The 262,160-nt window shown below is 50.2% G+C and overlaps 12 protein-coding genes and 2 non-coding genes across 15 annotated transcripts; 9 read left to right on the plus strand and 5 right to left on the minus strand.

The window, feature by feature from the left end:
- Positions 1-22,856: 22,856 nt before the first annotated feature.
- FBXL12 (F-box and leucine rich repeat protein 12) lies at positions 22,857-35,295 on the minus strand. Its single transcript, XM_063112106.1, has 5 exons — positions 35,095-35,295; positions 34,921-34,993; positions 28,769-29,633; positions 25,778-25,860; positions 22,857-23,688 (listed from the first exon to the last, which is right to left on the minus strand). The coding sequence occupies exons 1-3, from the start codon at positions 35,178-35,180 to the stop codon at positions 28,812-28,814; spliced, it is 981 nt and encodes a 326-aa protein (XP_062968176.1). The 5' UTR covers positions 35,181-35,295; the 3' UTR covers positions 22,857-23,688; positions 25,778-25,860; positions 28,769-28,811.
- Positions 35,296-40,604: 5,309 nt separating this feature from the next.
- On the plus strand, positions 40,605-42,255 carry UBL5 (ubiquitin like 5). Its single transcript, XM_063112823.1, has 5 exons — positions 40,605-40,684; positions 40,971-41,037; positions 41,238-41,321; positions 41,481-41,518; positions 42,104-42,255. The coding sequence occupies exons 2-5, from the start codon at positions 40,982-40,984 to the stop codon at positions 42,145-42,147; spliced, it is 222 nt and encodes a 73-aa protein (XP_062968893.1). The 5' UTR covers positions 40,605-40,684; positions 40,971-40,981; the 3' UTR covers positions 42,148-42,255.
- A 6,701-nt stretch (positions 42,256-48,956) lies between these two features.
- On the plus strand, positions 48,957-62,285 carry PIN1 (peptidylprolyl cis/trans isomerase, NIMA-interacting 1). Its single transcript, XM_063112269.1, has 4 exons — positions 48,957-49,052; positions 51,048-51,263; positions 60,708-60,818; positions 61,699-62,285. Exons 1-4 carry the CDS (start codon positions 48,995-48,997, stop codon positions 61,806-61,808), a joined length of 495 nt encoding a protein of 164 aa, XP_062968339.1. The 5' UTR covers positions 48,957-48,994; the 3' UTR covers positions 61,809-62,285.
- Positions 62,286-66,692: 4,407 nt separating this feature from the next.
- On the minus strand, positions 66,693-110,336 carry OLFM2 (olfactomedin 2). The gene is made up of 6 exons (XM_063112586.1): positions 110,202-110,336; positions 71,775-71,924; positions 69,440-69,586; positions 68,971-69,190; positions 68,526-68,632; positions 66,693-67,370 (listed from the first exon to the last, which is right to left on the minus strand). The coding sequence occupies exons 1-6, from the start codon at positions 110,334-110,336 to the stop codon at positions 66,693-66,695; spliced, it is 1,437 nt and encodes a 478-aa protein (XP_062968656.1).
- Positions 110,337-139,260: 28,924 nt separating this feature from the next.
- On the minus strand, positions 139,261-176,026 carry COL5A3 (collagen type V alpha 3 chain). Its single transcript, XM_063110012.1, has 69 exons — positions 176,008-176,026; positions 175,136-175,426; positions 174,109-174,243; positions 171,398-171,559; positions 171,112-171,301; positions 170,876-171,032; positions 170,025-170,129; positions 169,569-169,715; positions 167,764-167,877; positions 167,512-167,658; positions 166,340-166,387; positions 166,225-166,266; positions 165,861-165,923; positions 165,181-165,255; positions 165,001-165,084; positions 164,769-164,825; positions 164,621-164,674; positions 164,392-164,445; positions 163,440-163,493; positions 163,300-163,353; positions 163,092-163,145; positions 162,680-162,724; positions 162,487-162,540; positions 162,258-162,302; positions 162,047-162,100; positions 161,867-161,911; positions 160,736-160,789; positions 160,466-160,510; positions 160,272-160,325; positions 158,890-158,934; positions 158,728-158,781; positions 158,496-158,603; positions 158,017-158,070; positions 155,587-155,640; positions 154,647-154,691; positions 154,356-154,409; positions 154,187-154,231; positions 153,746-153,799; positions 153,591-153,644; positions 153,446-153,499; positions 153,214-153,321; positions 152,958-153,047; positions 152,659-152,712; positions 151,970-152,077; positions 151,740-151,847; positions 151,599-151,652; positions 151,031-151,084; positions 150,249-150,356; positions 150,119-150,172; positions 149,893-149,946; positions 149,731-149,784; positions 149,548-149,601; positions 148,903-149,010; positions 148,185-148,238; positions 147,963-148,016; positions 147,610-147,663; positions 147,356-147,409; positions 147,054-147,161; positions 146,845-146,898; positions 146,329-146,382; positions 146,042-146,149; positions 145,691-145,744; positions 145,573-145,608; positions 145,055-145,108; positions 144,319-144,523; positions 144,103-144,215; positions 142,571-142,639; positions 140,306-140,545; positions 139,261-140,213 (listed from the first exon to the last, which is right to left on the minus strand). The coding sequence occupies exons 1-69, from the start codon at positions 176,024-176,026 to the stop codon at positions 140,067-140,069; spliced, it is 5,589 nt and encodes a 1,862-aa protein (XP_062966082.1). The 3' UTR covers positions 139,261-140,066.
- Positions 176,027-177,047: 1,021 nt separating this feature from the next.
- RDH8 (retinol dehydrogenase 8) lies at positions 177,048-182,642 on the plus strand. The gene is made up of 6 exons (XM_063110013.1): positions 177,048-177,150; positions 179,873-180,034; positions 180,652-180,831; positions 181,765-181,858; positions 182,142-182,325; positions 182,415-182,642. The coding sequence occupies exons 1-6, from the start codon at positions 177,048-177,050 to the stop codon at positions 182,640-182,642; spliced, it is 951 nt and encodes a 316-aa protein (XP_062966083.1).
- A 29,905-nt stretch (positions 182,643-212,547) lies between these two features.
- On the plus strand, positions 212,548-215,499 carry LOC134387586 (complement C3-like). The gene is made up of 8 exons (XM_063110014.1): positions 212,548-212,610; positions 212,916-213,002; positions 213,226-213,331; positions 213,832-213,921; positions 214,242-214,328; positions 214,417-214,575; positions 214,796-214,931; positions 215,367-215,499. The coding sequence occupies exons 1-8, from the start codon at positions 212,548-212,550 to the stop codon at positions 215,497-215,499; spliced, it is 861 nt and encodes a 286-aa protein (XP_062966084.1).
- An 11,724-nt stretch (positions 215,500-227,223) lies between these two features.
- Positions 227,224-231,614, plus strand: SHFL (shiftless antiviral inhibitor of ribosomal frameshifting). Its single transcript, XM_063112881.1, has 8 exons — positions 227,224-227,413; positions 227,891-228,014; positions 228,167-228,216; positions 229,641-229,679; positions 229,864-230,013; positions 230,541-230,644; positions 230,763-230,917; positions 231,382-231,614. The coding sequence occupies exons 1-8, from the start codon at positions 227,393-227,395 to the stop codon at positions 231,612-231,614; spliced, it is 876 nt and encodes a 291-aa protein (XP_062968951.1). The 5' UTR covers positions 227,224-227,392.
- Positions 231,615-231,900: 286 nt separating this feature from the next.
- Positions 231,901-235,303, minus strand: ANGPTL6 (angiopoietin like 6). The gene is made up of 5 exons (XM_063113151.1): positions 234,728-235,303; positions 233,749-233,926; positions 232,998-233,185; positions 232,648-232,918; positions 231,901-232,091 (listed from the first exon to the last, which is right to left on the minus strand). Exons 1-5 carry the CDS (start codon positions 235,301-235,303, stop codon positions 231,901-231,903), a joined length of 1,404 nt encoding a protein of 467 aa, XP_062969221.1.
- Positions 235,304-240,009: 4,706 nt separating this feature from the next.
- PPAN (peter pan homolog) lies at positions 240,010-244,112 on the plus strand. Of its 2 annotated transcripts, none has more exons than XM_063110883.1 (12): positions 240,010-240,092; positions 240,179-240,349; positions 241,159-241,260; positions 241,455-241,505; positions 241,613-241,783; positions 242,412-242,488; positions 242,684-242,791; positions 242,893-243,016; positions 243,097-243,175; positions 243,267-243,396; positions 243,476-243,633; positions 243,715-244,112. In XM_063110883.1, exons 1-12 carry the CDS (start codon positions 240,075-240,077, stop codon positions 243,951-243,953), a joined length of 1,428 nt encoding a protein of 475 aa, XP_062966953.1. In that variant the 5' UTR covers positions 240,010-240,074; the 3' UTR covers positions 243,954-244,112. The 2 variants fall into 2 exon arrangements, with proteins under 2 accessions (XP_062966953.1, XP_062966954.1); XM_063110884.1 differs by having other exon boundaries at positions 242,687-242,791.
- Positions 241,307-241,393, plus strand: LOC134389864 (small nucleolar RNA SNORD105). Its single transcript, XR_010024820.1, has one exon. It is a non-coding gene; the product is annotated as a small nucleolar RNA SNORD105 (small nucleolar RNA).
- LOC134389874 (small nucleolar RNA U105B) lies at positions 242,527-242,606 on the plus strand. Its single transcript, XR_010024828.1, has one exon. It is a non-coding gene; the product is annotated as a small nucleolar RNA U105B (small nucleolar RNA).
- A 332-nt stretch (positions 244,113-244,444) lies between the features above and the next one.
- P2RY11 (purinergic receptor P2Y11) lies at positions 244,445-247,033 on the plus strand. Its single transcript, XM_063110885.1, is given in 3 exon segments — positions 244,445-244,491; positions 245,716-246,752; positions 246,754-247,033. Coding segments are annotated over 3 exon segments (1,098 nt in total). The 5' UTR covers positions 244,445-244,472; the 3' UTR covers positions 246,796-247,033.
- Positions 247,034-247,093: 60 nt separating this feature from the next.
- EIF3G (eukaryotic translation initiation factor 3 subunit G) lies at positions 247,094-251,460 on the minus strand. Its single transcript, XM_063111971.1, has 11 exons — positions 251,390-251,460; positions 251,216-251,262; positions 250,651-250,734; positions 250,455-250,543; positions 250,250-250,309; positions 249,218-249,322; positions 248,935-249,124; positions 248,042-248,149; positions 247,772-247,908; positions 247,583-247,689; positions 247,094-247,186 (listed from the first exon to the last, which is right to left on the minus strand). Exons 1-11 carry the CDS (start codon positions 251,407-251,409, stop codon positions 247,171-247,173), a joined length of 963 nt encoding a protein of 320 aa, XP_062968041.1. The 5' UTR covers positions 251,410-251,460; the 3' UTR covers positions 247,094-247,170.
- Between the last annotated feature and the right edge of the window lie 10,700 nt (positions 251,461-262,160).

Here is a 262,160-nt window from a genome sequence, read left to right on the forward strand (position 1 = left end):
TCTACCAGGATACCAAGGGGAGGGGACTGGATTTACATTACTAAGAATATTTATTCCTTGGTTCGGGAAACTATGGTTAGAAATATATCAGTGACTCTGGGAATTATTGCCAATGAACCACTCAAGCTATAGTTTCACAACAAACAGATAAGTTCTTTAACACAGTAGTTCTTGACAACAGAATTGCCCTAGGCTATATATTGGCTGAACCGGGTGGAATCTGCATGATGGCAAACAACACCTGTTATATCAATAAATCATGACCACCAGCTGACCATTGGAATGTAGCACCCATACTGAATGGAAGATTCTAAGAATAACTTGTTGATTACACAACTTAGCACTGTCCACAAGCCAATCATGCAACAAGGCCCTTACTCATGATTTCACCCTATATAAATCCCTGTCATCAAGGAATCAAGGAGCTCGGGTTTTTACCTTGGGCAACCCGTCCTCCTTGCTAGGCACTTTGCAGTGAAACGCCTGCCTTTCTATCACTGCAATCCCAGTGTCAGTGTACTAGCTTTTTTGCACGCAGGTGAGCAGATCCTGATTCCACTTGGTAAGGGCAAAGTAAGTAAGGTTTTGAGGGGAACAAAATATATATATTTGGTATGTGAAAACTAGTATGTGCGTATATTTTATATATCATATACAATATACTTTACATATATATAGCAAATTTGACATATTTTACATATAGCATAGTTTTTCCACTGAACTAAAGGGATATACAGCCACCAAAAAGCTCAGGCACTCAGAGGGTGGGGGTGTCTATCCCTCTAACCCATCTCTCCCCACACCTTGGCTAAAGAAGAGGGGGCTGTCAGCTGGAAGTTTCAGGAAGGGAAGAGAATTTCATCCTGCAGCAGGGCCACCCCCACAAAGCAAGTTCCCCCAGAGAGAGGATTGATAGAGCAGGGGGTTTTTCCAAGAGGTACATCAAGGTCTACTTTCTTTTTTTTTCTTTTTAAAGAAAATGTAATTTTAGGGCCGAGCCCGTGGCGCACTCGGGAGAGTGCTGCACTGGGAGCGCGGCGACACTCTCGCCACGGGTTCGGATCCTATATAGGAATGGCCGGTGCACTCACTGGCTGAGTACCGGTCACGAAAAAGACAAAAAAAAGAAAATGTAATTTTATTAATATTATTTTTTACATTCTAGGATGTTGTTGCAGAACAGCTGGGAGGGAGTGGGAGAGGGGAAAGGGGAAGGAAATGGAGGAGGAAGGAGGAAGGATGAGGGGTGGGATTGAGGCCTGTGGCATCCCCCTCAGTCCCATAGGGGAGACCAGGGGGCTTCCAGTGGTAGCTTGGTCATTGCCTGGCTGGGTGCAAATGTCAAAGGGGTGTGGCAAAAGTCCTCACCCCCTACCATCCCAGCTTGGGAACCTGGGGCTCTTCTTGCTACGGCTTGGTGGTCATCACTGGGCTGGCTGCACATGTTGGGGTGGTATGGCCAAGGCCCGAGGCCCCACACCACCCTGGCTTGGGAGAGCCCAGGGTGATTCCTATGGCTGCTCGGTGGTTGCACCAAGGCCTATTTTCAAGCTCTTGGGAATGATGTGGGGTAGGGAGTAATTGCAAATTGTGGTAAACCAGCAGGCCTCAGGGTTTCTAGGGATGCCCTATCTAGGCTCCAGATTCAGGCAGCCACCTGTCTGTCAGCACCAAGTAGATAAACTATCTTAGCTACAGGTGACAAAGGGTAAACAGAGACCCATGGCAGCTGGGACTGTGCTGGGGCAAAAAATGTTGGATTTATGGCTATAAAAATTTTAAATATCCATACACCTTCAACCAGCAACTAACTCTACTTGCAGGATTTTAGTGAAGAGAAACTCTTGCACCTATGCAGATATGTATATGTGTGTGTGCGTGCAGTTTTTTTCAAGGATGTTTACTACAAACTGTTCATAATGGGTAAACACTGGAGCCAAGTGAACACCCATTATAGTATAGCAAGAAGCTAAATAATTATCATATATCCATACTATGGGATACAATTATGGTGTTTAACACAAAAAACAAACATAGATCTAATGGTAAAGTATAAATACACATATAATTTATAAAATATATATGCACAGAGAGGTATGTACATGCATTAAAAATGACTTTGAGGCAAGGACTTGAATAGATATATCTCCAAAGATACGCTGATGGTCAACAGGTACTTCAGAAGATGCTCAACATCACTACATGAGGTACCTAGAACAGTGAATTCATAAAGAAAGTAGAATAGAGGTTGCCAGGGACTGGGAATTGGGGTAACAGGGAGTTAGTGTTTAATGGGCACAAAATTTCAGTTTGGGATGATGAAAAAGTTCTAGAGATGGATGGTGTTGATGGCTGCAAAAGACTGTGAATGTACTTAATGCCATGGAACTGTACACTTAAAAGTGGCTAAAAGGTAAATTTTATGTTGTGTATATTTTACCAAAATAAAAAATTTTAAAAAATGACCATGAGGCCACACCACCATTGGCCTCAGACAACAGTATGACACTATTTCATGTGTACTTGGCAAGGGGAAAGTGAAGGGAAACACTCACATTTTTATTCTTTAATTTCTGAACTATTTGAATGTTAAACAACAAAAACAACATATTCATGCATTACTTGTGTAACACAGAAGTTGGCCAGGTAGCACAGCTGGTCAGAGCACAGCCTTATAACCCCAAGGTTAGGGGATCAGATTCCCATAACAGCCAGCCACAAAAAAATATAAATAAATAAATAATGTAGCTTAAGCACTTGTCACATGGCTAATTTCACTGATGAAAGTGACTTTTGCCATGTCATCCTCCCAACAGCAAACTCTAGACCTTCCCATTACTAACTGCAGGTTCATATTTCATCTATTTCCCAACTTTCTTTCCAACCAAAGGAAGAGGGTTTTTGTTTTTTTTTAAAGATGACCGGTAAGGGGATCTTAACCCTTGACTTGGTGTTGTCAGCACCACGCTCTCCCAAGTGAGCTAACTGGCCATCCCTATATAGGGATCCAAACGCATGGCCTTGTTGCTATCGGCACCACACTCTCCCAAGTGAACCACGGGCTAGCCCCAGGAAGAGGTTCTTAATGAAACATATATAGCCTTATGAAATGTCTTCTTTTTATCTTTAGAAACAGCATCAAGCAAATACTGGTGCGAATTATGAAGACAAGGTTAATTTTAGTGGCACGTAATATGCCCAAGTTGTAGCTTTTATCACTTCCCACCTGGAAGATTCTAGTGTTTTCCAGACTGGTTCCTTTGCCCACTAGTGTCTCTACGTCTAACAGTTAATAATACTCCATGAAGTCAATGGAATTCTCTTGGAGAGAAATAAAACCCTACAGATCTGATTATACCCCTTTCCTGCTTAAGAACTGCTGGACTGCTTCCTATTGGATACAGCACAAAGGCCAAATTCCAGTCTCAACATGTCCCACATGTGCTCCAGGAAGGCTTTCACACACCTGTGCCACCCTTCCCTGGCATGAATGCTTGCTAAATGAGGACAGGGAGACAGACCTAGGTCCTCTTGGTCTTGGTGCTGGATTGTGGGGGCAAAGCTTTTTGGAGAATTTGCAGACACGAGTCTACCCTGCTGTGGGTATCAGCGCAAATTCACAACATCTCTGTGGTTGGAAAAACCTCAGCACAGAACCAGCTTGAACAACTGCACATTAGCTCTGGGGAAATTCAGCCCATCCGGGCCGCAAAGGATTCCTACCCACGGATTTCTGGGAAGGCACGCCACTGCCAGTAAAGAGCAGCACAACGCAAGGAGACACCAGATAATAATGGTTACAATAAGGAAAATGATAAGCCAACATCATTCATGAACATAAATGCAAACAGCTGAAAGAAAGTATGAGACACTGAATGCACCAATCAATAAAAAGGATAACCCATCACAATCATGCAGGGACGAAAGGACACTTTTAATATTCTTTAAAAAACTCATTAAGGGAATTCATTACATGAATAGACTGAAAGAGAAAAACCATATGATCATTTCAATAGATCCAGTAAAAGTATGATAAAATCATTATGAGGAAAGAAGAACATTTTCCTTATGGGAAAATGTTTTTAACAAAAACCTACACCTTCCAGAAGGCAGTAATTGGGCTGAGGTTATATAAGAGAAAGTCTTTGTTCTTTGGAAATATACCCTGATGTCTTTAGAGGCAAAGTGTTATGATTTGTTCAACTTACTCTCTGTTGCTTTGCCCCCCAAGAATTTGTCACCCTATTTCCCCTGGGTGATGGAGCCGCAAAGGATTACTCAAAGCCCATCTCTTCTGAGCAGTGAGAAGCCCCGAAGTGGTTAACTTTCCTGGAACGCTCAAGTGAGAGGCATCCCTTCCTTGGGAAATTAACCCCAAATTGGGGTTCTCTCCCTACATTTATTTTTCAGACCAGGAAGTTACAGGAAGAGAACATAGGTGGGGTTATAGTTTAACAATATATGCTGGTACCTTTCAGTGAAACAACTCAGATGACATTCCATTAGACAATTAAGTGATCCACCAACAAAAGCTTGATCTAGCAAACATTCCCTTCTTACAGCAATTTCTCAGTATCTTTACCTAACAATCAGTAACTAGTCTGTCCTTGAGCCAGCAACCTTGCTGTGCCACAAATCTTTATCTTACACCAGAGACTTTATAGCCTGAGGAAAATTTCCAGTCCTCCACAAGGTCAATATTTGAAATTGCAAGGCTTTGGAAAACCAGGCCCTGTGAAGTACATTTGCTTTAAGAATTCTCTACAACTCTCACATGGTTCAGCAAAAGTAGTAATTATTTTACATATTATGTACATATAGAGAGAAAAGAAATGTGGCAAACATTAACAAAAGCTGAACCTAGACAAAGAACATATGAGATTTATATTAGTCCATTTCTTTTGCTTATAACAGACTACCTGAAACTGGGCAATTTATAAAGAAATGAAATTTATTTCTTATAGTGTGGAGGCTGGGAAGTCCAAGGTCCAGTGAACACATCTGGTAGGGGCCCTCTTCTTGGTGGTGACTCTCTACAGCAATGCAGGGAGTCACATGGCAAGAATGGGCTGAGCAAGAGAGCTAAATTCCTCACTTGCTCTCCTTATAAAACCATCAGAACCACAGCCATTAAACCATCAACCCACTACTCCATGAGTGGATCAATCCATTCACAAGGCTCTCAAGATCCAATCACCTCTTAAAGGCCCCACCTCTCAAATACCATAATCAGATTTCCCACCCTCTGAACACTGTTACAACGGGGGTCAAGTTTCTAACATATGAACTTTTGGGGAACACATTTAATGCATAGCAGGATTTCAATGTACTATTGCAACTTTCTTCTGTAAGCTTAAAATGTTTCCCAAATAAGAAGCTGTTGTTGTTTAAAAAAAGGAAATATAACTTATTGGTGAAAAGGTGAAAAATTCCTCTTTGAAATCTGAAAAGAGACAAGAATGGCAGCCCTCACCACTTCTATGTGGTGATGGTACTAGCAGTCTCAGCCAGGACAGTAAGACTAAAAAAAGAAAGAAAAGTAAAAGCTTGAGGATTGGAAATTGAAAATAATTGTCATTATTCACAGATGACAGCTGTACATATAAAAAATCCAAAAGCATATATAGGTAAATTATCTCACCTAAACAGCCAATTACTCTAATTTGATTATTATACATTGTACACATATTGAAACACCACACTGTACTCTGTAAATATGTACAATGATGTGTCAATTAAAAATAAATGAGGGCCTGCCCGTGGCTCACTTGGGAGAGTGTTGTGCTGTTAACACCAAGGCCACGGGTTTGGATCCCTATATAGTGATGGCCAGTTGGCTCACTTGGGACAGCATGGTGCTGACAACACCAAGTCAAGGGTTAAGATCCCCTTACTAGTCACCTTTTAAAAATAAATAAATACATACATACATACATACATACATACATAAATTCTTAAAATAGCTTTCTTTATTCAAAACATTTTTACAGGATAAAAAACATACAAAAATCAATTATAATACTATATATTACATATTGATGTAAATATTTTGATGCCACTTACATGGTGTCAAGTCTGTCTTGTCCCCTTAAGTGGGCTCTGTGCCAAGTTCAGAGTAAGGGAGCAACACAGGTTTGTTCCTGTGGGAGAAAGGAATTCCAGGTCCCCTCAATAGAAATAGAGACATGGCTGGGAGTCACCAGGTCTGTGAGAAGTGTCCTCCCACCCACAACAGCAAGCAGCTGCCTCTGAAGTCTTCCCCACCCCACCCAGCCATCTCCACTCAGAGGGAGGGGTGGCCCTGGGCCCCTAATCCATTAGGCACAGCCATGAAGGCAGTGGAGGGGAACATTTGTGGTCAGCCACAGATAATGCCCTTAAATTCAGGGTCAGGACAAATGAGGAGGATGGCATAAAGACTACAAAGGGGACCCTCATCCCCAAGGGTACTTCTGGAAGACTTATCCCTAGAGAGAGAGGACACACAGCAAGGTTTTCCACAGGGGGCAAGAGTACAGTGGTAATTAATACTGTCTTTGTCCCTAGTTTCCAAATACTGTAAATGAACATTCAAACCTTTCACAGCCACACACAAAACACAACTCTATCTATAGAGATCTACTATATACATAAACTATATTTCTATATATTATAAGTCATCAGAAATGGCAGGAGAGGAATTTGGTGGGTGGTGGAGGGAGGATTTCAGAGTAGGTCAATTCAATGCTTGGCCAGTAGAACAAAGCACTGGGTCTAGGGTCTACTTTCTCCACAGAGGGAAGACGCAGGGCCCAACCCCCACCAGGGAGAAGGTGGGTCAGGTGGAGCTTTGACTGTGCCTGCCTGCATCTTGGATACTGGGACCAGACTGATTCTGTTGGAGTGAGCAGGACTGAAGCCATGTTGAGACCTAAAACTGCATGAGCTGTAGGAAAATTTTTTAAAAACTGTTTTTTCTTAGCATGTATTTCTCTGCGTTCCCTCTTTTCCCATGGTTACTTGACATTCTGAACCTTAGTTATGGGGCAGAATGACACTATTTATATAAATGTAAAGCAGTCTTCCAGGTAGCCTGGAGCTGTAAACTTGCCATGAGGCAGGTACTATCCAATAAAGCCATGCTGATTCCACTCCAAAGCAAATCAAAATCCTCCAGGACCCTAACTTTTAAGGTCAAGGACAAGGACAGAAGCCAGACAGAGCCTTGGCAAGAATGGGCACCCACCTGGCCCTTACACATCTCCTTTCCTCCTTCTTTTCACTTCCTACAGTCCATTCCCTCAACCCCCTCTTTAAAAACTCCTCAGTAAATCCGAGTCTTTGAGATGATTTTAGTCTGGCTATTCTCCTTCAGGTTTACCAGGGAGATGGCTTAGCTTTCTGTCTCCTCAGGCCTGAATAAAGTTGCCTTCCTATTTCACCAACAACTTGACTTTTGGCTCATTTGTTTCTGTTTTGGCAGCAGGCAGCTGGACTTGTGTTGGATAACAATTTCTGTTCCCTGGGACTCGTACTGGCCTCCACAGGTGAGAGATAGGGCTCAGGCTTCAGGGGGCCCTGTAAATTGCTGCAAGACTAGGAGAAGGCTCCCTGACACTCCTTCCAGAAACTGTTAGGTAGGGGACTGTGGGCCTGGCTGCTAGCCCAGGATCCTCACTACAATTGGTTCACAAGGGGCCAAAGTCTGACCTCATCATCCAAAGGCATGAACACAGAGCCCCAGGATCAGCTGTGGGGGGCCTTCCTGAGGGTCCCCTCAGAGAAGTCACATAAGGAGGGTGCATATCTCTTTAAATTCATGCTCCTGTAGGGAAAAAGCAAAGCTGAGCCCTTTTCCCTGTTCCTCCTCAGTGGACAAAAATGGTGCCCAACTAGGCAACTGATCCCAAGCAGCCTAACTGCCACTGCATTTCCCCATCAATCTCTGTTTATCCTGGATCCCCCACCCAGGGCCAGCTTTCGGTAGGGGTAGATATCCTCCCCGCAGCCAGAGGTGGGTTAAAGTAAAAGCAGGCATGGGGTTAGCAAGAATATAGTTGCCAAAGATCTTAACAGGGGATTAGCAATGATGTAGCCTGTCATGCCCCTTCCAGACCATCAGCCTCAAGAATCATCCCTAATCCCTGACTCTTCAATCCTAGAGAGAAGAAAGGAATTGCCTGGCTCCCAGCCCCTCTCCTACTTCCTTCTCCCCGACCCTACACTATCTGCAGTCTTGGCAGAACTTCCCCCAGATCTTCCCAGCAGGAAATGACAGCCCCAGCAGGAAGCACCTCCCAGCTCAAACTCCACTCCCCTTCACCACCCTTCCCAAGTGTCCCTGACCCTAGTCTCCCAGGATTTCTGCCAGTATCCTCTCATGGAACCAAAGCATTTTGCCTCATCTCCATAATCGTCTGATCCAAATAGAAACCTGGGAGTATCCTGGACATACCCTGTGCCATGGGTTAAATGTGTTCCCCAGAAGTTCATGTGTTGGAAACTTGATCGCCATTGTAACAGTGTTAAGAGGGAAATCTGATTATGGTATTTGAAAGGTAGGGCCTTTGAGAATCGAATGGGTCATGAGGCATCTGTTCTCATGAACAGAATAATCCATTCATGGATTAACGAGTTAATGGTTTACTGGGTTATCATGGATACAAAATGGTGGCTTTATAGGGACAGCACATGAAAAAGCCCTTGTCATTCACACCATGTGACACTGTGCATTGCTGTAGAGAGTCACCACCATAACGAAGGCCCTCACACGATGTGTTCCCTGGACCTTGGATTTCCCACCCTCTAAAACTGTAAGAAATAAATTTCATTTCTTTATAAATTACTCAGTTTCAGGTATTGTGTTATAAGCAACAGAAAACAGAGTAATACACCTACCCCTTCACCTTACAGATCTAATCAAAGAATTGTTCCAAGGATCCATGAAAGTGCTTCCCAACCCCTTCCCCCCCCCGCCCTCCCCTACACTCATTCCCTCCCTCAATGACAAGGCTGCTCTTACTCTTGTCTTTCAGGTCTCAGATTCAATGTTACTCCCTCAGTACTCTCCCCACTCCTCTAATAACTCCATCTATTTTTCTCAATACCCTTTATGAACTTATAAGGATGGTACATTTTAATTTGTGTTTGCTTGTATCTTGTCTAGAATATAATCTAAGTACAGGCCTGTGACCTTTTTCTTTCTCTACTCTGTATACCACGCTAGCACCACGCTTGGCACACAGTAAGTGCTCTTTATGTTTTAGTGGAAAAAAAATGGGCTGCTGGTTAGCTCCATTTGTTCGAGCACTGTGTTGTAGGTCAAGGTCAAGGGTGTGGACCCCATATTGGCCAGCTGCCTGAAAAAAAAAGTGACTGAATAAATGAAGCGCAATTAAATCCTTTCAACTCTACTTCTTATGCATCTTCTAAATCCTTTTACTTCTTTCCTATTCTACAGCCATCATCTAAATCTATGCTACCATTATGCTATTCCTAGACTTATTCTCCTGACTGCGTGCCTTCTCTAGTCCTTCCTGAAGTCTATTCCCAATCCAGGAGCTAGAATGTTCTAGTTAAATTATAAACTGAATCATACTGCCTTTCTGCTTAAAATTCTTCAATGAATTTCAATTTCCTTAAACTACCATCTAGTTCTGCTTCCCTCTCTCTCATTCCCCATCTAGCCAGTAATGCCTCTTTCTCTTTTCTCAGTTTATGCTATATACCAGGCTCTCTCCTGCTTCCGGGATTCTGTACCTCTCAAACCCCCTCCTGCGCCAAGCCTCTGCCTAGTTCAATCCTACTTATCCTTCGGTTCTCAAATTATCAGTTCCTCCTAATAGGGGCTTCCTTGTTTGTTTAATGTCCCTACAGCACCCAGGTCATTATCAGTTTCATATCTGTCTCCAGTCTATATGGGTTACCTTGTGGGAGAAGTAATATGATTCTTTCAATTGTCCCTGTGCCTTTGCACTGGCCCAGGCATACTAGGCACCCATGTCCTAGAAAAACATTATCATAGAACCACTTTAACTTAGAAGCAGACCAGAAGTCATAAAATAACCTAGAATACTTCTTGTAACCCTTACCCCAGATCCCTGCATGTAAGATGTAACATGATAACAATCCTAAATCTATACCTCACGTACAACCAACAGAAAAACTGACAGAGCGATTAGATTGGGACTGTCCTCTTCTCTCTCTCCTTTGATCTGTCCCCTTTCTTGTGATTATAAAATGCTAAACTCTGCTGGTCCCCTTCAGAGCACATTTCTCAGGGCAACCTTACCTATGCGTTTCCTCGGTTGCAATCATACTGACTTAATGACTCCTATGCTTTATACGTTCAGTTTCTTTTAGGTCAACGCTAGATTGAGAAGGTGCACAAACCCAGTAGAAATACAATACAAACATTAATATAGGAAAGAATAAAGCCTGTCCACAATATAAACCACCAGTGTCATTTCTGAAACTTCTAAGAAATAGTTCATTCTCAAGAAAAAAGGTGTGAGAAACATTACTTTTAGAAACAAGTATCTGTGTTGCTGAATTTCCTCCAGAATTATTTCTCTTCCCCCACGCCAGACACACACTGAGAATTGAGTTTTTAACTGCATTGACAAAAATACACTTGTTCATAATGCATCTCTTTTAAGGTTAGTAAATTCTAACTTCTACGAATATTAGGAAGCCCGCTTCCTCCTTTTTCCTAGATCTCTACAGAAATTCACAGGCCCCTGGGAGACAGACAGGTGGAGCTCACTTGGGAAGAGCTGAGTAATCTTGCTTGACTTATTACATTCTCGCTTATTCTATTTCGTTTTGTTTTGTTACATTTATTTACTTACATTCACTCTAGAATCCCGGTAAAGGATTTTCCCAAATGAATTTCTCAAGCACAAATAACCGAAAAAGTTTTAACATACCCTCACTTCAACGGTGGTCACAAAGCAAAAGTCACAGGTAAAAGCTCTCCTCCATAAGGAAGGGACACAGGTACTTCCTTAATGTAAATTTCACCGGCGCCCCATCCCCAAAACCGACTAACTGCCCAGATTAGAAGGATGCAGGGGCCTGGTCTCCACCAGCCGGTCTCCAGCTACATGAGACCCCGCCCTCCCCGAGTCCCGTCTCCCCGTCCCTCCCGCGCCGAGACCCCGCCTTCCAAGATCCCGGTCTCTTCGCTCCCGTCGAGACTCCGCCCCCAGAAGCTTCATCTCCCCGCCCCGTCCCCGCCGAGACCCCGCCTCCCCAGAGCCCCGTCTCCCCGCCCCACCGAGTAGCGGGGCCTCACCTGAAACCGTCCGTCGGTCCCACGGGCAGACAGTGAGGAAAACGGTCCGACGAAGCGGCGGTTGCGGTCAAGATGGCGGTGGGTGGGCAAGATGGCGGCTGCCCTGGTAACGCGCACTTCCGCTTCCGGTCCTGGGCTTGGAAGGGGTTGAGGACACTTGGGCCCGGCCTAGGAACGCCTGAAGCGATGGGGAGGGTGGCGACAACGTCCTCTTAACCTTGGGGGGAGAAGTCTTAGTCTTCTCCCAGCCGGGTGCGGTTAGGCCTCAGGAGAGCCGAATGCGCGAGGGACCTTGAGGGCGGAACCAGGCGGGAGGATGGGCGGGACCTCGCGCCGGCCCCGGTCCAGCCAGGCCGCGAGTCGCTTCCAAAATGCTTGTCAGCGTTTCTCTGCGCTCCTGCAGCGGTGTGCGAGGGTGTACTGTGTTTCCAGGTGTTTGTTATACAGCAGTAGATAACTGGTATATCCGTCTTTCCTGTACTTTATTTCTAGACTTTCTCGTCCATTCTCAGAAATTTTTCAATCTTATCTTTGAAATTGCCTTACATTTGTATATTAATCAGGAAACTGCTGGCTATTTAAATGTTTCCATTTTGATAGATACGTAGGAAAGGATTTTTAGGCTTTTTTTTTTAGGTACATAGACGTTTAGATCTTTTATATATTTATGATTTGTTGGTGTTACTTTTATGTGGTGGCCATCATTTCCCCTAATAAGCTTTCTCTTTTATTCATTCGTTCAACAAATATTTGAGTAGTATCTTCACAGAACTTTTATCTCGGTTGGGCAGGAGTACAGAGTATAGAACAAATATACAAGAAAAGATATAATATGTTAATGCCACATTGGAATATTACTAGTACATTTCCAAATTGCATTCCGTGGAGATCGATTCAGTCATTTCTTTTTGAAGGCTTTTGTAGTTAAAAAATAATATAACACAACTAAGTACAGAAAACAAACGAAGTGTGATGAATACTTTTAAAATGAAAACCCCACAACCTTAGGAATCTTTTGTGTCCCTTCTCAATCACAAAACCCTAGCTCGCAAAACTGTAAAAGGAGCAATATCCTGACACTTATAGTAATCCTTGCCTTTCTTTATATTTTCACCACCTAAGTATTCCTCTTAATATTAGTTTGATTTGACCATTTTTTGAGTTTTGTAGAAATGGAATTATACAGGATTAGGATTTTTTTTAAATCTAGTTTCTTTTATTCAACATGGTGAGATTTATGTATATTGTTGTGTGTACTTGAATTCATTCATGATTTAATGTAAATACACCGCAATTTATTTACCTATTTTAGTGATGATGGACTTTTAAATTGTTTCTAGTTTGAGGCTATTTTACATAAAGCTTTTATGAATATTTGTGTACTTGTGCATAACTCTTGGTGCCCATATGCACATTCCTGTATACATTCCAAAGAGTGGGATTCAAGGTCATTGGGTATGCATATTTTCCACCATAATAGGTCTGTTTTCCAAATGGATTGTATTAGTTTTCTATGATATGTAACAAATTACTATAAACAATGGCTTAAAACAACGCACATTAACCAAAGCTTAATATTTGCGTACAATATTTTCTTTTGGGGAAAAATTTACAGAGAATGAATGGTATCTTTTTGATAGAGACATTTCTTCACTTTAATGTAGTCCAACATCAATTTCTTATGTTATGATTAATATACTTCCTCATATATAAATTGCCTATTTCTATGCCAATTGTCTATTGAGTTGCTTGCTTTTTTTGTCATTGACACATAGGACTAAGTTATACATTTACATACTCTGGATTTATTCCTTTTCTTTTTGTGTGTACGTATGCTTTCTCCTGATTTGTTTTCTGTCTTTCAGTTTTTGACCATTTGATTTTGATGAGGGCAAAGTCTTTCCTTCTGCAGTTTCTTTCTTAAAGAGGTTTTCCAAAGGCAACAACAGCATATACCCGAAGCATTCCTGTATTGATTGAACTCGCCCCCCCCCACATTTTAATATGGAAAAATTTGAATATATATAGCAAAGTTGAAAAAAATTTATAGAATTTTATAGTACACCTCATATGCACCACCTAGATTCTACCATTAGCATTTTACTGAATTGCATTACCACATATTTATCCATCCTTCTATCTGTCCCTCAATTCATCTTCTTTTCATGCTTTTTAATGTAAATTGCAACATCAATATATATAGTCCCATATTCTTCAGTATGCATACCATTACCCCTCACTTTTCTGCAGCTGTGGTTCTGTCAAACTCTGCCCTCTTGATTCTTCAGGCCATAAAGACTGTGGGTTTTCATTAAAGTGTTAACCACTCTGTGCAGTGCAGACTGTGTCCTGCTCTTAGGTTTAAAATGATAAGGGCCGAGCCCGTGGCGCACTTGGTAGAGTGCTGCGCTGGGAGCGCGGCAATGCTCCCGCCGCGGGTTCGGATCCTATATAGGACTGACCAGTGCACTCACTGGCTGAGTGCCGGTCATGAAAAAACGACAAAAAATAAAAAATAAAAAAAAATAAAATGATAAAAACTGGGGCCGGCTTGTGGCTCACTCGGGAGAGTGCGGTGCTGATAACACCAAGGCCACGGGTTCGGATCCCATATAGGGGTGGCCGGTTTGCTCACTGGGTGAGCGTGGTGCTGACAACACCAAGTCAAGGGTTAAGATCCCCTTACCGGTCATCTTTAAAAAAAAAAAAAAAAATGATAAAAACTGGTCTGGCCAATTAGGTCACTTGGGAGAGCATGATGCTGGTAACATCAGGTCAAGGGTTTGGGTCCCCATACCAGCCAGCAACCAAAAAACCAAATAAAATGGTAAAAACTGAGAAACATCTTTATTTTTTTCTCCCAGGTATTGACTACTTTCCAAAATCCCCCTGCTTGGGCCGGACCATGGCTCACTTGGGACAGTGCGGTGCTGATAACACCAAGGCCATCGGTCCGGATCCTATATAGGGATGGCTGGTTTGCTCACTAGCTGAGCGTGGTGCTGACAACACCAAGTCAAGGGTTAAGATCCCCTTACCAGTCATCTTTTTAAAAAACAAAACAAAACAAAGCAAATTTGCTCTTCTTATAGTCTTATTAGATTAGGGCCCAGCCTAATGACCTCATTTTAATTTAATTACATTTTTAAGGACCCTACATCCAAATCCAGTAGTATTCTAAGGTAGTAAGGGGTTAAGACATTAACATATAAATGGGGGCGGGGAGGGGCACAGGTGTCACAATTCAGCCCTTAACAAACAACAATCAGCTTCATGACAGATTTCTAGCAAGTTCTGGAGGTGGTCTTCCAGCTGGTTCCGCCAGCTTGCACCACAGTTAACTTCTGTTATTCAATAAGCTATGGCTCTGAGCTCTCCAATGAGGTCTAGATCTCATGCCTGGAGGGTTGAAGGTTCTCTTTAGGTGCTCCATTTCAGCCCTATGGGTAACGGCTCTTCCTTATATATGCTATTATTACATTATTTAAAGTTCTCTTTACTTCTTTCTAGCCAAACCCTTATTACTCCAATCTCCTATTACAGGTAACAATTCCTCACATCAAACTTTCCTGTTCAAATTACTGTATTGGGCTGGCCAGTTAGCTCAGCCGAGGTCAAGGGTTCAGATCCCCATACCAGCCAGCTGTCTAAAAAGAACACAAACTACTGTGTAGTTTCTCTCTCCTGATTGGATCCAGAATGACATTCTACAGAAAAATTGGCACACATTTGACACGTGTTCTCAAGGGTGCTCATTGAAAGAAAGCAGAGATGCCGGATACCATTCAAGATTTATTAAAGAAAGAAATCTGCCAGGCTGTACTCAAAATGGAGGACAGCCCAGGGCTGCCCTGAAAATGGGGGACAGCAGCTAACATAGGGCAGTGGGAGCTTATATTGGTATGTTGGTGCCAAGAGCTGGCTGATGTAATTCCGGGTTGGGGATTGAGTTAGGTCATGGGAATGGAAAGTTCTGTGCATGTGGAAACACTGAAAGTTTCATTTTCTCCTAAACCATGAGGCTTCTTGTAAAAGAGAGTGGGGGGGCGGGGAGGAGGTGGACGGTGCCATTTTGTATTTGGGCTTGTCTAAAATGGTGCTGATTATGTTGCAGATCTATTATTCCTGCCTTTTAAGTATAGGGAAAAGGGGAAAAGGGCGGAGGTCTCATTCTTCTGAAGCTACTTCCTGCTGGAGATGGGCAAAGATATGGAAAAAATAAAAGATTTATGTTGGCGGGTAAAACAATTAGGTGATGGGGTATTGGCTTTATGTGGGGAGGCTGTATTCCTCCAGGGAAGGGTCGCTGATTCTAAGGGGCTGATATCCTCCTTACAGGAACAATTTGGCGATCTTTTGGTTGGTGAAAGCCTGTATATGTTCCTGCAAGAAATTAGAGAAACACCAAAAGAGACAGGCAGCAAAAAGCAAGAAAAGTCCCAGCACAGTTAGGGGTCCTAGTAGGGGCATAAGCCAGGATATCCAAGGGTTCAGTGAAATGATTTAAGTTGTTCTGGATCACCCCAGACTCATTTACATAATAACAGCATTCCTCCCCCAAAAAGAGGCAGGTGCCTGGCTGTAAGGAAGTAAAGGGCCCGACGGTTCTGTAAAGCAACTGTCGACTGTCGCGAAAGAGGTGACCTGTCACTGGAGGGAGGAGATTCTATCTATGCTTAGTTCTTCTGAGAGATTTTGATAGAATTTAGAGGCAGTAGCAGGGCCTGCTATGCCAGATCCAATTACAGGAGGGATCCCTGCCCCAATTAAAAGGTGCAATTAGGGGGCCGGCCCGTGGCTCACTCGGTAGAGTGCGGTGCTGATAGCGCCAAGGCCCCGGGTTCGGATCCCATATACGGATGGCCAGTTCGCTCACTGGCTGAGCGTGGTGCTGACAACACCAAGTCAAGGGTTAAGATCCCCTTACCGGTCATCTTTTAAAAAAAAAAAAAAAAAAAAAAGGTGCAATTAGGGCCGAGCCCGTGGCGCACTTGGTAGAGTGCCGCGCTGGGAGCGCGGCGACGCTCCCGCCGCGGGTTCGGATCCTATATAGGACTGACCGGTGCACTCACTGGCTGAGTGCCGGTCATGAAAAAACGACAAAAAAAAAAAAAAAAAAAAAGGTGCAATTAGTGCCCTACGGGAGTGGGGGGCACTTCCTGAGGGGGGGGCCAAAGTTAGTCCCAGTCCTGTCTCCATCTCTCCATCTGTCTGGAGGGTGATGTCAGGGACGAGCCAAAAGAATATGCAAGAAATCGTGTTGACGGGGGCAGGCAACAGGATAACGTAGTTTTACAAAGGAAATATATTCCAGTTTTGGGGCATAGATGAGGAGGGGGTAAGTGAGTGGTAGCATTTGGTGTTAGTGAGGAAGAGTGTGGGCAGGCCCTGCATAATGCTGACAGTCCCCATTGAGGTGAGGTTAGAGGAAAGTGAAGAGACGTTTTTGGAAATGTTACAGGCTGCATTGACAGGGAGGGGGGTGACCACAAAAAGTTTCGTGTGAAGTGGGAAACAGATGAGTCGCTCTGGGACCAGTCTGATTCATTGAGGACTGCATCATCCCTGTGGACCTGGAAACTCCATGTTCCAGGTAATGAGGAGCATTGAGATAGGAGGAAAAACATGGGAAGGATGTGAAGGGTTAGGGAGCCAAAATAGTTTAAAGGGCACATTGCCATAATGAAATTGCTAAGAAGCATCCTACTGATAGAAGGTAAAGAAGTGCCAGGAGAAATCTTCCTATAATGTTACACTGCGCTGGGGCAGCTGCTGCCAATCCTGTAGCAAGTACTAGAGCAGATAGTGTAATAGTAGCTCTTGTGCGAGGGACGTGAAGTGGGCCTGTAAGAGTGAGAGGATAATCACTGGGGGAAAGATCATCCTTCTTCTGGGATTAGGGGAAGAACGAAGGTCCTGGAGATTTTCAGTTTTGTGGGTCCTAAAATGGATGAAGTGTGAGGAGATGTCGGGTTGGGGGTTGAGCAGAGGGACCCCTCTGGCTTGGTGTTAACAGATTCTTTGGGTAAAGTCTCAGGTGCTAGTTTTCTCATGGAAAAGTGATACCAAGAGGCCTTTCCTAGTACCTTTACCGCTGTGGGGGTGGTGAGAAGTACTGTATAAGGCCCTTCCCAATATGGCAAAAGAGGCTTTGGGATTTGGGTTTTAATATACACTTGCTGTCCCGGGCTCAGTTTAAAGTCTGAGAGGGTGGTGGGGAAAGGATGAGGTAATAGAAGGTTGGCCTGTTCCCTAAGATCCCTAATGAGCAAAAGAGTAAGGAGATACTGGCCTAAAGGCGATGAGCTGAAAGGGAGAGGTGTGAGAGTGAAGGGCCTACTGTACATAAGTTCAAGGGAGCTGAGGCCTGTTGGCTTGTGGGGGGCAGCTCGTAGGCGAGTGAGTGACTGGTGGGGAGGCCAAAATAAGGGATGATTTCTGAGGTGAGAGCATGTGTTATTGCTGTAGCGTCCTCTGAAGTGCAGGGGAAAGCCTCAAGCCAACCTGAAAAGGTATCTACTAAGATGAGAAGATAGTGTGTTCTTTTGTGGGGAGGCATGTGAATAAAGTCAATTTGCCAATCCTGGCCAGGAATGTACCCTCTGGCCTGAAGGGTGGGAAAGGACCGAACTTGGAGGCCATCTTGATTGGAGCAAGTACACATAGGACAGTTTTAAGTGATTTGTTTTAGTAACTTGGCGATGTGGGGAGAGTAATATAAGGGCTGAGGAAAATGTAGTAGGGCTTCATAGCCTATATTAACTGAATTATGGAAATCTAAAAGGATTTGCTCAGCTTGTGTGGTAGGGAGGACATAGCAACCAGAGAGTATACCAGTTGTCCTTTCTCTGTGCTCCCAACCGTTGGAGGTGTTGTATTTCTTGGGGTGTGTATTGGGATAAGGGGACAGGGGCCATGAGAAGGACCTGAGCAGGAGAGGAAGAGTGGGGGCCTGGTGATTGAGCAGCTTGTTTTGCAGTTAGACCTGCCAGTTTGTTTCCCTGGGCTATGGGGTCATTGGTGGTTTGGTGTCCTCTGCAGTGTATAACCCCAACCTCCTTTGGGAGTTGTGCAGCCTCAATAGCTTGTGTTAGATTTACTATGGCATAACCTACCTGGAGGGCAGGCATGGAGGTGGCGCTCCCATCTATGAACCACATAATGGGATGTGGGGAGATGTGTGGAAAGGGATTGAGAAAGAGGTCTAAAGCCTCCTGGCAATTGTGTTCTAAGGGCCATGAGTGTTTGGGGATGAGAGTGGCTGGATTTAAGGGAGGGCAAGGTTTAAAGAAGAACTGGGAATTTTCAGTGAAAGGAAGGTGAATAAGTTGTAGGCAGGAAAAGGAGAGAATTGACTTGGCCTTATGGCTGAGAAGGTCTTGACTGTTGGTTGTTTGAAAGTTAGTTTAGAGCTTTCTTATTGTAAAAGGGCGGCTGCCACCAGGGCCCTTAAACAAGGGCCCATTCTCAACATGTGGTGTCTAGTTATTTAGAGAGGTTTGTAACTGGGGAGAAAATATCTCCTGCCTTTTGTCCCAAAACCCTGACTGCCAATCTTTGGGTTTTGGTGATGTATAGGATAAAAGGATGATAAGTTTGAGAGAGATAGAGCTGGGGCTGTGAGGAGAGCAGCTTTTAAACGCAGGAAAAGAGAATGAATGGGCTTTGTGGGATCTAAAGGAATGGCAGGATCCCCTTTGGCTGCCCCATAAAGTGGTTTTGCTAGCACGCCAAAGTTGGAGATCCATAGGTGAAGATACCCTGCAAGCCCCAAGAAAGAAAGGATTTCACCCTTTGTGGTAGGAGCAGGGAGTTCAGAAATTAGACTCTTGAACTGAAGGAGAAGAAATTTGGGCGTTGCTGGGGGACACTCGATATCCCCTGGAGGCCAGGAAATTAAGGAGAGCAACAGTGTGGGCCTGTGAATCCTCATAGGAGGGGCTACAAAGGAGGAGGTCATCCACATATTAAAGTGCTAGAGGATGGGGGGGGAGTTCAGATAAGTCTTGAGCTAAGGCCTGGAAACAAAAGTGGGGGCTATCCCTCTTGTGAGGCTGCTGCACAGAAAAAGAACCAGAACACCCAATTGAGAATTTAAAAGGGAGGTTTTATTGGCAGGCTGGCGACTGTCCCTCCAAGAAAGTCTTGGAAGGATGCAGCCCTGAATTGAAGTTCAGAGTGATTTTTAAAAGGTAGATTTTTACATTAGTCACACAGTTAAAATTATCAAATAGTTACACACTTATAGTTATCATATAGTTACACACACACATACATACCTTCATGGCGTGTGGAGGTGGTTTGGGGAGGCCTAGTGCAAGCTGATAACAGAAGCTGAAAGAAGCCAGTTAATCACTTAGGGACAGCAAAAACTTTCACAGGGCGGTTTCCTCTTTAGGTTGTCTAGATACATCCGGATACAGTTCTTGGTTTTATCAGTTAGGGACAGCATAGGCAGGAGACAGCAAAAGCAGGCTAATATTTGGCTTTTAACTTCTATCAAGGGGGGGCTAAAGAGTCGAGGGGGATTTTTAAACAATAACATTTTTTAAGCAATTCAAACACAATTTAAACTTAATTAATCTATCTTGTTACTCAGCAAGCCATTTCACAGAAGCGAATTGTGTATGTTATGAAAGTGGGGGTCACCCTATCTCATTTCCAACTCCTTTTTAGGAAGGAATCAAATCATTGATTCGTCCGTACTTAATTTCTTACACCTGGTATGTAGGACAAGGAGTTTAATTGTACCCATTCTCAGGTGGAACTAATGAGGCAGGAGACCAGGCAAGGTCCAATAGTGACTAGGAGGAGGACGAGGACTAGGGGGCCTGAGACTGCTGTTATTAAAGTCGTTAACCAAGGTGACCAAGAAAAGAAGCTTTTATACCAATTTTTGTTGTTATTATATGACTTTTTTTCTTTAATGTGTTTTTTTACTAAGGCAAGGCTGTTTTTTAATTTTAATTTGGGAGAGACTGTCCCTTATTACCCCAGAGTGGTTAGTATAAAAACAGCAAGTTTTTTATAATCCCCCTTGTTTAAGGAACAAAAGATTTAGGCCTCTCCTATTTTGCAATATTACTTTGGCTAGGGAATCCAAGGAGCTTCCTAATCTGCCCACAGAGGCTTCGAATTCCCCTAAGTCTAGGTCAATTTGTTGGCTTAAAGCTTTGAAGTTTTCATTATTTGTTATGAGAGCTGTGGTACTAATGGCAGCAGATCCTGTTATACCAAGGCTTACAAGCAGTGAAACTAGAACCGGAATGGCTCTTTTAGCTCTGTTAGCAGGAAAGTGTTGTCTTCCTGCTTCTCCCTCATAGAAATAAATCTGGGGAATGATGTGGACTAGGACACAGAACTCAGTTTCATTAGGAGTGAGGAAATACTGGATAGCAATGCATGGGGTCAATTCTGCTAAACAAGTAAACCAGGTATTTAAAGGGGCAACCAGGTAGTTAGAGGCTTGGGATCCATGGCTAGTTTCATTAATAGTTATGACATATGTGCATTCCTTTTTACAGGAGGAGCTCTGAATGTCATAATTGGCAGTTTTTCTATAAAGACCTTGGTTGCATAAACCACCAAGTGTGGGTTTGGGCTTCCTTCCCCATGGGCAAAGCTTATTATTGGTGATTTCAGTCGGATTTAAAGTTCTAACAGTGCTGTTATTTGTACTGAAAGAACCATTTACATCTAGACCAACATAATAAGGGGGCTCTATGGGTATGGACGGACTGAAGGACTATCCCAGTGACAGTATCCCTTAATTCCCAGGTGAAGCTTTTAGGCTGATGGGGGCTGTCCCCAAACACAGGTGTTACAAGACACAATTAAAGCGAATGAGAAAGTCTTATCTTTAGGGGATCTTCTCTAGAGCGCTGGACAGTCCGTTTTTCCTGGTGTTGGTCTGGTTCCCATGAGTCCAGTTTGGAGGCCCATTTGAGTTGGGTGTGATGTATCCAGTGGCTCTTTCCTGCAACCCAGACGAGGTCCCCTGGCTGGTGCAAATGTGGCATCAGGTTTTTTGTGTGAAATCGGTGTGATGTAGGGTGCAGGAAAAGGTTTGAGTGATCGATGGCTAGTATTCTGATCCTTTGACCCCTACTATTGTGATAGAGGACGGGGTTGTTGGTCCTGCATATTCAGGAATGGTAGAGTAAATGGCCCCTGTATTAATGACAAAAGAGATTGGCTTATCTGCTACAAGGCGAGTTACCCTGAGCTCATGCCTGGTGATCTCCTTGGGGGCCTCGGGCCCTGGGCTTCATCAGTCCTCCTCCTGGGCAAAGCCTAGAAGCTCTAGTAGGGATGACCATGAAGCCAAATGCTATAGATTGGGGACTAGCGAGTGGCACAGTCAATCCCCCAGTGACCTGGCCCTTTGTAATGAGGATGGGTTACGACAGGCTCATGCTGAGTGGCCCAACTGACTGCACTTGAAGCAGTTTCAGGTGGCTTGCCCTTAGAGGCAGCCAGCTTTGGAGTATGTGAGCCACAGATGGCATTAGCCAGGAGCTGGTTTTTGGACTGATCTTTTATAGTTTTTTTGAATATCAGGGGCTGATTGGGTAATAAAATGAGAGTGTAAGAAGGCCATGCCTGCAGGGGAGTTTGGGTCTATACGTGTATATTCATGTAGAGCCTCAGAGAGGCAGGTTAGGAACTCGGTGGGATTTTTAGTATATTTCTGTGTGATTTCTCTAAGCTTGTCATAATTGACTGACTTGTGAGTAGCCTTTTGGAGGCTATAAATCAAGTGTGTGATCATTTTATCCTGGAGATTCCAATCCCCGTGGCCAGCCTGGTAGTTCCAATGTATGGGTAGCAGAGTAGTCTGACAGATCATAGGATTGACCCAAGTCTGGAAGGGGAGGGTGAAAATGAGCTAGGAGAATTTGAGACATAGGACAGTCTTGACAGAGAGAAGAACGGGCATTCAGAGATAGGAGAAGGCCTGAACAAGGAATCTCTACAGCTTTTGCCGTTTTGGGAGTGTCTAAATCAAGTGCCATCTTGTGGCCACTGGGATTCATTGTAATGAGGCGTTTGAGTTTTAATGTCTCCCTGGAGGCCAAGAAATTGTCCAGGAGACAGCCCAAGGGCGCAGAGCATGGAGGTTTGGATCATGAGGATCCCGTGTAGAGGGTGAGAAAGGGCAGTCAGTCCTGGTAGAAGAATAGTGCCAGCAAAGGGTGTCCCCTTTGATGCCCACCTTCTTTTTGAGAGAAAAGCCACTGTCCGGCTAGAGGAGCGTCCTCCAATAGCTGGGGGGCATGAGAAGAGTTCCCTCAGCCAGGTGCCTGGGCTTTGTAGAGACCGGAGTCATAGAGAGTAGTTGGGGAACCTGTAGAGGTAGGCAGGACAGACCCACTGACTCACCCTGAATTGAGGCCTGTGTTGGATGCATTGATCTGAAACGGCAAAAGGAGAGAGTCCCAGAGGCATCCGGTTTCAGCAGATCTGGGAAGGGTGGCCGGGATCCAATCAACCCAAGAGAGGGGATCGGCTGACGGTCCAGCTAAGACCCTTACCAGGTTTCGACACCAAAATGAAAGAAAGTGAGCCAAGATGCCGGGTACTGTTCAAGCTTTATTAAAGAAAGAAAACTGCTGGGCTGTACTCAAAATGGAGGACAGCCCGGGGCTGCCCTGAAAATGGGGGACAGCAGCTAACCTAGGGTGGTGGGAGCTTATATTGGTATGTTAGCACCAAGAGCTGGGTGATGTAATTCCAGGGTGGGGATTGAGTTAGGTCATGAGAATGGAGAGTTCTGCGCATGTGGAAATGCTGAAAGTTTCATTTTCTCCAAAACCATGAGGCTTCTTGTAAAAGAGAACAGGGGAGGGGAGGGGAGGAGGTGGATGGCGCCATTTTGTACTTGGGCTTGTCTAAAATGGCGCTGGTTATGTTGCACATCTATTACTCATTCCCAGTGCTGTTTAGAATAGCCCAGAATTGCAAACAACACAAATGTCCATCAACAGGTAATTGGATAACAGATTATGGTACAGTCACACAACAGAATGTTTGTGAGGAGGAGATAAATCTGCAAGGACTGACATGGGGTGGGGGTGGGGGGATCTATAATATAGTGTTTAGTGAAAAAAACCAAGTCATAGAACTCTGTAAGTTATGATCCTATTTTGTGGGAGAAATTGACCAGGATGGTATGCATCTCTTAGTCTGAGTTAGGGAGGAAACTCCATTCCTCTGGCTTCCTATTTCCAAGTTGGGGGAATTTCAGCCGAAATGTCGATACTGATCCATCTCTGAGCACTCACACCCGTACGAATTAACCTGACGAGTGAGTCTCGAAGAAGGAACTGAACTTCAGGTTATGCCTTTTCTCTCTCCCTTTGGGGGTCTGCTGGACCACAGAGAAGGACAGTTTTTTGTTTTTGTTTTTTTCCCTGCAAAAGACAGGACAGCACTTTTGTATGTGGCAAAATACTCCTAGGGGAGTACAGATGAATAGACAGATGGGGGAACAGGACACCAGACAGGGAGGGGGAAACGGTGGGCAGTGGTATCTTCTAACCAATAAGTGGAAGCTACGCCCCTCCCCTAGGTGGCAGGTAGGACAATAGCACAGGAGGTGGCGAGACAGGCATGAAATGCCCATCCCTGAGATGGGCAGCCGGGCAGGGCCCAGTCCTCATTGGCACAATTGGTTCTCTTTGGCTCAGTTGGGATACTGGGGAGGGGCAGGGCTGCTGGGCTATGGGGAGACTGAGGCAGAGGGATACCCCAAGGGAGAGGGGCTACCAAGGCCTCTCTTGGGGGAAGTGGGAGAGGGGCTGTTTTGATCAGGCCAGGACATGCAGTAAGCACCCAGGGCAGGTTTTCCCCTGCATAGGAGACTTGTGGTCAACCAGCTGTGCCATGCCCAAGTGCATTTGGCAAATCAGGGCTGATATAATCAGAAACCTCCCTGGGGCGGCTCAGCTTGGCCACATGTGCCAACCTGCTTTTCCTCAGTCATGAAGCTCATATTTTTATTTCTGATTCCTGTGACTAGTTCCAAACTCAGAAGAGAAATGAAGAGATGTCATGTGTTGATTTTCCTCCAAAACCCCAAAAGTAGACAAAATTCTAGAAGCTCATATGCCTAACTTTTCACAATGAATCCTTCTGGGGCCTGGGATTAGAAAGACGCTCACTTTCTGGGGCTGGCTGCTTAGCTCCTTGGGAGAGCATGGTGCCGATAAGGTCAAGGGTTCAGATCCCCATACAGGCCAGTGGTCAAAAAAAAAAAAAAAAAGTTTCACTTTCTGCAATGTTAAAATTTATTTACAAACATGTATAATTTTTGACATCAAGAAAACTTACTTTTTTTTTTTTTTTTTTTTTAAAGATGACTGGTAAGGGGATCTTAACCCTTGACTTGGGAGAGCGTGGTGCTGAAAACTCCAAGTGAGCTAACCGGCCATCCCTATGTAGGGATCTGAACCTGTGGCATTGGTGTTATCAGCACCACACTCTCCCGAGTGAGCCATGGGCCAGCCCGAAAACTTACTTTTAACAAAACGTTTTAAGGCTTTTTTTCTTTTTCCCCCTCCCCAAAAGTTTTATGTTTATTTATTTTTATTTTTATTTTTATTTTTTTTGTCTTTTTCGTGACTGAACCCACGGCGGGAGTGTCGCCGCGCTCCTAGCGCCGCACTCTCCCGAGTACGCCACAGGCTCGGCCCAAAAGTTTTATGTGTAAATACAAATATCCACCCATGAATGGGTAAACAAACGCATACAATGGAATGTTACTCAGCGATAAAAAGCAACAAATTATTGATCCCTACAACAACATGAATGAATCTTAAAATCATTATGCTGAGTGAAAGAAAAAGTACATACTCTCCAAGGACAATTTTATTTATTTACATAAAATACGAGTAAAAGCAAAATAATCTACAGAGACAGAAAGCAGACCAATGGCTGCCTAGGGATGGGGCGGAGGGAGAGAGGATAACAAGGGGGCACAAGGAAACTTTTGGGAATGATGGAAATGTTTATCTTGATTGTGGTGATGGTTTTACAAGTGTACACGTGTCAAAACTTGTTAAATGATGCACTTTACTGGGTTTTTTTTTTTTGGCAGCTGGTCAATACAGGAGTCCGAACCCTTGACCTTGGTGTTATAACACTGTGCTCTAACCAATTGAGCTAACCAGCCAGCCCCAAATGATGCACTTTAAATACGTGCAATTTATTACACATTAATTATACCTCAACAAAGGTGTAGGTGCTGGCCGGTCAGCTCATTTGGTGGAGTGTGGTGCTGATAACATCAAGGTCAAATGTTCAAGTCCCCGTGTAAAAAAAACCAAAGCTATAAAAAATGTGTATGTCTAGTCATTGCTCCCTTATGGGCCACAGTTACTGGACCATCCCTTCAGATACTGCTGTGCGTATGCAAGGCAGCTTCACATAATGGTTAAGAGTAGAGGATAAGGTTACTCAGGTTCTTGCACTTTACCAGCTATGTCGCTTTGGGCAACTTACCTTCTCTGTGCCTCAGTTTCTTCATCTGTACGTTCCTCACTGGGCTGCTAATAGGAGTCTGTGCATGAAGGACTGAGCAGCACCTGGCACATAATAAACAAGAAATAAATGTCAGCTATGGTGATTATCCTTTATCTTCATTGGAGGGCAGTGCTGAAGCCCCCAGTCCCTTATCTGGGAGAAGGCAGTGGTCAGGAGTGGGGGGGTCCCAAGAGGGGAGGAGCTCCGTCTGATGTCCCATTGCCCCACCACCCTCAGAGCAAGGTCCAGGGAAGAGGTCACTAAGGCGGAGCGAGTCCTCTGCAGGGTGAGCCTGGGGGAAGACCAGTGGTATGCTGCAGCACAGGAGAGCCAATTGCTGAATTTTCAGGAATTTTGTGAGCTGGTTGTTAAACTGTTGGTAGCTTGAAACCAGCTGTACTAGTCTATTTCTGTTGCTTATAACAGAATACCCGAAATGGTAATTTATTTATTTATTTTTCAAAGATGACCGGTAAGGGGATCTTAATCCTTAACTTGGTGTTGTGAGCACCACGCTCAGCCAGTGAGCGAACTGGCCATCCCTATATGGGATCCGAACCCGGGGCCTTGGTGTTCTCAGCACCACACTCTCCCGAGTGAGCCACGGGCCGGCCCTGAAATGGTAATTTATAAAGAAGAGAAATGTATTTCTTACAGTTTGGAGACTGGGAAGTCCACAGTCCAGGAACGCATCTGGTGAGGGCCTTCTTGGTGGTGACTCTCTACAGTGACACAGGGCACATGGTGAGAATGGCCTGAGCAAGAGAGGCTAAAACTTCTCACTGGCTCTGCTTATAAAGCCTTCAGAACCACGCCTGTTATTCCATGAATTGATCAATCCATTCACGAGGGCAAAGTCCTCACAATGGAATCACTTCAAAGGCCCCACCTTCCAAATGTCATAATTGGATTTCCCACCCTTTTAGCACTGTTACAATGAGGGTCAAGCTTCAAAGAATTCTGGGGGGACATTCAATCCACAGCAACAGCCATGGCAGAGAGTGTTTACACCACAGAAATTGGCAGGCTCTACAAATCAGGGCTTCCCTGGCCCCCACCCTAGTGCTGGCTGTTAAACATTTACCTGCCTCTAAATTAACTTCTGCTGCTCCATCCCTCCTGGAAAGACAGAGAGAAAAAAGAAAGGCTTTTTTTTTCTTGGGATTGCTACAGAAAGGGCATAGGGAGTCCACCTCCAAGACCACTGCAGAGCCCAGCACAGGGCTGGGTTGAGCCTTCCTTCCTATTCCTCCAGACCCCAGCTCTCCAGACACCCTCCACCAGCAGATCAGTCTTCATTTCCCTCCCTGCCCCCAGTGACTCAGAGACTTCTCCAATCTTGATGCCCCAGCCTGGCTCAACCCAGTCCCCAGAGGTCCTGGGCTGGAGCTGCTAGGTTTGGTCACAGCATGGGATAATTAGACTTTAACCATTGCCATTAGGGGCACACTCCCATCCGAGTCCTCCATGGCCAGATGGAGAAGGACTTTCTCCTCCACCCCCAAGTGGGAACAGCATGGGAGAAACATTTCCAGCTACTCTGATGGGCGAGCCTGAAATAAGGAACCAAGTGTACCCAGCCCAGCCCTCTTCTCTCCTGGCTCTGCCTTCCCCAGAGGAGGCACCCTACCCTGCCCCCCTGTGCAGGTGGTAAGCCCACAGAGCCGGAGCTTAGCCACACACACCCTCCAACCCAGCTCAGATCACAAGTAATGCTCATCTCGCAGGTGGGCGCTCAGGATCACTGACACCTGCATCTTTCAAGTGGTTCAGACCCAAAAGGCAGGAGGAAAAGGAGTTGCTACTTACTGAACCCCTAAAGCCTGAGCCATGTGCGAGCCTGCCTGCTCTTGCTCCCATCATCACCTCAACCTCACTTTTGATCGTCCCCCCACCTGCTCCCTCTGCCACAAGGACCTTTCTTCCTGTTCCTGGAAAATGCCAAGTTCATTCCCATTCTCAGGGTCCTTGCCTTTCCTGCTCTTCCCCAGATCTTCCCACAGCTGGCTTCTCTTTACCTCTCAGGTCTCAGCTCAGAGCAGTCAGCCCTGCACTCTCTCCCAAGCGTCCACGCCTCCATCGTGTGACCCTGGTTTATTGTGTCTTCAAATTTATCCTGTGGGTGTGTCTGTCTTTTTATGGCCCTGCCTTCTCCTCTATGAGCTCTATGAGGGCAGGGTCTTGTCTGTTTTGTTCACTGCTGTGGTCCCAGTGCCTGGAATGGGTGCCTGCAAAATAGTAAGTGCTTAAGAAACATTTGCTGAATGAATAAACTGAATGCTGTTTTGAAAAACTGATTATTTTTCTTTAATAGCAAAATAACATATATTGTGGAAAACTTGGAAAATGTGGAATACAAAATATAGAAAATAACTGAGAATGTTTATTAACATTTTGATCCTCAAACTGCAAATCTCACTTGCCCTCTCTGTCTATTGCATGTCTCTTGCATGTGTGTAGGCATTCAAGTGGTGTGTGGGTGCACATACATAGATAGTCCTTCCAGGCCTCTTAAGGGGGCTTGGCCCCTCAGATTCCTGTAAGTTTTATCCCCACCTTTCTACGTTAGTCCTGTTCCTAAGACTGACCCTTCATAGAGGGCCTTCTTGGGGACAGGGGCTGTTAAACAGTAAGGCTTGGGCTGGCCGGTTAGCTCAGCTGGTAGCAATGCTGATAACTCCAAAGTCAAGGGTTCGGATCCCTGTACTGGCCAGCCACCAAAAAAAAAAAAAAAAGAGAGAGAGAGAAAGAGAGAAAAGAGTAAGGCTTTGCAACATAACCATGAGGTAGCTGTGGTCTTTCCTATTTCCAGATGGGGAACTGGGCCTCAGAGAGACTGGCTGATGTGACTGAGGTTACACAGCTGGCAAACGATTCCAACTGTCTGGAGGCCCCTGAGGCCCGGGTTCTGTCTGCCTGTGGCCTTCAGTTCCCTCAGGCCTGATTACCTGAACTCTTCGAGGTACTTACTGTTCATTCAGAGGCTAGGGCTCAACAGGAACAGGTGGAGCAGTCACATCCACCAGTCCAGGGACTCTTTGGGGCAGGCCCTGACAATGACCATACAGTGGGGCAGCCCCTTGCACAGGATCCTCTCAGCCTCCTGGCCCTCCCACCCCAGCCCCTGCAGCTCGAGGAGTTTGAGCTTGGGCATGGCAAGGCAGGAGGAGAGGATTTCAGTGGCAGAGGGCATTTCTGGGGTGATGAGGGGACCCTGCAGGCACAGACTCTCCAGAGCTGGCATTCCCTCCAGGACTGCCAGGCCAGGAGCAGAGAGGCCCCTCACAGTCAGCCGGATCTTGCGCACGTCTCGGAGGTGGCGACTGATGGCCAGCAGGGTGCTATCGGCTGAGAGGGTGCAGCCCAGCACCTCAAGCCTCTGCAGGTAGCTCAGCTCCTGCAGGCTGGCATCCAGTCCTGTCTCGGTCACCCGGTAGGTGCCGCCCAGCACCAGTGAGCGCAGGGCCCGGAAGCGTGTCAAGCCCTGAAGGTGCTCGTCGCGGAAGGCGGGGACGCGGTCCAGCACAATGCACTCAAGCAGGGGCAGTACAGTGGGATCCTGCTCCTTGAGGAGCCAGGCCATGGAGATCTCACAGCTGTGCAGCTCCAGGGTCCTCAGGGTGTGGGGCAGGCTGGTAATGGGCACCATGCTCAGGTCAGCCACGTGCAGGCAGAGGCGTTTTAGGTTGGGACACTTCTGGCCCAGGGCCCTCATCAGGGCGGGGGACAACTGGGGGGCCTGGGAGCCAGAGAAGAGGTAGCCACCCATCCGCAGGGAGTGGAGGTGGGATGCCATGTACCGGCGAAGGAGGTGCCACATGACTTTAGGCCGCATCTGTAAGAGCCAGAGATTGGGATGACTGGTTGAGAAATATGGGGCGTCTAAAGCTTCTGCCTGGCTGGAGACAGACATACCCAGGGTCGGGGGTTCTGGTGCCTCCTTGAACTTCTGCCCTTCCCAGGTCAGCCTCCACCCCAGGACCAACTAGATGGTTTGACTGCACCATTTTGACTGGTAGGACTTTGAACAAAACCAATCGGGGAAAGAAAGATCCTAACAGGTCTGTCTTCAGCAACAGCATAGATTCCTCTGGGGCAAGTAAGAAAGCAAAGCAATCCACCAGTATTTTCCCCCTTTCTTAATGACCATGTCTGGTAGAAATAAGAAACACAGAATAAAACTGAAAAAGCCTAAAATTGCCCAGGGTCAATTAGGTCTAGGTTAAAAACACATGTACCTACGAGGGTACTTCTAAAAGTTCATGGAAAAAATAAAAAATTTAAAAGAAAAAAAAACTAAAATAAAAAAAGTTCACAGACAGATGGCGATTATCTTATTTATTTTTTTTGGGGGGGGGGGATGGTATCTGGCCAGAAAGGTGGTCCAAACCCTTGACCTTATTGTTACCAGTACCACGCTCCCAAATGAGGTAACTAGCCAGCTGCGGATTATGTTTTAATTCCATGTTTCCATGAACTTTTTTTTTTTTCTTTATATTTCCACAAACTTTTTGAACCTTCACACACAGCCTGATAACAGTGAAAGTTGCAAAAATTAACCCTGGGAAGTAAAAAAACAAACTAAAAAAATGTAACTGATACCACTGTGCATTTCATTGTATGTACATTTCACCTTAAAAAGAAAACATTAGAGGGGGCTGGGGGGTTAGTTAAGTTTTAGAGTGCAACCTTATAATTCAAGGTCACAGGGTTCAGATTGCTGGACTAACCACCGAAAAATTATTTAAAAAAAAAAAAAAAAGTTTAAGAAAAGCCCAAAAGAAAATAGTAGAAACAGAAAAGAGTATTTCTGACAGAGGAATTCAATCTTCCTGGCCAAATGTTGACCTGAAAGTCTGGGCCCAGGGAAACTGACTCACTAGAGAGACTGCCCACTAAAAAGTAACTCCTAAGGGTGGAAGCCGTGCTTGGCAAAATTTAAAATGGGCATAAAGCCAGTGGAATATCAACTTTCATTTGCAAAAAGGATGGATTAGAAAACTCTTAAAGTTTCCAAATATCAAAATATTGGCCACGATGTAGAGAAGCAGATTTCTCAAGCTCTGCTGGTAGGAATTGTTCTGGCTTCTCTGTTTTTTGGGGGTTTTTTTAATTGGTAAAATTTTATTAAAACTCTTCAACGTCAAACTCCCCCTTTGGGAAAAGTTCTACAGAAATAAGCACCAGTACAGCTGAGGATATGCATTCAACCAAGGAAAGAGGTTGATTAAAGTCTGGGATCCCATCCCCTACAGTGAGACACCGATAAAAGAATGAAATAGACAGGAATGTACCCACACTGGAAGATCAGAGTCATATTGTGATGGGAGAAGATTAAATTAACATTGGTCACTGTGGGTGAGGGTGGGTGCTGAGAATGGAGGAAAATGTAAAAAGGCTTTTCTTTATAGGCTTCTCAGTTTATCTTATGACCACCTTGGCAGGGCCCTCTGAATGGAGCAATGGGAGCAGGAGATAGCTGGTATCCATGGAGCAGACTCGGCAACTGAGGGAATGTCAGGGTGGTAGGCTGGCATAATTGCAGGGTGGGCCCTGGTCTGAAACAAGTGCCTTTATTGCTCCTACCATACAAACACGAGGAAAAGGGAAAGGCCAGTGGGGATAGGGGAGAATCGGTCAGATAAACAACGTACATACACAAAAAGGATAAAAACCCCACCCCGTGATGCCTTTCTGTGAACTGCCTAGTACAGGAGATGGGGTGGAGAGATCAAAACCACAAAAACTAAATTCCAAACACCCAGAGATGTTGGGGGAGGGGAGGAGAGATGTGGGCAGGGCAGCAAGGGGCTCCTACGTGGGGTCCTCTCACTGGGTCAGCACCCCTCCCTGCACGCGGTGAAATGCTCAGGCCAGGGATGGGAGTCTGTGCCCACACACACAGTGCATACCAGAGGGCTGGGACATACCGCCCTTCCACAAATACATGACACATGCACACACACCCATGTGTGTCACATTTCAGACACACAAGAAGGCCCGCTGACACACACGTGTACCCACAGCACTGACGGACTCACATGCACCTTAAGGCTGCAGAATGTGGGACCCTGGAGAGGGGAGTGGTGAGGTGTCCTGGGATCCTCCTTTCTCAGAGGCCCCTCACCCCAATACATACCAGAGATGCCCACCCCCTCCCTAACCCAAGTCCACGGGGCCCAATACTATCTGGGTGTGAGATGTGTAACAGCCGAGGCTGGTACCCCTCCCACCCTAGCCAGGGAGAAGTAGGCAGTCCCAGACCCCATTCTCCAACAGGGCCAGGGCCAGGCCCTGAGTCCAGCTGGAGGTAAGGACAGCTGGAAGGAAGCCCTGGTAAGGCACGGGGCTGGGGGCTGGGCAGGCTAGCCCCCAAACATTCCTCCTTTCTCATCTACATCCGAGCCCAGGCTGTCATAGCAGTCCAGGAGTGTGCTTGTGATGGTTGGGCAGTGAAGTCATCGTCCATGTACCTAGTGTCAACCTCGGATGTGTCCTGAGGCTTGAAGGGTGACAAGAGCTTCTTCTATACCACATCCTGCCAGCTGATGCTGAGGAAGAGCCTGTGCTCCATGACCTCCTTGGCATCACTGGGACCCCCACCGAACCTGGGCAGAGAGGGCTATCGGCACCTGCCTCCCAGAGCAGCCGGGTCCTGGGAGACGGGCTTTCAGTGCAGGTGGGCCTGACCCTGTGACATGCAGGCTCTGCACAGCCTTCCATGATTCTGTCCTGGCTTCTTTGGAAAGCAATCTGGTAGTGTCTACTGAAATTTAAAATGTGGACACCCATATCACCTGTTCTGTCTTTAAAGAATATATAAATTTTTTAAAAAGAATATAGAAATTTTTTGTTTGTTCGTTTTGGCGGCTGGCTGGTACTGGGATCCAAACTTGTGACCTTGGTGTTATAACACCCCCTTCTAACCCACTGAGCTAACTGGACAGTCTTTAGCAGCATTGGTTTAACAGCAAAAGGTAGGGGAAAACCCCCTAAATATCCACTGCTAAGACAACAGCCACGTAGGCAGCAACTAAAAACAAAGTAGACCTAAAGATACTAATATGGGTAACTGCTCAAAACCTGGAGGAATGATACCTTTTAGGTAAAAGGAGAAAATACTATCTATTTTATAGGGGTGCAATTATTCCTAAACAGGCTGGCTGGTTAGCTTAGTTGGTTCGAGTGCAGACTTATAACACCAAGATCACAGGTTCAGATCCCTGTACCCACCAGCCACCAAAAAAAAAAAAAATAATAATAATAATAATAATAATAATAATAATAATGCCTAATATTTATTGCACCTACTGTTTGACAGGCGTGGTGCTGAGCATTGGACTAGAAAGCTCACACAGTACCTGCTCATGCAGCAGGTGCTCCCGGGGAAATGGCTTGGCCAGAATCTAGTTGCAAAGAATACACAGAGCTGAAATCCCAACACAAGCCGGACTCTGAAGCCCAGCCTCGCTCTCATAACCCTGGCACTTTCCCGCTCTATACACAAGGGTGTAAATGTATAGAAGATACAATGGAAGGAAATATTCCATATCAGCAATGGTGGTTATTTTGGGGATGGTGGGAGAGGACACCAGGGGACAACTGTCAAAGGCTCTTAGCTTCATCTGTGGCTATATTTCAATGGTTTTACAAGGAGAATTATTCATGACTTGTGTATCTTTTTAAAAAATTAACTTTCGCTAATATGGAAGTTATACCTCAAAAAAAAAAGACAACTATAAACAAATACTGATCTCTAGCTAAAAGTATGTGTGGTCAAAGCGTTTAGGGATGAAGTGGGCTTATGTCTGTAACTTATTTTGAAATGCATTTAAAAAATCAGATGGAGGGCTGGCCAGTTAGTTGATTAGCACAGAGCCTTATACCCCCAAGGTCACAGGTTGGGATCCTCATATCCGCCAGGTGCAAAAAAAAAAAAAAAAAAAAGGAATATGCCAATAAGAATCTCAAGAGCAATGTTGCACAAAAGCTAGATGTAGATGTGGATACGTACTGTAAAATAAAACTATGTAAATAATCCAATAGCATCATCTAAGCTTTAGAAACATGTTAACAGTACTGTGTATTAAATAAAATTAAAAAACAAGAACCTTAAAGGAAGGATAAAAATCCACTTTATAATACTGGTTATGTATGAAAATGATTTTAAAAAATGGCAACAAATATATCTACAAATGTTTTATGTGTACTGGCCAGCCTCCAAAAAAACAAAAGTTTTGTTGTGTATGTATACACACATACACATATACATATATTGGTCATGTATATACATAGGTATGTGTTTCACACATATTCTGCAGCAAATAAGGGCAAAGGTAAGATAGGTTAAATCTAGGTGGTAAGTAAGTGGTCGTTTGTGATATTATCCTATATACATTTCTAGATATTTTAAATATTTCATAATCAAAACAAGAAAAATAAGTAAAATGCAAATTGGGAGAAAGTGAAAATTGTTCGATTGCATTACTCAGCAAATTAATTCTCGAAATTAAATTCACTCGGGAAAATGATTTCTTCACGAAAAAACGTATTAAGGGCCCACCCCGTGGCGCACTCAGGAGAGTGCAGCGCTGGGAGCGCAGCGACACTCCCGCCGCGGGTTCGGATCCTATATAGGAATGGCCGGTGCACTCACTGGCTGAGTGCCGGTCACGAAAAAGGCAAAAAAAAAAAAAAAAAAAAAATCGTATTAATCATCAGTATACGAGGGTATTTCAAAAAATGGCAAAAAGTTAAAAGGATACGAATCTTTCCATAAACTTTTTGAAGACCCCTCGTACCTGATAACGTAATCATAAAACAGCACTTATTGTGTGCTGAGTATATTCCAGACACTGCTTTAAGCCCTTTCCCTGCACGATCTCGCTGAAGCCTCACTATAGTCCCCCGAGGCGGTATTGTTCTTTATCCCCATTTCAGGGATGGGGAAATTGAGGCCCGGAGGTCGCACAAGAGCAGGTAAACGATGGCGCTGGGATAGGCCCCGGACTGCCTGGCTCGAAATCCCGAGCCCAGACTCACTGTCCCAGGGTGGGAGGGGTGGTCCTTGGGGACCTGCCAACCCGAATGCGGCCCATGCCCGCCCGCCCGGCCCAGCGTACCGTGTACAGCGTCAGGTCCACGTGTCGCCACAGCCACCGGTCGTCCACCAGTCTCTTCCAGCGGTGACAGACCCTGGAGGAGGGGACCCGACGTTAGGAAGACCCCGACCCCTCCAGAACTTGACCCGCAACGCCGGGTGCGAGCCCAGTCCGGCCCTTCCTCCCCGGGGGCACCTGGAGATGCGGATCCGGTCCCGGACCGGGAGGTAAGAGAAGATTTCCAGCAAGACCGAGTCCGGTAGGTCGCCGAGTGTCGCCATGATCTCGCCTAAACGCACTCCCGCTTCTGGCTAAAGCGACGCCGGGTCGGCGCGGGTAGGGCGGTGGCCCGGAGCTCAGGTAGTAGGCTGAGAAGTTCGACTTTTCTCTCGCGAGGACGTGGTTGTGGCTCGGGCTGGGGACAAGGACCAAGACCGTAAGGCGAGGCTAGGGGCGGGGCTAGGGGGTGGCAGAGCGAAGCTCGGAGAGCGAGGCTGGAGCGAGGACCAAACCCAGATAGCATGGCTCGGGCGGGGCGAGGCCCAGGGGGCGGGGCGGGGGCGGGACGAAGCCCAGGCCCAGGGCGAAGAACAATCCCAGAAGGTGTGGCTGGGGCGGGACGAGGCTCGAGGGGCGGGGCTTGAACGAGGACCAATCCCAGAAGGCTGGGCTGGCGGGATGAGGCTGGGCTGGCGGGATGAGGCTGGGCTGGCGGGATGAGGCTAGACTCGGAAGGCGTGGCCAGGATCGGGAGGGGGCCTGGGGGCAGAGTCGTGGCAGGACCAGTTGCCAATGATGGGGGTAGGGAACAAAGATCAAGCCGGGGAAGCGGGGCTGCGGCGGGACGAGCGACCACGAGCGGAGGACGTGGTAGAGAGATCTCTACTTCTTTACTTAATAGTGCTTTTTGATGACTATGTACGAGGACAAATTTGTATAAGTGGAACAGCTTGTCCAAAGGGCCCGCGGAATTTTCGTTTTGATTGATACAGTCAAATTGTTCTCCACAGCGGTTGTCTGGATTGACATTCCCACCAAAAAAATACTCATATATCACTCATTTTTAATATGGCAATTCATTTTGTTTTGTTTTGTTTTGCGGCTGGCCAGTATGCGGATGTGAACGCTTGACCTTGACGTTATAACACCGCACTGTGACCGACCAAGCTAGCCGGCCAGCCTAGAAAATGTAGCAAAAATGTATTCAAACATTCCCATACTGATGGGCATTCAAGTTGCTTCCAGATTTGCTGTTACCACAAACAATATTGGAGCTAAGCATTCTCTTATAGATATGTATGCTAATCTTTTCATGAACTTTTTTTTTTTTTTTAAGATGACCGGCAAGGGGATCTTAATCCTCGACTTGGTGTTGTCAGCACCACGCTCTACCAAGTGAGCCACGGGCCGGCCCCTTCCATGAACTTTTTGAAGTACCCTTGTATATTATATATGTGTGTGTGTATCCTGTGTTTTTATTTCTATAGGATAAATAACCAGAAGTCAACTTGATGAGTCAAAAGACATAAAACGTTTCTTTTCTTTTCTTTTCTTTTCTTTTTTTGACAGCTGGCCAGCATGGGGAACCAAACCCTTGACCTTGGTGGTACAAGGCCATGCTCTAACCAACCAAGCTAACCGGCCAGCACTGAAATTGAATTTTGAATAAGTTTTGCAAAATCATTCCCTTAGGCCGGCCCCGTGGCTCACTCGGGAGAGTGCGGTGCTGATAGTGCAGAGGCCACAGGTTCAGATCCCTATACAGGGATGGCCGGTTAGCTCACTTGGGAGAGCGTGGTGCTGACAACACTAAGTCAAGGGTTAAGATCGCCTTACCAGTCATCTTGGAAAAAAAAAGAACACTGTATGCTCACCCTTATCCATAAATAAACAAAAAGTAAAACACTATGGTTTTGCATCTATAAAATCAAGAAAGATTAAGAAGTTTGAAAATACCCACACTAGCCTTGGTGTGAGGAAATAGACCCTTTCAAATGCTGCAGAAGAGGTTTAGGGCAGAATTGATGCAAACTCTTTGAAGACAGTTTGTCAGTATCAGAATACACCCTCTATTAGGTGTATCCCACTTCTAGGATTTCCAGATTTCAAAAAAAATAAGATATTTTTGTGCTGTTTGGGACAATCTCCCAGATATGGTTTACTTTAGAAAAAAAATGTACAGAAAAGTGTGTATAGTTTGATTCCATATCCCAATAAAATTCAAACAATTTATTGTTTCACTTTATACATAAAGGCCTGTATAAAAACCAAGTTGTTTCTTTCCTCTGACATAAATTAAAATATTGTCTTACTTCAAAATACAAAGTCCCTAGCTCTATTAAAACATGCTATGAACATCTGAAAGGTTTATCATTTTTATGGGAGGCTCCAGATCACACGTTTGAGGATACAGACACTATCTCTAGACAATGAAACTTTTAATGGTAGTTGCCCCTGGGGAGGGGCTGGGGGTCTGCAGGGTATGGAGACCACATGCTTCTGTACTACCTTTTATATTGCCTGAATTTTTACCATGTGCAAGTATTACCCTAAAAAAAAAAAAAGTTCTGGACTGCCCAACTAGCCCAGTTGGTTAGAGTGTGGTGCTCATAACACCAACGTCAAGGGTGCAATCCCTGTACTGGCCAGCAACCAAAAAAAAAAAGAAAGAAAGAAAGAAAAAGTTTCAAACATGTATTAATAAATAAATCAAAACCCTTTGAAATTATTCCTCAAATAAGAGCACAGATAAAATGCCTCATGCTTTTTTTTTTTTTTTTTTTTTGGCTCCTGGCCAGAACAGGGATCGGAACCGTTGACCTGGGTGAAATGCCTAATGCTTTGGTGGTCATCTTGTGACCATGGAGGGAAAGACCTAAAGAATCACATAAGATGTAGCCCCAGATGTCCCTGAGCTGCTGGGCCAGTGCTGCCTGCTTCTGTAATGGGAAAAATTGCCTCTTATTTGTTTAAGCAGCTGTCAGCTTTCTGTTATTTGAAGCTGAGAATGTTCCTAACTGAATGTACACAGGCTCTTCCCTCTGCCTAGAACACTCGGATAATTACAACTCCTTTGCCTGGCTTGTTGGCTGACAAAAAGTAATAAAAATATAAAAAAGCTGCTATTGTTAAGAACCTACTCTGTGCTGGGCTAAGTGTTTTACCAGCAATTAGCTCACTTAATTTCCCCAATTGTAAGTTGTCGATACTACAAGGGGAAGCTGAAGCTCAGAGGTCAAGTCACTTGCCAGAGCCACAAGCCCAGATCCTTCTGCTGCCAAAGCCTTGGCCATTACCAGCCATTACTGCAGTGCTCTATTGTCGTGATTCCCTCTGGGGCAGTGCTTCCTCTGGGTTCCCAGCACCCTGGGCTCTCCCTTCACAGTGCTTGTCCCTGTATTGCGAGGACCTCTTCACTTGTCGCCCTCTTCTATCAGGCTGAATTCTGGGGTGGCAGTGGAGTCCTGTTCACTGCTCAGTCTCCAAGGTTTGCTGAGATGATGCTCAGATATTGGGGTGAGGGACCTTTTGAGCACCCCTCACCCCTAAGCTTATTTGCCCTCCAGATGGCAGGTTGCCTTTAAGGTTAGCAAAACCCAGATGTCCCTGGCCCCAGCTCAGTTACAGGGGGTTCCTAAGAACCTTCTCCTACACCACCAGCACACAGGGATAGCAGGTAACGGAGGTAGTCAGGTGAGAGAAAAGGAACCACACATTTAAGTTCCTTCCTGTGGCTCAGAAATCCAGGAAACAAGGGGGTGGAGGGGCTGGCCCAGCTTGCTCCTTGGGTTGTGACCCAAAACTCTACCTACTGGGAAGTACCCATTTCCCGCAAAAGGAGCAGCATTGACAGCAGATCCTCCAAGAATGCAGCTGCCCTGGCTCCTCAAAGGAGAGTTTTGGTCCCTTCATGGGCAGCCTGGAATTATAATTATCAGGGTGTGGGAAGGGGTTGCAAAAGGTGAGGTGTGTGGTCTCCTGAGACCCCTACCCCTCCCATCTGGGTCCAGGTGGGGGTCTGTGCAGCAGTAACAGTCTAGTTTAGTTGCTTCCCATTGCCCCCCACCCCCGCCCCAGGATGGTTTAGCCCCTGGGATAGACCCCCACCACTCCCCATGGAGCCCAACCCCCCAACAATCTCAGGCTGCATTTTCCACTTCTCTCAACAGCACTCCCCACTCCTTTCCAATCTCCAGCCCACAGCTCAGCATCAGGATCCTGTTCTTGGGTGATCTTTGAATGAAACGCCGAGACACTAGAACTTCTTTTTTGAAAAACTAACATTTACACATCTACCCCCCCCCCATTACAACGGCCCATATGTTCAATGTCGAAAATCTGGAAAAACGCCAGAGTACTAGAGGGGAAAATGGGACTCAGCAATTCCACCATCTAGTGGTAACCATCTTTAACGCCTTGTGTGACCCAGCATTTCTATGTGAATGAAAGATGTGCAGCTTCCAGACTTCCTCAGACACATCAGTCCCCTCAGCTCACCCCTGACCTTCCAACTTCCCTCCCCTCCCCCATCTGTTCTGCAAACTCTTAGAGCGGTATAAGGTTGGTTCAAGTCCAATCCTTACAGGGCCGGCCCGTGGCTCACTTGGAAGAGTGTGGTGCTGATAACACCAAGTCAAGGGTTAAGATCCCCTTACAGGTCATTTAAAAAAAAATTTTTTTTTTTTAAAGTCTAATCCTTACAACAATACTGTAATGGGAATTGTTATCCCCGCCCATAGATCAGGAAAATGAGATTCAGAGAGGGTAAGTGTCTTGTTTGAGATCACAGAGCTTATATTAAGCCCCCTAAGGCAGGCCAGCCCCGACAGGGACACAGAGCACTTCCCTTTCTACAGGACGACCTCTCAGGTCTTCCCCCAAATCTCAAAACCTAATCTGAGAAGACGGATTGGGCAGGTAAGAAGTGGTGGCTCCTTTTCGGAGTGAATCAATTTAGGCTCAAGAATCCTATCTGCTGAGAAGGAAACACTCAACAGTTCCACTGGTAGAAACTGGTGGAATTTGGGGGGAGCTGTCCCATCAGACCTCACGAATCTGGAATCTGGTACAGAAGGGGGAGATTTTGCAGTGGTGTCGTTTCCAACTTCCTTGCGGGCGTTGCAGGTGAGCGAATATTAGTAGATGCGCAACATGGATTCTAGTCCAGGATCAGGCTTCGCTTATTCACTGGAGTCTGCATCCCGGGTGTCTCCAAAGTCAGACACGATGGCCAGAGGGGAGGGCCGAGCAAAATGCTTACGAGGCCCAGCCCAGGATGAAGGCAGGGGGCCGGCCGGGATGACTGCAGGACTCGACTCCTAGATCATTCCTGTTCCCCGTAGCCCAGAAGCTGCAGTAAGAGGCTTCGTCAGGCTCGGGAGAGGGACGTCACCCCCCCCAACCCCCGGGTCCTCTGGCGTCCCCACCAACTATCGTGTCTCCCCACAGCGAAGGGTCCTCAAACGGCTTCCACCAGCGCCAGCCACTAACCTCGAAGTCTAGCTCCAAGCCCCTTCCCCAGCCCCGCATCCTCCGGGACCCCCGCTCGATCCCATTCACCGACCGCAGGTGTCTCTCTGCCCAGGCTCAGGACACCCAAGCAGCCCCCGGGCATCGCAAGCCCACGCCGGACCAGTAGCAGCTCAGAACCCGACCCAGGGCCACAGGCGCACCGCGGGCGCTTCCGGTCGCGCACTTCCGCTTCCGTTTCCCAGTGTCGACTCCGGCCGGGGTTCAGCGCTCGAGGTTGGAGGTTGTGGCGTCGGAAGACTTGAGGCTATTCGAGGTGAGGGGGTCAGGTGGAGAGGCCCGGAATCGGGAAAAGCGTTCGGGAACGGCCGCAAGGGGTCTGCGGGCCGGCGGGAGGTGAGGCTCTGGAGCCTTGGGGCCGGACCTTCAGGTGACGTGAAGGGGCGGAGGCGCGGCTGCCGGAGTCCGCTGTTCCCGGAGGACTCGGGTCTGGGGGTTGGGAGAGGGGTGAACGGAAGACTCCACTGGGGGTCTTAGGGCCTGGGACCTGGGAGCCCCCGGAAGACCTGACTCCGCTGCCTCCCACCCCTCGCCCTGTGTAGCTCCAACCAGGATGATCGAGGTTGTTTGCAACGACCGCCTGGGGAAGAAAGTCCGCGTTAAATGCAAGTATCCACTGATGGCCGAAAGGCAGTGGTCCCTGGGGGTGCTTGGCATGAGGCAGGCAATTCAGTCCGTGTGGTAGGGTGGTTTTAGTTAAACCCTGGAGAGGGGGAGGATGGAGTCCTGGCATAGTGTGTTCAGCCCCAGAATGTCCTCTTCCTCGTTCTATCTCTGCCTTCCATTTGCCTTAACTCCTCTGCGCCCAGCACCGATGACACCATCGGGGACCTTAAGAAGCTCATCGCAGCCCAAACTGGCACCCGTTGGAACAAGATTGTCCTTAAGAAGTGGTGAGTGCAGCGGTAGAGCTGCGGGCTGGACAGGACTCGGCCAGAAGGTTTGGTTGGGGGAGTGCTGCGGGCAGCCCTTTGCTTAGACTGGGCTTACTCAGCCTGCCTCCAGGGTGAAGAACCTCCTAGGCTTCTCTCTGAAACGTATCTATCCCATAGGTACACGATTTTTAAGGACCACGTGTCTCTGGGGGACTGTATCCTTTGTGGGACTTCTTGAGGAAGAGTCTACATATCAGTCCTGGTTCTCTTTATTCAGTTCTGAAGTCTATATGAGATTATGCACATAAGGTGTTTAACTTGGTATGTAGCACATGGTAAACACTTATAAAATGGGAGCCATGTCATTGTTTTGTTGGGTAGGAGGGTGGTTGACTGGTGAAATAGTTTGACTTGGCTTAGAAGATTTTGACATTTTGGGTCGGCCTGTGGCTCACTTGGGAGAGCGTGGTGCTGACAACACCAAGTCAAGGATTAAGATCCCCTTACCAGTCATCTTTTTAATTTTTTTTAAAGAAGATTTTGACACTTCAAGTTCAAAATATTTATTACTGAGCTCTGTCTGAGTGTTGGACAGGAGGCCAGGGTGGATTAAGACTCAGGCACGTCTTTGTGCTGAAGGAGCACGACCTTTTTTCATAGTTTGGATTCTCTCCAAATCAAAATGGCCCAGTCCAAAGTGGCTTCCTTACCCTGGGCTGAGTCCTTAGTCTGCCCTGTGAAAAGATGAGAGGGGTGGGGATGGAGCCCATAGTGAGGATTCCTTAACACCTTCACTTCAGATGAAATCCACGATGGGATGAACTTGGAACTTTATTACCAATAGAGCAGAATTCCTTCCCCCTGCCTTACCCTCCTCTCCCAGCCTCACCCTCCCACACTGGTAATGGATGCTTGTTTTTAAAAATTCATGTTAATAAAAACTTAGATGCTACTCTGTTGTTGCCATCTTTTGGTGAGAACTAGCTAATGACAGGACGGTTGGTGTCTATCTGGTTGTCACTATACCATCAGTATGCAACTGCTCAGTAAGCTTCAGAATGACTGGATCAATGAGGGAGGAGAAGACCAGCAGAGTGGGAGCCCAGAGCTCTGGGGTTTGCTGTGGGTATGTAAAGGTCAAGAGACTGTGGGAATATTGTCATCCTAACAGAACAAGAAGTCTTGGTAGGGACAGTAGATGTAGTGTTAGGAATACAGGCTCTGAATTCAGACCGTGGGTGGAATGTCAATTCTGCCACCAAAAGCTGAGTGACCCTGGGCAAGTTACTTAGCCTCCCCCTAAGCCTTCATTTCCTTATCCAAACTGGAAGTGATCGTGTTTACTTAATGTCTGCTTTGTAAGTGTAAGTGCATGTTGTGAAGTGTAGATGAGGTAAAGCATGTTTCCATATCACAGTTCCTGGCCTTTTTTGGGGGGGCGGGGGGTGGCTAGCCAGTAGGGGGATCTGAACCCTTGACCTTGGTGTTATCAGCACCACGCTCTACTGATTGAGCTATCGGGCCAGCCCCTGGCACTTCTTTTCAAGACAAAAATTAGATCGTAGTAGACAGGTAGGCAGTGTGGCACTGGCTATAGGAGCCCAGCTTCGAGAGTCAGAGCAACTGGGTTTGAATCCAGACTGATCATTATCAATGGGATTCAGGGAAGTGAGCCTCTCTGATCCTGTTTCCTCCTCTAAAAAGGGGCACCATGCTGGTACCCATATCTCAATGTGATAGTGCAATTAAAATTGCATGATGCCTGGCACATAGGATTATGAGCTGTCCTCAGTCTTCTTCCTCCAGGTGTGAGTAGACAGAAGACCAAATGCCCTAACTCTGTTCCCCTGGCCACAGATCCTGGTGTCTGTCTTGGCCATATCCTCTCACAGAGCAGGAGAAGGACCTGGGCACAGCCTCATTCTGGAGCCCTTCTCGAGGGCCTCATGCAAAACCATGCTCCATCCATTCTCCCTCTCCTGTGTTGACCCAGCTGCTCCTCCCCTCCCACAAGTTCCACACAGCCTTCTACCTGCCTTTCACCACCAAGCTTCTTGGGAGGTGGACCTGCCCGCTGCCTGGGGTGCTGCTGGCCTGTAGCTCATTGAGGATGGTCTCTCCTTGGTCTCCATTAGCTACCTCCCTATCCACTCCCATGGCTTCCCTGCTGTCTCTAGGACTCTGCTTGCTCCTGACATGCCAGAAATGTCTCCCCTGGTACCTTTGCTCTTCCTACACTTATAGCTGTTTCCCCCTTACCTGTCTATTTAAAAATAAACAAAAGAAAAATTTTAATTACATGACAGATTTAACAAGGTGTTTCCTTAATTTCAAATCAGCATTGGGGGCCAGCCCGTGGCTCACTCGGGAGAGTGTGGTGCTGATAACACCAAGGCCACGGGTTCGGATCCCATATAGGGATGACCGGTTGCTCACTGGCTGAGCGTGGTGCTGACAACACCAAGTCAAGGGTTAAGATCCCCTTACCGGTCATCTTTTAAAAAAAACAAAAAACAAAAAAAAACAAATCAGCATAGAAGGCTAAATGTAAAACTTCTCGCCTTACCTGTTCTCTCTCCTAGGGCAGGCCTTTTTCAATGCATTTAGATAAACTTCAGTTTTATTTTTAAAAGATGACCATGCTAATATGCTGGTTTAAAAAAAAAAAAAAAAAAAAAGCCCAGGGATGGACGGTTAGCTCTGTTAGTGGTGTTGTAACAAGGGTTTGGATCCCCATACCAGCCAGTTACAAAAAAAAAAATCCAAATCTTTTGTCAAAAATTTAGTTTCTTACTTTTAACACCACTCCTCCCACCATTGGTAGAATGATATATGTTTGAGTAAATCTTGAAATTTCCTGAAATAATCTAGAGTTTTTATACAATGGGGATGATACAGTCTGTCATATTCCTATACCATTCAACATCTTGCTTTTTATGCTTTATTTTTTGGTATCTTTCAATGTAAATTATCTGTCTTTTTAATTAATTTTTTATTGATTTTTTTGTTTAATTGTTTTGCTTTTTTATAAAAAAGAGCAGTACAGGAGGATTTTTATGGTGATGGAAATGGCTTGTATGGACCAGTGATCCTTCAGTAGTGCTGAGCATACCTGATACCCAGATCTTGGTTTCTAAATAACACTCTCCAATAAAAGGAACCTGGATTTCTTGGAGAAGTGATTGGTTTCAGGGCTCGGGCAAGGAAAATATAAGTTGAGACTGGAGCATTTTGTGGTGCCAGAAAGTACAAGTGCTGAAATAAAAAGAATGGGATGGGGCTGAGCCTGTGGCGCACTTGGTAGAGTGCTGCGCTGGGAGCGCGGCGACGCTCCCGCTGCGGGTTCGGATCCTATATAGGACTGACCGGTGCACTCACTGGCTGTGTGCCGGTCACGAAAAAACGACAAAAAAAAAAAAATAAATAAAAAAAAATAAAATAAAAAGAATGGGAGCATACTGAAAGAGCATAAGAGCCAGGCTGTGAAAGAATTCCCGACGGACATAAACAACTTGAGCAACAAAATGATAGTACTGGACTATAACCCAAAGAATAAAATAAATATTCTGGAGCTCATACTAATATCAATAACTGAATATGTAAATGAATGGGGGAGAGGAGGCAACTCTTCATTACAGAAAAATTCTAATTCATAAATGTAGAAGGAAAGAAGGAAATAAGAAATCGTCCTTGGAGCACCATAGTAATCATTGCTGTAGGCAAGATGCACTGGTAGATGCTAAAATTAGTGGATGAAAGTTTAGGCTGGCTGGTTAGCTTAGCTGGTTAGAGCATGGTGTTGTAACACCAAGGTAAGGGACAGCCACCAAAAAAGTTTAAAGTTTAAGCAGAAGTAGGATATTTGCATAGTCTCAAAGTATCTCCCTTACAGTACTTATTCATAACAAAGAGAAAAATAGGAAGTTGAGATACTGCCTTTAATCAATTGATCAAAGTTATCACAAGTATGGTGTGTGGCCTCCAAGATGACCCTTAATGATCCCCACATCCTGTATTCACATCCTTGGGTCAAATGTGTGCCCCAAAAGTTCATGTGTTGGAAACTTAATCTCCATTGTAACCCTGTTAAGAGGGTGGGAAACCCAATTAATGGTATTTGAAAGGTGGGGCCTTTTAAGAGGCGATTAGATTATGACACTGCCCTAGCGAATGGATTGATCCATTCATAGAATGGTGGGTTGATGGTTAATGGATGGTCGTGGGTGTGGTTCTGATGGCTTTATAAGGAGAGTGGGTGAGAAGGTTAGCACTCTTGCTTGGCCCAGTCTTACTATGTGATACTCTGCATTACTCTATAGAGGAAGGCCTCTACCAGATGTGGTCTCTGGACTTTTGACTTCCCAGCCTCTAAAACTAGGGTTTGGAAGCAGATCCTACCCCAGTCAGGCCTTCAGATGAGGCAACAACCACTCCTGCTGACACCATCTAAACTGTGCCTAGATTTCTGACCCACAGAAACTTTGTGCTAATAAATGTTAATCTGCTGAATTGTGGAATAATTTGTTATGCATCAGTAGATACTTCAATACAAATAGTAATGTATTTCAATACGATCGACCACCTGCTAGGCTGCACTGAGAAGGGTACATGGTGTCTGTCATATCCTTCCCCAGTAACATATAACCTCAATCTAAGCATAAGAAAATATCAGGCAAAACCATCCTGGAACATAAAGAGAACAGCAGTGGAAAAGCCTGGGGGGTGGGGGTGGGGGGAGTCTACTTTGTAGTTTAGTTAATAGTATTCTCAGTGTCGATTTCTCAGTTTTGATAATTATTCTGTGGCAAGGTTTCTGAGCTTTGGTACTGTTGACATTTTGGGTTGAATAATTCTTTGTTGGGACTGTGCATTCCAGGATGTTTACCAACATCCTTGGTCTCTAATACTAAATGCTGGAAGCATCTCCTACCCCCCATTTGTGACAAGCAAAAATGTCTTAAGACAATGTCCCCTGGAGAACAAAATCACTCGTGGATGAGAACCTTTGTTCTATTATCATGTAAGAGGCTAGTATAGGGAAGGCTGGATGAAGGGAACATGAAAACTCCTACTGCTTTTGTAACTCTGCCCTAAGTCTAAAATTATCTTTTAAAAAAGGAAGTTATTCTTATACTAATACATGCTTATTTTTAAAAAATCAAAATATTATATTAAAACTTAAGTTTCTCATATCTTTCTTCACCTGCATCACCAGTGGTATTCACAAACACATTTGAATGAATCCAGAAATTTTCTGTGACATAAAACCTGTAGTTTTTATGTCACCGATAATGAATCATACTCTAATACTCATACTGTTCAGCAGCTTTCCTTTCTTTTTTCTTTTTCTTCTTTTTTGGCGGCTGGCCGGTACTGGGATCTGAACTTTTGACAGTGGTTTTACCAACACCACACTCTAAATGAGCTAACCGACCAGTCCTGGCTTGTTTTTTTTATGCTTTATATATTTGCTCTCTTCCCATTAATGATTTATTCATTCTTTTTCATTAGTTTCCTGTTGATTTTTTAGTTTTGTTAAGCTTTCATACACATACTATTTGGGGTTTTTTATCCATACTGTAATTGCTATGCTGTACTATGACTTGCTTTTTTCACCCAGAAAACAGCACCAGCCAACACATATCCTCGCTATGGGCCAGTCACTGTTCTGAGTGCTTTAGAAAGATTAATTAATTTAGTCTTCACATCAGACAGAAGAAGTATGTATTATTGCTATACCCACTTGGCAGTTGGGGAAGCTGAGCGCAGAGGTTAAATGATTTGTTCAAGGTCATGGCAGGTGGCAGAGCCAGGCTTTGGACTCAAGCAGTCTGGCTCCAGAGTGCTCTTAACCTGCTGTATCCTGCCTCTAATCATGTATCCCTATGAGTTCTGTCACTGAGCCTTATTTTTTGTACATAAGGGTCCATGCTATAGCTGAACTCTAATTGAACTCTTCCCATATCTTTGACTCCTATATCTATCTCCAGCCCACAGTTCCCAGCCTGGGTCCCCATCCACCTCCCCAGTGTCCCATGGACTCCACAGACTCTATTTTAAATAGGCTCAAACTGAGCTCATCTTCCTCCCACCCACACCTCCTCCTGTGTTCTCATCTGAGTGGCAATGCCAGCACCCACCAGTCACCCAGGATGGAGGAAAGAGCCACACTGAGATGGAATAAGTGAAGTAAGGAGGTTCCAAAGGATGTGAAAGGTGTGTGGGTCAGTCGCACAGGGAAATGGTTAGACTGGGGACCCAAGGCATAGAGCTGGGGACTGGACACCCCCTCCTACAACCAGGCATACCACCAGTGCCTTGGGGCCCAATGAGTCCTGAGGCATAGAGCCGGAGACTGGACCCCCCCCCCCACACACAACCAGGCACAACGCCAGCACCTTGGAGCCTGACCGGGGTCCTGAGGCATAGAGCTGGGGACCGGACACCCCCACAACCAGACACACCACCAGCGCCAAGGAGCATGCCAAAAACATCACCTCCATGTGGGTGGCCCACCGCAGCCACCACAGTAACCACGGCTGCTGCAAAAGTGGCTAGATGTCATAGCCACCACGCAGATGGTCCACCAGCCACTGGAGTGCACTGACACAAGGACAGTCACCAGCAGAGACCAAAGAAAAGAAGAGGATGTCTCTCCACAAAGCCCATTCCAGAGTGACAGAAGCAGCATCTGCTCTACCATAATATTGGGGAACCTGAACACAACTCTCAGCATTGGACAGATCATCTAGGCAACAAATCAACAGAGTAACCATTACTCTTTCAGAGGGAGAGAAGAAATCTAGGGTAATTAGATGGGGGAGGGGGAGGGAGAGAGGGAGAGATTGGACAAGGGGCATAAAGAATAAGTACAATTTGTAACAATATATGTACTAGTAATACTGATTTGATCAACATATGTCAATATTGAACCCCCAAAATATGTATAATCAATTATGATTCAATAAAAAAAACTTTTTCCCTTATGTAAAATTTTGAATGCAGAAATAAACATAGCATAACATTTTATCTTAAGAATAAATAAGTAAAAGGGGCCTTTTTAGACATCTGGAGGAAACAGGTGGGAAGAGGGAGGATAGAGGAGCCAAATTTAGGTTTCGGGCTCTTAGCTGCTCATCTCCAAGGCAACGGCGTTGCTATGGCAACAGCGAAGGCAGCACCATCTCTCCCAGGTACCTCGCGGGCAGCCGTTACCTCCACATCAGCTAGACGCTTGCGCACGGGGTGGTTTTGCGGACCACCCGGGAACGCCTCGAGAAGGCGGGAATTGCAGCTGCAGCAGCCAATCAATAGGTTGTATCTTGTCCGGACCGGTTCTGCGGCGAAGGGAGCCAAGAAGGGATCGGGACTTTTTTGGCGCTTGCTAAAGGACGTTAAGAAGGGCGGGCTCGCGTCCCTTCCCCACCACTTAGGAGCCGAGGACAGAGAGGGGCGGGGTCGGGGTGAGGCCGACCAGGGGCGGGGCCTGGGAAAAACCATGCGTGGGCCCGCCCGCCCTCGCTTTTACCCAATAGGGAGCCAGAGAGCCAATCCGGACGGTTGGGGCGTCCAATGAGCGCCTCCTCCAGGCCCGATGCAGGACGCGCTGAGCCAATCGGCCGGAGTGGCGGGCGGGTGCGGGCGACAGGCGGCGCGGCGGAGGCGGATCGGGCGCTGCGGCAGGAGGGAAGATGGCGGACGAGGAGAAGCTACCTCCCGGCTGGGAGAAGCGCATGAGCCGCAGCTCAGGTTCCGCGGGGATCGGGGCTGGGGCGGGTCCACGGGAGCAGGGCTCGAGCTCGCCCCTCGGGCGCGGCGGCACCGCCGTCTCCCTTCCGTGGGGTCTTAACTTCTCCGCGTCGTCCCCGGGGTAACGGCCCCGGCCCGCCCCGTGGGGGCTGCAAGCCTCCGAAGCCGGGAAGCCGGAGAAAACTGAGGCAGGGGGCGCGGCGGGTGAGGGGGCCGGGGAGCCCCGCGGCACTGCCCTGCCCGGCTGACCCCTCTCAGCCTAACGCGCCTGACGCCCTGGGGGAGCGTCTCTGCATCCGCTGGGCCCCGGGGGCACCCCTGGGAGGGAGCCACCCTAATATTGTGCAAAGATAGGAGCCCCAGGGTGTTACCCGGCCTCGGTTCCACGACCTGTGTCTACTAACACCCCTACCATCCGTACCTAATGCTGAGTCTGCGATATCCGCTGGTGATATTCTGCCTGAGGACGGCCCCTGTGCTCTGGGCTCGATGTAAGGCTTAGACGCAGTAATAATGCCAGTAATTGGGCACGTTTAAGTCTGCGTCAAGCATCGTGCCGAGCTCTTTAAGTGTTTAAGTTCTCTCTGAATTTCTACAACTCTGGGAGGTAGGTGGTTATTCCCATTTTACAATTGAGGAAACTGAGGCCAGGAAACTTAAGGAACTCGTCCAAGATCATTCATTTCAGTGGCCGAGTTAGAACTCACTCAGTCTGCTTCCAGAGCCCCCTGTCCCTACAAACTCTTGAGGAGTGGGCCCAGTATCCTGGGTAGGTCCCGGTCACTCTACTGTCTCCAGAGCCCATAGTAATAGCAGTCGCAGTAATAATTTTCGTTTATTGAGTGCCGGTAGCCCTCCTTGGAGCATCGACTTTCCATATTAACCCCATGAGGTGTAATGGCCTCATTCTTTCACCCCCATTCTTCAGATGAGAAAACAAGGTCATGGAGTTCAAGGCCATTGCCAGGGTTTTAGAGTCAGTGGCTCAGCTGGATTTGCCTCAGAACCTGTGCTCTCGCCCACAGACTGTGGCTCCCTAGACTGTGGCTGGGACCTCAAGCATAAATCTGATGCTTTGCCCAGTTCTGGGCCCATACCTGCCACTTCTGCTCAGCTTGACCCTGACAGCCTTCTTCATGGCTGACAATCCATGTAACCCAGGCAAACTCTCAGCCCTGGAGTGACACCCTGAATTTACTGGATCCTTACTTCAAGCATCTTGTTCTCACTCTTTACTCCTGCATGTTCCTCAGTGGCTGGGTAACAGAGCTCTGGCCCCCAGTAATGCTGGTTCCTAGTTCTGTAACACAGTGCACTGGGTAGGGGTTAAGAGCAGAGCTTTTGGATGTGATGCACCTGAGTACACTTTTTGCCTCCCCCTGTCATGCCTGGAGCAGAGTAAACAGTCAGGAAACATTACCAGAGATGCAGCAGGTGAGGCCTCCTTTTGTCATCTATGCAATGGAGAAAATAAGTCATCACACTTTTAGTGTGTGCCAGGCTCTGTCCTAAGCATTTCACTGATGTGTGAACTCATTCAGTCCTTATAACAGCCTTACAGGCAGGTACAGTTGTTATCTCCATTTTGCAGGTAAGAAAACTGCGGCCCAGGGAAGGTAGATCATACAATGAGTAAGTGGCAGATTAGAACACAGGCGGTGGGGCTGCCAAGAGCATGCTTTGAGCCACTCCCTGTTCCCTAGTTTCCTCTCTTCCATCACCTGGGGTTATTTTCCTCCTTGAAGTTATTAGTGATTGAAGTTATCTTGTATTATTTGCTTGTCTGCCCCCACCTAGAATGGTAGCTCCCTAAGGGCAGGGACTGTATCCCGTCAGGTTGGCCTGTGTCTCTAGAGCACACGGTGGACATGCAGTGGATTTGCTGAATGAAGGCATCTCACAAGCCAGTCCCTTATCCTGGCTTCTGGTCAGGGGCCCAGGGCAGTGTCCGGTGAGCACAGCCCCTGCTGAATTCACACCTGCCCTCCCCTCTAGGCCGAGTGTACTACTTCAATCACATCACTAATGCCAGCCAGTGGGAGCGGCCCAGCAGCAACAGCAGTGGTGTCGGTGGCAAAAACGGGCAGGGGGAGCCCACCAGGGTCCGCTGCTCACACCTGCTGGTCAAGCACAGCCAGTCAAGGCGGCCCTCATCCTGGCGGCAGGAGAAGATCACTCGGACCAAGGAGGAGGCCCTGGAGCTGATCAATGGTGAGCAGGGCAAGGGGCAACATCTTGGGAGTGGTTCCTCTCCCAGATGGACCAGAGTGGGCCTTGTAGAAGTCACAGCAGACCCTCCACCCCAGCTCGTTCGCTGTCAGGTGTGGTGTTGGCATGATCATAGCTCACTCTGCCTGTTTTTTCTTCGCATCAGGCATTTGAGGGTGAGCCAGCATAAGGATGGAGGATGCAGCCTTGGGGTCTGGCACACCTGGGTTTGTTTATTTATTTTTTTAAAGATGACCAGTGAGGGGATCTTAACCCTTGGCTTGGTGTTGTCAGCACCATGCTCACTGAAGTGAGCCAACCAGCCATACATATATAGGATCCGAACCCGTGGCCTTGGTGTTCTCAGCACCACACTCTCCCAAGTGAGCCACGGACCGGCCCTCACACCTGGGTTAGATGGTAGCTGTGCCCTTGTGAGCTCTGTGACTTTGGGGACTCACATCACTTCCCCAAGACTCAGTTTTCTCTGTAAGATGGGCATCACAATATAACTTGTTTCTGAGGGCCATTGTGAAAATTCAGTGAGATGAGGCAGCATGTGGCTCACAGTGGGCCCTCAGTCGATGGGAGCTGTTGTTAATGATAATATCAAGTGTTGCTTTGTGTTGCTTCTCCCCCCACGGATTTGTCACCCCACTTCCCCTGGGTGATGGACCCACAAAGGATTATCTCTTCTGAGCAGTCCCAAAGTGGTTAACTTCCCTGGGACCGTCCAGTGAGAGGCAACCCTTCCTCGGGAAATTAACCCCGAATTGGGGTTCTCTTTCTGCATTTATTTTCCAGACCAGGAAGTTACAGGAAGAGAGCATAGGTGGGATTATAGTTTAACAATATAGGCTGGTAACTTTCAGTGAAACAAGCCAGATGACATTCCAGTAGACAATTAAGTGATCTTACAGCAATTTCTCAGTATCTTTACATAACAATCAGTAACTAGTCTGTCCTTGAGCCAGCAACCTTGCTGTGCTACAATTCTTATCTTGCAACAGAGACTTTATAGCCTGAGGAAAATTTCCAGTCCTCCACAAGGTCAATATTTGAAATTGCAAGGCTTCGGAAAACCAGGCCCTGTGAGGTACATTTGCTTTATAGTATATTCCACAAACAAGGGCCTGGGTCACATGTGGTGGATCCAGAGGGAGGTCAGAAAGGTAGGGAGTGCAGAACTAGCTAACAGAGTTGGTAGTTTAACTCTGACTTGATGGAGGAGGCCACTCCCTACTCTGTTCTGTCCCCCCCCCCCCCCCAGTCTAGAGCAGGGGTGACAGACTTTCTTTAAAGGCCAGATGGTAAATATTTTAGGTTTTGTGGGTCGTACAGTCTCTGTCAACTATGCTTTGTAACTCGATAGCAGCCATATGCAAACATATGGTTGTGGGTGTGTGCCAATAAAACTTTGTTTACAAAACCAGGTAGGATTTGGCCCGTGGGCCATAGTTTGCAGACCCCTGGTCTAGAGCTGCTCAGTATGGCTGCCACTACCCACATGTGGCTATTTCCATTTAAATTAATTAAAAGTAAGTGCTATTAAAAATTGGTTCCTCAGTTGCACTAGTCACAATTCAGGTGTCCAGTGGCTACCATCTTGCACGGTGGGGACATAAAACATTTCCATTCTTGCAGGAAGTTCTGTCAGACAGTGCTGGTCTGGATCTCAGGTGTGGTTTCTTCATCCACTCAACCTCTCCTGCCAGAGTCCCCACAACCCTCCTGGGCTGCTCCTACCCCCCACACCAGTCTCACCCATGCCCAGATAGCCTGGGTCCCATACAGCTCTGCCAAGTCTTGGCTGTGTGACCTTGAGCAAGTGACTTAACATCTCTGAGCCTCCATCCTTTTCACTTGTAAAATTGTAGTGTAATAATAGGACCCAAACAGCACCTGGCATCTAGTGAATGTTCTGTAATTGCTAGCGGTCTTTGGGATTGCTGTTCTTGTTATTATTAGGCCCTGAGTGCATTCTTAGCCAGTATTGGCTGTCATTTTACTGTTACTTCACTTGGTCCAGTACTTGGCCTGGAGGATGTTACTCCCACACACACACACACCCATACACTCACACCCCGCATAGTGTCTGGCACAATAAATGGCACCGGTTAGTTTGCTATGTTGTAAGCATCGTAGAGAGGAGCCGAGTTTTTGCACAGAATCTTGAAGGCAGATTAAAGAGCTAGCCTCCTGAGCTCTGTGAGGGCAGAGACTGGATCTCTTTCTCCCTGCCCCCCAACACAAAGCCTGGCCCAGAGTGAGCTCTCACACCTTGGTCCTTGTTTCATGAGCTATTAGAAAGCAAGAAGGATTCCTGGCAGAGGACAGAGCAGAAATAAATGCCTGGGACTGGGATGTAGCCAGGGATCTGAGAAAGGCTGTGCAGGGGGCAGTGGGGGTGTGAAGCCCTCCAAGGGCAAGTCCTGGTCAGCTTGAGGAGGGCCCTGAGGGAGGCAAGGAGTTTGGTTCCACCCTGGAGGCAGCAGGAAACGTGGCCGTGTGTGGTGGGGAGAGGGGCCCAGTGGTGCTGTGCATTCAGGAAAGATCCAAATGGCTGGAATGTGAAGGCCCAGAGCTCAGGCTGGCTGGGTCCAGTGGTCAAGCGGTGAGGGGCGTCTTGCTGCACCAAGGGAAGATGAGGAAGTGGGTGGGGGAAAGCCTGAGGCTTCCAGACCCTGTAAGAGTGAGCAAGAAATAATGGGCATTTGGAAATGGAGCAGCAGGAGGTGACATCACTGGTAAAGGGAAGAAGCGCAGTCCAGGGAAGCAGCTGGGAGAGGGCCTGGGGGTGAGCAGAGCAGCTGGCTCAAGACAGAGATGCTCATGGTGATCCTGGTGAGAGACGGCAGGTGGGGACAATGAGGAGGGCACAGATCTGGGCGTGGCAGGTGAGGGTGCCACCCGTCTCTAGGATGGACAAGTCTGTGGCTGGTGGGGGCCTAGGGAGTGCTGAGGTCAGCTTGGGCCTTGGGGAGGGATGTCTGGGGGGTGGGCCTAGTAAGCAGCTGGGCCCTACAGCCTAAGTTTAAGTAGATGCTTACTTGGGAGGGCCCAGTGGGAGCTGTGGGAGTAATTGCAGCTAGAAGCAATGTGACTTGAACTTGGGGGTGAGGATAGAAGTGAAGGGGAGCAGATTCTAGAGAGATTTAGGAGGCCAAATCAGGAGGACTTGGTGATGGATTACATGAGTAGGGTAGGGTGTTCCAGAGAAGGCAAAGTGAGGTCACAACCAGCATGGCCCACTCTGGGGTTGCACAGGGTTAGATTTTGGTGTCAGCTGTGTTGTCTTGACCAAGTGTCTTTATTCTTAGAACCTTGGTTACTATATCTGTAGAATGGGGATAAGGTGGCTGTGGAGATCCAGGAGCAGTGTCTTCTGTGTCAGGCACTTGCTATCTACATGATGGAGCCATGACCTTGGTCATTCAGGCAGGTGCGGTGGGGGAGCTGGGTTCAGGACAGTCCCTCTGCTCCCAGACTGCCCTGGCTGCTACCCCACAGCCCATGGAAAGAGTTCTGGGCAGGGAGACAGGAGGTCTGGTGGGCTCAGCATGCAGACCCTGCAATGACCTTGGATCATCACCTTTCTCTCCTCGGTGTCCTTCTGCCTGAGACAGGACTGGGATATGCCCCCTTGTGGGTCATTAGGAGGACACAGTGAGATGCCCCATCTGTGTTGTACTCAGTAACCAGATTCTCATGGGCAACGTCAGCAAGCATTGGACACCTGGGCCTCGCGTTCTCTTCCATGAAAGTGGATGTTCTCCCCCATCTTGGGCTTGTTCCAGGTGATCAGGAGATCGTGATTTGGGCAGCACACTCCCCAGCTGGCAGCCTGGGCCTGAGTCTCATCAGTGCCCATTTAGGTCTGGTGATCTCCCTTTGCCCTGAGGGGACAGACTGCCCACAGTGAGAGCCACCACTTCCCCATTTTCTGCTGAGGCTTCATTGTTTTTTCCAGCATCGGTTCCTCTGCAGCTGCTGGGCTGCAGCCAGATGCTGTCAGAGATCTGAGGGTTGGCTGGATGTCATTACTGGTGTCCTTGCCTAAGGAAGCCAGGCCATGGAGAAACCTTCCCTGCCTGCTCCCTGACCCCCCCCGGGGGTCCACGTGCCCAGGGCCTGAGGGTCCCAAGAAGACCCAGGATATGAGCAGCAGTACCCCGCAGACACCCATGCCCAAAGTCCGAGGGGTAGTGAACTCCTTTGGCCTGGTGTTGTCATGGATGGTGGGACCATTCCAGCCTGCTGGCCTCAGGTGGGTCTCTGGGCCCCTCTTGCTGGATATTGGGACTTCTTAGATGGCAAACCTAATCCTTTTACCTCTTTCCCTGGCCAGGCCCTTCCTCTGTGGTGCCTGGGCAGCTTAACAATGGATGCAGCGTACTGATTGCTGAGGCAGAGCAGGGAGTTCGTCTTCTAAACCTTTTTGTTTACTCTCTAACCCTTAAGTAATCAGGGCTTCCGTAACAAAATACCATAGACTGAGTGGCTTAAACAACAGAAACTGATTTTCTCACAGGTCCGGAGGCTGAGAGTCCAAGATTAAGGTTCTGGCTGATTCAGTTCCTGCTGAGGGCTCTCTTTCTGGCTTGTAGACAGCCGCCTCCTTGCTGTGTGCTCACGCAGCCTTTCCTCGGAGCATGCAAGTGGAGAGCTCTTGCTCTCTGGTGTCTCTTCTTACAAGGACACTGATCCTTTTGGATCAGGGCCCTAGCCTTATGACCTCATTTTTCTTTAATTACTTCCCGAAAGGCCCATCTCCAAATACAGTCACACTGGGGGTTTCAGCTTCACCATATGAATTTGTGGGGGACGCCAACATTCAGTTCATACCAGATGGATGGACAGCTCATATCTGTCAAGAGCTTGTTATGTGCCAACTATTTCTAAGTGGTTCCTTGTTCACAGCCCTCCAAGGAGGGAGCTATTGTTACCCCATTTTACAGGCCAGTCAAGGGAAGCTCCAAGAGGCAGTCACCTACGAGCCTCGCAGAGCTTAGGAGCGGCCGAGCTGGGAGCTGAACCCAGCAGTTGGAGTCCAGTCAGCCCCCACAAGTCTGCCGACCTTCTGTGAGCAGGCCTGCCTGGATCTGCCAGCAGAGACAGAGGCTATTCTGTTTTGCATATAATTTCAGGGGCTCCTGAATGCCCAGAAGCGATCCAATAGGTCGACCAGCTCCTGGAATGGTATTGGTGTGGTCAGGCAAGGCTGGGGCGTGGTCCTGGAGGAGGGCCGGGACGTCTGGCCTCAGTGTTGAGACCCAAGGTTCAGGCAGAAAAGGCATTAGATTCCGGCATTTCTGCCCAAAGACCAGTGGTAGGTTTCTGTCTCCCTCCTCCATGGCCTATTTCTGTCTCATTCATTCCTGAGTTCCATAAACATCAGTGATCACCTCTTCTTTGCAGAGCCCTGTGAGCTGGAGGTGCAGCAGTGAGCAAGGCTGACCCAGCCCCTGTCTTCTCACTGTGAGGCAGGTGACAGAGGCACAGACAGGACAGTGGGAACTGCAGCACCCATGGAGAGGCCCCCAGTGCATGAGGGAAGGCTCCCTGGGGTGACTAGAGGACAGCAGGCAAGTTTCAGGCAGAAAGAGGCACTTAGGCAAAGGCCTGGAGGGAAAGGAAGTGGGGAGGGAGGGCAGTGCGGGACTGGTAGGGACGTCTTCGTGGTGTGGGTGGGTACAGACTGAGCTGAGGGGATGCACAGGACCTGACCCCTGAAGGTCAGCCTCTAGGAAGGGGAACTCAGGAAGAAAGCATTTTTCTGGGGGGAAAAAATCATTTCAGGCTCTCATCAAAGCAGAATGTTTTTCTGAGAGATCTGGCTGGTCAGAGGCAGATCTGGGTGATGTGAATGGTGGGGGGGGCCCAGCATGGCTTTTGTTCGATTTTAGGCTGACGTGGCTTGCACACTGCGTGTGTGTGAACCTTGGGAAGGCTGTTTGATCTCGGGGATCCCTGTGGCTATGGCCACGGCTGCTGGTGGATGCAGCGTGATACTTGCACAGGGCTCAGGGCTGGGCTTGGCCCGCAGGTGAAGGTACCGGGGGCACTGTGCAGTCAGGATTCCCTGGCTAGCTTACCGTGGTCCAGGCAAAAGAGAGAGGCAAGGGAATCCAATGTTGGGCAGGTGATACTCAGGAGGCCGAGGAGATACTCAGAAGATCAGGGAGAGGAGGAGCAGGAGGAGCAGGATGACCAGTCCAGGTTGGAGTCACCAATGGATGCGTCTAACAAGGAGACCCCTAGCAGCCCCCAGGGGGTTCCAACCAGACAGGCATTATGAGCAGAAGCAATGTGCCGTCCAAGTGGAGGGTGGGCCTTGTATGGCACCATTTGTGTGTACAGGCACCAGGCAGTGCCTCGCAGTGACAGCCAGATTTAACTAGACATATAGGCCAGGGCAACATGGATGGGCAGAGCATAGAGGAGCAGGGGCAGCTTCCTCCCTGGGACGCTCAGTCCACACAGAAGGGAGAGCGGTGACAGCAAGTGATGTCTGTCAAGGTCTCACGGTCATGCCATTTTGACTGTGGCTCCGGGCAGGTGGATTATGGTGGCTGGTAGCCAGTAAGTCAGGCAGGATTCTGAAGCCAACAGCCCCCAGGAAGTTTGGATCGGCCCCATGTCAGGCAGACACCGCTGGGTACCAGGGCCTTGTAACTTTGGTGATATCACCCAGCAGTGTCCCTGTGGCACTCATACAGACACCGGGTGGGTGTGTCAACAATGTTTACACAGGGTACGTCAACCAGTGGGTGTGTCATGCTCAGATGGGAGCAGAGGGTGGAAGCGTCAGGGTGACAGAAACCCAGCAGCAGTTGTGTCTAGCCTACCTTCATATTGGAGAGAACTGCCACCGTGGGATGGTGCCTCCTTGAGAGTGGCGGCGAGGCAAGTTGGGAAGGCAGTGCAGACCCAGCTCGCCCAGGGGGCTGCTCCAGGGCTCTGGGACCATTGCTCTCGGAGCCTACTTCCGGTTGCGCCTGTGGGCCCAGGGAGGAGATTGGCAGGGACATGTGTTTGTGTGCCAGGACAGCTGGGGAGAGCAAGACAGGAATGGCAGGTTCTGGCCCACCAGCAACTGCCCACCTCAGGGGCTGCCTGGATTCAGGAAGGCACTGGAAGCTGCTCCATACCTGGTACAAGCATGAGTGTGCATGCATGTGCACATACACACTGGTTCACATGCCACTCACACACCAGACACACCACATGCATACACCAGACACGCCACATGCATACACCAGACACGCCACATGCATACACCACATATGTGCATATGCATGCACCACACACCCACATGTGCACACACCACATGCACACACACCAAACACACCACATGCACACGCCGCACAGGTGCATATACGTACACCACATACCCACAAACCTGCACACACACAACTCACAGCAGACACACCACATGCACGCACCAAACACACCACATGCGTACGCCACACACACGTACATATGCGTACACCACACACCGACATGCACACACACCACTTGCACACACACCAAACATACCACATGCATATACACACCACACACACGTACACACACATGCACCACACACACACACACCACTCACACACCAAACACACCACGTGCATATGCATACACCACACACCCACATGCACATACACCACTTACAAGCACACACACCAAACAAACCACATGCATACACACACCACACATGTGTGCACACATGTACCACACCCCACACACCACACACACACCAAACACACCACATGCATACACATACCACACATACGTGCACACACATGCACACACAAACACTGATACACACCAAACACACTACATGCATACACCAATACACTTGCATCAAACACGCCACATGCACATACCACACAACGCATGCATACACACCACACGTGTGTGCACACCCACCCACACACATGCATGCACACTACATGCACACTCACACCACACACACATCACATGCACACACCACACATTCACACCAAACACACCCTGTGCATACACATATGCATGTGCCAGTGGGCCTCATACGCACACGCACCATACACATACCACACACGCATGTGCACACACACACCAAACACCACACACGTGCATACCCATCCACACACATGCACACACTGATCCACTCACACCAAACACACCACATGCATACACGCACCACATATACACACACATTCACAACCCAGCGCATCTGCATACATTCACACCAGACACACCACATGCATGTGCACACCCTCCACACACCAGACCCACATGCATACAGACGCATACAGACATATACTCACACCGAACACATCTCATGTACACACACCACACGCAGTCCTCCCACAGTGTGCTCCTGCTCAGTGCTGCCGTCCCGTGCCCTCTGTAGGAGCCCCTTTTCCTCAGAGTCATCCTTCCCCTTCCTGGCTTCAGCCCTGGCCTCCCTCCCTGCAGGAGAGTTGTGATCCTCTGGGCGAGTCATGACCTGCTGGAGCCGGTTTGGGCCTCACAGAGGGCTAGTACGTCCAGCTCTGTCCAGGAGAATAGCAGAGCCATGTCACCTGCCTCTGGGGCCATGGTACATGGGACTGAAGACTCTCCTCTGCAGAGCCCTGCCCTGGCCACCTCAGGGTCTCTTCTGAGTGCCCCAGTGTGTGCCTAGCTGGGCCTCCCACTTTATACAGGTGGGACAGCTGAGGCCCATTGGCTGTTGTCAGCTGCTGTGGCAGAGCTGGGCTTGTGCCCTGGTCCTCCGCCTTTCTCCTTAACCCTCTGGACAACTGTCCCTCCCACCCTCAGGCCTCAGGGGGGTCCAGCATGTCCTGCTCTCTTCCGCCCTATTGGGGCTTAGGCGTAGGTTTTCTATCAATTGTGTGTGTGTTGGCGGGGTGGGAGATCACTGTGTGTGTGTGTCTGTCAAATGTGTGTGTGTTGGCAGGGTGGGAGATCACTGTGTGTGTGTGTGTGTGTGTGTGTGTGTGTGTGTGTGTGTGTGTGTGTGTGTTGGCGGGGTGGGAGATCACTGTGTGTGTGTGTGTGTGTGTGTGTGTGTGTGTGTGTGTGTGTGTGTGTTGGCGGGGTGGGAGATCACTGTGTGTGTGTGTGTGTGTGTGTGTGTTGGCGGGGTGGGAGATCACTGTGTGTGTGTGCGTGTGCTGGGGCAGAGAGTGACCAACTGTGTGAGGCCCAACATGGCTGTCTATGCCCAACATGGCTGTCTAGTCTGTAAGGATGGCAGGGGCACACTCAATGGGTCCATGTGTGTAGAGGGCATCTCTTCGTGGCCTCGAGTGAGGACAGGTGCGACTGCATGTGCAGGGAGAAGGGGTTTGTGGGGAGTGTGTTTGCGTGTTCGTGTGTTTCTGGGAGTCAGAGTGAAGGTCCGCTCTCCCCTCCACTCTGAACCCCGCCACCCTGATGTGCTCTCCCCCTCCTCTGTGTCCCCAGGTTACATCCAGAAGATCAAGTCGGGAGAGGAGGACTTTGAGTCTCTGGCTTCACAGTTCAGCGACTGCAGCTCAGCCAAGGCCAGGGGAGACCTGGGTGCCTTCAGCAGAGGTGCACAGGGAACCGGGTGTGGGCTGGGAGGAGCTGGGGCTGCACAGGCCTCCAGGCTCCACTAGGTGGCAGCACTGTCCCTCCCTAGGGCTGCAGAGGCTGCCCTGCTGGGGACGGGAGAGCAGGGCAGGGGTGGCACAAGGGAGGTGTAGAGCCTTTCTCCTGGTGTCGTTCCCCCTCGGGGGTCGGTCTGTGGGCTCCTCAAGGTGGGCACATCTGTCATTTGCCTCTCCTCTGGTTGTGGATATAAGGCTGGGGTTCCTGGAGTGCTCCAGGGCATGTCCTCCAGAATCCCCTGCCCGATTCTCACAGGTGAAATCAGAGGTGAAGCGAGGCATGTCAGATCGGCAGCCCCGAGATTAGGCCTGTCTGACCAGGGCAGTGGGAACTGGGGAGCAGAAGGGACCAGGCCTTTTTCTTTTCCCCCGTCAATCCATGGGGTCTACAGAACAGCAGGGAGGGGCTCAGGGTGGGGTAGGGATGCGATGTGCAGGAGCCAGCACCTGTGGGGGTGGGGAGCCAGCAAGGGACTGTTGGCTGCCTGCCCACCAGAGGAGGCTGCTGGGACAGATAATAGAGCAGGGGCTGGGAAGTGGGCCTGGGGAGAAGGGTTCATCACCAAAATATGCCTCTAAACACACGGTGGTGGCTCTCAAGCTGCCATCCTTCAAGCTGTTCTCCGGCCTCCCAGGACCTCCTTAATGGCCCTGCCACCCCCCAGCTGAGCCACAGCTCCGCACCACACCGTGACAGGGTCATAAACTTGGTGACGGATGAGTGTGAGGCTTGGCGCAGGTGGGAGCCCCATCTGCCGCCCCCACTGCCCTGCGTCCTCCTGCCGGCCTTGACACCTCCCTTTCTCCCTATTCACGGTTCCCAGGTCAGATGCAGAAGCCATTTGAAGACGCCTCGTTCGCGCTGCGGACGGGGGAGATGAGCGGGCCCGTGTTCACGGATTCCGGCATCCACATTATCCTGCGCACGGAGTGAGGGGCGTGGGAGCCCAGGCCTGCAGGCAGGCGGCAGGACCCTGGCTCCCCCACTGCCAGCCGGCTGATGGGTGCCCCTCCTGCTGCTGTCACAGTATTTATTGTTCCCCAAATGTCTGGGAGGAAGGCTCTTCCAGGTTGGGGAATCTGGGGTCCCTGCTCCCTGTCCACCTCCAGTTGGGGCTGTCCCTGCCAGACCCCCGCTTAGGGAATTGACTTCAGAAGGGAGTGGGGGTGGGGAGGCTTCCGGACCAGGGGGGACAGGGGTGACCTGTCCCAAAGAGAAGGCCTAGTCAGCTGAGCCACCCGTGTCCCCCCAGGTCCCTGAGGCGGGTAGGGGGGCCTTGAGTTGTTTTTTTTTAGTTATGCCACGTTCCTCTATTCAGTTACAAAAAGCAAACGCTCGGGTTCCTGGCTGCGGGTCCCCTCTGAGCGGCAGTGCAGCGCCCGTGCACCCTCCATTAAACCCGGAACTGCTGCTCTGCTGTCCTGAGTCTCCTTTCCTCCCTGCTGGGACTGTCGCCTGCTGTCCTGAGTGTCTGGGTGTGCAAGCTGTGCTTCCTCCCCCAGGAAGCCTCCCCTCTTCCTGGGCCTGGGGAGCCCTAGCAGCCTGTCTCCCAGGGAAGAGGGGCACTGTCCAGCCCCAGCGGCTGTCAACCCTGGTGTGCCAGGCCAGCTCTGGGTCCTCTTCAAGGATGCAGGGGCCTCACCGCACCCCACAGTTTTCCATTCAGCAGGTTGAGGGTGGGGCTGGGGAATCCTGGTAGGGCCAGGCTGAAGCTTCTCAGCCCTGAGTGTCCTCTGCACATCCCCACACCCCATGCACACGGGCCACTCTCCAATTAGAATGAATTATGCCTGGCATTCCGATGCCTGCTTCCCTTCCACTGCGAGCAATTCTGGCATGTTGGTCTTGGGTCCAGCCACCAGACCCAGCACCCTCTGCAGATGCTGTTACCATGGCAGCAGGCCTCCCCCCCCCACCATACTAGAGGGGAGGGGCCTGCTGCCAGGCGCATCTGAGACCAGGGATCATGGAGGTGGGGTGCACTGGGGAGAGGAATGCAGATTCCAGTGGCTGTCCTGGTGCAGAGGGAATTCCTGTGGCGGGTGTCAGGGAGGTCCTCCCTTTACCTTGGGGTGAGAACCCCTGCCAGCATGGGGGGCTGTGCGTGTGGCCTGCCTGTCCACCAAGCCAGGGCTTGGGCTGGGGGTTCAGTTCAGTGAGGGGGTTTGTGAGTCTGTTAGGTGGAGACATGGTCACACCCGCCCACTCACCTTCCCCCCCACTTGATGGGGACCAGCCAGGATTGTGGGGGTGGCAGGTTAGCAGGGCGTGGGGGCCCAAGCAAAATGAAGCCTGACTCCGAGAGAGCCTCTCCCCACCAGGGCTGAATCTCATGAACAGTCACCTGAGCCTACTCCCATCTGGCCGGTTTCTGAAGCAATTGCTCTCCGCCTGCCTCCTGCCTGCCAGAGCGTTTGTCATTAGGAAGGTTTAATGAGTTTCCTCTCAGCACTGGCGGGCTGGTGGCTGGCTAGCTACACCTCCAGGCACAATGTTGCACCAACACTTGGGTGGGATTGGGAAGCAATCACACCCCTCTGGTACAACGGAGTCCCCGGGAAGGACCAGACATGAGTAGCTGGGAAGGCAGGAGGGTTTGCTGAGTTCTGCTCCAAGGTGGGGAAGGGGCCTTGTGTCCCAACTCAACACCAAGGGCCGGGGGAAGGATCTCCCCAGGGGCTCCTGCTCCTCTGCGATGCTGCCAGGGAGGGGTGTGCATTATCCTGTCTGTGCAGGGCCAGCAAAGAAACGGGCTTTGTGGCACAATCACTTTGGGCATTTACCCGTGTGTGCGTGCACGTGTGTGAGTGATAATGATAACTCTGGTTATTTCTATGTATCCTGTGTGACATGAGGATTCCCCCCGTGTGGGTGTGAACACCTGCCCCTCTGGGCCTCCTTCCCTCAACTCTGTGCAGTGGCCAAAACCCAGATAAGAACAACACTGTTAGATAAACATGCCCCTGGAGCCCACTCAGTGTCAAGGTGATTCATCATGAAGTAGCTGTGGTTTTCCTTCCCCGCTGTACATGCCCACCCCCCACCTCCTGCCTGGAGTCAGAGATGTAAATCCCAGGCCTTTAGGACGGCAACAGTGGACTCTTCTGTCCAGTCCTCTCTTGTACCTCCCAGACCAGGCCCTGCCCCAGTCAGTTGATTTCCACTCATCGCCCTGTACACCAGGCAGGACTAGAGCAGGTCACCTCGGAATCGGTGCAACTGCCACGGGATGGGGGTTGGCTTCCCTGTGTGGCCAGGTACACATCCATGATGAGAGGGGAGTTAGCAGTGGACAGCTGAGACACACACATGCATAGACGATCCTGGCCTGGGGGACAGGGGTATTAGTCTTGCCTATGCTTGATTGGAGCCAAAGCCACAAACTCAAAAGAAGTGCCACACCTGTGTGCATGTGAGAGAGAGAGAGAGAATGGGGGTGTGTGTGAAAGAGAGTGCCAGGACTGTGATGCTCCTGGTGTGAGAATATGGATCTCCAGGACTAAGTGCATTTTGGACAAGGGCTGTTGAACTCAGCAGCCCTCGGTTTTCCACCTTACTCAAGAGGATTCCGGGGGCTGGCCCGTGGCTCACTCGGGAGAGGGTGGTGCTGATAACACCAAGGCCGTGGGTTCAGATCCTACATAGGGATGGCGGGTGAGCTCACTGGGAGAGTGTGGTGCTGACAACACCAAGTCAAGGGTTAAGATCCCCTTACCAGTCATCTTTTTTAAAAAAAAAGAGGATTCTGTATCCAAGACTGATGAACCACCTGCCCCTTACCTTGGAGGTTGGCCTCCTAATACATGTAAGTTGGGGAGGGAGGTACAGATATTCTAAGTTTCCCAGCCCTGTGCCTTTTTTTTTTTTTTTTTGGTTGGTTTCATTTTTTTTAGCAGGTATGGAGAAAAGTGCTTCTCCATGTGCTAATCCAGGAATCAATTCTTTTTCAATGTCAACCTTGTTCGTTTAAATAGAAATTAATTGCTTTTCTTGAGGATTTCTTTAAAAATTGGTTTTAAATGAGTGCATTAGATGGTCCCATTTATTATTCATTAGTTTCATTCCCAATATGGCCCCAATATCCGAATTCCTGGAAATGCCAGCACAGAGCGGAGATGATTTAATCAGGAGGCCATTAATTAGAGATGGGGAGAATGTCCTCCCGGGTGGCCTCAGCAGGGTGGGATCTGGGCCTGTGGGGCTCTTTGCGTGAAGTTCCTGCTCTGGATTCAATAGGGACCACCCACTGGGGCCAATGTGGGGGGCGGGGGTCAGCCCTGAGCTGCCCCCTCACTATCTTTGTTCTTGCCATCAGTGTCCAGATGAGAAAACCCGGGGGGACTCTCCACCCTTCTTGTACTCCTTCCAGCTTGTCCCTCATCCTTGTGACACCTCACGGTTCCCCACCCCCACCCCTCCAGACCGTCTCTCGAAGGCCACCAGGCAGATCTGGCTAAAGCTAAGCCCTCATCTTATTCTTCCCCTTCTGTGACCCTCAGCCCTGCCTTTAGCCTGATCTCTAAGGCTGCTGACAACTTAGCTTCTGGTTACTTCTTCAGTCTCTGCCTGACTCCCTGATGATGCCTCCCTCCTGCCTCCAGTACTTCCAGTCTTGCCTGTCCTTCCCCTCCAAGAGCTCTGGTCCCCAGGTCAGAGTCCATCCCTGCTCAAGTCTCCTCCAGGTAGATGGGTTCTAGCTTTTCCTTATTCCTTAACTCAGAAGAGGCATGACTCACTTAAAACTATGTTTGAAATTACAAAGCCAAAGAAAAAAGAAAAGGGAAACAATTTGACTGGGGCCCCCACCCTCTCCTACCCAGATTTTTAAAAGCAGCGAAGTTGTTAAAATCCCATTAAAAAAATGGCCAGACAACTCATGGATCCACCAGAATGATCAATGAGCGAAGAGCCAGTGTTGGGGAATATTCATTTGTGTCCAATTTTCATCGTTGTGATAGAGTCCTCAGTTGCTTTGATCAAATTGCTTTTAAATGAATTGCTTTTTTTTTTTTTAAAGATGACCGATAAGGGGGATCTCAACCCTTGGCTTGGTGTTGTCAGCACCACACTTAGCCAGTGAGCTAACCGGCCATCCCTATATGGGATCCGAACCCGTGGCCTTGGTGTTAGCACCACACTCTCCCGAGTGAGTCACGGGCCGGCCTTAAACGAATTGCTTTTGATCAAAGCAACTTTGGGTTGGGTCTCCTCCCCCGCCTCCCCCAGGAGTTCGCCCTGGGGAGGGTTGAGCTCCATGCCCCCCACGCCACACTTAAGCTCGAGTCCTGGAAAGAGGGCCCAGCAGAGATGGGTGTCCAGGCTTGGATTCAGCCTCCAGCTCCAGCTCCACCCCCTCCACTGGACACACAGAGCCACCGAAGCGTCAAACGTCAAAGGTCCTGTTTATTCCGGCAACCCAGAAAGGAAAAGTGTAAATAAAAAAGAAACAGATCCATGCACTCAACTCCTGGGGGTGAGGGTGGAAAGTGAGGGGTGAGCCATGGGGGAAGCAAAGAGGAGAAAAGGGAGAAGAGAGAAACTGAGAGATGAAGAGGCAGAGACGGAAAGAGAACTGGAGAGCCAGATCAATAAACAGAAAGAGACAGAGGGACATCAATAAAAAGGCAGAAAGACAAAAGTGGAGTATCAAAAGCAGAGATAAATAAGGAGAAGCAACAAAATGCATGAATAGAAACAGGCAGAGAATAAACTCGGCCAAAAGGTGGGGAGAGAGAGAGCGTGACAGAGACAATGATAAACTCTAAGGGACACAGGCAGAGTGGGAAGGACCCTCAGCAGCCCGAGCCACAGCAGTGCCTAGGGGTCCCCCGAGGTGCTGATGACGTGGAAAAGGGTGACGTTGTAGAGCACCTGGTGGCCATTGTTCCAGGTGTAGAGGGCCCGCTCGCGGGGGTTGTAATCCAGCATGGATATGTGGGAGTACTGATTGTGGAAGGGCACGTCCGTGTACTCGTAGCTGGACGTGTTGGTGAAATAGGCAAAGTAGACCTTGGCGCCGGCCAGGTGGGAGTTGGTCACATAGAGCACGCCGCAGATCATGAAGGCCTCGCCGGCACTGCGCTTGGGGTAGCCGGTGTCCCAGGACCGCAGGACCTCCAGGGTGTGCGGGTCCAGCCGGCTGACCACGATGTTCCCCGCGTTCTGGTTGGTGGTATACACGGCCCAGAGCCCGCTCTCATCCACCATGAAGTCCATGTCGGAGAAGCCGCCCCAGGAGTAGGGGAAGGTGTTGTTGTAGCCCGCCCCCGGGAGGCTCCTCTGCACCAGCACGGAGCGTGAGCGGAAGTGGTACTTGACCACCACGTTGCTCTGGTACTTGTTATAGAACAGGGAGCCGTTGTACACCACGTGGCCCGTACCCGCCCAGGGCTGGGGCAGCAGGTGCTGGATAAAGTTCTGGCCTTTGATGAAGTCTCCCAAAGTGCGGAACTCCAGAACCCGTCGGCCCTTGTAATAGCCGTCCATGTACCAGACCTACAAGAGCAGCCACTGGTCAAGGGGGGGTCACTGACAATGGCCCCAGGGTCCCAGCAACCACTCAGGAATCAGCCATCGTCACTGGAGATCAACAGTCACTAAGCGGTAATTAGTCATGGGGATTCCACTGACCACTCCCGACCAATCACCATCCCACTGACTGGGATCATTTGGCCGGTGTGTGCTTTTGGTCTTAAAACAGACACTAAGTGGACGATACTTGATCCCAAAAGATCAGGGAGAATTGCACTCCCTGGGGACTCCCTGGGGCCCAGGAATTCACTGGTTATTGGATATTGGATGGTGGGTAGTCACTGGATAGCCACTGGGTGATAAGAGGTCACTTAAATTCATTGCTCATGAGTAACCCTTGTAACCACAACATGACCAGCATGTCATCATCTTCTCTGTTATCAGCATCATCATGTTAATTAGCACTCAGGAGTGCCCTTACTATGGAGCTAAGCATCTTAAAAACTTCAGTGCTGACATTATCATGCCCATTTTGAAGATAAAGAAATTAGAGTCAGAACATTAAGGAACCTGCCCACAGTGGTGGGACTGGAATGCAAATCCAAGTCTGATTCCTAAACCAACCAATCGGTTGAACCACCATAATCCCTGGGGGTCCAGGGATCATGGCGGTATGGGGACTATTTACTACCCATAATCTATGACACTCAGTGGCCACCCACTGATCAATATCTGTCACCAGGAAGGTCATGTTGCAGGATAGTCACTGGGCAGTTCATCAATGGTTCTTGTGGGTCTAGGCGATGGGCAATCATGACCATGGGGGCAACTGGAAGTCCAAAGGTCACTGAGCAGTGCTGGCAGGTCTTTTGTCCTTGGGAAGGCACTGGTTACTGGGCAGTTACATAGAGGTCATTGGTTACTGGGAACTGGTTAGTAGCGCTCAGTAACCATTAGTCTCTACAGTCACTGGAGGTCAACAGACTTTGAAATTCACAGGGCTGGAAGGTTGTTGGTCACTTGGTGGTCACTAGAAAGTCGAGGGGAGGTCCAAGGGCCCTGGGGATCCAGGACACTTTGGGCTACAAGTCATTGGTGTGGAATCCCTGGGCACCTATGGGCAGTCACAGGCTATGTTCCTCCCAGGCTCTGACCCCTGGGGTGGGCACAGTTACTCACCCGGCTATCCGCACTGGGGGCCATCGTGTCGGTCATCCAAGAGCCAAAGCGGGACCCCATGGCCCGAACGGTGATGGGGTTACTGACCCCAGTCAGCTTCCCACAGCCTGGGAGGCAGGAACAGGGGGGAATGAGGGTGGGGGATGGGAAGAGCCCAAGAGAGGAAAGGCAAGGACCAAGTGTTGTGACCAAATTGGGAAGAGCTGGGACCAGGGGTGAGGGGGGATCCAGAAATCTGGTCCGAATATGGAATTAGGTTGGGGTGAGGGGTTGGAAGCCAAAGGTCAGGGCCATTTCCAGCTTCTGGGCCCAGTTTGACCTTGGGTAGGTAGGTCAAAGGTTGAAGTTTAGAAGTTAGAGGTCAAAACTGCCCAGCTTCTGGCACATGGGTGGTACTGGAGTTGGGTGTGGAGGTCAGGGGTCAGGGTCAAGGGTCAAGGCATACCCAGCTTCTGGGCGCAGGCATGGAGCCGGGCCTCCAGTGCCATCACCCGCTGTTGCAGGTCCTCGTACCCGTAGGCGCCCATCTCCTCCTGGATGGCTGCGAGGCTGCCAGAGAGATTCCTCACCTCCTCCCGCAGGCGCACAATGGTCCGCGTGTCCGCCTTGTACTGCTCCAGGACCGAGCTCAGGGGCAACAGCTCCGTCATCCTGTCCTTCAGCTCCTGTGCACGAAGATGGAACCCTGCTGAGCTCGACCCATGACCTTTGACCCAGACCCAACCAGACCTCTGACCCATAACTTCACCCCTTGTCTTTGTTGCACAATTGGCCCTTGATATTTGGCCCCTACTGGGCCCTAGATCCCAGTCAACCCTCAGTTCTTCCCAGACGTGACTCCATTCTCGGAATCATGGGCATCCACCTCGAGCATTCATTCCCTTGACCTTTGACCTGAGCCCAGAAGGACCCACCTGGAAGCTCTTGGCCGAGAGGGACCCATCGGCCGCCCGGAGCCGTGCGTCCAGGCTCCGCATGAGTGTCTCCATGCTGCGCACATATTGGAGGTCACGATACGTCCGCAGCTCAAGGACCTCCATGGACTGGGAGATGTTCTGGACCTAGGAATGGGGACAATTCGGGAAAGCAAGACTTCTTCTCCTGCCCCTGACCCAGAGATGCCACAGACAAGGCTTGGCAGGGTAAGAGGTCACACAAACACCCAACCAGGCCACCTTCTCCTTCCCTGTTCTTACCAGCAACCTGTGAATGCCGTGCCCAATCCATCCATTCCCCTTCCCTCTGGTTCCCACCGGGTCTGCCCACCACACTACCTGTTCCCTCCTCCCTGGTCTCCCTGCTTCCACCCTCACCCTCTGCAGTCAGTTCTCCACATAGCAGCTAGAGGGAACTTTACAAAACAAAGATTAGACCACCTTCCTCCCCTGCAGATCCTCCATGGGCTAGTCCTGCCCCCTGACCTGCTTCCTCTCCAAGTTCACACCACTCCAAATACCAGCGCTCTCTGTTCTCACAGACTCTAAGCTCCCTCCCTCCTCAGGGCCTCCGCACATGCTGATCCCTCTACCTGGAGTGCTGTTCCCTTCATTTTCCCATGGCTGTCTCCTTCTCATCCTTCAGGTCTCAACTCTAGCATCACCTCCTCAGTGTGGCCTTCCCCAACTACCCTGTCTCAGTAGCTGCTCACTCACTCTCCCCTTACATGGCTATTTTCTTCCTAGCTATGACTACTATCTGGAACTTTCTGATTCACCTGCCTCCTTCAGGGGGGATCCTCAGAGGCAGAGTCAGTGTCTAGCTTGTCCACAGTCAAATCCCCAGGGCCCAGCACTGGCCCCAAGTAGTTGCTCAGTAAATACTTTCTGGCTGAATGCATGCCCCGAAGAAGCTCCCAGACCCTAGTCTCACCTGAACCAGCCTGAGGTGAACTTCACCTGGCTAAAGTAGGCTCCATTGGGCTAAGGTGAACTTTACCTGGCTGAGGTGGACCCCACTGGGCTAAGGTGGATCCCACCTGGCTAAGGTAAACTCAGTCAGAGACATCACTGGATACTTGTTGAAATACCCAGACTTTCCTGAACAATTGATCACGTGACTCTTGGTAATTCTCAGAAGCCCAACAGCTTGATACCCGCCCTGGATGCCACGAAATATTTTTACAGTAGTCCCCCTTTATCCATGCTTTTGCTTTCCAGATTTCAGTTACCCGTGGCCAATTGCAGTCTGAAAACATTAAATGGAAAATTCCAGAAATAAACAACTCATGTGTTATAAATAATGGGCTGGCCGGTAGGCTCAGTTGGTTAGAGTGCAACCTTGTAACACCAAGGTCGCAGATTTAGATTCCCCATACTGGCCAGCCACTAAAAAAAAATAATAATAATAACTTTTATGATAGTATATTGTTATAATTCTATTTTATTGTTATTGTTGTCAGTCTCTTACTGTGCCTAATTTATAAATTTAACTTTATCATAGGTATGTTCGTAAGGAAAAAAGTACATGTAGGATTGGGTACTACTGCAGTTTTAGGCATCCGTCGAACATCTTGGAACTAATCCCCCACAGCTAAGGCTGGATGACTGTACAGCTACTGTTGACAGAGGATACCACTTTGGACATCCCAAATTATTGGGGAAAATGGTTTGGGCGTTGTGGGCAGGGCAGAATCCTGTGGAGTTAATAGGTGGGAGACTCTGGTGCTGACAAACTCTTCTCCTCTCTGCCAAACGTCAGCTTCCTCCTCTGTAGAATGGTGACGGGAGGCTGCTGGTCCCCTTCATCACCGGCATCAGAGCTAATGAGCAGTTCAGCTGGGCAGTGGCAAGGGACAGCGATATGGCTATAAAGGGCAATGAAACATGCTCGGGGATGTATTGAATGGGGACCATTTTGCATCGACCATGATCAGAGAGGGTAGGAATCCATACATGAGCCTCTTGAGGTGGAGGGTGAGATCCCCCCACCCAAGGGACATGGAACTTTTCTCAGCAGGTGAGTCTGGAGAACTGAAGGGCTGAATGGGACATGCACAGTGGGGCCAGAGCTCATGCACCGGAGACGGGTGTCACCACTGGGTCTTCCTTCCTCCCCGACCCCACAAGCCTCAGCTTCTCTTCCAAAGAAGCCTTGAACAGATATGAATAAATTATCCACCTACAGGGGAACCAGGGTATCAGCCAGCTCTGGATAATCCGCATGGTTGGATGTGGCCTGGGATGATCCAGAGGGGGTCAGAGGGCAAGGAGATTTTCACAGCCTACCCCAGGGAACCTGGAAGGTTCCCACCTTCTCCATCAGCTGCCGCAGCTCCCGACTCCGGCCATCGCGGGAGCAGGTGCTCTGTGCGGGGATCACGGCCGTGCAGATGCATTTCCCATCGGGGGCCTGGGCCGAGGTGTACAGCTGCCAGCCCTCTTCTGGGCTCTGGAAGAGAGTCTGCAGGGATGTTGGGGTTAGAGAGGGGGACCCACCTTGCCCCTCCAGGAGAGAAAGAGGGCCCAGGGAAATGACAGATGCCCTTTGCCAGATGGACACTTGGAATGTGCTGGACCATGGGCCTGCTGCATGTGACCTCAATCCCTTTTGAAGGAGCCCCATTTTACAGATGACAAGACTGAAGTGTGGAGGGGTTAAGGAACACAGCAAGGAATTATGGGACTTGAACTCTTCCTCAAGCTGGGAATTCATTGTCCCACACATTTGCACACACATACAACACTGCCTCCATAACAGCCACTAGAACATACATCCACTCATAATAACCCACAAACCCAGACCTCTCTCTCTCCTTCCCCGGCCCATGGTGACAGATGGGCTCTGACTATATCTCAGGGGCCACGAAGTGCTAAGTGCCACTCTGCTGTTCCCCTACCCTATCCCAAGAAGCCCAGGCAAGGTTATGCCCAACATGAGACAAAATCTCGCCGAGACTTTCTAGGTTCTTGGATTGAAGGCATCGCCTTCAGACTCCTCCTATATTAAATTTCAGGTCAATGGATGCTGCTCAGATAATCCAGTGATCAATTACAGCTGTGTTTCCTATGCTCCTTGGAACAGCAGCAATCTTACCAGATGCGCTGGACAAAGGGTGCTCTGGTCAAACAAGTTTGCGCATTGTTGGGTGAAACAAGTTTCTTCACTGCAGGACTTATCAGAACCTTTGAAATGCTAATCTCAAAGGGAATTCTAGACAGCCATAATTGCCAATCTTATTAGAAAGTATCCAGTGAGAGCCTATTCTATCCCGGGCATAGGGCCTGGGATAGGAGCAAGGAAGAGAAGGATGAAGAAGAAATAGAAAAGAAAAAGAAAAAAAACAAAGAGGGGGTGGAAAAACATGGAACTAGTGGGGGAAACAGACATCAGACATGTAATCCTAATGATACTCCTAGAACCACATGCTATAGAGAATGCTTTGAAGAAATAGTATAGGGAGTAACAGGGGGTCTTTCCCAGGCTGGGGGTGTCAGAGAAGGTGCCCCAGGGGAGGGACATTTGAGCTGAACTTGAGGGATGAGTGAGCCAGGAGAAGCAGAGACAGGAGGGAAGACTTTTAGCTTGACAGATCCTATCAATACCTGGAGAGATATGAGAAACATTGTCCAAAAAGCAGTGGATACTCACTGGACAGATCTGGGCCCCCATTGTAGGGCCCCTGGAACTTCCCTGGAGCATAGCAGAACCAGTCACAAGTCCCGATCTTCTTGTTTTTGATAGGGCATGATGGTCTCATTTCTAAGAAATTTTTTTTTTTTTGGCAGCTGACCAGTGCAGGGATATGAACCTAGGACCTTGGCATTACAAGACTGCACCCTAACCACTGAGAAAACCAGCCAGTCCCCCATGATGGTCTCATTTGCTCAACCAAAATTTGTTGAGCTCCTACTGTGTGCCAGATTCTATTCCGGATGTTGAAAACGTAGCAGTGAACAAAACACACAGACACACACACACACACACACACACACACACACACACAGACACACACACACATGCTCCTCTAGGAGCTTTTATTAAAGAGGAGGGAGACAGAAATAAAAAGTATGGGGGACACTGGGGTTGGAGAGCACCAGGATTGCAACTTTAGGTGTCATTTGAGTAAAGACCTGAAGGACATGAGGGAGGGGCCATGCAGATGTCTGGGGAATGGGGTTCCAGGCAGACAGAACAGTGAGTGCAAAGGCCCTTAGGCAGGAGTAGTGAGGCAGTAAGTGGAGGGAGATGGGAGCAGGAGGTGACAGTGGGCAGAGTGCACGGGGCCTTGCAGGCTGCAGTGAGGACTTTGACTTCAGCTCTGAGTGAGGTGGGAGTGAGCCATAGAGGGTTCTTTTTTTTTTTAAAGATGACTGGTAAGGGGACCTTAACCCTTGACTTGGTGTTGTCAGCACCACGCTCTCCCAAGTGAGCTAACCGGCCATTCCTATATAGGGATCCGAACCCATGGCCTTGGTGTTATCAGCACCACACTCTCCCAAGTGAGCCACAGGCTGGCCCTGAGCCATAAAGTGTTCTGAGCAGAGGAGGGATGTGCCTTGACTTGGGTGTTCATAATGACTTCTAGCTGCTTTGGGGGAGAGGGGGGAAGAAGACCAGGGTAAAGGTGACTGAACGGGTCCATGCAAGTAATGATAAGTTGTGGCCATAGAAGTGGGACCTTAGAAGATTCTGGTCCTGGGCTGGCCAGTTTAGCTCAGTTGGTTTAGAGCACAGTATTGATAACACCAAGGTCAAGGGTTTGGATCCCCATACCAAAAAAAAAAAAAAAAAAAAAGATGATTCTGGTCCTATCCAGGATGTATTCCTATGGGCATGGATAAAAATCTAATAAAACCCCAAGTGTTTTACAGAGAAACAAAGCACCACAATCACTGATCATTTGCGCAGCCGATGACTGATCACCTAGCAGAGGCTGTTCCCACGAGCAGCAGCAGAGCTAAGGTGGGCTGAGAGTTACGGAGCAATCCTGGAGGCTTCAGCTATTAACCCACCTATTTTCTCTCCCACTCTATAAAGCATTTTTTTTTCTTAAGCCTATTGGAATGTGAGCAAATGATATAATTGTACAGATGAGCTTGACTCTTCCACTAATTTATAAGAAAAAGAAACCATTCATAAGCACCATCTGAAACTATTATAATTAATCACTCTTTGTGCCTCATGTACACCCTTCCTAAATTGGGGAAGCCCCTCTTTAGGAGTCCACATCCCCCTGATGGAGAAATGAAGTAATGCCTTCCTTGAACCCGAGTATGAGCTGGGTGGTGCCAACACTCACTGCAGAAGCTCCCAGGATTCCCCACCACAGAGGACTTTATCTGAATTGTGAAAGCACTGGGACTGTGCTCCAGTTGTCTACAGCAGCAACCTGCTCATTAACTCCCCCTGCATGGGTTTCCTTCTGTGCCTCTCTCATGTCTCAGCTCTGGTTCTTCCTGGCATCACCCTTATATCAGTCCGTTTTTGTTGCTTATAACAAAATACCTGAAACTGGGTGATTTGCAAAGAAAATGAAATTTACTGCTTACAGTTTCTGAGGCTGGGAAATCCAAAGTCCATCTGGTGGTGGCAACAGTGACCCAGGGGTCTCACATTGCAAGATGGTGGAAGCAGAGAGAGCAGAGAGAGAGAGAGAGAGAGAAAGAGAGAAAGACTCTCCTCTTCTTTTAAAGTCCTCAGAACCACGCCCCTGACCACCGTTTTTAATCCATTTACTCCTGCATGGTCCTACAATCCAATCACCTCTTCAAGTCTCCACCTTTCAGTTACCATAATAGGATTCCCCACCCTCTTAACAGTCACAGTGGGGGCTACATTTCCAATACATAAAACTTGGGGGACACAATTCAAGCTTCAGTGAATTTTTTTGGGGGGGACATAATTCAGTCCACTAGAGTCCTCCTAGGTGAATATGTGCACTTAAATCCTCCCCTTGGGAGCCTGACTTAAGACAAGAAGGGTGGCCCAAGAAAGCCTTCCCCCTTGGTTTGCCTGCTTTGATGACAAATCCAATTCTTTAAAAGCAAAACAAAGAAAAGCAATGAACGTGAGCCCAACCATCCCTTCCCATCCTCCCCTGGCTCCGATCCCCAAGCAATTTGGACAGAACCCCCCAAGATTCTCATTTGCGCAGAGACAACGCAGCCCAGTTCAACGTAATTAAGATCTCCCTACATTTCCTAGCGTGTCCTTCGAAGCAAACAAACAAGCCATTTTCTCTCAACATATGAAATATTGAATTGTAAAAGAGAAGCAAGATTTAAGTGGCACAGAGAGAAGGCCTCCATGGCTTTCCTAAAATAATTGTCTGCGTTGGACGCGCCTCGCTGGAGTGTTCTCTGCAGCAGTGTAATTAAATGCCTGGGGTTTGGCTGCTGAATCTCAGCACGCAGAGCTCCAGAGTTTTGCCAGTTGGGTTTAAGTTCAAATACGCAGTCAAGTTCATGTCCCCAGGAACCGTTGGAATGTCCTGGAAAGCTCCACATTGGAGAGTCCAAATGCCAGCTCTCCCAGACTGGGTCTAGCTTGGAACCGAAGTCACTAACTCTTGGAGGTCAGAGCCCTATGGAGGAATAGAAAGTGTCCTATCCCCAGGGAAATGCTTATAATAGTAGGTGTGAGAACACAGGAGTTCTCAGATGTAGCAGTCACCCCTTATCTGCGGTTTCACTTTCCAAGGTCAACTGCAGTTCAAAAATATTAAATGAAAAATTCCAGAAACAAACAATTCATTAATCTTAAATTGCGCACCGTTCTGAGTAGTGTGATGGACTCTCTTGCCCTCCTGCTCTGTCCCACCTGGAAGGTGAATCATTCCTTTGTCCAGCATATCCACAAGGTCTATGCTCCTGCCTGTTAGTTCAAGTAACCTCCATTTTATTTATTAATGTCCTCAAAGTGCAAGTGTAGCGATGCTGGCAGTTCGGATATGCTGAAGAGAAGCCATAAAGGGCTTCCTTTAAGTCAATAGGTGAAAGTTCTTGACTTAATAGGAAAGAAAAAAAAATCGTACGTTGAGGTTAAGATCTACAGAAAAAATGAATCTTCAATCCACAAAAATTGTGAAGAAGGAAAAATAAATTCATGCATAATATATATATAGGGTTTGGTACTATCTGCAGTTTCAATTTTCCACTGGGGGGGTGTCTTGGAACATATCCTCCATGGATAAGGGGGGCAGGTAGCCCGTGTCACCTCGGATGTGGCAAATGCACCGGAGAAGCCAACCACTGTTTGCTGAGCTCTGGGTTCACAGTTTAATATTTGTGCTAACGGGCTCTAAAAGGGTAAGCTATGTCATCAGGTAGCTATTCCTCAAATTGTTTTTTTCTGGCCGGGATTTTCCAAATACTTTCACTGAGGCTGATGCCCCAGTTAAGCACCAGTCTCCATAGCAGGTCCGGGGTTAACTGAGTATGAACCACGCAGAAAAAGTTTTCCATCTCATGGAGTGCCACCGCCTACGTCTTGGTTCAAAAACAATTCTTGGTGTTGGAGTGGAGGGATTGCTAAAGGATGCTGGGGGCAGCCATCCACGGAGCAGTGGCTATTGGGGATTAGCCAACAGGAAGAGAGCGAGTGACTGCCTCTTAATAAAATGAGGATATTATTGCATTTGAGGCTGGGTAATTGAATCAGGAAGCAGAAGTGACTTGGAGTTTCTATATTTATTTGTCCCCTGACTTGATCCAGAGAGGATTCTAAGTGGTTTACAAGGGTATGTAAAATACCACAAGATAGCTCCAATTAAATATGAGAACAGGGATTAGATGTTTCTGGAAGGCAGTCTGCCAATCCATTGCCAATGCTTCAAGGTTTCTGTGTTTACTCAGCCAATCCAAGCTAAGAGATTAGCCCATGGATATCACAGGGACAACTACCAAATCGCTACAAGGATGCACTGCTCAAAACTGGAGAACTAGAATTTTTTCCTTCAATTGCTTCACAATAAGGAGATTGGTTTCAAAACTTAAGATGCATGCACAGGATGGAATAGTACACAGCCATAAAAATGGGGGATTCGTGGGGATTTTTATCAACGTCTTTAAATGTATCTTATTTTCCACATTTTCTACAATGAACATGTATTGTTCTGCTAAAGATCTTCCAAAGTCTCTTTTGAATTTTTTTTTTTTTTTTTTTGCAAGGGAGAAAAAGAAGAAAAACAAAAGCAGGAGCATAGGACAGAACCAGAAATGAGGCTAAGAAAAATTCATGCCTTAAAATCCCGAACAATCAAGCATATGGTTGGGCCATGAATTTGGCTCCAAGTTCTTGAGCAGCCGACTCAGAAAGGGAAAGCTGGTCATTTATGCGGTTCCCAGTGTCCCGAAACAAAAGTACGCCAGATGCTCAAAAGGAAGCTCAGCTATTTTTGGTACCAAGAACAGGCAGGGATATCTCCCACGGTCCTCCCAAAAAGGATTCCATGTGATGTCACCAGCATCTTTCTGGACAATATCCTTACGACAGAAATGACTATTTCTCTGGATATTTCTTATTCCTACTTGGATGGTGGAGTAAAGCTGATGTTATAAGAACAGGGTCCCGAAGTCAGGCTGCCTGGGTTTATGTCCCGGCTCGATCATTCACTTGCTGTGTGAGCTGGGCAAGTCGTTTAACCTCTCTGGGCCTCAGTTTCCTCATCTGTAAAATGGACATAAGAACTCTACCTACCTTACAGCATTGCTGGGAGAATCAAATGAATTAATAATATATGTACAAGCAATTAGAATTGTCATCAGCATGCAGTAGGTGCTACAGAAGTGTTTGCTGCTCTTCTTATTATTGTTTCCCTTCTAACACTTGTAAGGCCAGTTTAGTAACTTCCTGGAGTCAAAATGGTGTGAGTTTGATGCAGATGCTGAATGGAGACAATCTGGCAGAATTGATAAATCCAGCATCCTTCGAAGTCTCGTGGGGTTGGGGTCAAGGCTGCTGGATAATGAGGCCAAAAAAAAGTCTGGGGCTGGCCCCGTGCCTCACTCGGGAGAGTGCGGTGCTGGTAGCGCCGAGGCCGCGGGTTCGGATCCTATATAGGGATGGCTGGTGTGCTCCCTGGCTGAGCGTGGTGCAGACACCACCGTGCCAAGGGTTGCGATCCCCTTACCAATCAAAAAAAAAAAAAAAAAAAAAGGTCCAGCTATGGAGAAAAGAGAGTAAGGGATAAGAGCAGACACTTAGTCAAGAGTTGACAAGGGCAGCCTGCTATTATCTCAAGAGGGGACATCCCAGTCCCCACGTAGCCCAGCCAGCTTGGTGTCCTAGCGCATCTCCTTGATATAACTTGGCAGGAGTGGGGATGGGGGTGGCGGGGGTCCTATCCCATCCTAACAGGCAATGAACAAGGCTCATGCTGTGTTCTCTCTGGTCATCTTTCCCTTCCTGGGACACATCCTGCTCTTTTCCCACTTCCAGGCCTTTGCACTGGCTGCCATCAACACTCTCGCCCCATCTCACAGCTGGGCTAGCTCTTCCCCATCCCTGGGGCTCAGCGTCAACGTCTCTGTCAAAAGCAGTCTCTGTTGTCCCCAGCAAGTTGCCCAACTCTTAAAGTATCCTGTGCATTGTTCGACGCACTTGGCGTGGATTAACTGACTTAATCCTCATAACATTGCTGTGAGGCCGGTACCGGCATTATCCCCCTTTGATAGATGAGGAAGCTGGGGTAGAATGGTCAAGTCTTTTGGTCAAAGTGTCACAGCCTGGAAGTGGTGAGGCTGGGATTTGAACACAGGCCATTTGGCTCTACGGTCTCCACCACCTTCCTGCATCTCCCCAGTCCTCCTCCAACTCCCTGATCACAATGGCCACAGGACCTCCTTGGTGGGAACAGGAAATGAAAGGGGGTGGGGAGTTTTGTCTGCTTTTGCATCAGTGAGTCCCCAGAGCCTGCCACTACCCATGTTTGTTGAATGACTAAATGTCTGTAGGCCAGTGGGACAGAAAGCAAACTTCTGCACAGATCTACTGTGAATTTCCTGGCTTCCGTCCCTCCCAGAGAGGGATCATCTGAAATCAGGCTGCAGACAGGTGCTGGGCAGGCTCAGCAGTGGCTGTGGCTTCTTTCTGACTGCGGGGATGGTAGGAGGCCTGTGATGAATGATCAGGGACATGCTTGTCTGCCACATCTGAGCCATGACGGGGGCAGCGTCCCTTTGGAGGGCTTGAGATAATAGCAGGCTGCCCTTGTCAAACCTTGAGGTATTGGGCAAATCTCCCCTGAGTGATAAGCTTGACAGGTATTAAAGAAGATGTCAGCTCGCCTGTGCTGTGCTGGAGGGCTGGGAGTCACCTGAGCAGCTGAGGCTCTGCCTGGGAGAGTCTTGTGGCTGGGGGAGGGGTTGGAATAGAGGTAGAGTCCACTCATCCACTCATTTATTCATACACCGACCCATCCATTCATTCATTCATGCACCCACCCATCCATCCATCCATTCATTCATTCATCCATTCATTTATTTACTCCCTCACAACAAAATTAACCCATCTTGTCCTGAGAGGCCATCCAGGCTGGCAGGACAGTACAACCTCTCACCCTCCAAAACCACCTAAGCCTTAGCAGAAGATTCCTAGTATCCTGAGTCCCAGTTAAGGCTGGTACTTATGTCCAAGGATGTTTAAGGCTCTGACATCACAATGCCAGTATGGACCAAAAATCAATGACTAGAGTTTCTTGGGAAAGGAGGAAGAGATACAGGTCTCCGAGTTGGACTGACTTTCCCCCCACCTGGAGTTCTCAGTCTAGAGAAGGTGTGGGGAAGGGTTGCCTTGTGCAAGAACTTACAAACACAGTCCATTCCCTCTGGGTGTGGCCTGGACTGTGTTAGCACCACCATGGATTCCAGCAGACAGCTATAAGAGTAGGGTTTAGGGACCAAAGTCTGCATCAAGGCTTACATGCTTGCTTTGTCAAAGTACAAGATTCTCCCAGTGCTCAAGAGCACCCCATTTGAGGAGACCCTTCTGGGAGGAAGCAAACTCTTGCTTGAGCCTCCTGGGTCTCTGTTCAGTTCCTCAACGACCCCCAAGCTCTTTATCACCCCAGGGCCTTTGAACGTGCTGTTGTCCTCTCTCCCCCTGTAGTCATCCAGGTGAACAATGATGAGGGCTTGCACCAGAGTGGATATATGGGGACAGACACGTGGTAGATTCCTATGTTTTAAAGGCCAAACTCACAGGATTTGCTAAAGGGCCGATGCAGGGTGGAAAGGAAAAAGGGGTGGAAGGGAAAATGAACTGAGGGTGACTTCAACTTTGGGGGCTTAAGCAATGGGTTGGGTGGGTGCGGATGTCATTTACTGAGATGGAGAAGGCTGGGCCAGGAGCCCATGGGGACTTGAGGGGGAGCAGATTTTGGCAGGATGGAAATCAAGAGTTCATCCTGAGGGCAGGTTCAGTTCATGATGCCGTGACCATGTCCAAGAGTCAATGTCACATCAGCAGCTGGGGAGAGGAAAACAGAGAGGGCTTGGCTGGAGATAGGCATTTGGGTTCTGTCAGCAGAGAGATGAGATTAAAAGTTACTGGAGTGAATGAGGAAGGGGACATAAAGGGGCAGAGAGAAGGGCTAGGACAAGCCCAAGCTCTATCCGCACCCCAAGGTTTCATCTTCCAAGGTGCTTTACAAATATTAAATCCTTAGAATCCCACCACATGGGAGGTGCACACACTAGCTCCATTTTACAGAAGGGGAAACTGAGGCACAGAAAGGAACATCAAGTTGCCCAACTCACAGAGTCGGTGTCAGAGCTGGGATTTGGATGCCGGCCTGTCAGACTCTCAGCCACTGTGCTGGGAGGACAAGAGTCCCTCCCGCCATAGAACCATGGCCTCATCCTTATGCCCTCTGAGCCATTCTCCTCGGAGAAGCCAGAGCTGTCTCTCCACGTGTCATCCCCATCTTGGACCCTCCGTAGCTCCCATGCCCTCAGTATAAAGCCCCAACACCACCCGGCTGCGCTCACCTCTCCTGCCCAGTTGGACCTGGCTGACTTCCCAGCCTTACCGATTGCCTGTCTCCACCCCACTGTTCTAGTTCCCCCTCGGCATTTGCGGGGAGTGGTTCCAGGACCACCGCGGATACCGAAATCCCCAGATGCTCAAGTCCCTGATATGAAATGACCGAGTATTTGCATGTAATCCCCCTGTACACTTTAAGTCATCACTAGATTACCTATAACGCCTAATACAGTGTACATACGATGCAAATAGCTGTTATGCTCTGCTTCAGGTTTTTTGTTTTTTTCTTTTTTTGGCAGCTGGCCAGTACAGGGATCCAACCCTGGACTTTGGTGTTACAAGGCTGTGCTCTAACCAACTGAGCTAACCGGACAGCCCCCCTCTATTTTTTTATTTGCATTATTTTCTATTTTTTTTAAATAAGAAGGCAAGAATGGATGTATTGTTATTTTTTACCGTTTTTTTTCCCCAAAATACTTTTTTTTTTAAAAGATGACCCGTAAGGGGATCTCAACCCTCGGCTTGGTGTTGTCAGCACCACGCTCAGCCAGTGAGCGAACCGGCCATCCCTATATAGGATCCGAACCCGTGCCCTTGGTGTTATCAGCACCGCACTCTCCCGAGTGAGCCACGGGCTGGCTCTTCCCCCAAATACTTTCGATCTACAGTTGGTTGAATCCACAGATGTGGAACCCGTGGATATTGCATTTCAGCTCCCCTTTCCTGACCCCGGACCTTTTCCCCTGCTATGTTCTTTGCCTAAGACAACCTCCTGCTCCTCTTTCACGTGGAGAAAACCTACACAGGTCTCACCAGAGTGAGGTTCCCTGGTCGTGGGGTGAGCACCCCTTAAGTGCTCCCCTACTATTTGGTACCCCTCCCAACACACGCACACACACACACACACACACACACACACAGGTCCTGTAACAGTGGGATGTGACAGCCCTATGGGAGAAAGGACCTTTGGCATCACAATAGCAATCACCATCATCATCATAATTAATAACGGCTAACATTTATTGCACACCTCCTCTGAGCTAGGTGCTTTGATTCTAAGTGCTTTGCAGCTAATTTCTCACCAATCCTCCTAAGAACCTGACGAGACTGAACCATATAAATGTTCGAGTCTTGCATCTGCCACTTCCTCTTTGTGGGTTCCCAAGCACATCACTTTGCCTCTGTCATTTGCAAAATGACAGCCACCCACCCACGCACAGACACTCTCTTAAGGGTAAGCTGCACAATAGCTGGACTTTTGTAGGCTCTGTCGGCATGGCAGGGAACTCAATTTCCCACACTCCCTTGCCCTCTGCCGCCCAGGCAGGTTCAGCCAATGGGAGGCGCTCGTGGAGGATCGGAGGGTGGGACAAAGGGAGAAGCCTCCGGTATTTCTCCCTTTCCAGGCCTGCTGATCCCCAGTCCTGGGGTATACATGCTCTCTCTGCTGTTGCTATTCTCTGGGTTTCTTTTCCACCCCCTGTTTAGTTTCTCAGCTCTTCCATCATCTGTGTAACCAACTCCCTGAATTAAAACCCTTGAAAGAGGGCTAGCCGGTTAGCTCAGTTGGCTAGTGCACATTATAACATCAAAGTCATGGGTTTGGACCCCCATACCGTCCAGGCGCCAAAAAAGAAATACAAAGCTATACATAGATGTTGAAAACCTTGAAAGGCATAGAGGAGTTCAGTTTCTCTGGCAGTCCCTGAGTCTAAATTCTGATCTTTTCCTTTCTGTGTGACCTCGGGCAAGTGGCTTAACCTTTCTGTGCCTTTCTTAACCTCTCTGCTTCCTTATCTAAAAGTTCACAATGGCCAGGACATGATCTAAGTTAGTGTATGTCAAGAGGCATCTAGTTAGTGCCCGGTCAGTGGGAGCTTTTATTATGAACATACAGAATTGGCAGTGATCTAAAATTATTGCAGGTCCCCCACTGACTTTTTTTCTAATAAACTTTTTATTTTGGAATAATTTTAGATTTATAGGAAAGCTATGAAGGTAGTACAGAGAGCTCTTGTATACCCCGCACGCACTCATCCCCTGTTGTTCACATCTTATATAACCACAGTACATTTGTCACAACTAAGGACCCAACACTGGCGCATTACTATTAACTAAACTCCAGATTTTATTCTAATTTCCCCAGTTTATCCACTCGTGTTCTTTTTCTGGTCCAGAATCCAGTCTAGGATCCCACATTGCACTGAGTCATCACGTCTCCCTGGTCTCTTCTGGTCTGTGACATTTTCTCTGTCTTGTTTTTCATGACCTTGACAGTTTTGAGGACTACTGGTCAGAGACTTTGTAGAATGCCCCACTGGCTTTTAAGGGCAAGAACTGGATCTTCATTTCTCCTGACTGTTTCCTCAGCCCACAGCCCAACGCCTGGCACCCAGTCGCTGCTTCAGAGACACTTCCTGAAATGAATGAATGCTTGAACCGTAATCATTTAGTTCTTTATCCTCCTGCACTCTGTGTTCTGTAGGCATCTGTGCCAGAGGCTAGATCTAGAAAAGTTCACAGTGAAATAAAAGCTCTTCTCCTTTCTGAAAGAGTCATTTTTGATCCTTTCTTTGTAGACATCAAGGATTCATTTCTTTAATATTTAGGGGCTTTTGTACCAAAGAGAAGCAGCCACATTTGCATTAGCTGTCTCATTTTTCAAGGCAAGTGAAAGAGATCTTTCTAGCAAGACAGGGTTTCTTCCTTCCCAGAGCTGTCACTGGATTTCTCTGCTTCTCCCTCCACAGCCTTCAGGTGTCTGGCAGGGGGCGGGGGTGGGAGTGAGGGTTCTGGAATTACCCCGACTCTGAGGTCCTCTCTGCCATAGCCCAAGGAAGCTTAATTAGAGCCTCACCAAGTTGCTTAGACTCAGTTGGACTGAGGAGCTGGTGCAGGGGCCTGGCTGTGACAGGGATGAATTAGCAGCTTTATTTCCTATCCCTCTGAATGGCTCAATATTTGGCACGGGGACTAGGAGCCTGCCTTTGGGTATGTAGAACGTGTCCCTTTTCTAACATTAGCTGTTCAGAAATGGGAATTCCCTTTAACCACGCAGGCCTGCAGGTCTGATGGCTTTTTATTTCTCAGCCCTGGGAGGCCAAGCGGAAAGCAGGAAATGTAAGAAAAATGCCACAGCGAGGTCATTTCTCCGCCACTGCAGTTCCTGCTGCTGGAAGACACTGGCCCAGGTTTAATCTCTTGCCTGAAGTTTGTCGGAAGTAAAAATGAGGCTGGATGAGCTTTTCAGACACTTCCTTTGACTTACAGGAATTCAATTTCTGGCTGGGGCATAAATCTGCAGCCATCTGCGCCCCTGGTGAGGGCTGGGGCTGGGCATATTGGCTGGGGATGGATTTCTGAAATCAATCCATCAGTGTGTGGAAAAGGTCGTCATGGGGGAAATTTATCTTCCGTGGCTGGCTCAGGCATTTTGTGCCAATAGTCAGGGACACCCCTGCACAAAATGGAGGTGTTTGTTGCAAGGCTCCTAGGCTGGACAGCACGGCCAGACACAGACAGAGGATCAACTTGCCAGCTAATAGCTCAACAGGGACAGCCAGGTGCCAGTGCTGCTTGAAAACCCATTTCCACGGGTTCCTTCCTGCAGGGTACTGTGCATGCCCTGGGAAGTTAATTTGGGGTCCAAACCTTTTATCACTTGGCTGCACCTCTGACACACACTACAAGGAAATGAGCATCAGAGGCATTCAATTTCCCCCCAGGGGGACTAGACTGCAGAACAGGGTTGCTAAGGGTGCCGACCCTGGAGCCAGGTCTCCCGGGTTCAAATCCCAGCTGTGCTGTGTGACTTCAGGCTAGTGACTTAACCATCTTGTGCCTCTATTTCCCCAGTTGTAGTATGGGGCTAAGAATAGTACTGATACCATGAGGTTGTTAATATATTAAAATGGCTTAACATGCGCAATATACATGTATAATCATATAGATGTGTAATTTACAAGTGAGTGTGATATAATTGCTTATGGAATAAAAATAGTCAAATAGGTTCTGACTGAGAACACAAAAAGGCAGATTGGACAATTCAAGTTTAAATTCTGGCTCTGTGCTACCTTGGGCAAGTTACTCACTCGCTCTGAGCCTCAGTTTCCTCATTTCTCAAACAGGGAAGCAGGCAGGAGGAAAATGTTGGCATTTTGAGGATTCAGTGAGCTAATGTATTTGAAGTGCCTACAGCATTGCCTCAAGAGTGAACGCTCAAGAAATGCCAGCGGCTGTTTTTTCTTGCAAAAAGCAGATAGGACAGCGCTCTCCTTGGCCTCCCCAGCTTCCCCAGGTTCGCAGATGAGCAAGGAGGAAACACAAGTGAAAAGGACCTTATAAAAGGGAGTGGCAAGTGGCGTGGTGGGGGAAGCACAGGCCAGTGTAAGAGCAGAGCTGGCTGCAGAGCCTGGTTTTGAGAGTGTAGGGACAGCCTTCTGGAAGAGGCAATTGCCAAACAGACTGGATGGATGAGCCTGAGGCGGCTCAGGGTGGGGAGAGGTTTCCAGGCAGAGGAAACAGCATAGACAAAGGCCTGGAGGGCAGAGAGCCTCTGTTCATCCCATAAATATGATTGAGCACCTACTAGGTGCCAGGCACTGTCTTAGGCACTGGAGACACTGCAGTCTACGAGATGGGCAGAGATCCCTGCTCTTTTGAAACTCACAGCCTAAAGGAGGACAACCTCCCTTCTCCAAACGCTCCATGCTCTAGGAGGCTCATCCCTGCAGCCTGTGGCTCCCAGATGCCCCTGCCCTCCACTTCCAGTGGAGTCTGTCACCTGAGAGCAGCCACAGGAGACTGGGGGGGGCAGAAAAGAGAGGATTGGGGGGTATTTACACCCCTCATTCCCTTCCTTCCAGGCAGTGGCTTGGCAGTGACTGGGTTCCTGTCCTGAAGCTGGTGGCTCCTCTGGGTATCTCTGCTATGGGCTGAATTGTGAGCCCCTCAAATTCATAGGTTGATCTCTTAACCTCCAGTACCTTGGAAGGTACCTCGGTATTTGCAGATAGGCTCTTTAAAGAGATAACTGAGTTAAAATGAGGTCATTTGGGTGGGCCCTAATCCAATACGACTGGTGTCCTTATATGAGGGGCCTTCAAGAAGTTCATGGTAAGATTCATATTGCCTTTTTTTAAAAAGGAAATTTGGGGCTGGCCTGTGGCTCACTTGGGAGAGTGTGGTGCTGATAACACCAAGGCCACGGGTTCGGATCCTATATAGGGATGGCTGGTTAGCTCACTGGCTGAGCGTGGTGCTGACAACACCAAGTCAACGGTTAAGATCCCCTTACCAGTCATCTTTAAAAAAAAAAAAGAATATTGTCAGAAAGGTCATGGAAGGTGGACTGGCTGGGGCAAAACCGAGGCAGAGAAATCCACCACTGTGTTCCAGGTGAGCACATTGGGGGCCGACTCAGCCCATTCTTTAGAATATTCCAGGACTTTCAAAGAAATGAATCTCAAAGAAAGGAAACAGCTCTGTCCTATGAGGAGAGCAGTCAGTGATGGCCACCTGGGTCACCAGAGCCCTTTGTTAGTGAGAATGGGCCTCTTGAAGGGAAATCGATCCTGGCTAAGCATTGAGCAGCTGCTCCCAGTCAAAGCTGCCGGAGAGAGGCCCTTTGCCTGCCCACCCCCTGCACCCCTCCAGGGCTGGGACAAGAGCCAGCAGGAGCCTGAGGATTGTTCTGCCAGGTGGCGGGGCTCAGAGGGGACTTCAATCAGCGCGCATTGTGGCCGCCAGTGCCTGCGTCCATCCCTGTCTGGAGGAGGTACTTTACCTCCAGCCTCAGCATCCACCAGAAACCCGCGCACATGGAGTAATGATCATCACCAGCCCAGCCAGGCACTGCCCGTGTGCCAGGCACTTCACACGTGTGATGCACACACGAGGTACCTCATAGCACCACCTCACCGTGCCTCAGTTTCCCCATCTGTAACATGGGGCTAACAGTAGCACTCACCTCTTAGGGTTGTCAGGGAAGTTAAATGAATGCCTTTGCACACAGAGCTTAAAATCACATGTAGTAAAAAAAAAAAATCACTTGTAGTAAGTACCGTGTAAGGGTCAGCTACTGATACTATAGTCGAAAGAGGGGGAGTTAAGTGGCAGAGGCTGATGTGCCCTCAGAGCCTGTTAGGGCAACAGAGGCCAAACTACATGGTTCCATGAAGGGGATTTAATATGGAGATTTAATACTGAGGATACTTTTAGCCAGAACAGCTAAAATCAGGAAACCGGGAAAGTGAGGCAATCCAGAGTAGGAACTGTGGGAAGCTGTCACCCCTTCCAAGGGCTGGACTAAGGGAGGAGGTGGTGTTACTGGAGTCCAGAAGCTGGGACCACCTGGCAGGAAACTTGGGGGAGCTTCCCGGGGGGATACTCGTTGAGAGCGGGAGCCAGAGGGGAGAGGAGGTTGCTGCCTGGAGCAAAGAGGGGGAGAAATCCCCAGCTTCTCTTTCTCCTGCCTCCAAACTCCCACTACAGCCTCCCATTGGCTGAACCCAGCAGGAAGCCAGTGAGCAAGGGAAGCTGGGAAATGTAGTTTTCAGGGCCAACTCTGCTATGATATAGGGAAGGGCAGGCAAGGGACATCAGGTAAATGACCAACACATGGGACACAGGGCCCAGGCTGCCTCTCTCTAAAGTTGTCTCCCTAACTCGCAATCCAGATCTCAACTCATAGCCCAGGAAAAGGAAGAAAGAGAGAGAGAGAGAGAGAGAGAAGAAGGTGTCTTAACCTTCAAGCTATACATTTATAGAACATTTGCTCAGATCGGTTGTCCCTTTGCATCCCCACGATAAGCCTTTGAAGGAAGTGGATCCTTCCATAATTAAGAGCTAAGCTTAAAAGTCACCACTTCAGGGAAGCCTTCCCTGATTACCTCCTTAAAGCAGCCCTTCTCAGACCTCATTTCCCTGTCTGACACTGGTCATAACAGAAAACTTACTATGTATGTTTGGGGCTAGTATAGTGTATTACCCACTAGGAGGGAAGCAGACAAGGACAAGGACCCTGTGTCTTCCTCACTGCCATGTTCCCAATGCCTAGAACAGCTCTTAGCACATAGTAGATGCTCAATAAATATTTGTACATTTAAAAAAATTAAGAGCTCGAGGCAATGCCACTTGCTTTATATACGAAGTGGTAGAGCTGGGATTAGGAACCCAGGTCTATATGGCTGTACAGATGCTAGTATTTCTACTCTGCCACTCTCCTGCCAGCTACTCCAGGACTCCCCCAATTCTATGCATCCTAAGGGCTTAGAGTAAACATCGCCACCTCCAGAAAGCCTTCTCCATCCCTGGAAACAGGTCAGGGTCCCTTCATGCGTGGGTCTCCACAGTTCCTGCCCCCTTCCCTCTCACAAGGTTCTCACATTTTATTCTTGTCCTTGCCTGGCTGGCTGTCTGTGTGCCCCTTTAGGCTGCGAGCTCCAAAAGGGCAGGGCTGAGTCTTTCTTCTTTCCTGCTGTGGCCCCAATGCCAGCACATGCTGGACAGAGTAGGCAGGCAGCAGGACATGAATGAATGAATGAATGCATCCTGGACGCTCCAAGTTTTCCATGTGACCTCTTTCTCCCCGACCCTGACATAAACTCTGTCCTGCCTGTCAGCCCTCTCTTCTTCCTCTCCCCTCCCAGGGTGGATACAGGGGCTCTGGGTGTTGAAAGGGTCACGGGATCTAAGGCAGTTGAATGTAGCTCCAAAGCACATGGAACCCTGAGCCTGACAACTTCAGCTCAAGTCCTGGTTCCTCCCCTTTCTAGCTGTGTGACTGTGGGCAAGTGATTTAACCTCTCTGTGCCTCACTTTCCCCATCTGCCAAATGGGGGTGATAGCAGTGCCTTTCTATAGGGAAGTGGGGGTATTAAATGAGCTATTCTGTCCTGTTTGGGGGCAGCATCTCTTCCTCTCGTCTCCCTTCCACAATTCCCAGGCAAGTCTGGGAAGCTGAGGGCTGAGCCTCCGGCAGTTAATGAATCCGGAAAGGATCTCAGCTGTGTTAGGGGAGCTCCAGTGCCAAGTTGGCCTGCTTTTCATACTGAGAGCCGAGAACAGGTTCTGGTGTCAGACATACACATTGTGATTGGCATAAATGCCTGGTGCTCCTATGACCCCCTCGTTGGGGCCTGGGTGTAGGAGATGGTCTTGGGACTCTGCCTGGATACCCTGACTGTCTGTATGCACCCACCCCACAGCTGCTGAGAGTGGAGGCTCATAGCTAGCAGCTGTGACCTTCTCCAGAGACTTGCTCTTGGCTCTTGGGAGCCATCACACCCTGGAGATGCCTGGGAGGTGACTCCCACCCCCAGGGGTGGCCAATGACTAATGTGGGGATACAAAATCCCACCTCTTTGTCTCATGCTGGGACATCTCCACAGTGCAATTTATACACCCAAGTGCCCCCCACCCCTGTGGCTCAGGCCAAGCCTGGAAGTTACCTGAGACCTCAGCCTTGCACAACCTGTTCCCTTCCAGGTCCTGTTTCCCTCACCCCTCACTCTCAATGAATCTGTGCTCCAAACCCCTGTCTCGGGTTTTGCTTCACAGGAATCCAACTTAAGTTGGGGGAAATGGGGGCCAGCCCGTGGCTCACTCGGGAGTGTGGTGCTGATAACACCAAGGCCACAGGTTCGGATCCCTATATAGGGATGGCCGGTTGGCTCACTGGCTGAGCATGGTGCTGACAACACAAAGTCAAGGGTTAAGATCCCCTTACCGGTCATCTTTAAAAAAAAAAAAAAAAAGTTGGGGGAAATGATGAATGCTGAACATAAGAGTATTACGTAGGTGTCCCTTTGAGCTCATATTTACACCCAGGCACCGAGTTCCATCACCTCCACCTAAATAGGCAATCCATCAGTCAACGCTGAAAGCAGCTCTTGCTTCTGAATGCATCCCAGATTCTGCCCAGGCCACGCCATCGACAGGTGCAGCCCCCTCCATGTTCCCGGGCTAGCCAGCCCTGAAGTGTTTTTCTGCATAGAACTTACTATGCCACCCCCCTCACCTTACATTAAATCTATCTTATGTCTGGTCTGTTGCTCCCAAGATATTATAGCTCCCCAAGGGCAGGGATTTTGATTGTTTTGTTCATTGCTGTGAACAAACCACAACAGTGCCTGACACAGAGTAGGTGCCCAATAAACATTTCTGGAATTAAAGAATCCTTTAAGTGCACTCACTTTGAGACAGCTTTTATCTTCTTTTTCCCTTACACCTGTGCATCAGCTTTATCTTCAGAATCTACCCATTGCTCCCCCTCTGGATGGTCATTTCCCTGGTCTGGCCTCTGTCATCGCTCACCTGGAAGTGAAGTCACCTCCCCTTTGGTCTCCTAGTCTCTGCCCTCACTCCCCAGTCTGTTCCCCTCACAGCAGCCAGCGGGCACCTGCAGACACCCGAGTCAGGGCATGTTCCTCTGCTGCTCAAACCCTCCATGGCTCCCACCTCCCTTGGTGTAAAAGCCCAAGTCCTCCCCAAGGCTCATAAGTCCCTGCACCATCTGCCCTGTCCCCTCCCTGCCCTCACGTCCCCCCTCTGTCCCCTTCGCTCACTCTGTTCCAGCCACACTGTTCCTGCAACACTCTGAGCATATTTCTTCTACGTCAGGTCTTTGCACTGGCTCTTCCCTCTGCCTGGAATGCCTTTCCAGCTTCTTCAAATTTTTACTCAAATATCATTGTTTCAAGAGGCCTTCCCTGATCCTGGCCAGAACTACAAGTGCCCCAGCAACCCCCACACCTCGTCTGTTCCATCAGCTTCCCACATGCTGTATCATCTCTGTCTTCATTCTGCAAAGTATCTTTCTTCCCCCTCCAGGATGCCAGGTAGGAGGTTTTACCTGTTTATGTTCACTGCTGTGTCACCAGCACTTAAAATAGAGCACCTTGCACAGAACAGGCATGTGGTATCCATTTGCTATTTTTAAAAATCCGCACAACCACCACCATATGGGGTAGGGACTCTCAGTGCGCCCTTTATGCAGATGAGGAAACTGAGGCCCAGAAAAGAGAAGCGCCGTGCTTGGGTCATGGGTCAGGGAGTGGTTCTATGAGCTGGGGCCGTGGGCCTTGTATGATTGTGTGTAACTGTGTGCCACTGTGTGTTGCGTGTGCTGATCTGAGCGTGAGCGGCTGTGTCTGCCTGGAGGTGGACCGAGGAAGCTACCCAGGGGTGGTCAGGTCGACTTTGTGCAGCAGCATCTGGGTGTGGAAGGGCCAGCCCCAGGCAGGTGCGAACACGTGTCTCTGTGCTCTGCCGGGTGTGAATGTGTGCGGACACTACTGCACTGGAGGATGGGAAACCGTGTGCCCACCAGGAGTGTGTTGGGGGGTGGCTCTGGGAGGCTCAGATGGGGCAGGGGCTCGAGTTGAAGGAACGTGGTCGGTGAGGAACAACCCTATCAGCCACAGGCCTGTTATTTATAGCTGGATCTGGGTTCATAAATTCCAATTTTTTTTCTCTCTCTCTCTCACTGCCAGGCCCCTATAAATATTCATGAGTTTCCTGCCTTGGAATATTTGAGTAGTCGGAAGGAGGAACAGGGCTGCCATGAGAGAATGAGAGGGTCCCTGGTGTGTTGGGAGATTGAGTGGGTCGGGAGAATGGGGGTCTCTCTGGGTTTTTCTTCTCTCCTCTGGGCTCCCCTTCCAAGCTGCAGCTGGCAAGATGGGGAAGGTTCTTGGCCAATACATAGATCTACCAATACTAATTATTATTCTTCCCCAGTGTCTGTGGAAAAATACCACCCACTCTGGGGGCAGAGAAGGTGTCTGCACTGTTTTCTCAGCTCCAGCTCTAGCTCTGGCTTGGAGACTCATTACCCTGGGACCCCCAGCTCTGGAGGGACAGGGAGACTCCTCTGAGGTACCATGAGGCAAAGAGGATCTGGAGTCAAGCCACGGAGAGGGCAAGTGAGATTTCCTGCCTCATTCCAAGGACAGAAATAGGTCATAAGGACTGGTCCATGTGGGAAGAAATAAAGTGCACGTGTGTGGACATATACATGAATGTGTAACTTTTTGAACGTGCAAGGGACTGCAGTAGTCATTAGAACTGTTGACAAATCTCCCAGTTCTTTTCTCTTGGGCACATGATAGGACTGTACTTCCCCAGGGTGGCCATGTGTCATCCCTTAGTCAATGCCATGTGAGTGTGAGTGACTTCCGGGTGGAACTGTTAAAAGCCAGTGTGTGATTTGCCATGTTCTTGCCTCGGTGATTGCAGAAGTGCATGTTGATGCAAAGCCTTCATCAGCTGGGGTCCCTGAGTGGCCAGACTAGGCAGAGACCCCTACCAACTCCCATGTAGCATGAGCAAAAGCTCATCTGATTGTTCTAAGCTACTGAGACTCGAGGGCTGTTTTGTTTTGCAGCATAGCCTAGCTTATGCTGACTAGCACACAGACTCTGAGTGTATGACTAAGGCACAGGGCATCCCCAAGTTCTCAGCTCAGCTGAGCATATTTCCAGGCTCATGGGCTGGCTCAAAGTCAGGTCCTAGGATGACCTGGCATTGGAAAATAAAATTCTCTTCCCCTCATTAGTCCTGAGACATTCGAAGACATTTGCAATGACCATTAATCCCAGAGGCACTCAACAGTTTGAGTGAGGTGGTGTAACATGAAGCGGGGGCAAGCCTGTTCTCCCTCAATTTCTCAAGATAAATCCATTTTCTTGTTTTAGCCTCATAGGTCTTGCTCTGGTCTATCTCAGAATGTGGGTTCAGCCCTGTTCCATCTCAGGACCGAGGTTCAACCCTGATCTACCCCAGGTTCTGGGTTTGGTCTTTTCAGTCTCAAGTTCATAGTGTAGCCCTGATCTACCCCAGACTTGGATTTAATCCTGGTCTCCTACATCTCCTAGGACCAGGTTTATCTTTGGTCTATTCCTAGACCCAAGTTCAGCTCTTGTCTATCTAGGGCTAGAGTTTAGCCCTACTCTGTCAATCATGGAGTATCTTAAGACCTCAGGGCTATGTTTCCATTTTCTCCCAGGACTTGAATTAATTCCCCATCTTGGGGCCTGAGCTGAGCCTGGTCTGTCTCAGTAGCTGGGTCTACCTTGCCTTAGGTGATCTTTCACCATTGGGTGAGAAATCCATACTGAAGTGTCCTCTTCCTGAGCATCTCCTTACTCATGGAGTATTTCCCCCAAAGTGCTAAGGGCCTCTGGGATGAACGTCCACTGCAAGTGATTGGTGTGTCCCAGGGTTAATGAGAGTAAGGGGATTTTATTTTTCCAATGCCATTACCTAAAATTCACTAAAGTGGATTTTATGGGTCTTTCTCAAGGATTATTAACGAGGCTTTCTTGATGAGCTGTTACAAACAGTATTAATCTTCAAGAGTCGGAAATTTTACAAGAACCCATCATGAGTCTTATCTCATAGATACTGGAGTTGGACATCCCCGCATACAAGCTCTCCCCAGGCTCCGATGCCAAACCTCAGGCCAGGAGTTCAGGAGAGCTTTGAAGAGGGCTTTCTTGACCTCTCAGCAGGATTCAACTGTTGATTGATCTCTCTTTCTTCATCCGTTTCCTTCCCTTGGCCACCATGCTTACATGGCTCCCTCCCATCTCACTGCTTCTTTGCAGACTCATCTTCTTCCACCTGACCATTCCCCTAGACTAAGGTTTCTCAGCCTCAGTACCCAATTCTGTGCACCGTAGGAAGTTGAGCAGCAGCCCCTACTTCTGCCCAAGCTTTCAGTAGAACCCCATCCTTCCAGTTGTGACAACAATGTCTCCAGGCATTGCCAAATGTCCCCTAGGGCAAAATCACCCTCACCCACCTGCCACCAGTTCAGAACCACTGCTCTAGACTCAATTTTGGGCTCTCTCTTGACCTCAATTTTTTTCTAAGGGTTCTTACCCTTGCCAAAACTTCCATCACCACCTGCATGCATATATGTTCTCAGAACTCCCAATCCATACATTCATCTGACCCCATGACCACTCCCCCACCACAGATCTCTAAAGCATCTCAATCCCAACATGCTCAAAATGGAATGCAAGCTCTGCTCTCTTGAACCTAGTTCTCATCCAGTACTTCCCAGGTTACCATCTCCATCCTCCAGCTCAGTGGGTCAGACACCCAGGCATTACCCTCACCCCATGTTGGTTCCCTCACCAAGTCTGGTTGACACCCTTAGAATTCATGCAGGATTCTCTATGTCCATTACCATCCAATGGTCCAAGCCACCGTCACAATTCAGAAAGTCTGTCTGGTCTACCCTTTTTCTTGCCAGTCCCCTGTGCACATGGGCGCCTCAGGGAACTTTCACAATGCTTGTGTGATCATAGCATCCTCCCAACCAAAACCCTGTTGATAGATTCCTTTTATTCTTAGAATACAGATAAAACTCCTGGGCCTGCCCTTCACTTACCTCTTTGTTTTCATCCTATACTGTTTTCTCACTCTAAGGCTATTTTATTTTGCAGCTGTCTGGTAAAGAGATCTGAACCCTTGACCCTGGTGTTATCAGCACCACGTTCTAGAGCTAACCAGTTAGCCTCCATACTAAGCTCTTCTTTAATCTGTCATAATTTCCATACTTCTCTCACTCCAGGGCCATCGCATCAGCAATTCCCTCTTCCCGGGACGCCCTTTCCTCTCAGCATCAGATCTCAGCTCTTGCTTCCTCTGACTTTCCAAACTATATCAAGGGCTGACCGGTTAGCTCAGTTGGTTAGAGCAGGTGGTGCTGATAACACCAAGGTCAAGGGTTCCGATCCCCACACTGACCAGCTGCAAAACAGACAAAAACCAAAAAAACCCCAAGTCTAGGAAAATGCAAAAAACAACAACAGCAAAAAAACCCCAAACCACTAAATTAGATCAAATTTCCTTATTAGAAGCTCCTATAGCACTAATGATCTTTTCCTCAAAGCTATCATCACAGCTGCCATTTATATTTATTTGCATATACGTGATCACTACCTGCCTCCCCACTTTGCAGAAAGCTCCTCCAAGCACCCACGTCTATTAGGCTCACCATCTCTTCTCCCGTGACAAGCACATCATAAGTCCTCAAACATACTTGCTGAATAAATGGTGCCATTGCTCTCAGGATCAAGTTTGAGTGATTCAGCCTGGCATGTGAGTCTCTCCATGACCTCAGTGACTGAGCTCCCAGTTTTGGTAAAGGTCAAAGACCAAAGGGCACAAGATGCCAAGTGGAGAATAATAATTCAGCAGAAATAATAAGTAGCAGAAGTGAGGAGCAGGGTGACCAAGAGAATATAGCCCACCCTTATCCCCCCAGGAATCACAGAAATCTTGGGAGACACCAGCTTTCTACGGAGCATGGAAGGGACCATTGTCTCTTCCTGGGTATTAAAAGGCAGGGTGACCTGTCTGATAGCTGGTCTGCCTTGGTTCTCCATGTCTTAGAAATTCTCCCTATGCCTCATGTTTCTCTCTTGCCAACACCCCATTTTTCTGTTCCTCTTTCCCTATTTCCTCACATCTGATCTACCTGCAAGTCCTGATGGCTCTGCTTCTAAGACATAAGCCAGTATGCTCTCTGCTCACCATTCTGGCTGCCTTGATCATGACCTGGACAACACTGGGTTTCACATGGGCTGTGGCAGTCACCTCCCCCCTGGTCTTTGTGCTTCTACCATTACCCCCTGGAATCTCTTCCCCAGCTCAAAAGCTAGAGAGATCTTTAAGCAAGGTGAATCAGATCAAGGCACTTCCCACCGTAAATCATCCAGCAGCTTCCCATCGCATTTAGAATAAAAACTAACAATGCACTGTGGCCTGTTAGGCCCTGTAAACAGTGTCCCCTGCTGACGTGTCCAAACTCATGCCCTTCCCCTCTCCAGCCTTCTCTTTCCAGAATGCACCAAGTGTTCAACCTCAGGGCCTTTGCACATGCTGTTCCCTCTTTCAGAATGCCCTTTTCTCATTCTTCCCATGGCCAGCTCTTCCTCAGGCACCTCCCCAGAGAGCCTACCCCAGTGACCTGACATTATGGGCTCCCTCATTCATACTCTTTTACATCCATCTGTTATTTTCTTTACAGTGCTTACCTATCCAAAACAAACTTGTTTTTTTATTTGTTACATGTGTATTGTGTCTCCAGTATAACATACACACCACAGAACCAAGGCAGACTCATTACATTCACAGCTGTGTCTCAGCACCTACAACAGAACCTGAGACTCCAGGCTCTCAATCAGAGTGTGCTCAGTGAATGAATGAATGAGTGACCATGACTATCATTGACACCACTCCCAGTGCCCCTTCCAAGAGAATGCTCCTACCTATAAATCCCTCCTGAGTGGGAGACCTCCATAACCATGAGTTCCCAGAAGCCCCAGGTGTCCAGTCTCTGCTAGCTGGACAATGAATGGATTCCTGTTACAAGCTGAAACCGACAAATTCTCCAGCCCCAGGAGATGGAATTGGAATATGGGGCCGAGGCAATTAAATGGTGTGGGTGAGCAGGCCAGTTAGCTCAGCTGTTTAGAGTGCAGTGTTTATCCACCAAGGTCAAGGGTTTGGATCCCTATACTGGCCAGCTGTCAAAAAAAAAAAAAAAAAAGTGGAGCCGTGGAGCTTAAGGTCCATGGGGAGTTGGGGGCTGCAGAAACCCAGATCCATGGGCAGGTGATGAGGGTCCAGAAACAAGGGACCTCCAGAGTAGAGGTGGAGGGAGCAGACCAGGGGGGCAGATGCAAGAGCTGGAGCTGCACTGGCCTCCAGAGAGCCCTCACTGGGCCACTAAATCCAAAACAGTCCCCCCTCTGCCACCATTCCTTGCCCTCTTTAATTCTCTGCACTGCATTTATGATTAGATGATGACTCCTTGTTTGCCTTTTGGTTATTCATTGAGTAAAATAATCAAAATAACTAAAATGTCCATGTTCCATGAGAACAAGTGCCTCATCTGTCTTGTCCACCTGGCACATAGTAGGTGCTTAATAAGTGATAGTTTGGATGTGTTGTCCCCCCAAAACTCATGCAGAAATCTGATCCCCAATGTGACAGTGTTGGAAGCTGTTCGAGTCATGGGGGCAGATCCCTCACGAATGAGGGGTGAGGGTCCTGAGTGAGTTCCCGCTCTATTAGTTCCTGTGAGAGCTTATTGTTTAAAAGACCCTGGCTCCTCCCCTCTCTCTCTCTGTCTTGCTCCCTCTCCCCATGTGATCTGCTTGTACCTGCCAGCTGCCTGCCACTTTCTGCCATGAGTAGAAGCAGCCTGAAGCCCGCACCAGATGCAGCTGTCCCAGAATCATAAGCCAAATAAACCTCTGTTCTTTACAAATTACCCAGTTTCGGGTATTCTGTTATAGCAACACAAATGGACTAATACAGCAAATTGGTACCAAGGAGTGGGGTGTTGCTATACAGATACCTGAAAATGTGGATGCAGCTTTGGAACTGGGTAATGGGCAAAGGTTGGAGGAGTTTGGAGGACTTAGAGGAAGACAAAAAGATGAGAGAATGTTTGGAACGTTTTAGAGTTAAACGGTTAAATTGTTGTGACCAGAATGTTGATAGAAACATGGACAGTAAAGGACATGTGTATAATGAGGTCTCAGATAGAAATGAGAAACTTATTGGGAATTGGACAAAAGATCACCCTTGCTACACCATAGCAAGGAACTTGGCTGCATGTGTCCATGCTCTTGGACTTTGTGGAAGGTGGGACTTAAGAGCTGTGAACCAGAATGTTTGGCAGAAGAAATTTCTAGCAAAGCATTAAGGAAGCTGCATGGTTACTTTTAACAGCTCACTCTGAGTTACGGTGGCAAAGGCATGATGTAAAGCCAGAATTTAAAAGGGAAGCAGAACATAAAGATTTGGAAAATTTGCAGCCTGGCCATGTGGTAGAGAAGTGGAGAACAGGAGAAAAATGCAAGGGTGAAGCAGATAAACTGGTTGCTAAAGACTTTAGCTTGGTGGTGAGGCAGCCAGATGCTAATAGCCAAGACAATGGGAAAAAGGCCCTACAGGCGTTTCAGAAGTCTGGAAGGGTGCCCCACCCATTTCCCAAGACATTGGGAAAAAGGCCCTGCAGGCATTTCAAAAGTCTGGAAGGGTGCCCCACCCATCACAGACCCTGAATCCTAGAAGGACTGAGTTGTCCCGGAGGACAGACCCAGGGCACAGCTGCTGGGAAAACCAGCTCCCAGCATCCCAGCTGCTTTGGTTGGATCAGCCCAAGTGTAATTTGTGCAGCAGCTCTGGAGAGTGGAAGCCTGAAATGTCGGTGGCATCCACGTTGTGTTGTCTGCAGGCCAGCAGGACGTGAGAGCAGTGGAGGAGTGGCAGCCTCCACCCAGATTCCAGAGGATGTATGGAAAAGCCTGGGGGTCCAGGCAGAGCCCTGCCGCAGGGATGGAGCCACCCCAGAAGCCATCTACTAGAGCAATGCCAAGCAGGAAAGTGGGGTTGGAGCCCCCACCAGGGAAATGTCTAGTAGATCCAAAGCAACGGGGCTGCCACCAGGACCCCAGATCTGTAAGGCCACCAGCAATGTCCAACACTGGCCTGGAAAAGCCACAGGCACCAACACAGCCCTCTGGGCTGTGCCTGGCAGAGCTTTGGGAGTGAGGCTACCTGATGCTTTGGGGGCACAGATGCCCAATTGTGCCCAGGATGCAGGAGGTGAAGTCAAAGAAGATTATTTTGGAGCCTTAAGACATAATGTCTGCCCTGCTGGGTTTCAGACTTGTTTGGGGCCTGTTTCTCCTTTCTTTTGGTCTATTTCTCCCTTTTGGAATGGGAATGTGTACTCAATGTCTGTTCCACCATTGTATCTTGGCAGTAGATAAATTTGGTTTTGATTTTTACAGGTTCAGAGCTGGAAGGAGTTTTGCCTTTGGTCTCAGATGAGACTTTGGACTTTAGACTTTAAAGTTGGTGCTGGAGCAAGCTAAGACTTTTGGGACTGCTGGGATGGAATAATTGTATTTTGTATGTGAAAGTGACATGAGTTTTGGAGGTCCAGGGGCAGAATGATAGAGTTTGGATGTGCTGTCTCCCCAAAACTCATGTGGAAATCTGATCCCCAATGTGACAGCATAGGAAGCTATTTGAGTCATGGGGGCAGATCTCTCATGAATGGATTAATGCTCTCCCTGAGGGGTGAGGGTCCTGAGTGAGATCTCTAATAGTTCCTGCGAGAGCTGGTTATTTAAAAAATCCTGGCACCTCCCCTCTCTCTCTCTCTCTCTCTCTCGCTTCCTCTCACCGTGTCATCTGCTTGTACTGCCAGCTGCCTCCACTTTCCACCATGAGTAGAAGTAGCCTGAGGCCCACACCAGATGCAGCTGTCCCAGAATCGTAAGCCAAATAACCTCTGTTCTTTATAAATTACCCAGTTTCGGGTATTGTGTTATAGCAACACAAAACAGGCTAATACAATAAGTATTTGTGAACTGAATTGACAGATGAGTGAATGAATGAATGAATGAAGGCTTTTCAAGCCCCTGGAGCCCCCGCTATTGGGTTTTGTGAGATTTTCTATTTCTTCTTTTTTTTTGGCAGCTGGCCATTATGGGTATCCGAACCCTTGACCTTGGTGTTATGGTCACTGCTCTCTAACTGAGTGAGCTAACTGGCCAGCCCCTGCCTTCCTGATAGATACAAATCTCGTGTTTCCCTGGGCCAGTTAGGAGGCTTCCTATTCCAAACAGACTCTCAGACACCCACCTACTCCTAGGCCGACAGGAGGCAAATGAGAATGGAGAGGGATGTCAGGGTGGGAGGGGGAGCGGGTGATGACTTGGAAGGACTGACTCTGTCAAGCTAGAGCAGAGAGGAGAGAAATCGATGAAGCTGGAGGCTGGAGGGAATCCACAGTGCATGTGAGACCAGCCTGGAAAACAGACATAAAGGACCACGATCTTTCTGCCTGTGAAGGAGACTGTTCATGACGATAATGATGATTCTACTCAACGAAACAATGGTCCTTAACATGCACTGGGCCCTTCCTTGTGCATAGACCCTGTAATTGGCTCTGATGGACAAGGACATCAAACGGGAGAATCTCAGCTAAGAAAGGCTGGTGAGCAAGGCAGGGCTCAGGGCTCTGTGTTCCTGAATGGTGGTGTTGAGCCCTTAGATACCCATGAGGCTCTGGACTTCCTTGGTCCTCTAAAAAAGGCCTAGGGGCACTTCTGAGACCACCCTTGTTGGCTTTGAGATCTCACTTTGCCAGGAGATCTAGGAATTTCTGGAAATTTAGTCATTTGTATTCCAAAATAGTAGCACGTAGGTACTGGGGTACACAGGGCCTGTGACTATCTGTGGACACCCGTGTTTATCGGTAGGCACTCGTGAACATCTGTGTTCTGGACACATTTGGAATATGTGGATACATCTGTGACTAGCCATGAACACATGTGCATGTTAGTGTATACCCAGGTATATGCCAGTGGGCATTAGCAGACACATGCCAGGATACATGCATCTCTGTGCTGCCATCTGTGGCCACAAACGTTCCTTTCCTTCAGATATGTTCACGAGCTGCTATTTCCATATATTCTGTGTATAATTCATGAGCCCACAAGTCAATCTACATAACAACTCTATGTACCTGTACACTGGGTATTGCTGTGTTTACTTGCCTCTATCCTTGACCATCCATGTCCAGGTGCCACTCCACAGCCATGCTGCTAAGAGCACATTGCCTGTACCCATAAACAGCTTTGCCACAATGAGCCAACGTGTGTGCCCATCACACAGGTGAATGCCCTCTGTGTGCTCTTCCGGATAGCCATGTATGCACGTGTGTCCGCCCAGAAGCCACAAGCATGTTTCACACCTGTGTCCACTCAAGAATATCCATGTCCTTCCATGTGCAATCCCCCACATCCATTTGTGTCCACCTGTCTACACCTACACACATTTCTATGCTCCTCTCAGTAGCAACTGACGTCTGTATACATTCTGTCAGCTGCCCTCCTAGGTCTCTCCAACTAACTCAATAGCATTGCAGTCAGTCCTGAAATATTCCTGCAGAATTTATGCTTCACTAATAAGCGTGGTGTCCTGTTGAGGTCACATGGCACTTACAAGGGCTAATGGAATCAGCCTCGGCCAGCAGGGTTGGGGAATCCTGGAATAGCTGGAGAATGCACTCACAAGAATGAGAAAATTCCCCTTTCTTCTCACTGTGCCAAATGTCCCAGTCAGTGCCAATCTGCAGAACCTAAGTTGCATTTTTCAAGATGTTTATGTGGCTGGCTGGTTGGTTCGGTTGGTTAGAGCGCAGTGTTATAACACCAAGGTCAAGGGTTTGGATCCCTGTACTGGCCAGCTGCCAAAAAAAAAAAAAAGTTTATAGTCCCAACACTACCCTGGCATCACGCTAAAGGCTGTATCACCAGACCTGTCATTAAACTGAAGGCCGCATCACTCTGATGGGCACTACACTGACGTCTGCATCACCAGACTTGTCATTACACTGAAGGCCACATTACCTTATTGGGCATTACACTGAGGGTTGCATCATTGGACCTGTCTTTTTTTTTAAAGATGACTGGTAAGGGGATCTTAACCCTTGACTTGGTGTTGTCAGCACCACGCTCTCCTGAGTGAGCTAACCGGCCATCCCTATATAGGGATACAAACCCGTGACCCTGGTGTTATCAGCACCACACTCTCCCAAGCGAGCCACGGGCCAGCCTTGGACCTGTCTTTATGTGAAGACTGAATCACTCTTTTTGGTCATTCCCGAGGGCCCCAATCCCAGGCTGAGTATTATACTGAGGGCTTCATAACTAGAAAGTAAAATTTCAGAAGCAACATTTTCCTTCTGCACTGGGTAACTCCTCTGTGTGGGGTGTGAAGGGGCAAGCAGAGGTGGGGTTGAGAAGTGCCCCTAAGGGGCCTAGCAGAGCTATAGCAATGGAGAAGCTGTGGACTCTGTAGCCATGCACTGGGGGAGGGAAACCAGAGAGGACAGAGGAGCAAATAATACATCAGGAGTTGGAACTTAACCCACCTGACCCACCAGTGCTGCAGGGGCTGGAGAGATTCAGAGTATGTAGCTGGGGCATCTGAACAAGCCCTCCTGGAAGCTATAGATCCTGTCGTGTCTCTGCTACCCCTGCCAAAACTCACCTTGCCATGCACTTGAGGAGAGATGCTTTACCTGCAAGCAGAGACCCCTAGGAGGCATGCACGACAGGCCCTGGCATGTGCCACACCCTCAGACGTGCTCCACATGCCCTGTTACACCTCAACACACTCAGACCTGCCTCAATACACTGCCCCATGGGCTTAGACACACCCAGTGGCCATCAGATTCCCCTTACATGAAGGGGTATGTGTACCATAGAGACACACTCAAACGTGCTGTGACACACCCTGATGCACGGGGGCAGGCTCCAACATCCATACACATGCTCGAGCATGCTCTGGAGGGTAGGCAGGTCTCCAGCCTCTGTCAGTCTACATAGCCGTGGTCACTTTGCCCTTCCAGATGGATTGATGGGGCAGTAGGAGAAGGCTCTTATAAATTAAACATCGAGACGCTGTCTGAGCACCAGGCTCTGCCGGCCGCTCATTGGCTGGTTCTCTCCCAGGAGGCTGCAGGACCGCAGGGTGGGGGAGAGGGCAGGGGAAGTGGCTCTCTTAATTAATTAGTCCTAATTGAGATATCTTTGCAAATATCACTTTATTGAAGGACACGATTCCATCCGCTCCCTGGGAATTTGTCACTTCTATGTGTCTGCAGCCCCAGAGTATCGCAGAAATGATAAGAAAAGAGAGGGCACTCCCAAGGGCTGCGTGAACCTTAGCCGTGCTTCTAATAATGACAGCAGCACCGAGGGACAGGCAGGAAGGCTCAGAGATACACAGAGGTCCAGGCGGAGAGACAGAGAGACACAGGCAGGGAGAGTGGGGGAAGCTGATACACAGAGCAGGAGACAGAACACCAGGCAGTACTGGGGACCAAAAGGACACAATCAGAGATACAGGCTCTAAAGCACAGTTAAGAGACACAAGCAGAGACATGCAAAGGAACTTCACAACAGGGAGGACAGATGGACCTGCGGCTGGGCAGACAAACCTCCCTCTGCCTTTTCCCGCCTCGCCTGGCCTCCCCATCTCCTGGGCAAAGCACCCACTGCTGCGCTGCGGCAGCAGCGACAATCAAGCCTGATTCCTCTTTGGCCCCAGCTACCCTCCCCTTCTCTCTCCCTCCCCCAGCCACTCCCGCAATCATCTCCCTTGTTCAAAATGAGCTTCTGCAGCTGCAACCCAAACAGCTGTTCCATCTTGGAGCCAGTGCTGCGGCCTGGTGGCTGGGTCCTAGGACGGGTGGCTGCCAGGGAGCTGGCATGGCGAGTGGAGGGCGGGGGTGGCCCACCTCCACCTCCAGCCCCCACCAGAGCTTAGCCACCATCTCTAGCATCCCCAGGGGTCCAGTCACCTAGGAGCCTCTCTGGGGCCTTCAAGGGCTTGTGCTGGTCTCGTTCACCCTGTCCCATTCACAGAATCCTTCCTGACACCCAACACAGGTCCCGGCTCTGTACTGTCTCAGGAGGCCTCTCAGGTCCAAGAATTCTAGCCTGTCCCCCATGACCCGTCAGGGTCCTATGGCAATATGGAGACAGAAGCCCAGAGAGAGAGAGAGACAGACAGACATAGAGAGAAAGACATGACAGAGATATAGACACAGAGACACCAAGAGACAGAGATGAAATAGAGACAGACAAAAGAGACACAGAGACAGACAGAGACACAGAGAGACGGGATGAAACAGACTCAGAGAGAGAGAGAATGACAGAGATAAAGAGATGCAGACATAAGACACAGGCGGACAGAAAAATAATCACCAACAGTCATTCCACAAACATTTACTGAGTACCTACTGTGTGTTGTGGAAATACAGTTAAGACAGGGAGAGAAATAAAGGCAGTTAATGAGACCAAGATAAGAGGAGCAGGGGGACAAAAGGAGCTTAAAAACAGACAGTCATCAAGGCTGGGACAGAGAGACCAAGACTGAGAACTGAGGCAGCCACAGGCAGACTCCATCCTCATTTCCCCTGCCTCCGCTGCCTTGGTTTCCCTCCAGCCTGGTCCCCACATCTCCTGGTGGCAGCCTCTTTCCTCCCACACGCAAACACATCCAACCCCGCATCAGACTCTCAAAGCGCCTGGACCTCTTCCAGATGGCTGCTTTTCATCTTTGCCCAGCCCAGTGAGGCAAGTAAACGTTCAAAGGAGGCAGGTTTCAAACTCACAATCTAGAAGGATTTGCTAACAATTGAGTCTTTTGAAAAATGTGACTGGCAGCCTTGGATGCCTTTCTTCCTCAAAGGCTCCCATCCTCTGACGCTCAACCTCAGGCCAAATGGCTTTGTGCCCGGGACCCTGCCCCCAGGAAATCCCCATTGCATCCTGGCTGGTTTCAGGGACCCTCCTCTAGGTCCCTACAACACTCCAGAAACACTCCTATCACCGTGCACATCATGTCAGGTCATGGGGTTAAATAAGGCTGGAATCTAATTGAAGTCGGGGACCTTATTCAGCTTTACATCCTATAGTCTAATACCCTTCCCACTAAAACGTAGGTGCTCAGCAAATATATCCTTACACATCAAAGTGTTTGAGCAGAAGCTGGAAGTGTACAGTTGGGAGCAGGTGAAGATGGCAGGGGTGGGTCAAATCCAGAATCATCTATTTCCCTCCACCTTCTTGGCCTTCACCCTGGGCCAGCCCCCAGCATCACTCACCTGGATGAATGTGGTCACCTCTGTCCAGGTCTCCTGGCTTCCACCCTCTCCCCCCACAGGAGCCAGAGGGGAAACCAGGAACCCCCGAGGAAAGTTTTGTCCCTTTTCTGCTCAGAACCCTGCAGAGCATCCCATTCAGTCATCAATTTTTTCCTTTAACAAGTGTTTCTTGAACATCCACTGTGTGCTAGATCCTGAGCCAGGCACTGCGGCTTCAATAGTCAACAAAAAATGATTTAAAAAAAAAATCTCTGCCCTCATGGGCATGACTTTACAGTGCAGAGAATCAGACCACAAGATAAATAAGTCACCCAAACAAAGAGGATTCGAAGGTTGAAAGTGTGATAGAGAAAAAGAAAGCACAAAAAAAGGGGCTGGCCGGTTAGCTCAGTTGGTTAGAGCACTGCCTGTAACACCGAGGTCAAGGGTTCGGATCCCCATACTGACCAGCTGTCAAAAGAAAAAGAAAGCATGAAAGGAGGACAGGGAGTATATGGGGACTTAATCTCTGTACAAATGTCACTTCCTCAGAGAGGCCACTCAATCTGAAAGTGTTCCCCCATCACTCTCCACCCCTCTTATTCTGTTCTGTATTCCTTCATAGCACATCTACCACCACCTGACACATTATAGACTTGTCTACACACACATTTGTCACTCACTACCCCTGCCCTAGAATGTCAGTTCCATGAGGATGTTCCATTCATTCTATACCTAGCACATAGTACGTGCTCAATAAACATTTGTCAAATAAATGAGTGAGTGAATTAATGAATGGAGACACCCCCTATGAAATTCTTCTCATTCAAGTCAGAGGAGAAAGGAATGGCAGAGTGGGGTGATAGTTACAGATATTTGCCCGTTCCTGTCATGTGGTCCAGGTCACAGTAAGACCACAATTATCACCCTCTTTGAGGTTAGACACAGTCATGGGATTTGCTTTAATCAATGAAATGTGAGTGGAAGTAACATGTCACTTCCTCGGTATGTCTTTAGGAGCCAGTAGGCCATTTGCAGCCCACCCCCTTTTCCTGTCTCAATGATCGTGCCGCAAGAGAGGCTCCATCATTGGAGCAACCACCGTGGACAGATCACTCCTGCCACCGCCAGCCACAGATGGGATACATACAGAATCAAGAAATAACCCCGTGCTGTGTTAAACCACGGAGATTGAAGGTTGCTTGCACCTGCTGTGTTACTCAGCCTCTCTTGACTGATTCAGAGTATCTGGGGTTTTCCACCCAGAAAACTGTCAAGAAAAGACCTGGATTCTTCATGCAGAAGTCCCCAAAGAGCCTTTTGCTGAAGGCTGCTCAGACCTTCCCCATCCTTCCCAGGAGGAAAAGGGTCCTCCTGAAATAGAACACCAGTCCCCCACCTCCCCTTCCTCCCCTCCAGCTCTTAAGGAGGGGGCAGGGGGCTGGGCAGGAGCATACCATGCAAGAGGCAGGTAACTCACTTCAGGCCCCGTAATGACGGCAGCCGCTGGCAACAGAGCTGACAGCTCTTAGTCTGGTTCTGGATTTATGATCCCCAGGTGAGGAGCCATTCCGCCAAAGGCTCCCATCCCTCAGGGATGGTTGATGGCTGGGAGTTAGCCAAAGGTAGGAGCAGCGGCAGCTTCCTCCCGCATCCTTCCCAGAGGTGGTCTGTAACCTCAATAAGCTGCTTCTCAGGATGGAAGAGCACGACCCGCCCTGAGGGTCTGGGCTCACCCCCACCACACCACTGAGATCCTTTATTCAGCCAAACACCAGCATCCAACCTCTGCCATTTCACTTCGGGAATTCACACTGTTTAGGTTCCCAAACCCCTCAGCTTTCAAAGGGTGAAATTGATTTAGACACTTGACAAATATTTATTCCAGGCCTACTATTTGCTTGGCTACAATAGTAAACAAAACAATTCCTCTTTACTGAACACCTACTATGTGCCCAGCCATTTGTTTCCATTTAGAATTTTTATGAAAGTGTGATTGTTGATTTAGCCCCTTGGCAAATATTTATTGCAGGCCTATTATGCATCAGGCCTTAGAGTTCAGTAGTGAGCAAAATGCAGACATCCTCATGGATCCTGTAGTCTAACCTGGGCTCTGGATTCTCCCTGACTAATAAGGAAATTGGAGCTTAGACAGATTAATTTCCCTAAGGTCACACAGCTAGTAAATTGCAGGGTCAGAATTCAAACCCAGATATGTTTGACCCAAAGACCTATCACTAATTGAGCATCTGCTGTGTCGGGCACTGGGGAGCTTTCAAACATACATGCTTGACATAGAGAAGGCACTCAAGAGTTTTGCTGAATAAATAAAATGGATGGGAGAATGGGAGAATGGATGGATGGATAGAGAGATGGAGGGACAGAGATATGGATGGGTGAAAGGATAAATATGTAAAGGATAGATAAAGAGATCATTAGATGATGGATGATGGAGGAATGGAGGAATTGGTGGATGCACAGATAGAGATGGGTGTGTGGAAGGATGGATCCATGAAAGGACAGAAAGACAGATGATGGATAATGGATAGATGGGGAGATAGATGGATGGAGATGTGGGTGGAGAGATGGGTGAAAAGATTAAGAAATGAATGTATGGAAAGATGAAAGGATGGGTGTCAAGATAAATGAATGGCAGGATGGGTGTCAAGATGGATGGATAGCTGGAATAATGGATGGATGGATGGATGGATGGATGGATGGATGTGTGGGTGGACAGACAGCTGGAAGGATACATGGATGGGGATCTGGACTGTAGATCTATGCTACCCACAATTCTGTAAGGTAAGGAATATCATTCCCATTTTAGATGAGGAAACTGTAGCTCAGAGTGGTCCTGGCCCAGAGTCATAGATCAAGTTGGGGGGAAATCCAGATCCCAAAATAGGTCTATCGGATTCCTAAGATCCTTTCCTGCACATCTTCATGTCACGGTCCCCTCCCAGCCTCCACCCTGAGTCCCCGAGCATCTCACTCCACAGAGCCCTTTTGGCAAGGCATAGTGAGACTGAGGGGTATGGCGGCAATCACAAGGATGGGAGAGCCATTAGCTTTCAGCAGGTGATTCATGGAAGCATTGGATCCAGGGGCTGTTAGCTATGAATGGGCCGGATTGGAGACCAGTCCGTTTGGGCACACACACATACACAGTTACAGAAAACACAAAACACACACAAGAATCCACCCACATCCATACAACACAAGCATACACACATTTTTATTTTTTTTTATTATTTATTTATTTATTTTTTTGTCCTTTTCGTGACCGGCACTCAGCCAGTGAGTGCACCGGCCAGTCCCATATAGGATCCGAACCCGCGGCGGGAGCGTCGCAGCGCTCCCAGCGCCGCACTCTACCAAGTGCGCCACGGGCTCGGCCTCATACACACATTTTTAGACTCACACTTGCACATACACACACACACAAAGACACGTTCATACTATGTACAGGCAAAATGCTTGCACATGCACGTACATGTTTGCACAGACATATGCACACACAGAATCATAACTCAGAAACACGCCCTTACACACTTATGGGCACATTCCCAGACACATCGTATGCTTGTATTTACCCACACAGCTGCACGTAACACATGCACACATTTGCAAGGACCCACACTCCCCAGATGGTGGGGAGGGGAATATGGCTTCTGATTTCATCGGACCCCCATCTCCCTCCCCCCGAGATGGCAACAGCAAGAAGACTGCGTGATACGTCCACAAACTCATGCGCACGCGTGCAATCACACAGCACGCACAAACGCGTAGTCAGGATCATACAATGGCAGAAACACACTCAGATACATCCACATCCAAACACACTCAGGGACACACCCACACTCATTGAGATGCACCCTCACACACAGGAAGACACACTTGGACCCCCAGGCCAGCAACACATGAAACTTTCTCCTCACAGCCCCCATCACACACCCCCGTACACACACCAAAACACATGCATAGACAGACACACCAGGAAAGCCCAAATAATATCACTGACGTGAGAGACACACAGAAAGACACCGGTTCACACACGGGCTGCAAGTCTGAGAATACGGCCTCAAAGCTGTCACCTGTGTCAAGCCCAATACCACCCCCCCAGGGGCTGGACAAAGCCTGGGCACATTGGATGGACCACGCCGCCCTCGTCCCCCGCCCCCGCCTCACTGGCCTGCAACCTTTGGGAGCAAAATCCTCTTTCCCTCCGGTGAAGGGAGAGAAAGAAGCGGTGTGATGGCCATTTGGGGCTGAGCGGGGGGCAGGTGAAGTTGGGGCGCAGGAGAGGGAGCCCCACGCATCCCAGACCTACGTATTGGGAGGAGTCCCGCGAACAGATTGCAGAGGGGACGGGCGGCCAGAGGGGCGGGGGGGGGGCGGGGAGGGGCGTCCGCTCCTGTCCCCAGTCTGCTCAGCACGTGGTGCAGACAGGTAGTGGGGGAGGGAGACGCTGGGGGAGGCGGAGGCAGGGGGAGAAAAGGAGAGACCGACGAGAAGGGACACAAAGTCAGAGACGGCGCGGCAGACAGAGACAGCGAGACAGAAACAGAGAGACCCAGAGAAGCAAACCAGAGGGAAGAGGACAGAGGGACAGACGGAGCTACTCAGAGACACCGAGACACCACCAGGCAGAGACCCTGAGGGTGGACACCCCAAGACGCCCCCCACTCCCCCGAGGCAGGGTCCCTCCCGGGCCCCCAGATCTCACGCTCCCGGCCCGCCCCGCTCGGCCGGGACCCAGCTCGGTTCCGCAGCCCTCGCCGCCTCCGCCTCGGGCCGGAGCGAGCCTGGGACGCTGGTGGCCCTCGGACGCTGCTCAGGGATCACCATCATCATCAGTAATAACAACGATAGCAGGACTGCACGGCGCCGGGGCGGCCGGGGGTCCCGGGTCCCCTCCCGAGCCCTGGGAGGGCGCCCCCCGCCCCGGCGCGCCGGGCACTTGGGGAGCCCCCGGGGGGCTGCGGCGGCGGCGACGGCGACAGCGCGGGCACCACGCCCCCCCGGGAGCGTCCCCCCGCGCGGCGGCGGCCACTCACGATTTTCTCGGAGGCGCCCGCGCGGGACACGGTGCCGTTGAGTCCCACGAGCGAGGGCAGCGTCTGCGACATCCAGTTGGTGACCATGGCCATGGTGCTCAGCACGGCCCCGATCTTGAGCAGCGGCACCGACATCGCGCCCCCGCCTCATGCCCCGCCGCGCGTCCCTCCTCCGGCACGCCGCGGGGCGCTCGGTCCCTCGCCACCCAGCCGCCCCGGGGGCGCGACGCGAGCCGGGGGCCGGGGCCGGGGCCGGGGCCGGGGCCGGCCGGGGGGCGCGGGGACGCGGGCTGCGGCTCGGCGCGCCTCGCGGGCTCCGCTTATAAGGCGCCGGCTCGGCCCCCGCCCCCTCCCGCGCCTCCGCGCCGGGCACTTCCAGCCGCCCTGACGTCACGGCTCCCGCCCCGAGCCCGGCGGGGGCGGGGGGCGCCCAGACACACGGCCGCCCCCTCCCACGGCCTTGTCACCCCCCTCCCGGGACCGCCCGCCGGAGTAAGGGACACCCCCCCCGTGGCCTTCCCCACCCCCCACCCCACCGCCGCGGCATCCCCAGCCCCGCCCCCGGCGGTATTCCCGGGCCACCCCCCTCGCACTGTCCCTCTGGAACCCCCGCCGCTGGGGACAGGCGCCCCATCCCGACCACCCAAAGCTGGCGGAGGGCCGGAGTCGCAGCAAGTCCTCACCCACCTACTGGTAGGACAGGACCCCGACTCGCTCAAACCCCAGAGAGCGGGAAATAGGGGCGTGGGAGGCGACACCGTGCGCTCCCAAGAATCGCGCGACCCAGGGTCTCCTTTTCCTGGGAAGGGGCTTTCCCCGTACCAAGACCACTCTGGGGACCCCTCGGTCGTTTCGGGACGAGGGAAGCCCAGGGTGGCGTGGTCCGGAGCCGGTAGACGCAGTTACTTGAATGGAGGAGCGGTGACAGGGGTCACTTGGGCAGCAGGAGGATTTCCCATTGCATCAAAGGGCGGCACTGTAACGGGGACCGCTGGGACAGAGGACATGGCCTTTGGAGGCAAGTCCCAGGCGGGTCTAGACTCACAACTTGAACTTGTGGTGGGGGCGGGGAACTCACACTTCGGACCTCCCTCCAGACCCCGGGGACCGGCTCCGGGGCCCGCCCCGTTGGGGGAGGGGAAGCGCGGTGTCCTCACCCCGCTCCCCCCACGCACCAGCCGGTGGCCGCGGCCGCGGGGCCGCCGGGAGCAGCGCCAGGCGGGTTTCAATTTCCTCTGTTTTGCCTGCACTCACGCCCCCTCCTGGCGTCCCCGCATCACCTCGCGCCGCCGCCGCTGTCGCCCTCAGCCCGCGGCCGCCGCCGTCTGGAGGCGACGATGACTCAGGCCTTTCCCCGCGGCGGCTGCTGGCGGAGGGCTTGCCTAGGGAGGAGCGTCGAAACACGGGCGTGGAAATGGGGGTCTTGAACCTCCTGTTTTCCTGAGCTCGACAACACCGAGAGGCAGCTTCTGCCCACGTATGACCTCCAGCAATGACTTCTCTCTGCCTCAGTTTCCTCATCTGCAAAATGGGGTGGTTGTGAGGACCCGCGAACCTAATACGTGTAAAGGGCTCTGGCATCTTGAGAATCAACTGATTTATTGAGCATCTACTATGTCCCAGGCCCTTGAACAACAAACGAAAAATGCCTGCCTGAATGAACATTCTGTGGGGTAAGACAGACAAGAAACAGTGAAAAAAGTAAAATACATAGGGTATTAGGATGAAAGGGGAGACGGACTAAGAGAGTAAGTAAACTTTAAACAGCATAGTTGGGGAAGGTGACATTTAAGCAGAGACTTGAAGAATGTGAGGGAGAGAGCCATTTGGATATCTGGGGCAAGTATCCCCCCCCCCAAAAAAAAAAAAACGGAAACAGCAAGTGCAAACTCCCTGGGGCAGGAATGTTCAAGAAACAGGCCAGTGTGGTTGCAGCAGAATGAGCCAGGCGGAGAATCAGGGGAGATAATGCTTGTAAACGTTGCAGAGTGTCTAGGTCATGGTAACTTTTTCATAAATAGTAGCTACCATTATTATTATCTGCAACTGATAAATGATCCTAAAGAAAATAAGATGGGTCCTTGCCTACTTGTACTAAAGCTTGCATTTATGAGTGTTGAACACCTTGCAAATGGGCTTGCTAGCACTCACTGCAACCTCAAGAAAAGTACGGCGAGTGCGCTATTTACAGGCAAGAAAACTGGGCTCAGAGAGGAGAGGGGACCAGCTCAGGGTGACCCAGCAGGTAAGTAGGGTCCCAGGATTTGAACCCAGGTCTGTCTGATTTTAGACCACGAGATCGCTGGGCTCCAGGCCTCCTGGCTTAGACAATTTGGAACCCAATGATACTCTTTCTCGCCCACTCACCATTGGTGCTGTGGGAAGCTGCTCTAGCTCTGCACAGCCAAGCTCCTCCAAGGAGTGGTCCACACTCGCACCTGCACCTGCACCTGCTGTATTTACTTCCTCACCTCCCACCTTCTCCATACTTCTAAAACTCCCCTCGCCAAAGAAGCCAATGACCTTCCAATCTGCCAGTCCCACAGCTTCATGCCAGTCCTCATTCAATCACTCTCATGGTAGATTAGTCTCCATGGAGCATCCCTTCCTTTTGATAGTCATTTCTCCCTTGATTTCAGAGATGCCTTATCATTTCCCAGTTCTGCCCCCACCTCTCTGGCTGGGCTGTCACCGTCCCCTGCCTCCTTCCTAGATGTCTGTATCTCCCAAGGCTTTGTCCTAGGTCCCCTACCCCTCTCATCCTACACACCATGCTTGGACCATCACGCAAACTCCCAAGGTTTTGGTTCCATCTGGCACACTCCTACCTCAGGACCTTTGCACTTTCTGTCCCCTCTACCCAAAACACTATTACCACAGATGCCCGCACGGTTTGTTCCTTTACTTCATTTGCATCTCTGCTCTGTCATTATGTGGGTTAGAGCCATGCCATTCCCTTCCCCCAGAAAACTACATTTCCCAGGTTCCTTTGCACACTGACTTCCTGTTAGGTTCATCCAATGGGAGGCTCTGGAGGGAAATAGAAGGGTGGAGAGGAAGGGAGAAACCCCAATACTTGTCCTCTCTCTTTCTTCTTAGGGTGGGGGGTGTTTTCTGACTGTGGCTACACCCCTCTATGGTCCCAGATCCCACACAAGAGCGCCTTCCTCATCTCGCCACCCCTTTGCTGTCTCTCCAGCAACTTACTCCTGTGGTGTATTGCTGGGTTCCCTGATCATCCCATTGGCGTCTCAAGTCTTCCACCTCCCACTTAACCAATTCCTTGTATTAAATTCCTTCTCTTTAAAACACCTAGAGTGGCTTGTTTCCCTGAGCGATATGACCATTTTACCTGGAAGACCTTTCCTGACAACCTCATCTACAATCAGAGCCCCCAGCACTCTCTCCCCTTTCCCCTACTTTATTTATTTTTTACAGTATTTGTCACCATGTGACATTACACTGTACTTTTATTTGTTTATGGTCTGTTTCTCCACTAAACTGTCAGCTCCATATACTGTCACCAACATGTCTGTATTTTTTACAGCTGCATCTTCAGGTCCCAGAACAGTGCTTGGCACATAGTACATGCTCAAGAAATTGTATTTGATCGAATAACTAAATGGACCTATCACCTGAAACATATCTATAGCCCAGATCTCCACCTGGAGCTCAGACCCCTATGTTCACCTGCTTCTTGGACATTTCCACTTGTAAGTTTACCGGACTAATAGCACAGTACAACCACTAGAAGGGTCTCAATCTAAAATATAGATGGTACTAAGTATTGGTGAAGATGTAGAAAAAATGGAACCCACATACATTGCTAGTAGGAATATAAAATGTTGCAAGCATGTTGAGAAACAACTTAGCAGTTTCTTAAGAAGTTAAACAGAAACTTGCCATAAGACCCAACAATTATATCTACTGAAGAGAAATAAAAGCACATCGAAAGACTTGTTCATGAATATTCACAATAGCATTTTTATAATGAATAAAACAATCCAAATGCCCATCAACTATCCAATCCATCAACAATCCAAATGCCCATACAATGGAATGCCGTTCAGCAATAAAAAGGAATGAACTACTGATACATGCTGCAATGTAGATGAACCTCAAATGTATTCTGCTAAGTAAAAGAAGCCAGACACAAAAGGCAACATATGTTATGATTCCACTTACACAAAATGTCCAGAAAAGACAAATCAAATGGAGGCAGAAAGTAGATTAGAGACTGCCTGAAACTGGGGGTGGCAGTGGGAATGGAATGGAAATGGACAGGAGGGATCTTTTTGGTGGTGATGAAAATATCCTGAAACTGGCTTGAGGTGATGGTTGTACCATTCTGTAAATTTACTAAAAGTCATTGAATTGCACAATTAAACAGGTGGGTTTTATGGTGTGTAAATTATACCTCCATAAAGCAGTTAAAATGGGAAAAGCATTTTAAAGCAATTCTCTGCAAGCCCCCTCTTTGAGGTACACCGTGCTTGTACTAACATGAGAATAAGTGCCTCCTTAAATTTTGCACCCAAAGGCCCTTGCTTGCCTTGCCCAATCCTGGCCCTGATGTACCACCCACAGTCAGAAATTAGAAATTATTCCCTTTTTACCCTTCCTTCTCCCTCCCTACTCCTGTATCCAAACCAGCATCAAAGCCAGCTGATCCCGATGCAGAAATATCTCAAGAAGGTGTCTGCTCCTATCCATCACCATCACTTTGAGCATGGTGCTAGGGACTCACTGAGAGAAATATTTTTTCCCCTTAAAATTCCCAGGAGGAAAAAAATCTGTAACTGTCAGAATAAAATCAGTAATTGCTAAGCTTTATTGAGTACTTATCTGCTAGGCACCATATGCAGCAAGGTTCATGTAATAACTCATTTAACCCTCAGAATATCCCTATGCAGTAGACAGGACTATAATTCCCATTTTTAAAATGAGAAAATAGAGGCATAGAGATGCTAAGACACTTTCCCAGAGTCACCCAGGATTTGATCCTAGACAGTCAGGCTCCAGTGTCTATCTGGTGCTGGCACAATCTGATCTATTCACAGTGGGAAAGAATGCATGTTGATCCCTACCTCACATCATACACAAAAGTCAGTTCCAGATGGATTGTACATCTACATGTGAAAGATAAATAATAAAGCTTTTGGAAGAAAACATAGAATACATTTGTGCCTCAGTATCCATGGGGTATTTGTTCCAGGACCCCAACTGGTACCAAAATCCACAGATGCTCAAGTCCCTTATCTAAAATGGTGCAGTATTTGCATAGAAATTACACACATCCTCCTGCATAATTTAAGTAATCTCCAGATTACTTATAATACCTAACACAAAACAATGCAAATGCTATGTAAATAGTTGTTATACTGTATTTCTTTTGTATTATTTGTATTGTTGTATTGTTTTTTTGTTTCTGCTTTTGTGTTTTTGCAGCTGTCTGGAACAGGGATTCAACGCTGGACCTTGGTATTAGCAACACCATGCTCTAAACAACTCAGCTAAGAAGCCAGCCCTTCAAATATTTTTGATCTGTGGTTGGTTAAATCCACAGATGTAGAACCCACGGATACAGAATATCTTTGTCACTCTGGGATGGGCAAAGATTTCTAAAACAGGACACGAACAAGCACTAACCATGAGGGAAAAAAATTACAATTTGAACTACATTAAAATTAAGAAATTCCATTGATGAAAAGACACCATTAAGAGAATGAAAAATCAAGCCACAAAGTAGAAGATATTTGCAATACTTATGTCTGATAAAGAACTCATATCCTGATTTTATAGTTAGATAAAATATGTATATATGTTTATATAAAATCTGGATATATACACTCACATATTCCTATAAATCAATAAGAAAAAAGAAGACAGCCTAATAGAGAAGTGGGCAAAAGACTTAAGTGGACTTTTTTATTTTTAAAGATGGTCGGTAAGGGGATCTTAACCCTTGACTTGGTGTTGTCAGCACCACGCTCTCCAAGTGAGCTAACCAGCCATCCCTATATAGGGATCCAAACCCGTGGCCTTGGTGTTATTAGCACCGCACTCTCCCAAGTGAGCCATGGGCCGGCCCTTAAGCAGACATTTCACAAAACAAGATATTCAAGTTGTCAATAAACATGTTGAAAGGTCCTTAACATTATCAGTCATCAGGAAATGCAAATTAAACCCACACTGTGATAGCACTATACACCCATCAGAATGTCTAAAACGTAAAGAAAGACAAGCATGGGTGAGGTTGTGGAGCAACTGGAATGCTCCTACACTACTGGAGGAAGAGTCAACTGGAAGACTCTACGGAAGCCTTTGGAGCTTTGGAAGACAGTTCAGCCCTATCTCCCTTATGACTCAGCAATTCCACTTCTAGGTATATATGAGGGTACTTCCGAAAGTTCATGGAAAGATGTGCATTATTTTTCAATTCTATTTTTCCACTAACTTTTTGAAGTACCCTCGTATCATTGAGCTTCATTATTCACAGATTCCATATTGGCAAATTCACCTACTCACTACAATTTATTTATACTCTAAGGTCAGTAGGGCTAGGGCTTTTGTGGTATTTATGGACATGCACAGGGTGGCAAAATATTGAGTCCGCTGATGACCACGTTCCCAGCTAAGGTCAAACAAGGGATGCTCTGCTTTCTTGTTTCACCTCTCACCACATAAACAAGGGTCGTTTTCACAGTCTCTTTGTTCCAAATTCTTCACATCTTTGTGCTTTTGGTTGGTAACTTCACTGCCTTAAATGGCCCCAATGCATAGTGCTGAAGTGCTGTCTAGTGTCCCTAAGTACAAGAAGGCTGTGATGTGCCTTATAGACAAAATGCATGTGTTAGGTAAGCTTTATTCAGGCATGAGTTACAGTTCTACTGGCCACGAGTTCAATGTTAATGAATCAAATATATACACGGGGTCTTCAAAAAGCTCATGGGAAGATTAGTATTATCTTTCAATTCCATTTTCCCACAAACTTTTTGAAGTACCTTTCTGAAGGTGTTTATATACACATGGTGTTTTTAAATAGAAACACACATAAAACTAAATTATGTTGACAAAATGTGGCCAGAGGCTTTCTGACAGAAAATATAACGTGTTGGCACATGCTGTAGATTGGATGTCCCCCCAAATTCACTGAGGCTTAATCCCCACTGTAACTGTGGAGGGTGGGAAATCCTATTGTGGTAATTGAAAGGTGGGCCCTTGAAGAGGTGATTAGATTGTGAGGACCACGTTACAGTGAATGGATTAATCCATTTGATGGTTTAATGGTGGTCCTGGGAATGGTCAGAGGGTTTTAAAAGGAGGAGTGAGAAGTCAGCTCTGTGTTCTGCCATTCTGGCCATGTGAAGCCCTGCATTGCTGTACAGTCACCTCACCAAATGTGTTCCCTGAACTTTGGACTTCCCAGCCTCTGAAATCATAAGCAAATAAATATTGTTTCTTTACAAATTACCCAGTTATGGGTATTTCTATTATAAGCAACAAAAACGGGCTAACATAGCAAGGATGTGGAAAAACTGGAACTCTTGTGCACTGTTGGTAGGAATGTAAAATAGTGCAGATGCTGTGGAAAACAGCATGCAGCCTCCTTAAAAACTTAAACACAGAGTCACCATATGATCTAGCATTTCCACTTCTGTTTAGATACACAAAAGAATTGAAAGCAGGGTCTCAAAGAGATATGTGCACAACCACGTGCACAGCAGCGTGATTCACACTAGCCCAAGGGTGAAATCACCTCACAGATGGATGAATGCATAAACAAAATGTGGTAAGTCCGTACAATCAAATATTTGTCAGCTTTAAAAAGGAAGGAAATTCTGACACATGCTACAACATGAATGAACCTTAAGGACATTACGCTCAGTGAAATAAACCAGGACAAATATGATTCCACTTAAATGAGGTCGCTGGGGTAGTCACACACAGAGACAGAAAGTAGAATGGTGGGTGCCAGGGACTGGGGGAGGGGGTGGGGGTTAGTGCTTAATAAGAATAGAGTTTCCATTTTGCAAGATAAGAAGAGTTCCAGAGATTGGTTGAACAACAGTGTAACCTACATAATATTACTGAACTGTAAACTTAAAAGTGGTTAAAATGGTAAATTTTATATTATGGGCGTTTTACCAGAATTAATTTTTTTTTTTGACCGGTAATGGGACCGCAACCCTCGGCATGGTGGTGTCTGCACCACGCTCAGCCAGTGAGCGCACTGGCCATCCCTATATAGGATCCGAACCTGCGGCCTTGGTGCTACCAGCACCGCACTCTCCTGAGTGAGCCACGGGGCCGGCCCAGAATTAAATTTTATAAATTTAAAAATCTTCTATTTTAAAACCACAATGAGATATTATCTCACTCCAGTTAGAGTGGCTATTATCAGCAGGACAAAAAATAGCAAATGCGGGCAAGGATGTGGAGAAAAAGGAACTATCCTGCTTTGCTGGTGGGACTGTAAATGGTACAGCCACTGTGGAAAACAGTATGGAGGCTCCTCAGAGAACTAGCAGCAGATCTGTCCTATGACCCAGCTATCTCACTACCGGGTACATACCCAAAGGAAATGAAATCATTTTATCAAAAGGCACCTGCACTCCCATGTTCATTGCAGCGTTATTTACAACAGCCAAGAGATGGAATCAACCTAAATGCCCATCAATGGATGAATGAATAAAACAAATGTGATATATACACACAATGGAATACTACTCGGCTATTAAAAAAATGATATCCTGTTATTTGCAGCAACATGGGTGGAACTGGAAACCATCATGTTAAGTGAAGTCAATCAGGCACAAAAAGACACATACCGCATGATCTCACTCATATGTGGAAGCTAAAAAAAAAGAAAGAAAGTGGTTCTCATAGAAGTAGAGAGTAGAATAATGGTTGCAAGAGGCTGAGGTGGGGAGCTGGGTGGGAAGGAGAAGTGGTGGACTAATGGGTACGAAACCATGCTATCTACACTAAGTGAGTCATTGCACAGTATATGCATGTACTGAAATAACACACTGTACCCCACAAATAGTCACAAGTAAATGTTAAAGTATTTTGAATAAAAAAAGAATTAATGTATTTAAACACACTCACACACAAAACCCCTTCTACGAGTCCATATCTCCAGCTCGATAAATTTTAAAATCCTTAACTCAGCCTTCAAGGCCTTCACAATCAGATGACAACCTACCTGTCCAAGTTCATCTCCATGTCACCTCCTCATGGGCACCATGCACACTCCACTCTACTTCCCAGTTCCAGAACCCACCATGGGCTTCTCGGTCTTATTAGCTTGGCCAACGACCTTTTCCTACATGGAATGTCCACCCTCCAATCTTTGCTCACTCACCCTTCCAGGCCCAACCCAACTGTCTCCTCCTCCAGGAAGCCCACTTGCCTCTTGACATTTTGCTCATTGCCCATGGCATCTGTCTCCCCCACTTGGAGACTGAGAGCCACTCCACAGTGGGCCATGTCACATCCCTCCACGTCCCCAGTGCCTCGCTCAGTGTCTTTCTTATAGGAATGATTAGAGAAATTAGGAATAGAAAGAATCCAGCTCATCATGTAATCACCATCATTTTTCTTGAGAATAACCAGTACCCTTCCAGGGCCTAAAAGGGGAGAAGCTATTTGCCATTTCATTCAATGGCCTCAGCTGACTTTGGTTTTTGGTTCCTTTCTTTCTTTTTTGGCGGCTGGCCGGTACAGGGATCCAAACCCTTGACTTTGGTGTTATAGCACCGCACTCTAACCAACTGAGCTAACTGGCCAGCCCTGGTTTCTTTCTTGTTGGGCAGGGATACCTGTCTTCTTATCTGCAAAGCAGTGTTTAGATGCCAGCTGCCCAGGAGAGTTAGAATCATGCGTAAGGAGCAAGCAGGCACTGAGAGCTTACTGGGGTTCCCAGGAGCAAGGCAAGTAAGCTTTTGCATACAGACTTCATGGAATCTATTCTGACTACTCTCTGCTATTTTCTGGTTTCTTCTTGGCTCATGGCTGAGCTTTGAATGGATAAAGTTGTGAGACAGACTGGGTTTCCACCCTGGGGGAAAGGGAGAAGACAAGAGTTCTCTAAAAGTGGGACCAAAATCTCCTGCTCCTGTCACAACATCCTTCTTCCCAGCACAGCCACTCTCACTTCTGCAGAGAAGTTAAATCTTCCAACCCACCCCAATTTGAGAGTGCAAATGGCCACCCAGCCTTGGTATGTGCGATAAGGCTCAGAACAGAACACAGCTCTCAATGGATGCTTTCTAAACAAATACATGAATGCACGAGTAAATAAAAACAGCGATTTACTGCCTCCCAGGCACTGACCCTAAATTCTGGAGGTACAAAATTATTGCCAAAATGAGCTGCTGGGCTCATAAGAAATCCACATATAAAAGCTGGCTGGTTAGCTCAGTTGGTTAGAGTGTGGTGTTATAACACCAAGGTCAAGAGTTCAGATCACCAGACCATCCAGCCACTAAAAAAAAAAAAAAGAAAAAGAAATCCACACAACCCACATGGACACAGAGTCACCGTGTACACACCCCCCCAGGTATGGTTATGGTACAGGCATGTCCCTGCACCCAGCTTGACCAATGCCAAGTACATGGTCCCTGAACATGTGCAGTCACTGAACAGACGCATACACACGTGACACTACAGACACACTCCTATGGGGACAGGCTTCGAGTGAGATGAGTCGTGAAAATGCAGAGTGGGATCCTGTCTTTATTTAAAGATTTGACACAGTTCGCTGTAAATTTTTTGCATTAATTTTGATTTTTCTTAAAATTTTGCATGAAAATATTATTTATCTTGGTTACTGAGTTTTGTGGCATCCCCTTAAATTTTTCTCCTGAGGCGAGTCGCTTACTTAACTGACGCTGGCCTGGGTACAAACGCACACACACGCACGCACACACACGCATACACAAGCACACACCTGCATACCTTCCCTGCTGTCACACGGACACACACAGTCCCTGCACAAACCTCATTCTACCAGTAGGTGTCGTCCCAGCTCCTTAATCTTAGGCCCAGTCCTAACGTGCTCTTCCCTACATTTAACTCTCTTGGGTTCTGTAAGATTTCCTTTTACTTCTCTTCACCTGGGACATTTACATGTTCTAAAGGAACCCCGGGAGAACAGCGTCTTAACCCTAAATAGCGATGCCCTATAATGGTGGAATTTCAGGCACAAGTGGAGAAGATGGGTTTTCTCCATATCTCTGATCCAGGAGCTAGTGTTCCCCTGACCCTCTCCTTGGTACAAGAATCCTGCAGCTTGAGAAAAAGACTGTGTGTGTGTGAGGGGGTCCATCCATTCATCCACTCAAACGGTATTTGTGGAGCACCTAGTGTGTGCTAGGCTCTGTTCTTGGCACTAGAGAGACAATGAAGATCACAGGACCCCGATGAGCTGCTGCTCTAGTGGGAAAACAAAGAATGAATAGATGAATCGTGGAAAGATAGTGACAAGGGCTAGAAAGAAACACAACAGAGTAAGAGCTTAGAAATTGGCAGCAGGGAGGCTATTTTCTTTTCTTTTCTTTTATAAAAAGATGACCAGTAAGGGGATCTTAACCCTTGACTTGGTGTTGTCAGCACCACACTCTCCCAAGTGAGCTAACCGGCCATCCCTATATGGGATCCGAACCCGTGGCCCTGGTGTTGTCAGCACCACACTATCCCGAGTGAGCCACGGGCCAGCCCCTAAGGGAGGCTATTTTCGATGTCTGGTCTTGTGACATTTAAGCAGAAAGAAGAGAGGGAGGGAGTCACCTGGGGGAACAGTGTCCCAGGCAGAGGGAATGGCAGGTGCAAAGGCCCTGAGGCATGTGATCCAAACAGAACTATCTCCCTTCCACCCTGTGAGGACCCCAAAAAAGAGTTGACCCCAAACCAGATAGTGCCAAAGATGTAGCTAGATCTTAGGGAGGATTTCCCAGTGGTCAGAAAGAGGGCACCTTTCCCACAGAAAAGATGGTGGGGCTTGGAGCTGTCAAGCCTTCTGGTAGCTCCATGTCACTCACAGGCCAGAGCCCAGGACGTCTGGGACAGACCCTGGATGAATGGACGATGCCTCTGACAGGTCCTACTTTCTTGCTCTCCGGGTCAAATCCCAACTCCTCCCCACAGCCCACAAGTTCCTATGTGGTCTCGCCTCTCCCGGCTTCTCTGGCCTCAGCTCCCTTCAACTTCCCTGTCACTCACTCCTCTCCAGCCACACGGCCCTACTCACTGCTCCTCAGACACACCAAGCTCGTTCCCACCTCAGGGCCTTGTCACTTGCTATCCCTCTTGCCTTGAATGCTGTTCCCCTGGATACCCACAAGGCTCCCTCTCTCACCTCCTTCGGGTGTCGCCTCCAGTGCCACCTCCTTAGAGACATCTTCCCTGACCACACTTGCTCAAATAGCCTCCACCCGCCACCATCGCTGTTTAATCCCCTTGACCCTATTTATTAATTCTTCATGTCACCTGCATTGCATTACATATGCATTTAGTTGTTGACATTGCCTTATATATTCTGTTCTTGTCTGTCTCCTCTGCCAGAAGATCAGCTCCAGGAGAGCCAGGATTTGACGACTTGGTTCATGGCTGTATCCCCAGGGCTTAATTATATCTGGTGACTGAATGATTTCTAGGAAGGATCCCTGTTGGAATCCAGCGCCCATCAGGGACCGAGGAGGGGATCTCTGGGAAGCGACGGATGGGCCAAAGCATCCTCTCTCCAGACCCCTCCCTTCCTTGAGGCACCAGGCTGGATGGGCCAGCTGGGGGTTGAGACTGTTTTGCGAACACACAGAGGCACTGTCACCAGACCTGCCCCCACTGATTATCCCATTTTAGCCTCGCCCCCACCGACTATCCCACTTTAGCCCCGCCCCTACCTGCCATTTAGCTCCGCCTTCACTGGCCTCTGTTTAGCACCCCCCCCCCCCGGGCAGTCCCGTTTGGCCCCGCCCCCACGGGAGACACAGGTTAGCCCCGCCCCCACCGAGTATCCCACTTTAGCCCCGCCCCTACCTGCCACTTAGCTCCGCCTTCACTGGCCTCTGTTTAGCCCCACCCCCAGGCAGTCCCGTTTGGCCCCGCCCCCACGGGAGACACAGGCTAGCCCCGCCCCCAGCAACTCCCTCCCAGCCCCCGGGTCTGTAGCCCCTTCTCTCAGAAGCTCTCTGGCACCCCAGCCAACCTTGGGAGAGGACAGGAAGCCCAGGTTCCTCAGGGCTAGCACGGGTGGAGGAGGATGCCCAGGTGGTGGTTCCAACATCCTTCTTGGAAACCAAATTCAACTGCATTCCCGGTTCCGTTTTTCCAGCAGTTTCTCAAGCGTGTGCCTCTTTCGATCTCTCGTTTCTCTCCCGTGTCTCTCGTTGCTTCTCTCTGGCTCGCATATCAATTGAGCACCTGCTGTGTGCGGCCTGATGCCAGGCGCTGGGCACACTCCCTATCCCGCCCAGTGCATGGGTACTGCGATGGGGGGAGGGAGGGGCGAGGGAGGGAACCCCCCAAGCTCTCCTTGTGGCCTGGAAATCCTTCTATCAAAAGTCTAATCTCGATCCCTCCCAATGCCCCCTCACGGTGGGTGCAAGCGTCTGATTCCTTTCTTCTGTTGATCAGAAAAGGGAAGATGCCCAGACTGTTTTCCCCTCTGCCTTTCTCCTTAAAAACCCTGCCTAGAGATATCTACACAGGCACTGTCCACACCTATAGAGTAGATTATTTAATAAGAGGGTAAGCATGTGGGCTCAGGAGCCAGACTGACTCGGTTCAATCTTATCTCTGCCACTCCCGAGCTGTCTGAGCTTGAGCAAGTGAATTAGCTTTTCCGTGCCTCAGTTTCCCCATCTATAAAATGAGGGTCATAATAGCACCCACTGGTAGAAGGCTGAGAGGGTTAAATGGCTTAGTTCATGCTGTATGCTTGAAACAGCGCCCCGCACATAATAAGCACTTAGTGGATGTTCTCTGTTATTATAATTATTATTTTATGATTTTTGATCCCAGCTTACCTCTGAGCTCCTACAGAGGCGAGAACCTTGGGTGCTCCTACCCCCAAGATGGAAGAAGAACGAGGCTTCCCAATAGCTGGAGAAAGCTTGGACCCCCCACATTCTGCAAGGCCCCCCAAACCTGCCCAAGAGATGGAGTTCTATGGGAAGGGAGACCTGCTTCTGCAAAAGCATGAATGGGGTGTGTAAGGCGCCAACACACACACGTGTGCACGGATGTACGTGTTTGCACACACAGACCTCACCCTCCGCATCCCCTTTTAGAGTGATTAACTTAGGGCACGGAATGGCACATGGTCACCTCGAAGGTGTCACACAGCCACACACCTGGCCACCCATGTTTTTTACGACACCCAGGCATTTGGACACAGTCATGGGGACACTGTCACACACAGTCCTTGACACATCTAAATACCACTAGGATTAACACAGTTCTCACTCGTTGCAGTCACACGTAGACACACACAACTCCCACGACAGCCTCATGAGCCTTGCACTGTCACACCAACCCTCGGGTCACAGCCACCCTCTGTCACACACAGACTCTTCCTCATGTACAAACACTCCCGATCACACCCCAACTCGCGCACAGTTAGACAAACACACAAACAGCCACACACACAAACTCCCCTCAGTCACACCCAGTCACGACACAAAGACACACGTTTACCCTGCACACCCCCAGCACCTCATACACGTCCCCGTCAGTCACTCACATGTGAGTCCCGCCCTACCACACACTGGGGGTGCAGGCGAGGAGTGGGGGGCTTCAGAGCTGGGCACCTCGGCCATGATGGGGAAGGGAAGGGTAAGCGACACCCCAAAGCCCCTGAAGTTTCCCCCCAACCCCGCTCAGCTCCAGTGGGTGTGGGCTCCAGGTCACGGAGGGGTTGAGAACCCCGAATCCAGAGTCAGGTGCCGCCCCAAACCATTTCAGTTTGGGGGCGGATTTGAAGCCCCCCCCTATTTTTCCCCCAAGCCAGGGTGGATGTCCCGGCCCCTCCCCCGCTGCGACCCCCGCCCCTCGCCGGCCCTGCAGCTCCGGGGGGCTCGCGCAGCCCCAAACCTCTTTTCTCGGGAAGCCTCTGGGCCCCCCTCCCCTCCAGGAGCCCCCCGCGGCCGCACCTGCCCGCCGGGCCCCTACCTGTCCGGCGAGGCCTGAGCACAGCAGCGGCAGCAGCAGCAGCGGCGGGACCGTGAGCGGCCACATGACGCGCCCCCGGCCCGGCGTCCCGTCCCCCCGCCCGCCCTAGCGGCGTCTCGGCGCGGGGACCGCCACCAGGCGCGACCCCGCCCGCCCGGCCGGGGCGACCCTCCGCCGCCGCCTCCCCCGCCTCGCTGGCGGCCGGGATTCCGCCCCACCCCCGCCCCTCGCTCGCTGGGAGTCTTTGTTGCGGGCTCCGCCCCCCGCCCCGCCCCCAGCTCGTCTTCGGGCACCCACTGAGCGGGGTCGGGGGGCGGGGAAGGGGGGAGCCGGCACTGGGGAGGGGCGCTGGGGACGTCACCGGGCACCCTCACCCCCCACCCACCCCCCACCCCCCACCCCCCGGCCATTCTGGGAGCTGATCGCAGAGAGGAGGGAGGGGGCGTCCGTCACGTGTTTGTAAATTTCACCCTCCCCGGCTCTTTCCCATGTTGAAGGAGGAGGTGGGAGGGGGATCAATTGGGAGAGGGCGGACTAGCAGGAAGGCCTGGTAGCAAAGAAGAGAAATTATGAGGTCCCCTCCTTAAAGAACTCAAGAATCAACAGAGAAACTGAGGCAGAGCTTGTGAAATTAGAAGTTGGGGGAGGGGTCCATGCTGGGACAAGTGGGGTAGGCTGAGAAGGATACTAGGATTGAGGAATAAAAACGGGGGGCAGGAGACCGGCAAGCAGACAAGAGGCCAATGGGGACGGTCAGCAGGGTGGGCTTGGCCTCCAAAAGGGGCATCTCATTTTTCACTCTCTGGGCACCCACTGCCCACTAGTCCTCCTGCTAGAAGCCTCGCCTCCCCCGCCACACCTGGGACAATCTCTCCTGGCTCCAGTTTCAATGGCCCAAGATGAGAGACCAGATCCCCTAGAGAATCAAAAAATTAACGCTGCCTCCACGGGAATCCATTTGCATATGAAGGGCGTCCTTGTCTGGCCTGCTTTCTTTTGGGAAGCTCTCCAGCCTCTCTCTGCCTCTCACCTCTCCATCGGTTTCCCCAGTCACCTTCCCTCTCCACAGCCCCTCAATGGTTTGGGGGGAGGCGCGGGGAAAGTCAGATTATGGAGGAATTGGCCATAAAATATGGGGGGCGAGGAAGCCTGTCATTTTCCTGACCCTACTGTGTGATAACATGTTACTGATGGTTTTGTCAGGGCAAGGAGGAAGAGCTTGGTGGCCAACAGACCTGGGTTAGACCCTGATTCTGTCATTTTGTTGCTATGTGACGTTAGGCAAAGAGCTTTCCCTCTCTTAGAAGAAAAAACTCCGTTTCCTCACAGTTTTGGGGAGACTTCTGTGACTCATGAGTGAATAGAGGACCTAGCCATGCTCAATCTCTGGAGTGCATTACCACAAAGGAGTTGGGGACACTGGCCATGGGATGTGGGCACAAAACAGTCTGAGCCTGGGAAGTTTCTCATCCATTCTTCCACCTCCTTTTCTTAAATGGGAAATGGTCCTTTGCTGACTCGGCCAAGCCTGAAGAAGGCATAGGGCAGAAGGAAGATGTTGGTTGGTGGGACCCACAAGCTCTTGACCAAGAGTGGGGGCCCTTGTGAGTGTAGTGTTTCAGGACCATGAACAGTGTCCTCCTTGGGCTCTGGTCACTGAGATGGTCACTGTCATGGTCAAGCTATGGCCTGTGTTGTATGGTTGGACTTTGGTCAATATACTCTCAGATACATTTCTCACCTTTCACCTGCTCCCCTCTGTATCAGGGGAGATGGCCCCTGCAGACTACGTTTCCCAGGTTCCCTTGAGCCCTACAAACTACATTTCCCAGGCTCCCTTGCATCTGGTTAGGCTCAACCAAGGGGAGGTCTGGAGGGAGATTGGAAGGTGGGAGGCAAGAAGAAGAGTGTTTCTCCCTCTTTGTCCATGTTGGGTGTCTCTAGCAGTGGTTATTGTGTCTCCTCTGTGGTCTCCGCCCACTTAGGTAGTCCTCACCATGGTTCAACTCCTGCTAGGGGACTGCATCTCCTGGCCTCTGGTAACTACCTCCTCTCTTTACAGTTTCAGCCCTTGGGAAGATGGCAGCTTGCTACCCAGAGTTGATTCACCTTCTCCAATTTGCTCTTAAAGCCTATCTCAAACGTCTATGACTAATTCACCATAAAATTCCCTCTGTTGAACTGCCTGGCTTGGGCTCTGTTTTTTTGACTGGACCCTAGCCAATACATTCAAGGCCATGGTGGTGACCACTGCTGTGGTTAGTGGCAATCTCAGTGTCCTGATCATGCTGTGGTCAGTGTCCTGTTGTACTGTGATCTGTGCTGCCATTAGCATCCTGGTTCTCCTGGGGTCAGTATTGTGGTCACTGGTCATTCCTGGTTGTGTTGTGATCAGTGTGGTGACCAGTACTGTGGTCAGTTTCCTGGCTTCACTGAGCTCAGTATCACAATCACTATTCTGGTTGTTCTGTGGTCATTGTCCTGAGCTTGCTTTGGACAGCGAACTGGCCATGCTGTGGTCAAAAGTATGATCAGATCATACTGTGGTCAGGGTTATATTCAGTGTCCTGGTTGCACTGTTGTCAGCACTGTGGTCACTGCTATGATGAGTGAGATGTCTACAGAACAGTATTCAGAATTGTGGACCATCACTGAAGAGAGAGCAGGATCAGCTTCTTGAGGACCTCAAATGGCAAAACTGATGAAGCAGGTGGCTCAGAGATCTGGCACTGGGCAAAGGTCACTCTTCACAACATGTGAGAAGCAAGGTGGAGGGACATTGGATCTCTCCATGTGGCCCTTGGATTTTCCTAATTGGTGCTTGGGTAACCATTGGCTCTGCTCTGCTGTGACCCCCTCATGTGTCCGGCCAGAGGAGGACACAGTCCAGGCCTTTGTCTCCCCACACCCTGCACAGGTCCTGAGACAGAGAAGATAATGAAGAAGAATTTAATGAGTGAATGAATCTATGCCATGCATGTCTACACATTACTTTGCTCTTGCTAATTCCTCTATATATTATTCAGGGCTCCTTTGGTAGCATTTGGCAGAAACTCAACTTAAACTGCAAGAAGGAAAAAAGAATATCTATTGGCTCACATAACTGAAAAAAGAAAAAACCCAGGGGTAATGGAATTCAGGCATGCTGGGCCCAGGGGATCTGTTATATCACCAAGATTCTGTCTCTCTCCATTTCTCATTTCTGCTTTCCTCTGTGAGAGATTCCCTTTTAGACAAGACTTGACCAAGATGGTTCCCAGAAGCTTCTATCTTCCAAGTTCAGCAACATCAGCAAAAAGAGGGCTTGCAAAATAATGACTCTCACAGTCCATCCCAAGTCATGTTCCTATCCTGAATCAGTCACTTGTTCAAAGAAATCGATTATGTGGCTTGGCGAGACCTTGCTCACATCTCACCCCTGCTGGAGCTAGAGAATGGAGTTAGCCTCACTCAACCTGTATTGAACAGGAAGTGGGGGTCAGGGGGAATATGGAACTTTGACCATTAAAAAAGAGGGAAAGGATACCATACAAATAAAACCAAAAGATGGTGAGTTGGCTCTTGGCACCATCCCAGCTTCCTAGTGTGTGTCCCTCTATTGCAGAGCCTGCAAAGCTAGAAACTATGCTTCAGACTCCCTTGCAGCTAGACTTCTGTCTTCCAGTTAAGTTCTGCCAATTAGAAGTATGAGAAGTGGGCAGTGAAAGTGTGTGGAAGTCATCTTCCTGCTGTGTTGGTAGAGGCAGCTGCCAAGCATAGTCATGGAAACACTGGGTTTTCCTGCAGGGATGTTCCTGTTTCTAGTCTCCAGCATCATCACGTTTTGTTGAGGGGCAGTTACAGTAACAATGGTGGCAGCTTCCAAATCTGTAAATTGCAACAATGGTGTTGTATTCTTTTTAAAAAAACAACTTTATTGAGATATAATTCACATGCCATTCAACTCACCCTTTCAAGTGTACAAGTCAATGTTTCTGGCATATTATATTATTAACTTTAAGTTGTAATAAGACATATATAACATAAAATTTGCCATTTTAAACATTTTTAAGTGGCCTTAATTACTTTTGCCATGTTGTGCAACCATCACCATTATTTTCAGAACTTTTTCATCACCCCAAACAGAAAATCTGTAACCATTAAGCAATAGCTCCCCATTTTCCCTCCTCCCAGCACCTGGTAACCTCTAACCTACTTTCTGTCTCTATGGATTTGCCTATTCTAGATGCTTCATATCAGTGGAATCATACAATATTTGTCCTTTGTATCTGGCTTCTTTCACTTAGCATAATGTCCTCAAGGTTTATCCATGTTGCAGCAGGCATCAGAACTTTGTTCCTTTTCAAGGCTGAATGATATTCCATTGTATGGATCTGCCACGTTTTGTTTATGCATTATAATGATGCATTCTTGAAGTCAACCATTCCCAGTGGGTGGTTGTGTGAGTAGGAGGTTAAATTATAATGCCTTCCAAATTGAGAAGGTACTTTCAGACCAAAGAAGGAAGCAGGCAGGTTCATTCAGAGATTTACAAAGATATTTATTAATGGGGATGACTTACACACAGGAAAGCTGTATGCAGTAATGAATCAGACATCAGCAGACAAGAGCTCTCTCTCTGCATTTAGGCAAAGTTTACATAGCAAAAGCTCCTGTTACTAAGAATAACTTTAAGGAAACATTTGAGGGTTCAGATCCCCATACTATCCAGCCACCAAAAACAAAAAAAAAAAGAAAGAAAGAAAAAGAAAAGAAAAGAAAAGAAAAGGGAAACATCATAAGAAAAATAAGTAAATAACATTATTCACCAGGTATCTTGTGATTCACAAGGTAGGGGGTGAGCATTCAGATCACCAATGCCATCTACTCTTATAAATCATTCATTCTCTGAAACCTATGTTTCTTTTACCACTTGCCTAAAGGTTAAGATATAATTTGTCTGTGAAACAAAGGAATGAAGTTAAACAGAAGTCAACATGGCAGGCAGGGCACAACATGGCATTGGTTTTGTTCACCCTCTAAGCTGATTCCCCACTTTCCTGCTAACAACAGAGGCAGAAGCTCCTGATTGGGCCAATTCAGAGGCAATGTTCTGTGGAAAGTCATTCTATAGGCTTAACCTAGAATCTCATCTTCCAGACTTCCAACAGTTCTGTAAGCACCAAGTTCCTTGGTTTTAATTCTTGTTTCCTGCCACTAAACCCTAATTGATATGTGCTTTAGATGCTTATTCACCTTCTGTGTCTGGGGAGAACCTTGTCATTCATGAAGCCCTAATACCCCATGCTATGTGTGATTACCTACTCAGCCCTCCCTTCCAGACCCTTCTGGAAACATCTCTTGAATAACAACTGTGCCTACTCGTTGAGCTCTGTCTTAGTCTGTTTTCTGTTGCTATCACTGAATACCTGAGACTGCGTAAGTTACAAAGAAAATAAATTTATTTCTTACAGTTCTGGAGGCTGAGAAGTCCAAGGTTGAGGACTGCATCTGGAGAAGGCCTTCTTGCTGGTGGCAAACACAGGATATCACATGGCAAGGGGGCTGAGCATGCTACCTTGGGTCCCTCTTCCTGTTCTTATAAAGACACCAGTCCCACTCCCATGATAACCCATTAATCAATTAATCCACTAATCCATGAATAAATTAATCCCCTCATGAGGGCAGAGCCCAACCACCTCTTAAAAACCCCACATTTCAATACTGCCACATTGAGGATTAAGTTTTAACTTGAATTTCAGAGGGGACAAATATTGAAACCATAGCAAGCTCCAACTAAGCACTCACCACTGGGCTAAGTCCTCTTCATGCATTTCTTCCTTGAATTCTTACAACAACCCTGTGAGGTAGGGATTATTATCTCCAATTTAAGAATGAAAAGTTTGAGGCTCAGAGAGGTTAGGTAACTTGTCCAAGGTCACTCAGCTTTAAAGGGCAGACATAGGATTCAAACCCATCTGACTCAAATCTAACCTATTGACCTATTGGCCTCCTTAGCATTATACTGTGGTTATTTGCTGTATCTTTCCTTCCCCATAAAACCCACATAGGCAATTGAAGCTCGATCCTGCTGGGGACCCCTGGGAGACAGAAAAGAACTTGCACCTCAAAGTTGTTGTCCCACCAGAGGGGGAGAAAAGTGGAGTTTCATTCTCTGGGTCCTGCCTGTCATTGGGGGAAGGCTGCTCCCAGGGGTATCAGCAGCTCAGCATCTCTGGCTTGACCTGCATGTGAGTCAAGTCAGCCCTCAGGCTGGAGGAAGTGTGCACAGAACAGGCACAGGCCCAGGCACCACTTTTCAGGCAGGGAAATTGAGGCTTAGGGAAGTTAAGAGTCCTGACCATGACTACACAGAAGATGTAAGGCAGAGCTAGGACAGAAATGTGACTCCTGTCTGACTGACTCCGGGCTCAAGGTTCTCTGTGCTGTGGCTACAGGGGAATACCTGGGTGTTCACACAGCCTGGTGGCACCCAGGTGAGCTGAGCATCATATCTACCCCTCCCAGCCCCCTGCACCTCCACAGTGATTATGCTGGGTGCCCACCAGGTCCAGGCCTCCCAATCCCACCCCTCCAAGTGCTCACACAGAAAGAAGCACAGACTCTCTTCCCTGTCCTGGAAGAGGCACCTGAGGGAGACTTGGGTTCAACCCTCAGGGGTCCCCCAAAACTGTTCCTTCTGTTCCATTGGCATTTGTCATTCTCCACTGCTGGCACCCTTGGGGCTCCCTTCCCTCCAGGCATGTTACACACGCACATACATACAGAACGCCACAGTTGTGGGAATGGGAATTTGGCCCCTGGTTACCTCAAGCAAACTGACACACAAACATACAGCACAAGCACACAGTCAGCCAGGGACAACACACCCAGATACACGGCCCGGGCAAAACAGCCCATGGAAACATACACCCAGCATCAGATCATGGAAGAACAGTCAGAGGCAAATCAGTCAGTCGCCCAAGAACAGGCACTCACCAATACGGCTGCCTCAGCACACACAGATCCAGGACCCAGGGCACTGTTTATGCAAAAAATACACAAAACCCACAATTAAGACAGCTCACACACAGATCCCCAGTGCAGACATGTTGTTCACACATCAACACGCCATGTACCCGCAATATAGTCACGCAAAAACTTACACAACACAAGCACACAATTGACACACAGAGAGATTCATAAGACACATAGTTAATACACGAACACACCCACGAACCCGCAACATAGTCACGCAAAACAGGCAGACAGTGCACACACAAACACACTCTTGCACAGATACACAATAGAGGCACACAGTTTGTATGAAACACACAAACCCACAATCCAGACACATGGTCACACCTACAACACAGAGTGCAGGCAGAGGGTTCACACAAAAACAGACCCGCAGGGAGGCACGGCACAGACGCCCTCTGACACTCGAAGCCTAGGCCAGGGCAGCGTGGGAACGAGGCTTCGAGAAGGGGATGAGGTAGACGGAATGACTCAGGGGGCCTCTCTGGGGGAGCAGGAGGAGGGAAAGAGGGTGGTGGGCAGGTGTCCAGCACATGTGGTTTCCATGAGGGGCCTGGGAATTGAGGGATGAGCTGGCGGGACAAGGAGAACCAGTAACGCTTCCCAGTCCTGCCAAAGCAGGAAGAAGTGAAGCCCCGATCTGAGGTTATGCGGCCGGAACTTGGCTCAAAACCATAGCAGCTCCTACCACAGAGTGGTCTACCCCAAGCCAGGCCCAGCTGGGGCAAGTTTTGACCCTCGCCCCCCCCCCACACACAATAGCCCTGGGAAGAGTTCTCTAGGAGAAAAAAGTGGAGCTCAGAAAGGTTAAGCTACTTGCCTGAAGTCACACAGCTAGGAGGTGGTAGAGCTGGGATTTGAGCCCAGGTCTCCATGCAGCCCCCATCCCCACCCTGAGGTAGATGCAAGGATCCCTCCATTTGATCCACAGGTAGAGACTGAGCGCTCACTCCAGGTCCAGCCTGCACTGGATTTGAGGCTTCGAACAAGGCAGCCCCCATTCTCAAAGAACTTAGTGCATGCCCAAGTAGGGAGGGTTCTCTGAGCATGTTTGGGGGGCCCTGATCTAGCCTGGGGTGGTCGGTATCAGGGAATGACACTCGAGCTGAAACCTGAAGGATGAGTAGGAGCTGGCAGGGCAAGCTGGGCAGAGAGAAGACCCTGAGGTCTGCAGGCGTAGGGGCTAGGTCACCTGGTGAGAAATGGTGACAGGTGAGGCCAGAGTCACCAGACAGAAGGACTTGATCTTGGGGCCAACAGGGAGCCTTGGGAGAGTGGAGAGTAGGAACATAGTGGAGTTTGGGTGACAAGCACAAAGTCCACACCCAGGACAGCCAAAGATGTGCTTCCCCCGTAACCCAGAATTTCCATTCTCAGCAATTCATACACCCTGGAGACACTTATCTGCATGCACAAAAGACATACACCAGGATGTTTAAACAGAAACACAATGGGAAACATCGAAAAGTTCATGAGTAGGAGAATAAATGCACAACTGCACCAGTAAGGCCACCTGCTGCAGTTCAAAAGACAGGGTTAGAAATGCTTGTATCCACACGGAGAAGATGTAAGAAACTCCAGTCGAGCTAACAAAGAAAGTTGTAAAAGAATGTGTTCCATATTGTACCGGTTAGTTTATGTGTTTTTTACCATGATTAAAAATAAAACAAGAAATATACCAAGGGGGGAGGGGTGCCTCTCGGGCTTGATCTGTTCTTCCCTCTGCCCCACCTCTCCTGACTCCGCAGCATCTCTACTGTCACCTTTAGGGCTCAGGCCCATCCTCTCAAAAGGAAGTCTCTGGTGTCTGGGGCACTGGACACAAGGCCACTTGTCTGCCTTTGTCGGGGGATGGTGCCTTTTTGCATGACCAGGTGCGGGTTGTTGTGGGTCTGCCAGGCATGTGCCTGCTCATGAATCTGGCTTTGCCAGTGCCTCTGCCATGACTGTGGGACATCCACATGGCTCCCCCCCTTCTATGTATTAGCCTCTGCTTCTGGATGCCTCCTCCAGGAAGCCTTCCCTGACCACCCTGTCTCAAAGATCAAATCCGCCCCTCTTCCCTGCTTTATTTTTTTATAGCACCAGCTGATATATTATATATGTATTTGCTTACAGTCTTTCAACCGCACAAAAGTGTTAATTCCACCACAGCAGGGATCTCTGTTTTGTTCATGTCTGTATCCTCAGAACCTACAACAGTGCCTGGAGCATAGAAGGTGCCCAATAAATATTTGTTATTGGTGGCCACCTGTTAAGGGGATTTGAATCCATGACCCCGGTGTTACAAAGCTGTGTTCTAACCAACTGAGCTAACCTGCCAGCCCAATAAATATTTGTTGAGTGAATGAATGGTGTGGGGAGACAGGACCTCTGATACATCCATGAGCAAGTTTAACTGGACATATGTATGTATCTTGATGTGTTGGTGGCATGTCTGTCTTTGTGGGGCTCTGTCTATCTTCGTGCATGCATGCCTAGCATGTGCCAGGCCCCAGGACGCAGTTCTGAGTGTGACAGTGGGGGTCTCTGTCCAAGTGTGACTGCATATCCGAGTGTGCATTTGTGAACATGATTGTGTGTGTATGAACGGGATTCTGGGTGTGTGTGCAGGCACAACTGGGTGTGTGAGACTGTGTGTGTGCCATGCTATTCGTGCCAGGGTGTCTGAATCTGGCCGATGGTGTACATTGTGGGTCTGGGACGTGACCTGCAGCTGTGGCAGGACGTAACAAGATGCGGATCTGATTCCGTGGGCCCTTAGTCCATGGATGTAATTGTGTGTGAGTATCTCCATCGATGTTGTGAGTGCATATGTGTAAAAATCCCCTACTAAGCCCAACCCCTCCAACCATCTCGGTATAAAGCCACAGGCAGCCCTCCCATTGGCCGCCCTACCCCCAGCTCAGAACACTGGCTGTCAGTAATTGCCCAGGAAGTACAAGCAGTGTGATTAATTATGGCTGCTGAATATGCAAATCAGCTGGGGGGGTTCCCAGCAGCCGCCTGGGTGCAGTGAATAAACACAGAGAGCTCGTGGAGGCCCAGAATTCCCTTCTTACACCTTTGTCAATTAACCTTTAATTTACAGGGTTGAGTTTCTGATTCATTCATTAACGAGCCTTCGGCTAATTAAAAGTCCTCATTAAACTATACATTAATTGTCCCTCCCATCCAAAATGCCCGCACCAGGATGGAATTGTAGCTGCAAAACTGAGACAGGTGGACCTGCATTCAAACCCGGGGTTGTGTATTGCAGGTAGTCACTAGCCCTCTCTGAGTCTCAGTTTCCTCCCTGCCTCACCTGTAAAATGGGAACGGGAGATGCTGCCCAAAGTGGGCTATGATCATCAAGAAAGAAAGTATATGCAAAGTGCTGAGCCCAGTGATGTAATTTTTAACAACCACAGCACAAATTCCCCTAAGGGAAAGGATAGCTTTGTGTCTAGCCAAATGTGTTAGTGGGCTTCATCACTTTCTAGCTGTAGACTCTGGGCAGGTTCCTCCACCTCTCTGTTCCTCACTTCTCTTATCTGCAGAATAGGGCTAATCGCAGAACTTCCCTCAAAAGTTTTCTTGAGGAATAAATGAATGAATCCAGGTAAAACATGTGATGAACAGTGTGTAGCATGTAGACACTCAATAAATGGCAATTACGACAATTATTGATAGTGTTAGTTGAACTAATCATGGGTCATGTGGGCATAAAGATATGTCTGTAAGGAGAGGGCAAAATGTAGGGTTGAGTGCATGGTTCATCATACAAAAATGAGATCAATTTGATCTTTATTGAGACAGCTGTGTAGACAGCCTGAGAAGGCAGTGAAGAATGTAGACAAGGAGAGATGTCAGGGAGGGTGTATTAACCCATTTTCCGTTGCTTAAAAAAAACCATATACCTGAAACTGGGTAATTTATAAAGAAATGAAATTTATTTCTTACAGTTTTGGAGTCTGGGAAGTCCAAGGTCAAGGGGTGCATCAGGTGAGGGCCTTCTCCTTGGTGGGGACTCTCTGCAGATTCTTGAGGTGGTGCAGAGCATCACATGGTGACAGGGCAAGAGCATGTGTTAATGTGCCCGCTTCTTCTCCTTGTAAAGCCATGAATGCCCCTCCCATGATAATCCACTCATCCATTAACCCATTAATCCATTAATCCGTGAATGGATGAACCCATTCATGGGAGCATAGCTCTCACAATCCAATCACCTCCCAAAGGCCCCACCTCTCAATACTGCCACATTGGGGATCAAGCTTCCACATGAGCTTTGGAGGGGACAAACATCCAGACCATAGCAGAGGGGAAGGAGGGAGGGGGCAGCAGAATGGCAAAAATCCAGACTTGGGCAGGGCACACCTCTAGTGACAAATTCCTCCAGTGGCAGTAACTTTTGAGGACAAAGATATTCAGTATTAAATTTTCATTTATTCATTTTCTTGCAGTGAGACCTCCTGGCTCACACATGTGCTTCCATGCTAATCTTCAGTAAAAGTTGGATTCACTCACTGTATTAGTCAGGATAATTAGTGATAGCTGCTGTAACAAGCAACCCTAAAAATCTCATGGGCTTAAAATAATTAAGTTATTTCTTGGTCATATCACTTTCTGATGGGGGTCTCCTCCAGGCAATGACTCAGGGAACCAGGCACCTTCTGAGTTCCACATATAACACTCCCATCTTATGTACATGACCTGCAAGGTCACCATGAAAGGGGAGAGAAGAGCCGAGAGGATCTCATGCAGCAGGGTTTATGGCCACTCATATCCCACTAACCAAGACCAGGTCACATGACCCAAACCTAGCTGCAAGGGAAGCCAGTAAATGTGTTCTCAGTCATATGTACCCAGGAAGAGGAAAAGAATATACAGCATTGGTGCTGCCACATGCACTTTTGAGTTTAGGATGTTTGGGAGAGGAGTTAAAAGGAAAGTAGAGCCAGGTCTACATTTGGGTTAACAGAAGAAATCAGAGGGTGAAGAAACCAACAAAAGCAACAGATCAGAAGAGACCAAGAGAAACATCAGCCCCTCAAGCACCCTCATTGGTATATGAGGTGTCTGGGCTCTTCACTATACGTGGGATATTTTCTCAAGACTCTAGTGGCTCATCCCTCCCATCCTTCAGGTCTCTACCCAAATGTTACTTCCTCAGTGAAGCCTCCTCTGACAACCCTATTTCAAATAACACCCCACTCCATCACTTTTTATGTAACTTGCTTAATTTTCCCTCCCAACAATTACTACTACCTGAAATCACATCATATAGCTATTTAATCATGTATTATTTGTTCCCCTCAGGAGTAAGATCCTGAGGGCAGACAGTGAAATCTTTCTTCTTTCCCCAGTATCTAGAAACAGTGCCTGGCACTGAGTAAACACTCAGGAGAACTGAGTGAATGCATGAATGAACTAGCTAATTAACCTCTGGGTACCAACACTCTTCATAGGGTCAGGACTCTTAGCAACATTGATTGAATGAACGAGGGAATCCAGGACAAGTATTCAGGTGGCCTTAGGGGATCCAGTGGCAGGAGTAGCAGGGTAAGCAAGCCTTGTATTTTTGGAGGAAATTCATTCCAACCCACAATCTCTACCCACCCAATCCCAGCTGACTCAACTCAGCTCATGCCAGTCCTCCATAACTCCTAACTAAACTCAACCCAACAATGTCCATCACCTGATGAATGAATAAGCAAAATTTGGTATTTCCATACAATGGAATATTATTCATCAATAAAAAAGGAATGAGGCACTATTTCATGCTACAACACGAACCTGGAAACCATTATGCTGAGTGAAAGAAGCCAGAAACAAAGGGGCACATATTGTATGATTCCATTTATATAAAATGTCCAGAATAGGCAAAGCCAAAGGGACAGAAAGTAGATTAGTGGTTGCCTACAGCTGGGAAGTTGGGAAGAAATGAGGAGTAACTGCTAATGGATATGAGATTTCTTTGGGGGGGTGATGAAAATATTCAAAAAATGATTGTGGTCATGGTTATACAAGTCTTTGAATATACCAAAAACCATTTAATTATACACTTTATATAGATGAATTATATGGTGTATGAGTTATATTTCAATAAATCTATTAGAGAAAACCTCAACTCAACATCTAATCCCCATTTCAAGTCACCTCAAACCCATCTCTCATCTTAACTGACCCCACATTGACTCACCAAACTGCCAATCTTCACCCCCCTATCCACAGCAACCCCCACTTACCCGTACTCAGCTCATGCCACTTATCAAATCAACCCTAATGTAATTCAACTCAACAGCCAATTCCAAACTCTTAACGCAACCCTCCCATCACTCAACCTCCAACTCAACTGATCCCATCATTAATCCACAACCACTCAAACCCACTCAACCCACCCCAGCCAATATCCAGCTTATCTTCAACTCATTTTCCACCTAACTCACCCTACCCTTGATCCCCAACCTCCAACTCACTCCAATCCTCAACTACTAACTCAATTATCTCCACCCCCAACTCACCCCATGACTTGCCAGCCAAACCTTCGACCTCTTGTCATTTCACCTCGAACCATAACCATGACCCACATCATCTCAGGATCCATCCACTCAGCCCAGTCAGATATTCCAGGACTAAGCAAACCCAACACGAAGAGCTGGCTATTTTCAACTTTTCCTCTAGTAGCTTGGGTTAATAAACAGGCCCACGGCCTCCATTATATTAGATTCCCAAAGACACAATTAATTAACTAAGACAGGTGGTGGCAGGTCTCTCAGGCGAGACAAATGCCAGACCCTGAGAGAGATGGCCAGCATCAGATGAAAGACAGAGATAGGAACACAGTTCATTGATTTATTCTCAGACTTGAGATGGCAATTATGCCCTATGGCCTGGGGGGGGGAGGGGGTTGTGCTGGAATCTTTCTCATCATATCCCAGCCTTCCCTAAGGAGGAAGCAGATTAAATATACAACAGAGGGGATTTTCCCTTTTAATACAGACCCAGGTATAAATAGGGCAGCACCATTAGGATCCTGATTCACCCCCACTATCTTGGTCCCCAAGCCACCTGGCATGGCAAGGTGAGTTTAGGGAAATGGGGGATGGGGGGAGGGAATTATGCAGAGCTGGGCTGAGGCAGCAGAAGAAACACACAGCTCAGTCAAGGGAAGTCCCTCTTCCCTCTGGAGTCTGACTTCAGTCCCTTCACCGTGAACCCACCTGGGAATAGGAATGAGTGAAGGGTTCCCAGCTTGGGATCAGGAGACATCCAGTGCTTAACTATGGGGAAGGGTAGCACCAAAGGGTGTGAGGGTGCTGATGGTGGGCTAGGGAGGCAGGTGTGGGGGGCGTTCATCTGCTTTGAGTTAGAAGCTCATTGCACAGGGGTTTAGGGGAGGGGAATTGAGGGCTGGGGAGGGATGGAGGGGAGAAAGAGCCAGACTACAGTTTTGCCACCTGGGGTGGGGTGGGGTGGGGTGGGCAGAGGCTGGACCCTTGGGCCAGGGAAGTCCAGTCTCCAGGCCCCCTGGAAGGGAGAGGGAATATTGTTTGACCGTGATGAGCAGAGTCACATCACCTGGTTCCAGAGTCACAAGAGATGATAAATATGGTGGCTTCAAAGCCTCAGCACCAAATGTGCCCCATCTAGGGCTCCCTCACTGTCCCCACTGTCCCTCCCACCCCAGAGACTTCAGCTGCTAAAGCAGACAGGGCCCAATTCAAACCCAAACTTCTGGTTCGTCTGGCCAAAGTCAGTGGCAGCCACGTCCCACAGGGGCAGAAAGCCCACTTGGGAAGAACTGAACTCCAAGACGGTCTTCGCCTGTCCCTTCCGGAGCTGACCACGAGAAGACATGGATGGTGAGTTAGGGGGAGGGAAGCTGAGGCCTCACCTCCCCACTCTGGCCAGCCCCTGCCCCACCGCCTTACCCGACAGCCATCATAGGGGACACTGATGGTGGCTGCTGCTGTCTGGTTGAAGGACAGCTCCTCCCCGTTGGCCCCAAGGAAGCGGAGGGAGTGGCCGTAGTCACCCGCAGCTTCATCCAGCCAGGCGGCCGAGTTCTGGCAGGAGTAGGTGAAGCTCTGGTGGGCCGTGGCGCTCAGCAATTTCAGGAAGGTCAGCTGTACCACGTTCACTGGGGAGCCATCGGCGTCCACGTAGGAAAACTGGGGGTGGGACACGTCCAGGGGTGAGGGTGCTGCATTAGCCCCTACTCTTTCTAAGAAACCCACCTCCCAGGATCTCTGTGCACTGGCTGACCTGCCAGCCTCTCCGTGTCCCCATCTCTGGGGCAGCCCCACCAGCCACCTAGCATTCCAAGGCAGAATCCTAAGAGTTATCATTCACATCCCTTCTGCCTCCTCTTCTTCCAGTAGATCCCCATGCCCAGCCCATTTGACCACCCAAATCTTGGTTATTTCATCCACCAAATCCAGGGCTTTAATGCCCTTATCTCTATCCACAACTCACAGCTCTACCTCTACCCCAAATCGCTCTTGTGAGCCCCTGACCTATAGGGCCAACTGTCTCCCAAGTACCCTGTATCCACTCTGTCCAATATAGCAGCCACATGTCCAATATGGCAGCCACATGTCCAATATGTCCAATATGGCAGCCACATGTCCAATATGGCAGCCACATGTCCAATATGGCAGCCACATGGCTACTGAGCACGTGAAATGTGGCCAATGCTATACACCAGAGGAAATTTTTTTATTTTATTTAATTCATAACTACGAACTGAAACTCAATCCAGTTATCAGAAAGCTTATGTTTGGAACAACTTGGGTATGTGAATCTACTTTTTCAACGGTTTTATGAAATCTAAACCTAGATTAGTTATTCTCAATAAAATTTAGCGTCCAAAGTGTGATGTGCTGTAAATGTAAAATATGCACCAGATTATGAAGAGCTAGTATGGAAAATATAAAATATCTTAATAATTCTTTATGTTGATATGACAATAGTTTTGATATATTGAGTTAAATAAGATATATTCTTAAAATATAACTGGCTTGGAAACACATCTTTTTTGGCTTCCTTCTCTTCTCTGAATCGTTTCCATATTCCCCAGCTGATGTTTTCTGGAATCCCCTCCCAGATAAACTGCTTGCAATTAAATTCTTCTTTTTGTGTCTGTTTTGTGGGAAACCAAGCCAAGAGACACCTTCACATCATATTACAGCTTTCTTTGTTTCCTTGGTGGTTGTCTGCCTCTCCCACTAGAAGTTCAGCTTCGTGAAATCAGGAACTGTTTTATTTGCTATGTTCCAGTGCTTAGCACATACATACAGGTTATAAAAATAAATCTCAAACTGAGCCCCCTCGAACCTGCTCTTCCTCTCATTGACATATCTCAGAGAAGTCTCACCAGACACTGGTGCCTCAAGCCAGGAACCTGGACATCTTCCCGATCTCCTCCCGCCCCTCCATCTAATCAATTACCAGGTCCTAGGAACTTGCAACTCTTAGATATTGCTCCAAGCCATGCCCCCTCTCATCTCCGTAGCACCAGCTCCAGTACAGAGACCCCCTCACTCTCCTGGACCAATGCACCAGTCTACTCCTGGGTCTCCTGGCCCACAGTCCACACCCTACATGTTTCAGAGGCATTTTGCTAACACAGAGATTTGATCTGGGTCTCTCTCTCTCACTTAAACACATTCCATGGCTCCCTACTGCCCATAGATCTTTCTTGGCGTCTCCCTCACCCACCTCCCCAGCCTCTTCTCCTACCATATTCCCTCTCACATTCTCCAAAGCAGAGCAATCAATGGCTTTTTCTTCTTCAAATTCACCAGACCTTCTCTCGACTCAGAGCTTTTGCATATGCTGTTCCCTCTCTGCCTGGAACACTTTTCCTTGTCCTCCCAAACTTGTGAACCCAACTCATTCTTTAGGCTTCAGATGAGCTGTGACTTTTACCAGGAAGCCTTCAAGTCCTTTCAGCACTGCTTCTGGATTCCCACCATCTCCTGCACTTCCCCATCTGAGCACCATTACTCAGTATGGCAGTAAATTTCCTGTTACACATCGGATGCTGCCCCCTGCCCGCCTCCAGCCTGTGATCACTACGAAAGCAGAGGACAGTCTGTCCAGTTCACCTCGCCCCTCACAACCCCTCCTCCGACTCCCCGTGCTGGTTCCCACCATTTTCATACCACCCCCCACCTCGGCCTCTGGCGACTCACCTTCCTCCCTCGACGGAATGTGCTATACCAGTTCCCAGGCTTTTCCTTGGACCAGGAGGCCAGTTTCACCTGGGGGAGGGAGGGATGGGTCACTGCAGCAGACGTCCTTGGTGCCCACCCGTATCCCCTCTGCTTTCACTTGCTCACACTGAAGGCTGCTGTATCTTAGGCTATTCTCTGGCCAGGAGAGTGGGCTCTGCCAGTGCACAGAGGGGCAGGGGGATTCCTGCCTGATGGGAGTCGGTGGATAAACACCCAGCTCCCTCACCTCCCAAGTAGGAAAAGTCTCAAGTTCCTGTGCTACCCTGTCTTCCAGAGTTCCCCAGTGGGACTGAGCTCTGGGTCCCCAGTGGTACCTTTATGGGCTGCCTTCCCTGGCCCCTCTCGCTTCCCCTCTCTCTTTCCCTCTCTCCTCCTGGTGCTTCCTGTGATCACCTCCTAGATAAACGCTGGCTTTCGGATCTTTGTCTCAGGGTCTGTGTCTGGGAAACCCAAACCAAGAAAGCCCCTCACTCCCCTCCCCAGCCTCTCTTTAGGCCAATGGCAGGTGGGCTGGTGAATGGGGGATCAAGCCCTGCACTCCATCAGTGGGGGGTCTGGGCTCATCTAAATCCCCACCCACTGGGTGCCTGAGCTCCCTCTAAACCAGGTGTCTGGCCAGTCAAAAATAACTAAATATTATGCAGGCCTGGTGCCTGCTAAGTGCTTTACCTGCAGCTAGAGGTATTAACACGGCACCCCGTGTATTCAGGTTTTTGTAAACATTTCCTGCCATTTGCACCAGTACCTCACTTGTACAACCACCCTATGAGGAAGATAATTTCTCATGTTCCATTTTACAGATGGAAAAACTGAGGTGACCTATTTGAATTCCAACCCAGGTGGTCCAGGGTTCAGAGTCAGTGCCACTCACCCATGGCCCTCCACTGCTAAGCCTGGCATCTGGTACGGGGAGGCTGTTGGGCTCAGAGCTTCCTGATAAATGGAGAAACCTGGGACTTCTGGGGCACTGGTGGTCTCACCTCCCAGCCCACAGCCTGGAGGACAGTGAGCCCCTGGCAGTGTTGCTCAGTGGTTAAGGGCTGGGACTCTGAAGCCAGACTGCCTTGGAAAAACTCATCCCTGTTCCGTGCCTCAGTTTCCCCCTCTGGGGGGTGCTGGTAGAACTGAAATAATTGGGTGGTTGGGACTCAATCAATCAAGCAGCAGTGTCATCGGGACAGGCCTGGCATACCTAAGCACTATGGAAAGGTTCACCACCATTACCGATTTCTTTAGGAGTTTTTCTTGTCTGTTTACCCCACAGAGGGTGAGCTCCATAAGAGCAGAGGTTTTTTTTTCTTTTTGATCCTCTGCTGTAGTTCCAGTGCTTCAGACAGCACTTGGCATACAGTAGGCTTGATAAATGTTGGTTGAAGAAAAGATAAGGTCCCAGACAAGACCTGGTGTGTGGGCAGAGATCGGGGGTTGAAGGGTGGGGAGCAGGGGACAGGCCTTCCTGGGGAAGGGATGAGATGGTTTTGAGCACTCACGGTCTCGAACTTCTTGTCGGGGTACAGGCAGGTCTCTCCTCCCGCCGTGAAGTTGCAGAAAACCTTGAGTGCGTCCCGAGCGCAGCCCTGGTTGGGATCAATCCAGTAGTCCCCTGCCGCAGAGCCAGGCGGGGTGGGTGAGTCACCGGGGGGACCATACCCAACGCGTCCTCCCCACCGCCCAACCCGACCCCCCCAAGTCCGCCCGGACCTCACCATCGGGCAGGTGCGGGTGGTTGCGGTGCAGCTCGTGGCACACGAGGCCCGGACGCTCGGCTGTGCCCGGGGGGCGCTGCAGCTGCTCCAGCTCGAAGCTCAGCGACGTGAGCGTGGCCAGCACCTCCTCCAGGCCGTCCTCCAGGGCCCCAGGGCCCCGGACCGAGCGCCGGCGGCGCAGCCCGTGCAGCTCTGCAGAGGGACCCTGGGCGTGGGGGTGGAGGTGAGATGGGATGGGGGAGTGGAGCAGAGATGAAGAAGAGACGTGGAAGGAGGGAGAGAGACAGACCAGCGACAGGGAACGGGAGACAGGCAGACAGAGAGAGACACACCAGAAGAGGAGAAACAGAAAGACTCAGATGGGGAGAGACAGAAGCGGGAAGAGGGTGGAAGAGACAGAACCATGAGGTCAGACAAGGAAAGCAGAGAGACAGAGACAGAGGGAGCAGGAGAGGAGAGAAACAGATGAAATGGGGGAGACAGAGCCAAAGGAGACAAGGCCTAGGTCAGAGACCCCGTAGATGTCCCTCCTAATCCCCGCCAGCCCCCCCCCCCAAGCCCAGACCCTCCTTGGGCTTTCAAGGAATGGCCATCCCCATCTGCACCCCCTGAACAGCTGAGGTGTGCCTGGTCCAGTGCTGGGCACTGGGGGACCCAGCGGGGACACCCCAGACATACTCCCTGCTCTTCCCCCAGGTCCTGGTGCCCAGCTCCCCAGCCCCCCCTGAGAACTCACGGGGGGACCAGGGGGGCCTGCAGGTCCAGTGTCTCCACGGGGACCAAGTGATCCCTGTAGGGAAAAGTCATTTGGGGGTGAATTCTGTCTATGGAGACTCCTTCCCGCCAACACACACACACACGCACACGCACATGCACACGTGCACACGCGTGCACGCACACACACACACGCACACGCACACACACACGGCAATGTTCAGAACTAAGCATAAGACACACATTTCTTCCATGTTTTAACATCTCTGAAATCAGCATCTTAGCATCTTTGACAAGTCATCGTTTACTTGGCAGAACTGTTTTCTCTCATAGCAGTTTATAAAATAATGGTGCACCTTACAACTGATGGCATCTTAGATTTGATGAAATACAATGGTGGGCAGTGAATAAATATTTGTTGAGTGCATGGTTGAATCAAGAAATAAATGAGTGAATACAGAGACATTGAGAGTTCTGGAGAAGTGGGGATGGGGGTCGGGACCTGGCATGTGGAAGCCCAAGGGAGCAGCGTGTACTCACCGGGGACCCCTTTGAGCCCTTCTGTCCCAGAGGGCCCTGTGGGGTAGAGACAGGGAGAGTTGGGGTCCTGGCCTGGCCCACCATGGTGTTTCCATCCCACAAACCCCGCCATACTCACCACCACACCTGAGGGCCCAGGGGGGCCCAGAGAGCCCATGGGACCAGGAGGACCCTGGAGGAGGGACATAGGTTCAGTATTGGTGGGGTACAGCTCTGTTGCCCAGACACATCTCCCACCAAGCCTCCAATTCTCTCCAAGGAAGACCCCAAACCCCAGACACAGCCTCCAACCTGCCAAGTCCCCAGATACAGCCCCCATTTTCCCCAGACATAACCCCCAGCATTCCAGACCCAGACTTCCCAGACTCCACACCCGCTGTCTCCAAATAGGCCCCATTATCTGTGACCCCCCCAAGCTGCACCCTCCTTTGAACACATTCTTCCCACCCGGAGCAGGAAACACACTCACAGGGTCTCCCTTGGGGCCAGGGGGCCCCTGCACGCCTGGCAACCCCTGATCCCCTTTCTCTCCAGCCTCCCCAGGGGGGCCGATGAGCCCAATTAATCCGATGTGGCCCTGGAGGACAAAAGAGTTGGGAAGTGGTGTGGGGGTGCTGAGAGATTTTTCTCTTAGAGCCTTGGGGTAATAGGTTTGGGAGCAGAGGACACCCCAATCTCTCGGCCTCCCTCTGGCCAGGGAGGGAGGTAAAGGTGGAAGCTGGTGGGGAGAAGCGTAATGGAATGAGGTCTCTGTACCTTTTCTCCCTTGAGGCCAGCATCTCCTTTCAGCCCTGGAAGGCCGGAAGGTCCCTGGCAGGAGAGCAAGGGTCAGTCGGTGACTCTCACATGTGAGATCTCAAGCTCCATGTGGGTGATTGGGGATGACCAGACAGGAAATCACCCACATTTCAAATGGGAATTACCAGAGATGTGGTCGTGGGGGCAGTCAGGAGACAGGAGGCAGATTGAGGAGCTGGTTGGGAGGTCGCCAGGGTGAATGGTCAGTGGCCAAGATCAGTTGGGTGGTCAGTGTAGACCATCAAGATAGAAGGTAGTGTGGTCAGTGTAGACCATCAGGATGGAGGGTCAGTGTGGATGGTCAGTGTAGACCATCAAGATGAGGGCTCAGAATAAATGATGAGTGTAGATGGCCAGTGTGGACACTCGGATGGGTGGTCAGTGAGGGGTCAGCCTGCACCGTCAACACCAATGGTCACTGGATGCCTAGTGTGGTCCTCAGCATTGGGACCTCAGGGACAAAAAGTCTCTTACCAGGGGGCCAGGAGGGCCCATATGTCCAGGGGGTCCCAAGAGGCCTGGTTCACCCTGAGAATGGAAGGCAATATGGGGGGACTGCACCATGCCAGGCCCCAGTGTGGACACCCCACTGCCAAGGGCCAGCTCCTCCCGGGTGTGATGAGGTTACGAGGTGGCAGCATGCAGGGAGGGGCCGGGTCCACCTCTGCTCCCGCCCTACTCACCACAGGGCCGGGGATCCCTGGAAGACCCTCAGGCCCAGCACGCCCAGGGGGCCCTCGAGCCCCTGCTGGGCCTGTCTGCCCTGGGGGCCCATCAGGACCTGGCTGCCCCTGAAATGGACGGGGGCAAGAGAGGGGCAGAAAGTCAGAGGGTACCTGCCTCCTGACGCCCCACCAAGAACCATGAGGGAGGAGGTGGGAATGGGGCACCTGTGGTTGTCACAGGCCCCATTCCCTCCTGATGGCCCAACCGTTGGCCAAGGGTCACCATAGGGACCACTCTCTGGAGCAGGGCGGGCACTCACCTTGGCACCTTTCTCTCCCTCTTTGCCTTCTCGACCCATGTTGCCCGAAGGACCCTGGGGAGGGAGAGTCAGTGTGAGGAGCCCCTGTGGGGGTGCATGGGGGGCTTTGCGGGCTTTGAGTGGGGGTCTGTAGGGCTAACAGGGGTCTATGGGGATGAGTGGGGGGTTGTGGAGGGCTGTGGGGTGAGTGGGGGCTGTGGGATGCATGGAAGGAGGTTGGAAACAGGGCAGCCAGGAGGGGGGCCGTCACTTACCCTCTTGCCAGGGGGCCCAGGGGCACCGGGTTCCCCAGAAGCACCAGGTGGACCCTGCAAGGATGGTCACAACACCAGCGCTAGTATTAGCTAAGTTTGGTTGAGCACGACTGCGTTTCAGGACGTCTTTGACCAGAAGACAATCTTCCCCAAACATCACCCCAGCACCGGCCACCTCCCGCCTCCTCCCTCAGGCTGGTCACATTCATGGGGGGTGCGGGGCAGAGAAGCAAAGCAGGATCATCTGCAGGGACTCTGGGCACCTCCCCAACCCACTCCTCTGGCCCCCAATTCACCCATTCACCAGCCCCAGCCCCCTCCCGCAGCACCACATCTTCTGTTCCCCCACTCACCGGTCCCCCAACATCACCAGGGTCTCCCTTCTCCCCTGGGGGACCATCTATACCCTGCAAGGGAGAGGGAGGCAGAGTTGGGAGGGGTCATAGGGGGTACATGAGGATTTGAGTTGGGGCTTGGAGGAAAGTGGGAGTGACTTGCCCAAGACTGTGGAGTTGGGGAGATGGGGACAGAATTAGGGAATATTCTGGGCTTCGGGGGAAGGGGGTCACACCCACCGAAACTCCAGGGTCTCCTGGGGGCCCTGGATCTCCGGGGAGCCCTGTAGGGCCCTGGAACACAGAACGATTAATAATCACATCTCTGAATTATTGAGCAGTCATTCACTTATTAAACAAATCAGCTGTACCCAGGAACAGTTCTGGTTGCTGGGGACACATTGGTAAACAAAGCACAGAATCCCGGGCCTGGTAGAGCAGACATCGTAGTGTTTCATGGGTCCAGGCACTGAGCTGAGAATGTTACACACATCCTCTCGCTTCATCCACCCAACTGCCTCCCAGCTTGGGACTCAGAGAGAGAACTGACATTTGGAGAGGGGACACAGCAGGAGGCAGGCGTGATGAGGTCCCACAGATCTGAAGCTCTTCCGCCCCACCCCACACCCCACTGTGATTGCAGAAAGGTTTCCACCTGCACCCCGATGCCAAATCCCACATCCACCCAGACTGTGACCCAGCATCAACCTTGACCTTAGCCTTCCAACACTGTTAGAAGGACTCAGTGTGAAATCAATTTTCTCCCCATACAGTGATGTACGACTACTGTACTTTTATGTTTCATTGATTCATTGATTCATTGATCCATTGATTCGGCCACATTCTGGGTTGCTCATAGGACCAATAAACTGGAGGATGGGAACCCTGGCTAGAAGTTTGGGAACAGATTCAATGTACTCAAATGCCATCCCATCCCCCATCTCCCCCCAGCACTCACCACGTTCCCTTTAGCTCCATCCTCTCCAGGGGGTCCTTTTTTGCCTGGGGGTCCAGGAGCCCCAGATTGGCCTGAGTCTCCCTTTTCACCAAATTCTCCCTTGGGGCCCTTTGCAGAAACAGAGATCAGAGGTCAGAGTGGCTTGGACTCCCAGGAATCAAGGGTTAGCATACTTGGATTCAGACATTGGGGTGATCTAGGACTTTTCTTGGGTCAAGGGTCAGAATAGCCTAAGCTGTCCAAGGGTCAGAGGTCATAGGGACCTAGGACTTATGAGAGTGAGGGGGTCAGGATGGTCCAGGTGCCCACTGGTCATGTGCAAGTTCAGCCAAGCACGTGTGCTGCCCTTGAGCGAATTAGAAAAGGGGCCCCTTCATCCCCCTCCCAGCCAAGGCTCATGGTTTAGATTTCAGCTTCCACCTGCCCCCTCAGCCTGACTCTTGTGCAGTGTGCAACCTATAGAACTCTACATAGCCCTCTCTGAGACTTTCTGGAGGTTGGTTTTTCATCAAGATATCCAAGGATGCCCACAGGTCCTGGGTCAGTGGATGACCTAGGACTGCCCAGAGGTCAAGGTGGCCTGAGATGTCCAGGAATCAGGGGTTCCCTGAGATGGGTGCAGGGGCCACATTGCAAGTCACTCACTGGGATGCCTGGGGATCCTGGGGGTCCTGGGTCTCCAGCCTCCCCTTGCTCACCCTGCAGGAGGCAAAGGGAACAGAGGTCCCATCCTGGCATACAAGGAGGGGCTCCACAGAACAACCACCCCCAATTGGGATGGGTTTTACCTCTCCCACCCTGAGCATCTCCCTATCCTCCCACTCTTACCTTCTCGCCCACAGCTCCTGGCTGACCAACTCCTCCAGGGAGCCCTGGAGGGCCCTGTGGAGACAGCAGGTGTAGGGGTGGGACCGTGGAATCCTGACTGCCCCTTCTTGGGAAATGGGTGTCCCTGTCTCTGAGCCACCCTGCCCCCCCTAGAGTTCTCACCTCTGATCCGCTGGGGCCCTGGGGACCCCGAGGACCTGGAGCTCCATGGGGACCCTATGGGAGGGACAGAATAGTATCCAGTGACCTCATGGTCCCCCAAAAGAATGCAGTGACCACAGACATCACCTTTGATGCTGGTGTCCCATATGACCCTTAAAATGACAATGTGCCCTGTGATCACCCCAATGGATGTCCCCCCCTCCCACCTTTCCCCAGGAGTCCATACCATGGACCCTACGTCGCCGACATCCCCCTTCTCTCCGGGAGGGCCTGGCAGCCCCTGAGGAACAAAGAAGCAAGATTGGGGCACAGGGTGGGGGGAACCAAAGGTGCCACCCCCAAACTCAAACACCCACCTGCAGGCCAGGGGGGCCAATCATCCCTACAAAGCCTCTGACTCCATCATCGCCTTTCTGCCCAAAGAGGCCTGGGGGTCCCCGGCGTCCCTGAGCCCCATCTGCTCCCTGGGAGGAGGAAGGGGGCAGGGCACAGTTAAGGTCTGGGTCAAGGGTTGGAGACAGGTTCAGGGATAAGGGTTAGGATTGAGGTTAAGGGTTACAGTCAGCACTGGGATTAAGTTTCAGGAGGGCCAGGGTTGAGTTTGGAATTGAGGTCTGGGATAAGAAAAGAGTTTGGAGGCTGGGCTGGTCAGCTCAGTTAGTAAGAGCACAGTGCTGACAACACCAAGGTCAAGGGTTTGGATCCCTGTATTGGCCAGCCTCCAAAAAGAAAAAGAAGAGGGTTTGAGAATGAAGGGTTGAGTCAAAGTTTTAAGACGGGTGTTGGATGGTGAGTCAGGTTTGGGGTTGAGGTTAAGGTCATGAGCAGGGTTCAGATAGGGTTGAGATGAAATTTAGGGTTTAATATTGGGGCCAGGGTCACATTCAATATTTGAATTCAGATTTGGGGTTGACTTTTGGGTCATGGTTGGGGTTGAGGGTAAGACTGGGTTAGTGTTTGGTTAGTAGGGGATTTGAAGGTAAGGTTTGAGTTGGGATTGAGGTAAAGGTCATGAGCAGAGTTTAGATTGGGGCTGAGGTGGTCTTCAAGGTTGAGGTTGGGGTTGAGTCAGGGTGGAAGACACTGCCACTTCCCATCAGGGATCCAGGGAAAAGGTCACAAAGCTTGGAACACTCACTGGGGAGCCTGGGTGTCCCACAGGACCCCGTATCCCTGTTGGTCCAGGTGGGCCCTGGGGGAGGAAACAGAGTTGAAAATCTCATCAGGTTCAAGATTGGGGGGCAGTAGAGATGTCAGTCACTGCCTTCCTGCCCACACCCGCTTGTTAGAAACCCCCCCCACCAGGAAGTGACAGCTCCATCCCCCACAACCCTTTCTTCCTAGCCACCAACAGATGTCCTAAACTTGGTCCACCAGGACCTTTCCCCAGAAGCCCCACCAAGACCCAGGGACGGAGCCGGCTCACAGATGCTGAGCACTGAAGTGCTGGGGAAGCTGGGAATAGAATGTCTCACTGCCATGCTGAGCCCCTAGGAAGAGGAGAGGGGCGGGCAACCCTCTGGGGGCCTTTCTGGTGCTCCTGGTGCTCCAGCTACTCTGTCTGCAGTCGGGTTCTGTGGCCCCTTTGCTCAGGGAGCTCAAGGGGCTTCTGTTGCACGTAGGTGTCAAGATGGGGCTCAGGAAGGCAGGATGCTCCGTGGCCTCCCTCCCTCCAAGGACCACCCCTCCCTGGGACCCCCACTCACCGCATCTCCCTTATCGCCTTTGCTCCCCTTGTGACCAGGGGCACCCACTTCCCCCTGCAGAGGAGACAGGATGAGAGAGGACCCGGCCACCCCTTACTCCCTCATCCTTCCCTGGACCCTCTCTCTTCGTGGACTCCTCACCTTGTCGCCTTCCTCACCAGAAGGCCCAGCAGCTCCAGGGGGTCCCAGAAGCCCCAAGGGCCCTGGAATCCCGTCTTTGCCAGTGGGACCAGGGGGGCCACGCTCTCCCTAATGGGGGGAGTGGAAAGCGGGATGTCAGGGCAGGAATGTGCTGCAGGAGCTGGATCTTGGGATGTGAGGGCCAGGTCCTGAGGATGCTGAGGAATGGGGCGGGTGGACAGGTCACTTACCGGGGACCCCTTCTCGCCTGCAGGGCCAACAGGGCCTTGGTTTCCACTTTGGCCAGGAAGCCCAATGCCTCCCGCTGGGCCTAAAGGACCCCGCTCACCAGGAGAGCCCTGAAAACAGGCATAATAACAACAGTAGAACTGGCTCTCCTTTGTGGAGGGTTTTCAAGCATCAGGTACCGAATTCGATGGTTACCAGCATCGTATCCAATATTTTATGCCCCCTGCAGCAGCCAGAGGGTGCCTGGGAACACCTGGGTCGGGGCACGTCCCTCTTCTGCTCACAGCCCCCGGTGGCTCCCACCTCACTCAGAGCAAAAGCATAGCCCTGCTGGTGGCCCACAAGGGCCCACACAAACCTCCCCTGTCACCTCCCTGCTGTCGAGAGTTCAGATCCCTATACTGGTCAGCGCCAAAACAAAGGAAAAGATTTATTGGATGAATCGTCTCATTCAGACTTAAGATAATGTATGCCTACAAGATGAGTCTTCTCCTTGCAGCTATTTTACAGATGAGGAAACTGAGGCTGGCCAGGTGACACAACTGCTCAGCCAGTGCACGGCAGAACCGGGTGTGATCCAGGCCTGTTTGACTCCCAAGATGGCAGGCTTAATTGTAACAATGCCCACCTTCCGTGATACCCTGAGTCCCCTCTACCCTGTCCCCCAGCCAGGAGTTGGGGTTACACTTACATTGGCCCCGACAGGCCCTGGGGGGCCCTTGTCACCCTTCAAACCAGTGGGTCCCTGAAGGAGGAGATGATTCACAGTCAAGAGACCCCCAAGGGGATCCCCAGGTCCTGTCTTCACTCTGGAGGGCTCACAGTCCCCATCCCCTTCCTGGGACTGGGCACTGATGTTTGGGAGTCTGTCCCCTTCAGGTCCCTGCAGCTGCCACCTTTACTTGCGCAGTTGCCCCCACCCAGGATGCCACATCCCTCCCCTGAGCCCCTACTTCACAGCCCAGACAGGCACATGCATGGGGTACTCACTGGATCCCCAGGGGCTCCTTGGGGGCCGGGGAAGCCCCTGGGTCCAGGTGGCCCCTCCTTTCCATGGGGTCCAAGTGGTCCCAGTTCCCCCTGTAAGTGCAAAGGAGGACATTCAGGTTCCGGAGGGAGCTCCCTCCAGTCTGTGACTCTGGACCCCTACCCAACAGGGCTGATTCTGAGTCCCGAGGTGGCTCAAAGGCCATTGAGCGGACTTTGGGGCCATTCAACCAAGACCTCCCATGGGGCCGGGTCTCACCTTGGCCCCTTCTCTGCCTTCCAGGCCTGGAAGACCTTGTTCACCAGGAGGTCCAGGGGGACCCGGGGGACCCCTCTCGCCTAGAGACCCCACTTCTCCTGTCTTTCCCTGAAGAGGAAGAAGAATTATCTTCAGTGGGGGTGGCCTGGGGGGATAGTCAGAGATCCAGCTCCCCCTCCAAATAACCCCCAACCGATGCAAAATGGGGGAGGCTTGTGGGGTCCACTCTGACCTGAGTACCCAGGACACCAGCTGGTCCAGGTGGGCCCGTCTGACCTTGGAAGCCCTGGGAAGAAAAATAGTATGGAGGTGTCACATGGGGGGAAGAAAGGGAGGGCCTAGAGGTGACCAGAGGCCAGAGGTCAAGGGTCACTCACCAACTCTCCTCTCTGTCCAGGGTGCCCTGGTAGCCCATCTTTCCCCTGGACACCCTGGGGGACAAGGTGGGAGAGAGTTGGGGCACAGATATGGAGCCCCCTCCCTCCCCAGGTCCTCCTCCCCCCCCGACCCCCATCAGGGTGTCCTCACTTACAGGGGGGCCTTTTGGCCCAGGGAATCCCGGGGGGCCTTGCAGGCCAGGGAGGCCCTGAAATGGAACCAGAAGTCATTGTCTTGTCCTTCCTGCCTGCCCTCTCCCTGACCTCCGCATAATGACAAGAGCCAGCACATATTGAGTGCTTACTGCATGCCAGACATGGGGCCGAGCGCTCTCCAGGCAGCAAGTCATTTAATTTGCCATTGCAGCCCATGGGGGTGGGGATTATGATTATTCCCATTTTACAGAGGAAGAAACAAAGGCACAGATAGGTTAAGTGAGTTGCCCAAGGTCACACAGCGGGCGAGTGACAGAGCTAGGATTTGAACTCACAGCCCTCTGACTTCAGAGGCTGTGTTCTTTCCAGTGCATTAGAATGTCCCCCCACGTTCTGAGCTTGTCTTCTGCTTAGAATCACACACACATACAAACACTCACCTTTTCTCCGGGTATTCCAGGGGCCCCGTCCTGGCCCACATCTCCCTAGGACAGAGTGAATGAGACTCAGGCTCCAGAACAAACTCAACTGGGAAGGACTGGGAGGGACTTGGCGAGTCTAGGGCAGAGGGGCTTCATGGGGGGTCTTGATCACCCACCCATCCCATACCTTGGGGCCTGGTTGCCCCGTGGCCCCTGGTTGCCCCCTCTCTCCACGGGAGCCCTGGACAGAAAAAAGGCAAAGATCAGAAGTGAGTGGCTGGGGGAACTCAGGAGATGAGGTAAAGTCCTCCAGGTCCCCTTCCTCTGTGACCCCCATCCTGCCCCACCGGGGACACCAACATTACCTTCTTTCCTGCCCACTCAGGACCTCTCCCTCACCTCTCCTCTCGCCGCTCCTCCTTCCCAGCCCTGCCCCCCCCAGGCCCAACGGGGTGGAGGGTGCGCTCTATTTTCTTACTGGTGGTCCCCGCTCTCCTTCCAGCCCTGGCTGCCCTGCCTTCCCCTGAAAAATAAATTGGATGAGGGAAAGCAGAAGAGAGTTATTGTGCAAAGGTATGACACAAAGGCACAAATGCTCCTAGTTACAGACCCAGAAACACAGAACTGGCACACATTTAGTAACAATCTTTTCATTCATACACACACACAAATACAGCTTACACTCACAACCATGCAAAGGTCACAGACACCCAGTTACACATACGATTGCACCCCCAGAGTCCAGACGCACGAGCACGTTTGCCCACACAGACACACATTTATTATGTGACTGCACGCCACTATGGCATGTATTTGGCCATGCACAGCCTGAGGGTGACATATACAGCTTTTCCTGCAATGTGTCCCTTGCACCATGTATACCCACATGCATGCATGGGTGCATATGTGGACACAGTCCTGATAAACACACCAGTCACACATACACTCATGTGTGATACATGATGTCCATTTGCACAGTTACAATACCCACATCACAATACAACACCTGCCTGTATGCACATCACTCAGCGTGCACAGCAATGCACACGCATATATGTGTATACCCATGTCTTTTTACACACATGTGCATGCCCCTTTCACACACTTGTGCCCACAGTCACAGAGTGTACACACAGGTGCAGTGCTGGTTCACCCAGGCACAAGCCCACAGGCTGCAGCCCCCAGACTCTGTCTGATCTAGATTGCAAGGCTCATGCATACAGGTACTCACAGGCACGTGCATGATAATGCCAGGCATGATCACCTACACATATCCTGCATTGCACACAGGAACATGTGTGCACACAAATGCTTCCAGGAGTAGACACAGCCACCCAGGGCCCACCCACTGCCAGGCACAGCTGTTTCCCTGAAGCAAGACCTTCACTCTCACTTCTCCCTCCTCGGTCAAGACTCACCCGCTTCCCTTTCTCTCCTAATGGTCCCTGGGGCCCAGGAAATCCAATCGATCCCTGAATGGAGAAAATCAGAGAGAAGATGGAAATAAGAAGTGGGTGGTGGGCAGAACTGGCACCTCATCTTATCCTTTGAGGCCTTTCCAGGCCGCCACTGATTCCAGAAACATCCATGGTCCCTCCAGCCTCAGCTTCCTCCAAGGCAGCCCTCTGCCCTCCTCTCCTCGTCTCTCCCTGCTTCTCACACTGCTCCAGCCACACTGGCCCCCTCAGTGTTCCTGTATGTTCCCACTGGCTCACACCTGCCTCAGGACCTTTGCACGGGCTGCTCCCTTTGCCCAAAATGCTCTTCTCCCAGGTCTCCACAAAGCCAGCAACTCCTCATCATTTAGACCTCACTCAGATGTCACCTCCTTAGAGAACCCTTCTGCCACCATGCTAACATCCACATCCTTCAAGTCACCCTCTATCACATTGTCCTATTTTATTTTCCCCAGAATACTTTCATTAAAAGGATCTTATTCATTTGCTTACTTATTCACTGTCTGTTCGCCCCCACTAGGACCTAACTCACCAGTCTGATTCCCCACTGCCTGGCGCATAATTTTTGTTAACTGGCCTCAGTCCGTGCTGTCCTACCCATCCTGGGGGGACTCTCCCTCTACCTAAGGGAAGATATCACAGGGCTTGGATATTCCCTTCCACTCCTCACTGTGCAGACTGAGTCCAGATCAGGAAAGACCCTTTCCCCAGTTACCCAGCAAGTCTGTGGTAGGGTCCAACCTCAAACCCTATCCCAGGCCCTTTTCCCTCCCTTCCCCTCCGGGGGCACCAGGGTCCCTATACTCTTCAAGGGTCCTGCACACAAACACACAGGGGCTTGCTAAAATTTCAGCCTATGATTGATGAATCCATTTCTTACCAACCATACCTGACAATATGACTACTTTTGCTATTGATCAAAACTCCCTTCCCTGAATACCTACATTGTGTTAGACACTGTGCTAAGGGCTTTGCCTGTGTCATTCAATTGTATGACTTTGTCTGAGTTTGAATCCCAGACCTGCCACTAAACTAGCTGCATGACCCTGGACAAGTGACTTAACCTCTCTGAGCATAAGTTTGCTTGTTTGTAGACTGGAGATTCCAACCATACCTCCCTTCACAAGGTTTTGGTGAGGATTAATAGAATAAATCATAGAAAGTGCTTTACACAGTGTTTGGTACATAGTAAGTGCTCAAGAAATGTTAGCTGAAATTGTCTTTATTTATGACAATTGTTACTGACCTTGAGTTAACCAACGTATTATGACTCTTATAAAATGCGTTGCTCAGTGTCTGACATATGCTAATTGGTCTTGGCTAGGAAGCTTCTTTCTCAAACTTCCATGAACCTCTGCTCCCGCAGGTTGAGTTCTATACTTAGCTATGGCGCCTTGAGTTTATTCCTAAATCTGTTTATGTCCGTCGCGCTTGCTACTGGAGTCAGTAAAAATTTACAATAACTGATGAGATATGAAAAGGAAAAGAAAAATGTCCAACAAAACTAAGTTTGGCTGGCCAGTTAGCTCACTCAGTTAGAGCATGGGGTTGACAACACCAAGGTCAAGTGTTCAGATCTCCACACTGGCCAGCCACCAAAAAAAAAAAAGAAAACAAAACTAAACTAAAAAAGCCAAAAAACTGAGTTAAACGGAGAAGACTCAGTATAAAGAGAAGTCACTAAAAACTTTTCTGTCAAATTAGGTGTAGGAAAGATAACTGTATCAGCTCAAGAGGGCAAAAATGTGGGCTATGGAAATATTCTGCACTCAAATTTCTTCCCAAGTGTCTTCAAGCTCTTGCTTTACTTAATATAAACAGAAACTATAAATAATCAATGACACAATGTGGTTTAGACAGAAAGATGAGACTCACCAGTAGCCTCACCAATCAAAATATTGGCAAAAAAATGTGTATTTTTATACATGTACACATTTGTCTAAGTACATTTGATTATGAGTTATAATTAATTTAAGATATGTAAGATATGTGTTTTTTATTATTCTCCCCCTTAACTGACTTGGTTGATCAATCAACCTCCATTACACCCAATGAGAAAGATCCTGCAGTTTATCATTATCAGCATCATCAACCACTTTCTTATAATCAAATTGATGAGGTAGATACTACTGGGATCTCCATTTTCCAGGTGAGAAAATGGGCTCAAGTGGCTTGCCCAAGGTCGCAAAGCAGGTAAGGGATGACTTGCCTGAGATCACACAGCAGGTAAAGAGTGAGTATTTGAGCCCAAGTCTGTCTTATGCCAAAGCTCACATTGTACGCTCTCTCAATCACCCATGGAGAGGACTGTCACACCCAGACCACAGCCTGAATCTCCAGATGCTAGTCCTGCCCCTGCCCCTGCCCACCCCAGCCTCCTTAGCTTCTTACCTTAGGTCCCGGGCGTCCTGGATAACCTGGGAGACCTGGCACCCCAAGCTTGCCCTGCAGAGAAATTATGGGACAAACGTCAGAAGTTGTAACCTGAAGATCAGAGGGGAAAGGTCAGGGTAGCTGGGGCATGGTGGAAGGGACAGTAGGCGGGGAGTCAAGGAATCTGGACTCAAGTCCTGGCTCCTTCTCTGCTAGGGGCATGTCCTTGGGCGGGTCAACCATTCCAGGTCTCAGTTTCCTTGTCTGTCAAATGGGAATAAAAATGCCTATGGCATGTGGTGGCTGTGGGGATAAAAATAAGATATATGCATGGAATTGTTCTGTAATGCTGAGCGGAGGAATTACAGGAGAGGACAGGGTGGTAGCAGCCTCCTGGGGTCGGAGCTGAAAGGGCAAAGAGCCGGGAAATGCCTGACTGCAGGATGGGGGGCTGTAGGGTGGACAGCAGAGGGGGTGACCAGGGTTTGTTCACTCACCTTCTCCCCAGCTGAGCCTGGGGGCCCCTCCTCACCAGCCAGCCCCTCCTGCCCCTTCAGCCCCTCAGGACCGTCCTCTCCCCGGGGACCCGGGGGTCCGGGGTGTCCCTGGAATAGAAAGGAGAGGCCTTGATATTAGTTCTTTATCTCTCCTGCTCCCTCTAGTCTCTGTCTTAACCCAACTCACCCCCAAGCCCCCTAGACCCACACAACCCCCATCTGGAGATCTTACCCGATCACCTTTGAGCCCCACATCACCCTTGAAGCCCAGGAAGCCATCCTCTCCCTAGATGGGAGAGACAGAATTCAGAAGTCCCAGCCTCAGGGAAAGGACACAACCAGGACCTCAGTATTGGGGCTACCCCCTCCTCCAAGGAATTTCCTCCTTTCTCACCTTCTCGCCTTTCTCTCCCTGGAGGCCCCTGTTGCCAGAGGTGCCCTGAAAAATGAAAAACTCTCAAGCCCCTTCCCTGCTTAAGAGGGGTCCCAAACTCAGTCCCCTGTGTCCCAAGAGGATTCTGGACTGCAATGGGATAAGGCAGCCTCAGAGGAAATGATCTGACCCCGAGCCCACTAGCATGGTGTGCACTGTCCCCCACCCCACCCCACCCCCGCTGGCAGCCTCCCAAGGTCATCTGCGTGGGGTGTGCAGGGAAAGCCAAATTTCCAAGTAATTGGTTCCCATCTCCCAGGGACACTGTGTCCACAATTCCTTCTGGCAGTAGAAAGAGGAAGAACATTCCAGGCTCTGGCCTCATTCTAAAGGCAGAGGAATGTTTCCCATTGTGCTGGCTACAAGGCGACTCTGAGCTTGGCTACAAGGCGACTCTGTGCTTGGCTACACAGAGACTGCTCAATGCAAGTTTGGATACAGCTCACAGCAAACTCTGAAAGCGGCACTTGGCGACAACATGACTGAGATCAGCGGCTGCAGTGAAATTGTGCTTAGATACAACATAACTATGTGTTTAGACAATAGCATGGCTGTCTCCAGCCAAAGAAATTTACTTGATCACCATCTAACTGAGCTTGGCTACAATTGTTCTCTGGCCTTGGCTACAATGAAACTAGACTCAGCTACAACATAGGTTTCAACATACAGCGTAACTGGACTCAGCTACAGGTTAGGCTTCAACATAAACAACAGTAACATATAGATACTATATGTAACTATGCCTGGCTACACTGTAACTCTGCACTTGCTGCCACAAAACTCTGTGGCCAGCTGCAATATAGCCACCTCCTTGATTATAGCGTGACTGAGCTTGTCTACAACCAAACTCTATTCTTAGACCACAGCTAGACTGTACCTGTACTTGGCTACAGTATAACCAGACTCAGCACCCATTTGGACATGAACTCCAGTGTCCCTGTACTTGGTCAATAGCGCACCTCTAATTAGCCAGAGTGCAGCTCTTGGCTTACCCCAGCATCCCTTGTAGATCATGTGGCTCTGGGCTTGGGTTATGATACAATCCTCTGCTTGACTACAACACGCTGACTTGGACTACGACATGGCACGTGTGCTTACAGTGAAATGTGTTCAGCCTCTAATGGGCTTAACTGTTCTCGGTGACAAGAAAACTACACCGTAATGCTGTCCTTTGGCTGTGCATCTCTAAAGTAACACACACACTTCTATATATTGTCACTCAGACACATCTTGCCTGGCTGACTGATTCATCTCTCCACACATCTAGAAGTTTCTGATGGAACTAGTTCCCTAAAGCCAATGTGATGAATCACCCCTATCTGCAAGCCCCGAGAATCACCTACCTTCACGCCCCGAGATCCAGGATAGCCCGGAGGGCCTGCTGACCCTGGTGGACCCTAAGAGGAAGATAAGGTCAGTGCCACCCTGTCCTGCCCTCTCCACATGCTCAATGTCTTCTTCTCCTCACTGGCCCCTGACTCCTGGCCCTGCCACCAATCCTCGACCCTCCAACCCAGCCTCCCTCCTGGTCACTCACCTGGGCCCCTTTCTCTCCTGTGGGGCCCTCATGGCCTGGGTGACCCTGGGAAAGAAACATTCTAAGTTATCAGAGCCCAAAATGTGCCATCCAAATTCCCAAGCCTCTCCCTTCTTCTTTTTTCTAATTTTCTTTTATGAGCTGGCTGGTATGGGGATTTGAACCCTTGACCTTGGTCTTATAACATGGCCCTCCAACCAACCGAGCTAACCAGCCAGCCCCCAAGCCTCTCCCTTCCTCTTCCTCCTTTCTCTAGTTCTTGGTTCTCACCGGCGGGCCTTCAGCTCCTGGGAGGCCTGGAATTCCTGGGTTTCCAGGGGGACCCTGAAAGAAGATGAACAGTAGGGAGAGACAGAGGGTCTCAGAGTCCTTTAGCTCCATTAGGAGTGAGAACAGGTCTACGTAGGCATACAGCAGCCTCAAGATTAGAAAATAAGCACATGGCACTGGCCAGGAATCTATCCCAGTTCTGCCCAGACTTGCTGTGTGACCCCAGCAAAGCACTTTCCTTCTCTAAGCCTCAGAAATCCTCCACCTCTGGGAGGGTTGAGAAAAGGGGTGTAAAAGCAGTGTGAGAGGGCTGGCCGTTTAGCTCAGTTGGCTAGAATGTGGTAACACCAACATCCAGGGTCAGATCCCTATTACCAGGGTGCTGCCAAAATAATTAATTAATTTAAAAAACATAAACAAACAAAAAAAAAAACCAGCGTGAGAGTCATGTTGAGATAAGGGTGGTGTATCCTTTCTTTAAAAGTCCCTCCCACCTGCAGCTCCATCTGCAGAGGGGTGGGCCTAGGCAGACTAGGCAGACGTGAGTTGACCCCGTATGTCGTGCAAACAGTTGACAGGTTCAAAAGTAGACACCTTGGCCCAGCTAAGCCAATCAGATGCTTTCCTGGAATTTGCAGGTAAGAGACACAGGAGCTCTGATTGGATGGCTTTGGATAAAGCAACTATAAGGTCATGGGAAGCTGGGACCTGAAGCGAGGACAAGATGTTAGGGGGAGGGGAGAGGCCAAACTTAGATGCATACAGGAAGTCGCCTGTCTGCCAGGGCAGACGGAAGCAGACGTGCAGACGAGCAAAGATGAGACCATCAGACCCGAGAGAAAGGGCTTTCCTGTCACTGAGTCTTGGGGGTACTTTCTATGACAGGCTTCTGTGGAGTTCTCTGTATCCGGACAATATCCTCTTATGTGATCTAGCCTTGGTGGGCTTCTGTTTCTGGAAACCAACCCTTCCCCAACAATAACACTTTGTAACTCTGGGCTGGCTGTCGGAATGTTGCAATTTATCACTGTTCAAGGCTAACAGAAAGTGCCTTGGTGGGAAGATTTTCCTGGAGACAGAGTCGAAAGAAGAGGACAGGAGGAGGTGGCGGTAGGTAGACCTGTCACTCGCCTTCTCTCCAGGAGTGCCAATGGGTCCCTGAGGGCCGGGGATTCCCTGGGGATACAAAAGAGACAGTGGGGGGAGGCATGAGAAAGTAGCAGTGAGTGCTGAGGTTGGGGAGGGTGGGCGAGGTCTAAGGGCTTGCCTGACCCCCACCTGCCCCCCATTATTGGGAAAGATGGTTCAAACCTGGGACCCATGGTTTCCCTGCTGTCCCGGAGGACCTGGTTCTCCTGGAGGACCCTGCAGAGAAAGTGGGGGTTCAGTGAAGCTGGAAAGGGTCATGGTGCTGAGCTGTAAGAGAAGTTGACATGGAGGGGTCATAGGGGAGGACAAGGATATGGGCGATCATGGGGTCAGAGTGTCAGCAGGGCCAGGGGTCAGAGGGTAGGACACGTACCACATTGCCTTTGGCACCTGGGGCACCATCGATTCCGATGACACCCTGGAGGAAGAAAGGATGTGAGATCGGGACAGGATGACTAGTCAGGAATCTGAGTCTGAGACACGGAGAGGTGCAGGTGGAAGGGTGGGTGGGCAGAGAAACCAGGCAACAGAAATGGACATGCAAAGGCAGACAGGTGAGAAAAAGGACAGACGGGGATGCAGAGAGTCAGTGACATTCTCACCGGGCGTCCCAGGGGGCCGGGGGACCCTCTGGGGCCAATCAGTCCTCGGGGGCCCTGCAAAGAAGTAGGAGGATTACCCAGTATCGCCTCTATGAGGCCTGTGATTTCCAGGAACCCATGAGCCCTGGGGCATTAGGAGTCCTGGTTCCCTGCTCTGCACCAAGCAAATGGTCCAGGAATTCCTGATACTCACCGGCTCCCCAGCCTGGCCGGTGGGCCCTGGAGGTCCCTCTGCTCCCTGTGGAAAAACTTCATTACTTGGGAAGGGAGCAGTACAACCCTCAAAGAACCACCTTTGCCCATCTGGGCAGCCCCTTCCAGGGGATCTTGGAGCCAGACTGAGATCGCCAGGATCATGCAGACTGAGTGCACGGGATTCCCTTCAGGCCCCTGGCTCCAATTCTGAATCTGCAACTTGAGTCTCACCTCCTAACCCCCAAACTAGCGCCCCACTGTCAAGCTGTCCTTTTGAGCCCCACTGGGGCCTCCCGACCCTCCAGAGCAGACCCACCCCCTCAGGCACCCCCTGAGTGTGTGCCTCCTTTCTGACTCCCATCCAGGCTTCCTAGTCTCCATACTGTTTCCTAAGTCTCTTCCAAACTCACCTTCTCACCATCCTCTCCTGGGGGGCCAGGTTGCCCCACGTGGCCAAAGTCACCCTGGAGCGGGGAACAGAGGGGAGTTCAGAGTGGAAAGGTGTGGGTGGAGACCAGCCCCCCCCAGAGAAGGAGAAGGGGTGTAGGAGTGAGGACTCAGACACAGGGAGGGGGGTTCTGACACCGAGGGGGGGGGGCTTGGACCTCACACACTCACCCTTTGACCCTTCTCACCAGGGAGCCCTGGCAGGCCATCAAAGCCCCGATCCCCCTGTCCAAAGAGACACCAGCTGAGCCTTGAACCCTTGACCTTGACTCCTCCCTCCCCCAAGTCCCAGTCCTGGCCTCATCACCCACCTTAGGTCCTGTGTCCCCAGGGAGGCCCCGAGGCCCATCTGCTCCAGGGTGGCCCTAGGGGAAAAGTGAGCCCAAGGGTCAAGCAAAGATAAACCTTCCAGACCCCTCTCCCGAATTAGGAAGTCGACTACATTATCACCAACATCACCAAGATATTACTGTCATTACCAGTAAGTATCCATCGTAACACTGTAGGGTAAAGTACTATACGTTTGTGGTGATGCTGGTGTTGACAAACCTACTGCAACATATGCTGCAAAGGAGTGCCTAGCTCACCCACCGGTGACCCTCCCAAAGGTAGCAGAGGCCTTTAAGACAGAGAGCCAAGCATTTGACACATTAGGTCTGACCCCAAGTAACAGGGTTGTTGTCGACTTCAGAATTATTGCATTTTAAAAAGATTCTCACCCATCCCCATAGCAAAATATCAGTTAATAACAGGCAGCTGGCTTGCACTGAATGCTCCCTGAGTGCGAGGCACAGTCCCCACCTGTAAGTTAATTTCCATAACTTTGTGAGGGTGGCATTACTCTAATCTCCATTTAACAGATGGGGAAAGCGAGGCACAAAGAGATGGAGTAACATAATTAGAGGCCCACGCTCATGCAGCCAGTGGCCAGTGTAGAGAACAGGAAAATTCAGTGCTGTTCTCTTTCGTGATACACTTTCGCATGAGGATGAAATTACCTAATGACGCATTTCTCAGACTGTGACCTGATCATTAAGTGATGCATGACCCGTACATCAGATCTCAGGACAAGCAGGTGAGCTCTCTCTGACTCTACGACCTGGCCATATTTCTTTGTCGTACACACTGTGCAGCTGCCATTCTCTGCCCTCAGTGCTTGTGTCCCACTAGTGACACCAGCAGACCCCGGGGACACTGAGCCAAAGCTCATGGTAGGTGTTGAGGGATGGGAAGAGGTGGTCTGGGGACTTAGGAGTCACTCACCATCTTGCCCTCCCGGCCAGGGGGCCCATGAGGTCCCTGTAGGCCTCGGGGACCCTAGAAGAGAAAGAAAAGGAGGAAGGAAAGGCTTACTTTAAATCATTCCCTAGGAAGGGTGGTAATTGCAAGGGTATCCCCAGCCCCTTTGACATTTTGCCACCCATCATTTTATCCAGTGGTCCTTGGGCAGACCCTTCATATGCAATCTTGTCCCCACCCCCACCAATCTCACCTGTGGCCCCATCACTCCTGCCTCTCCTTTCAGCCCTGGATATCCAGGGACACCCTTGGAAGAGGAGATGGGGAATGCAGTTACAGGGAGGTGACCTTTCTCTGTGGATGTACACGACCCCTCCCGCCAGTGCAGACTCCCTACTCACCACAGGGCCTGGGCGCCCAGTGAGCCCCACCGGGCCAGGGGGGCCTTTCATGGAGAGCTGGAAAGACAGAGGGGAACAGAGCCTGGAGTCTCCCATGAGACCCCCAAAAGCCCCGATAAAGGTATCTTCAGGAGACAGACACACCCCTGTCCCCTGACCAGCCCCCTCATCATCTCCCAGCTCTGTCACTCCCTCCAGTTCCTCCAGTTCCCACTCCCCTCATCCCACTTACCTGAGCCTGTTGCAGTATGGCCTGAGCCTGGGCCTGCTGGAAGGAGACTGGGGGTCCCTTGAGGGAGCCACCTGCAAACTGGAACTAGAGGGCAACTTGAAGTGAGGGGAGCCCCAGAGAGAGGCCCATCCCGGGTCAGGACTCCACCCCCATGGCTGTACCACCCTCTCTGTTTCTTACCGGCATCATGATCACAGTGCCTGGCAGGCCCTGGATCCCGTCAATGCCAGGGATTCCTGGGAGGCCGGCAGGGCCCTGAGGGGGAGAGAGAGAGAGAGAGAGAGAGAGAGAGGAATGGAGGCAGACAGATGGAGACAGGGAGAGAAAGAGACAGAGAGACAGGAAGGGAGAGACAGAGGAGATAGAGAGAACGGAGGCAGAGAAATGGAAAGACACAAGGAGAGACAGACAGACAGACATAGACAGAGAGACAGGCATCCAGAGGCAGGGAAAGAGACAGAGGCAGAGAGACAGAGAGAGGGAAAGACAGAGAAATGGAGAGAGGAAGAAAGAGAGAGTCATAGAAAGTGGCAGAGACAGAAAGAGACAGAGAGAGAGAGAGAGACAGAGAGAGAGAGAGAGAGAGAGAGAGACCCAGAGACATAGGGAGAAAGACAGAGATAAAAGACACTCAGAAACAGAGGGAGATGGAGGGAGGAAAAATCAGGGGATAGGTCCCCAGAGACAGAAAGGGAGCCAGAAAGATAGTCCACAGAGAGGGAGAGAGATGGCAGAAGGGGTCAGTGCCAGCCTATGATGGTGTCCCTAGCCCCGGTCCCCCAGAGCCATGTTCAGACCTTCATGCTCCCAACCCGAAACCTCACTCCCCCCAGAAGGACACACCCCAGGGGGGCTCTTACCGGTAGACCTGGGTCCCCAGGGAATCCCGGAGGGCCAGGAGGGCCTGAGGGGCCAACCACCCCCTGTTGGGGACAAAGAAACAGTCTGAGCCAAGCTGACTTCCAACCCACCATGGACCCTCGTCCCAGGCCAGCCTCCCTACCACACCACTGAGACATTTCTGCTCCCTGCCGTGCTCCACGGACCCGCATCAACCCTCAGCTCTACCCCCTGCCCCTATTTTGACTTATCCTTTGAGGTTCCAATGTCCGACAGCCTCCACATGGTCAGGCGCCACTACAGTGCAGGTGCCCACCCCAGGGGCTGAAACACCCCCCAGCTGGAAGCAAAAGACGGGCAGAGGGGACTGCAGCCATGACTCACGCGGGGTCCTGGGGCTCCTGCAGGTCCCTCAAACTGCTGTCCCTGAAGGGAGAAATGAGTGTGACCCCTATTCTAGGCAGGCCCCTCACCCCACAGCCCCAGACTCCTCACTGACCTCTTCAATCACTGCGGGTTCTCCTTTTTCCCCTTTCTTTCCAGTGCCCTGGGGCGTAGGATAGAGAGAAAAGAGATGCGACTTGGACACAGAATCCTCAGCTACCCGACCACACAGTCATCTCCCATCCACCCACGTGCCATCACACGCGCGCACACACACAGGTCCAACCTCAGAGCTATGCTGTCCCCACTGTGTATAAAGAAGCTCAGCCTCCCACGTGAACACAGCAAGTCTGTGTCAAGGTGAAGGGCATGAACTCCAGAGCTGGATCCTACTCCTGGATTTGCCTTTTACTGAGCGATGCCGGGAACTTAACTCCTAGGGCCATTTACAGGTAACTGGGTCACTTGTAAAGCTGGTGGGTGGGTGATAGCTGTGTGTATCCCATGCCAAGATGAATGACTTAAAACAGTGCTTGGCACGTAACAAGCACTCAGGGTACGTTAGTTACGAGTCTTTGCCTCCTCCCCTGTCTGACACCAAGACCCTTCTCTGTCTGCATTCTTCTAGGTAATTTCATCCAATCCCTTGAATTCTTTTAGCTTTTTACTGCTGAAGAGTCCCAAGTCTATCGCCAGCGCAGGCCACCTCTCCTGAACTCCAGAATCTTCTAAGCAATCGCTCGCTTGACATCTCTCCATTTGGATGCCTAACAGGTGTTGCTGATTTAACACATCCAAAATGAGATTCTTGACTTCCCACCTGCTCTCTGTCAGAAGTCCCCCTCTTACTCAATGGTCCCAAAATGCATCTACCGTTCTCCATCTCCAGCAAGAAAACCAAAATGGAGCGTGTCAAATCAGCCCACTGGGCTCCATCTCCACCGCCATTACCCTCTGCGAGGTCACCGCCTGGTCACTCCGGCACCCCTACCATCCATATGCCATTCAGCAGGCAGAGGGAGCTTTAAAAGCTCCAGGGCAGATGACAGTTTCCATCACAAGTGGCTGCACTTAGAATAAAAGCCAAACGCATCCCCTCCCTACTGAGCATTCATTAGCACAGGGCCTGTCACACCGTAGGTACTCGATAAATATTTTTTGACTGCACTGGGGTGGTGAGAGGGCATTCTAGGTAAGACTAATAGGAGTCAAGAGAGGGAATGTGGCCCCATGTCATTCCAGGTAGGAGTGCCTTCCTCTGCAACCAATCCAGCCACCTAGACTCACAGGAAAGATCTTGAAATCAACCCAAGATGGCTGTTCTGCTGCCCGGAAGTCAGGGCTCATGATGGGGTCACCTCTTTCTTCATCTCCTCTGGCTGCTTCAGTCTCTGGGACCCCTAGTTCAGTTCCATTGTCAGGGTCCAGGCCCTCCTGAGGACATTGGGACAGACCAAAGTTAGCTGCTGAGCTCCTTACTGTCTGCCACCACCACCATCCAGGACCTCCCCCTTCCAGTCCCGTCCACTTCCCACTGACCTCTAGGATGGTGACATTGTGGCCAATCGTCACAGTGGTGGTGATGACCAAAGGCGTGGGAGTCGGAGGCAGATTTGACGCTGCCGTCTCTGTCTTGGGGATGTCGGTGGAGGTCTGGAGCAGGGATGGAGAGAGAGAGGGATGGACAGGGGTTCAGGTCAATAAAGACAAAAGGGAGCTGGCCGGTTAGCTCACTTGGTTAGAGTGTGGTGCTGATAACGCCAAGGTCAAGGATTCAGATCCTCTTCCCAGCCAGCTGCCAAAAAAGGGGGGGAAATAGACCAAAGAGAGGCAAAGAAGGAGACAGGCTTTGCCCCCATGCAGAGGGACGGAGAAGGATTCTCAAAGAACATCGGGGGACAGTGGAGGCCAAGGAGCACAGGCTGGACCAGGGCAGCCAGCAGGGGGAGCTGACATGTGTAGAGGAGGAGCAGAGGCCTGGGCCAGGCCCTGGAGGCCTGCAAGGCAGAGCGGGGCTGTCTCCAGAGTCCAGTGGTTAAGGTCAAGGGCTAGCACTCAGGGCCAGACTCCCGGAAGCCTATCCCACATGTCCTCTCCCAAGCCAGAGTTCAGTGGTCAGCCAGCCAGGCCACAATCAGAGAGGGAGTGTCCTTCTGGCCTGGACAGCTGCAGAGGAACTGGATCAAGGCAGAAGAAGGTGGTGGGAACCCAGGTGAAGGGTCAGGGCTGAGGAAAGGGCTCAGAAGGGGCACACTACTCCTGGTGTCCATGTTCGGGGCCAGAAAGATCTGGAACTGAGATTTAGTGCAACCAGTGACCTCCCTTCCCCAACCAAGGACCCACACCAATGACTCCTACCCAGTGACCCACCAGCAAATGACCCACATCAACAGACCCCAATTATTCCTACAACCAGTGACCCATAAGTGATTACCCCCCACAATTAATGACTCCTGTTAATGGCCCTAACCAGTTACTGTCCCATCCAGTGACCTTTCCAACCAATGCCCCCAACCAGTGACACCCCTCCTAATTAGTGACTCCCCAACTTAATAAGACCCACCAGTGACCCCTAATCCATTACTTCCCCAACCAGTAATTCTTCAACAACAAATATCCATAAGCGATCCCAACAAATGCTCCCCACCAATGACCCATCAATGACGTACTAACTAATAACCCCTTAGGGACTCCCAAACTAATGACTGTATCCATGACTCCAAAAATCACTCCTCCAACTAGTGACCCCAATTGGTAATCCCTCTATGCCTTCCAATTAAGGATCCTCCACCAACAACCCCCCAGTTAATGGCCTCCAACCATTAACCCTAAACTAAGGACATCAGTTACACCAACAGTGGGTTCCATCGATGACTGCCAACAGCAATCCCAACTAGGAATACTCCAAACATTGACCTCAACCCATATTTCCCTCAGTGATCCCCCAACTAGCAATCCCTATCAGAGAGGCCAAAGAGAGCTCCCAGCTAGTGACTCTCTTCAATGAATAACCTTCACCGATGACCCCAACAGTGAACCCCAAACAAAGACACACTAACTAATAAACCCATCATTCACCCTAATTAATGACTCCCCTTAAACAGTAGCCTACATCTGGGCATGCCCCCTCCCTCCAGCCCCCCAGGACTGAAAGTTAGGGGGGCAGAGATGGGAGAGCTCATAAGACAGGACCACCCCCCATCCTGACAGTCATCAGTCAGCTGAGGAAGTCAGAGCTCAGGGACTGGAGACAAAGACCACAGATGAGGGCCAGAGAGCAGTGGGTATCTGAGGCCGGAAATCAGGTGGTCAAGAACAAAAGTGAGAGGTCGCTGGTCCCTTACCTGGTTCTCAGGAGGTGGTCTCAAGGTCGAAGCTTCCCTGTTCTTCTTTTTCCTGCCCTTTCCCTTGCGACCTCGCCCTTTTTTCTTCCCTTTTCCCTTCCCCTTGCGTCGTCGGGGAGGAGGGGTTTCTGTCTCACCCTGGGGGGCCTGGGAAGAGGGCTTCCATCAGTTCTAGAGCATCCCCGGGTTAGAGACTGCATCTCTCAGATCACCTGGGGCCATGCTGGTGCATGGTCCATTGGTCCTGCGTTTTGAAGCCAAGCCCTACGACCTGGTGTCAAGGTCACTCATTTATGTGAGCTGAGAGGTCAAGGTCTCTTGTGACTGGGATCTGTTTGAGGTCAGGGGTTACTCAGCCCTTGCTTGGGGGTCAGAATTCACCCCTTCCTGGGATCTGGCACCAGGCATGACTGAGTCTGTGACCTCAGGTCAGGAGTAACACAGCCCCTCACTCACCCCTGTGGTTATGGGATCCAGGTTGTCACAGCCAGGGAGGTACTGCTCACAGGCCTGGAAGGCAGCCTGAGGATCCGGGCTTATCAACAGCTCCTGAATGTCTCCCTGGGAGAGGGAGGGTAGGGAAAGGGGGACAGAGATTGACTCTGACCCCAATTCCCTGGCATAGCCCTGCCCAACACCTGGCACCCCGCCTCAGTGTTTCCCCACCCAGAGCACCCTAAGTTTAAGGAGGGGTCACAGCCCCAACCACCTCCCTACCCCCTGTAACTAAGAGAAGGGAAGATCCTATATCAGGGTCACAAAGTCACAGCCACCAATCTCACCCCACAACATCTGTCCCAACAAAGGTGCACTTGTTTCTTTGCTCTCGGGCACATGGTGAGCAGCTACTGTGTGCCAAGTGCCCTTCAAGATACTGAGGATAAGGAAGACACAGGTGACACACTTCACAATCACACATACCACAGCCACCAACAACGGTCACCACACTAAAAACACACTTGTCACAGCCGCATAACACTGTGCCTCGCCGGTCCCCAATGTCACAACCACCCTGCACACAATCTCAAACCATCACAGCAACCAACACCGTCTCAGGTCACAGTCTCAGTCACACACCACAGCAGTGTCCTCCCTCAACGGGCCACGCACGCGCCATCACACATCGCTGCCTCTCACAGCTCTACAATCTCCCAATGGCACACCGCAATGATGCACCCAAGCATGGGACTCCCTTCCCTCAGCTTCCTGGGACTAGGTTGAAGCCTGACATCTCCCTTCTCCAGATTTAGGCTGTGGACACAACTTCCCGCCCTCTGCCTCAGTTTCCCCTATCACTGAACTCCTACCTTGAAAGTCTCTTCCCAGGGGTGCTGGGTCCCCAGCACGGTGAGTCCAGCTGTGCTGATGAATGGAGACCCCTGGCCCAACACAGATGGCTGAGGCACACAGTCAGTCACCAGGGTCACTATTCCACCATCTATGCTGACTGCCACACGGTGCCACCTGCAATGGGAATAGCCTCAGTGGGGGTGCTTCTCACCCCACCCCTCCATGGCCCCCATTCACCCTCCCTTATGCTCACCTGCCATCTGTGAGGTTGACCTCCTGGGGGAGGGGGCTGAAGGGGCCCCCCAGGAGGCCCAGAGATGGCCCCAGTGCCAGGCCCAGCTGCCGGCCACCCTTCTCATCGTAAATGGATAGAAGGACAGCCTGATTGGCTGACTGGCCCCGCAGCGTGATCAACACGGAGAAGTTCTCAGGAAAGTGCCCATCTGGGTGGGCAGAGGGAAGAGAGTGGCTCAGATGGCCCCACTGTGACCCACGCTTCCTCCCCAGGATGACCTCCAGCCCCTCCTGCCCCAACTCACCTGGAAAGAGCTCCCACGTGGGGACGCTGAGCACACTGGCCTCGCCCACCCTGAATGCCCGATCGCCCTCTGGAGCCCTCTGGGGGCAGAAGCCAGGCCCCTCGGGGACCCCAGCCTGGCCCCCCCGCAGGCCCAGGGCCTTCAACACATCCACAGGTTCTGCTGCGGAGAGAAGCCAGGTGGAGGGTGCAGTTAGAACAGCCCAGGACTCCATGCTGGTGGCCCAGGTTTGGGGCCCAGCGCCCCGCCCCCACTGTGTTTGTGGCTCAGGAGGAAGGAGCAGGCCTGGGACCAGCAACTCCCCCCCACCCCCACTACTCCACAGATGTTCCGGCCTCATCCGCCTGTTGACTCCTGTTTTTTTCCCTTAGTTTTTTGGTGAGAAAAAAGCTGACCTAGTTCTGGGATGAATCAAAACTTCCTGGCTTGAGCCCCAGAGCCAGACAGTCCCCTTCTCCCCACTCCCCCACGCCGGCTCCCTGGGGCTGCTTCCCGCCCGCCTGGAGCCCCCTTGCCAGGGGAAACCCATGTGGAGAGGAGGGGCTCCTTTGTGGGTCCCTCCGCCATTTCCTCCCTCTGACCTCCTCCCTGACTCTCGCCCCTGACCCCTCCCTTTGACTACTGCCATTTCAGATCTCCCCCCTCGGGCTACTGTTCCTCTGACCATCCCCAGTCACTTCTCTTTCTGGTCTCCTTCCTCCGCCTGACCCCAACCTCCTCCGTCTGACTACCCTCTGACCTCCGACCTCTGTCTATGCCAGTCTCCTCCATCTGACCTCCTGCCTCTGACCCTCTCCCTCTCTCATCCCAGCAAAAGTAGGGACTCGTCTGGTCGAACCAGATCCTAATCTAGGCCATCCTACCAGCCCCACCCCAGGCAGCCCGGCCAGTGCTAAGTGGAACCACATGGCTTGGGCAGGGGTGGGTGGGGGCCCGAAGCCCCTGCCTGATCTCCCCTCCCCTGCTCTCGGCAGACTGTCCCACTGACCCCCTGCCCCAGCCTCTTGGCAGGAGCTAGATTCTGCTGAATCTGCCATGACCTCACCCCCGGGGGCGGCTCTGCTAACCTCACCATTGGGAGCTGGAGTGGGGGGTTCAGGCTTGGGGGAGGTGGGGGCTTGGATGAGGAAACCCCATCCCAGCTCTGCCTGGGTCAGACCCCTCATTCTCCAGATTCCACTGAGCCCTGTCCCAGCCTCTGTTCCCTCTTGTCCCCCAAGTCCTTCTGCTCTTTCTTTTTCTCTCCTCTCTACCTCCCCACCCTCTCTCTGTCCCACTTTCTGCACTGGTCTTTCCAGGTCTTTCTCTGTGTCCAACTCTGAATCAATCTCTCTCTCTCTCTGGCTCTATCTCTTGGTATTTGCCTCTCTCTCTCCCCCCAATCCCCCTCAACCCCACCACCACTCCCAGGCCCCATCTCTAATTGCCTGTTCTGTGGTGGGGCTGTCATTAAGAGTCATTTGGGTTACAGCCCCCTGGGATCAGATCTGGGCTCCCAGGCTCTGCTAACCACAAGGGTCACTCCCCCTGGAACAAGCATCCCAGCTGCCCCCTGTCCCCTGAGATCCATGACCTCACCCAGCATGGCAGTTCGTACCCAGCCCAGACCCCAGCCTCTGTGCAATGGGAAGGGGTCTCCCTGCAGCACTGTTCATTCATGTTTAACAAATCCTTCCCAGCATCTAACCCAAAGGTCCCCTGCTTCAATCTTGTGTCCCTTCTGCAATGACCTTTCAGAAACTGACTGCCCTTTCTTTGCATGACTGGCTTTGTGACAAGGAGACACACAAGAGGCATTGAGTTCTGCCTGCAGGGCCAGGGGGTGCGGGTCTGTCAGGGGCCCAGCCCACCCTTCCCCCACACACTCTCCCCTGCACTGGTCAAGACCCCCAGGGAGATCTGGGGTGGGGTCTAGGATGTGGATGGAGGCAGGCAGAGACTAGACTGGGACATGGCTGGAATCCTCCAGGTGTGTGGGAAAGCGTAGGTGTAAATGTGTGTGCAAATATGTGTATGTGCATGAGATTGTGTAAGTGTGGGTGACTGGATGTACCAGGGAATGGCTGGGCGTGAGTTGTTGAGGTGCCAGTGTTAGTATTTGCCCCATGATGGAGGGATTAGGTGCAGTCTTTTGACATGTGGCTGTGTGTCCTCATGACTGGGGACCCTGGCAGTAACACTGCTGTCGTGCAGGCTGCACAGGTAGGTCTGTGATTGTCATAGCTCAGACTCCCGATTGGGAAGCGTGGTTCTATATGACAGTGTAACCAAGTCAGAGAGTGGATGACTGGTTGTGAATGTTGACCGTGTCTGTATGGATACCAGGGGAAGCCTGTGTGAGAATTTGAAAGTGTAGGAGGGTGACAAAAGCTGTGACCTTGTGGCGGGTGGCTGACGGGGTTGCCAGGGCGTGGGCTCTGTGTTTCACATTCCTGGTGCCCCAGGGGGCTTATATGCTCAATGGATGCCCGAGATTGCACGACCATGTGCATGTGTAAGCGTGGGAATGGGGCATAGGCCAATTTGGGATTATCCACTTGGGCAGGCACCTCCCTAGGCTCAAGAGAGAGTGTGAAAGTGTGGTGTGTGGGTGTGTGTTGGGGGGACTGAGCTCACCTTAGAGAGGGATTCCCGGAGGAGCCTAGCCTGGGGTCGCTCAGACCAGGGAAGCCCCGTCGTCCACCACTTGAGAAACTACGACGTCCCCCTACCCCCGGGGCTCCCCCCACCCCGATCCCGCAGGGCGGGGCGCGGCGCCCGGCCAGATGCGCGCAGCTGGGCATGCGTCAGCGCTGAGTCACCCGTCCTGCGGCCACCGGGACCCCTGGGGGGCCCCTGAGAAATTCCTCGGGAAAAACACCCCAGGCTCGCGCAGCTGGGGGGCGGGGGGGAGGAACTTCCACTCCCGCCCCGCCCCGCCCCGCCCCGCGCCCCGCCCCGCCGCGCCCCTCACGGCGGCCCTCCCGGAGGCCCTGTCCATGGTGCTGATTCCAGCTCTGGGGCGCTCGGGGTGGGGGGAGGGGCCGAGGGGTCGGGGGACGGGAGGTGGGCGTGCGCCAATTGGGGGCAGAGGAAAAGAGGGGAATGGGGTGCAGCCATGTGGGGGGACACAAACAGAGCTGTGGACCCCCCAAAAGCCCCCTCCCGTATTCGCCCCCACTCGCCCTCCTTCACTCGGAATCAGCCACTCGTGCCCTCATGGGCAATTATTTACACCCCCAAATTACAACCACGCTCCTCATAGGCTCACCCAGAGACACACAATTCCATCCTAACATACACACAGCTGTTCTCAAAATCAGCCTTAGACACAGACACACACTTGCACACTGACATCTCACAACACACACCCTCCCAGGGACCGCCCTGTCACCCATATTCATACAATCACCGTCGACCCCCACCCCCGAGCACACACACGATTTCACTCCAAATGGCTGCACACCCATTGCTCCACACACACACACACACACACACACACACACACGCACACACGCCCATAAGTTGCATTCATTCCCACGCACCCGCTAGTAAACACTGTCACACGTTTTCCCGCCCTCCCCTCAGCTGTCACACCCACAAATCACCCAGAGGCGGACACTCGCGTCCTCACACGGCACCGTGGCCCCATGCAACGCGCACGCCCCTCCATGCACGCCCCCCATTCCCGCCTCCACCCTGTCTTTTGGGCCTCCCTGGGTCCTGCACCCGGGTCCCATGTCCTCCCTCCCGTCTCACCGGCCTGCGTCCAGGGAAGAAGCTGCAGCGAGGCCAGGAGCAGGCAGAGGCCGGCCCGCGGCTGGCCCAGGCCCCGGCGGCTCCGCATCCCAGCGGGGCCCACGCGCAAGGCGGGGACCGGACGGGGCGGCTGCGGGGCGCGGCGACTCCACGGGCTCGGCGCAGTCACGCTCGGCCGCCGGCTCCACTCGGGATCGGCAGGAGACTGCCCGAGACCCCGCCCTGGCCTCGCCCTGCGCTCCAGCGCCCGGGCTAGGCGGGGCTCGCCGGAGGGGGGTGGGGGGGTGACAGCTGGTGGGGGGAGTTGGGAAAGTTTGTGCTGAGCGCTGATTGGCCGGCGCGGGGCGGAGCCCCGGGCCGGGAGCGGGGCCGTTCTTGCCCTAGTCCGCAGTGGAGAAGGGTCACTCCCATCCAGCCCTAGAATTCGGGGTCCCAGCCTTACCCCAAACCCTTTCCTCCTAGCAGGCCCCTCAAAGGAGATCTTAGCCTCATTTAAAGCTCCAGCCTCTGTCTAGGCCCTGGAATTAGGAGGAGGTACAGCTTTACACCAAATCCTTTCTGTCTCGCTCAGGCCCCCAAATGGGGTCCCAGCCTCACCCCACGTTGTCACCCACCTGCCCAGACCCACAAGAGGAGGTACCAGCCTCACCTCAAAGCCCTCCCTTCAGGTCCCTAAGTAAGGGGTCCTCATATCACCTCCAGCCTCACCCCAGATCCCAAAATGGAGTTCCCAGACTCACCCCAAATACTCCTCTCTCCACCCAAGTTCCAGAATTCAGCTTCCTGGCCCACCCCTAAACTCTCACCATAGATTCCAAAATGCAGTTTTTGCTTTCCCTCCAAACTCTCAGTTCTCAAGTAAAGGGTCCCACCTCCACCCCTAGCCGTCATGTCCTTCCCCCTCTTCTGGTATCCAAATAAATGCCCTAGCTCCAGTCTCAAATCCTCACACAAGTCCCCATCAGATGAGGGAGTCTGGCCCTACCCTAAAGCAGGGCACGGCCACCAGGAGGGAAGGGGTGAATTCCTGCCTTTCCTGGGCTGAAGCAGAGGCCCCCACCTTCTACCCCTCACCATGAAAAGGCCCCAGGGGGTCGGGTAGAGCTTCTGTGTAATTGCACAAGTGCAGACACGCAGGATGTGAAGGAAATTCCCCAGGGAGGAATCAAAGGGGCGGATCCTGCACCCTGCACTGTCCCCCAACTGAGAAGGAGACTCGAGGGCAGTGCCTGCTCCCAGCCTCTGGCTCCTCCTCAAACAAAGAGTCTTTGTGTCCCTGGAGAGGAGCGAGTGGGGCCTCTGGCCTGAGGGGGAGATGGGGGCCCCCCCGGGGTGGGAGACAGGAGAGAGAATCTTCTCTAAGTGGCTCCTCCCTTCTCTCCAGGGACATCTGAGGCTGAGATATCTCCAACTAAAAGGCTGTCACAAAAGTCCTGCCTTGTCCTGCCTTGCTGAGAAGTTCTTCCTGTAGCCTAACTCTGTCTTCAGTTCTGCACCCATTCCCTCTTGGAAAGGACCCTGGACCCACACTCTGTAGCCTTCTTTTGCTCTCTCCCTCCAGTCAGAGATTCTTACAGACAGTAAGAGAATGTCCCCACTCATCCCTCACACTCACTGAAACTCTCCCTGGCCCTGAATAATTAACAGCCATAATAAAAACAAAAATTTTAAAAAGCAGTCATAAGCATAGCAGGTGTGGAGAAGAAATTTTTGACAGATAAAGGGAATAGGATGTAAAGAGTTGAAGAGATTCCCCCAGGTACCTCGTCAGAGTCAGTCCAGAATTGGGGTCTCCCCGGGGCCTTGCAAGGGGTCAGTGGGAGGATGCTTGGGAAGGAGCAGATGAGCCAAGGGTGGATGGCAGAAGTCAGGTGCTGCCAGCCGAGGTCACGCGTCCAAACAGGGAATCAACATGGCTGCTGCTCCCCGGACTGTGCTGATCTCGGGCTGCTCATCAGGAATTGGCCTGGAGCTCGCAGTGCAGCTGGCTCGTGACCCCAGGCAACGCTACAAGGGTAAGAGGCCCAGGGCAAGGTAGGGGTGGGCATGACTTCTGGGAACCCTCATCCTACACCATCTCCTCTAGCCCGTCCCTTCCAGCTGCACTTGCAGGCTTGGGGAGGACCCAAGACACATGGGGGGGGGGGAGTCCCTTTTCCACCTCTCCCTTCACGAATCATCCCCTCATCCAACAAATATTTCTTGAGCACCTACTGGGTGCCAGGCACTGTTCTGGGTGCTGGAAACACAGCTGTGATCAAAATAGACAAAAATCTCAGCCCTGCATAGTGGTGTAGTGGGGGAGGGGAGAGAGAACAGACAATAAACAGATAAAAAGAAATTGTAAGTGAGTGGATGTCTGAAGGTAATAAGCGCTAAGACACAAAACAAAACAAGGGGACAGTGGTCAAGGGTGGGGGAGGGATATTTTTAGAAGGGCTGGTCTGAGAAACCTTCTCTGAGAAGGTTTCACTTGGGCATTGCCTAGGATGGAATAATTACCTCCCTGACACTGGCTCCCCTACTTGTCCCCAGATTACTGCTCCAAGATAAGCCTCTTAAGTGCCCATGACCTTGGGAGTTTGAGGGGGGGCGCCTATAGGGCTAGGGACTTGCCTGTCTATGACTCTGGAGTGAATTGCCCTGACCTGCACCCTAAGCAGTCCTGAGAACCCCTGACCCAGAGCAGGCTGGAGTCGAAGTGGGCAAAAGGCTGTTACTTAAGAGGAGGCTGCTGGGGGGATGGCATCATCCCAGTTGGCAGGGCTGCTTCTCCCAGCCCTCTGCCCTCTGTCTTAGAGACGTACACATCTTTGGGTGTGAGAGTTTGAATTCCTGTGTGCAGGGAAGAACTTGTGTCCCTGTGGACTACTGATGGTGTTTATGCTAGAGGGTGCATTCTAAATGTTTTGCATCTAGTAAATCATGTAACCCTCACAACGCCCATGTGGGGTGGGTACTATCATTCACCCCACTTCAGAAATGAGGAAACTGAGGCACAGACTGTCAAAGGTTATTTGCCAATGCCACCCAGCTGGAAGATGACAGAGCTGGGATTTGAACTCAAGCAGCCCAGGCCCTGGGTCCCTGCTTGTCACTATACTGCATATAGATGCAAGAGGCCATTCATCTGCAATCTGTGAATTACACAGGCCCACAGACAATGAGCAAATGCCGCAAGGTCTGTGCTTGGGTGACTGTGGGCACATGCATGGAGAGGTATGCAAACTTGTAGATAGAGTGTATCTAGTGAGGCTGAGCTTAAGAACATGATCTTAGCACAAACACACCTTCAAATCTCAGTTCTAACACTTGTTAGGGGTGGGAGAGTCAAGGAACTTCACCTTGCTGAGTCTCAGTTTGTTCACCTGTATAATGGGGATAATAACTTTAACCATCTGTTCTAGTTACGATTGCTAAAAAAAAAAAAATCACACTAAAACTTGTGGCATAAAACAACTGCAATCCCTTGTTTTTCACTCATGGTTTACAGAGTCATGAATTCAGGAAGGGCTCAGCTAGGCAGGTCTGGCTCAAGGTCAAGGGCTGCAACTAGAACAGTGGGGGCTGGACAGGCATCTCTCTCCCTCCCAGTAATCTCAGGGCTTCTCCATATGTCCCTCTGTCTCAGATAGCTTGGTCTTCCTCGCAGCATGGTGGCCTCAGGACACATGAGCTGCTACATGGTGGCTGAAAGCTTCAGGAGTGATTATTGCAGGAAGCAATGTAGAAGTTGCAACACCTTTTCTGACCGAGATTCAGAAACCACACAGCATCACCCCCATTGGTTCCCAGCTAGTCATAAGATTGAGGGGAGGGGAATTAGCCTCTGTATCCTGAGAGAGTGGCAAGATTTCAGGAGAACATATGGGATGGAAGATATTGTTGCGGTCATCTGTGAAAAATAAGTCAGTGACCTAATTCACAGGGTTCTCGTGAGTTAGAGATAGTGCTTAACACAATGCCTAGCACATAGTAAGTGTTCAGTAAATTGGGACTTTTGTTGATTATATAAATGTGGCTAGTCACACTGGAGTGTGCAAATATGCACATACATATGTTGGCTCTTGTCTGTATGCATTTTTTTCTCATGGCAATCTGTGTTATATTTATGTATTCTATTGTCTTATTTACTAGGCTATGAGTTCCATGAAGGTAGAGACTTTATCTTATTTCATGTGATAGTGTTAGTATGTAGAATAGGGTATAGTGCATAGTAGATGCTCAATAAATGTTTGTTGGATAAATGAATGAATGGATGGTGGGTGGGTGGATGTAGAGATGGATGAATGGTGGACTAATGGGTAAGTAGATTTGTGAATGAATAGATGGAGGGATGGATGAATAGGTGGGTGGAAGGGTGGGTGGATGAATGGATGGATGACAGGGTGGGTGGACGGGTAAGTGGATGGATAGATAAATGGATAGATGAATAGGTAGGTGGATGTGTAAGTGGATGTGTGGATGAATAGATGGATGGATGGATGAATGGGTGGGTGGGTAAGTGGATGGATAGATGGATGGATGGACGAGTGGGTAGGGAGGTGCATGGATAGATGTGGGTACATGTAAATGTGTGAACACAGGTGTGCATTTGTTGAGTGTGTCATGAATGTGAGTGTTAAACTTGTGGGTCTTCTTCCCTCTGTGGCTGCTCATGCAAAGTCACAAAAATATGCAAGCCCACACAGAGAAAAGGAGCCCAATGCCTGTCCCAGCTCTGCTCTCTGCCCCCAGTGGTGGCCACCATGAGGGACCTGGGAAAGAAGGGACCACTGGAGGCAGCTGCTGGGGAGGTCCTGGGGCAGACCCTCACCGTGGCCCAGCTGGACGTGTGCAGCGATGAGTCAGTGGCCCAGTGTCTCAGCAGCATCCAGGGAGGGGAAGTGGACGTGCTGGGTGAGATTTGCATACCCTGGGGACACTCATTACCTCCCTGGTATAAGCATAGACTCGCAACACAGCAAGATCTGAGCACCAGCCCTCTTGCTTCACCAGCAACCTCTGACCCTGGACAAAAGGGTAGACCAGTTGGCAAATATCCCGGAATGCCAGCTAACTTATTAGAAATATTAGAAATAAACTGAAACCTGGGGGTGGGGTGGGTTTTATGGAATAGAAGTTCTCACATATGGAGAAAACCATATGTGGTTGGGAAAATTTGATGAGTCACTTGGGGAAGGGATCATGATGAGGAAAAAGTCATGGTCCCTAAACCTTCCTTAGAGGGTAGGTGTGGTTGTTTTGATGCAATTTTGGGTCAGAGTTGAATTGCTCATGCATTAAAGGGGATGCTGTTCCCAGGGGCCCTATCCCCCACCCAGGACTCAGGGTCCCCTTAACAAATGCTACACTGTGCTTAAAGATCATCAAGGCTCCAAATTTGTCTACTCAAGATACCTTGGACTAGCCCCAGACTTGGAGTTGGGGGTGAGGTAATTCAAAGCATGTCCCATAAGAGTGACACTAGAAGAGTTGAGTGCCTTCACAGTAACCCTCAGCGCCCCCTTCCTTAGTGAATAATGCTGGAGTGGGCCTGGTGGGGCCCCTGGAGGGGATTAGCACAGCTGCCATGCAGAACGTCTTTGACACCAACTTTTTTGGGACTGTCCGTCTGGTCAAAGCTGTGCTTCCAGCCATGAAGAGGAGGCGACAGGGCCACATTGTGGTGGTCAGCAGTGTCATGGGGCTGCAAGGTGAGCCCTGGAGACTCACTCCTGGAAATTCCCCCCGTGTCTAGCCCTCCCCAGACTGGAAGGATGGCAAATAGGTTTTAGGTCATATTCCGAATGATCCTGGAGAGCTGTACTGAAAGGATTCTAAAGCTCAGAAGGAGAAAGTATGGGGATAGATTAACTATGTCTGCCATGGTATAAGAATAGGCAGTGATGGTATACATGTCTTAACAGCTATCCACATCCCAGCCTCAACCCCACTTCTGGATACCCTCCAAAATCTGTCCCAACCACCCTCCAAAACCCAGAGGAACATCAAAACTCTTTCTCCTGAGACTCCTCCTTTCCAAACACCACCCCACTAGGCCCTAGAGATGTCTGGATTCAGGTCTCTGAGGCTCAGGAGAAAAAGAGCAATGATTGATTAGCAATGTCTGCTATGGACTTACTCTGGAGGTCTCCTACTTGCCATCCCTGCTCCTGGGTCTTTCCTCCTTGGACCCCTGTAGACTCCCTTTCTCCCCCTGGAAATTTCCTGGGGTCTTCCCCAATCCTCAGCAGTCACTTAAGGATCCATCCTACTTGTCACCCTGCCATCGAGAAACTGCATCTACTAGGAATGACAAGGGCCCTACTGATGAAGCTTTTCCCAGGGACCCTGGGGATCCCTTACCCAGGTAGCCTAGGGGGTTAGAGAATGAAGGGAAATAGGGGGTTTCCTGGGACTAGGTACAGCTGGGAAGAGGTGGCACCTGGAACCCCAGGACAAGCCTATCCTGACCCTAAATTCTCCCATCCCACAACGCCATTCACCCATCACATTGGTGCTAGATATCCCTCCTTCTGATCCTCAAATCCTCTTTGCTCTGTCTCCCAAAGACCCCATCACTCTGGGACCCACAAAGCCCATCACCCAGACCACCCCAAAAGTCCTCCTCCTTCCAATCCTCTCAGGTGTCGTCTTCAATGACATCTATGCAGCCTCCAAGTTTGCCCTGGAGGGATTCTTTGAGAGCCTCGCTATCCAGCTGCTCCAATTCAACATCTTGTGAGGCGGGCACTTGGGCACAGAGGGGGATGTGGAGTCAGTGGCAGGAAATGGAATCAGTATAGAGGGAAACAGAGGCATTGGAAGGGGACAGAGCAGTAACTGCAGATAGGGCAGTGATAAGAAAAGGCAGTGATGGGAAAATAGAAGCAGTGGAATGGGATGGGGTGGGGGCAATGATGGGGGGAATTGGGAGTGAAGAGGAAAGGGGGGTAGTAATGGGCAAAATGGGGCAGTGAGTGGGTTGGGGCACCAGACCCACTCCCCCGGCCCCTGTCCCCAGCATCTCCCTGGTGGAGCCGGGTCCAGTGATCACTGAGTTTGAGGGGAAGCTCCTGGCGCAGGTCTCTGCAGCGGAGTTTCCAGGCACCGATCCTGAAACGCTGTGCTACTTCCGGGACCTCTACCTCCCAGCCTCCAGGGATCTCTTCCGCTCCGTGGGACAGAGTCCACAGGCCGTGGTCCAGGTGGGTGGGGACCCACCGCAGCAAGACATGGGTCTCGTTTGGGGGGAGGAGACTCTCTGGGTCCCAGAGCTCAGGGCTCCACCCCACAGGCCATTGTCAAGGTCATCAACTCGTCCCGACCACCCCTGCGCCGACAGACCAATGTTCGCTACAGCCCGCTGACCATGCTCAAAGCTGTGGACCCCTCCGGTCGCCTGTATGTGCTAAGCAGCCACCGCCTCCTCTTCCGCTGGCCACGCCTCCTCAACCTTGGCCTTCGATGCCTGGCCTGTGGCTGCCTCCGATCCCAAGTGTCACCCGACCCTCCCCACCCCTAAACAGCCTGGTCTTTTGAATCCACACTGGACTCAGTGGGCCATACAGACTCTTCATTCATTCATTTAGCAAACTCTGCCTCACCTGTTCTGTTCCTGAGCATTACCAGGACCCCAGAAAGACCTCAGCCTCAAGGCATAGACACCTCCATGATCAGGCCTGGAGCAGAGAGACCCCAGGACCCTGGACTGAGGAACCCAGAGCAGGAAGCCAAAGCTGTGTCTGGGAAGTCAAGGGAGGCTTCCTGGAGGAGGGGGCATTGTCATCGATCTTGAAGAACAAGACAAATTCTGCCTCATTCAACCTCATGACTTCAATAACCTGAACCTGGGAGTACAGGAATGTTCCAGAACCAATACCCTCCCTCCTCGTCCCCCCAGCATACACCCAGAGCTGGGTGGACCAAGGGATCTTCACATTCCTGGTCACACACCCTATCAGCAAAATGTGTTTTTGCACACACACCGACAGTTTAGTTTTTCCATTAAATATGTATTTATAACCACAAGCTGTAGTTATATTATTATACTTAATAAAACTTAATTTTTTAGACTTAAATAAAAAATTAAAAGGCAATAAGTGTTCCCCCTGAAGCTCCCAAGTTGGTGTTCCTGAGTATCCTGGCCCTCATCCAGAGACCTCAGAAGCAAATGGACTCTGGCTTTAAATGCTGGCTCTGCTCTTGCTTGCTGGGTCACTCTGGGCAGGTGACTGCCTCATCACATGCTCTGTAAAGCAGGCTAGCAATAACGCATGCTGAAATGACAGGAAAAGTCCCCTTCACTGTTCCATTTCACTTGAAATTCACTTGTGATTGATGTTCAGCTACTACCTTTGAATGCCAGTCTCTGGGAGAAGTCTTATTAGTGTCATTTCATCCACCTTGCAGCCTTACAAGATGGAGTTACCCATAATCTCCTGCAGTAGATTGAATGGCCCCCCAAAGTCACTAAAGCTTAATCCTCATTGTAACTGGTGAGGGTGGGAAATCCTATTATGGTCATTGAAAGGTGGGGCCTTGAAGAGGTGATTGGATTCTGATGACCATGCCCTAATGAATGGATTGATAATGGTGGTCATGGGCGTGGTTCTGAGGGCTTTAACAGGAGAGCACATGCGAGTCTCTCTCTTCTCTGCTCCACTCTTTTCTGCCGTGTAAGACCCCTGCATTGCTGTAAAGCCCCTACCCAAGAAGATCCTTACCACACATGTTCTCTGGACGTTAGACTTCCCAGCCTGTAAGCAATAAATTTTTTTTCTTATAAATCACCCAGTTTGGGTATTTATGTTATAAGCAACAGAAATGGGCTAATACACCTCCCCAGTTCACAAATAAGAAACCAAGGTTGGGGGAGTAGAGGAGATGGTGAGAATTGAACCCAGATCTGTTCAGCTCCCAAGCCCATGTCATGTTCAGTCTGTGCTGGTCTTCAGGGGTCTCTAATGGCCTCTTCTAGGAAAAAGGAAACAGTCTGAGGTCCTACAAAGATGTCTCTTCAAGTCTGTGCAGAGATAATGGAGGCTACTTTTGCTCAGTATTTTTTGTCAAATTCACCCCTCCCCCAGCCCCTATATAGGATTTTTGAAGCAATGTTGGAATACCTGCAAAAGAATATATGAAATTAGATAGCAGTTGCTGTAGATTGGATGCCCCCCACCCCCACTCCACCACCTGCCCCAACCTCATTGAGGCTTAATCCTCATTGTAACTGGTGAGGGTGGGAAATCCTATTATGGTAATTGAAAGATGGGGCCTTGAAGAGGTGATTAGATTGTAGGACTGTGCCATAGTGAATGGATTAATAATGGTGGTCAGGGGCGTGGTTCTGAGGGCTTTAAAAGGAGAGTGCATGAGGAGGGTGGTCTCTCTCTGCTCCACCATTTTTACAGTGTGATACTCTGCCATCACTGTCACCATCACCAAGGCTCTCACCAGACGTGTTCCCTGGACTTTGGGCTTCCCAGCCTCAGAAACTGTAAGCAATAAATTTCATTTTCTTATAAATCATCCAGTTCTGGGTATTTTTTTAAATGAGCAACAGAAACAGACTAATACAGTGGTAATGGTTGCACAACCTTGTGAATATACGAAGACCCACTGAATTGGGCACTTTGAAGTGGCAAATTATATGGTGAAAGTTAATGGTGAATTATATCTTAATAAAAATTAACTTTAAAAAAAAAATTTTTTTTTCTTTTTAGTGGTTGGCCAGTACGGGGATCCAAACCCCTGACCTTGATGTTATAACACCATGCTCTAACCACTTAGCTAACTGGTCAGGCCCCCCCAAAAATATTAAGCACATGTGTGCTGGAGGTGTTCGATTTGCCCCAGCAGCTCACCTGCAGATTACGTCAACCGACTTCCTCAAACTTTGGCTTCTTTTTAGGTTGGGTTCTACCAATGGGAGGCACCAGCAGATCAGAGAAAGACCAGGGTCTCACCCCAAAGGCCTCCACTGAATTGTGTCCAAGATTTCCTTGCTTTTTAAAAAATTCCCTTAACTATATTATTTTATATATTTATTATTTTGGCAGCTGGTCAGTATGTGGAACCAAACCCTTGACCTTGGTGTTACAAGGCTGTGCTCTAACCAACTGAGCTAACAGACCAGCCCAACTAAATTATTTTAAAGGAAAAACTTATCTCCCTGCTGAGAAGTCATCATCATCATCCTAAGTAGAAGCTGTACTCACTATTTATTTGCAGGTGAGATGTACAGTGGGGAGTGGCGGATTTGGTGGGGGGACGTGATTGAACCTGGGGCTTTAGCTGCTGTCCTGCACCCCCATCTTGTTCCTCTCTATTCTCCAAGGTTGATGATGCCATAAGCCCCCAGCATCCATCCCATAAATTGCTTTGCTGCTCAAAGCACCCTGAGTCGGTTTCTGTTGCATGTAAGAAAGAATCATCATAACTGCAAATGGCAACTATAAAAACAAATGCATGGTTAGAGCACGGTGTTGATAACACCAAGGTCAAGGGTTTGGGTCCACATACTGGCCAGCCACCAAAAAAACATTTTTTTTTTTGCAGTGGGGGTGGGGAGTGGGAGGGAGCTACTATTAAATTGTAGCCTGATGCTATTGCAGACCAATGGAGATCAGCCAACTTTCAAAAGCAGTTAGAGACACGCCACCCTTTAGCTCTTGACTTCTATACTTATGCATCCTTCCCCCAGTCTTCCCCATCTTTGCAAAGATAAGTCTAGTTACTCAGGCCAAAATTCTTGGAGTCACTTCAAGTTCCTCTCTCTCATACCTCGCAGCAAATCTAATAATCCTCACAGGTATGTTCCCTTGACCTACAAAATATATTCATCACCAACCACTTCTCAACACCTTCCCGGCCCCTCACCTGGTCCAGCCAACATCGCTTCTCACCTGGTGTGTTGCACCAGCTCCTACCTCTCATGTCCCTCATTCTGCATCTGCCCCCCTACAATCCATTCTCTTCACAACAGCCCAGAGAATCCTTTATAAAATCTTTTGAATAGGTAAAGCATTCACAATGTTTAAAATAAAGGGGGGGGATATTTATTTTTCTTTTGTTTTGGTTTTGTTTTTGTTTTGGCAGCTGTCTGGTAAGGGATCTGAACCCTTGACCCTGGTGTTATAACACCACACTCTAACCAGCTGAGCTACCTGGCTGGCCCTGGAGGACATATTTTTAAAAAATCAATTCTCCTATCTCCCCCTTTACTTCAACTGTCCACTTCTTGACACCTCACCCCCACCTGTTATAACCTGACTGGGTTTTCTATCCAGATTGTTATGATTATACCAGAAAAAAAAAAAAAAACCTGATGACTTGATAAACAAACATACGGTGGAATATGATTCAGCCCTAAATAGGAAGGGAATTCTGACACATGCTACAACATGAATGAACCTTGAGGACATTATGCTAATTGAAATAAGCCAGACACAAAAGGACAAATACTGTATGATTCCACCCATAGGAGGTCCCTAGAGTCGTCAGATCCACAGAGACAGAAAGTAGAATGGGGGGTGCCAGGGGCTTGGGAGGGAGATAGGGTGTGAGTGTTTAATGGGGACAGAGTTTCAGTTTGGGAACTTGAGAAACTTCTGGAGATGATGGTGGTGATGGCCGCACAGCAATGTGAATAAACTTAACACCACTGAACTGTACACTTAAAAATGGTTAAGATGGTAAATTTTGTTATATACATTTTATCACAATTTTTAAAATAAACAGTATTTTAGTGAAAAAAACTGCATTTGTACTTCTTAAAAAACTTTTTCACTGAAAGTAGCATCCTATACACATGGATGTAAGCTTCAGCTCTGTCCTTGAATAATATACCTTGGAGGATATTTTGTATTAGCCCAAGCAGATGTCTTCATTCTTTTGCAGATCTGCAATATATTCCATTGTGTAGATGAACAGTAATTTATGCAACTCATCCTCTACTGATAGATCTTTGAGCTCTCTCCAATTTTTTGCTGTTATATAAATGGTTGCAATGAATAACCATGTGTGTGCATACATCATTTCAAACATGTGCAAGTGTTTCTGCCATGAGATTACTTGGCCAAATAATCTGAGCATTTGTAATTGTTATGAATATTATCAAGTTCATCTTTATCCTAGATGACCAGTGTGCACACATTAGCTTCATAGCTTCCCCACAACTTCACCATGCAATGTGTTAGCAGTCTTCTGAATTTATGCCAATCTGATGGATAAAAATTGATATATCATATTTAACTTATCTTTCTCTAATTATGAGTGAGGCCAAATGTCTTTTCCTATGTTAAAGAACCTTTTGTGTTTCATTTTTTGTAGATATTCTGATCACACCTTCGCCCACTTTTTTCCCTATTGGATTGTTGATATTTTTATTGTTAATTCCTAGTAACTCTTTACATATTAAGATTAGGAAGTCTGCTATGAAGGGCAAAAATTTTTCCCAATTTGCTTTTTATTTTTTGAACTGTTCTGTAGTGGTTGTTGGCCTTAATGTTTATGTTGTAGAATCATTAGTCTTTTTAATTATTGTTATTTTTTTACTTTTGGATTTCAAGCCATAATAAGAAAAGATATATCCAGACTGATTCTGTTAAAACAGAAAGATAATGTCACTCCTCTTTTCAAAACTCTTCAGTGGCTTCCTGTCTTATTTAGATTCAAATCCATAACTACAAGACCTCCTGGGTGATCTGACCACTGAATATCCATCACTGAATGTCTCCTACTTTCTTTCCATCTCCCACTCCATTCCAGCCACACTGACCTCCAACACTGACTGTTTCTTAAACACTCCACGCACACTCCAACCTCAGGGCCTTCGCACTTACTCTTCCCTCTGCCTAGAATGCTTTTTCCAAATAGCCACATGGCTCCCTCCTTCACCTTCCTCAGGTTTTCAAATGTCACCTCCTCAGAGAGGCCTCCCTGATCACCGCAAGATAGCACCCTGTCACTCTATCCCCTTAACCTGCTTTATTTCCCAACATCCAGACTTTACTACACTTGTTTCTTGTCTGTCTCCACCCACCAGAATGTCAGCTCGATGGGGGAAGGGATTGTTATCTGCTTGCTCACAGCCACATCACTGGTCCCTACAACAGAAGGTGGCCCAGGGTAGGCACTCAATAAACATCTAAGTGAATGAATGAGTGGGTGAATTAATGTGCCAGAAAGAGACTGTCTCCTTGACCTAACAAGAAGGATGTATTTCTTTTTCTTTTTCTGAGTTATTTTTGTTTTGTTTTTGCATTGTTTTTTGTTTGTTTTTCTAAGAAGGAATTTTTTTTTTTCCTGGAGGCTGGCCAGTACCGGGATCTGAGCCTTTGACCTTGGTGTTGTAACACAGCACTGTAACCAACTGATATGACAAGCCAGCCCCTCTAAGGAGGATTTAAAGACCTTTTCAGCTCCACAAACCACGATGCTCCCTTTCTCTTCCATTACTTTGCACAGGCTACTTCCTCTCCCTGAAAGAGAACCACCTTCTCTCTCCCACCCCTAACCCTTCACCTGACTACTCTTACTTCACGCAGACTTTCTGCTCTCAGCCTAAATACCACTTCCTCCAGGAAGCCTTCCTTGACTTCCCCGGGCTAGATGGATTAGGAGGTTCCTCTGGGCCCCTATAGCTGCTTATTTAAGGGTAGCTTTTCCTGACCAAGTTGTGAGCTCTGTGGGGAGGACATTACTCTAATTCCACAGTACTTCTAGACCCGGAAGTTATCAATACTAGATAATCAACCTCAAATGTGGCTGCTGAATTACTCTTCCTCTCTCTTAGCAACAGGCTTCTCCTGAGAGTTCTCACTGCCAGCAAAGACCCCCTTGGGCCAGGAGGTATGTCATGCCCACAGGGACCAGGAAGCAAGTCCAGGTTCTGAAGCCTAGGAGGAAACAAAAGCCCTTGGGAGACCGAGAAATGGCCAGAGAAGCCTGGGTGGGGACAGGGAGTGACCAAGCCTGGCAGTACAATGCACCTTTACCTGGACAAGAAACAGCGCCTCTCTGAGCCTCAGTTTCCTCATCCGTGAAATGGAAGAGCTGCTGGAGTGGAAAGTCCCTACTAAGAACGGAGTATGTGTTTAATAAATGATAGCCATTAATCATGTTGATATTAGTAACATTCCTTGGCCTCCTGGGTCCCGTCCTGCCTTTCCTGGGTAGCCCTGGGCTCAAAACCCTGGGGGAAAGGGTAAAACCGGAGGCCACACATCTCTACAATGACACATCCCTGCAAGTCTGCTCCTCCCACCCGCGCCTCGTCGGTGCAAACCCACGGTCCCAGGGAGGGGAAGGCGGGCGGAATCCGAGCGGCAGCAGCAGCTGCTCTGGGAGGGCGGCCAACCTTCCCGCCCTGCACCGCCGGCATTCCTGCGGGAGGAGCCCAGCGCTGCTCCCCGGCGGGCCGGAGGTCGCTGGCGCCCTCTCGTGGCCAAGTGCAAAATGCCAAGTGGCCTTAGCCACTAACAGCGAGTCCGTGCCAGGCCGCAGCTAGGAGCCCTGGAGCCCATAGCGACTCTCACGACCTCCTACTCTCGATGGACTCCCTCTTCAATCCGGATTCGTGAGCTCAGATCTATGATTAAACTTGCTGTGTGACCTCGGGTAAGTCGCTCAACCTCCCTGTGCCTCCGTTCTTAGCCTCAGTTTTTTCATCTGCAACATGGGCCAGTAATGATCCTTATTTTATTAGATTGCTAAGAGGATTAAAAGAGACAGTTCAGGCGAACGTGGCCACAGTAAAAATATCCACTCCGCAAGCATAGGTATTTCTGTCCTGTTCACTGCTGCGTCCCCAATGCCTACAACAAGACAGGGCATACAGTAGGTACTCAATACACAGTTATTGAACAAATGTTTATCATTTTATTTGAGGAGACCTGGGGTTAGGGTGGAGGAGAAGAGGATAAATTGTCAAATGTGAACTATTATTATTCATTTACTCTGCACCTGCTTACAACGTCATCCATTTACTCACACAAGGCTATACCCCAAAAGATCCCCCCGTTGTTTCTGATGATTCCCTCCTCTCCTGCTGCTCATTGCTACCTTTATTGGTCCGTTTTCTGTTGCTTACAACTGAATATCTGAAACTGAACACCTGAATTTCATTATAAAGAAATGAAATTTATTTCTTACAGTTTCGGAGGCTGGGAAGTCCACGGAGGTCCAGGAGGTGCATCTGGTGAGGACTTTCTTCTGGGTGGGAACCTCTACAGGGTCCCGTGGTGACCAGGGTGTCACATGGAAGAGTGGGCTCAGCAAGAGAGAGCTAAGCTTCTCACTTGCTCTCCTTTTAAAGCCATCAGAACCACGCCCTTTACTCCACAAATGAATCAATCCACTCACGGGGGCACAGCCCTCACAATCTGATCACCTCCAAAAGGACCCATCTTTCGAATACTGTAATTGGATTTTCCACCCTCTTAACACCGTTACCATAGGGGTCATGTTTCCAACACATGAACTTTTGGGGGTTACATTTAACCCACAACAATACCCAAGGGCAATTTTTCCCTTCCTGGGCCCACCCCAAAGTCAAAACAAAAACTCAGGGAGCCACAGGCCAGAGCATGCTTCTCAAGGGCTTGGCTGATGGCGAGAGGGGGAGAGGAGGAGAGGCAGAGGATGGTTGACAAACACAAACTTGCGGCCAGACAAGAGGAGTAAGATCTATTATTCTATGGAGCTTTTAGGTGACCATAGTTAACAATACTGTATTGTATACTTTCAAATAGCTAAAAGAGAGTACTTCAGATATTCCCAACACAAAGAAATGATAAATATTTGAGTTGATGGATATGCTAATTACTCTGATTAGATCTTTATACATTGTGTGCATGTATCAAAATTTATGGGGTACAAATAAAATATGTACCCCATAAATATGTACAGTTATGATGTGTTGATTGAAAAATAATACAAAAAAATTTTTTTTAATTTGAAAAGCTCTGATGGTTCTACCTGGCAAGGATTCCCATTCTGAAGACAGAGACACTGCTTCTTGGCAGAAGAGGGAGCAGGCTGAGGATAGAGCCCCTGACACCTTTGGATAATCCCCTGCACACCTGAGAGTCATGCCCCCAACAGAGGGGGGGATGTGAACACCTGGTGAAGGGAAAAGCTCATCCTCAGCTAAGGGAGAACTGAGCAAAACTGGTGGAGATTCCCTGAGTGCCTGGAACAGTAAATGGATACCAACGTTGTAGAACTTTCCAAAGTAATTCAGACCTGCTTCCCCCAGCCAGGCTTTAATTTGATTCTTTGTTTCATAGGACATAGACTTAAGAGGATGACCTGGAGCCTCACTGCTGCCCAGCTGCCTGACATGGGGCAAGAGGCTCACCCTCTTGGTGCCTCAGTTTCCTCATCTGTCCAATGGGTGCTAATTTTTACTTCCGCGTGGCTGTGAGACTTCTGGGAGTGTGCAAAGAGCACGTAGAACAGTGTTTGGCACACAGTAGGTGCTCATCAAATGCCCGAAGAATAAATGACTAGATTCTACCTACCTCTTTTGTTTCTAACACACTTGGTTTCCAACCCTCTACAAAGATGGGGTCTGCAAAGTGGGCATATGCTGAGCCCCAGTTCACAGGAGGCTGTGGGGTTTAAGGAGAAGGTTCACCTTAGGCCCTCAGTAAGTAAGTTTGCAGCAAGTGTCCACTGCACATGGGCAGGGATTTTGTGTGCTGTGTTCACAGCTGTTTCCCCAAAGCACTAAGGAGGGCCAGGTTGGTAGCAAATGCTTAATGAATCTTTGTTGGGTAAGTGTATATTATCATTGTTTTGGGGGATCAGGGGCCCTCCAATAGGTAAGACTCCCCAAGCTGGCAGGATAAACTTCATTGTAGGGGGAAGACTCAGAAAGATGTGTCTGCAACCCCAACTGCTTCTGAAAGGCAGACACCACAAACATTCTTTTTAATAGGCACAGTGACAGCCAATGGGAATTATTTGGGGACAGAGAAAGCCTTCTTCCAGGAATGCTTCAAGCATGATGTGTTTTCTTCTCTGGTTTAATATGTATAAATTGCCTTCTAGAAAAGGAGCCCAAAGAGCCTGATGTAACTTAGGAACAATGAACAATGGCCATAATTTACCAAACATAATTGTCTCCTGCAGGGAAGGAGAAAGCCATGCAGTACATGCTGGGTGCAGAAACACGTGAAGCCCAGTAAGAGGACTTTGACCATGGATTTCCTCCATTCTGGAGGGTCCGGGGGCCAGAGAGCTAAATGCCGTGTGGCTGCTCATGTCTAGGATTGGGAAATGGGAATGAAACAGCCACACTGGCCTTGTTTGAGCAGCTACCCCAGAAACTCTTGCCAATTTCACAAGGGCGGAGGTGGGGACAATCCATCCAGGCAGGGGGAGGGAGAAATGTCCTCTTGTCTCTACCAGCCAATTGCAACCAAGCCCTGAGTTCAATGCCCCATGTCCACCTGGCTTCTTGCTGGGCTGGGGAAGGACTTCAGGTGAGACCTCCTTGTTTCATGGGAGGGACAACCCCCCTACCACTCTGACCCCTCAAAAGGGAGCTGGGAGACTTCCCAAAGCAACTGTCTCCAGCCACCCTTGGCTGAGAAATGAGGAGCAGACTCCCACCCTGCCCGCATTGGACGTATGAGGATTCCCTTCCCATACCTGTTTAGATATTAACTCAGCCAGGACAGGCCAAAGCAAACAGGTCACAGGACCAGGGCGGACAAGAGGACAGACATCTGTAGCCTGTGGCTCCATATCACCCTCCCACTCGCCATGGATGTGCTCTGGCCCCTGGGGCTGATTCTACTCCTCTTGGGGACCCCCCTCACCCGCGCTAAGCCCCTGTGAGTCTGGGGTACTGAGGGGACTCAGCCAGCTTCCTGCACATCTGCCATCTGCCTGATTCCCGGCTTGCGACCCTGTCTGTTCTGCCGATGCTTCCCCCACTGGGGACCCCCCATGACCCTGTGCTTGTCTACTGGCAGGTTCATCCTTGTGACTCCCCGAGTCCTGAGGGTCAGCAGCCCTGAGGACATCCACATCCAGGCGCACCCGGATTCCGAGGAGCCCCTCCCAGAGCCCTCGAGGTGAACCTCACTGTGTGGGACTTCCCCATGAGGAAGACGGCGGTGGCTAGAAGACAGCTCCTTCTCTCACAAGCGAACAACTTTATGGACCAGGCACCTGTGACGGTGGGTGACAGGCCAAGATGAGTGGCCACAAAGAGAGGCTCTGGGTCAGCAATAAGAGTAAGGAGGTGAAGACTCTGGGGGGTTTCCCACAAGGGACACTGAAGAGTAGACGCAAAGCCTTGATGTACTTCTCCTCTCATGTCCTGTCCATTTAGAAATCAAAAGTCCCCCTAAGCTTGGGCTCCAAGAAGGGCCTGCCACTAGCCCATATGATGCTTCTGTGTGAAGTATAAAAGATGCCTTCTGCTGGTAGCTTGGGATGATGAGCATGAACTGGGTTTCATCCTAAATTTGGCTGGGTGCCCTTGTGCAGTGCGCAACCTGCACGGCTGCACAGGGTGACTTTGTTCCCAAAGGCAGAGCCAGAGGGTCCCCACTCAATTGCTTCTCCCAAAGCCCAGAGCTTTACCCCTAGGGAGGTGACCCTAGCAGAGCCTGAGGAGTGTGGGGGCATCTTTTCCCAGGTCCCTGAGACCCTGGTATACCCCTCACGACCAGGGCAGCAATGTTATCATCCGGGCAAACTGGGCACCCACCTCAGTCCCTTCATTCATGGAGAAGATCATGCTGGTGGCTCCCCATGCTGCCTACATCTTCATCCAGATGGATAAGACCATCTACACCCCTGACCACTTGGGTACGGTCCCCAGGCACTTGGCCTGGGGCAGTCGCTGACTGTTACCCTCAGTCTCCCCCAAATTTCTGACATGTCCCCCTCCCCTAAAATCTTCTCCACCTCCCAAGGCCTCCCTCTGTCCAAGGTACCCCCACTGCCCAAGATCCTTAGGACTACCCACCCCTCTCCACACTCTCACTCTCCCTTCCTCCATCCAACACTCAGAGTCCTCCCTTTTCCTACAGTTCAATACCGGGTATTCACTGTGAACCACAAGATGGATCCTGTGACAAGGCCATTCATTCTGGACATCAAGGTGTCCTCTCCCAATGGGCAGTGGATCCTGGACACTGGGGTTATGTTGTGTGCTGAAGGCCTGGGGGCATGAACCACCAGGGCCTTCCCAGAGGACAGTCACCAGCCTCACCCCTTGTCCCCGCAGAACCCAGAGGGAATCACTGTGATCAGCCAGAATCTCCTGGCCAAGGACGGTCTCTTTGCAAGCTCCTTCCACCTCCCAGAGCTTGTCAGGTGCCCTGATGGGAGACCGAGGGATGGCGTGGGAGGCTGTCCTTCTCGGTCTCATTCTCTCCTAACTTTCTGTGCCTCAGTTTGGGGACCTGGAATATCGAAGCCAGTTATCAAAGTGCAGCCTCGCAGAAGTTCAAGGCAGCCTTTGACGTGAAGGAATACGGTGAGGGCGGTGGGGCGGGACGGGACAAGAGGAAGGGGGCTGGACGTGGAAATGAGTTCTCAACGGGAGATGGGGCTGATGTCCACCTGCTGTGTGCCAGGGCCGCGCTGGGTGCTGGTGAGCAGGACCGTGCCTTCCAGCCCTCGGGGGTTGCCAGAGTAACCAAGAAAGGAGCGAGACAAGGAGGGGACAAAGGGGCAAGGTGGAATGCTGAGGGTGTCCATTGCCTTTATCCCACACAGTTCTCCCATCTTTTGATGTCCAGCTGATTCCAAACAAGACTTTCTTCTACCTCAATGATGAAGCTCTGGGTGTTGACATCCAGGCCCAGTGAGTCCCCTTGTCCCCTGCCCTGCCAGAGGACCAGGGACACCAAGAAACCAAATGGGTGGAGAGAAGTGAGCCACTTCTGTAGCACTTAGGGTGGCAGAGGCACCCTTCTGCCACCCATGAGACAGTCTATCCCCTGAGGTTGTACAGACCACATCTGCCACTTTTGAGGTCACACAGACCATCTCTTCAAGTCTGTGAGGTTGAACAGGCCAACTTGTCTACCTAATGGGGTTATGCCATGTCTCATCTCATCTGCCACCTCATGGCTTGGACCATCTCTGAAAGTCTATAAGGTGGTACAAGCAACCTTTGTCATCATGAGGTTGTCCAGACCATCTCTGTAGCTCTGTGAGATGACAAATGCCATGTTTGCTACCTTATGAGATTTACAGGCCATCTCCACAGCTCTATGAAGTTGTACAGGCCACGCTGTCCACCTGAGATGGTATGGGCCATGTCTGCCACTTCTGGACATCATACAGATCATTCCTGTAGCTCTAACATGCTGTACAGGCCACCTAGTCTCCCTGATGAGACTGCACAGTTCAACTCTGTCAACTCATAGGTTGGCGAGACTTCTCTGTGGTTCCATATGGCTGTACAATTTACCTCTACCTCATCTTGTGGGGTTGCACAGGTCACATTTGCAATCCTTTGTGGGTTTGTGGGACATATCTATCACCTCTCAGGGTTGTGTGGGTCAACAACTTAGAAATCACCTACATTTCCAAGGGCCTCCTCTGTCCCTCCCAAAATTGCACAGCCATTTCTGCAGCCACATAAGGTATGTGGGTGCTTCCAAGCCAGTAGGATGGCCCTCATTTCCCCAGGTATATATTCAACAAGCCGGTGAATGGACACGCTCTGGCTGTCTTCGGGGTGAAACTAGATTCCCGCCGGATCCCCATCCAAAGCTCCCTGCAGAGAGTGGAGGTGACCAGATCATGACCCCTCCCCAGCCTCCCCAGCCACCACCCTTCATCACTCCCCAAGAAGCCATCTTCTCTTCCTCTCTCCTACCCTAAGAACAGGTCTCTGAAGGCCTAGGCCACGTCTCCCTCCAAAAGGACACTCTGATGGCCACCTTCGAGGGCCCAGAAAAGGACTTCATTGGGGCCTCAATCTTTGTCAATGTCACCGTATTTTCCTCAGGTGCCACTCTCACCCAGACCCCTGGATGAGGTCAGGACATGGTGTTCTTTCCCAGCCCAGACCCCTGTCTATGTGACCTAAGGCCACCTCCTAGCCTCAGTTTTCTCTTCAGAGAAAAAGGAAAACACCAGAAGGGCCAGGAAGAGCTGAAATTTTGTTATTGTCTTTTCCTGCCTTCACCAAGACAGGTGTCCTATATCAGCAGTCCCACCACCGACCCAGGAAATTGAACCCCCTCAGCATATTCCATGGTTCCTCTGTCTCCACAGGTGGTGAAATGGTCCAGGCTGAGACCCTGGGGGTGAAGATTGTCCAGAGCCCATACAACATCAAGTTCACCAGGACACCTCAGTATTTCAAGCCGGGGATGCCCTTCCACTTTAGGGTCAGCATCTGGGCTTACTCAGCTCAGAGATTCAGGGCCCCCTCCCCAAAATAGACCCTTCAGGAGACCAAAACCCACCTTGGACTCACTTGCATCCAATTCATTTGAGAGTCCATCATGTTCTCCAGAGTAATCCCAAGTTCCCCTCAAGGCTTAACCCAGGTCCCCACAAAGCACAGTGTTGGCTCCAGAATCTCTCTATGGGGAAACAATCAGGCTGGAATGTGGTGCTTGAGAGTTTATCTGGAGGCTGCATTTGCACAGCAAGCATGCTGTTTTTAGATACGTTAATTTGGAGTGGCTTTGAGATGTATGATGGGCATTAGGAAATCTAGGGATATCCTTTGGTGCCAATCCTACTCCAAGTTTCCCCCAAGCCTTCCATGTCTTCTCCTACCTTCTGCACTTCCACTCTTTCCACTCCCAATCAGCACACCATCACTCAGGGTGAGCACATATGGTTGTACACTGCAAAACTTTAGGGGGTGCTATTCATAAAGACTAATATGAATAGCACTCTCGGTGTTGTTCAGTACACCATTTGTACAGCTACACAAGGCAGTCCTATCCGAATTGTATTCTCAGTTTCCATCTCTCACACCAGGCCACTCCCAGGTCTGTACTTCATCTCATCCCAGATTCCACTCCAGGTATTTGTCTCAAATCCTGATGGGTCCCCAGCCTCCAGAGTCCTTGTCCACTGCCAAAACCAGAGAGTGTACACCTCACCCAATGGGGTGGCCAGTCTCACCATCAACACAGATGCAGATCTGGACCAGTTCCCCATCATGGTACCAATCTGACAGGGAAAGGATGGTGGGGTTGGGGCTGTATGAGCTGGAAGTGTTGGGACTTACTTTCCCATCACCCTCCCCAGGTAAAAACTGATGAGTCTCTCAGGCCAGAAGAACAGGCTTCAGCCAATATGACAGCTTGGCCATATTTGACTCAGGATGGGTCAGGGAATTTTCTGCACATCGAAGTAAAGACACTGGGCACAGATGTTGGCAGCAACATACACTGAGCCTCAACACAAGGCATCGAAACCCCTCAACCAAAGACAAGATTACTCATTTCACCATCCTGGTGAGGGGCTAGGACCAGGGCCTGAGCCAAGGAGTTCTTTCCCTGGAACAACCTTGGCTTGCTGGGTTGGAGGAAACATGAACAAAGGTGTGAAGGTGGGGACAATCTGGGGTGGGCTCAGACCAAGAAGCTGAAGCAAGAGTACTATGGGCTCCCACTGTGGACTGGGACAGCCTCAGGGAAGGGATGCCTTTCTCCTCTCATTCTTGGCCTCCTTTGTCTCCAAGGTCCTGAGTAAGGGCCAGATTGTGAGAGCCAAACATCAATCAAAAAGCCTAGGGACTGTCTATACATCAACCATTATTGATGTGACTTCAGAGATGCTGCCCTCCTTCCGCATTCTGGCCTTTTATTTACTGCCCAGGGGAGTGAACCAGGACCCTGAGCTGGTGGCTGATTCCATATGGATTGATGTAATTGACAGATGCATGGGAATGGTGAGCCAAACTCCTTGTAGCTGCACATCACAATCATAAAGGCATAGAAAGGGTCTGCACAAGTTCAGGGGTTCCCAGTCTGGGAGGCAGGAGAGATGAAGATGTGGCCTTAAGAGCTCAACACAGTGGGTAGGAAAGATGCAGGCAAATAAATATGTAGAAGTGGGATTGACCTGGTGGAGTTCCCAGCTGCTCCACCAGAGCAGTAAGGAGCATGAACTTGAAAGTGGAGTTGGGTGGCTATGATCCCCCTTTTCTGACATCTCTCTTTTTCTTGGTTCAGCTGAAGGTTGGCTTGAAGAATGATGGATTCAACCAACCTTTGGAGCCCAACAGCCAAATGGACCTAAAGGTTACAGGTGATGCAGGGGCCACAGTGGGGCTGGTGGCCGTGGACAAGGCTGTCTATGTCCTGAACAGCAAACACAAGCTCACTCAGAAGAAGGTGAGAGCATGTGAGCTTTGGGTCAAGAGATTGCCTAGGTATTCTAGCTGGAGTCTCAGCTATAGAAAGGGCAACATCAATTTCTGTGAGTATTCAAGGAGAGGGTGCACAGTATAGTAACTGGAAGGTGGTAAAAGCTCAATAAACAGGAGATGATGTGAGAATTACTATTTGAACCTGTGATTCCAGTGTACCATTGCTCCTTCCCTGGAGGGGTTAGATAGGTCCCAAATTTAGGTTTCTCTCTTGACCTCCAGGTCTGGGATGTGGTGGAGAAACATGACACTGGCTGCACAGCAGGCAGTGGAAAAGATAGACTTGCTGTGTTCAAGGATGCTGGATTGGACCTGAAGATCAGCACAGGGATGGACAGCCTGGCAAGCTCAGGTACAGGCAGGGAAGCAGGAGGGAGGCAAGAATAAGCAGTATTGCCTAGTGGAGTTTGGTGTCAAACAGACATGCTTTAAAATCCAGACACTGCCACTTACCATGGGCCAGTCACATTTTCACTCTGTCTCAATTTATTTGTCCATAAAATAGGGACAGTAATAAAAGTAGCTCATCATGTGTCAGTTCAGATGTAGGTTTGGCATGTGTATCAGATACAAATTAAACAAGGTAGAAGTTTGTTTCTCTCTCAGTAACAATCCAGAGGTTATACTGGGTCTCAGGCTTCTTCTAGCTTGTTTTTCTGCATTATTGCAAGGTGGTACTTCATGATAATCTCATGCCAGGCAGTAGGATGAAGGGAAAAGAAAAGAGGAGTACACTTATTTCACATCTCATTGACCAGAACTGAGTCACATGGCCCCACCTAATTGCAAGGGAGGCTGGGCAATATAGTCTTTATTCTGAGTGGTATGTAAAAGATAGAGGTGTGGAGCTCCAGTAGCACAATCAGTTAGCGTGCAGTACTTATATAAAAGATAGAGGTTTAGTTGCCACAGATGAGAGAAGAGAATGGATATGGGGAGAACTAAGAGCGTCTTCTTTCAGCTATAAATGGTAATGTTAATAACAGTTTCTATTAATTATATGCTGGACTCTATGCTAAGTACTTTTATATATGTGATCTTATTCATATACCCATTTTATATAACTGAGGAAATAAATGTCCAGAGAATTTAAGTGACTTGCTAATGAATGCAGTTTTTAAGTAGAAAATCTTGAATATGAGGAGCCTGTGGGATGAAATGAAGTTATGCATTTAAGGCAATGGGCATACAGTAAGCATCCAACAGATATCATCAAGGATGTTGAAAATGATCTTGACAAGTGTCTTCTCATTCTTCCCTCTGACACACAGACTGGCACTGTCCCCAGAGTCCCCCTTCCAACCGGCACCGCCACTCCCTGAAGAGGCTGGAGACAAAGAGGAATGCAGGTTTGAGCTAAAGCTGGTTATGCCCCTCCTAACTCCCCAATGTGCTGTATTCATCAGGGCTTAGAATAGGAAACCAAAACCACTCTAGGTATTCAAGCAGGAAGAAATTTAACAGTGGGAGTTTGGTGCTCACAAAATCATCAGAAGTGCTGTAGGAGTGGAAGTTGGAAGGCTGCTTGCTGGGACTCAAGATCTCCCCACTTCAGTTTTTGTTATCCATGAAACCTCAGGAATCTGCTGCCAGTATCTCTCATGGGGCTGGTAGGTAGATAATGGAACACAAAATTGTGCCTGTTCCAAAAACACACATTGACTGGAGCTCACCCATCAGCTACCACCGCTACAGGAAAAAATCATTTGTTTATCTTCTATTTTCCAAATATTAACACAAGAACATCTCGGTGATTGGAGCTAATCCCATCCTGAGCCTTAGCAGTAAGGGATCTGGGCAATGTAGTTGTTAGATGTCTAGCCTCTGTTGATACAGGAGGAAATGCAGATGAAAGGAGAAATGAGTGCTGAGTGCCAATGGGCAATATCTAGCAAACCTGCCATCCCCGAAGGCCAGGGTACGAGCCAGAAGAGGAGACTCTAAGCCTGGAGTCAGAGGAATATGGGAGGTAGCACTGGATAGTATTAGAAGTGTGGATTCTAGTCCCAGCTCTGCCGCTTGGGAGCTGTGTGACCTGGGGCAAGTGGATTTACCTCTCCGTAGCTCAGCTTCCTCATCTGAACTCACCATGTGGGTTCAATGTGAAGCTTCAGGGAGAAAATACAGGCAAGGAGCGAGGCACAGAATGTGCCACAGGCATGGCTAAATAGAGGCCAGTTGTACGTGGCATTAAGGTGGATGAGTCCCAGCTTTTTAGGTCCTGCCCAACCCCTCCTCTCCCTCTGACTCTGGCCCACAGTGAACAAGTTTAAGACAGAGCTGGAGCGGAGGTGCTGTGAGGCTGGACTCCGGGAGAGCCCAGTGGGGCTGTCGTGTGAGGAGAGGACCCAGAATGTCCGCTACGGTCCAACCTGTGTGACTGCTTTCCTGAACTGCTGCCATCTGTCTGAGGCCTTGACTCGGGAGGCCCGGGAGGACCAGCTGCTTCTGGGGACATGTGAGAGGGCCACCACAGGAGATATGGGGTGGGGAGCTCCACTTAGGGGCATGTAGTGCCACGGGGGGTCTGGGGGGAAGATCCCACTGAGGAGTCTGGTGGGCCACAGGAGAGACATAAAGGAGATCCCAGCCTACATCCACTCCCTGCAGCGGATGAAGATGAAGACTTTGACGACATCTTCCTGGATGACATGCCCGTCCGGACCTGGTTCCCCGAGAGTTGGCTCTGGAAGAAGTTTACTCTGCCGAAAAGTGAATCGGGGTAGGGCCACAACCCCCATACCGGCATCTGGTCCCCAGCCCTTCCAATCTTCGCGGGTGCTGAACACGGAAATAATCCCAGTGCTGACATCGAGCCCTCAGGACAGACCCAAAATAGAACCCACCTGGATGGGGATAGAGATCCCAGGGGGTCTCACAAAATGATGACCCTCTATGGTGACCCAACAACACCCAATAGCTACCATACCCCTAGACAGTGCCCCCCCAACCCAGAGGTCTGTCCAGGCAGCACAGACTCAGTGATGTTCCCCCACTTCCAGCAGCAACTCCCACTACCCCATCTCTGTGAACGTGCCAGATTCCATCACCACGTGGCAATTTGTAGCTGTCAGCCTCAAGGCTGGAAAAGGTGACCCCAACAAGCCCCGTGCTGAGGGGATGGGAGAGTGGTGGACCTACCCAGCCCCCTACTTGGGGGGTCTGCTTAAACCCAATGTGCTCCCCCGGCCCTAGGTCTCTGCATCTCAGACCCCTTTGAGTTGACAGTTATGAAGTCCTTCTTTGTGGACCTTAAGTTGCCCTCCTCTGTGGTCAGGAATGAGCAAATCCAGATCCAAGCCGTGCTGTATAATTTCAGGGATCGCCAGGTCAAGGTGAAGCCCTAAGCCCTCATCCTCCCCTTCCCTGCCAAAACATCTGTCAGCGTGTTTTGTAAAAGGGAAATTACTGCAATGGGTCAGTGAAGTGGTGGACCTTTTGGAAAGCTTCTAGACATTTTCTTATTCAAACTTTACAGTAATCCCATCAGATGGGTACTATTTTTGTTCTTGGTTTAGAGATGAGGACACTTAGGTACAGAGAGGTTAAAGAGCTTGCCTGAGGTCACGTAGCATGTAAGTGGCAGAGGGGGCTCTGATCCAGGCAGGGTCTGTGATCTCAACCACTCTGCTGTGCTGTCACCTACACAGGCAATCTCAGGGCAGGGGTGGAAAAGGGACAAAGGCCCTAGGGTTCTGGGCCACCCCATGCATCAGAACCTGCCCTTCCCGCCCTAGGTCCGAGTGGAGTTTCCCCACAAAGAGCCACTGTGTAGCGCATCGAAGCCGGGAGCCCCATCCCGCCAGGTGGTGGTCGTGCCCCCCATCTCCTCCAAGATGGTGCCTTTTGTGCTTCTCCCTCTAGAGATAGGAAAAGTGGATGTGGAGGTCAAGGCTGTGGGCTATGGGGCCCAAGACCACGTGAAGAAGACACTCTTGGTCCAGGTAAAGAGCACCCCCACCCCCTTGCTGCTAGTGCAAACAGCGCAGCTTCTTCTGGGTCCCAGGCTGTCGATCATGGGAGGGGCAGGTGGTCCCAGGATCAACAGATGGGCCTCCCAGGGGGGAATGAGGTGCGAGAGAATGGATTGGAAGGTTCGGTCAGTGGGCTGGGCTTGAAGGGGTCACAAAGTCCCCACTCTGGAACTTTGGAGTCTGGCATAGATTCAAATCTTGTCTCTGCTGTGTGACCTTGGGCAACTTACTTAACTTCTCTGATCCTTCATTTCACCATTTACAGGGTGGGATAATCATCATGCCCATGAATCATTAGAAAACTGAAAATTACCCACAACCAGCATACCACCCATCCACAATAGTTTGCTTACTTGACAAATACATGTTCGGCACTTAAGATATAAGTGCTTTGAGAATATTAACTCATTGAGCCTTCAGAACAACACTATGAGGTAGGGACTATATTATTCCTCAGAGGCAGAGAGAGGTTAAGTCATTTTCACAAGGACACACAGCGAGGAAGCAGAAGAGCTGGGATTTGAACCCAGATATTTGGGCTCCAGAGTCTGTGCTCTGAAAAGCTAAGCAATGCTTCCCCTTACTTGTCATTATGTTTGTCATTTTTACAATTGTTGTTTCTAACTTTCTCCCTTTTCTCATCCCTCAGGCTGGGGGTCAGATACAGCGAATGTCCCATAGCATCCTCCTGAACCCCCAAGGTTTGTGGGATCTGCAGGTGGTGTGTAGGAACCTGGGGCCATGACAGGGAGGAGGGAGGGGCTGAAATGAGGGTGTCTGGCCAGGTGGGCTCTCCAAGCTCCTCCTGGGCTCTGCACAGCCTGACCTTCACAGCCCCAGAGCCCGTTTGTCACAGAAGTTTGTGCCTGCTCAGGTCAGACCCAGATGGAGCTGGTGCGAAGACAGGACTTTTTGAACAAGGTGCCTGACACACAGGCGGAAGTGTTTGTCAGCATCCAAGGTGCCTAGACAGAAGTGCCTCCTGGTGGGGTGGTGGGTATGGGAAGGTAGGGAGGGCCAGAGCTGGCTCCTCCAGGGCCAGACTGGTCACACAGGCTGGAGGGGCTGGGAGTGGCCATGTGGGCTTATCGGGGGGCTATGGTAGCTTGGGCCACTTCCCAAGGTGGCTCCACTTGCCCGCTGACAGGTGACATCCTTGGGGAGACCCTCTTGGGCAGCTTGACACCTGGAGAAACCCAGTGACTGCTGGAAGTCCCAACGGGCTGCCCCGAGCAGACACTGAGCTCCCTGGCCCCAGGGATTATCCTGACCTGCTATTTGGATGCCACCGGCCAGTGGGGCAAGGTCGGGGTGGAGCACAGGGACCAGGTGATGAAGAATATTGTCAGCGGTGAGAGCGGGACCCTTCCTGGACCTTGATGAGAATGTCTGAGTCTCTCCGGGAGAGTGGCTGGGCTACCCTCAGACAATCACACCCAAACTCTGACTCCTCTCCCAGACTGCAACATAATACCAGTTCCACCAGGTAACCCCCAAACTGCTACCCCTAGATGACTCCTTCACCCTGGTGCAATATAACAGACTCCCTGGTCCCCTAAGCAGCGACTCCCCAGGTGACGTTATACCCAGACACTGTCCCAGGCCACACTCCCTCGGTGCCACTCCCTGACCTACATCCCCAGGTAACCTCAGGGGACACTCAAGCACTAAACCTGAATATAATCCCAGGAGGCTTCCTCGCAGTTACATCTGAATGCCAACACCTCCCCGGGTTATGACCAAACCTCCCAAGTAACAACCAGAGATGGGCACCCCCAGTAATACCCTGACAGAGACCCCCCCCAAGCCAATTCAGATGCTGACTCCTCTCCCAGACTACACTCGGCCACCAACTCTCCATTCAGTTTCTTTCAAACAGTAACCACCCAGGTAGGACTGAGACACTGTCACCTCCAATGTCACACCCAAATAGCAAACCCCCAGATAACCTTTAGGTAGTACCCAAGTGGCAATGCTCAGAGAGGATTTTTGAGAGGTGCTCTTCCAAGATTACACTCCCAGGTGACACAGACACACTGATGCCCCAACTTCACAACCAAGAAATAATCCCCAAGAAAGTTCGCAGGTAGAGCCTCTTGGGTTGTCTCTTTTCCTGGTTTACACTTGGACGTCAACCCTTTCCATGATCCCCCCAAGCAGCAACTCCCAGGCACACTCTTCCCCAGAGTCCCCAAGGTGGTGGTTTTCCAGGTTACTTCCAGCCAGATACAATTACACCCTGGGTCCCCCGCAGTCACACCTGGGCCATGACCCTCATTTACACCTGGGCCCTGAAGCCTTCTTAAAACACCTGGACAGTGGGTCTCCTCCTACAGATTACATCTAAGAGTGATGCACTCCCAAGTCACACTCATACCCTGCCCCCCTCCCAGCTTGTTCCTGATAACTGACCCCCTCCACAGGCCACACCCAAACACCAACCTCCCTGAAAGCCCTGCTCCATCCATTTCCCCAGGTTACACCCGGATGTTGACACACCGGAGTGCAGACGGCACCTATCACACCTCCAAAGGAAGTCCAGGAAGCACCTGGTAAGGATGACCCTGTCACTCCTGCCACCTACACTCTGGAAGCCCGAGGGGCCAGCCTGAGACTTGATGACCCAGGAACATCCACACTATGGGGTTTGGGGGTGGGCCAGTGGCATTCCATGCTGGCAGACCCGGAAAGCAGCAAATGGGGGTGGGGCTGGGCTGGAGCAATGTGCTTCACGGTGTAGACTACCCTGGAGTGTAGACGCCCCACCCCAGAGCCCCCTTGTGCTGTTCCCAGTTGTCACTCTCTCTCCCAACAGGCTCACGAGCTACGTGTTTCGGGTCTTCGCCCTGGCCTACCCCATGATGACAATCAGCATGATCGACCCGCCCTCTCTCTGTGCCATTGCCAACTGGATCACCCAGATGCAGGCAGAGGATGGGCACTTCTTGGAGAAGGACCCTGTGGTCATGGGGTCCATGCAGGTGCTTGCTGCCCCCTTGTCTGAGTCATTCCAAAACCACTCAGGTGTCTGTGCACTCATCAGGGGATCTCAGGCCCCTGCTCTGTTCTCCAGTAGAATGAGAACAGGAAAGAGCCGAGGCTCAGTGCTGAGAATCACATTTCCGTGGTCTGGACCACCCTGTGCTCTGTTACAATGTGGGTGAGGCAGGGCACATTTGGGGTCTGGTCTCCTTCTCACTCCAACATCAAGCTGTGGCCAGTTCTGGCCCTCGTCCCTCTGGGACTGAGTCCTCCCTGTCCCCCAGATGGCACACCCATGCCTACCAAGAGTTCCTCCACACCAGCCTCTAGAAATATCTTTCAAACACTGACATTTATTCTCTCACAAACCTGGAGGTTAGAAGTCCAAAATCAAGGTGCTGGCAGGGCCATAGTCCTTCCAAAGGCTCTCGAGAAGGATTCTTTTTACCTCTTCCTTCTTCTAGTGGTGACCGGTGATCCTTGGCTTGTGGTTGTGTCACTCTAACCTCTGTATCCATTTTCACATGGCTGAGTCCCTCTGTGTCCCTTCACATGGCTTCATCTCCCTGTGTCTCTTCCTCTTCTTATAAGGACACCAGTCATTGGATTTAGGGCTCACCCGAATCCAGTATGACCTCTTCTGAAATTAACTAATTACATCTGCAAAAACATTTCCAAATAAGTTCCCATTCTGAGGTTTCAGGAGAGCATGAATTTTGGGAGGTCACTCTTCAATTCAGTACAGGCATTGAGGGTGGAAGCTGGGAGATTAAAGGGGAGTTTGAAACCTGAGTGGGCCACTTAATAAGAGTGGGGTGGCTTCACATCTCTGACTACGGTTTCCTCATCATTACAATGGGGCTGCTACCAGGATGCTCTAAAATAGTGCAGATAGCTTAATCTTTGGGGCTGGTGACTTTTGTTGCAAGGCAGACCCCACACAGGCAAATCCCAAGATGGCTTCTTCTCTCTCTCCCCATCCTGCCTCCAGCATCTTCCAGGCCAGAGATGGGCACCTGGGAACTTCTCAAGCTCAGGTAGAAGAGGTTGGGAAAGGCATCCTCAAGATGCTGAGGGGATAACAGATGTGGCTCTGCATCCACAGGGTGGCTACCAGGGCTCCGAGGCAAACATATCCCTCACAGCTCTTGTCCTGATCGCCCTGCATGAGGGAAAGGAGCTGTGCAGCCCGACAATGCCGGTAGGACCCCGGAGAGGAGGACAGGCTCTGCAGGGTGTTCCAGACTCTGCACGTGGGGAGCTCCCCTCCCTCAACTCCCTCCGGATCTCTCTCTTCTACTCCCAGACTCTTTTCCTCTGATCACCTCCCTCTGGCCTCCTTTCTCCGACCCTCTAGAATTTGATTACCAGCATCGAGAGAGCCCGTGGCTTCCTGGAGAGAAAACTCCCCAACATCCAGACAACCTTTGCCATAGCCATAGTCTCCTATGCACTGGCCCTCGCCAACAGCTCCCAAGCCAATGACCGCCTGGACAACTTCGCCAGCCGAGGTGGGTGTGTGGTATGTCTTAACTAACTGTGTGTTAACTACAGTCACAGGGGAGGGGATATGATTTCAAATCCAGCAATGTGTATCTTATCACTTAGTGTTTATTGAGCACCTACTGTGTGCCAGGTCTTGAGCTCGACCCTGAGAGATCAAGGTGAGCAAGACGGATATGGTCCCTGCCCTCAAGGGTCCTGATGTCCCTGGGAGAGGCAGGCAGAAGACAAATAGATCTATATGTAATTACAAATTGAGATAAGCACTGAGATGATAACATACAAGGTGGGTGGGTGGCAAGGGGAGGGGACTGGAGGGCTGGGATGAAAGATGAAAAGTCACACCTGTGCAAAAGGCCAAGGATATCCCAAGCAAAAGGAATGGCATGTGCAAACACCCTAGAGTGGAAAAGAGTGCTTGGTGTACAAGGATGGAAAGGTCATAAACCGTGGATTACTGAGAGGGGTCTGCCTTCCCAGGCCTGCCCTATCTCATCCCCAAAGATCCACATCCCATCTTCTCCATTCCCCAAGTCAAGGGAAATGGAGTTAGAAAAACTTGCTTGCAGTGGGACTGGAGGGATCTGGAGGAGCTTTTGTGGACCTAAATTTCCCCACCTCTAAATAGTTAGAGTCCTGTCTCCTAGGATAATTTTGAAGGTGCAATGTTCACACGTTTTCTCAACAAAGAGCTTCACGCAAAGTGCTCAATAAAATGGCAGATAAGAAAAAAATTGGGCCAGATGATACAGGATAGAGTAGGTTGAGGCAGAGGGACCCAGCCCTCGGTTACAAAGTGGGTGTCCCCCTTCTAGACAAAACCCACTGGCCAGTGGGTGAGCAGTACGTGAACTCCCTGTATACCATTGAGGCCACAGCCTATGCGCTGATGCAGAAGCTGGAGCTGCGTTGGCACAGTGAGACACACGCCATCGCCAAGTGGCTACTGGAGAAGCGGGAGCTGGGAGGAGGCTTCGGGTCCACGCAGGTGACGGGGGCCTCAGGAGGTGGGGGCGGGGGCGCTAGCCGAGCTCCTGATGCGCCCGGCCCTACCCGACGGCGCTGTCCGTGGTGCTGACACGTCGGCCCACGGGCTCCTGGGGCGCTGTCTGTGGTACTAATCCGTGACCACCGTCTCAATACCCAGACCACGGTGGTGGCCCTAGAAGCCATGGCCCGCTTCCAGGAAGATGTCCCCTTCGAGGGCGTCCAGGATCTCCGCGTCCAGATAAGTGCCCCCAAGAGAGCCTTGAACGTGGAGTGGCTCATTGATCAGAACGACGCTTATCAGCAGCGGTCAGCAAAGTTGCGGCACTGAGGGGCAGACGGGAAGTACACACAGAGGTGATACTGGGAATGAGACCAAGAGTCATGCCCCAGCCAATCTCCCCCCCCAACAGGATTATCTCATAACCGTTGGAAATTTCGCTATACTGTCAATTTATTGATTCATCAATTCCACAAACATTTCTTGAGCATCTTCTACATGCTAATCACTCTCCTGGGTGTTGGGGATACGTTATAAAGATTCATCCCTTTCCTCGTGTAATGCAAAATCTAGAATGAAGCAAAAAAACACTAAATATATTCCATTTTAAGTGTTCTGAACACAGGGAAAGAGAAATAAATGTGTAAAGGAGGAAATTACTTGGGTGTGGTGAGTAAGGTAACTGCCATGACCTTACTCCATGAAGGAGGTGTCATTTAAGCTTCAGTTACTTGACACGTCTTTATTGAGCACCCACTGTGTGCCTGGCACTCTTCTTGGTGCTGGAAATACAGCCAGGAACAAGACAGAAAGAATCTGTACCCTTGTAGAATTTTACATTTTAATGGGGGAGGTGGACAACAAAGAGATATGAATGAGTAGAATATATAGCATGTTAAGTGGTGGAAAGTGCCAATCAGAAGAGTCTTGTGGGGGCTTTACGCATGGGAAATTTTGTAGATGCTGCAAAGTGAACAGATTTGAGAGATGCACAGTAGGACATAGTCTGAGTTAGCAGCTCTAGTTGATCTGTGACAGGGTAGAAACCACAAATGCTCTGTCAAAAAGAAATAGCAAAAACATCTGCATGTGGAGAGGTGGGTAATGAATCACCAGATCCCAAGTTAGGGAAATAAACGAGGCCCCAGTTCCAGTGCATGCCTTCCTTTCCACCCCCATTGTAGTTGACCTGCATTTAAATTCCTCTCTCCCTTCCCTTCAGTTCTTTGCCCAGGACGACCTAGAGATCAAAGCCAGTGGCACTGGGAGAGGTACCATCTCGGTAGGTGTGGTATTTCACTATCTTTATCCATTCAGGCTACTACAACAGAACAGCACAAACTGGGTGGCTTATAAACAACAGAAGTTTGTTTCACAGTTCTGGAGGCTGGGAATTTCAAGGTCAAGGCACTGGCAGATTTGGTGTCTGGTGAGGGCTTGTTTTCTGGTTCATAGATGGAGGCTTCTTGCTGTGTCCCCGCATGGTGGGAAGGACAAGGTGGCTCTCTGGGGTTGCTTTTAGAAGAGAATTCTCTTTTAGAAGAGAACCCCATTCATGAGGTCTCCACCCTCTAAACTAATCATCTCCCAGAGGCCCCACTTCCTAATATTTATCACATTGGTGATTAGGTTTCAACATATAAATTTGGGGGGGGACACAAACATTCAGACCAACCCTTGAGATCTTTACCTGGGGCCCAGGGCCTCCCTAGTTAGGAAGAGTAGGGACAAGTCTTAGACTCCAAGATAAGATCAAAATCAGAAATGAATTTAGCTATTATTTAGGGCACTACTGTTTGCTTGGGGACAGGCTAAGGACCTCAGACTGGGAAGTTGGTATGGGTATAGGGTCCATGCAACAGGTGGGAAAATGGAAGCTCAGAATCGCCTTCACTTGTTCTAAATCAAGAGTCAGGGAGGTCTTCGGGCCCTTCTTCCCCTCTCATCCTGGGTCTATGAGGAGGTGTCTCCTTCCTTGTCCCCCCAAAGGAAGATTCTCCCTCCAGGATGCCTTCCAAGGCCCAGAGGATAATTCCACCCTTCCCCCAAAATATGAGCCAGCTCCGTGCCCTATCGCCCAGGAGGACAGCAGTTTTGCTCACCAAAAGGCAGCCTGTTACCATGTTTCAGGCAATGGAGTCATGGCTGAATCTCTGCCTTTGTTGTGTGACCTTAGGCAAGACATACCCCTCCTTAAGCCTTAGTTAAGTTCAAATTTATTTCGTTTATTTTATTTTATTTTATTTTATTTTATTTTTAAGATGACCGGTAAGGAGATCTTAAGCCTTGGCTTAGTGTTGTCAGCACCACGCTCTCCCAGTGAGCCACGGGCCGGCCCTATGTATTTTTTTTTAAATTTTATTATTACACAATGTAAATATATTTTGTGGCCCTTTACCAATTTCTCCCTAAACCCCTCTCCCCCAAATTTAAATTTAAACAAGTTAAAAGTAAATAAAATTGTGCTAGCTGGTTAGCTGTGTTGGTTAGAGCATGGTGCTGATAACACTGAGGTCCAGGATTTGATCCCTACACCAGCCAACTGCCAAAAGGAAAAAAAAAAAGGATAAATTAAAAATTCAGTTTATCAGTCTCATGAGTCATATTTCGGTAGCCACATGTGGCTAGTGGCTGCCATATTGAACAATGCAGATAGAGACCATCTCTATCACTGCAGAAAGTTTTATGACACAGAGCTGGTCTAGACTCTTCTGGCCACTGCACCTAGGAATTGAGGGTAGCAGATATTCCAGTGAATTCTCCACATGGGCAGGGACCTAGGCAGTCAAGGACTGGGGTGAGGAGGAAAGGGACAAGGTAAAGGTGGGCTCTGACACCCCTCTCCCTTGCCCCAGCAGATCCTGACCATATACCACAGGTCCTTAGAATCCTATGAGGGCACCTGCAACCTGTACCACCTGAACGTGACTCTCCACAGCATGCCAGAAGGTGAGCTTGGGCCCACAAATGCCCAACCCTTCTTCTTTATTATTTTATTTCAAACTGTCATTCATCAAGCACATTTTTTGCTTCACTCAGTCATCCCACAAATGTTTAGTGAGACTTACTTACCAGGTCATTTCTTGGCTCTGGGAACATAGACATGAACAAGTAAAATATCCCTTCTTCACTGGAAGCCACATTCTAGGGGAGGAAGATGAACAACACACAAGTTACAAAGCACTGATCAGGCATTATGTTAAATGATTTACTTGGACTAATTCATTTAATCTCACAACAACGCTGTTGGGTTGGGAATATTATGATCCCTACTTACAGATGAGGAAACTGAAGAACAGAGAGATTAAGCAACTCACTCAAAGTCGCACAGCAGCATCAGGATTTGAACCCAGGAAGCTGGTTCCAGAGGCTGTGTGCTTAACCACTGTGCTACTCAGCCTCTGAACTCCTGCCTTTTCTCTGCAGAGAATAAAAAGGGAGAGGAGACCTTCCAGCTCCAAATGGAAACGAGGTCAGGGCACCAGGATCTTGGGCTGGGTGGGAGGAGAACCCCACCTCTGGAATCCAGATTGCTTAGCAGCCCTCCCTGTGTACTGAGTGGAGGATTGGAATCAGCCAAGCTTGTCTCTCTATGCCTGCCCCCTCTTCCTCCTCCCCATCCCGCCCATTCTGTCCCCCATACTGCCATGTCTGACGTCCCAGGACAGAAGGCTGTACCTTGGCCAACATGCTCCATGACCCAAATGCCCAGAGTTGACTCCAAGACCCAGTTCCTACCTTTTCCAGGCACCCCAGCCCCCACCCCAGTTCTGCTCTGACTCACGACCCCTTTACCCAGGTCCACCCCAGAGGTAAACATGTACTGAGCACTTACTATGTGCCAGGTGCTGTTCTACGAACCAGGGACACAGCTGTGAGCAAGGCAGCCCCTCCCTGCCTCGGTGAAGTTCACAACCTATCAAGGGAGACAGACAATAATAACCAAATAATTACCCAGAACTAATACAAAATGACGACTCTGCTTAAATGTAGCAAAGGAGAGGTCCAGAGAGTCAGGGGAGGCAAGTCAGAGAATAGTCGGGTATGCCGACTGTGAAAGCTTCCCAGAGGGAGTGGTGCATCAGCTGAGACAGGAAAAATGAGAGGATGTTTTAGGGTGAAGAGAGAGGAGCGAGGATCCAGGCCGAAGGAACAGCACGTGCAAAGGTCCAGAGGCAGGACGGGACTGAGGCTAAGAGCAATCGAATGGAGACTAGGGTGGGAGGAGGTAAAGCAGAACGGTGCAGAGCCTGAGACAGAGCATTTGGGGGGGGGGGGAGTTGCTTGGTTTTGGTCTTTCGGCGGCTGGCAGGTACAGGGGTTGAACCCTGGGCCTTGGTGTTATCAGCACCATGCTCGAACCAACTGAGCTAACTGGCCAGCCCCGGCATTTGGTAATTGAAGGAAGGAAGCAGCATGTCAGATTTCTGCTGCTAAAGTTCTGTGCCTTGGAGGGCTGAGGGGGAGGGGGAGACCCGGGAGGAGGCTACTGCACTAGTCCAGACAACAGATGATGGCACTGAGGAGCATGGAGGAGAGGCAGCACAGCGGGAAGAGACACTGGGGCTGTGAAATCCCCAGGTTCTAAGGCAATCGGGAGGCCACAATGACCATCATGGACATCTCCCTGCTCACCGGCTTCTACCCCAACCAGGATGACCTTAAACAGGTAAGGAAGACCCCACCCGCCCACTGTAGAGCAACAGCCTGCAGTCCCCGTGTAGGTGCAGAGAAGCGTCTACCCCGATCAAGGCCCCCGGGTTAGTGCCCCACATGGTCAATGGTCACTTCTAGTTGACTCTCTGCATGGCCTTAGCTAAATCTCGCCCTGCTTGGGCCTCAGTTTCCTCGCAACAGTGGGGCTGATCAGACAAGGGCTGGGAGCTCTGGGAGTTACTTCACTCGGACTGGAGATCCTAGAGCTGGGGGCCTCAGAGGCTCCCTGCTGACCCTGGTCTCCACCCTCTGCCCCAGCTCACAAGCGATGTGGAGATGTACGCCTTCCAGTACGAGACCAAGACAAACTCCAGCGACAGTACGGTTGTCCTGTACCTAGAGAAGGTGAGAAATGCCAGGTGCCTCTGCCAGAGGCCTGTGGGCAGCCCAGGGAAGAACACAGGGTCAGTCCTTGGGCAGTGCTGCACTTAAGCCGTGCCCTCTGAGGTTAGAGCCTCTGGTGTAGTCAAACCCAGGTGGTCTGGGGTCATGACCAGTGTTCATGGCCAAGGCCCTGTGGTCAGTGTCCCTGGTCAGTCCTGTGTGAACAGGACTCCCCTCCCCCCAGCTCTCCCACGAGAAAGACATAGTGCTGGGCTTCCGGGTCCACAGGATGCTGCCAGCGGAGTTCCTGCAGGCCGCCGTGGTCACCGTCTACGATTACTACGAACCTTGTGGGCAAGGGTCTCGGGGGCAGAGGGAGCCCGCGAGGAGGCACAGCCTGCAGAGGACAGGGCCAGGAGGGGGAAGGATGAGGGACGAAGCCAGGAAGGGGGACGGGGCGTTGCCAAGAGGGGCCTGAGCCTGGACGGTCATAAGGGGCGTGGCTTTCTTGAGCGATCTAAGTGGGCGGAGTCAAGAAGAAGTTTGTCCAGAACCGAAGGGGGACCGGGCACCGCCTGCCGGGAATGGGATGCGGCAAGAAGGGGCGGGGCCTTAAAGGGGTGGGGCCTTCGGAGGGGCGTGGCTTACTGAGGCTTGCAGGAGGCGGGGCCAGGAGGGAGGGAAGATCAGGGAGGGTCTGGAGGGGACAGCTTAGGAATCGGGCTGGGCCAGGAGGGAACCTGTACCCAGGCCTTGCTGGGGAAAGGGGCAGAGCCAGGGCCTGGAGGGAGTGGGGCCTGGTGCGCCCCCAGTTCTGGCCCAAGCCGACCCCGGGCCCTGCCCCCCACAGCCCTTCGGTGCAGCGCCTTCTACAACCTGCCCACAGAGCGATCTTTACTGCGAAAGATCTGCCACAAAGACGTCTGCAGATGTGCCGAGGGTGAGATGTGCCGAGGGAGACAAAGAGAGACAGACATGGGGACACAGAGAAGCAAAAATTGTCACATACACTTGCACTGCTAAAGATTAAGTGAAACAGAAATACACACACTGAGAGAGACACAAAGAGGCTAAGGCGGGAGAAACAGACAAGAAAAGGACACAAAAGAGAAAGAGGGGGAGAGAGCCAGACCAAAAAGGCCAGATCCAGAGACAAGCGGGTGGTGGGCTTGGGGACCAGCGGGAGGGCGGGTGGGTCGCGGACGGGAGGAAGCCCCGTCCCCCAGCTCAGCCAGAGCAGCGGCCTGCCTGACCCTCCAGAGCAGTGCCCGTCCCCGAGGAAGGACAGCGACCGGCTGAAGCAGGAGGAGCTCCAGGCGGCGGCGTGTGAGGCGGGCGTGGATTTTGGTGAGTGTGGGAGCGTCAGGAGGCAGGCGGAGGGCCACCTGCAGGCCAGATGCCACCACGAGGCCCTCCGGGCCCCCTCTTTCCCCAGTGTACAAGGTCAGACTGGAGGCCGTGGAGGACTCCGCCTCCAGTCCTTACATCTACTACAACATACAGCTCCAGGATATAATCAAGAGTGGTATCTGGGAGGTGACAGAGGAGCGGCTGTGGGGCCCTGACCTGGAGGTCCTGCCGGGAATGGGGTGGAGCAAGAAGGGGCGGAGCCTTCAAAGGGGCAGGGTCTGTCGAGGCAGCTGCTGGGCAGGGCCAGGCACGGTGAGGCTGGCAGGGAGGGGGTGGGGACAGGAAGAGAGGAAGATCTGAGAGGGCCTGGAGATGACAGCCTGGGAACGGGGAGGGACCAGGAGGGAGTCCCAGTGTAGGGGAGGGCCAGGCCTGTGCACACTCATACACTGGGTCTCCTCCAGGCACGGACCCTGCCACATCCCTTGCCATGAAGAAATTCGTCTCCCACGCCACCTGCCATGACTCCCTGGGGTTGCAAGAACAGGAATCGTATCTCATCATGGGCCAGACATCAGACCTGTGGAGAGTCAAAGCTGAGTGCGTGGGGGGCTCCTACTGCCCCGGGGAGTCAGGCCTGGGCTCCCTTCCCTACCCCAGCCCAGCCTTCAGTCCCAAAATTTCTGCTGGACCTGTTGGCAAGAGACCTCAGATTTCAAGGCGGCCCTGAATGGAGGCGCAGGCCGTGCACTGCACAAGTCCAGGGAATGCTATCCACACGAGACAGTGTGGGTGTGCATTACCTCCGTTCTCCACAGAGGGCAGTAAAGAGCCCGTGGAAGGGGCACGTTTTCTAATCCCCATTGGTATGAGCTAGATCGAGGCTGGAAGACCAGAGAGGACCCAGTGGAGTGGACGCTACAGGCCGAGGCTCTGCGAGGCTGCCAAGCAGGACAGAGGGGCATGGCAGGGAAGTCCCCAAGTCCCCAGGGTCACCAGGCTCTCCTCACCCTTCTGGCTGTCTCCCACCCACAGCTACACCTATGTCCTGGGCAAGGACATGTTCCTCATGCATTGGCCAGCAGATGGGGATGTGGGCAAGAAGGAACTGCTGGACCAGCTGGAGGGATTTTCGGAATATTTGACCACCCACGGCTGCAAGTCCTAAGACCCTGAGGCCTCTGCTGCTCTCAGGAAGGTGTCTCGGAGAAGGTCGGGGCTGCTGGGCTTAACCCCAAATAAAGGGCACAGAATATCATACCCAAACTCCAGACATTTGTTGCTTCTCCAGCTTTCAGCAGAGACCCTGCACGACATGTCCCAACACAGCTTGGACCTGTCTCCTCTCCCTCTCCCCCTTTCTCACTCCATTCCGACCACAACAGGTCTTTGCATCCTTCCAACACCCAAGTCGATTCCCACCTCGGGGCCTTTGCTCTCACCGTTCCTCTGCCAGGGACACCCCCTCCCCCCAATATCTGCTTGGCTTGAACCCTTCCCTTACTTGGGCTCTGTTTGAATGTCACCTCTCGCTGGCCCATTAGCTCAGTTGGTTAGAATGCAGTGTTAATAACACCAGGTCCAGGGTTCGATCCTTGCACTGGCCAGCAAAAGTAAATAAATAAATACAAAATAAATGTCACCCCTTCAAAGATACCTTCTTTAATAACATATCTAAAATAGGTCCCCTCCCATCACTGTCTGTCCCCTTCCCCTGCTTTATTCTCTTAATAGCACTTATAGGTACATCGCATATGATATTTATTGGCTTGGTTGTTAAACAGGTGTGTCAGCTCCTTTAAGACAGGGGTCGTGTCTGTCTGGCTCACTGAGGTATTCCCAGTTCCAACAGCAGGGACTGGCCTCAGTCGGTGCTCAGAAAATGATTATTGCATGAATGAGTGATTGAACAGATGAATTTATAAATGAATTTGGTGCCCACTCTGTGCTTGGCCCTGATGATTCACAATTGCTCATACAGAAGCAAGTGTTCAAGGAACTCAAAGTGACAGAAGCTCTGATGGAGAAGCCTAGGCAGCTGGGGAGCAACCACCAGGGGCAGGGGGAGATGAGTTCATTTCATCCATGTGGGCTGGGGTGGGAGTGAGGACCTGCCAAGCTGAGGAAGCAGCCCATGTGGGTCCAGAGACCCCCACAGAGTGCTGGAGGGACTGCAATGCATCCAGGATGGCTTCAACTTGGGGTGTGAAGGAGGAACCAGCAGAGGGGAAGTGAGAAAGAGATAGACGAGGCTGGAAAGGCTGTGGGCAGGCTGACTTCATAAAGGTCCTCAAATGCCAAGCCACAGGGCTTGGTCATTATCAAAGGCAGCAGGGAGCCATGGAAGATGTTTGAGCAGGAGCAGGACTGATCAGCCCTGAGGGGGAAAGGCCCAGCTGGCTGATGGGGAGAAACCGAGCTGATGGCAGAAAACGTGGAGAGGAGCCCTGGGGCTGTGGGGCCACAGGATGACATGGCAGTGGCTGTCTGAGTTCAAATTCTGCCCCCACCTACCCTGGCTGTGTTACCTTAGCCTGGTTACTCACCTCCCTGTGCTGTGGCTTCCTCATCTCTAACATTACATCTCTCAGAGTTGTGAGTGCTGGGCACATGGTGAGTGTTTGTTAAACATTCACTAGTCGGGTTGGCCGGTTAGCTCAGATGGTTAGAGCACAGTGTTACAACACCAAGGTCAAGGGTTCAGATCTCTATACTGGCCAGCTGCCAAAAAATAAATAAATTTTTAAAAAATAATTTTAAAAAATTGACTAGCCTTATCACCAATGAGCCAGGCAAGAGGCCATGGGACAGTGGAGCTGCTAGAATCTCCATGACAGCCAGAAGAAAACAGGCCACAGCAACCCCTGCTCAAAACCCTCCTGGGCTCCTATTGCTCTAACCCTATGGCCCTCAAGACCTTACACTGTGGTCCTGTCACCTCCCTGACCCCATGTCCTCTCACTCTCCATCTCACTCCACTCCAGGCCTCCTCCATGGTCCCCAGAAACCCAAAGCTGTTTTCTGCCTCTGGGCCTTTGCGTAAGCTGTTCCCTCTGCCCAGAACACATTTCCCATGACTGCTTCCCCCTCAAACTCATCTGAGTCTTCACTCAGAGAGGCCTTTCCCAGCCATTCTGGCTAAACGAGACTGGCCACTTCCCCTGGGGTTCTCTCTCTCAGCAACACGCTTGTTTGTTTTAGAGAAAATGTCATGGTGCATAATTATGCACTAGAGAATTTACACCTTTGCTTTCTGTCTCCCCTACTGGGCTGGGAGCCCCAGGAGAGCAGGGAGGCTGTCTGTCTTAGTCACAGTTATAATTGCAGCAGTCTGCTAAGGGCCTGATGCATAGTAGGTGCTCATTTTGCTGAATGAATGACTGAAAAAATAAAAGAGTGAGAGAGAAATAGAAAGGAGAGAGGGAAAACAGAAAGACAGTGGGGGGAGGCTCATGACCTGCTACTATACAGCCCTCAAGCTAAGAATGTTTTTCCACATTCTTAAAGAGCTGGGGGAAAAAAATCAAAGAAGAATGTGCAACAGAGATCTTATGTGGCTTGGAAAATCTAAAATATTTATTTTCTGGTTTTTTACAGAAAAAAATATGCCTACCCCAGAGTTAGTACATTAGTTATCTATTCCTATTAAACAAATTACCCAATACTTAGAGGCTAAAAACAATAGAAGCTGATTGTCATTTATAGTCTCTGTGGGTTAGGAAAACCACAGGGAATGGCTTAGCTGGATAGTTTAACTCAGGGTCTCTCATGAGGTTACAAAATGTCACCTGGGGCTGTCAATGTATGTGAAGGCTTGACTGGAGCTAGAGGACCCACCTCCAAAGCAGCTCACTCACATAGCTGACAAGTTAGTAGGGGCTGGTGGAAGGCCTCAGATCCTTGCCACATGGACCTCTCAACTGGGCTGCTTGAGTGTCCTCACAATATGGCAGCCAGCTTTACCCAGAGCTAGTGATACCAGATAAAGAAAAGAAGGGAGCCACAGTGCCTTTTATGACCTTGTCTTAGAAAGCCCACACCATCATTTTGCATCATCCTGTTGGTCACCTGAGCCAGTACTGTCCAGTATGGACAGAGACTACACAGGGCATGATTACCAAGAGGCAGGGATCACTAGCAGGATAAGTCCCACTTGGCCATGGTGTACAATGTATTTAGCATGCTGCTGGATATGGTTTGGTAACATTTTGTTGAGGATTTTTGCCTCTGTATTCATAAAGAATATTGATTGTTAGTTTTATTCTCTTGTGGTATCAATGTCTGGCTTTGGCATCAGGGTATGTTGGCCCCACAGAAAGTGTTAAGAAGTGTTCCCTCCCCTTCTATATTTTGGAAGCATTTGAGAAGAATTTGTGTTCATTCTTTAAATTATTGATTGACTTCACAACTCAAGCCATCTGGTCCTGGACTTTTCTTTGTTGGGAGGTTTTTGGTTATTAATTTTATCTCTTTACTTATTACAGGTTTGTTGAGATTTTCTATATCTTCTTGAGTCAGTTTTGGTAATTCGTGTGTTTCTAGAAATTTCTCCATTTCATCTAGATTATCTAATTTGTTGGTCTCCAATTGTTCATAGCATTCTTTTATAATCCTTTTGATTTTTGTTAGGTCAGTAGTAATGTCCCTGCTCTTTTTTTCCCCAGCTGTCCAGTACCCTGGACCTTGGTGTTATCTGCACCACACTCTATCCCACTAAGCTAACTGGCCAACCCTCATTTCTAATTTTAGCTATTTGCATTTTCTCTCTTTTTTTCTTAGTCATTATAGCTAAGAGTTTGTCAACTTTGTTGATCTTTTCAAAGAACCAGCTTTTGGTTTCACTGATATTCAGTTGTTATTCTATTCTCTATTTCACTTATCTCTGCTCTAATCTTTGTTATTTCCGTCCTTCTGGTAGCTTGGGTTTAGTTTGTCTTTTTTTCCCCTAGTCCCTTAAGATGTAAAATTAGGTTGCTGATTTGAGATCTGTCTTCTTTTTTAATACAGGCATTTACAACTATAAGTGGCATGTTGTGTTTTCATTTTCATTTGTCTCAAAGTATTTCTTTTTTTTTATTTTTGGAAGTAGTTTCTAATTTCCCTAATGATTTTTCCTGTAGCACATTGATAATATTTAAGAATGTGTTGTTCAATTTCCGAACTTGAGGTGGGAGTTTGAGTTGCATGCAACTGTCTGCTGCAGGTGCAGCTGAAATCCAGGTGGATCAAGGAAATGACTTGCAAGGCAATATATCCACCTGTGTGCATATATAAATATCTAATTCCTCTGTCTGGGGCTGCAGGATGTCCCACTTCTCTGTGTACATTTGTTTCACTCTTAAATCATGTCGGTTTTATACAAAACAGATAGAAAAATTTAAAATTATTCAGATGCCCACACTGGCCAGTTGCCAAATAAATAAATAAATAAACATAAATTTGTGAGGGTTATTAACTTAGTCACAGAAACCAACTCTGGTTGATTTAAGCAGAAAAGTTTATTTAAGAATACTTGGGAGCAACAGACAAAATTTGGTATATCCATACAATGGAATACTATTCATTATTTGCAATAAAAAGAAATGAACTAATGACATGTGCTAAAACACGGATGAGCCTCAAAAACCTTATGCTCCGTGAAATAAGCAGACACAAGAGATACATATTGTACGATTCTATTTACATGAAATGTCCAGTAAAGGCAAATCTATAAAGATTACTGGTGGCCTGAGGCTGGGAGTGGGGATGGGAATTGAATATAAATAGATACAAGGGCTCTTATGGGAGGGATAAAAATGTTCTCAAACTCAATCAGGGTGATGGTTGCACCACTCAGTCAAGTACTAAAAATCATTGAAATATACACCTGAAATAGATGAATTTTATATGTAAATCACACTTTAATAAAGCTGATTTTTAAGAAATACTTGGGATCTCACAGAGTTGCCAGAAGAAAAGAGAATGAGGCTCCAGGTCTCAAGGACACAGACCAGTACTGGAGAAGACACAGTTGCAGTGACCACTGGGCTGAGCCACCACTGACAGTGGACACTGATTCGTTATCAGACCCACTGCACCAGCAGCCTCCGAAAACTGGACGTTGCTGCTGCTATCTTTCTGTGGCAGCTGACATGTGGTCCCTCCCTCCCTGCATGGCCTCTGATTTAAAGTCAGAAGCTCCTCCGGGGAGGTGGGGGAGGGTGTGGTGGAAACAGTGTGATGTGCTCACCTAACTGATTCCTTGCTTTCTGTCTACTACACTAAATGACGTTTCCCAGCCTCTCCTGCAGGTGAGTGGAGACACGTGATGGGTCTTGGCCAATGGAATGAGAGCAGAAAATATAACGGTCTCCTGGCTGAGGCAGTTAAGAGTGTGTGTGCCTTCTGCACAGGTACCACATTACAGAAAATCCACTGGGTTCTGCAAACAAGGGACATTTTCTAAAGGGAGGAAGAGCTATTATAGATCAAAAGACACTTCACAGAAATATCTACCAAGTGCCATATGTAGACCTTGTTTGGATCCTGACAAAAATAAGCCAACCTTCCTGCAGCTGTTTGTTAGAAAAGAATAATAAAAGGACTTAAAAATAAATAATAAATAAAATGAATCAACCAAAAATAAAACATTTTGGGGACAGTCTGGAAACATTGACCATAGATTGGGTATGAGATGATATTAAGGAATTATTGTTTATTTTCTTGTGCATGATAATGATATGTGATTATGCTCAAAACAAGAAGTTCTTATCTGTTAAAAAATATGTTAAATATTTATGGGTGAAATGATATGATACTTTGACTTTTCTTTAAAATATTCAAGCCCTGAGGTTCTGGCTCTTTTTTTTTTTTTTTTTTTTAAAGATGACTGGTAAGGGGATCTTAGCCCTTGACTTGGTGTTGTCAGCACCACGCTCACCTAAGTGAGCGAACCAGCCATCCCTATATAGGGATCCAAACCTGTGGCCTTGGTGTTATCAGCACCACACTCTCCCGAGTGAGCCACGGGCCGGCTCGAAGTTCTGGCTCTTGATAAGATGGAGTATGCCCACCCTGTCTCTCTGATGGAAGGCAAGGAGCAGCTATCTGAGGACTCTGAAAAGTAAGAGGGCTAAGAGAGTGTAAAGACGAGCCACTGATGGGAGAAAATATTCATAAAACACATATCTGATAAAAGACTTATTTCCAAAGTATACCAAAAAAAATCCCAAAACAGAAGAACGACCCAATTGAAAGCAAACACCAAGATATACAGAAGGCAAAACAGCATATGAAAAGATGCTCAGCATTATATGTCATTAGGGAACTGCAAACTAAAGCAACAATGGGATACCACTGCATACCTATTAGAATGGCTAAAATCCAAAACACTAACAACACCAAGTGTTGGATGGAATGTTGAGCAACAGGAATTTTCGTTTATTGCTACTGGGAATGCAAAATGATACAGTCGCTCTGGAAGACAGTTTGACAGTTTTTCACAAAGTTAAACATAGTCATTTCATATGATCCAGCAATCTCACTCCTGGGTGTTTACCCAGGTTGAGAAATTGCTCCAAGAGCTGGGAAGTGACACATACCAAGACTGTCTGGTTCCACCGTGTGCCCGCTTCATCTCAATCCTCTACCTCAATTCCAGCTTGAAGGAGCTTTGGCTGTCAGCTGGCCCAAGTTCATCCTGACTATGCCATTTCTAAGCTGGGTGCCTTGAATGATTTACGTGACCTCTCTGAGACTCAGTTTCTTCATCCGTAAAGGGGACAATGACACATAGGCCAGGGCACTGATACTAAGATACTAAGATACTAAGGCCCAGGGCACACTCTGCAGACAGCCTGGAGCCCAGCAAGTTTCTCCACTCACCAAATTCATTTGAGCAGAGCCCCAAAACAGGTTACCCAACTTTTGCACATAATGCATTCCTGGAAAAGTATGAAGGTGATTTCGCAAAACTCAAACGATAGAAATCTGTGCTGTCAAGGACATTCCATTCACTGAGGACTACACAAATTATAAAATCCCACATTACTTCTCACCTCTTAGGCATCATTATCAAAGATATATTTCAAGGTTTTCGTAAATATTATTTTAAAAAATAAATTGGATTTATCTTACTGGACATTTTTTTTTTCTGATTACAAAAGTGACAGATGCTTGTTGCAAAGGAAATTCAATTGTTAGAGAAATATGCAATATGGAAAATTAAGGTGGTGTGGATGTCCACATGCAGAAATGCACACGAGTGGTTTAGTTATAGCTCCAGACTTTCTTATGTACATACCAGCATATGTGTTATATACACGTATATGTATATGAGGGGTCTTCAAAAAGTTCATGGAAGAATTCATATTATCTTTAACTCAACTTTTTCCATGAATTTTTGAAGACCCCTCATATGTATACAATGTACATATATATCCACCAACATAAATAATTCATCATTTTTTCAACAACAAAAAAGATCATATGAATTATTTGGAGGTTTGCCTTTCTTTTTTGCTTAATTCTATGTCTGGCCATCTCCTTATATTGGCAGAGAGAAATCTAGCTCATTCTTTTGAAGAACTGTATAATAATATCCCATCGCATGGATATCCCTAATTTATGGGCACAGTCCCCTTTAGATGGACACTTCTCGATTTTAGCAACAAGGTCACAATGAATACCTTTTACATGCAACTTTGTGTTCGTGGCTAAGTAGTTCTGGGAGTGAGACTGTTGGGTCATGGGGTAGGCATGTGTTTTAAGGGTCCCCAGGATTTGTTTTAATCGATGTCGTAAGACATGCAGATGTGGAAATGACTGTCATGAAGGGAAAAGTTTATACTCACAGATCCCTAGAAACAGGAGGCACAGCATGCCACACAGGGATATACAGAGCCACATGGGGGAGCACAAGGGTGGGCCAGGAGGCAGAGGGAGTGAGGGGGAGACGTAGGCAGGAGCCTTTATTGTGGTTTCCATGGGAAGGAAAAGGTGAGGCAGGGTCAGCAGGGTTAGGATTGGCTAGTTTGAACAATTTCAGCAAGCTCTAGGGCATAGGGGCTGTCCCTAGTTGTCAGGCACCTAGCCCTGGGGTGATCAGGGCAAGTGGGTAGTGGCCCTGAGTGTGAGAGCCCGATAGAGGAGGTGGAGGAAGCGTGGGCTTGGTTTCCGTTAGAAAGGCATACTCAGGGGAAAGTTGTTTGTTATCTCGGAACTGGCCAGTCCTGGGAGGGGCAGTCTCCCCAGGGTTATCAAGGCCCCAGATGTCAAAGCTTCAGAAGACAGAAAAAGAAAGACGTGGTTACAGCCACGTAATATCTTAGTAGCAGATTTCACCATGTTGCCGTGCCTGAAGGTTTGGGCAAAGAATGCTCTTTCCAGTGGTTTGGCAGATTTCTCATTTCCCTATACCTTCTCCAACTCTAGGCATTCCCAGTCTTTTTTATTTGGTTACACTGGAGGGGATACTGACTAGATTGCGAAAAGCACACATATGTTCCAGTTATGTCCATTTCCATCGCAATTAAACACAGAGCCACCCAGCTTAAGCCTCAAAGGGTCCAGCCCAAGGTCAAGATGTGCTGCTTTTGGCTGGTCCACTCACAACATGGTCTTCACCTCTCTCCACTCATCCCCTTGCTCAATAAGCCCCAGCCATGCTGGCCTCTCGCTTTCTGCAATGGGACAAGCCCTTTCCCACCTCAGGACTTTTTGCAAAAGCTGCTTCCTTTCCCCAGCACCTTTTCACCTTGGAGACTACTATTCACCTTTCAGAGAGATCTTAAGGAAGTTCTTGAACCTGTTTTCCCATTTTTAGTAATATTACCCTCTTCATCAGGCTACTGTGAGGATTAAATGAGATACATAGTTTAAAGCCCTTGAGGATTAAATGACACATAGTTTAAAGCACTTGAGGATTAAATGAGATATATAGTTTAAAGCACTTGGCACAGTGTTTCAGAAAGTGTTATGATTTCAGCTCAAGGGGCACCTCCTCCAGGAAGCCCTCCCTGACCACCCTGCCCAGGTCAGGTTCCCATGTGTTAGCCCTCCTCATGGATCCCCCAATAACTTTTTCTCTTTTTTTTTTGGTATATTTCAAAACTATAATTAAACAATTACTTCTGGTATCATCTGCTTCCTGTTTCTCTTTCCCATTAAGACTATGAGCTCTAGAAGGGCAAAAATGGCGTTTGCCACATAGGAAGTGCCTAGCACCATACCTGCCACATAGGAAGCATTTGATGCATCTGATAGATGAACGAATGGATGGATCTAATGAATTCCATTTTTGACTCAATTATACTAAAGTGTCAGAGGCTACCCTTCTTATCACTGTTTTCAGCATGTGAATTTTCTCCTTTTGCATGTCTTTTTATAAAAATAAAGGATAGAACACAGTAATGTTCATGCCACTGCATAAACAAGCCTCATCAGCCTGGGCCAAGATAGCCACGAAACTCAAACAGAACTCCTGACAGGTAGGTGGTGTCCCCACGTGATTGCTGGGAATATTTGCCGTTCTGTTCATCTACAAATGTAAAAATTCAATACTCTGGTTATGTCTCCTGTCTGTCCTTCAAAATCAACTTTCATCCATCTTTCCATGGTCCTGTGCCCTGAAAAGAGGCTGATTGCATCAATGGGCATCCTTGCCCTCCTTCCTTCTGGGCTCAGCAATGAGAGCCTCCAGCAGGAGATGGGTGGGCAGGAGGGGACAGAGGATGGGGTCTTTATTCCCCTCTTCTTGAATGTAGGCTGGATCTAATGGCTCGCTTTAAGTGTACAGAACATAGGCTGGCCAGTTAGCTCGCTTGGTTAGAGCATGATGTTAGTAACACCAATGTCAAGGGTTCGGATCCCCATAGCGACCAGCCACCAACAAATAAATAAGTAAATGTACAGAACATAGAGGCAGTGATGCCATGTGACTTCTGAGGTTAGATCATGAAAAGATACAAAGGTACAAGCTCCACCAGGCTTCACCTTCTTGGATCACTTGCTCTGGGGAGCCCAGCTGCCGTGTTGAAGGCCCCAAGCAATTTGCTGTTGCCTCTGCCTGGAACTCTCTTCCCCCAAGTATCCATGTGGCTCCTCCCCTCACTTCTTTCAGGTCTCCCCTTAGATGTCATTTCCTGCAGGCTTTGCTAATCCCCCTTTACCCATTCCCCTACCCCAGCTCATTTTTCGTCTCATAGCACTTACCATATCCTGTCCTATTATAGATTTGTTTCTTGTCTGTCTCCCCCACTAGAATGCCAGCTCCATGAGGGCAGGGATCTTGGTTTTGTTTGGTGCTGTGTCTGCAATGCTTGGAACAGTGTGTGGCACAGAGTAGGTGCTCATTATGGTGTCTATTGTGATTAGAACCTAGCAGACCTGATTGTGTCGAGGCTGGATCAGACTCCCACCTGTTTCCTGCCCACTCGGTGCCCACCCTGGCTAGGGGATGGGACATAGCTGTGACCTCCCCTTCCATGGGGCAAACTGATTAGTAATTGGCAACTATGATGGGAGAGCCCTTCCCGACCTCCCCACTTCCATCAAGATAAAAATCCCAGCTCCTGTGTGCAGGCTACAGTCCCCTGTCCCTGCCTGAAATGCCACCATTTAGCCACAAGGAACCATGAACTGCTTGCAGGTCGCTGACATAGTCTTTAGAGTGGGGTGCATATGTACCCCACAAACAAAGCTTAGGGTTCAACTGGAAAACATCAGAACATCTATATTTTTTAATCTCCATTTTCCACTTTCTAAAGAATATATCTTTATATAATAGGAATTATATAATATAACATTATAATCTACAGACTGGTGTAATTGTATTTGTATATAATGTATAAATAAATATCCATCTGGGGTGGAGCTTCAACATTTTTACTGACAGCAGTGAGCAATGGAAAAAAATGTGTAGAGTCGTTTACCCCAGTGCCACTTTGCCCCACAGGGGACATTTGGCAATGTCGGGAGACATGTTTGGTTGCCACAACTGGGAGAGGGGTGCCACTAGCATCTAGCAGGTGGAGGCCAGGGATGCTGGGCTACAATGAACAGAACAGCCTGCCACCACAAAGAACTATTCACCCCAAGATGTCAAAAGTGCCCAGGTTGAGAAAACCTGCCCCAAAGCACCGGACTCTCTCTTGCCTCTAAAGCCATCTCTGATGTCCCCAGGATGGGCCAGAGCACCACCTGAGTCACCCCAGCCCCTGCGCTGGGTTGAAATTGTCCTGTCCCACTGGGTTCTCAACCTTCGGGTTTGCAATGCAGATTCCCTGGAGACCCTAGACAGCCGGATTGTGCCGGGCTGCTAGCGCCCAGGAATCTGTATTTCTCACGAGCACCTCACCCTCTCCCACCCATACACTGCCTGTCCCTGCTATGGGTACGTAGTACATAAGACCCAGTGACAACTTAGTTAAGTGTCTATGGCATGCCAGGCGCTATTAAGTTCTCTACTGGAGCATCCCGGGCCCGCTCTCTCTGCTCCAGGATGCAGGCACCGTGATCGTCCCCATTTTACAGAGGAGTAAACTGAGGCTCAGAGAGGTGACGGTGGCCGAGTGAAAGAATCACAGCGAGAAAAGGGGCCTGGGTCCTAAGAAGCGCCTGATTCCTGGGGTAGGGAGGAGGACGCGGAAGAAGGTGACGAACTCGGGGAGCACGCGCTGGTGGAGGGGGGGACGCGGGGACTCGCCGCGGCCTTCGGATGCGGCCCCGCCCCCACGAGGGACGTGAAGACGCGGACCCCGCGCAGCGTGGGGACATGTGACCGACTGCAGAGGCCGCGCCGCCTCCCCCGCCCGAGGTCTGCGCGCTCCGCCGCAGGGTGCAGACCCCGGGCGCCCGCCTGGCTTTGGGGCGCAGGAGCAGAGGCGGAGCCGGGGCGGAGCCAGCGCTCCCCGGTCCCCCCCGAATCGAAAGCGAAAGGGGCCGGGGAGGAAGGGCGGAGCTGGCCGCCAGGCGCCGCCCCCTGCCCTGCGCGGCTGCTGGACCGACGGGCGCGCCCAGGTAGGGGGCGGCTGAGCCGCGCAGTGCGGACCCCCGCGGGGACCTGCGTCGCCACCGCCGTCACCATGTCTCAGGAAGGTGTGGAGGTAGGAGATGGCTCCGGCCGGGCCGGGGGGCCGCGACAGACGCCGAGGAAGGGCTGGGGACGCGCAGGGGGCTTCGCAGTTCCCGGGGACCCCATCGGAAGCCCAGACCTTCCACCTGGCTGGCGCTCGCCTCCCTGGGAGAGGAGACTGACCCCCAGATCCCCCAGAGCGAAATGCGGCCTCCGCGAGGAAAAGCGGGGGCTGCAGGGTCAAGGGTTAGAGGCCAGGGGTTACCTGGCCAGCCTCATCCCCCGCTAGGCTGGGACGCTCGTCCCAGTCCGCGTCCTCCCCCAGTGCCCTGTGGGGACTTTGGCTTTTTCCAGGAAATGCCGTAGAGGGATGGGGCGGGGGCGGGGGGAGGGTTGCGGAGGCCAAAACCAAGGGTCAAGTTCAGGCCGGTAGAAGGATGCCTAGAGATGGGGGAGGGGCGATCGCTCCTCTCCTTCCCCCCCACTGGAGCCCCCTGTCCCCAACCAGCTGGAGAAGAGCATCCGGCGCCTCCGGGAGAAGTTTCATGGGAAGGTGTCCTCCAAGAAGGCGGGGGCTCTGATGAGGAAATTCGACAGCGACCACACCGGAGTGGGTCGCTCCATCGTGTACGGTAAGCTGGTGGTCCCGGTGCGGTGCGGGACAGGATTGAGATCATCTGCCCTGGAGGTCCCAGCCTTGGGAGGGTCTGCGTTGCTGCTCTGCGCGGCCTGGAACCCCACAGACTCTTCAAGGGCCCTTCATTTACACTTACTCTCCCACCAGGAGTAAAGCAGAGAGATGGACAGGAACTGAGTAACGACCTGGATGCCCAGGTAACCTGTCCCCTCTCCTGAAAAGACTGGGTAACAGAAGGAAGAGCAGAGGGGACCCGCGCCATCCATGGTGACCCCCTCCGGATGAGGAGCGACTGGGCACTGTCAGTCAACACATCCAACCCCGTTCACTTTTCCACCTCTCAATTGTGTGTTTGGCCAGGGAGCAAACAGTAGGCGCTCATTACGTGCTGACTGTATTAAATGTGGGAAAGAGTCAAGAAATCCAGGCAGTGAAATGAACCAGGATTAATGCCACCGTAGGGGAGGCCGAGAGGTCAGGGAAGGCTTCCTGGAGGAGGTGATGCCGACACTTCAAGGATGGGGAGGAGTGAGCCCTGGGAATGGAAGAGGAAGTGAATGGATGACAGGGGTCGTCCAGGGAAAGGGAATGGTGTGAGCAAAGGTGAGAAGGGACCTGTCAGTGGCAGCTCCTGGAACAGGAGGAAAGGCTGGGGTGAGCAGGAGGTGTGGGAGGAGAGAAAGGGAGGCCAGCCCATGTGTTGAATGAATGAATGAATGAATGAAGGCTTTGAAGCACAGGAGAACCACTTTGCCTCTTAGCTTTGGTGGCTAGTAGGCTGGATTTTACCTGCCTGAAAGGCGCAACACAGAGTTGTTAAAGAGTATAATAAAATACGTATTATACTCTTTACACTTATATATAAAGGGTACGATAAAAATAATCGCAAAGGGTAGCATTGATTGAGCACTTCCCATGTGGCGAGACTCCAGGAATCGACTTATTTCATACCACAGCAACTCCATGAGACAGGCTGTATTATTTATCGTCCCTATTTTACAGACAAAGAAACTGAGGCACAGAGTGATGAAGTCACTTGCCAGGCTCCTGCAGCAAGCAGGTGGCAACTGGGATTTGAACCCTGGCCACCTGGAGTCAGAGCGTAGGCTCTTAGATGCCCCTCAATAGGGACCCAGGGGAGTGAGTGGCTTGCCCACATTCCCACAGCTGGAAGTGATAGAGCCGGGATTAGAACCTACATCTATCTGAATCCCCAACCCAGGCACTTAGCCTAAAGCCACACAGCCTCAAAGAGGCGACAATGTGAACGTGTGTGGTGTTTGCAGGCAAGGAAGCGTATGAGATCCAGGCCTGCTCCACCACACTTGCTCAGGGTGATTTCAGGCAAGTGCTCCCTTAGCTCTGGGCCTCAGTTTCCCCACCTGAGCAATGGGGATAACAGGTGTGCCGACCTCTCAGGGCTGCTATGAGGTCACACCTGGCTCTCAATAAGTGGGCACTGCTGTATCTCCTGGTGAGTTAGGGACATCCCACTCTCATATGGGACAGGACCCTGCGTCACCATCCGAGAGCCCCAGATCAGGGAATCCTCCCCCAGCAAACAAGGGTGAGAGAGGCCCGAGCCCCATCCCCAGTCTCAGCCCCTGGTGTCTCCACCCAGGACCCTCCAGAGGACATGAAGCAGGACCAGGACATCCAGGTGAGTTGGTGGCTAGTGGGAGGCCAGGGTGTGGGAGGGGGGAGGAGGACTTGCCTTGGGGGAGAGGTGGACATCCATAGTGGCAGGAGGAGGAGGCATCTGTAGGGAGAGGAGGGCTGACATATGTTTCTGTTGGTGGAGGAGGGGTGACACCCCTCTTGTCCCCACCCACTGCATTCCGCAGGCAGTGGCGACCTCCCTCCTGCCACTGACGGAAGCCAACCTACGCATGTTCCAGCGTGCCCAGGACGACCTTATCCCTGCCGTTGACCGGCAGTTCGCCTGCTCCTCTTGTGACCATGTCTGGTGGCGCCGTGTGCCCCAGCGGAAGGAGGTGATAACCCAAAACTTGACCTTGATTCTATCCTGAATTCCACTCCTGATCCCCTTCCTCAGTGGCTGTACCTCTGACCTAAGGACACCAACCCCTGAGAGCCTAACCCCTGACCTCCAACCTCATAGCTCAACCTCCATCTCCGATCCCAACCCCCGATCCAGAGCTGGACTTCTGACCTTCAACTTGAGAAGCCCAACCCCTTCCCCTAGAGCCTGATTCAACAGTTCGACGGCTGCCATGGAAATCGAACCTGACCCCCAAACCCCCAAATCTGGCTTCTGAACCCCCTGACCAATAGTGTGCTTCTGGCAAATGCTCACCTAGCTCTTGCAAGGGAGGAGAGGGAGCACAGATTTGTAGTGTTTGCCAATTTCCATGGTGTAAATATTCCCACCCTGGTCAATATCAGGCTACCAATGTGAAGTCAGTGAAAATGGAGTTGGGCAGCTGCTGCAGCACACAGCTAACCATGACCCCAACTCCAGACACCTCTGACAACCTCTGTCCCCTCCCTATACCCCCAGGTGTCCCGGTGCCGGAAATGCCGGAAGCGCTACGAGCCAGTGCCAGCCGACAAGATGTGGGGTCTGGCTGAGTTCCACTGCCCGAAGTGTCGGCACAACTTCCGGTGAGGGTGCTGACCCCCACCCCCCGCCCCACCCCAGCCCTGCCCCTCCCTGCCCTGGCCCCGGCCCCACCCCGGCCCAGCCTCGCCCTCAGCCCCTCACAGCCCTGCCCGCCCCCAGGGGCTGGGCACAGATGGGGTCCCCGTCCCCCTGCTACGGGTGCGGCTTCCCCGTGTATCCAACACGGATCCTCCCCCCGCGCTGGGACCGGGACATGGATCGCCGCAGCACCCACACCCACTCCTGCTCAGCAGCAGACTGCTACAACCGCAGAGGTGAGGCCCCCACCAGGTGTCATCCCAGTGCATCCCGTAGCCTCCCCCGACCCTGAGTAGTCTGCATCTACCTCTGGCCTTAAGTACCAAGGTCTCTGTCCCCTTCCCCATGCTCCTTGAAGCCTCAGTGTCTGTGGCCACTTCATATCCCGTGGCAGCCCTTCCTTCCACATGCTTTCCGTGGCTCCCAGTCTCCTTGGCCTCTGAGGGCTTGACCACGAGGTTCTGAGGTTTCACCCCAGTGGCCCCATGCTCCAGGGTCCCCATGGCCTCTGCCTCTGTGGTCTCTGTGTTTTGTCCCCTGTAGTCTCGGGTGACCCCCATTTCCCTAGGTCTCCTGTAGCTTCAACACCTCTGAATTCCCGGTAGCTCTGGCCCCCAGAGCCCACGTGGCTTCAGCCCCCTCATCCCCAGAGTCTGAGGGGACCTCGAGCCCCATGACCTCAGCACCTCTCCCTCCCCAGAGCCCCATGTACCTGGGACATCCTGCGCACACCCCAAGAGCCGGAAGCAGAACCACCTGCCCAAAGTCCTCCATCCCAGCAACCCCCACATCAGCAGTGGCTCCACGGTGGCCACCTGCCTGAGCCAGGGCGGCCTCCTGGAAGAACTGGACAACCTCATCCTGGAAGACCTGAAGGAGGAGGAGGAGGAGGAGGAGGAGGAGGAGGAAGAGGAGGGCGGGCACAGGGAGTGACCCCTGCCAGGTGCACATACAAAACAGACACGGTCTGTGGCTACTTTGTGTTGTTATAAAATAAGAGCTCAAACCAAGATATAAATGCCCTTGGGGAGCCATCTGCGTCGGAGATATTGGCTGGGGGTGGGGGTGAGATCCCTGGGTCCCATTTTCGGGGCCCTGGGGAGCAGATCGACAGTGGGAAGGTCTGTGGGACATGAGCCATCAAGGAGGTGTGGCCAAGACAACTTGGGCTCCAGCTGACAAGCATGCTCTGGAGCCTGGGGGACAGATGGACAGATAGTCACAGCCTCAGGGGCCGGATCAGCATGGCAGCCTTCTTGAGAGAGTAGGCCCCACCACGAAACTCAGCCCAGTAGACACCATCTTGGTAGCGGCTGCGGTAGTGGCCACCACGGTGCCATATGCCATTGAGGTTGGAGTGGGCACAGGCATGGTACCACCAGCCTCCCCGCTGGTACAGGGCGCAGTTACCTGATGGGAGAGAGAGTCCATGTCTTCTCACCAGAATAAAAGGCTCTGCTAGCACCTCACAGTGCAAGGCTTTTGCGAGGCATCCCCTGAGCCTCCCCATCCTCATTGAATACAAGCCGTGATCCTCCATCTCCTCACCAAAATAGAAGCCCTGGCCTCACTTTCTTCTTTGGAGTAATACCCTTAATTCCTTCCCTATCTCCTTACCAAAGTACAAGTAAAACCCTTCTCACCCTTTCTGAAAACTAGGAGTCTGCTGCTCATTATTTTATCCAGGAAAAAAAATCTCAACTTCCTTTCCAGAGTAAGAGTCCTAGCTCTCACCCTCTGCCTTCACCAGAACAGGAGTCCTAACTTTTATTGCCTCATCAGAGGAAGAATCTGGGCTCCCCATCCCCTCACCAGAATAAAAGTGCTGTCCCTTGTTCTCTTGCCAGAATAGAGGCTTGCTTATCCTGGTACTTACCAGAGGGGAGTCTTACCCCCCTTCTTTCATTCCCTCACCAGGACAGGGATTCCACCCCTACCCTCCCACCAGAATAAGAGCTCTCCTTACCAGAATAAGAGTCTTGGTCCCTGTCCACGGTGCTGAAGGGTTTGTCATTGTGCCAGGAAAGGGAATCTCCTGCATCACCATGGTACTGGCCAAGCCGCAGGCGGTAGTGGTCGCTCTCAGGCTCCAGGGAGAAGCCATCATAGCGGGCACGTGCCCCACGGCCTCCCCAATCCTCCAGGAGCACCAGCAGCTCATGGTCCCCACGGCTGGTCAGCTGATGCACAGGTTCAAGACCCAGCCAGTATTCCCCATCAGGCTCTCCAAAGCCCACCTGGCAGGGCAGAAAAGCCAGAAGGTCAGAAATAGGCTCAGTTCCTTGACCAACTCTGCTTCTGCCCAGCCACAGCCACCTTGTAGTGCTGCCAGGTGGTGAAGAAGTTGACAGAGCCATCTCGCCGCCGCTGGATCACAGTCCAGCCTCCACCTTCCAGCTGCTGCTCACACCATGCTGACACCACATGCCGGCCCAGCTGCAGCTCATACACTCCACTCTGCTCATGGCCTGCCTGGTGGGCCTCTGCACAGTCCTGCCATGGGCCTGTGGGCACAAAGATATGGGGGAGGCACAACGTAGGCCAACCAATCCCTTACCAGAGTAAAAGCCCTGATTCTTGCCAGTCCCCTCACCATAATAAAAGTCCTATCTCTCCCATTCCCTCACCAGAATAAGAGCCCTGATGCCCAATTTCTTACCTTATGAAGACTCTAGGTCCTTCTTCAAACACCAGAGCAAATGTGGAGTCTGGGTTCTTAAACCCTGATTCTATGTTCTCCTTACCAGAATATAAGTCCTGAACATGGCATTCTGAACTAGCTCAAATTCTCAACACAGTAGCAGTCCTAAATTCTTCATCCCTTCATCAGAAAAAGAGTACCTTCTCTCCTATTTTCATACCATAGTAAGAAGATTGGTCTTTTTATTATCAGAATAAGAACCATATCTACCTGTTCCATTATCAGAATAAGAACATCATTTCCTCCAGTCCTCTCACCATGAGTGGGATCTGCCATTAAAATTCTGACTCCTCTATTTCCCTCTACCCACATTGCACTGGGAATCCTCGGCTTCTCACTCCCCCAGCAGCCCTGCGTGCATCTTACCTGCTGGCTTGGTGGGGACAGCAGGGTGCCCTGCAGGCATGGGAGAGGCCAATGGTCCCTGTTGTCTCAGGATCTGGTCCCTCTGGGGTTCTGGGGATGGGTCCAGCCTCCTGCTGGTGTCATTGGTGCCACCTACCAGACTGACTGGAACCACAGGTACCAGGGGAGGTGGTAGGACCTGGAGTGACCGAGAAAGTCAGAGGTGATTGTACTAACCCTCAGCCCAAGAGGTCCGGTTTCCTCAGGGGCCAGGGATGGTGGGTAAATCTCCCTGCTCCCAGATGAGCTGGGGGTCAGGAAGGGGGTGTCCTGGTCCCAGGACTGATCTTCTCAAAAGCCTAATTCTTGGCTTTCAAGTGCAGATGGAGCTGGGCTTAAATATCTGCTCTGGAGCTCCTTTTCTGTACTTTTCAGCCTCCTGCTTGTCTCCTTTTCTGTACTTACTGAATCCTCCCACCAATCCTGTAAGGTAGCAACAATGTCATCTGAAACTCTGGGCCAGACATGTTCCAGAACTCAGAAATAACACGGCGGGATCGAGACAGTGATACAGGGAGTGTTATGTACTTTACATAACGGCCCCAATGGGGGTCTCTGGTCTCTATCTACGTGATAATAAAATGTTTAATTAGGGGCTGGCCGGTTAGCCTAGTTGGCAGAACGTGGCGGTGTGCTGACAACACCCGAGGTCAAGGGTTCAAATCCCCATACCGGCCAGCCACCAAAACTATAATAATAATAATTATATGCTTAATTCCAGGACTCTGTGAATATTCACATTAAGTGGATAAGTAAAGACCATACATAGCCACCAGTCACGTTTTGACCTAAATAAATTATGAGAGTGGGCGGGCAGGAATCCGATTTTCGGGGGGTTTTGAATTTCGGAACTGCAGATAAAGAGATCGTGGGGTTGCACGAGGCCCATTTTGCAGCCGATGCAGCAAGTGGCTGCCATCCAGGGAGGCTCCGAAGTTACCTGCTGCTGCCCGCCCGCGCCCCCCGGGCACAGGCGCTCCAGGCGGGCGATGAGGCCGCTCTGCTGGCTGACCAGCTGCGCCAGCTCGCGGAACTTGACGTCCAGCTGGTGGAAGCGGGCGGCGGCGCGCTGCGCCTCGGCAGACGCGTTGAGCACGCGCTCCCCGAGCAGCGCCAGGGCGGCGGCAGGCTCCGCCCCCGCCCCCGGCCCCGCCCCCGGCCCCGCCTCGTGCTGCAGCTGCGCGCGCAGCTGGCCCAGGCGCGCGCTCAGGCCGCGGCTCTCCTTGCGCAGCGCGCGCACCTCGCCGGCCACGGCGCCGTCGGCCGCCGCCAGCCGCTGCAGTTCGCGCAGCAGCTCCTCGTGGCGGCCCAGGCGCATGCGCAGCGCCGCCACCTCGCTGGCGTTCACGGCCTCCGGCGCCGGCCGTGCGGCCGCGGGACTGCTCCAGCACACGGCGCCCGTGAACTTCTGCTGCGGCAGCACGAAGGTGTAGGTGCAGCGCGGGGCGCCCGCCCGCGCCCACAACGCGCCCAGCAGGAGCAGCAGCTGCAGCGCGCGCAGCCGGGGGGCCGACATGGCCGATCTGCAGGCAGAGAAGGAACGAGAAGGAGGTGGGAGCCGGGAGCCTAGACTCGGCCCCGACTCTCAGGCCCGGCCGGCCAGACCCATCTGCACCCCCGCGGGAAATGCTGCGTGGCTCGGGGTCCACACAGGCGGTGTCCATCTCCCTCCCTCCGGGGCCCCAGAGAGATCCCCTCCTGGCCTTTCCACCGAGTTCCAGGCGCCCTACGGGACAACGTGTCTGTGCATTCATTTTACAAACATGCATTGAGCATCTTCTGTGTGCCAGCCTGTTCTAGGCACTGGGAACAAAACCCCAAAATCCGTGCACCAGTGGGCAAGGAAAAAACTTAATAAGTATAGGATTGATAGAGTATATTGGACGGTGCTAAGTGCTAACAGTAACAGAGGGAGGGTTAAGGGGATCTATGCAGGGGCAGCTTGAGAGGAGGCAGGTGCGAACAGGATCTGAAGGAGGAAGCCATAGAGGTGTCTAGACAGAAGCGTGTACCAGGCAGAGGGAACAGCAAGTGCAGAGGTCCTGAGGCTGGACCACGCCTGATGTATTAAAAGAACCGCGGGGAGGCTGGAGCAAAAACAGGGAGACTTGGGTGGGAAGAGGCAGGTGGGGTGAGGGCAGGTCTCACTAGCAAAGTCTTCGCATCTCTCTAGTCTCCACGTCCTCAGACCAAAACCCCAGAGTCACGGTGTCTCCTCCACAGCAGACCCAAGCCATCAGCCAGGCCTGTCAGTTCTGTTTAGACCCTGAATTCCTCCACATCCCCTCTTCCCTTTCCTCCACCCCCATTCCGAGCTCAAGACAGCATCTGGATTTCCTTCCAGCAGCTGCCTCCCTGGTCTCCAGTCTTGCGCCCTTTATGTACGGCCCCCAACAGCAGCCGGTGGATGCCTCATTTTTTGGCCATCATTTTTGTTGTTGTTGTTGTTGTTTTGGCGGCTGGCTGGTATGGGGATCCCAAACCCTTGACCTTGGTATTATAACACTACCCTCTAACCACCTGAGCTAACTGGCCAGCCCTATTTGCTACTGTTTATTCCCCATCCAAATACCAGCTCCTTGAAGGGATGCGAAAATCAACTAGCTTGTGTATTGATAAATTTAAAAATAAAAAATAACAGCTCCCTGGCTGGCTGGCTAGCTCACTTAGTTAAAGGCCAGTGCTGGTAACACCAAGGTCAAGGGTTCGGATCCCAGTACTAGCCAGCCACCAAAAACAAACAAAAAACATATCAGCTCTCCAAGGCAAAGTCTGGGTTTTTGTTCAGTGCTCTGTCTCCAGTGCCTAAAACTGCCTAGCAACCCCCTCCCCCAAAACCACATGCCCCAGGGTCTGCTGCGCTGCCCCCCAACTGTTGTGCAGACTCACACAGGTGAGCTCATACAAGTGTCTTCACTTGAGGGTGTACTTGTATACTCGTGGCCCTGCAGGGTCCACAAAGCCCCCCAATGCCTTCAATCCTGAACACACCAGGGATTATACACTCGCAGCATCTCAGAATGTGCGTGCCTGTGTCCACACATCTCCCCCATCTGCGCCAAGTTCCACCGCATTCAAACCCACACATCCTGGTGGCCACACAGACACATACCTGCAGTCTTCATCAGCACACAACGTTGGCACATTCACACATTCAACAAACACTCCTTGAGTGCCTCTTGGGTGCCAGGGGTTGTTCCAGGCAATGGGGACACAGCCTTAACGAAAACAAAATCCCTGCCCTTGTGGAGTTGACATTCTAGTTGGGCAACAGTAAGTAAAACAGTCGATAGATAGGTCAGAGCATGATCATGCTTAGGAGAAAATTAGGTAGGGAAGGGGCTGGGAGTTCTGGGATTGGGTTTAAATACAAGGGTCCCCTGAAAGGTGACACTTGAGCAAACACCTGAAGAAGAGAGAAGGGGAGCATCCCAGGCAGAGGGAAGAGTATGTTCATAGGCCCTGAGGTCGGACTTTGCTTTTGATGTGCCCAAGGAACAGCAGGGAGGCCTGTGAGTGAGCAAGGGGAAGCAGAAGGAGTTAGGGCAGGGAGGTGACAAGGCAAAGTCCTTGAGGAGGCCGTGGGGGTGGTGTTTTACTCGAATCAGGCGGGAGCCATGGAGGGTTCTGAGCTGGAGAGGGGCACATTGACTACTGTACTCACACACCAAGCAGGAGCTCCAAAGGGCGGGGTGGGCCAGGCTCTTTTCCTTGTCCCCAGTTCTCAGACATTGGGCCACCCACAACAGGGATGAACCAAAGCCCCATGGAGCTAGAGTGTGTGTAACACCCCCTGATGTTCACACTCTCAGCCTGGGGTGAAGAGGAGGCCTGGAAGCCCCCCAGTTAAGCTGAGGCAGTGGTCTCCCAACAGACAGAATCAATCTCCACCTACACTTCACACTCTCACCTCTCACGACCAAGACTCTGAATCCAGCGAGGCTCGCAGCAGGCACAAGAAGTCCAAAGAGGAGCAGAGGGTCTAGTAGGGCCTCTGAGCTGGGGGAGGGGAGAAGCCGATGGAAGGGAAGAGAGGAGGGCTTGGTAACCAGCCCCCAGCCCCCAGAGCATGGGAGTGGAGCTGTGATACTTGGCCCAGGAGCCCCAACTGTAAATATTTAGCATTTCCCACGTGAGAACTCAGGCATAATTGCCAGACCTCCCTGCCTAGACTACCAGAGCCTGATAACACAGGTCAGTGCCCTGAACATCCCTGCACTTCCTCCCAGCAGAGCACAGAGTGTGGGAGGCTGCAGGCACTGGGTGGACAGGCAGGACCCTGGCTGATACCCCACGTAGAACATCAGCGGGCTCCTGCTGTGTGCCAGGCCTGGCTCTAAACCCTGCCCACCTTTCATCTCATTTAATCTGTGCAACCTGAGCTGGCTTCAGTGTGTAGCCTCATTTTACAGCAGGGATAACAGGCTCAGAAAGGGTGAGCAACTTGCCTTCAGTCACACAGCCAGGAAAGGACCACGATGGGATTAAGCCCAGGTAGCTTGGCTTCCAAACTCACACATGTATATAGCGGTGTGTGCGTAACAAGAGACACAAAGACACACACACACACATAGTCCAGTATGTGGAGTGGAGCATACAAACCAGTGCTCAGAGCAGCAAAGATAGATGGCATTGGTATGTAATGTCCACAGATTTGCCTGACACACACATAATTCAGGTAACAACTGTACGTTCAAAATATGGTCACACATACACACAGCACAACTTAAAGGGAAAAACATCTTAGACGCTGAGTGTGTCTGTACCTGTGTGTCAGACATGCACACACCCAGGGACACGAAGTGACACCGTGGCCAGCACAGACACACCTAATGCCCTTCTGGCACACCGTGGATGTGTCCATTTGTCTCCCACACACCCGGTCATGTTTTCACACAAGTCAAATCACACAGGGACAGATCGGAGGGAGATAACCATGCAGCCATTTGTCAGAGGTACAAAGAGACTCACGTAGAGCCCCCTGCAGCCTGGGCCCAGGGTCCCCACCGCCGCGCAGACACACCCTGGGGAAGCAGTCTCCTGCCCCCGGTTTGCAGCGTCCCGGACTCCCGAGTAACCCGAGTGGACTCCAGGGCTGCAAGAGGAAATGTTCATCCCAGATCTGGGAGAGGCTGCCAGGCTGGGCTCTGGGCCTGGGCTGGAGCCCCCCCCACCAATGGGCCCCTCGGCCCCCTCCGGCTTCCCCATTGGCAGCAGAGAGAGAAGAAACCTCATAAGTCATAGAGAGAGGCTGACAGAAGGGAGGGAGTTAGAGAGACAGAAAAAGGGGAGACATGGGGGGAGATGGCCAGAGACACGGGGAGATGAGGAGAGACGTGGGGAGATGAGGAGAGACACGGGGAGATGGGGACAGACATGGAGAGAGACACAGGGAAACGGGGAGAGACACGGGGAGATGGGGAGAGAGCTGAGGCTGAGAAGAGAGAAGGGGATGCGGACAGAGACTGAGCAGAAAGATGACAACTTCCGATGATGGAAGAGACGACTCATGACAGACAAGGCTGGAAGAGAAGGACGCAGGGACGGGAAGAGGGGACGGGGAGGGGAGACCGCTGGGGGAGGGGAGAGCTGGGGGGCGGCAGATGTTCAGTCCGGGGCGGGGGCGTCTCTCCCCCACCGCAAGGTTTTGGGGAAGAAGCCAGAGGCCTGAAGCCAAAACTGGAGCTTGAGCGGAAAGGGGGAGGGGGTGAGTTATTCACCCAGCGCCCGCCTTGCCATGAGTTTCCAGAAGGTGAGGTGGAGTTTCCATCCCTCAGCCCGCGCGCAGGAGCTGGAGGGTGAACATGGGTATCTGCCGCGGGGGCCACTCCCTTTCCTTGCTGCTCCTCAAGGGCCTGGCGCCGGTGTGCCAAGCACTGTGCGGACCTTCTCTGTCTTAACTCGCGAGTCGGGGGACACTCTCATCCTCACTTTGGGATACTTTAAGAGCCTCGGAATGAAGAGAGTGGTTATTAAAATCGCCTAGCAGGAGGAAATGGGCAGAGGCGGGATTCGAACCCGCCGATCACTTTCTCCGAAGCAGGGAGTCGCGAAGCCCCGCCCCGGTTTCCGTAGAAACAGGCACCCAGTGTCTCCATAGCAACGCCTCCAGCGATTTCCCTCCCCGCTCTCCGAGGCCGCCTGGTGCGCATGCTCGTCTGATGGCCTCATCGTGCCGTTCAACCACCTCCCCGTGACACCTCCCAGGCGCCGGAAGTGAGCCGCGCAGCGCCGGAAGAGGCAGGAGAGGCTTCTGGCAGAGGTGGCCTCGTGGAGGAGAAGGCAGTATGGGGCAGTCGGGGCGGGTAAGGCACGGCGGCTGGGGAGCGGGTCGCGGACGGCGTCCCGACGGAGGCCGCGGCGCTCACCGCTCGCCTCTCGCCCCCCGTAGTCCCGGCACCAGAAGCGCGCGCGCGCCCAAGCGCGGCTCCGCAACCTCGAGGCCTACGCCGCGCAGCCGCACTCGTTCGTGTTCACGCGGGGCCGCGCGGGTCGCAGCGTTGGGCAGCTCAGCTTGGACGTGCGTCGTGTCATGGAGCCGCTCACCGCCAGCCGCCTGCAGGTGTGCAGCACCCAGCCCTCCTCCACCCACCCCGGACACCGTCTAAGCACCTGCAGTGCCAGCTTCCTCTAGGACACTGCGGGAGGTCTCAGGCTTTCCAGCTGGACAAAAGGGCCCACGTAGGGACCGGCGTCTCTGCTCCTCAAGGCCTTGTGGGGTTGCAGCGGGGGCGCGCAAATGAGCTCACCCGTTTGGGGCTGAATTAGGTCCCTAAGCGTGACGGTTAAGACTGGAATCTGAGGGCCAGCCCGTGGCTCACTTGGGAGAGCGTGGTGCTGACAACACCAAGTCAAGGGTTAAGATCCTCTTACCGGTCATCTTTAAAAAAGAAAAAAAAAGGAATCTGGAGACAGCAAAGCTGATTGGAAACTTGGCTCCTCTCTAAGGCCTGGAGCAAGTTACTTAAACTTTTTGGGCCTCTGTTCGCTCATCTGTCAGATGGGGAGGTGCACAGTAAGCAAAGGTCAGAGATGTTGTTGGAATTCAAGTCTTATTGGCTCTAGAGACCAGGATCATTCCGCTGCCCTGGACTTTTGGCAAAGTCAGATGCAAGAAAGAGCATAACAGGATCGTCAGCTTAAGCTTATACAAAGATACTTCAAAAAGTTTGTGGAGCAATAGAATTAGAAGATAATATGAATCTTTCCATGACCTTTTTTTTTTTTTTTTTTGGTGGCTGGCTGGTCGTCAGCACCACGCTCTAACCAGCTGAGCTAACTCAACTTCCATGAACTCGTTTAAGTACCCTTGTAGTCTTTGCTACATAAGAGATATCTACATTCATTCCTTTTTATTTTTGTAATTTCCAGGTTCGAAAGAAGAATTCGCTCAAGGATTGTGTGGCAGTGGCTGGGCCCCTTGGGGTCACACACTTCCTAATCTTAAGCAAAACAGACACCAATGTCTACTTTGTGAGTAGTCACCCAGAGCCCTCATCTCCCCTCAGACTCTCTCTTCCCCTCATCTCTCATGATGAACCCATATGCCTCTGAGCTGCCATGATTCTGGCTTCAAAGTAAACGCTCTGAAGAGATGGGGCGAAGGTTCCCACTCCCCCTGCTCCCTGGCTGGACACCTCCACCCTTGCTCATCCTTTCTTCTGTAGAAGCTGATGCGTCTCCCAGGAGGCCCCACTTTGACCTTCCAGATCAAGAAGGTGAGGGGTGGAAATGGTTGGAGGGCCGTGTGGGGTAAGAGCTGGGCTTGGGGATGGCCCCAGCTGCGTGTGGTTGGTGGTCACCCACTCCTCGCTCTGCCCTGCAGTACACACTGGTGCGTGATGTGGTCTCCTCGCTGCGCCGGCACCGCATGCACGAACAGCAGTTTGCCCACCCGCCCCTCCTGGTGCTCAACAGCTTCGGCCACCACGGTATGCACGTCAAGCTCATGGCCACCATGTTCCAGAACCTGTTTCCCTCCATCAACGTGCACAAGGTGGGCCAGGCCTGGTGTGGTGGAGGGGGCGGGCAGCAGGTACCACAGGCCCTTGGATTGATCACTCAGTCCTTGCCTCCCAGCTCTGAGGCTCCAGGGTCTGCTGTGTCCTAGGGTGAAATCCCACTTGTGTTCCGTGTTGCTGGGCAAGAGTGTCCAGAATGCTGTCCCCACCCTCTGCCACACTCCTGTGAGTTGCTTCCTCATCTGGCAGAGCCTGGGCAATGTAGCATCTGTTGTTGTGGCTCTGTTTTACAGAGAGGGAAACTGAGGCTGATAGATGAAGTTGCTAGTCTGAAGTTAGATTCAAGGGGACAGGACTGGACTTTTTAAATCTGTCATCTCCAGAGCCTCAGCTCCCAATTCCTAGCACTAGCTGTTGTCAAATTAGGCTTACTATGATAAGATGCCAGTCATTGGGGAGTCTGAGGAGGTGGCCTCCGCTGGCCCTAGAACTGGGATTCTAGCCGTGGCCCAGGCAGTCCATGGATGCTGCTTGCAGCCCTCCCAGCCTCCATGGTATTAGCAGTGACAGCCCCCACCCCCCACCCCCCACAAACTTGCCGTGTGATTGCTGGAGCACATAGGCCATGCGCAGCTCACGTCCCTGCTCTTCCTCTCCCCTCAGGTAAATCTGAACACCATCAAGCGCTGCCTTCTCATCAACTACAACCCTGACTCTCAGGAGCTGGATTTCCGCCACTAGTGAGTGCTCCGGTGGGGTGTGTGCAGACTGGGGATCCCCTAGTGTGGCTGATGGCAATATTGCTGCTGAGACTCTGTGACTGCTCAGTCTCAAAGTAAACGCCCTGACACGCCGTGGGAAGGGAGGGGTGTAGAGCTGACCTCTGAGCTCATGACCTCTAATGTCCCCCCCCCACCCACCCCCGGTCCATGCAGTAGCATCAAAGTCGTTCCTGTGGGTGCCAGTCGTGGGATGAAGAAGCTTCTTCAGGAGAAGTTCCCCAACATGAGCCGCCTGCAGGACATCAGTGAGCTGCTGGCCACGTGAGGAGGGCATAGGGTGGGAGATCACTGCAATCCGGGGGACCCTAGAAATGTCCTGGGAGACCGGGATCCCCTGCTGAGCCCCACATTTCTCTGCACAGGGGCGCAGGGCTGTCAGAGAGCGAGGCTGAGCCTGACGGCGAGCACAACATCACGGAGCTGCCCCAGGCCATCGCGGGGCGCGGCAACATGCGGGCCCAGCAGAGCGCAGTCCGCCTCACCGAGGTGAGGCCCGGTGGTGGGGCGCCTTGCTCGGGCAGTCCTAGCACCGATGAAGGACTCACCCTTCCTGCATGTCCCCCCAGATTGGTCCTCGGATGACACTGCAGCTCATCAAGATCCAGGAGGGCGTTGGGGAGGGCAATGTGCTGTTCCACAGCTTCGGTGAGGCTGGCGGGGTGTGGGGGGCGGGGTTCTGAGGCTGGCGAAGCGGGGCACGCCTGGGTCTCAGCGAACTACATGTCTTTCCTCTCAGTGCACAAGACAGAGGAGGAGCTCCAGGCCATTCTGGCAGCCAAGGAGGAGAAGCTGCAGCTCAAGGCCCAGAGGCAGGACCAGCAGGCCCGGAACATCCAGCGCAAGCAGGAGCAGCGGGAGGCCCACAAGTCAGCAGCGGCTGGCCGGTGGGAGGGCAGGCAGGGTCCCCGCTGCAGGCTGCCACCCTGACTGGCTCCTCCCTTCCAGGAAGAAGAGCCTGGCAGGCATGAAGAGGGCACGGGCTGACGGGGACAGTGACGCTGAGGACCCTGGGCCCCCACCAGAGGCAGAAGGGGCTGACTTGCAGGAGGAGGAGGATGAGGCCGAGTATTTCCGCCAGGCAGTGGGCGCAGAGCCTGACGAGGGTTCGTGGCAGGCTTGGTGTGGCTGGGTGCCCAGGGCCTGTCTTTGTTCCGTGGGGACCCTGACACAGTCTCTCCCCACAGACATGTTTCCCAGGACAGCTAAGCGGACACGGCTCACCGGGCGTCCAGGCAAGAAGCAGCAGGTAAAGGATCGGAAGCCAAAGGAACAGAGGCCAGACCACAGCAGAGGTCGAGGGGGTGACTGGAGGCCTCCAAAGTCCAAGGGCAGGCCCTGGGGAAACCAGGCCAAGCCAGGGCTCAGAGGGGCTGCCCAGGAACGCAGGCGAGGCCGGCCACGGCAACCGAAGAGAGTGGCTTGAGCCCAATCCTGAGCCGTGGATGAAATGCCCCAGATTGGGGCCCGAGAGATGCTGTCCTGGGCTCTCACCTGGGACTCCAGGTGTGCCCTCGGTTTCCTTTCATAAAGGAGCGGATGTTCTCAGTCCCCCCAGTCCAATAAATGCCTGAACTTCTCTTGAGTCTGCGTCTGCTTTCGGTATGAGTCAGCAGCATCCGGAAGTCTGACCTGGTTTCCACCCTAAGTCTGGGTGCCATCCCCCAGCCTGGGTCACAGTGGAATCGTTTTACAGGCCAGGGCAACAGGCCCGGATGTTCTTGGTCTGTACATCTCAGCTCCCCCAACCCCCATGGGTCCCGCCCACAGACAGGGTGGGTGCAATGAGGAAGGAAGCCGGGGTGGAAGTGAGGTGGGTTCCCAACCCGTGCTGCAGGCTGGGATTGGAGCTGCCAGCCGAGGTGAAGCCAGCTGTGCTGTTGGTGGCCCGGGGAGGGGCCCCCTCGGGACAACGTGGGCTGCACACTGAGGCTGAGCTTGGGCAATGGCGGCCACCATGTCAGGTTAGGAGCAAGTGCTGGGTCGGTTGAGGTGGGGACACATCCAGGGGCCTGGCTCCCCCAGCTCAGCCCTGCGCAGTGGCGGTGGTGTTGGCTGATACCCAGTGGGCGGAGGGGAGATAGACGAAAACCTGCATCTGAACAGACTTCCAGAGCAGTCTGGCGTGTGGGGGAGGGGCGGTGCAGGTCACAAAGAGCCAGTGGCCCTCCTGCTGGATAGGGAGCAGGCCATTTTTCAGATTTCCAAACTCAGGTTGCGGGTGGAGTGCATGAGAGGACACCAACCCCAGGGCACAAGCTCTCCCATGCTGTCTCCCAGCACTGTTGTGGGGACTGGGAAGCCACTAGTGGTCAGGAAAGGAACGCTCCCACCCTCCTGGAAGAGATGTTCTCATGAAGATACAGGCTGTGGAAAATTGAGCAGGGAAGGGGGACTGGAGGGACCATGGGGTGCGGTCGCATTGTTAAGGTGGTCAGAGTGGGCCTTCCTCAGACAAGACCAGAGTCCGGAGGAGGTGAGGTAGGGAGGCTCTAGGACACGTGTGGCCGGTGACTCAGGCAAAAGGAACAGTTAGAGCAAAGGCCCGGCTGCAGAACGTGCCTTAAGGAGTGGCCAGGAGGCCAGGTGGGGTGGCTGCAGGGAGTGTTGGGGAGCGCGGGTTGAGGGAGGGCTCCTGGGGGGCCTTGTGAGATAGCACAGGCTCTCCCGAGGCGGGCGCTTGGAGGGCTGCGAGCCCTGGGTCCGAACCTGGTTCAAGCGCTCATGGCGACCTCTGGTGGCTGTGGGGAGAATAGACTCAGGGCAAAGGCGGGAGCGGGTGACCAGGGCAGAGGCGCTGGCTGGTCCAGGTGGGAGACAGTGGGGGCTGGACCCAGGTAGAGTGGAGGGAGTGACAGATCTGAAGTGAAGCCGGCAGGACTTGTTATTGGATTGGGTTTTGAGGAGGACTGCAGTGGGGTGGGGACTCCCTTGGGCTTCAGCTTTTCCACCCCAGGCCCAGCAGCTCTGGGCAGTTAGTGCTGGGTTACATGCATCCCTCAAGAGCAGTGACCCCCTGGCTCACCCCAGCAGGTTCTCAGGGTGTAGGACCCACTGGGAACTCAGCAAAACTGCACGCTAAGGACTCATGAAGAGGGACTGGTGTTGCTGCAGACGTGGGCTCTGAGGGCAGCAAGAGCCACATTGAGGAAGGACAGGGCTCAGCAGGTGACATCCTCTGCCCGTAGGTGCCAAACCCTGCCCAGCCAACTTCTCGGCAGCTGCTGACCGTATCCTCAACAGCTTCCAGGAGGGCTTCCTGTGGCCCGTGCTGCTGGCTGATTTCTTGGTGGCTGTGGCAGGCAACGGCCTGGCCCTGTACCGCTTCATCACCCGAGAGCAGCGCCCGTGGTACCCAGCCGTGGTCTTCTCAGCCCAGCTGGCAGTCAGCGACCTGCTCTATGCCCTGACACTGCCCCCGCTGGTGGCCTATTTCTACCCCCCAAAAAACTGGCGCTACGGGGAAGCCCTGTGCCGCCTGGAGCACTTCCTGTTCATCTGCAACCTGCAGGGCAGCGTTATCTTCATCACCTGCGTCAGCCTCAACCGCTATGTGGGCGTCGTGCACCCCTTCTTCACCCGCAGCCACCTGCAGCCCAAGCATGCCTGGGCTGTGAGCGCTGCTGGCTGGGCCCTGGCAGCCCTGCTGGCTGCACCCATGCTCGGCTTCTCCCACCTGAAGCAGGAGGTGGGCACAGGCAGCATCAAGTGCGTGGGAACTGCAGGGGACAGCCACCTCGAGGCCTACCGAACCTACAGCCTGGCACTAGCGGGACTGGGCTGCGGCCTGCCACTGCTGCTCACGCTGGCCGCCTACTGTGCCCTCGTGCGTGCCGTGCTGCGCAGCCCCGGCATGAGGGCGGCTGAGAAGCTGCATGTGGTGCTGCTGGTGGCCAGCGGTGCAGCCCTATATGCCAGCTCCTACGTGCCCTACCATGTCACACGGGTGCTGAACGTGCATGCTCGGCAGCGCTGGAGGGCTCTCTGCCCAGGCTTTGCAAATGAGACCCAGGCCCAGGAGGCCCTGGAGCTGGGCTTATATGTGAGCCACCAGGTGATGCGAGGCCTCATGCCCCTGGCCATCTGCCTCCACCCACTGCTGTACATGGCCGTGGCACCCAGCCTGGGCTGCTGCCGCCAATGCTGCCCTCACTGGAGGGGGTGCCGGGATCCAGGGGACACCGAGAGCTTTGGCCAAGCCATGCCCCTAGATGTCAAAGCCACCCCCAAAAACCTCAGAGCCCCGGTCCCCTGAGCTGACCTCGTGACCTGGCCTATCCAGAGCCTTCTCACAAGGTGCTGGGACTTGCAGCAGAATGAGAACCTGGAACACAGCAGGCCCCAACCCCGAGGTGCCACTTCCTCCCCCAAAGGCCTGTGGTCATGGCCAGCAAGGGACTAACAAGAGCCATGGCTGGAGCAACCAGAAGCATTTCCCACCCACAGCACTGACCCTGAGGTCCCCACCAGGCCAGGGAGCACAACTGTGCCTGGGGGGAGGGGACGGGGTTGGCCTCACAACCATATGGTGCGAAGCCCATGAGAATAAACAGGACACGCATAGGGTGATTTTGAGCCTCTTTATTGCCCTGGACACCCCCTATTGCCGAGGGTCCTGGAACCGAGCAATGGCAGCAGCTGGCTTAGTTGGTTGATGGTCTAGAGAGAGAGAGAGAGAGGAGGTGGCGAGGATGGCAAGTGTGGAGGGCTTCAGACTACAAAGGACATCCCAAGACCCTCACACACACGTGGGGCCCCAGTGGGGTGGGGGAGGACGAGGCAGCGTGGTGACCACAGCACAGACAGGGCCTGACCGGCAGTGACCAGCCAGGCCCTGCTGGGGACTAGCAGTGGGCCCCAGCACAGCAGCTGACACCTGGTGCCTGTTGGCCCGCCTGCAAGGTTTTTGAAAAGGATAACAAAGGACCGTCACCTCAAAACAGGCTTGGGGACTATTAAATCAGCACGGGGCCCACAGTCGGCCCAAGTGTCAGCTATGATGCTGTGACGAGGCAGGGGTGGAAGAGGGACCCGGGCTCGGGGCAGGGGTCTTACTTGGCCCACTCAACGTTAAGGATGAGGTGGTCATAGCCGAAGCCGGATACCCCGGCGATGGCGCGTGCAGCATCCTCTCGGCGGTGGAAGCTTATAAAGGCAAAGCCCTGGGGGAGGAAGTAGGGACAGGGTCAGGGGGCCCAAGCTGGGACAGACAACGCCAGCCCACCCCAGTGGCCGCCCACCCACCTTCGACTGGCCAGTGGTTTTGTCCTTAGCCAGGTAGATGCGGGAGATGGAGCCAAAGGGCCGGAAGAGCTCCTGCAGGTCGGTCTCACGTGTGTCCTCTGACAGGTTGGTGACGCGGATGGTGGCGTTGTCGTCGGCTGTGCAGGTGAGGCAAGGCAGCCTTGAGGGGGAGGCCCCACCCAACCCCAATGCGCATGCCCCAGGGGTAATTACAGGGCGCCTCGCGCGGGAGGTGTCCACCTGCCAGCCCCGCAGCAGAGCACCCCTCACCTCTTCGGTTGGGCTGCATGGACTCCCCGCGGCGGCTGGCTCCGTCACGCAGGCTCGGTGGCACATACTTCCCTGTCTTGTTCTGGGTGGCCTGCACGGGCTCCAGCTCTGGAAACCAAAAGCACAGTCAAGTTTAGCCTGGTCCTGGGGCAAACAGAGGGAGAGACGGGCCCCAGGGCCCAGCTCTGGCAATGTCTGCCAAGCCACAGGCATCCTGTTGGTCCCTTTGAGAGCCAGAGCCTCGGTGGCGACAGTGACACCAAGGTCACATCCAAGAAGCCAATAGCACTCAAGCATCCTGCTGGGTACACTGGCAGAGTGAGAACCCACAGGGGTGAATGTGGTCACAGGTGCCAAGAGCTAGAGGAGCGTCAGCCTCACAATGGACAGCGACAGCAGTAACGTGACCTATGGGTGGGGACAGCTCCCAGGTGACAAGTGCACTGTGCATGCAAGCCACAGCAGGCTGCCCAGACTCAAACTGGCCACCAGCAAATCATGCAAGAGACACAGACTGCAGACAGACACATCACGCAGACACACACACAGCCAGCGTCAGCATCCTGGGGCAGACAGACACAGCCCACCCAAGTCAGGAACCATCACACAGAGTCACCAGCAGAATCACAGCTGGTAAGCCACACATACAGGGGTACAACCGTCCTCAACCATACGTGGTGTAGTTACACATGCAGGCATGTACACATTTAAGAACACAGGAGCACAACCCCCAACAAGGGTGACAGGGACAAACACGGGCCACCACAGCCTGGTGGTGCTGATGCTGTACTGTGGGAGCTGACAGCCACAGACAGCAGGTGACAGCTGAGGACTCTCCCACGGGTGCACAAGCCCCCCACAATGGCCCACCGGCGTGACCCCAGGCCCCACACCTCCTGGCAGCTTCTCCTTCTCGCCGGTGGACAGGCCCAGCTGCTCGGCCAGCTCCTTCTGCATGGGCCCCAGCGTGTCCTTGTAGGGGCAGCGGGTGGTCCAGTGGTCACCCTTGCAGATGCGGCAGGACACGATCTTCTGGCCCTTGAGCTTGTTCATTGGATCCTCCTCCTCCTGGCAGTTCAGGTCCTGGCGGGGGGTGGGCAGTGCAGCTCAAGGGGGGCTGCTGCGTCCCAGCCAACAACACCCCGGACACCAAACCTGCCCCACTGTCCCACGTACCTCTTTGCTGGTGATGAATGTCATGGAGACATCGTCACTGACTGTTGTGGTGGCCACATTGGGCCCTGGGGGGTCAAACTCTGAGTTGCCGAACTTCTTCCAGTTCTGAGCTCAGGGAGGGAGGCAAGACATGTCAGGAATCAGGAGCCCACACTGGAGCACCCCAGACCTACAAATGCCAACCCTGAACGGTCTGAGCCTTGAACCCCATTTTCCACCTTCCCCAAACACCTCCCATAACCGTAACGGTGACAGTTCCCGTTTCCTGAGTGCGCACCAGGCCCTGGCTGCCCACCAGCTCCAGGAGACAGGGATGGCTCTGAGAGCCATGTTCCAGACAAGGGAATGGAGGCTAAGTAGGGGAAAGGGCACCAACCGACCATTCCTGGGGCCTGTGCAGGTCGGTGGACCTCAGGGACGTGCAGGGGTCACTCAGTGAGGGGCCTTCAGCTAGGCAGACCACCTAAGCTCAGCTCCCTCCCCTACAAAATGGGGACCATAGATGCTTCCCACCAACCCGAGCTTCTATGCAGATTGAATGAGAAAACACTTCCCGCAAAGTGCTTGGGTGTGGGGCCTGGCACTACTGCTATTGCTTCTTCCAGAAGCGCTCAGCCCTGGGTAAACGAGAGCTGTTATGATGACCTCAAGGGAAGGCTTGGTTGGGTTCCTCCAGGTGGACAGGCCAAAGGGAATAAGAATCTAACGTCACCAAGCTGGCCGGTTAGCTCAGTCAGTTAGAACATGGTGTTATGTATAACACTACGGTCAAGGGTTCGAATCCCCATACCAGCCAGCCACCAAAAATCAAATAAAAATTCCCTTCAAGAACCTAATCCCACCCACTCAGGCACCCTGGACTTTTCAGGACCCCAAGAGAGTGCAAATACTCCAGGCCTCAGTTCTGCTTCAACAAAATAGGTGCAAACGGTTAAACGCCATCTCTGAAAACAAAGGCCCTGGGAACAAGGATTCCCAGGTCCTCTGGCGCAGCCCTGGGGGAGCCCCCAAAACAGGGATGGACGGGCTCACCTTCCTCCTTGCAACAGCCTTTGAGGCCTTCCGGGTCTCAATCCTGAAGGTGCGGACAATCTGTGGATGGGAGAGGGGAGGGGAGGGCTTCCTGTGCCTCCTGGGACCAGGGCATCTTCCTCACCAACCCAGCCACCACACGCCGCCCCTCCTGGTCTAAGCATCCCCAACCACAAGGGCACTCCCCCCTTCCCCCGAGCCTCACCTTGAACTTCTTGCCATCCTCATCTACCTTGTACTCGGTCACTGTCTTTATGTTCCCGGTGATGACCTCCTTGGGAGGCGGCAGTGGAGCTGGAGAGGGGAAAAGATGAGGGGAACAGAGCCCTGGGTAATGGGGACAAGAAGGAACCGGCCTGGGGAGAGAGGCAGCCTAGGGATGGAGTGGAATCGTCACTCACCTCCCGGGAGTAGCTCAGGCTCTGGGCTGGTGTCGCCGGTGGCCAGAGGGATCCCCTTGAGCAGTTCGCTGGTGACACATTTATCTGCCAGAGGGAGTGTGGAGAGGTCAGCTGCGGGGGGGGGGCTCCCAAGCTGAGCTGGAAGGACTTTGGGGTGACACTCACACCAGGATCTAAGGAAGGCGGTACCAAGAGCAGAGGGCTGGCCAAGCAGGGCGCTGGGACAGCCCCGTGGGGACTCAGGGCTGGCTGTAATAACCTCAAGCAGTGGCAAAACGTAGGGGATCCCTGGCATGAAGGTAGGGGCAGGCCATAAAGCCAAGCAGGCGCTAGTACAGCGGCAGGAGACAGGCTGTTACAAGCTCCTCCCCGGAGTGGCAGAGCAGTTGCGAGGACCTGGGCAGTAGCAAGGGAGAAAGAGGGACTGGCCAGTTAACAACCGGGGTTGGCAAGAGGGTGGCCCCCATGACGATGGCGCGGGGCAGGAGCAGGCCGTGACGGGGGGTGCAGGGTGGCGGGGCTGGGGGCTGGCCGCGGTGACCCGGCGCGACCGGGTGCAACTCACCGTCCTCTCCCTCCTCTTCCACCTGGTCGGCCCAGCTGGGCTTCGAACTGCGGGGACAGTTTCCGGGTAAGTCAGCGAGGTCTGGCCTCCGCGGCCTCAGCGCACCCACGCCTCATGGTACTCTTCGAACCCCAAACCGCCTCCCGGCGCCCCCTTCCGCAGCCCCCGACTCACTCAAACTCTCCAGTCGGCATCGCAAAGTCTTCTTCACGCAGCCCAAGCCCGGAGCAAAGAGCGGAAGTGGAGGGAGAAGAACGAGACTTCCGGTGCCGCCGCCATCGCCTAGAGTAGCCCGGTCTCTGCGCCCACAGCGCCCCACTGCGGACGGAGATGGAGGCGCTGTCTGTGTGTGCGGCTGGCGCTGGTACCCAACCGTACTGTTCCCATTAACCTTCTATTTAAATAAAAAATTCAGTAATAAAAACAAAGCTCACATATTGGAGGCTTATTGTATGCCACGCACTGTGAGGCGGAAAGGATCATTTCCATTTCGCGGCTGAAGAAACTGAGGCTCAGGAGAACAAACACTTTTGCCTGGGCTGTTCTTCCTCGTCTGGGGAGGGATTTGATTTCCTGCTCTGGGTGATGAAGATGTCAAATGGCCCCTCAGCTATTGTCCTTTCCTTTGTAGCAGTCTTGGCTCTCTGATATTGCCCAGTTCGCCTTCTAAGAACACACACGCTCAATGGGAGCGTTGTGGCTCCCCAAGGGGGTGAAAATTGGTTCTTGGGAAGAGGAGAAAACCTTAGATATTTGCGACCCTCTAACGCCAATCCTATCAGACAAAATCTTATTCCTAAGTATTTAATTTCTATCATTAGGGAGAAACCTAATGTAATTAAATTGAGATTAATGTAATTGATTTAAATTCAATTTCAAAATAATTTCATTTTTCTTCTTAGGGGGGAGGTAATAAAAAAAAAGTTGAAAAACACTGCTCTGGACTGTCAGCTACAGAAAGCAGACATATGCCTTCTTTGTTTACCTCAGGGGTCCCAGCACTCACAGGGTGTCTGCACTCTGCACCTGCACATAGTAAGTGCTCAATTAATGGGCATTTGGGAAGAGGTAGGAACCAGATCATAAAGGACTTTCTAAACCACATTATGCTCTTTATCCTGTAGGCTGGGGGGTGTGAATGAAGTCACTGAAGTGTTTTAAGTGGCCATCCAGGGTGACCAGATTTTCTTGTGAGAAAGATTATTATGGAAACCTGTGGTGAGCAGAGTGGAAGGGAAAGAATTAGCAGCAGTCCAGGAAGGCAGCTGGGAAAGTGAGTTAAAGAAAGATGGGTACATTGCTGTAGACTTCCAGGAGGGTGGTCTGGCAATATGGATGAAACTATAAAGTTTGTACAAAGGACCAATAAACATCTGTACAAGTTTACCCAAATTTACTCCGAACAACACAATATCCAAACAGCTTAGCAGATGGGAAAAACTTTAAAAATTTGGTATTATCCAGTGACAGATATAAAGAAACAGATACACACATTGTTAGTGCGTGAAATTATGCAAGCTTTTTGGATGGAAATCATACATCTACTAAACTTAAAATGCACATGTGAATTTTCCTTTGAGCCAGCTAATAATTCAACCTGTGAGTAATCTGTAAATGTATGCAAAGATGAGAATAAGATGCCCAGGCAGTATTGTCCATAGTAGTAAAAACTGGAAACCCTGATCTGCCCATCCTCAGGGGCTGGTTAAATAGATCAATGTATGCTATGCCATAACCTGTGAAATGCTATGCAGTCTTTTAGGAGGTAACATGTGTGCTCATGTTAAAAAAACAAAACAAAAAAACGCTCCAAGATAATAGGAGGAAGCAAAATGTAATATGGCATATATCGTAAGAAACAATTTGTGTAAATCTTTAATAGCACATAGATATGCAGATAGACGCAAACCACTTTCTGGAAAGAAATACGTGAAACTGTTGGTGAGAAATGTTTTTGAATGTAAGCATCAAGGGAAAAAAGCTTATTTTTGCACTTTGCTGCTGTATTTAAAATTTTTACCATGTGTATTTATTATTGTGATTTAAATAGAAATATATAAAAATATAAAATCATTTATATACAATTTATATAATTTATATATATATTCATATATAATATGCATTTATGTCATATATGTGAGATATAACATGTAAATATATCTTTAATGTTTTTAAATTTTTCTCCCGTTCTTTTTTATAATATTTTATGGACACATAATTGTACATTTTTATAGGGTACTACTGTGTGATATTTTAATATATGTGTACAATGCATAATGATCAAATCAGGTTAGTTAACTTATAAGTCACCTCTAACATTTATCTTTTCTTTGTGTTGGAAACATTCGATATCCTCTCTTCAGGGCTGGCTGGTTAGCTTAGTTGTTTAGACCGTGGTGCTGAAAACACCAAGGTCAAGGTTTCAGATCCCAGTACAGGCCAGCTGCCTTAAAAAAAAAAAAAAAAATCCTTTCTTCCAGCTAATTGAAAGTATATGATAAATTGTTAACTATAGTCACCCTACAGTGCTGTAAAACACTAGTTCTTACTCCTTGTATCTAGCCATGACTTTTTATGTGTGATACATGATAATATATGATGTACGATATAAGATACATTTATATCCGTTAACTTGCATTCCCACTTTAGGATTGGCCTAAGAAAATACTCATGTGTGTTCAAATTAATAAAGTTGTCTGTAAGAAAATGTTCAGCACAGTATACCTTAAAAGACAGGACAATTGAAAACAGGAGAACAGCCATCATTAGTAAGAAATTAGCCTCATGTTTAACTTTTCTAGGTAATGTCAAACTATCTTCAAAGTTGCTATTCTAATAACCAAATAAAATTTAAAATAAACTAAAATCTAAAATAAACTAAATAAAATTTATACCTACTAAGAATGGATAAGAAATTCTTCTGTTGTCTACAACCTTACTTTTGGTCTTTTTTTTTTTTTTTTCTACATACATGTATGCTATTATACCATATGCAATTTTGTATCTTTTAAAAATTTAACATTAATATGAACAATTTCCAATGTCAACAGTTGTTATTAAAATATGATTTTTTAATTACACTATATTTCGTTGTAAGGATATTTGAGCATGTATTTGACTCTTCTCCTGTTGTCGACCATAACTATACTTCCGAGACTTTAAAGAACTTTGTAATAAACTCATTGATTATAATCTTTGGGAAAAAAATGTAAATAAATAAGGGATTAGCTAAATATCAGCTCATCCATACGAACACTACTCTTGGAGAGAAATTGTATGTCTTTGTGAATGAACAGACTTTGCATCGGTAATTCTGGGTCTTTCAATATGGCTTTATCTTTACTTCCTTTTTAGTATTTTTCTATATGTAGTATTTTTTCCCTAAACATCAGACATACATCATTATTACAAAAAGTCAGGTATTTTCTAAGGAAAAATAAAAGGGGCTTCCAGGCAGCATAGATCAGTAGGGAGAAAGAAAAGTCCAAGTCCTCCTGTGGCCCTTCCTCATGCCACCAACATTCCATCCACATCCAGAATTTCTGCAGGAAGCAGGCCAGGCCAACAGCCCAACAAACCCCAAAAAGCCCCTTAGGAGGGATATAAGGACTGGCAGGGTATGCTGTGCCCTGGAAACTTAAAGGGGACTTTGTAGATCTCACCAACAGTGGAGAATTCCACTTCTAGGTATTCTCCATAAGACACAGAAACATATGTTCACAAAAAGCTACACATTATAGAATATGTACACCAATGTTCACAGAAGCTTCATTCACAATGGCCCCAAACTGGAAACAATTTGTGTAAATTTGCTTAGGATGCCATGACAAAATACCACAGACTGGGTGGCTTAAACAATGAAAATTTACTTTCTCACAGTTCTGGATGCTGGAAGTCCAAGGTCAAGGTGTTGGTAGGGTCAGTTCCCTCTGAGGCCTCTCTCCTTGGCTTGCGGACAGTCGTCTTCTCCCTGTGTCTTCACATGGTCTTCCCTCTGCATGAGCCTGTGTCCTAATCTCCTCTGCTTATAAGGACACCAGTCATACTGGATTAGGGTCACCCTAATGACCTCATTTTAACTTAATTATCCTTTTTTTTTTTTTTTTTTTTTTGCAGTTGGCCAGTACCAGGATCAAACCCTGGACCCTGGTGTTATTAGCACTACACTCTAACCAATTGAGCTAACTGGCCAGCCCTCATAATTATCTCTTTAAAGGCCATATCTCCAAATTCAATCACATTCTGAGTTACTGGGAGTTAGGATACATAAATTTGGGGGCACACAATTCAGCTTATAACACAACACAGACATCCATCAATAGATGAATGGATAAAAAAAGAAACTGTAGTCCATCTCTACAAGGGAAATCTGATTTTTTTATTTTTAGGTGGCTTGTGGGTACAGGGATCTGAATCTTTGACTTTGGTGTTGTTAACACCGCACTCTAACCAACTGAGCTAACTGACCAGCCCTCTATAATGATACGGCAATAAAAAAAAAAGCAAACTACCAATACACACAACGACATGGACACATGTCACAGACACAAAAGAATACACATGGTTATGATTCTACTTCTGTGAAATTCTCAAACAGGCAAAACTCATCTATAGTAACAGAAATCAGAACTGTGTTTGCTCCAGGGGTGGACGGGGCTGGTTTGGGAGGGGCGCCAGGCAGCCTTCCAGAGTGATGGGAATTTTCTATATTTTGGCGATGATGACACAGGCAAATAAATATATAAAAAATAACCCAGATTGGCTGGTTAGCTCAGTTGGTTAGAGTGCAGTGTTGATAAACCCCAAAGTCAAGGGTTCAGATCACCATACCAGCCAGGCACCAAAAACATAAATAACAAAGCTGCACACAAAAAAATCTGTGCACGGTAATAATAAAATCTAGGGCTCTCTGGTTAGCTTTCTTGGGTAGAACATGGTGCTAATAACATTAAGGTTGAGGGTTTGGATCCCCATACTGGCCAGCCAATAATAATAATAATAATAATAATAATAATAATAAAATCTGGAGAGGAACAAAGTAAACTTCAGAGTCACTCCATCCCAATTGTTTCATTTTTATTATTTGTGGAATTTTTGCTCTCTAAAGTCACCTCATTTGTTTGTGGTGTTTGCCAGCCTGCTCCTCTTTTGGGTCAGGGACAGTACTGGTCTCATGGCTACATGCCCAGCCCCATGACTGGAATCATCAGTGCTCAGTCAGTAGTCATATGATGCCATTTCTGTAAGTTTTCTTTTGGTGGCCACAGATGGCTGCATGGGAGTTCGGACAGACAGGTCACATTACACATGTGCATGATAATGGTCACTTGTGGAATGACACCCTGTTAGAGGGGCTTCTACGTGCAGCAAAAAGTGGAGAAAAGTGCTGACCATTAATTTTGGTTATTGTGAGATTTGTTGTACTACTTTTCTACAGCTTACTTTTTTGGGGGTCAGGCAGCTGGCCGGTACAAGGATCCGAATTCTTGACTTTGGTGTTATAACACTGCTCTCTAACCAACTGTGCTAACTGGCCAGCCTGCATATCTTTAAAAACTCCAGACATGGTTGAGGGAGAACACCAGGTGGCAGAGAATTATATACAGTGAAATACACCTTACCTAATATTTTTAAAGACACAGGAAATACTAAATTGTGGACATGAAGATGTGGCTACTGTCAAAAGACAGACAAGAAAGAGACATGGCAAGGTTCTGACAGTGGTTGTGTCTGAGGAAGAAGATGGGGACCAGGGACGCAGAGGGGCTTTGGCTCTGCCTCCCGTGTTTAAGAAAACAACATGTTGCTATGGAGGATGGTATGGTGGTTCCTCAAAAAATTAAGAATAGAATTACCATGGGATGAGGCAATTCCACTTCTGGTTTATACCCAAGAATTGAAACCAGAGTCTTGGACAGATGTCTGTACACCATGTACGTAGCAGCAGCATTATTAATAATAGCCAAGAGGTAGCAGCAACATGAGTGTCCATTGATAGATGAATGGATAAACAGAATGTGGTATACAGATCCATACAATGGAATATTATTCGCCCTAAAAAAGGAATGAAGTCCTGATACGTGTGACGTGGATGAGCCTTGAAAACATGCTAGGTGAAATAAGCCAGACACAAATGGATGAACGTCGTACGATTCTACTTATATGAGGTCCCTAGAAGAGGCAAAATCATACAGACAGAAAGTAGAACAGAGTTTACCAGGGTTGCCCACTTCGGCAGCACAAACAGTAAAATTGGAGTTTACCAGGGACCAGGGGATGGGAGAATGCAGAGTTTTGGTGGTTTTTTTTGGCAGCTGGCTGGAAATGGGGAGTTTAATGGGTACATTTTCTGTTTGGGATGATGAAAAAGTTCTGGAAATAGATATTAGTGATGGTTGAACAATGTGAAGGTATTTAATGCCACTGAATTGTACACTGAAAAATGGTTGAAATGGTTTTTAAAAAGTTAAAAAACAAAAAAGGGGGGGTGCTGGCTGGTTAGCTCAGTTGGTTAGAGTGTGGTGTTGATAACAACAAGGTCAAGGGTTTGGATCTCCGAATCAGCCAGCTGCCAAAAAAAAGTTTAAAAAAAAAACCCAGCCATGATTCTTGCCTGAATAAATTAGATCGTTCTGGGTTGCAAAATTATCTGAATCTATTCCTTTGCCTATATTTATTAACTGCTATTTTACCAGAAATGGAGCTTTTCTTCATCAGCAGTCGGGATCTGGTTATCACTTAAGTACAGTTCCTGCTGGAAAGAGAAACAAGGCTTCATTTTTACCTCCTGTAATGATTTCAAAGTTAGGCATTTGTTTAACATCACCTCAAGCAGTAATGAGTCTTTGCTGGCTTTGAGCAGATAACATTGATTAAATCTATGTCAATCCACTACAATCACTACTCTTGATGCTCCAGTTCCACCAGGTGTTTCTTACTGGGAAGAAAAGGCTGAACTTCAACCTGACAGAATGAACATTCCCTGTTAACTGAGCACAGAGCACCCTCTCAGTCCACGAACCTGGCCCAGCTTGGTGCTCTCAGGATGCACAAGAGTTTGGCATATGTACCTCACAGGTACGTGACCCCAGAGGAACAGCCCACCACCCAGTTAAGACCCACATCAGAAAATAGATGATGGTTCCCATTTCTTACACCAAAGTACATTTTCAAATTGTTCTTGGCAGAGGATTGTATACCTGAAACTGAGACCTCAACTGGAAAAGTAGCACAAAAACAAGGGAATTGAATAAAAAAATCAATATACAAAATCTATAGTCAATACAAGTCAATCACCTTTTTGTAGGCAAAGGAACACAGTTTAGAAATTAAGAAGACATTAGCAATGAAGGGACTAAATGCCTAGGAATCAAGTTAAGAAATCTGCATAAGCTACCTAGATGAAAACTTCAAAACACTATGAGGGACATAAGAGAATATTGGAATAAACAGAAGGACCGACCCTTTTCTTAGAAAGGAAGGCTTGTCATTAAGATGTCAATTTTTCTAGAAGTCTGTAAATGTAATTCAATTCCTATAAAAAATACACACTGGAACTTTAGAGGATGTGCCAATTCTAAACTTTTGACCCAATGATTCAACTACTAGAATAGTATCCTAGATATGGATTATTGCACATGTATTAAAATGTACGTGCCACAATTGAGGGACATTGTCCCATTGTGGGACAGTAGTTGTTTCCAAACAATAGAAAGATAAGACAGTTTAAGAGATTCCAAGCGATCTATTGTACAACACAGTGACTATAGTTCACAATATACTGTATTGAAAAATGCTGAGTAAAAAAAGGAAAAAACAAAGAAAAATGCGAAGAGTAGATTTTAAGTGTTCTCACCACAAAAAAATAAGTATGTGAGGTCATGAATGTTAGTTAGCTTTACTTAGCCATTCCACAATGTATATATTTTAAAACACATTGAACACAATATATGTAATTGATGGAGTTTGGATACGTTGTCCCCTCCAAAAATCATGTGGAAATTTGACCTCCAACGTGGCAGTGTTGGAAACTGAGTCATGGGGGCGGATCCCTCATGAATGGATTAATGCTCTCCCTGGGGTAGTGGGGATTAATGAGTGAGTTCTTGCTCTATTAGTTCCTGCAAGAGCTCTTTGCTTAAAAAGACCCTGGCACTCTCTCTCTCTTGCTTCCTCTCGCCATGTGATCTGCTTGTACCCGCCGTCTGCCTGCCACTTTCCGCCATGAGTAGAAGCAGCCTGAGGCCTGTGCCAGACGCAGCTGTCCCAGAATCATAAGCCAAATAAACCTGTCTTCTGTATAAATTACCCAGTCTCAGGTAGTTCTGTTACAGCAACACAAAACAGACTAAAACAGAAAATTTTTTCAATTAAAAAAATTTAATATAATAAGGGCTTTCCTTCTACTTGGCAGTAAAACTACTGATACACACTAAACGCATGGATGAACCTCAAAAATATGCTGGGAGAGAACCCAAACACAAGAGCCCATGCAGTGTTGAGCAGTCAAGTCTCCTATGGAGACAGAACTGGACCAGAGGTTGCCTGTCGGCTGCAGAAAGATTAACTGGCAGAGGCACAAGGTGACTTCCAGGGTATGGAAACATTTTATAACAGCAGGGTGGGGGGACAAGAGAGACATTCCTAGGTAGAACAATCTTCAAGGTGCAAAGTAGTTTTTTTTTTTTTTTAAAAGATGACCGGTAAGGGGATCTTAACCCCTGACTTGGTGTTGTCAGCACCACGCTCAGCCAGTGAGCGAACCGGCCATCCCTATATGGGATCCGAACCTGGGGCCTTGGTGTTATTAGCACCGCACTCTCCCGAGTGAGCCACGGGCCGGCCCAAGGTGCAAAGTAGTTTTAATAGACGCTATTGTTTGTAGCAGACAAGCTATCCCCATGTGTTTGTACTTGTGCATAGAATGACTTTGGAAGGAGACAAGGAAGGCTTCAGTTGTCTTGGTCAAGGTGCCTGAGAATCCAGAAAAGACAGCATGCTTTTCATTACACTCGCTATATACTTTTTTTGTTTACTTAGTAGGTAAACTGAATATCATATACTTTTTAATGTTTAAGCTTTAAAAAAATAAATAAAACCTCTGACAAGGGAGCTTTACCATAGACCACACTGAGTTGTGTTTATAATGTGTGTTTGTTTCCTATTCAAAAAATAAGCTGAGATCCCTGTTTTGGTCCTTTCAAAAGCAATTCACATGTTAAAATGTGAAATGTCACAGAAATATGGAAGAAAACACGTTTATGGCCTGGCAGCAGGGAACACCTTTTTAAGTAGTCTACAAAAAACAGAAACAACAAATGCAAATCTGCCTCCTAAAAATAGAAAATCTCTGTATGGCACAGATATGATGAACGACGATGATTTGAGGGAAGGGAGTAATCTCTAATGCCCAAAGAGCACCCAGCAAGGACAAAGTCATTGTCATCACAGAGCAAAAGAACAAATTCCAGTGGCCACCGGACACATGGAAGTGTTGTCACTATTAAAAAATGCTAACATAGGGCCGGCCTGTGGCTCACTTGGGAGAGCGTGGTGCTGACAACATGAAGTCAAGGGTTAAGATCCCCTTACTGGTCATGTTTAAAAAAAAAAATGCTAACATGACTCACTATTCAATTGAAAGGATTAAAACAGAGGCAAAAGCCAGGGTACACTATAAGACAGTTTGCACTGTTGGTGGGGACAATGTTAAATCCTCCCCAGAGGTGTAGTTGAGCCACATTTTTTTCATAATTTTTTGGTGGCTGGCTGGTATGGGGAACCGAACCCTTGACCTCAGTTGAGCCACACATTCTGGAGGAAAAATATAAAAATATTTACAGTCAATGACCCATAAATCTCTCTAGATACTTCCCTGAGGGGACGAGGAAAGAGAACGCACAAGGATGTTCAGTACAGTGCAGTTTATAATAGCAGAAAGAAAGGAACACCTAATTACTTCAAGAAGTTTGTGAAAAATAGAATTAACTAATACAAATCTTTCCATGAATTTTTTGAAGTACCCTCATATTAAAGAATCTAGTAAACTTTGCATTCCAAAGATATTTAGTCTTAGTTTTAAGACTAAGACATCTGTGACTCATTAAGTGAAAAGTTACAGTTGAAGTGTCACCGAGTGGGCCATTTACAAATGTACACATAGAGATAGATGGTGGGGCAGGTGTTACTCAACATTCTGGTGGCCCTCTGGGTCATGTGTGCTGGTGATTGACACTTATTTGTGGGCTTTGGCTTTGTTGGCATTTTACAGCAAGTTATTTTCTGAAGACAAACCAAAGGTTTGTTTGTCTTAGGATTCAGTAGGATTGAGGCAGGCAGAAAGTGCAGAAAGCCTGCTAACAGAATTAATAAGCAAATAAAGGGTTTTGTCTGGGGGTGGCCAGTGCTTGAGGGCAGCTCAGGGGTGAGCCCTCTCATCTTGCTCCATCATCACTGCATGGGGATCTGCCCTCATGGACACAAGATTGCTGCTGCACCACCGGGCACCACAGACCATTCCAGACCAAAGGCTACGAGGCCATAGAGAAGGCCAGTCAAGACTTCCTTTGAAGTGGTCATCAGTATGTCCATATTAAAGTGGAGAAAAAGCCCAAATAAAAGAATTAATAGGCTAAAAGAATGACTGTAGATTAAGCGTCAGTTCTTGTAAAAAGGGCTATTTTGAAGGTAAATCTTGACTGAAGCTTTAGACGTGACCTTGATGGGCAGTGGGAAGGAGTCACAACATGTGAAATGCCTTGAATAGAAATTAATTGACTTTAAATAATTTTGCCTAACATCACAAATAACAATTAAGAAAACCCCTTTACACTGTTAAATAAATAGATAGATAGATAAATAAATAAATAAAAGGCTTTCCTGTACCAATTCAAGCGTTCAGATCCCTGTACCAGCCAGCCGCTAAAGTAAATAAATAAATGGCTTT

Source organism: Cynocephalus volans, chromosome 10 (assembly GCF_027409185.1).
Source record: "Cynocephalus volans isolate mCynVol1 chromosome 10, mCynVol1.pri, whole genome shotgun sequence".
Taxonomy (NCBI): Eukaryota; Metazoa; Chordata; class Mammalia; order Dermoptera; family Cynocephalidae; genus Cynocephalus; species Cynocephalus volans.

Bases quoted from the DNA above. Each gene is read 5' to 3' on its own strand.
- FBXL12 (XM_063112106.1), bottom strand. From the start codon at position 35,180: ATGGCGACACTCGGCGACCTACCGGACTCGGTCTTGCTGGAAATCTTC. The intron at 34,994-35,094 runs GTGCCCCCGGGG...CCCCTCCTCCAG, and splicing joins GACCGGATCCGCATCTCCAG to GGTCTGTCACCGCTGGAAGA. The intron at 29,634-34,920 runs GTACGCTGGGCC...TGGCTCTTACAG, and splicing joins TGGACCTGACGCTGTACACG to ATGCGGCCTAAAGTCATGTG.
- UBL5 (XM_063112823.1), top strand. From the start codon at position 40,982: ATGATCGAGGTTGTTTGCAACGACCGCCTGGGGAAGAAAGTCCGCGTT. The intron at 41,038-41,237 runs GTATCCACTGAT...CTCTGCGCCCAG, and splicing joins AAAGTCCGCGTTAAATGCAA to CACCGATGACACCATCGGGG. The intron at 41,322-41,480 runs GTGAGTGCAGCG...TCTATCCCATAG, and splicing joins AAGATTGTCCTTAAGAAGTG to GTACACGATTTTTAAGGACC.
- PIN1 (XM_063112269.1), top strand. From the start codon at position 48,995: ATGGCGGACGAGGAGAAGCTACCTCCCGGCTGGGAGAAGCGCATGAGC. The intron at 49,053-51,047 runs GTTCCGCGGGGA...CCTCCCCTCTAG, and splicing joins GCGCATGAGCCGCAGCTCAG to GCCGAGTGTACTACTTCAAT. The intron at 51,264-60,707 runs GTGAGCAGGGCA...CTGTGTCCCCAG, and splicing joins GGCCCTGGAGCTGATCAATG to GTTACATCCAGAAGATCAAG.
- OLFM2 (XM_063112586.1), bottom strand. From the start codon at position 110,336: ATGTCGGTGCCGCTGCTCAAGATCGGGGCCGTGCTGAGCACCATGGCC. The intron at 69,191-69,439 runs GTGGGTCCTTCT...CTTCGTGCACAG, and splicing joins TCTCGGCCAAGAGCTTCCAG to GAGCTGAAGGACAGGATGAC. The intron at 67,371-68,525 runs GTGAGTAACTGT...CTGCTCTTGTAG, and splicing joins CCCCCAGTGCGGATAGCCGG to GTCTGGTACATGGACGGCTA.
- COL5A3 (XM_063110012.1), bottom strand. The intron at 171,033-171,111 runs GTGAGCATAAGG...TTCCCATTGCAG, and splicing joins GTCAACCTCACAGATGGCAG to GTGGCACCGTGTGGCAGTCA. The intron at 158,071-158,495 runs GTGAGTGAACAA...ATTTCTCTGCAG, and splicing joins CAGGCTCAGCTGGGGAGAAG to GGCAAGCTTGGGGTGCCAGG.
- RDH8 (XM_063110013.1), top strand. From the start codon at position 177,048: ATGGCTGCTGCTCCCCGGACTGTGCTGATCTCGGGCTGCTCATCAGGA. The intron at 177,151-179,872 runs GTAAGAGGCCCA...CTCTGCCCCCAG, and splicing joins CCCCAGGCAACGCTACAAGG to TGGTGGCCACCATGAGGGAC. The intron at 180,832-181,764 runs GTGAGCCCTGGA...CAATCCTCTCAG, and splicing joins CAGTGTCATGGGGCTGCAAG to GTGTCGTCTTCAATGACATC.
- LOC134387586 (XM_063110014.1), top strand. From the start codon at position 212,548: ATGACCATCATGGACATCTCCCTGCTCACCGGCTTCTACCCCAACCAG. The intron at 213,922-214,241 runs GTGAGATGTGCC...CTGACCCTCCAG, and splicing joins CGTCTGCAGATGTGCCGAGG to AGCAGTGCCCGTCCCCGAGG. The intron at 214,932-215,366 runs GTGCGTGGGGGG...TCCCACCCACAG, and splicing joins CTGTGGAGAGTCAAAGCTGA to CTACACCTATGTCCTGGGCA.
- SHFL (XM_063112881.1), top strand. From the start codon at position 227,393: ATGTCTCAGGAAGGTGTGGAG. The intron at 229,680-229,863 runs GTGAGTTGGTGG...TGCATTCCGCAG, and splicing joins AGCAGGACCAGGACATCCAG to GCAGTGGCGACCTCCCTCCT. The intron at 230,645-230,762 runs GTGAGGGTGCTG...GCCCGCCCCCAG, and splicing joins AAGTGTCGGCACAACTTCCG to GGGCTGGGCACAGATGGGGT.
- ANGPTL6 (XM_063113151.1), bottom strand. From the start codon at position 235,303: ATGTCGGCCCCCCGGCTGCGCGCGCTGCAGCTGCTGCTCCTGCTGGGC. The intron at 233,927-234,727 runs GTAACTTCGGAG...CGGTCACTCCAG, and splicing joins GCGCGGGCGGGCAGCAGCAG to GTCCTACCACCTCCCCTGGT. The intron at 232,919-232,997 runs GTGGCTGTGGCT...CTGCCCTGCCAG, and splicing joins CCACCTGGCAGCACTACAAG to GTGGGCTTTGGAGAGCCTGA.
- PPAN (XM_063110883.1), top strand. The intron at 241,784-242,411 runs GTGGGCCAGGCC...CTCTCCCCTCAG, and splicing joins CCTCCATCAACGTGCACAAG to GTAAATCTGAACACCATCAA. The intron at 243,176-243,266 runs GTGAGGCTGGCG...CTTTCCTCTCAG, and splicing joins TGTGCTGTTCCACAGCTTCG to TGCACAAGACAGAGGAGGAG.
- EIF3G (XM_063111971.1), bottom strand. From the start codon at position 251,409: ATGCCGACTGGAGAGTTTGA. The intron at 250,735-251,215 runs GTGAGTTGCACC...TCCCTCTGGCAG, and splicing joins GGAAGAGGAGGGAGAGGACG to ATAAATGTGTCACCAGCGAA. The intron at 247,690-247,771 runs GTGGGTGGGCGG...TTCCTCCCCCAG, and splicing joins AAACCACTGGCCAGTCGAAG to GGCTTTGCCTTTATAAGCTT.